Source organism: Mustela lutreola, chromosome 12, assembly GCF_030435805.1.
Source record: "Mustela lutreola isolate mMusLut2 chromosome 12, mMusLut2.pri, whole genome shotgun sequence".
Taxonomy (NCBI): domain Eukaryota; kingdom Metazoa; phylum Chordata; class Mammalia; order Carnivora; family Mustelidae; genus Mustela; species Mustela lutreola.
Window position 1 is genome coordinate 13,588,106 of NC_081301.1, and position 248,420 is coordinate 13,836,525.

The 248,420-nt window shown below is 42.2% G+C and overlaps 6 protein-coding genes and 3 long non-coding RNA genes across 25 annotated transcripts; 5 read left to right on the plus strand and 4 right to left on the minus strand.

The window, feature by feature from the left end:
- The first annotated feature begins 5,899 nt into the window (after positions 1 to 5,899).
- PHF19 (PHD finger protein 19) lies at positions 5,900 to 25,837 on the plus strand. The gene is given in 16 exon segments (XM_059143562.1): positions 5,900 to 5,918; positions 8,407 to 8,607; positions 9,082 to 9,163; positions 11,447 to 11,542; positions 12,081 to 12,181; positions 12,726 to 12,874; positions 14,511 to 14,606; positions 15,366 to 15,434; positions 15,634 to 15,754; positions 17,989 to 18,056; positions 19,376 to 19,537; positions 20,088 to 20,175; positions 20,930 to 21,015; positions 22,125 to 22,220; positions 23,249 to 23,498; positions 23,501 to 25,837. Coding segments are annotated over 15 exon segments (2,004 nt in total). The 5' UTR covers positions 5,900 to 5,918; positions 8,407 to 8,421; the 3' UTR covers positions 23,855 to 25,837.
- Positions 25,838 to 27,116: 1,279 nt separating this feature from the next.
- Positions 27,117 to 48,346, minus strand: LOC131813233 (protein CutA homolog). Of its 14 annotated transcripts, none has more exons than XM_059143560.1 (6): positions 45,957 to 46,132; positions 40,276 to 40,424; positions 34,302 to 34,361; positions 32,047 to 32,092; positions 31,731 to 31,780; positions 27,117 to 29,253 (listed from the first exon to the last, which is right to left on the minus strand). In XM_059143560.1, the coding sequence occupies exons 2-6, from the start codon at positions 40,392 to 40,394 to the stop codon at positions 29,073 to 29,075; spliced, it is 456 nt and encodes a 151-aa protein (XP_058999543.1). In that variant the 5' UTR covers positions 40,395 to 40,424; positions 45,957 to 46,132; the 3' UTR covers positions 27,117 to 29,072. The 14 variants fall into 14 exon arrangements, 5 of the variants coding, with proteins under 5 accessions (XP_058999543.1, XP_058999540.1, XP_058999542.1 ...); XM_059143557.1 differs by having other exon boundaries at positions 44,089 to 46,132; XM_059143559.1 differs by having other exon boundaries at positions 27,117 to 30,353; positions 44,089 to 46,132.
- Positions 48,347 to 48,605: 259 nt separating this feature from the next.
- Positions 48,606 to 72,904, plus strand: PSMD5 (proteasome 26S subunit, non-ATPase 5). Its single transcript, XM_059143563.1, has 10 exons — positions 48,606 to 48,805; positions 55,630 to 55,774; positions 56,753 to 56,866; positions 57,297 to 57,425; positions 60,572 to 60,681; positions 61,606 to 61,748; positions 62,605 to 62,796; positions 69,213 to 69,322; positions 70,402 to 70,542; positions 72,088 to 72,904. The coding sequence occupies exons 1-10, from the start codon at positions 48,633 to 48,635 to the stop codon at positions 72,343 to 72,345; spliced, it is 1,515 nt and encodes a 504-aa protein (XP_058999546.1). The 5' UTR covers positions 48,606 to 48,632; the 3' UTR covers positions 72,346 to 72,904.
- A 3,721-nt stretch (positions 72,905 to 76,625) lies between these two features.
- B3GALT9 (beta-1,3-galactosyltransferase 9) lies at positions 76,626 to 82,061 on the minus strand. Its single transcript, XM_059143112.1, has 5 exons — positions 82,029 to 82,061; positions 81,659 to 81,881; positions 81,422 to 81,607; positions 78,962 to 79,053; positions 76,626 to 77,729 (listed from the first exon to the last, which is right to left on the minus strand). The coding sequence occupies exons 1-5, from the start codon at positions 82,059 to 82,061 to the stop codon at positions 76,626 to 76,628; spliced, it is 1,638 nt and encodes a 545-aa protein (XP_058999095.1).
- FBXW2 (F-box and WD repeat domain containing 2) lies at positions 81,519 to 110,414 on the plus strand. The gene is made up of 8 exons (XM_059143591.1): positions 81,519 to 81,605; positions 81,704 to 81,812; positions 86,368 to 86,877; positions 93,741 to 93,935; positions 96,009 to 96,142; positions 98,549 to 98,635; positions 99,472 to 99,641; positions 105,511 to 110,414. The coding sequence occupies exons 3-8, from the start codon at positions 86,388 to 86,390 to the stop codon at positions 105,797 to 105,799; spliced, it is 1,365 nt and encodes a 454-aa protein (XP_058999574.1). The 5' UTR covers positions 81,519 to 81,605; positions 81,704 to 81,812; positions 86,368 to 86,387; the 3' UTR covers positions 105,800 to 110,414.
- An 873-nt stretch (positions 110,415 to 111,287) lies between these two features.
- LOC131813250 (uncharacterized) lies at positions 111,288 to 117,045 on the minus strand. 3 transcript variants are annotated; one of them, XR_009346690.1, is made up of 5 exons: positions 116,972 to 117,045; positions 115,114 to 115,189; positions 113,653 to 113,857; positions 112,122 to 112,242; positions 111,288 to 111,649 (listed from the first exon to the last, which is right to left on the minus strand). It is a non-coding gene; the product is annotated as an uncharacterized LOC131813250 (long non-coding RNA). The 3 variants fall into 3 exon arrangements; XR_009346689.1 differs by having other exon boundaries at positions 113,653 to 115,189; XR_009346688.1 differs by lacking the exon at positions 116,972 to 117,045 and having other exon boundaries at positions 113,653 to 115,857.
- LOC131813252 (uncharacterized) lies at positions 115,843 to 134,801 on the plus strand. Of its 2 annotated transcripts, none has more exons than XR_009346692.1 (2): positions 115,843 to 117,688; positions 129,080 to 134,801. It is a non-coding gene; the product is annotated as an uncharacterized LOC131813252 (long non-coding RNA). The 2 variants fall into 2 exon arrangements; XR_009346693.1 differs by lacking the exon at positions 115,843 to 117,688 and adding an exon at positions 127,357 to 127,439.
- On the minus strand, positions 124,875 to 129,092 carry LOC131813251 (uncharacterized). Its single transcript, XR_009346691.1, has 3 exons — positions 128,763 to 129,092; positions 127,120 to 127,485; positions 124,875 to 126,952 (listed from the first exon to the last, which is right to left on the minus strand). It is a non-coding gene; the product is annotated as an uncharacterized LOC131813251 (long non-coding RNA).
- A 5,998-nt stretch (positions 134,802 to 140,799) lies between the features above and the next one.
- On the plus strand, positions 140,800 to 231,346 carry MEGF9 (multiple EGF like domains 9). The gene is made up of 6 exons (XM_059141626.1): positions 140,800 to 141,533; positions 182,195 to 182,396; positions 214,793 to 214,932; positions 223,869 to 224,012; positions 224,554 to 224,823; positions 226,596 to 231,346. Exons 1-6 carry the CDS (start codon positions 140,945 to 140,947, stop codon positions 227,045 to 227,047), a joined length of 1,797 nt encoding a protein of 598 aa, XP_058997609.1. The 5' UTR covers positions 140,800 to 140,944; the 3' UTR covers positions 227,048 to 231,346.
- Positions 231,347 to 248,420: the final 17,074 nt, after the last annotated feature.

Consider the following 248,420-nt stretch of genomic DNA (forward strand, 5'->3'; position numbering starts at 1 on the left):
TCTATAAAGTATTATCATAAGATGAAATATTGTATGAGGTATTTAAAGTGTCTTAAACGGCACAAGCCCCTATGACAGACCCAGTAGCAATGTTCATAGGGGACAAAGGGCGTGGGGGTTAAAGGCTCTAGAGCCAGACTACTGGGTTCGAGGCTCACCTCTGCCAAGTTTACTGTTTCCTCAAGGGTGAAATGGAGTCATGATAGCTCATGTGAAACCCAGGCTATGCCTGGCATGTGGCATATGCTCCACTCCCTTGGGGATCGTCATGAATATCCCACCATAAAGCAAAGGAGACAGAGTGGCTTGAATGTTATCTGTAATCCCCTCTGAAAGCATAGATGGCATAGATGTACTAAATAGCCAGTGCTCTTGCTTTGGGCTTGAATCCTGTCTATCAAATCTATATTTTACATGTTATTTGTATCATATCTATCAAAGTTCTGTTTGAATGTGGACCTATTTCACACAAAAGAGAAGACAGAATGGTCCTATGATAAAAGCAGCGTTTGGTGGTCTCATCTTTATACAAGAGCCTTTGTGGAGAAAGACTAGGAACTGCTCATCCCAAACATTATGCTTTAACCGGTGAGGACGTCGGAAGCCCAGATTAGGAAGTGACTTATTTAAGGCCACCCAGAGAGGGAGAAACCAAACTTCCATGCCGTTCATAGAGTGACAGTGCTGTCACAGGAGCCTTAGAGATCCCTGGTAGTTGCTCAAGGCCACCACTCCTTGCCTTGACCGCTTTCTTAATGTTGATGGGTCTGTCTCTGCAATCCCAATGGCCAGCTCTGGTCCAGACGCCCACCGCACATTGCCCTAAGTGTGGAATTCAATGAATGTTGAATTGTGAATAGAGCACACTTAACAGAGAGGGAGGCTACATTTCAGAGGAGGGAAGGGACCCACCGATGGTCCCGCCGCACGCCTGTGGGGAGGGCTGTTAGGATTCCCTGGGTCTCAGCAAGGTTTTTTTTCTCCCCTCCTGGGCTCAAAGAGGGGGCAGAACCTTGCCTTCTCTCTTTTCCCCAAAGAAGCCACAGGTAAAGGTGTTTATGGCTTGGCAGCTAACCAAGACCACAAGTACTTCAACAGGTCAGAGTCTGACCTTGTCAAGTGTCATTGTCATTGTTATTTTTTGTTTTTTATTTTATTTTATTTTATTTATTTTTTTTAAAAGATTTTATTTATTAATTTGACAGAGAGAAATCACAAGTAGTCAGAGAGGCAGCCAGAGAGAGAGAGAGAGAGGGAAGCAGGCTCTCTGCAGAGAGCCCGATGCGGGACTCGATCCCAGGACCCTGAGATCACGACCTGAGCCGAAGGCAGCGGCTCAACCCACTGAGCCACCCAGGCGCCCTATTTTTTGTTTTTTAAATGGTGTTAACAATCATTCTTTCTACTATAATTTGAAAACACTTGACACCTCTGTGCCAGGGACGTTATTAACTGACCCCCAAATCTGGGCAGCAAAACACAGACGCAACTAGCTGGCTACCTGGCTTCAAGGGTAAAAGTAGCTTTACTATAGCTGTTTGTCAAAATTGTATTGCAACAATAATTATCCATATTTGTGAAAAGAAGTTTTTCTTTGTAGAGCACTCGAAAAATATTTCTGGAACAAAATTATGTTCTCTCAAAATAAGTTAGTGCTATACTTTGAAAGCAGGTGGATTTATGGTGTAGGGACTATGTACACCTCTATAAAGCTGAAAAGATGGAGAAAATCACAAGTGACTTTTATTTCTTCCTGTGCCGTTCCCTATTTTCCAAGTTATCCTTAATAGGAAAAACTAGAACAGCGCAGTATACGGAGAAAGTTGAATACAGCAGGGAGGGTGACCTCCCCTGGAGGTCCTTTGGCCTTTTGTCGTCTCCTGGGACAGGCAGGTGCAGAGACACAGTTGCGGAGAAGGGGACCGCTCCTCCCTCCCTACTGTATGTGACCCTGGACAAATCACATCACCTGGCCTCCATATTCTCCCTAGGAAATAGGTCTGGAGGGTGCCCTGCCGGGGTCCCAATCTCTGGCAGGCCTCCGTGACAGACATGTTAGGACATGGTAACCGTGATGGCCCCACATACGTGACAGCTAGTGTGATTATCAATCCCTCTTTGCGCTCTCATCAAGGTCTTTAAAATTACCCAATATTTCAGGGGTGCCTGGCTGGCTGAGTTCGAGTCACACGCTGGGTGTAGAAATGACTAAAAACAAATAAAGGAAATTTCCAAATATTTTAAACATACAAAAAACAGAGAAAATGTTTTGACCTTGAGAAGGAGAAGGTCTTCCGAGAACAGCTATGGACGGGCCACTCAGTTCTGTCAAATGTTGGCTGCCTTTGCTTCAGATATTTTTAGTTTCCTAAGAAATAGACCACCACAGTTAGAGTTAAATCCTCTGTGTATCTCCTTCTGATCTCATTCCCAACCCTCCTTTCCAGAGGTAACCACTAAGATTAATTCAGTGTCTTTGATTCCTCATACACATTTTAACATTTTTTTGTACCTGTGTCCCTAAATATATATATATATATATATATGACAGTTTTGAGTATTTTGGAATACTTTTTTATAGGACACTGTACCTATTCCACAACTTGATGCTGGACTTGTTTTTTTTTTTTTTTTTTTTTCCTTTTAGGAAACATCTGTGTTGAAGCTTATAGTCTTGGTTTATTTTTATACCCCATCTGTCACCCATGTATGAAGAGATCATCATTTATCTGGACATCTGAGGATGGACAATGAATTAAGGTCTAAGTTCTCAGCATCACAGGCAGAGTGAGTGGAGTGGAGTCACTGCATGGCAGGCAGAGGCAACCTGGACTTCATTAAAAAGTTTGTCAACACTTGTCCAGTGGAACTGGAGCCCCTGACATGCTCATCAGCAGTGTATGGGGATTCCAGCCGTGCCACGTGCTCAGCAATCCCCCCACCTCACCCCATGTTGACAGACCTCTGGCTCTGCCTGTCTGGTGGGTATGAAATGAGGTAGCACAGCTCACAGCTCTCTTCATTTGCATGTCTCATGTGACCAGTGAGGCCGAACTTCTTTTCATATTTTTGGCCATTTAGATTCCCTCTTGTGTGAATTGCCCATTGCTATCCTTAACCATTTATTTATTTATTTATTTTTAAAGATTTTATTTATTTATTTGACAGAGAGAGATCACGAGTAGGCAGAGAGGCAGGCAGAGAGAGAGAGAGGAGGAAGCAGGCTCCTGCTGAGCAGAGAGCCCGATGCGGGACTTGATCCCAGGACCCCGAGATCATGACCTGAGCCGAAGGCAGCGGCTTAACCCACTGAGCCACCCAGGCACCCTTAACCATTTATTTTTATTTTTAGCAGTTGGGTTGCCTTTGTCTTATTTGTCCCCACTTGCAAGCCGCTCCTCCCAGATCCCAAAGTAAATTCAGATCATGGCACTTCCCACAGTTCTCTCTAGAAGACGCACAGCTTAGCCTGTCACCTGCCCAGTGGCCTTGGTTGGCTGTGGGCTGCGGATCGAGCACAGCCCCAAAGTCCGCTCCACCTTCTCTTCCAAGCTCCCCTTCCACTGCCTCCCTCCACTCCTGAACTCCAGCCCCATCAACACAGCCTGCTCTGTCCCAGGCTTCCTGCACATACCATTTTCCCCACCTGGAAGGCTCACCTCCCTATTTCCAGATTCTACCTACACGCTGCCTTTCCCAAGATATTTATACCCTCTTCTCAATTTGAAGTCAGAGCTGCCTCTGAACAATCACTGGTGATGCTCTCTACCCTTCTGGTGTAGTGCTTTAACAACTCCGCACTTTGCATACCCCTTTTTCCTCTACAGAAGCATCTGCTCCTTCATTATGCTATTTTAATCTTCATTCATAATCTGATTTTAACCCCATCAATGCAACCACCTGTGAGATGGAGTAGTGTTCATAAGTCCTTTGAACAGATGAGGAAATGTGGCCTAAAAGGGAACCAGCTTACCCAAGATCCCATAGGGGCCCGGAGGCAGAACCAGACAGGAAACCAGGACTCTCCCAATTCCACAATCTAGATCACTGCACCACGCCCCTCATATGTGTATGTGTGTGTTGATGTCTGCATGTGCCCACACCTGATTTCCCTTGAAACTGTGGGCTTCCTAGCTCCCACTTTAGTCCCCCTGCAAGGGTGCCCTCAAGGAATATATAATTTCTTGAAACGACAGTAATCACAGCACACCCACTGGGTACCAGGAGCTGTACAAATATAAACTCTAATCTTCACAGCAACTCTCTTCAGATAAGGAAACTCAGGGTCCTACAGCCACTAATCCGTGCAACTGGCCCTTCAGACCCAGAGGCAGCCTCTTCCCCCCAATCAGCTCTGTCCATCGCACCCTAAAGGCAGAGCCAGCCAGCCCGAGAGATCATCCGCCCAGGCTGCGAGGCAAAGGGCCAACAGTGGGCAACCTGACAGTGAGCAAGGAAGGCTGGGATGGGGGTGTCCACTGACCACACCCATGATGCACACACTGGCCCAACCTCCCAGGGGGATCTGCAGAGCGGGATGGTAGCAGGTCAGAGGAGGCTGAAGGACAAGGTGGGGGGTTCTTTGCAAGTGTTCTCTACCCCACCCCCCCAACAGAGAGTGAGTCTGGATAGGCACAGGTCTGCCCTTTATGCCCTGGGCCAGGACACTTTCTGACTGGAGCCATGTCCGTTGCCTCTGTCTATTTCTAGGACGCTGCATGTTGTCTTTCACAGTGTGAACTATTTATACGTTGTGTTTGTGTCTGTGGTATTTGCGATTGTATTTTTGCGTTGTGTTTGTGCGCGATATGTCATTGGGATACTTTCTCTCCCGTGTCTGTGTTGTTACTGTGTTTTGGGTCTATGCCTGCTGCTCGTCTATATTACGCGTATGCTCTGTTGTATGTCTATGCCCTGCACACTGTGTCTCTCCTTGTGTGTCTCTATGCCTGCATCCTGTAAGTGTCTCTATTGTGTGCTGTGTGTAGCACGCGTTGGGACCTTGGGTTCGCGCTGGGTGCGCCGTGGACCTTTCCATGTTCGGCGGGGGCCGTGTCGCGGTGCCGACCGTCCACTCGGCAAGTGCGGGCGGCCGTGCGTTCACGTGTGGGAGCCCCGTCCGGCCTCCCCGGGGTCGCGGCTCCGCGGGCAATCAGTGCGCGTCCGCACCTCCCCGCAGCGCGTCCGGGCCCGCGGGAGGTCTGCGCCCCCCGCACAGCCTGCAGGGTTTCCTCCGGCGGCGCGCGGCGGTGCTTCCGCGTGTGCCCGCGGCGTGGCCGGGTCGCGGCGGGCTCCGCGTCCCCGTGCTGTCGCGCCGCGTGCCTGCGCCCGGCGAGCGGGGCGGCGGGGATGCGCGCGCGGGGGGCGGGGGGTCGGGGACGCGCGGGGGCGGGCGCGGGCGCGGGCGGGCGGCGCTGCGGGGCCCCGCGGCCGCAGGCTCCAATGGCGAGGCCGCCGCGGCCCCCGCTAATTACATAAGCGGGACGTCAATAATTCGCGGGAAAACGCGAAAAAGATGGCGCCCCGCGCCCGGGGGGCCCCTTCCTGAGCGCCCCGGCCCCTCCCTCCCCCGCCTCCCCCCACTCCTCCCCGCGGCGCCCCCGCCCCGCCCCGCCCCCGCCGAGACCCCGACCCCGGCCCCACGGGCGGACACTCGGCCGGGCAGCCGCGGGCCGCGCGCAGCCGCCTCCGCCGATGCGCCTGGTGGCCAGACTCCAAGTGGGACCGGCCGACACGCAGGCTCGCGGTAAGTGCAGCGGGGACTCCCCGCCAGACGCTTTGCTCCCGGCACACGTCCCTCTTTGCGAAGTCTCCCCGGACTTGGGCGAACCGAGCGCCTCGGGAGGCGGCGGGGGGGGGGCGGGGGGGGCGGGGAGTTTGGTGTCCCGGGGAACTGCATGCCTGGGGCTGGAACGGGGGTAAGCGGCGTCTGCGGAGCGGGGGAGCTCCGCCCGGGTCCCCGAGCCTTTGGGGGCGGGGGGCGTGGGTGACAGGTCGCTGCTCCCTGGCCCCAAATCTTGACTTTTCCCGTTCGGGGGCGGAGGGTGGTGGTGGCGGCGGGGGTGGAGACCGACAGAGGCATTTGGGATTTTGCTCACGTCTGAAGTCAGGCTGCTGCAGGACTGGGACAGGGAGGCTTGGCGTCGGAGCAACCGAAGAGAGGAGTGCTTGAACCCGAGGGGGGTACCTCTGCAAGTCCCCCCCCCCCCAGCCCCGAACACCCTTTTTTAAAAAAGCCAACGGCCGCCCTGGGAGAGGCCCCGGCGCATGAATCATCCTCGCTTCCTGCCCCCGCCCGGCCCCGCGCTCCGGGTGCCGCGGATTTGAACTGGACGCCGACGGGAACCCGCAAACAGGCATTTCTTTGCAGATGGGTTTGAATCAACCAATCACAGCCGGCGGGGGCCCGCTCCGGGAGGATGGAGGCGCGGGGAGGGGGCCGCCACCCGGGGGCCCCCGCCCGGCCAGTGGGGGCGCGGCGACCGAGCCGGCTCCCAACGGTGCAGCGGGGGAGGAAGTGTCAGTTTGTGAACCTGCGGGGCCCCGGGCCCGGGCCCGGCGGGCGGGGACTTCGCAGCGACCGGGAGCCAGGTGGCAGGGAGAAGGCTGGGATTCGGGGCAATTACCTCGCCCAAGGCCTGCACTGCTCTGCCGTCCAGAAGAGGGCAGAATGGGGGTGTGGGGTGGAGGGGAACGTGGCCACAGTGTCGTCTGGGGAGCCTGGACCTCAGCAGTGCCCTGCCTGCCCCAGGGCCCCTGACAGGCACACACATGTATTCAGTTTCATATACCCACTGACACACGGCCGCAGACATCGGGAAACACAATCTCACAGGAGTCCACACGCACTGACACAGCAAAACACACAGGACTCTCTCCCTGTCTACAAACACCAGGTGCCCCCTGCCACAGCAGGGAGAAGGAGGGGACCAGAGTAGGGGGTGCAGGGAACAGAGCAAGGCTGTGTTCCTCTGGGCTCAGCGGAGAGTGTGTGGAGGGGCATAGAGCCAGGTGAACCCAGAGAGGGGAGGAGGGGGCCAAAGCTTGTGAAGACACTGGGGAGCCACAGAAGGTTTCTGGAAGGGAGAAGTAAGAATTGGTGGCCGTGTGGAAGTGTCTGGTGGGAAGACAGAAAAGCAGGGAGTGACGTGCAGTGCGTGCCTGTGGTCTCATTCCCCATTCCAGCACCCCGCGTAAGTGAGCACAAAGCTTAAGAAATAGTTATGGGATGAGTGAATGCCCAAGCAAAAGAGAGGCCTGAACTCAGACCAGGACAGGGACATGGAAAAGAGGGGCCAGATGCCAGAAATCTCCTGGGCTTGAAGTCGACCAACTGTGGCAACTCACTGGTTGGAAAACTCTAAAGGCGCTCGGGGGTTTGGGGGTTCCCATTAGTGGTCCCATTAGCAGGAAGAAGAGAGCAGTGGGGCAGAAGTGTGTTCTACAGGATGGTAGGAGAGACAGGTGCTGGGAGGGTGGCTTGTGTTGCCTTACCTGCTAGCAGCACATTTGCATCTGAGTAGAAACAGAGTGAGTTTAAATGTCCCAGGACTGGTTTCCATTAAATCACTGCATAATTGAGAGCAGAACGGGGGATTATGAAGACACAGGTGGACCATCTATACCCCGTCACAAGTCACCTAGGCGTTTTCCTTCCTAGGTGAGCTTCCTCCGGCCAGATCTCAGGGCAGGGGTTGGGCTGGGCTGGGGTGGGGGGTTGGTAAGCAGCGAAGTCTTCTCGATGCTCCCCTGGAAAAGGCCCTCCGCTCAGAACATGTTTGCTTAAGGGATGAATCTTCAGGCTCCTAAGCCTGGGAGTTCAGGCCACGTGGACATGGAGACTACTCTATAGTTGATGGAGAGATTCTTTATCTTTAGAAGGCAGCATGGTATGGGTGGGAAGAGAGGCAGGGTTTCGAATCAGCCCACTTGGGGCACCTGGGTGGCTCAGCGGGCTACAGCCTCTGCCTTCAGCTCAGGTCATGATCTCAGGGTCCTGGGATTGAGCCCCGCATCAGGCTCTCTGCTCGGCAGGGAGCCTCCTTCTCCTTCTCTCTCTGCCTGCCTCTCCTCCTGCTTGTGATCTCTGTCTGTCAAATAAATAAATAAATAAAATCTTTAAAAAAAAAAAAAAAAAGAATCGGTCCACCTGATTACCTGATTATGAGCTTTGGCTTGGCCTCTGCCACACTGGCCACTTTCCCTTGCCAAACCTCAGTTTTTCCATCCATAGAATGGGAATAATAAAGTCTCCCTCACAGGACTGTCACGAGGATCCCATGAGATGGTAGAAGTGCCTGGCACGTAGTACCATAGGTTGTGTAAATGGTAGTCTCCTTCCCTCCCCAGGTGGACTGCTGAAACAGGAGAGCAGGGAATAAAAATCCTCTTCTCTTTCTCTTCCAGTGTCAGGGGAAGCCGATGGAGAATTGCTCTCTGGACCCAGGGACTCGGGACTCCTATGGTGCCACCACCCACCTCCCCAACAAGGGGGCCCTTGCAAAAGCCAAGAACAACTTCAAAGACCTGATGTCCAAGCTGACAGAGGGCCAGTATGTGCTGTGCCGCTGGACCGATGGGCTGTATTACCTCGGGAAGATCAAGAGGGTAAACCTCTCCTCCCTGGTCCCAGTTTCCAGGTGTAGCCTCCGGCCTAGGCCTCCCTTCATGCCCCTCCTGCTCAAAAGATGATCCTGGAAGGACCCAGAACCTGCTTTTGCAGGTGCCATCTTTAGGGCCGGTGTCATCCAACCAGGTCTTTAGAATAGAGCTCTGTGTGCCTAGAGAACAAAACAACATCAGGTTGGAAGGGATCTCAGAGGACCACCTAGCCTGTGCCGCCATCTGCATTCCCACCAGGTTGCGGTCCCCCAGACCCTGACTGTGGCCCCGGGTTCCGGCGCGAGTTACCTCTGGAACTGCTGTCCTCCCTCCCCTTCGAGCCTAGCTCTGCTTTCGGGGGCACAAGGAGCAGGTGTAATCCCCTTATCCTGTGGGGACAAAAACGGGAGTGGAAGACCGTGTCCCAGTGGCTTTTCCCTGGCCACTTTTTTACATTGTCCCTCCCTGTTCATGCCCCAGGTCAGCAGTTCTAAGCAGAGCTGCCTTGTGACTTTTGAAGATAATTCCAAATACTGGGTCCTGTGGAAGGACATACAGCATGGTGAGTACTCCTAAGAGCTCGGACTCCCTGGCCCCATCCCTGGCCCTCTCTCCTCCTCCACTTGATTTTTTTTTTCCTTCTCTCCTTCTCTCTTGTACTGCTTGTGTCTGGCCTTGTTCATGGACCCCTATTCCCCAACAAGCCCACCTGAGCTGATAGGATGGCTAGTTGTGTGTTTACATGGAAAGGCACTTCTGACATCCATCATGCCCTTGACCACTCCCACGTCACGAGGGAGGCAGGCAGGTGGAGAAGGTGGCTCAGGGGAGGTGCCGGCAGAGCCGGGATGGCACCTCATCCCCAACTGCACAAAGCTGAGGGTCAGGCTGGGGCTAGGAACCTGGGCGAGGGGCCCAAGCAATCAAAACTGGCACCTCTAGATGTGAGCACAGTGTGCCCTGTCCACATGTGAAGAAAACTAGTGGAGGCAGCCCTAGTCTTGGTGGGAAGCCAAGAAAGCAGAGACGGACCAGGCATTGTGGAGACAGACATGCTTGGACAGAGCTGGACCGCCTTCGAAAGGGAGCTGGGTTGGGTGCCCTCCCTGTACACAGAGAGCTGACATTTTCCCACTCTGGCCGTCATTCTTCCTTCCCACAGACATGACAAACGCCACTCAGCAGTCCCAACACTCCTACGCTTCCAACACGGAGCTCCAAGTGTAGGCTCAGGAGACCTCAGGCCAAGTTTCAGCTCTGCCGCTCGCTAGCTACGTGTCCTTGGGCGAGTGACACCACTTCCCTGAGCCTCAGTTTCTTCCTCTGAAGAAAGGAGGTGATGACATTAGTGGCCTCACAGGCTGGTGACATGAGAACCCAAGTGTAGCACTTAGCTTAGCACTGCTGAGTTCCGGGGTGGCACTTCTGAAAGAATTTGTTACTGTAAGAAAGGACTTCAAGGAGCCTGCCAAGTAGAGGCCACAGAACCCAGCCGGGTCGTAGAGGCTCCAAACCACCCCTGTCTCCAAGGTATCGTGGTTGATGCTGAAGTGGAGACTCTTCTCCAAGTGCCCCGTCACTCTCAGTTTCTTCTACAAAGGTCTAAAGCATGGGGAGCTCTTCTTTTGAGCTACTCTCCCATCGTAGGGAGCCAGCAGGGGAAGAAAGACACCGGTGCTGGGGACCCTGGACAGGCTAACAGTGCTCACCTGTTAGGAACAGCTTGTCTTCCCAGCCAGATAACTGTGCCCCACAGGCAGGACAGTATCCCTCTAGCATCACCCAAGATGAGAGCACAAGGCTGAATAAGCCAGTGTTATTGATTACTTAATCAAGCTTACTACTTTATTGGCTTACATCAGCAGCTCACTTCCCTGAGCGGGTGCGGGTTCACTGCGACTGGCCGTGGCACATTCAGGAATAAGAGGCAAGAGACCATGTATTCAACAAATGTGTCTTGTACACATTATGTGTTACACAAAGTAGAAGGTCCTGGGGACTTAGTGATGAGCAGATACCATTTCTGCCCTTACAAAACTTTGAGTGTGCCAGGAGGACAAGACAGAAACGTGTATCAGAATGTATTAATATATATCAAACCTTTCACACATAAACACACATATTCTTCAACGGTAACAAAAAGTAAAGAAAAAAAAAAGAGATGAGAAAGAACTTGCACATAAAAAGCAGTTGAACATACTTAAAATTCTTATGACATTTTTATTTAAGAAACAATTGGAAATATGAACACTAATTGAATTTGTTGGTTGATATTAAATTGTTTTTAATTTTTAGGTACAATAAAGGTACTGTAGTTATGTTGCATTTTTTTTTTTAAAGAGTATCCTGATCTTCCAGAATTACATACTGAAATATTTTCAGAAAATGGTTAGGTATCTGGGAATTGATTCAAAATAATACAAGAGGAAGAAATAGATGGGAATATAGTCAAAACAAGATTGGCTATGAGTTCTTAATTGTTAAGAACATGGAGTTTCATTATATTCTATTATTGTTTACATAAAAAACTAAATTAGGCAGAAGAGGAAGCAGGATATGGTCAGAAAGAACAAATGAATTGATGTCAAACAGTCATGGGTTCGAATCCCTGCTCTCCTACTTAACTTCTGGGACTTAACCACTCTGAGCCTCAATTTCCTGGTCTTTAGAATGGGCTGATGATACCAGGCTGCTCCAAATGGTTGGGGCGATTCAGTGAGTGGGCCCACGGGCCCAGTGCCAGGTCCCACACCGAGTAGAGGCTTAGTACCTAGATGGTAAATTTTTAAACTCTTCTAATTCCCTTGAGCCAGACCTGACCCAGGAGGGTTTCTCTCCCTTTCAGCTGGTGTTCCGGGGGAAGAGCCCAAGTGCAACATCTGTCTGGGGAAGACGTCAGGGCCACTCAATGAGATCCTCATCTGTGGGAAGTGTGGCCTGGGTGAGTGTGGTGAGCAGAGCACAGAGGAGGTCCTGACCAGAGGTTCCCCAGGCCCTGCTGGCCAAATGGACACGCCTCACTGTTGGGATCTCAGCGCTCTTCCTGTTTCTGTTGGAGCTCCAAGAGTGACAGGGGGCTGATCCTGGGAATGAGGGCCTGGGGAGGTGACCCTTGGGGAGAGCTGGGGCTTCTGGAAAGTAAGACAAGATGTGCAGGTTGGAGCTCCCCCTAACCCAGTAGAGAGAAAGGGTGGAGAGATGGGACCCAGAGGCTGAAGCCAGACTGTGGTGTCTCCCCCACCGGGGCCCAGGCTGTCTTTGAGTTGCCTGCTTGGACACCGGCTTGCCTGCCTTGGTGAAGATCGCCGGCCGATCCCCCCACCCCCACCCCCACCCCCCCCCACCCCCCGGCAGCTGGCAGGCACCCAGCTGCTCGGACTTGCTGCGCCCTCCCCAGCCCCGTGGTCTTTGGGTTGACTGGCACTGGCCTGGGGGCTGCTGCTCCCCTGCGGGCACTCACCACCCACCCTCTGCTGTAGGGTACCATCAGCAGTGCCACATCCCTAGAGCGGGCAGTGCGGACCGACCCCTGCTCACACCTTGGTTCTGCCGACGCTGCATCTTCGCACTGGCTGTGCGGGTGAGCCCTCCTTCCTCGCACTCCCTGCCTTTCCCCACTTCACCGGGAAGCCTACACGCCCTGGGCTCTGGGTCACAGAGCCTGGGCTTTGGAGGCAGACAGTGCTGCTGCCGCTGACCAGCAAGTCATATGTCCTTGGCCAAGTTCTTTAACCCCCCTGAGCTTCAACAGATGGTACAATGGATCTGGGTTTGGTGCCAGGGGTAGGAAGCCCCCAGTAAATGGTGTTTGCTATCAAAAGACAACACCCATGTAAGTACCCCCCCAATACATATTGGTTATTATTGTTACCTATATTGTTACCTAAAATGCTGTTACTAGGAGAGCCTCGGGATGGAGAGAGGGTAGATAGATTTGGGATCGATGAGGAAAAACTTCTTGCGTTTCTCACTACGCCGGAATACCTGCGGGTCCGCGGGGTCAGCATGTCCCTTGCTAGCCGCAGCGTGCAGACTCGTGTGGCCGCCCCGCACCGCCACCCCTCCCAGCCACCAGCCCCCTGCCGGGACCCCCACCGCTGAGTCAGACCCTTATCTCCTTGCAGAAAGGCGGCGCGCTGAAGAAGGGCGCCATCGCCAGGACGCTGCAAGCCGTGAAGATGGTGCTGTCCTACCAACCCGAGGAGCTCGAATGGGACTCGCCCCACCGTACCAACCAGCAGCAGTGTTACTGTTACTGCGGCGGACCGGGAGAGTAAGGCTGCGGGGGCGGGGTCTTCCCCCGAGGGGCGGGGACCCGCGGCAGGGGCGGGGCCTCCCAGGGGGCGGGGCTGTGCAGTTGGGGGCGGAGCTAAGGCCGCCGGGTGGGGCCCGGAGGCGGGGCTCGAGGTGACCTGGCTTGCACTCTCAGACTGCACCTCCCGGAAAGGGTGGGAGGTATTGCAGAGAGTGTCCGGATCTTCCCAGCCCCTTGGAGCTGTGCGCAGACCCTGGGCCCAGTTCTCAGCGGAGTGTTCCCGTTACATGGGATTGTGAGCAGAGCAGCGATTAGATAATTCACATAAAATCTCACCCGGTGCCTCGCACCTGGTCAGCACTTAATACATGTGAGCTGTTACTGCTGGGGCACGGAATTGAGGATAAACCTTTCCATTCTCAGAGTCAATGAGACAGGCTCCTGGTGAGATATTAAGGTATTTTTCCTTTAGAAGTGTGCAAGCAGGGGGTGAGGGTCATGTGTCAGGCATGCTGTGGAGGGGATTCTTGTCCCTACTGTAGGGCAGGAGTCTTTGATTCTTCCTGACCTGGCTGGGTCCATGTAGCCATGGGTAACTGAGCCTGCTCCCTTGGACTGACTGGACCAGACATTGTGGCAGGAACAACAGAAGGGAGAGATGGAGTCTGTGTCCTCAGGACACAGCCCACAGGATGCATCAAAGTCCTGAATCTTATCCTCAAGCTCTGTTGACAAGTAGTAGGGGTCCTAGAGGCTGAGTTTATCCAACCTTGCTGGGTAATTTGGGCAAGTCCCTTAAAGTGCTTCATCTCTCAAGTGGGGTTAACAACCTTGGTGTCAACTTCCATGCGTGTGGGAAGGTCTTTGGGATAAAAGGGAGAAATGCTTAATGAGACCTTTACAGAATTGAGACAGTGGCTCTCAGTGCTTACCAGGCAGAGCTGCTCAGGGTGATTGTTAAAAATGCATCTCCCAGGGGTTTCCTGAAACACCGAGCAGGTCTCAAGGGGACCAAGGGATCTTCAGAGTTTAACCCAGACCCCAGGCGTGCGCAGTCCAGGGACCTCACCTGGCAAGCTGCAAACAAAGCATCAGTTTTCATTAAGGAAGTGCCACTTTGCTCTTCCTTCCCGCTCAGTGAAGCAGTCGTTGGATGACCATCATAGGGTAGACAGAGGACTGAGTAAGAAAAGCCAGACACGGTGCTGCCCTTGGAGCTTACAGGGGCTTTAAGGCTCCCACGACATCTCCCGGGCAGACCCTTCCATTTTGGTGGTGTTTGAGAAGCGGTGTGTGTGGTGCAGTCCAGAGATGGGGCTCTGGTGTGGCATGAGGAGTGCAGGTTTTGAAGGGAGAAAGCCAGGATTTGAGTCACCATACCCGACTCGCGTCCCGAGTGACCTGAGCAAGCCATTTAAGCTCAGAGTCCCCCGTAAAATTAGGGCAGTGGCCCGTCTTTTACCAGACGGCAGGATGAACCGATGGAACGCATGCCCGGACCGCCCCCGGTGCAGGCTCCGTCCATGCTCGGTGACTGTGAGTTCTCTTCCTTTTGCCCCTGGCGGAGTGTGCGTTGGTGCAGGGCCAGGCCGCTGAGGCCGCTGGCTGGCTGGGAGCTCGGGCTTGGCTGACCCTGACTCCTCTGGCTCTCCAGATGGTACCTGCGGATGCTGCAGTGCCACCGGTGCCGGCAGTGGTTCCATGAGGCTTGCACCCAGTGCCTCAATGAGCCCATGATGTTCGGAGACCGGTAGGTGCTCGGCTGGTCGGGCTCAGCCTGGGGTGGTGGCGGGGCGCGGGGTGGGGATCATGGGGAGGGATTGGGTGGGAGAGCATCAGGGGGCAGCGGCTCTTCCAGCTTGCCTGCCGGGCCCTGCACATGCGGGGTTCTCCGATGGTGGGCCCCTGTCTAGGAGAGGCAGCTTGGGGCAAAGGAGGCCTTCTCAGCAGAGGATCGTACCAGGCCGCAGCCCCAGATGCCACCGATTTGTGGGGGGACCTTAGACACAGTCCCACCTTCCCTAAGCCCCAGTCTCCTGCAGTGTCTGGGGAAGAAGGAGAGAGGCAGCCCCGCCCCACCCCTACCTTGGCTACTCCAGGGGGAACTGGGAGGTGGATGATTGATCTGGCTTCTGATAAATGGGGCTAAGCTAACAGAAGGCTTCTGTGAGTTGCCCCAGATACTGTGCGTCTTGGTCAGTGTGTCGTGTTGGTGATTGTGTGCATGCATGTCTCAGAGGGGAAGAGGGTCCCCGCTCCAGCTCAGCCTAGCGCAGCTCGCTGCGAATTCAGCCGCCCTCCAGGATAACGTGGGGGAAGGAGGGGTGGGGAAGTCTCTCTTGGTCTTTGTCCCGCCCCATGCGAACCCCCACCCGCTGTAGGGCCACTAGCCCTTGGGACAAGGATGGCGCCGACTGTGGGAAGGCAGGAGGGCAGTGCGGGGCGGGGGTCTGGGCTAGGGTAGGGTGTCAGCCCCTCCCACCACAGGCCCTTCTCCGCCCGCCCCCAGGTTCTACCTGTTCTTCTGCTCCGTGTGTAACCAGGGCCCGGAGTACATCGAGCGGCTGCCCCTCCGATGGTGAGAGGGTGGGGCTTGCGGCCCACCCACGTCCCTCCCAGCTGCTCCGCTCCCGCCTCCCCCGCCCGGAAACAATTCCATTTCCAGCCACCAGCTCCCAGCCTTGCCCCCGCCCTTCAGCCCGGACACAGGAGGTCCCGGCCCTGGGCCGGCAGGCCGCCGCCTCACCCCAGCCCCACCTCCTCACCCTCTTACCCAGGGTGGATGTGGTTCACCTGGCCCTCTACAACCTGGGGGTGCAGAGCAAGAAGAAGTACTTTGACTTTGAGGAGATTCTGGCCTTTGTCAACCACCACTGGGAGCTCCTGCAGCTCGGCAAGGTACACAGGACCGTGGGACGGCAGAGTGGCGGGAGGCAGCTCTCCAGGGGGCTTCCCAAGCTCCCAAGAGGGGAGTGGGTTTGCCCAGGACCAGACCGGGATCTGGGGAGCTGAGGGCTCGCTCTTCAGCAGCCCTGCCTGTCTGTGAGGGCTGTGGGCTGGGGCAAAGAGCCAGAGCCTCTTAGCTGCTATGTCCCTGAGTCCAAGCCTCTGAGCCCGTGCCCTGCAACGGGCTTCCTGGCCCAGGTTTTGCCAGCGGGCGGGTTGGAGTCTCACTGACTTAGCAGCAGGGAGCTAGGGGTGGATCTGGCTCTCTACAGAGATGTTAGACCTCCAGGTACTTAGTTACGATGGAAAGTGAAGTGGGCCTGCCCCCTGTTGGTCTCACTCTGCATAGCAGAAGTCGTCCCTCGGGGCCTGGGGCCTGGGACCCAGGGAGCAAAGTAACAAACCAGAGGCTTTCAGGACATCAGAGGTGGAGACTTGACTTGCTGAGCTGAGCTGAGCTGGGACTAGAACCAAGCTCTCCCATGGGGGGCCATGCCCCCTTTTCCCTAACAACCACCTTAGAGTCCTTTCCACCAATCCAGAGTGAGGTATCTTCTCTACTGAGTGCCCCAAATCTCTCTTTGATAAGACAGGAATTTACAAAAAAAAAAAAAAAAAAAAAAAGATGACCTTTATGCTTTGCAGAAGCTTTTCATATAATGACATCTTCATTTATAGTATCTGATAATTTATAAGACATAGATATTGTTGGGGCACCTGGGTGGCACAGTCACTTGAGCAGCTAATCCTTGGTTTTGTCTCAGGTCATGATCTTGGGGTCGTGGGACCGAGCCCCACATCAGCCTCTGTGCTTGGCAGGGGGTCTGCTTCTCATTCTCCCCCCCCCCCGCTTCCCCCACCCCGTGGGTGTGTGTGCACACACCTTTTCTCTCTCTAAAACAAATAAATCTTTAAAAACTGATACATATTGTAAAGCCTTAAAAAATAGGTAGAGCTAATATTTTTAATAACTTTTTTCTGATTTATAAAAAGAACACACATGTTCCTGGTAGAAAAACTGTTAAGTGCTAAAAAGTATAAGGAAATAGACTTTAAAGATTTTAGTTATTTGACAGACAGAGATCACAAGGAGGCAGAGAGGCAGACAGAGAGAGAGGGGAGAAGCAGGCTCCCTGCTGAGCAGAGAGCCCGATGCGGGGCTCAATCCAGGACCCTGAGATCATGACCTGAGTGGAAGGCAGAGGTTTTAACCCACTGAGCCAACCAAGGGAATAGACTTAAAAAATCATCCAGGGGCACCTGGTGGCTGAGACGGTTAAGTGTCTGACTCTTGATCTCAGCTCAGGTCTTGGTCTCAGGGACTTGAGTTCGGGTCCCATGTTGGGCTCTGTGGTGGGTGTGGAGCCCACTTAAAAAAAAGCCACCCATATTCCCCCATCACACTGCACAAAAACAACTGCTACTGACGTCTCCCATCCTTTCTTCTATGTCTGCTTTTCCTTGGCTTACATTATATAGTAGATAAAATTTTAAATCATTTTTCTCAGTTTACATTACATCACAAATACTTTTCCATATTCTGAGTTTTTGTCAACATTTGTAATGGCTCCATTGGTTTCCAACATGGTTTACTCACTGCATTCCTTCTGGTTGGGCGAGTAGTCTCTTCCCCACTTTGCATACTTCCCAGTCATAGGACTGATGCACCAGGGAAGGTTTTTGTACTTAAAGCTTTGTTTGTATTTCATGTTCCATTTCTATGATAGAGCCCATGGTGTTTCATGACGGGGTCAAGAGCATGGACATTCTTAAACCTTTTTTTTTTTTTAAGATTTTACTTATTTATTAGAGCGTGCATGTGCAAGAGAGAGAGAGCAAGGCGGGGAGGGGTAGAGAGTGAAGGAGAAGCAGACTCTCCCACCGAGCACGGAGCCCGACGTTGGGTTGGATCCTAGGACCCTGGGATCATGTCCTGAGCTGAAAGCAGATGTTTAACTGACTGAGCATTCCCCCCCACCCCACCCCACCCGGGTGACCCATTAAACCTCTTGATCCATCTAGGACAAGAGTTGACTCTCCGCATTTCCAGATGGAGAAGTGAGCTCAGAGAGGTGAAAAGATTTAGAATCCTAGAAGAAGTCAGGATCCTCACTCCGAGATCAGGGGAGGGAGGGCACAAGGGTCCTGTGCTGGGTCTGATTCTCCTGCTGGCTGCTCCTCCTCAGCTCACCAGCACCCCCGTGACAGACCGAGGACCGCATCTCCTCAATGCGCTGAACAGTTACAAAAGCCGGTGCGTGCAGGGGAGGGAGGGAGTGCGTGGGGCCCCCAGCAAGTGGGATTGGGTATAAAGCATCTCCCTGCTTCGTGGCCTTTGCTCAAACTGCTCCAGCCTGGGTCTCCCTTCCCTTCTCTTTGACTAGATGAGTCCTACCCATTCTTCAAGATTCAGGGAGCACCCCACCTCCTTTGTGATGCCTCCCCGACCCCTCCAGCAGCATGATGTGTTTGGGTCCTGGCTTGGCTCCATGGAGGGTGCGCCCCTGATCTTTGAGGGCCCCTCCTGCTCCAGCCATCTGTGGTTCTGAGCCAGGCACGGAAGGATCCGTTCATCATCTCCCAGCCAGGCTGCAGCCTCCTACCTCATCCTCGGCCGTGTCTTCCCCTCCGGACTGCTGACACCTTCTCAGAGCACACAGCTGACACATTCCTTGTTGCCACTGCAGGGAGTGCCCAGGATCCTGAGCGCGGCATTCAAGGCCTCTCCTGAGCAGACCCTGCTCACGCCTTCTGCCGCTGATCTTTTGCCGTATTTATTCTGGGTGTCAGCCATTCTGAACCCACCACTCTCTCACTCAGAGCCTTGGCTCCGACCCTTCTGCTAATTAGAGTGCTCTTCCGTCCCTTTCGCTCATTTGTTCCCTGGATGGCTGTTTGTTGCAGCGTTACTCTGGGCCAGCCCTGTGTAGGTGCCGAGGATGCAGTGAGGAATAGCACATGGTCCCTGCTTCTGTGAGGCCCCTCCAGACATCTCTAGATGCAATCATCCACTCTATCATCCACCTTCTCGTGGTTTGGGGCCCAGACACAGTGCTAGTCTTAAAGAGTGGGGTCTCCTGCCCTCCCTGTGGACAGTCTCCTGAGGGTAGGCCTGTTTGAGTCACCTCTGCAGCTCACAGTAGCTCAGCCAGTGTTGGAAGGAGGGAAGCGCCTGGAGGTGTTTGCTGTCTCCTTGGGGAGACCAGAAAGCAGAATGGCGTAGAATCCAGTGTCTCGACCATAGCAGTTCCGCTGGGGGCTGGAGGAGGCCCTGCTGTAGGAGGTGACCTCAGGGCTGGTTGAGGCATGGGAGAAGGAGAGGGGGAAGAGCAGCAGGAACCACACATGTGCAAGAGGCAGGACAGGGAGGAGCCCTCAGCCACATTCCCAGCCACCCTCCGGGACCCCCGCTCCCACGGGCCTTGAGGAATCAGCGTCTCCATGGACAACCCTGGGTTATAGCTCTAGGCTCAGGGAGGCAGAGCAGGTTATTTTAATGCTTGACTCTCCTGACCAGGAAGACGATGGACCGACAGACTCCAGAGCTTTCTCCTTCCCCGGCCCACCCCCCAGGTTCCTCTGCGGCAAAGAGATCAAGAAGAAGAAGTGCATCTTCCGTCTGCGCATCCGTGTCCCCCCCAACCCCCCAGGGAAGCTGCTGCCGGACAAGGGCCTGGGGCCCACCGAGAGCGGCGGCGCCTCTGAGCTGCGTAAGAGAGGAAAGAGCAAGCCTGGGTCAGTGCCCGGGGACTGAGCTCAGGGGTCTCTGCTCCTCCCAGCTCCGGCCCCAGCCAATGGGCTGTGCGGTGGGCCCAGAGAGGACGGTGGCATCCACGCAAGCAGGGAAGACTCCAGCAGGGAAGATCTCCACCCGGATAGGCCCTACTGGAGGCACCAGAGAGGGCCAGTTAGCAACCGAGCTGGGCCTCAGTCCCACATCCTGGGCTCCCTCCACCGTGGCCCCTGTTGCCTTGCTTGGAGGGCAAGCCAGGTCATGGGGCCCAGCCTTGCTGGGTTAGGGCTTAGGCAGAGAGGGAAGGGGAAGTGAGTGTGTAAAGGGTCCCTGGCTCTCCTGGCCGAGCTGAGCGCCTTGTCCTGGGCACTGGGGACAGAGCAGCCTTCTCTCTTTTCTCCCCACCATACCCGCCCCCCACATCCTCCCACACCCACTGTCCGGAAAGAGCGCCTTTCCCCACCTCCACTGCTGTGTCCCCAGTCCTGTCCCTCCTCCCTCTGGGCCTTCAGGCTCTGACCCGGCCCCCCTCTCCCCTTTCTGTCTCCACAGTTTGTTGCCTCACGAATTCCAGCAGCAGAAAAGGCGAGTTTATAGAAGAAAAAGATCAAAGTTTTTGCTGGAAGATGCTATTCCCAGTGTTAGTTTCTTGTTTTCTTGCTTTCCACATTCACACACAGGGTCAGCCCATATCAGGGATTCCTGTGCAGGGAACTGAGCCCCCCAGGCCCGGGGGCACTCTGTCACATCCCTTAAAGAAGAAACCAGATCCCTGCCAAAGGCCAGGCACTGCAAGACCACTCCCTTGTCTTCCCAAGTTCTCCCCAGAAGCCAAGGGGGGCGGGGCAGGGGAGGTAATGTCCTTGCTCCCACAGTCCCGTGGGGTCACTGTGGACCAGGAAGGGCTAGTAACTCTCCTGAGGTCACACGTCAGCCACTGGCCGAGGCCAGCCTGGGACAGGTGCCCAGAGCACTCCTTCCTTAGTGGCCAGGCATTGGCACCACAGCTCTCCGCGTGGGCAGGGACACTAACGGTCCTCACATGTCCCCCAACCTGACGGCGTGCGAGGCACTCGTAGGCAGCCTCTCACTCTGCTGTGCGTCCCAACCCCTTGAGCCGGGAAGCATGGCAGCTCTTCTGTCCACCTTGGGCAGTTCAGACAACTGAGGCCCAGAGATAGGAAGGTCATGCAGTCAGCTAGAGACAGAGTTGGGGGCAGGACCAGGATGGTCCAGCTCCCTGGTCAGCCTAGGACGAAGGAGTGGGTGGCAAGTCTTACCCTGGGGAGGCCCAGTTCTCAGAGAGCCTGTGTGGCCCTCGGCGGAGAGAGGGTGCTCTGGGAGGTGGCTCTGATGCTCACTGACCCTCATCCCCATCCATCCTGTGTCCACAGAGCGACTTTACCTCAGCCTGGAGCACCAACCACCACCTGGCCAGCATATTCGACTTCTCGCTGGATGAAATTCAGAGCTTAAAAAGGTAGCCGTGTGGGGCGCCTGGGAGGCTCAGTTGGTTAAGCAGCTGCCTTCAGCTCAGGTCATGATCCCAGGGTCCTGGGATTGAGCCCCGCATCTAGCTCCCTGCTTAGCAGAGAGGCTGCTTCTCTCTCTCCCTCTGCCTGCCACTCTGCTTACTTGCACTCTTTCTCTAGCTCTCTGTCAAATAAATAAATAAAATCTTAAAAAAAAAAAAAAAAGGTAACTGCGAGGGACCCAGCAGAGAGCTACTCTAAAGCGTGGCGGTAGAAGCAAGCAGTGAGACCTCCTTCCCCCAGCAATGAAAGAAGGCTCTGGAAGGCACAAAGCAGAGAGCCTTTCAAGGAATGGAAGCTCCCTCAAGGGTCATTCCAGTTAAAAGGGTCCAAACGGCGTTAGGCCACCTGCATGGGCTGCCTGCTGCTCTTCCCACATTTGAGAGGTCTCGGCACACCCTCCTTCCTCCTGTGGGAAAGTTCCAGGACTCCCAGGGACGGCTCCCCAGAGCAGGATCAAAGGCCAGGCCATGTGGCCTGGGCCCTCCGGTCCTCTCCAGCCCCTCTCCTGCTCCTCCCAGCCCTCAGATACCAGAATTGCTTAGGTCATCCCACATTCCCGTTCCTCCAGGGAGCCCTCCTGGACACTACCCAGATGTGCGGACGCTCCTGTGTATTCCCACAGTCCCTCGTGCTTGGTGCACCTCAGGGGAGGGACTGCACAGTCCCCCATTTCAGTTCCAAAAGGATGAAAAGTCATGTGGTGCTTCCTGTTGGAGGAGGAGGGCTTCGGCCAGACAGGCCTGGGCTCCAGCCCCCTCCCAGCGGTTACTAACTGGGCACCTTCAGCACAGTCCTCCGGCCTCTCTGAACCTCCTCACCTGGGACTGCCTGGCTGGTAGATGGGAACAGAGGCTGGAAATGGAGGCCCTTCGGGTCTGTGGAGTAGCCAGGTGTCGGGGCCAGGCTCATCAAGGCTCCCATCACCGCCAGGGATGGTGCCAAGGGGAGGCTTTCTCTAGTGTCCCGGGACTCCTTGGACTTGGAGGGCTGGCAGGGTGGAAGGCGGACAGGCAGACACGCGGCGGGGGGCAGCTCACCCTCTCCTCCCTCTCAGTGCCAGCTCAGGCCAGACCTTCTTCTCAGATGTGGACTCCACTGACGCCGCCAGCACCTCCGGCTCGGCCTCCACCAGCCTCTCCTATGACTCCAGGTGAGGTTCCTGCGGGACGGACTCGGCCTCTGTCCTTCTCTCTAGCCCCCCCCCCCCCCCGCCCCACCCCCCGGCCCCATACCTCCTCAAGCGTGAGGACCTGACCCTCTCTGCTCTGTAAGTCTGGGTCTGGAACCGTCTGGTTTTGAGTCCTGGGGTGCAGACGGGGCTGCATATGGCCACTTGGGATGCTCTGCCTCAGCTGCAGGGGATGTGACACTTGTCACTGGGAAGTTTCCATGCTAGGGTCTTTGGCCTTTGTGTGCCATGGCTTTGCAGGTCTCTGTATGGTGTCCTGCTTCTTGGCTGTCTACCTCTGTGGGGGTCTGGGAGAGGGGACAGAAACGCCTGGGGACCTGGGCAGGGCTACAGTGTGTCTGACAGGAGCCGGTCCCTAGCGGTGCGGGAGGCTCCTGCACCTGCATGCTAGGACACTGGCCTCCTGGCGTCTGTGCGCCCGCGGGCATCTCGGGGCGCCACCTCTGTATTTGTATTTGGTTCCTCCTGTTTCTTTGGTTCTCCGAGCTCTTCGGGGCTCGCTTTCTGTTCCAAAGCACCTGTGGACACGCACCTCTTCTTTTATGTGCGACCGTCTCTCCACCCGCTCTTTCTGTCCCTGTGTGTGTGTTGCACGCACACGCACGCCTTTCTCCAGTCCAGGCTCTGGGGACAAGGTCCGTTAGTGTGTCGGTCCTGTCTGCCCACACCACTGGACGCCTAGCTGCAAACGAGTCCAGGAGCACCCAGGGAAGGGACCAAGTAGCGCCAGCAGGGCCTCCGCAGGCATGCTTTCGTGGGGGGCACACCCTCGTCGGAATTCCGGGCTCACTGCTCCCCCGCAGCCAGTTTCTCCTCCTCCCGAGCCTCCTCTGGCCTGTGGGGAGGACCCAGGGACATAGTCCATCCCCCGCCAGGCCCCAGGCCCGGCCCAGTGCCCGGTGCCCGGTGTCCGGGGGTGCTCGGGAAGAGGGCTCGTCAGGATGATCCCACCCCGTTCCTGTCGTCTCCCTCTCCCCATGCTGACCTAGACGGACGGTGGGCAGCCGCAAGAGGAAGCTGGGGGCCAAAGCGTACCTGCCACTGCGGGCAAAGCGGCGGGCAGCCGAGCTGGGGGGGCGCTGCCCCTCAGACAGCAGTGCCGAGGCGGCTTCGGGCCCCGAGCGGCTGGACGAAGGCATCGACAGCCACACCTTCGAGAGCATCAGCGAGGACGACTCGTCCCTGTCCCACCTCAAGTCCTCCATCACCAACTACTTCGGCGCGGCCGGGCGGCTGGCCTGTGGGGAGAAGTACCAGGTGCTGGCCCGGAGGGTCACGCCCGAGGGCAAGGTTCAGTACCTGGTGGAGTGGGAAGGGGCCACCCCTTACTGACTCGCTCCGGGAGATGCCCGCAGCCGGGAACCCCACGGAGAGACCGTTCTCTCCAGGCTGGGGTGGGGGAGGAGCGCGACAGCTCCCACGTGCCTGGCAAGAGGCCCTTCCCGCCTGCCTGCCAGCCCGTGGCCTGCGCCGCTCTGCGCGCCCGTCCTGCTCCCAGGCCACCTCAGCCTCGTGACCCCTTTGCCTGTGTCTCTAAGGTCCCACTGGCTGTTACTCGGTGTCTCCACACACTTCCTCAGACTGTTTACCTGTAACTCCGAATCTGTGTCCCCCTGGCTCTCTGACCCCTTTGTCTGAGGCCCAGGTCTTTCTCTTTGTCCGTGTCCTTCTCACTCCTACCCCATTTGGGTGTGTGTGTTTACACACCTATACACGCATGGCTGTCCCTCTCCTGGATGTCCTTCGCACTGGACCCACGGGCAGCCAGTCGACCCAGGGATCGCATTATAAGAACCTTTAAGCATGGCTGAAGGTGGAGAAGGGGACGCGTCTCAGAGCTTCTCCCTCCCGCTTTCCTGCCACTCCCTGCTGCCCTTGGCCGGGGTGGCAAGCGGGGGAGACTGCCTCTGGGACAGCCTGTGAGGCAGAGACCATGGGACTCTCGGGATCTGAGGTGTGAAGAGGCTGGGTCTCTGCCTCAGAAGGCACTGACTCCAGGGCCCCCTTACTAAGGCTAAGAGTAGAGGCTCTGAGTGTCAGCTTCCCGGGTCCCAGAAGTTGGCCTCTCCTTGGCCACAGCCCCTCATAGTTGCCAAGGAGCTGCACCTGGCCTTGCCGGAATGGAAGTGGCCTTGAAAACCTGTGGGACAGGGAGAGGAAGTGGGAGGAAAAGCAGCCACATCATGCTAACCTTCAGACTGTCTCCTGTGCCTCCCACACCCCCCCAACCCACCACACAAGCCAGACCATACACACTCGCACAGAAGCTCCCATCACACGTATGCTTTCACCCTCCTGGAGTACACAACACACACACACACACACCATATACACATACACACCCCACCCCTTCCGGTGCCAGCCTGGTTCCTGCCCTTGGCTCTCCCTTGGCCCTCTTCAGGGGCCGTGTCCTGCAAGTAAATGTGAAAGTCCAGCCTCTGCCCCCTTCTTTCAGCCATGATCCAGCTGTGACCCCGCAGGAGGCACAGAGGACGCCTACTCTCTTCCCTAGCCCCTGCTGGGCCCTGAGATTGACAATCACTTTTTGGGACAGGTTGGGATTTTTAAAGGGCTTGTGCTATTCAGTCCCCTCAAAGGAAAGTCTTTGTCAGTGAGAGTAAAAATAGAATTCTTAGAACTGACATTACAACTCATACCCATCTGGAGGAAAACCAAAAGTGAGAAGGAGAGGGGACCCCTCATTTTTGCTGCTTCCAGAGATATTAGACTCACATGATTGGAAAGTAGAAAGAAGTGCCTTCACTAGGGCAGGGGGTGGACCAGATGGGGACCGGCCTTGCCAACCACTGCTGTGGCCTCCAGCTTGGCTGGGTTTTGCAGGCTGCCAGCTGCAGGGCGAAGGTAGATGAACAGAGGGGTGGTGTGGGGGTAGCGGGCCTGGGGAGCTGGTTTTTCCATTGCTAGGCTCAGCCCCTCCCCACCTGTGAGCATCAGGGAGTCCCTGAGATCGTCCAGATGCCCCTTGCCTCAAATCTCAACTCCTACAGTGCCTTTCACAGAGGACCTCACCTGCTGCACGTGGCCCACCCACTTCCTCCTGCTTCCCTAGCATCAGCCATGCAGGGAACAGCGGGTGGTGGGCCCCATCCTCCCTCCTCTCAGCCCCACAGCTGCCACCACTGAAGCCCCCGGCTGGGGCCAGATGGAAGGGGACTGAGAAGCCAGCCTCCAGTCTGGCAAGGGTGTGGGATCTGGGATCCAATCTGTGGCTTCCTGCCTGGCTTCAGAGGGTACAGCAACCCCCCAGGCCTGCTTTCTAGGCTTCTGAGAAAGCATAGGTTGAGCAAGGCCTGCCACAGTGCACCTGCACCTTCTCTACTCATGCTCCGGAGAGGCTCTGGGCTTGAAGAGGGGGAAGCGGGAAAGGGGGGTGTCTTCCTCACTTGGAAAGTCAGCACAAGGCCTAGCAAGGCCACATCCCAGCATTTCATTCATACCGGTTAATAGCTGCATTACTGCCAACTGACCTTATAATAACCCTGTGCACCTTTGGAAAGATTTATGGTTTTGAATTGCTGCTTTTAATAACATTTGTTATATTAAAGTTATAATTAATGTGTCTGGTTTATAATTCAAAAGCTCCCTTTGGAAAATTAACTATCCTTCCCCTAGTGAATGAACTGTCCACTGTTGGGTACCAGGAGGAGTTATCTGGTTTCTGGTCTCGGTTTCCTGGAAACAGAGGAGGAATGACAGGATCCCATCTGGCCACCTGCCACTCCCTCAACTGCCTCCCTGCTCTCCCCACCCGCCGGACTCTCACCCTTACCGCCAATAGGACGTGGAACTTTTTATCTGTGAGTGTCTGACGCATGAAAGCAAAAAGCATTAGCTGAGGGCCGGGGAGAAGTAAAAGATGGGAAATGGCCTTACAAACAGACCTTATTAAAATACATATACAGTCACTGTAAAACTACTTACTGCTCACAGGCACACAGTCCTAGAAATCTACAGTCACTTCAAGGCCTGTCTCTGCTGGTTCTAACTTACAGCACTTTAGGCAGGTTCCTTAGCATTCCTCACCCTTCCAACGCCAGCTGTGACCCCTGCGGAAGTCAGCTCCCAGGTGAAAGAGGAAACCATAGAGATGTAATGGGTTAGGACCTTAAGCTTGTCTAATTTGAGAAAAACTGGTATGAATGGATAGGGAAACGTCAGCAATAGCGAGATGCAGGCCACAGGTTCAAGTGGATTCTGTAAGTTCAGGGGTAAAGTGTAGCATGTTAATCCCCCTGAGTATTAAGTCTGCACTTAGAATTCTTAATTAACTGTGGCCCCCACTTTTTTCCGTCCTGCTTTCTGCTTTCAACTTTTAACTGCCCTTAGAACAAAATCACAGCTGGAGCCAGGATTGGGTGAGGGGGTGGGATGATTCTTTGGACTGAAATCACTTTAATGGAATGAAAAATGATTGGTCTGCAGTCTCAGGAGACCTGAGTTCCAGTCCATGTTCCAAAGTGAACAGCCGTACAGACCTCCTCGGATCAGTGGTCCTTCTCGGGGTGAAGAGAGCCTGGTTCTTTGTGGTCAAGATTACTGATCCAGATTTACGACAAACATTTACCTTCAGAGCTTAGGAGCAAGAAATTAGAATTCTCAGAAATTCCCTAAATCACAAGTTATTCTTAAAATACTTGAAACATTTTTCATATTTTCTCCATTATACATACCTCAAAAAATTTTAACCAATAGGAGTTTTAAGCTCAGTAGTATTTACAAAGAACTGTAGCCTGTAGGGAATATTTAAACACTGGAAAATGCCAGGGAACGTTATCAGATAGTATTCAAAGAATATTCCAATATCCTAGCAAGGTTAAGAATACACAAAATCATGTGTCAAAATTGCTCAGTTAAAATTTATTTTGCTTCCAAAGTTAGTGTCTTCAAACAAAGCTCACAGAATTTGTTTAAAGTATACTATGTGCATAAAGTTATATGCAAAAATAACTCACAGTTTGCAGCAGACACAGCTAGACAGACACACCTGGGACACAGCAACAACCCAAGACTGACTCATTTCTCCCCTGCGCTCCCATCCTGGTTCCTTTCTCCCTCAACTCTGCACGCTGGTGTTTCCTGCTCTTTATTTTTAATCTGATGATTTCTTCAAGCCAGTTAACATCTCTATGCTTTAAAGCTTTAGTATTCACAGATAATTTTAATATTTTTTTCTCATTTTCTCAAGTGATTTTTTCTGGAGAGTCTGGATTCAAAACAGACTTTTCCTGAGAAATGCTGGGAAGGCATTCCTGTATGAAGCTGCTAGTCTAGGGCCGAGCCCAGCCCACAGCAGCACTCTGCGGGGACAGTGTGGTCTAGGGTAAGTAAGCTGGGAGTCACGCAGATGGGAAAAATCACTGAACTCCCCTAGATCTGTTCCCTCATCTACAGAATTAGATCCTGTCACCAGCCTCCAGATCTGTGGGGAGAAGGAAACAATACCATATATTTTTAAGTGCCAGACCAACTTACTGCATGAATGTTTTTGGACCCAATAACCCTTCATTTAGAGTTGGCTACAGTAGGCTCTCTAGTTGTTTGGCCTATAAAGGGATATGTCCAACCTCTCTGAAGGAGACCGTAAGAGCGTCAGATCAAGAATTGGACACGTGGGTTCACAGCCTAGCTCAGCCAAGTATTTTAAGTGTCATGCTCTCTGATCTCAAAAGTCAGTTACCAGCTGAGAACACTGAATTAGAAGGATAAAATAATGAGGAGAATCTAGGAGAGCACTAGGCAGAGAGCGGACATTTGTCCTCTCCTCTCCCATTTCCTGTAGCCAGCTGTGACACTGAGGCAGAGGAAGTTCACCGAGAAGCAGTTTTCTGTGCATAGCACAGAAAATGGCCCGGTGAAGGCCAGAAATAGAAAAATCTCCTTTGGAATTAGTCCCACTTTAAGGAAGTTCAAAGAAAAAATGCTGGGTTTTGCCAATTCCATAAATTAGTAGCTGTGGGCTACAGAGAAAGCTTTATTCAAATCCTTGAAACATCCATTTGGGACATACTAGCCAAATCCTGTGCAAGAGATCAAATAGATCGAGACATGCCCTTGACCTTGAGCAGCTCACGATCTAGAAACAGGAGGCTGACTATGATACACGAGGGTAACGGGGACACCGAGGCCGGAGAGCTTCCTTCCAAGCGGGGGAGCCGGCCTCACAAGGAGCAGCCAGATTTCCCAGGCATTCATGCAGGAGGCACTCCGGGTTGAGGGGAGGCCTGAACACAGGAATCACTTCACACAGCACATTGGAGCCATCTCCTTGCCAGCGTGGGCACGGAGAAGTGGAAGGTGAAGTTGGAAAAAGTGAGGTGAGGCAAGACTATGAAGGGCCTTGAAGGCCAGACCAGGAATCTGGGCTCTAACCCGAAAGCAAGAGAGGCAATCCCTCTGTGGCCCCCAAAGCATTTTCACTAAGGTTTAAGATTTTCCCGTGTATCAGAAACATCTGTTGTAAAAATGGACATCACCATTATCATTCTCTGTCCTCCTTAGGCAGCTCCAAAATCCCCACTGGCTATCAAAAAAGGATCCTCTGGATCTTTGGAATAGCATCAGCCTTAAGTCCCAATAAGGGCTTCACAGAAGGGCCCTGGGAGGGCCTCCATTTTGTATTTGGAGGAACTTAGGTTTAAGAAGTACAGCACAAGTCAGAACTACAGCCTGGCAATAAATACCCTTCCCTCTGGGAAGATCCAGGATTCCACAGAGGTCTGTGGACTCCCATCCAAACTGCCCCTGCGTCTCCCCAGAGCGAGGTTACCTTGTTGACAGATTCATGGAGGAGGCTTAGCTCAAGTCTTTCTTCTCACCCCAACAGGCCCTGCCTTCTCTGCCCTCTTCCACCTGAGACCCAGGAGCAGGCAGAGAAGTACCAGACACGGGGTGAGCAGTCTTGATCTTACCATCCTTAACGCAACACGCCAGCCCCTTGCTGGACCTCAGTGCAGTTCCAATTCCCTTTGGTAATCTATAAAATGGGAGACTGGTTTAGACCACTGGTTTACTAGCTGTTAACCAAGAAAATTTAAACAAAAACAAAAAACAAAAATCTTACAAGGGGGCTTAATATATAAAAACGATGAAAGGTAGTTGAGGTATGGGTGAGGAGGTTGAGGTACGGGTGGGGAGCCTCATACCCTTGCCCCCACCCAGGAAGCACCCAGGATACCTTCCACCAACCCCTAAGGCCCAAGGGAACAAGTCTGGAAAACACTGGTCAGGCAGGTCCCCAGCGGGCCTTCCACTTTAGGATGCTCAGTTTCAACACTCATGTGACAAGGTTAGTACCGTGGGCTCAGAATCTATGTCTCCAAAGAGCAAGGTACCAGAACCTTCAGATACCTGTCACATTCAGGCTATGGGGGAGTCTAGACCTGCTTCTAAGCCGTGGGGCTGTGTCTAATACCTAATATTCCCCAGTCCTACCCACACTCATGAAGCCCCTCGGGACTCAGGAATAACAAAGAGCATCTTTAGTTGCAAGAAATAATCCTGCTTGTCCCTGAATTTCTACCATTAGCAATTCATCCTTTTGGCTAAAGCGCTTGCCAGTTCCCCTAGAAGGCGACACTCCTCCCACACACTTCAGGTGAACAGGTCACCAGGCTTCTCCTCCTGAGAAGCAGGAGAGTCCATGCATCCTGGACACTTAGGTAGGCCCAGTGACGGAAGGAGCAGACGACAAACCTCACCCTGAGCGCCACCTCCCCTTGGCCTCCCCACATAGCTGTGCTTGCCTTCCCACCCGCCCCTGGCCACCTTTAAGCCTGAAGCACTTGAGACAAATTCCACTGGGTTCTTCCAGCTTCAGGGGCTCAGACCTTCAGCTCAAGTCCCAGTTCTTCCATGCTGACAAAAACACAGAATCCAGGGGCTCTAGGAAGCAGAGAGCGGCCCCCCTTCCCCAGAGCGCAGCTGCTGCAGGCTAGAGGCAGCCATCAGGAGACACAAAAGCCCCGCCGCCCTCAGTCCTCCTCCACGCCCTCCTCCAGCCACTTGAAATAGTGGACGTCTCCTTGGTCCATGGGAAGACTGAAGACTTCTGGGATTTCAAAAGGATGCACCAACCTTTGGAAAGAAAGCAGAGGCCTGTAAGTGATGAGCATTGGAATCAGCCTTTGCAATTAGACCCAACTGGAGAGCCTCACGGGAGCTGCTCTGCGATCTGCCACAGACACCCACCTGGCACCGTGGCCCACTGCTCCGGAGCCTGCTTCCCACCTGTCAACAAGTGAGGAGTTGTCTCGGGTGGCTTTAGAGTCTCACGGTCATGGGTTCAAATTCTAAGTCTGCCCCTCATAGCTTTGGAACTATGGACAGTTCCCTTAATTCCTCCCAAAGGCCCTACAAAAGAGGAGATAAAATGTCCCTCCATGACTAGACTGCCGAGAATTAAGCGCGATGAGGCACGCACATGACGCGCTCACCCGGATGCTGACCAGCCTTGCGTGCCCTCGTTAAATGTCACTTACCGCCTTCATTACTCTCCCACACTCATCACTGTGCCTTCCCCAAGCAACCCTCCCTCCCCTACACCTCTGGATGCTCTTCTCCACCTAGAAAGTTCTGTTGATCACTTAAAAGCCTATCTATCGCTCAAGGCCCAACTTAACAACTGACCTTCTCCAATGGATCTTCCTTGACCATCCAAACCCACAGGGATCTCTCCTTTCTCTCCATTTTTTTCATCTGGCCCTCAACCCACAGTGTGAGTTCACTTCCCAGACCGAAGATATATAAAGCCTTGGGCCTCAGTCCCTCATCTGAAAAATGGGGGTGATAATCCGCTCCCTCCTTTCCCATGAAAGAGGCACTGTCCAGTTCTCATGAGGCAGCTTACTTAGTAAATCACAACACATGCGCACATAAACTTTTGGGAGTTGGGGTAATCCTATCCAGTGACTGGGGATAATGCATTTTCTTATTTTAGGGACACATATCAACATATGTGTTTGTTTTATTTTGCAGGGGATGAGAGGCAGAGGGAGAGGGAGAGAGAGAATCTTAAGCAGGCTCCATGCCCAGCACAGAGCCTGATGTAGGGCTCGATCCCAGGATCCTGAGATCATAACCTGAGTCGAAATCCAGAGCTGGGTGCTTCACTGACTGACCCACCCAGGTGCCCCTATTGCTATTATTTTAAAGGAACTAAAATTTTTTTTTTTTATTTCTCAATTTAAATTTCTAATACAATAAACTTTAACATAACCCACGTAAACAAAGCTCCTCTGGGTCCTTGATGATTTTTAAATGTGTACCAGGATCCTGAGACCAAAATTTTGAGAACCAGTCTCAACTAATTCATTCTAGCCTCTCATTTTACAGGGACAGGACATGCCCAGGGTCATGTGGGAGGTGGGTGACTAGGCTCTAGGTCTCCTGCTTCTCAAGCTCCTTCATTTAGTCCCCAGTACATCCCTGGCTGAGAAGAGATGCCAGAATTACCTGATATAGCTGGACAGCGCATGGACCTTGGAAGTCTTTGTCTTTATTAGCTGTAAAAACAAACAAACAAACAAAAAAACCCTGCTTTAGGGAGGACCTTAGCCCCAGTCATGCAGCTGCTGAGTCATCTGGCCATTCAGGAAACAACATTCCTCCAGGTGACCAGGCACGGGTGCATTTGCAAATTGGCTTAGGGTATCTGATATGGGGCAGAACTTCAACTGCTTGATCTTTGCTAATTTTAACTGGAACCTGAGAAAAGGCCTTGGTCTCACTCTTCCCCTATTAAGGCCCCAACCCCCCCATCCTCACTCACCAACAGGATCTCAGTGGCTTCTTCGATTTCTCCATTCCAAAAGTACCTGGAGAAGAGAAAAAAAATTACGGTGCTCACAAGATGAGCCCAGCAGGATGCCAAATCTGGCCCAATCAGGTGACTTACCAAGGTGGAAACTTTTTTTTTTTTTAAAGATTTATTTATTTGATAGAGAGAGAGGGAACACAAGCAGGGGGAGTGGGAGAGGGAGAAGCAGGCTTTCCGCTGAGCAGGGAGCCCACAGTGGGCCTTGATCCCAGAACCCTGAGAAGGCAGCCGAAGGCAGCCACTTAACTGAGCAACCCAGGCACCCTCAAGGTGGAAACTTTAAAATCTTCCCAAACCCGGGGTGCCTGGGTGGCTCAGAGGGTTAAGCCTCTGCCTTTGGCTCAAGTCATGATTTCAGGGTCTTGGGATCGAGCCCTGCATCGGGCTCTCTGCTCAGCGGGGAGCCTGCTTCCTCCTCTCTCTCTGCCTGCCTCTCTGCCTACTTGTGATCTCTGTCAGGTAAATAAATAAAATCTTAAAAAAAAAAAAATCTTCCCAAACCCACATTAAAATGTCTGGAATTGACCAAAGTCCCTGAAGGTCATCTAGTCCAACCATTCTAATGCATGCTCCCAGCAGCTGCCTAAACATTCCTGGGGGTGAGAGGCTCACCATCTCTTGAAGAAACCCATCGCTCTACCTTACAGGCTTTCACATGAGACATGGTTTTCTTTATGGAATGCCAACACCTGCCACCCAGTCGTCTTCCCCAACTTCCACATGAAGAGCCACCTCAGGGCAGCCCTGCAGAAACTCCTATGTTATCTCTCCTCCAAACTGGGCTTCTCCAGCCCTTTGAGTTTTATTTTTATTTATTTATCTGAATAAGAGAGAGGCTCAAGCATACTCCACACTAAGCATGGAACCCAACACAGGGCTCGATCTCACAACCCTGAGATCACGATCTGAACTGAAGCCAAGAGTCGGACACTTAACCGACTGTGCCACCCAGGCACCCCTTCAACTCTTTCTATGCTCATCCTATACTTCTGGCTTCTAGGCCACTCCTATCCTTTGGACTAATGCTACATTTATTATTTACCTTCAAAGTGGAGTGCCCACAAATGGAGAATTAAAAAAGCACAGGAGGGGGGAAAAAAACACAGGAGGCTTCAGGGGACAAGTGAGCTTTATAACATATAGAAACAGGTCCAAAAGTTAAAAAAACAAAATCAGTAATGATGTTCAGAAAAGAGTACAACAACAGTATTAAAGGAAGGGAAAGAAATTTGGCCTGAAAATATCTACACTGACTCAGGACGAGGCTGAGATGACCTAGGCCACAGGTGCTATGGTGAAGGGGTCAATTATAAAAAGGATGGACATACAAAGGGAAGGTGAGGCTGAAATTCTGTTCTAGTTCCCAAGCACTGGTTCCCAGGCTGGCTTCATGTGAATCACCTACAGAATTTTCTAAAAATTCGGTGACCTAAGCCCCACCCTCGGAAGAATGATACAGCAGATCTAGAATGGAGCTCAAGAATCTAAAACACAGCCAAATTTGGGAATTACAGCTCTAGATGATGTGAGTCCCTGAGGCCATGACATTGTTGGGAGAGGGGTGTGGAGGGAACTTCCATTATAGAGCACTTTTCTGTTTCGACCTTCAGAGTAGATATTATTTCTCTCTCCTCACTGCCCCCAACCCCAACAACAAGGGGAGGAAGGAGATGAGAAACAGGCTGATGGGAGACATCAAGGCACAAGACAAATCCTGCACAGCTAGTACTGGGAACATATTTTGATGAGGAAGATGGAACAGACCAGAATTAACTCAGGTGAGGGTGTTAAAGAAATGAAAGGCAGACAACACAGAAACAGCTTGTCACATAAGCCAACCCTTCAGACTTTTCCAGACAATTCAAATGCAGTGGGAATTATTTTCTTTGATATCCCTCACAGGATTACTCAGGGATGGAATGCCCAGTCGGGCTTCTTTCCTAACAGCAAGCTAACTAATTTAAACAAAGAAAGTGCAAACAAGGTTCACTGTTCTTAAACTATAGCTCTTTTCCCGCCCTTCTCCATGCACAGACCATTTTTGCTTTTGTTAGGTGACAGAAATCCACTTGGTGACTTCCTCTGAATACAAATTAGCATTAAACAAATATCTTTGAGTTGTTCTTTGACAATTTCCCAGGAGCTGAATGCTCTTCCCACCAGCCAGGACCTGACCTAGCACCCCCACAGGCCATAGCAAAACTCACAGTGAGGATGCCTTGGGCAGGATGTTCACAGAGGCAGCCAACTTCTTATCCAGGCTAGCCCTAAAGCAAACAGACACAGTCACCGTCACCAGACTGAGTACCCAACATCTTAAGAACAGGGACAAGGGACAGGAGTTAGGGGAATTACCCAGGAAACCAAAGTCTAAGTAGAGAACCATTTAGAGTGCTCTTCCCCCTCGAACCAACACACTCCATAACCAACAAGCCCAGAACTTCTAAAGAAAGCACAGTTTATAAATCCTTCCCTGGGTTCGGGAGAAAAGGAAGGGAGCTGCTATGGCGAAGCAGTCTGAGGGATAGGCCCAGGCTGGTTGCGGAAGGGAAGCTGGTCAACACTGGACGCAAGACCTGGATTCCACTCCTCACCCTGCAGTGGATGGCGGTATGAATTTAACCATGTTCTTTCTTTCATTCCAAGAATAAGTATTTGAGCACCCATCCAAGACACACATGTCCCCCTCACTTAAGCTGACCTTCCTGCTGTACTACAACAGGATCAGTTCGGTCAGTGCTTTCCAATCCTTCCACGGTGATTTTATTCTACCACCATCTTCTGCTTTTACCTCTCAGGTATGTGTCAGGCTGACACTCACTGCTTCTGATCTGTAGATACTCACGTGACCACACAGAACAGCTATAACTCCAAGTAAGAGCAAACAACAACAACCACAACAAACATACCTTGTGTTTGGAAAATATAGGCTCTCTTCACCTTTTTTAATGTAAACGTTTCTAGCAGAGCCCTAAGAGCACAGTCATCACTTTGCAGACCTCTAAGATTTTTTGGACAGACCACGGGCTGGAGCTCCTGGTCTGAAGTTCTGATTCCCGTGAGGAGCCCCAGGGAACACAATCAGATGTGCCCGAATCAGCGCAGGCGTCACAGAAACAGGAGCACCGCCAAATCATTGATGCAAAGAAGCATTCCCAAGCATCAAAGCCAGAAGCCCTCAGAATCAGGCAGGCCCTGACAACCCTTTCTCGGGTCTTGGGCCACCAAGGGGGACCAGTCTCTGTGCTCTGAAGTGCTTGGACCCTGCCAGATAAACTTCTTTGGAGCCCTGCTCACCGATCTCTCCTATCTTCAGCTGCTGCCAAGAGAACTGACCTACTTTCTCTTCCAAGAGTTCCAGGCTCAATGGTGCTCTATTTAAGGCTCCACATTAATGTGGCATTCCCCTAGAAAGTTCCAGAGCTAAATAAACCCCTGACTGTAAGGAGAGGCACATGGCACAAATCTGTTTAAGCAACTGTGGCAAGTCTTACTCAATTGTCCACTGAGAAATTACATTTTATTGCTCTTAAAGATGGCAAGGAAACACAGGGAGTGAGTTAAACCTTTAAAAAAAAAGTAATCCCTTTGCCTCCAAGGCCCAGAATGTAAACTCCTCAGTGACTGGTCACAGCAGCCTGTCCATAGATAAAAGACTGTAGAAATATGGAGGACTGTGTTATTCAAAAAGACCCTATGGCCAAAAACAACCCAAAACAAAAACAAAAATAAAACCAGAGAACATGAGAGCAAAAGGGTACATTAGCTGATAACACACACACACACACACACACACACACACACACCCAAGACACACAGTGAATTCCAGATGGGAGCTGGAGCCCTCATTCTCATCTGAGAACAGACACAGAGACACATGGAACTGTTAGGGCCTCGAGAAACTGCCAAGACTACACAGAAACTGCCACACACTAGTGAATCACAGACCACAGACACGGTTTGGCTCTTACAGCATTTTAAAAAATCTTGACTTTGTTACTAATGTTTACTATTAGGATATTTTACACTAAAAAAATACAGATTATCTTTCTTCTCACCAGAAAGTAAGTCTTGTAACATTAGAACTACAGTCTGACAAGGTCACATTTAGCTAGAGCCGAGCAGTGGCTACTCCCTTGAGGCGTGACATCCGCTTCTCAGGTCCACACAGTTCCCACCGCTCTCCTTCCTCCCAATTCACAGGGAGCGTCAGGGCTGCGCTGCTTTCCACCATCACCCGCCCTCATGACACTACAGCCCACGTTGCTTATTTAGTGAGCTACGGGCCTGATCTAATCCACTTCCCCCTATACACAGGAGATGGAAGCCCAGAGAAGGAAGACTTGCCTAAGGTCGTACATGCAGTTGGCAGCAGAAAGGACCCTACAATCCAGGTCTTCTGATTCAACACTCAGAATTTTCACCCTGGCTCCAGTAAGAAATGTTTCTAGTTATTTTTTCTAGCTAAGAATGTGTCTTTCAATGAACCAGGAACCAGAACTGAACTGACCCAGAACTGAGAGGCAGCAGACTAAACTCAAAAGAACACTACAGAAGACAGACCGCCGGCCCGGAGCTGAGGAACCCGGCCTCGGTGCTGGTTCTGTGGCTAAGCTGGGGTTCCTGCCTGCTCCTGTTCGTGAGGCCCTCCCCATCATGTACCATTTATTCTCCTAGAAATCTTGGCAACTAAACCTGTCTGCCTCTTTTCTATTGAAACCACCAAGAAAAAAACACTGAACAAAACACAGAGAGCTCCACAGCCACATCCCTAAAGGCTCCACTTCAGACCTGCAGGCTAAGTGCGTGGACCAAACCGATGCCGCAGCCACTTTGACAGCAAACCTTAGAAACAACAGGAAATGCTCACTGCTCAGCCCTGCCAGCACACAGTAAGAACGCCTTATGTACCAGCGACGGCGAGGAAGCCCCCAAGGAGAAAAGACCACCCTGAGACCTGAGGGGGAGCATGCAGGCCAACTGCCACAGATGAGAGCGATGGTCCCCGTCTGGAGGTGACGAAACCAGAGCAGGGAGGAACATGGAGGCAACCATCCAAGTGAGTAGCTGGGATGCCATGGCCGTAGCAGGTGGACCCCTGAAATCTCCCAGAGCCCGGGCACCAGTAATGGAGTGTCTGTCGCCAGGCAGGATCGCTAAGTGTGCCAGCAGAGCAGTTGCGAGGGCCCCCCGCCCAGACTCACACTGAAGACGGTGCTGCCTAATGCCAATACCTGGCAGCCCTTCTGCACCGCCTAACAAGCACGACTGAGAAGATGAGAGAAGTCCCAATTAGTCACAAGGAACAGAGGAAGATCAATAACCGAGAGAGACAAAAACTGAACAGAAGAATTTACATAAAAGAATCAGTTAAGAGAACATTCAAAGCCAAAATTTTAAAATAAGTATAATTATGTATACTTGAAAGTTGCTGAGAGCAAATCTTCAAAGTTTTCACCACACACACACAAAGGTAACTATCTGTGGTCACTGGTGTGGTAACAGCTAACCTTTCTGTGGTAATCATTTAGCAATATATATTTATATAAAGTATCATGGTGTATACCTCAAATTTATACAATGTTATAGGTCAATAGTGGGTCAATAAAGCTGGAAAAAAATTTAAAATACATTCAGTATAATTAATATCCATAGAGAGATAAGGCAAGGTTATTAATTCCATTAAATATGATCAGACAATTATAAAATAAGAGCAGTTGGTTATTAAAAAACAATGAGAAATCTCAAAAAGGAAATCAATTAAAAAACTATTTTAAAAAATTATAATTGTGGTGGGGCGCCTGGGTGGCTCAGTGGGTTAAAGCCTCTGCCCTTGGCTCAGGTCATGATCCCAGGGTCCTGGGATCGAGCCCCGCATCGGGCTCTCTGCTCAGCCGGGAGCCTGCTTCCTCCCCTCTCGCTGTCTGCCTCTCTGCCTACTTGTCATCTCTGTCTGTCAAATAAATAAATAAAATCTTTTTAAAAAAAGTTATAATTGTTTAAACAAACAAACAAACAAAAATAAGAGAGCTGAATAGCAAAACAGCTGACAAACAAAGGAAAGACTACTCCAAAATTCTCCCAGCATGCAGAATAAAGAAACAGAAAAATATAAAAGTTCAGTCCCAGAGAACAAAGTCAGCATCTACCTAACTAGGAGTTCCAGTTAAACAGACACAGAAGGACACAGAAAATATAGAGAATATTTACCAAATCAATAGCTGAACACTAAGAAACTCCTAAAGCCTATCAGAGACCAAAAGCATTACCTACCAAGAATGAGACCTCGATAAACACCTGACTTATTATTCTTTTTTTTTTAAGGTTTTATTTATTTATTTGACAGACAGAGATCACAAGTAGGTAGAGAAGCAGGCAGAGAGGCAGGCAGAGAGAGGAGGAAGCAGGCTCCCTGCTGAGCAGAGAGCCCGATGCAGGACTCGATCCCAGGACTCTGAGATCATGACCTGAGCCGAAGGCAGGCTTAACCCTCTGAGCCACCCAGGCCCCCCGACTTATTATTCTGACTTGCGTCAGAACCTTGGATGCAAGAAGGCAATAAAGACCTCTCCCCGGAAGACACAGACCCATTACTGAACTGGCCTTTTGACTAGTTAGGCTCCAGTCATTAGAGTCCTTTTCCTCCCAATACCCCACCTCACAGATGTCATCTGATGTTGGACATCGGACTCGGAGTGGCTGACCCAAACAGTTTAGCACATACCTGAGTTATACCAGAAACATCAAAGGGATTTCAATTCCTAGCTGCTAAATATTATGGCCATATTTCTGGAATAACCATGGGTTCTTTCAGACAAGTGCTAGTCTCCAAATGTAATATTAATGATGGAAAAACAGACATTCTGGCTGGGGGGAGAAAAATGGAATAAATTGCAAGGTTAATCTGTGACCAAGAATTTGGAAGCTGTGTGTCCCCAAAGACCAGATTCAACATTTTAAAACACCATAACTTAGTCTACCATCAAATTTCAAGATGGCTGAGTTAAAGAGGAAGGCAAGTCTTTCACCCTCCAGACCCACTAACCCTCTTCAAAGTCACCTCTATAAAAAGGAGTGAGGGGGGACATTCAGATACAACAAACACTTAGTGAGCATCTGCTATGCCCAATCTACTGGGGTAAGAACTGTACCAATTTCATATCATTTCACCCTTATATTGCTCCTGTGAGCTAAGTGGCATTAACCTATATTGTAACTCAGAAAACTAACACTTTGAGAAAGAAAGTGTGGCCTGAGGTCGCACAGCTACGGAAGTGGCACAGCCAAAACTCAAACCCTGGTCTCGTCATAAGGCCAGTGCTCTTTGCACTACACCAGAGCTGCTTTGAGAAATTCACCAAATACTGGGGCGCCTGGGTGGCTCGGCCAGTTGATCATCCAACTCTTGATTTCAGCTCAGGTCGTGATCTTGGGGATGTGGGATCAAGCCCTACCACTGGGCTCCACGCTCAAGAGGGAGACTGCCTGGGGTTCTTTCACTCTCCCTCTGTGCCTCCCCTGCTCACATACTCTCTTTTTCTCTCTAAAATAAATAAACAAATCTCTAGAAAAACAAAAATAAAGAAACGAAAGAAAGAAATTTGCCAAATACATGGAACAGCCTCCTCCGCTTCACTTGCATGGTGAGCGCCTCCGGGAGCAAGCTAAGAGAGTATCACCGAGAAGAGAGAGAGCTGGGCCAAGAATTTGAGGACTAAAATTCTCAGCCTGCAGAGCTCCCCCGTCCTCTGACCTTAACACCTTGGACAAGCTGCTTAGCTCTCTGGGCCTTGTATCTTTTAAATGCTCTCATGCACACTCAACATTTTCCAGCCCAGCAGCAGGATCTGATGAGAGACCATTCAGCAGTACTTATTTTTTTTTTAAGGTTGGATTTATTTATTTAACAGAGACACAGTGAAAGAGGGAACACAAGCAGGGGGAGTGGGAAAAGGAGAAGCAGGCTTCCCACAGAGCAGGGAGCTCCATGCAGGGCTCGACCTCAGGACCATGGGATCATGACCTGAGCCAAAGGCAGACGCTTAACCGACTGAGCCACCCAGAAGCCCCCAGCCATGCTCTTCTTATGACCCCAAGCGAAGAGCTGTGTAGTGGACACAGTAGAGCATCCTGAGAGCTCCCCCAGCCTCCCGGGGCAGCACCTGAGCCCCTTCACCATACCTGGCGATATCTCTAGCAATTTGCTCATTGGGACAGTTGACAAAGACGATGGAGTAAGTGCCGGAGACATAGCTGCCAGCGACAGCTGAACGGAGCTGCAGGCTAAGGGTCCTGAGCATGGGGTATGACAGGAAAGCAGTTGTCAGGATCTATACGGTAGGAAAAGAAAAGCACAGGTCAGCAGGGACATGGCCAAGTCATGATCTTCCAGAGCTCAAGCCATCTGGAACCAAGGCTAAGGGTCATTTTTTTAATCCCTATCCCCCATTCACAAAATAATTCTTGGTATCAATATCAAGCTTTAGCGCTTAAACAAAGTTTCTGTGCCTAAATATTTTCCTCTGCATTTTGCAGGTGACAAGAAAATGGAGGCTCAGAAATCAAGATCACATAGTTTGTAATTGGTGAAGCCGTGATTAGGAATTGTCCTCTAGATGAGCAGAAATCCATTCTTACTGTATAAAACTACAACTGGAGGTAATGGCAACCAGAATCCACTGAACTGCTATTATCCTATGGGGATTATTTATGAAAGATCTAATGATTTTGTACAGAGTCAATTTCACCTCCAGTCATTTGTGCCTGGGGAAGTACTTTGGGGAGTCCAGTGGAAAAGGTAGCCTAATTCAAAGTAATGTGACCTGTGCTGCTGTAACTAAGAGGTGGTAGGACCTAGAGGAAGGCTATACCTGAGGGAGAAGAAGATTTAAAGAGAAGATACCATCTAAGCTGGATCTGAAATCGTAAGTAGGTTGTCAAGTGGAGAGAGAGGTACTCCTAGTAAATGATAATATGTATAGACTCAAGAGGTATTTAGGGATACATGAGATATCCAGTCTGCAGGTATGGCATCATAGGGAAGTAAGACTGGCTAGCCTTATAAAGAAAAGGGTCTGACAGAGGTATTTAGGGTTTGTACTCACGGAATAGGGAGCTTTTGGAGGTTTTTTAGGTAGGAGAGTAATAAACATGGTCAAGCTGGATAGAGTAACGTTAGAGAGAGGAGTGAACCAGAAGGTAGTCTACTTATAAGGCCATTACAATGATCCAGGAAACAGACCTCAAGATCTTGAGCAAAGAAGATGGCAATGAAAATATGAGAACAGAAGACACTCAAGATACAATTGTTCTTACTATTTTAATGATAAACATTTAAAATAAGAGGAACTGGAAACAACTGGAGAATGGCTTCTATTCCAGGGCTCTCTGCTTAGGGGAGATCATGGAGCCACTAACAGGATAGAGGGCAACTTGCAAGGGGCCCATGGTGACCCAGGCAAGGCTGAACAGAAGTGTGCTTCTCCTGCCTCCCAGCCCAGGGCTCAGGCCTCACTCAAATAAGCCTCAGTCCTCCCACTCCATCCACATTATTGCCTGGGGCCTGGCTCCTACTTCTTGGCAGGGCCTGAGAACAGCGTTTTTATGTGTGGAGCTTCAGTTTGACTAGAGGCCTGTCTGGGTTGGGTTTCTCATTCCCTCCTACTACTTCCACCACCTCCAAATCAAAATACCAGTCCTTTGAACTATATCAGTGACCACGCAAGAACAAAAGAACCAGGCTTTTCAATGAAGCTTTTATTGTATGCGTGTTTTTAAATGACAACTCAGTTAGACTGTAAGAAAAAAATAAAAGCACTAGAGATCAGGATTTAAAACCTAGTGCCAGTACTGCTAACTGCCTGTGGCCTTTGACAAGTTACCTCCTTTCCCTTCTATAATTGTTATTTAGAGAATGTACATTCTGACACTTCTGCTGCCTACCTCAGAGTTGTCATGGGTTCAAACCAGACAGGAAAAAGACTTTGTAATCACTGATCCAATAAAGAAAGGCCCCGTGCTTTGCTCATCACTGTACTTCCCGCACAGTTCACGGCACACAGAAGGTTCATGATAAATACTTATAAACTAGTGAATTAATAATACACCAGCAAGATGTGGCTATACAGACTAAATAGTGGGGACACCTGGGTGGCTCAATAGGTTAGGTGTCTGCCTTTAGCTCAGGTCATGATTCCAGGGTCCTGGGATGGAGTCCCACATAGAGCTCTCTGCTCAGCAGGGAGCCAAGTGCCTGCCTCTCCTTCTCCCTCTGCCTGCCGCTCTGCCTACCTATGTGCTCTCTTTTTCTGCCAAATAAATAAATAAAATCTTAAAAAAAAAAAAAAAAGACTAAATAGTGAAGTAGGTAGGGCTTTTGAGTCACCCACTGTTGACTGTGAGCAGAGAACCAAAATACTGGAACACTGAAATGCTCCAATGACTCTAAAGTATCTTCCAGCAAAGACTCTGGACAAAAAGGGTAGTGGCCTGTCCCCCAACCAAAAAAGTCATTCCTAAGGAAGATCTGGAACATTCCGGCCAGTAGGCATGAGTGAAAAACTGAGCTTATAGGATTAACTATTAACTCACCTAAAATGTATTGAGAGTCCCATATGAACTCATAGTCAAAATGCTAAGAGGTAAATGGGCCCCCAGGTATCTAAGATAATCCTTCATTTCACAAACAAGATAACTGAGACAGAACATACAGAAACGCTGGGACAGAACCAAGACTTGAATCCAAGACTCCTGCATCCCACTGTGGGTTTTTTGAAGTGCTGTGAGCATGTCTAAGAATGGGTTTAGTGGGGTCATTTCAGCTTCACATACTCCAGTGGTTCTCAACTTGGAGCAATTTTGCTTCCCCGGGGACATCTGACAATGTCTGGAGACAACTCTGACTGTCAGGACTAGGGAGGAGATGCTCTTGGCATCTAGTAAGTAGAGGCCAGGGTTGCTGCTCACATCCTTCTGCTGTTCCATTGATCCCAGTGAAGTACAGACAGCTGCTTACACAGGTGTCCCCCACTGCGCATGAGCTCTTCAGTCTCATTCATTTTCACATGTGTAGGACTTGACCACCCTTGATTGGGAGGTTTGAGAAATGTTTGTAGACCTAGCAACAGTGTATTGGAAGCATGAGAGGCCAGTTTGGAACCAAAGGTGGACTACAATATATTCTGTAACATATTCTGTGACATATGAACACAAACTTGACAAAATACACACATCACAATATTCCCCAACAGAAACATTATAACGGAAGAAGAGTCACTAGAATTTTTAGTCTTTATAACACTTTCATACTTACCTTTTACTAAAGACTTTTTCTAATTTACATTCTTTTAAAATATTTTATGTATCCTTTTGGTTCCTATTTCATGCTGCCCTTTTTTTTTTTTTTTTTTTTTTTTTTTTGGTCCTGTAATATTTACATAACTTTAGGAGGTTAACTGACTTTACAACCTCTGTTAAGGCAAAGGAGACCTCAGAAACCACCCAGTGGTCCTAATCTTATCATTGACCTAATTTAAAGTAATCTGTGATACTCTGGCATTGAGTGCTACATTGTGTTTACCTATACATTTTCCTTGTACAAATCCAGAATTTTCATATACTCCACACACACACACACACACACAAATCAAGAAAACCTACAGTTCCAAAAAGGTTAAGAGCTACTGATTTGTGCCAATTTTTCAGATGAGGAATGTAAGGGCCAGAGAAAAGAAATCACCCAAAAAGTGAGCAGCAAGACTTGTGACGCTCTCCTACAGTTCTTCCCACCTCCCACTCAACCACCACCACCACACCACTGGTGGCACTCTGTGGCCACTTCCAATTAACATTTTCCTGGAGGATTTCCCCTTCCACCTCCTACCTGCCTGCTCCCAGCTCAAAATCCCAGGAGCAGAAAAAAGAAATGCACCTTCTCCCCGCAACCCCCAGGTTGGAGGGTTAGGGACGAGAGTTCACAGGGCACAGGGCACTCACCAGGAGGCATATGAGGACAGAGGGCTGCAGGTAGCCTGGCAGAGGGCACCGGGAGCCCAGCCTGTCCATGGCGTCGCTGGTAATTCAGTAGCACAGACGTAGCAAACTGCAGCCTCGAGCTAAGCTGCAGCTTATGGGCGGGCACTGAGGGCCTCCACTGCCCTATCCCCTCACCACCTGCTGCCTGCCCCACAGCCCAGCCATGCCCCAGCAGCTTGGCCGGGAGGAAAGAGGGGAGGGGGCAGGGAAAGGGGGAGTAATTCTCACTAGGAAATTCTCTTCCTAGAACCGAAAAACCCAGACACCATATGCTGACCTACAACGCCTGCAAAATGAAGAAACTAATTTACCCATCCCAGTCTAACAACAACAAAATGATTAAGATCCCCACATGTATACATATAGAGATCTAAGTTTCTTAACTATATGAAACTTCCAGAAACCATGGCACACAAACACTAATACACATACACAAAACTCTTCCACTTTATAGGGGCCCACCCTGCCAACAAAAACAAGTGAAACACACAAAGACATAACGGGTGCGCACACCCACACCCACTGCTGCCTTCCTATCCACCAGAGCCCCTCCTCCTCACAGGATCTCCCATCTAATCCTCCTTGGCTTAAAATACTTTTGTTCCCACCTGCTCTCCCTCTGAACTCATTCATCTTTCTGGCCAGCTGCTTCGTGCAGATTTTTGCAGGGTTCAACCCACAGTCCATTTCCCCTAAGGCACTTTGTATACACTTTTGTTCAACATCATCAGCGATGCCGAGTTGCAAGCAGATAAGAAAAAGTAGCAAGCTAATGACTGACTGTTCCCTTCACGAACGCAGAGTCCACTGATGCCAGGATGTGCAATTTTTTAATACAGCTTTTTAATGTGAAATATTTTAATATCTAAATGATATCTCTGGGGCAGGGGAAAGGACTGAGTACACAAGGCCACAAGTAAACTTTTTTAAGTTAAGGAAACTGTTCTATATCTTGATTGTGGAAGTGGTTACACAAATGTTTAGAAGTTCTACACACTATACACTTACATTGGTGGATTCTGTATCATATGTGAACTGTACCTTAAGGAGCCGTGGAAATGCTGGAAACCAATTCAAAATTGCTGTGTGCTGGGTATAAACAAAACACATCTGTTAGCCAAATCTGGCCAGCAGGCTGCTGGTTCACAGCCTTTGTGTTTATTTTCATTATCTGTTTACTGTATGTCTCATTCCTTGGGACTCCAACTTCTTAAAGGCCCACACTTCTCACCAGTGTCTGACTAAGTCGTTAATAAAGGAGTTGCAGCCCTGATCTCAACACTTAACATAGTTAGCTGTGAAGACTCAGGACAATTACATTAACGCTCTGAGTAGTGGGGGGGGCATGGAAGGACTAATACCACAGATACATTATACCTAATACCAGATACTAATACCTTCACAGATCTACAGTGAGGAATAACAAAGAAAATTCATGTAAGAATGTTGTAGAACATGTACGCCCATGTCAGCTTTTCAAAAGCAAGTAGTCTCCGGACTCCTGGCTGGCTCAGTGGCAGACAGAGCATATGACTCTTGATCTCAGGGTTGTGAGTCTGAGCCCCATGTTGGGTGCAGAAATTACTTAAAACTGAAACTTTGAAACAAACAAAAAAGCAAGTAATCTCATACTGACTACCATGGTTAACTCAGAAAATCTCCGTTTGTGATTGAAGAACTTAGTATCTGTGGAAAACTGGGTTAGAGAAAATGAAGCTGTGGCCCTAAGAAAAATTTCATATTCAAAGTCCAGTAAAATAAGTCAAGACTGTGATCTTTTATACCTATTATATTAACAAGAAATGTAGCCACTGTTAATGACCATTTACCTTAGATCCTGAGATGATTTCCTGAGATGATGTCCCCAAGTTTAGCACAGGACCCCACAGAGCTTATACTCAATTACTGTTTGTTGAATGACTAAATGATATGGATGTGTGGCTGGTGATGATAAGGATGGTCATGATGAAGGTAGATGTTGGGGCAACAGGGGAAGAATGGCAAGAGATGAACTGTCATTTGGAAAGAAATGCCTCTGGATTCTCTTCTTCCTTTAGTTCAGGCACGTCTACTCTCTCCAGATTCAGTTCCAAGGTTAGATTCCAAAAGTCCAATTCTGCATTTATGGCTTTGGCAGATTCTTCAGATATAGTGAGAGTCTCAGTGCCACTGCCTGAGGATCCAGGATCTTCTTCTGGAGGCTTCTTATCCTCTTTCTTTCTCTCTACTTTCTCCTCTTTATGGGATTCAGATTCGGATTTCGACTCGGATTCGGATTTCGACTCGGATTCAGATTCAGACTCCTCTTCAGATTCCGATTCTGTATCCATCGTCTTCATCCACACTACCTCTTTGTTCGTGTCTTTTTCTTCCTTCAACTCCTTTGCTTTATTCTGAAGGTTCTTTTGCACCTCTTTATAGGTATATAACAATTTATTTAAGTCTTTTTTAAAGGCCAAACTTCGGTCGAGGAACGGATCCATATCAATTGCAGCATCGATGAGGTCTGAAGCCTGACGTAAGACAGCATTCAGTTTCCTTAGATTCATCTTAACCTCTGGTTCTGGGGACTTGTCTTCTTCCGTATTTACTGATACAGACTCTCTCTCAGTTATGGCCAAAGCTTGAAACTTGAGCAGTTCGTTAATTTCACCCTCTTCAATGTCAAAGAATTTAAAGTCCATCCGTTTTGCAGACTCTATGATTTTCGCAACTTCTTCGTTAGCTCTAGGGAAACATGCATAATCATTCACAACATCATCCCAAAGTTTCCACCAGGCTTTATTAAGAGCGGCCGGTTTTATATCATCCATTGCCTCTTTTATCACTACCAACGCATCGGCAATGTTGTACTGTTGCCATGTTTCTTTTAAAGTAAGACAAGGGTTCTTTTCAATACAGTCAGCAAAGTGGTCAAACATATGCTTGGTGTAATACCTCCTGAATGCTTCAATTATACCCTGATCCAAGGGCTGAAGATAGCTAGTGCCTTCCAGAGGGAGGAACACAATATCAACGTTAGGATGAGCAAAGAATAATGAGTCTGGGTGATTGGGACCTCTGTCCAGAATTAGCAACACTCTGAACTCAAGATTTTTTTCTATTAAGTAAGTCCGGGCCTGATGGATAAAACAATTATGAAACCAATCCAAAAAGAGGGCAGTGGTTAGTGATACTTTGGGGTGTGATCGCCAGAACACAGGAAGGCGGTTTTTATCTTTTTCCAAAAGACAAGTGGGATTAGGGTCTTTATAAAGCAGCAAGGGTTTTATCATTTTGTCACCGGCAGCGTTGGCACAAAAAATGAGGGAAATCCTGTCCTTGGCTTCCTCTAAGCTTTCGGGATTTTTGTCTTTTTCCCTAAAAGTACGTGAGGGCATGCACTTCCAAAACAGGCTCATCTCCTCGGCGTTGAAGACCTGTTGAGGCACATAGCCCCTGGCCCTGATCAGTCTCTGGAGTTGTTTGGAATACTTGGGCGCCGACTGGGCATTTAACGGTTCTTCCTCTCCCATCAACCTCGAATTTCGCAGGCTGTAGCGATTTCTAAACTTCTCAAACCATCCCTTGCTCGCATGAAACTTATCCGGGTTGCCGTTGCCAGTGGTTTCCACCAGCTGCTTGTAAATGCGTTTGGCCTGGCTGCAGATGGCCTTCAGCGTCAGAGGCCGGCCCCCTATGGTCTGGTCCTCCACCCAAAAGGTTAACTCGGTTTCCATCTTCTCGATGTTGACGTCCCGGGGAATGCACAACACCTTGGAGCAGACAGGCGAAACACTCTCCATGCTGGCCCTGATGGCCTTCTCGTTTTTCTTAATGGTGCGCACGGTTGACTCGTGGACGCCAAACAGGCGCCCCACGTCGGTGTTACTCACGCCTTCTTCCAGCTTCTCGAGAATTTTCATCTTGTCTTCCAGAGGCATGACCCTCCGCCTCCTCTTGATTCCTGTCTGGCCCGGGAGCAGGATGCCCATGGCCTCCGCGCCGCCTGGGGTGGCCTCGGCCGCTGCCCAAGCCGCGGCGGCCTCCACCACCGCCGCCCTCGCCGCAGCCGACAGCCCGGCTTTGGGGCCGGGAGGCCGCCCGCGAGGCCGTTTAACCTTCTGTGGGTCCTCATAGTCACCACTCCGCTTGCCGGGCATCTGACGCGCCTTCGCTCTCTAAGGGAAATACGCAAGCCGACCGGAAAGTCGGCCTCCGCGACCCACCGAACGGCGCCCACGATGACGCCCGGCCGCGACCCCGCCACCACTGGCGACAGTTGGCCCAGCCCCTGACGGCCCCCGTCTCGCGAGGCTTGGCGGCCCCCGAGCGCGCGCGCGGCCCGCCGGGCCCCACATCGCTATTGGTGCGGCCGGAGCAGCTCGCAGTCCCGGCCGAAACCCCGGGAAGAGAGGCTGCGCCCCGCAGATCTCGCGAGGCTAGGAGCGGCGCGCCGGGACGTGGGAGCCGCGAGCCGCGAGGCGGAAGCCCGCGGACCCGCGAGCCCGGGCGGCAGGGGCGCGATGGCTGCTCAGGCGCTGGCGCTGCTGAGGGAGGTGTCCCGGCTGGAAGCGCCGCTGGAGGAGCTGCGCGCGCTCCACTCGGTGCTGCAGACCGTGCCGCTCAGCGAGCTCCGCGAGCAGGCGGCGGAACTGCGCCTCGGCCCGCTTTTCTCCCTGCTCAACGAGAACCATCGGTGAGACGACCCCAAGCATAGAGACGGGGGTGGCTGGGACCAGGGGAGGGGCTCTCCCCGGTCGCAGGGAGCGTAAGGAAATCGGTGACACTTCAGCGGAAGGGACCCCGGGTCGGGAGGTCAGACCCGACGTGCAGGTCCAGCCTCTGAGTTGTGTGCCCCTGGCCGTCGCCCGGCCTCGCTGCCTTCATCCTTGAAACAGGAATTGGAGAGGGAAAGCGAGGTTGCCCACCTGGGAGGAGGCTCCGCAATCGAGTGTATGGGTTCGTGACTCTTGTCGTCGTAGGAAGGGGTCCTGTCCTGGCAATTTGGCAAGGCCCACCCACATTTTAAATTCACGTATCTTTTGATCCGTAGGCATGGAACAGGCAGGTATGCTCGCACTCGAAATGTCCTGTATAGAGAGAGAGAGAGATGCATGACAGAAGGTGACAGCAAAAAACTAGAAACAGCCTAAATATCCATTAAAAGGGGTTGGAAATAAATTAGGATACATTACTGTGTAAGCCTTTGCAGCTAGTAGAAAAATTGAGGTAGATCTATATATGTGGACGTGGAAAAATCTCTAATACAAGTTGTTGAATGAAAAAGGAATATTATAGGAGTTTATGGTCTCATTATGTGTAACGTTTTTAAGGATTTCAATCGCTGCCCCTCCCCCGCACTACACAGACTATTGTAACATTGAGAATATCTGAAAGGTACAGCAGAATCTATTAATACAGAAGTGGGACCTAGGATGGCAACTTTTTTCATTTTATGCCCATCTGTACGGTTCAATTAAAAAGCACTTTGCAGGGGCGCCTGGGTGGCTCAGTGGGTTAAAGCCTCTGCCTTTGGCTCAGGTCCTGATCCCGGGAGTCCTGGAATCAAGCTCCGCATCAGGCTCTCTGCTCAGCAGGGAGCCTGCTTCCTCGTCTCTCTGCCTGCTTCTCTGCCTACTTGTGATCTCCGTCTGTCAAATAAATAAACAAAATCTTTTTTTTTTTTAAAGCACTTTGCATTTGAGCGTTTGATCATTTAAAACAGTTTACAAATGTTTGTGATCCAGAAATGTAAAAGTGATCTGTCTCCTTGAAAAGGTGAAAAAAAAAAAAAAATCGCTGGATCAACACTGGCTAATTTCAGGGGCTTTCTTGGCTATATCCTGCTGAGATTCCTCCCTTTTTTATACATGTTACGCTTCATTAAGTCTGTTAGTTAACATTATCTGGTTTTGCCTATGAAATATCTCTTTTCTCTCCTCTTTAATTCAGGCCCTCATTTTCTCCCTCTTGCTAGGTCTCTTGCATTAGTCTGACTCGCTGCCTTTAAGCTTCCTTGTCCAGCACATTCTTCCCACACAGCAACCACAGTTAACTTCTTAGGTCATTTGTCCCAATTCTTATCCATGGTTTCCCATTGTCCACAGGGTGAAATCATGACTTCTTTTTCTGGCATTTGGGCCCTTCCAGTATATTTCCATGTACTTTTCCAGCCTCATCGTTTCCCTCCACTCCTGTACAAATATTTCATCTGCTTCAGCTCCCATGTGGCACCCTTTACTTTCCCTTGAGCATGACTTGGCATTTTCCTAACTTCGTTCATGCCGGTCCTTCTTTTTTTTGTTTTTTTAAGATTTTATTTATTTATCTGACAGAGAGAAAGAGAGAGAGAGGTCAGCAGCAGAAGCAGACTCCTTGCTGAGCAGGGAGCCCACTGTGGGACTTGATCCAGGGACTCCAGGATCATGACCTGAGCCAAAGGCAGTCATTCAACCAATTGAGCCACTCAGGCGCCCAATATTTTCCATTTTTGAAAGCCCAGGTAAAGTGCTGTCACCTCCAAAAAGTCTCATTTGGCCACTCCAGTTTCAAGTGACCTGTCCTCAGACCTCCTGAGAGACATTATCATTATTTCTGTTAATGATGCTTGACACTGTTGCATTATATTATAGTTCTTTATGTGTTTACTTCTAGTTTGAAAATTCTTTGAATGCAAGGGACATATTTTGTTCATCTCTGCATCTCTCTTAGGGTGTAGCACACAGTACAATATAAGCCAAATAGAAGATTATTCTCATAAATTTTAAAGAGGCCACCTAATCGAACCAGTTTATATCATGGATGAATAAAATTTCAAAAGTCATATTGTAAGTTACCAGAGATAGAGTAGGAAGTGAAATGAATGGGAGTTTGAAGAATAAAGTCCATGGGGGATGTGTTTTGCCTAATGAAGGAGCAGTGCCCAAGGAAACAATTTTAATTTAAAACAGGGTGATTCAGAACTGGGTACATAGTAGGTACCAATTGCAGTTTGTGGGAATAATTCTTATGCAGCTAGTAGATTGGCAGTCTCTAGATCTAATTCTGTTATCCTGGCAAAACCACCCAGGTTGCTATATATTGGTTCAGAATCTGACCTAATAGATGTATATCTAGAAACTTGACAGGAGTTTTTGTGAAATAAAGTAAGTCCTAAGATTATTGCTTTACAGCATGGAGATTGATTGTATGTGATTAACTCTTTGGCTCTTTAGTAAAAAGGGCCACATGTGACCTGAAATTTTTGTACTACACTGTTCAATCTATAGCTGCTTTTAAAAATAAATAGCTTTATTGAAATGCAGCTTGAATAAAATAAGCTGCACATAATAAAATAAACAATTTGAGGGATTACCTGGGTGGCTCAGTTGGTTAAGTATCTGCCTTCAACTCAAGTTATGGTCCCAGGGTCCTGGGATCAAGCCCCGTGTCGGGCTCCCTGCTCAGCAGGAAGTCTGCTTCTTCCTCCTCTCCCTCTGCTCCTGCCCCCGGCTTTTGCTCTCTCTCTTGCTCTGCTCTCTCTTTCTCTCAAATAAATAAATAAAAATTTTTAAAAAGAGTTTTATATAAATGAAATCCCATAGTATGTACTGTGGTTTCTTTTATTTATCATAATTATTTAAAATTTTTTCATGTGTGGTGTGGATGAATACTTCATTCCTTTTTATTGCTAAGTAGTAGTCCCTTGTCTAGATGTACCACATTGTTTTCTCTACCTGCTGGTGTACATTTGAGCTGTCTTCATTTGACTCTATTACAAATAATACTGTTATGAATATTTGTGTACAAGTCTTTACATAGACATATTTTTTTCTCTTTGAATTAATACCTAGGAGTGAAATGGCTAGATCGTATGGTAGGTGTATATTTAACTTTTTACAAAACTGCCTGTTTTCCAAAGTAATTGTACCATTTTACATTCCCACCAACAGTGTATGAGAGATTATAAACCTAAATATAAAACTTGAAACTATAAAACTTCTAGGAAAAAAAAAACCCGGGAGAGGTTTTTGTTTGTTTGTTTGTTTAATCTTGGATTGAACAAGGATTTCTTTGGTTTGACACCAAAAGCAAGATCCATAGAAGAAAAAATTGTTAATTGGACTTCGTCAAAATTAAATACTCTGCTCTTCAAAGGTCACAGTTAAGAGAATAAAAAGGCAAGTCAAAAACGGAGAAAAATCTTTGCAAAGAATATGTCTGATAAAGGACTTGTATTCAGAATATACAAAGAACTCTCAAAATACAGTAATAAGAAAAGTATCCAGTTTAAAAATGGGCAAAATATTTGAACAAGAAGATATATGGATGGCAAATAAGAACATGAAAAGATACTCAATATCATTAGTCATTAGGGAAATGCAAATTGAAATTACAATAACAAAGCAATTCAAGTGTCTACCAGCAGAAGAATAGATAGACAAAGTGTGGTATATACAGGCAAGGGAGTATTAGTCAGCCTTAAAAGGGAAGGAACTTCTGATACATGTTATAACTTGGAGGAAAGTTGGAGACACCATTCTAAGTGAAATAATGCCAGTCACAAAAGGACAATACTGTGTGATTCCAATTAGATGAGGCACCAAGGGTAGTCACATTTATAGAGAGAGAAAGTAGAGTGGTGGTTGCTAGGGGTTCAGGGGAGGGGAGATTGGGAAGTTAATGTTTAAAAGATGCAGAGTTCGGGGGCGCCTGGGTGGCTCAGTCGGGTAACTGTCTACCTTTGGCTCAGGTCATGATCCTGGGGTCCTAGGATCGACTCCCGTGTTGGGTGTCCTGCTTAGCAGGGAGTTTGCTTCTCCCTCTCCTTCGCCTTCTGCCCCCATCCCCTGCTCATGCTCCCTCACGCTCTCTCTACCAAATAAATAAGTGAATCTTTAAAAAAAAAAAAATAGATACAGAGTTTTCCATTTGGAAAGATGAAAAGGTTCTAGAGGTGGTTGATGGTGATGGTTGCACAACATGAATGAACTTTAATGCACAGAACCGTACATTAAAGAAATGGTTAAAATGGTAAATTCTGTGGTATATCCAGTCACAGTTTTTTAAAAAGGAAAAGAAACCCATATGCATTAACAGTCCTTCCTCCCCCTTTCTCCTCTCTATCCCTCCCCCAGTCCTTGACAACCAGGAATCTATAGGTTTGTCTGTTCTGGACATTCATTTAAATGGAATCATCATCAAAAGGAAGTTTTTTTTATATTTGGCTTCTTTCACTAAGCATAGTATTTCCATACTTCATCCATGTTGTATAATATTCCATGGGATGGATAAAACTGGTTTGTGTTTATCCATTCATTAATTGATGGACATTTGGGTTGTTTCTCTTGCTGTGAACATCCATGTACAAATTCTTTTTTTTTTTTTTAAGATTTTATTTATTTATTTGACAGACAGAGATCACAAGTAGGCAGAGAAGCAGGCAGAGAGAGGAAGGGAAGCAGGCTCCCTGCTGAGCAGAGAGCCCGATGTGGGACTCAATCCCAGGACCCTGAGATCATGACCTGAGCCGAAGGCAGCGGCTTAACCAACTGAGCCACCCAGGCGCCCCCCATGTACAAATTCTTGCATAGACATACAGTTTCAGTTATCTTGGGCATAATAAAGATTCTTAATTATTCCCATAGGTGTAGTTATACAAAGTGGAATCCCTAAGTTAAAAAGGTTATGTTCATTTGTAAGGCTTTTGCTATGTATTGCTTAATCAACTTTTAGAAAAGTTGTGTCAGGGGCACCTGGGTGGCTCAGTTATTAAGCGTCTGCCTTAGGCTCAGGTCATGATCCCAGGATCCTGGGATCGACCCCCGCATCAGGCTCCCTGCTCAAGGGTAGGAAGCCTGCTTTTCCTTCTCCCACTCCCCCTGCTTGTGTTCCCTCTCTCTCTATGTCTCTCTCTGTGAAATAAATAAGATTTTTAAAAAGAGAAAAGAAAAGAAAAACTGTATCAGTTTAATTGTATGCTCCTATTAACAGTATATGAGTGCCCGGGCTTTTTACTTGTACTGCCCATTAATAGAAAAGAAAGTTATTCTTGAAACATCTTCTTTATCCACAGCTGGTAATCATCAAGTTCTGATTAATTTACCTCTTTAATTGCTCCTGAATCTTTTCCCTCTTCTCTATCCCTCCTTAGTATTCCCTCGTTTCATTCCCTTATCACCTGCCTTCTAACTGAAAAATTCTAACTGATGCAGAGTAACTTCCTCAAGTCAGATCTCATCATGTTACTTTCTGCTTAAAACCACTTCTTGGTGGGGAACCTGGGTGGCTCAGTGGGTTGGGCCTCTGCCTTTGGCTCAGGTCATGGTCTCAGGGTCCTAGGATCGAGCCCTGCATCGGGCTGTCTGCTCAGTGGGGAGCCTGCTTCCCCCGCCCCTCTGTCTGCCTCTCTGCCTGCTTGTGATCTCTGTCTGTCAATAAATAATTAAAATCTTAAAAAAAAACAAAAAAACAAAAAAACACTACTTGGCTTGCCATTGCTTTCTGGAAAAAGTCTGAGTTCTGTAGCATGGCAAAAAAGACCCATCAGAATCTGGCTTCTGTGCATCTTTCCTGTTTTATTGCTCCCCATTCATACACTTTCTTTTTCTTTCTCCCCACTTCTCTCCCATTCTTCCCCCTTGTACTTCCTTGAATGTATAACACTGCCTCATTCCTCTGTTCCTCTTCATGTGTCCTACCTGGAACACTTTTGTCCTAGGTAATCCCCACTTTTTTCTTAAAATTTAGCTCAGCTGTTGCCCCTCTTGGTGGGCTTCCTAATCCCTGTGTTCTTTTTTGAGCTCCCGTAGCTTCCCACCCCAACCTCTAACATTTATCCACCTAATTATAGTTGCCTTTCTGTTCTCCTGTATTTTCCACTAGACTGAGTTCATTGAGGCTAGAGAATATATATTCTCCTTCTTTGTAGCCCTAGCACAGGCATGGCACATAATAGGTACTTAGTAAATGTTTAATAAATTAATAGAAGTTTTTTTTTTTTTTTTTTTTAAGATTATTTATTTATTTATTTATTTGACAGAGAGAAATCACAAGTAGACGGAGAGGCAGGCAGAGAGAGAGAGAGGGAAGCAGGCTCCCTGCTGAGCAGAGAGCCCGATGCGGGACTCGATCCCAGGACCCTGAGAACATAACCTGAGCCGAAGGCAGCAGCTTAACCCACTGAGCCAACCAGGCGCCCCATAGAAGTTAGTATTTTTTTTAAAGATTTTATTTATTTATTTGGGAGAGAGGGAGAGATAACGAGAGAGAGCGTGAGCAGGAGGGAAAGGGAGGCTCCCCATCCAGCAGAGAGCCTGACATGGGGGTGAGACTTGACCCCAGGACCCAGGGTTCATGATCTGAGCCGAAGAAGACAGAGTTACTTAACTGACTGAGCCACTCAGGTGCCCCTGAAGTTAGTATTTTAAAGGAAAGTCTGTGTGGGGAAGATCCTCATTAAGCCAGGCTTCAGATATTAATAGGTTGTTACTTCATACCTGGCAGGACACAAACTAATGAGATCTGTGATGTTTTCTTTAGGGAACAGACCACTTTGTGTGTATCCATTCTGGAGAGATTGCTCCAAGCTGTGGAGCCAGTTCACGTGGCCCGGAACCTCGGGGCTGACCTTCAGAGGGGACTGACTCACCCCAATGATTCCGTAAAAATTCTCACTCTATCCCAGGTATGAAGTTTTACTAGCACATAATAAGGGAACTGACATTTAATGACCACCTGCTCTGGACTAGCTCTGTGTTGGGTGCCAAAGACAGAGGGATGAAGAAAACGGGATCTGTCTATGCCTAGCAAGTATCTAGTTTATTCCAGTGTGCATAGCTAACTACAACCAGGAGGATCCAAGCTAGAGGAAGGAGTTCTAGTAAGTATTGTCCGAAATACTCATTCATCAAATACTGACTGAATTCCTTTTACATGGCAGGCGTTGTACAATATACTGTTAGAATTACCAAGACAAATAAAGCCTGCTTCTTCCTTCAGGGAGCTCCTAGTCTTAGAGAAAGTCATTGCCATAGTAGGTCTTATTATAGTGGCATGGAAAAAGTAGTCTTGTAAAGGTCACTAAACCAAGAATTAAGACAGTGACTCTTAGAATCCTGGTAACCAAACTACTCTACTATTCTGGTGAAGAGCTGCTGCTGAGGTTTATCTTGTTAAGTTGTTAGCGACCAAGCAGTTAGTTATTCAGTAGACATTCAAGTGCTATTTCTCCTTTTCTCCTCTGGAAGTATGAGTTAACAAAAAAGGAGAAAGTATTGATTGATTCTCTAACCATTTATGTGCTAGACACCATAGTAGATACTTTCCTCTTTAGTCTCCTTCAATCATCATAATTATCCTTTAATTAAGTATTGTATCCTCACAGATAAGAAATTAGGTTCAAAGAAGTTAGTTAATTTGCCTGAGGTCAGTACAGCTAAAAATGGATAGAACTAGAATTTGTATTGTCTTCTGTCACTGAAGTGTCAACTTTTTACCATTAATTTTTTTTCTTTCTTTTCAGTAATGTGACTATACATGAGTGTGTTCAGCTTTAATGAATTTGAGTCATTTGGAATTTTTAATGGCTTGTCTTATAGCTGTAATCAGTAACTTCTAAGATAAATGAACACTAAGGAAGTTTCTGATTGCTTTTTTATTTTAGGTTGGAAGAATTGTTGAAAATTCTGAAGCTGTTACTGAGATTCTAAATAATGCTGAATTACTAAAACAGATCGTTTATTGTATTGGTGGAGACAATCTGTCTGTAGCTAAAGCGGTAAGTCACCTAGAACCATCAACTTAAACAAAGAGTATCCTAAAAAACAAAGAAGACCTTCTGGATGGAGAGGTGAAAGTTTAGGATGAATGAGTTGTATAGTTGAATTCCCAAACTCATATAGATGGTATCAGATAAATAAATGGTGTCAGATAAATACCAGTAAACCCCCTCTGTTTTCTGGAATACACATATCCAAAGTACCCATCATGGAGCTTATATTAGGTTGCTTGAGAAGACAACAAAATTACATCATTGTTTTCTAGAGGGAATACTATGTATCTTTTTCAGTTTTAAATAATGATAGTTAAAACATAGTGAATGCTCATTGTGCAAGATGCATTCCACACACTAATTTCACATCAATCTCATGAAGTAGATATTAATAGTCTGCATTTATGATTTAAGAGATATTTTCTTTTCTTATAAGGCCATTAAGTCCTTATCAAGAATATCACTAACCCAAGCTGGACTGGAGGCTTTATTTGAAAGCAATCTGCTGGATGATGTGAAAAGGGTAATGAAAACAAACGACGTTGTTCGATACAGAGTGTATGAGGTAAGACTGAAAGCATGCTTTTTTTTCTCAAGAGTGAGTACAGGAGTGCAGGGGAAGGGGCAAAGGGAGAGGAAGAGAAAATCTTAAGCAGTCTCCTAGCTCAGCATGGAGCCCAACACAGGGCTCAGTCTCATGACCCTGAGATCATGACTTGAACTGAAATCAAGAGTCGGACGCTCAACCAACCTAGCCACCCAGGCATCCCTAAAAGCACACTTTCTGATGCCTACAATTCAGAATGCAGTAGTGCTCACGCTGGAAGGCAAGATGGCTTGTTTGCCATGCATTTACTGGGTGTGTTAGGCCCTATATTAGATGCTGGGGATGTGGGGCTGAACAACCACCCTAGTATGTGGGACAGTCATATAAAAACTATTTACAGTGCACTACATAAAGTACTATAATAAAGGAGATAATGTTAAAACTAAACTTTGAAATGATTATAATAGTAAGATGAAGAAATGACTCTGATTTGCACCCACTTTGTACTTAACATTGTGATAAATCTCCAGATATATTGTCTTCAATTTTTATAGTAAACACTATACATGATCATCATTAACCTCACTATTTTTTTTTTTTTTAAAGATTTTATTTACCCATTTGACAGAGATCACAAGTAGGCAGATAGGCAGGCAGAGAGAGAGGAGGAAGCAGGCTCCCCACGGAGCAAAGAGCCCGATATGGGGCTTGATCCCAGGACCCTGGAATCGTGACCCGAGCTGGAGGCAGAGGCTTTAACCAACTGAGCCACCCAGGCGCCCCTAATCTCACTATTTTTTTTATCTTTATTTTTTCAGTATTCCAAGAGTCATTGTTTATGCATCATACCCAGTGCTCCATGCAATACGTACCCCTCTTAATACCCACCACAAGACTCACCCAATCCCCCACCCCTCTTCTCTCCAAAAGTTTGTTTGTTTGTTTGTTTGTTTCTCAGAGTCCACAGTCTCTTATGGTTCGTCTCCCCCTCCCACTTTCCCCCAACACCCTTCTCCTCTCCTTCTCCCAGTTTAACCTCGCTATTGATGGAGGAGCTAACTGAGGCCATACAGTTAATAGACTGCATATTCAAAATGGAACTGCTGACAGTCTAATTCCCTGTTCAAAACACTTTCTTACTTTGCATGTCTTAATACCATGCTATCCTGGTTTCCCTTCTGCCTCTCTGGTTATTTCTTCTCACTCTCCTGGCTCTTATCCTCTATTGAACTTTTAATGGGTGGAGTTCATGAAGGTGATTTCCTGAACCTTATTTCCACTCTATATTCATTTCTAGGCATTTTTATTCATCTTATGATTTCAGTTCCCATCTATATGGGATGACTCCATAAACCTCCAACACAGACCTCTCTTCTGAGCTCAGACCCTCATGTCCCAACAGCTTACTCACTGTTTTCTCTTTAGACCTATGTATCCTAGGCCCCTCACACTCATGCTCAAACCAAACTCCTGTGTTTCCTTACCCAGCCCATGCTCCCATCAAAACTAGCCACAACACCCTGGCCCTGTATCATAGTCAACATAGTTGGGTATTAAACCTTGAGCTCATTCTCTGTGAGTCCTTGTTTTCCCTGCTACATAACCATTAGGTCATCACACGGGGTCAGTTTTACTTAAAGCATGCACTTCTCTTCCTCCATACAGCCACCACCACCCTAGTCTAAACTACCAGGAGCTCTCACCACTAGTCTATTTTCACATGCTGTCAGGATGATCTTTTAAAAATTCAAATCTGGTTGTCATTCCTCTACTTAAAAACATTCATTGTCCTATATCTCTCTATAAGCCCTCAGGACAACCTTGTGGAATGAGTAAGTGAATGACTGACTGATAGAATGTATGAATGAATGAATGATTTATAACTGTCTTTTTGCTGATTTAGGCTTTTGTACCCTGATTGATGAATTGATGATTTCTTAAGGAAAAAAAAAAGGTACAGATACAATCAGATATAGTAGAGTATTTATGTGCCAGAGTAATTCTTACATGTTTTATGAAGTTTCTCTACTTATGGAGACAAGTAATGGACTTTTTAAAAAAATTCAGTTATATAAAGTACCTAGTCCTGTGTTTAATTTAAAATGATATCTAACACATGAAAAAATGTTCAACACCACTAGCCATCAGGAAAATACAAATCAAAACCACATGAAATACCACCTTACACCAGTTAGAATGGCAAAAATTAACAAGACAGGAAAAAACAAATGTTGGCGAGGATGCGGAGAAAGGGGAACACTTTTACACTGTTGGTGGGAATGCACGCTGGTACAACCATTCTGGAAAACAGTATGGAGATTCCTCAAAATGTTAAAAATAGAGCTACCCTACAACCCAGCAATTGCACTGCAAGATATTTATCCCAGAGATACAGATGTAGTGAAAAGAAGGGGCACATGCACCCCAGTGTTCATAGCAGCAATGTCCACAATAGCTGAATTGTGGAAGGAGCCATGATGCCCTTCAACAGAAGAATACATAAAGAAGATGTTTTATATATATATATCAAACAGAATATTCCTCAGCCATCAGAAAGGATGAATACCCACCATTTGCACTGACATGGGTGGAACTGGAGGGGATTATGCTAAGTGAAGTAAGTCAAGCAGAGAAACACAGTTATATGGTTTCACTTATTTGTGGAACATAAGGAGCAGCATGAGGACATTAAGAGAAGGAAGGGAAAAATGAAGGGGGGAATCAGAGGGAGAGACAAACTGTGAGAGACTATGGACCTCGAGAAACTGAGGGTTTCAGAAACTGTTACCCTGGGGTGACGGGGTAACAAGGTGATGGGTACTAAGGAGGACACGTGTAGCGATGAGCATGGGGTGTTCTACACATCTAATGAATCATTGAACACTACATCAAAAACTAATGATGTACTACACAGTGGCTAACTGAACATAAAAAAAAAAGAAGAAGAAGTAATATTAAAGGCCTTGGGCCAGGGAATTTTGAAAAGTGTAGAGTCTTCCTTATGTTAGAAGACGCTTCATTTCATCTTGTCATCAGAAGAATCTGAGAAAGGACAAGAAAACCTGTTTGGTTATAAAAATCCAATTAACTGTTTAAAAAAATGAGATCTAACAGATTTGGGGCTGTTCTGACCTTTTTGCTTTTTCTGTTTCTTTTTCGTCCAGTTAATTGTGGAGATTTCTTCCGTGTCAACAGAATCTTTAACCTACTGTACCACCAGTGGACTGGTAACTCAGCTCCTCAGAGAGCTGACTGGGGAGGATGTGCTGGTCAGGTATGTTGGTTGAGAGAGCTCTTAAAGCAAAACGTCTTTTTTTGGAGGTCCAGGAAACAGCTTGGGACTTAGTAACCAGAACACTAAGATCATGGCCTGAACTGAAATCAAGTCAGCTGCGTAACTTAGTGAGCCACCCAGTTGTCCTGATACCAAGCACTTTTATCAATTTTTAAAATATGTGGAAATGACATAATTGTTTGAGGAAGTTTTCGTGTTTTTTAAAGATGCATACCGAAATATGCAGAGATAAATGGCTAGATGACTAGAATTTGTTTTAAAATAATTTGGCAAAAATGGAGGGAAAAAGATGAAAAGCAAAACGTTATTAGAAATCTTATGTAAGGGGGCGCCTGGGTGTCTCAGTCGTTAAGCATCTGCCTTTGGTTCAGGTCATGATCCCAGAATCCTGGAATCAAGCCCCGCGTCAGGCTCTCTGCTCAGCGGGAAGCCTGCTTCTCTCTCTCTCACTCCCCGGGCTTGTGTTCCCTCTCTCTCTGTGTCTCTCTCCGTCAAATAATAAATAAAATCTTTAAAAAAAAAAAAAAAAGCCTTGTGTAAGGCAAGATCTTGATGGCTATGCCCATAGTCAGGATTATGGGTACATGGGAGCATACTGCACTGATCTCTTTACTTTTGTATATGCATGACACTTCAAAATAAAAATTAAGAAAAATTCTTTAAAGCAGGTCTGTTATAGTGGAAATAGTAATGGGCCTCAAGTCAGATCAAAATTTAAGTCTAAACTCTATCTTGTAATAACAGTGTGATTCTGAACAAATCCCTGCAATTATCTCATCCTTGTGTCCTCATCTGAAAAGTAGAGCCAGGTTACTGACGTTCCGATTAAAAGAGTTAAGTAACATAGCCTATGAAAACAGTTTATAAACTATGTTAACCATATGCAAAATCTTGGCATTTCAGAGCCACCTGTATAGAAATGGTGACATCACTGGCATATACTCATCATGGACGACAGTACCTTGCTCAAGAAGGAGTAATTGATCAGATTTCTAATATAATTGTTGGGGCAGATTCAGACCCTTTCTCTAGTTTCTATTTGCCAGGTAAGAAATACTGGTTTCTGTTTTTTCTGAGTTATCTCTGACAGGAGAGGCCAAGGATTATTTTCTTTAGAGCAGATTCCCTTTAGATGATACCTGCAGGCCCTTAATGAGGTGGAATCTATTGCCATGGGAGCCATGCCTTTTTAATTCTGATTTTCTGGAAATACCATTGCTTTTTAGAGCATTAGGATGGTTTCCTTCAAACCTCAGTCAAAAGCAACATAAATAAAAATACTACTACTGTATATTTCACAGATTCAGCAACTCTCTCTTAGAATCTTTATCTAATACAGGATCTAGTCCAGCCATGCTGTTCTAGGATATGGCCAATTAGCTTTTCTTGAGCAGTTGCAGAAATTGGAACTGTATTCCTTCCTTAGGTAGCCTGCTTACTTCACCAGTGAACATCTCTGTTTAAAAATTTCTTGGGGCACCTGGCTGGCTTAGTCAGTAGAACATGCGACTCTTGATCTCAGGGTCATGAGTTCCAGCCCCACATTTAGGCATAGAGCTTACTTTAAAAAAAAATTTCTTCCTAACGAGCATTCCGAACTTGCTTTCCTGGAGTTTATATCCAGTGGTCTTTGTTCTTTGCTCTTCCCCCTGCATATGACAGTGCTTCAGTGCTTGACTTCAGCTGCACTGGCAGCCTGGGGTTTCTGTTCTCAGGAACACACATCACAGGTCTTTTGGTATCTTTTTATGGGCGATCAGATTGCCAGGCAACCGAGTAGAGTACTATAACCATTTTCCCCTTCCTGGCCAGTAGTTTATTACCCTCCCTGGGAAAGCACTGGGCCCACAATTTGTATGGTCTTCCTCCTCTATTAACGTATATTTTTGTAAATATCTTTAGGATTTGTGAAGTTTTTTGGAAATCTGGCTATCATGGATAGTCCTCAACAGATCTGTGAGCGTTATCCTATCTTTGTGGAGAAAGTCTTTGAAATGACAGAAAGTCAGGATCCCACCATGATTGGTGTAGCAGTGGACACAATTGGAATCCTGGGATCCAATGTTGAAGGAAAACAAGTTTTACAAAAAACAGGTTGGTATGACTTATTTTGGCTTTCTTTAGAGATATCTTCACTTTTGACAAGGATTAAATATATAAGCTCACTTGCTGGTGCATTAGCTACATTGTAGAAACTACTCTTACAGAGGACAGCCTTTTTACTGTGACTTTGGATTCATCCCTAGAAAGTCTCAATTACTAATGAATTTTTGTTTATTTTTTTATTTGGCTAGACCAAGCACTGTGTCCCCTCTATACCTTCCTTGATAGTATTCATGGTTCAGAGACCGTGGACTGGAGTCAGACCTGAATTCATGTCCCAGTTCTAACACTGACTTCATTACTGTAGGCCCTGTTTTCCTCATTCATTCATAAAAAGAGTAAACAACTGCTTCTTGGGATTGTGACTACTTAATGAAAACACATATTTGTTTTATGTTTGTAATATCCGGGAAGAAAAAGAAACAAAAATTTGTTAGAAATTTTTTGTTCAGAGTGATACTTTATGGCATATCCATGAGTATCATTTTTTTTAAATTTTATTTTTTTTCAGTGTTCAAAATTCATTGTTTATGCACCAAACCCAGTGCTCCATGCAATATGTGCCCTCCACAATACCCACCACCAGGCTCACCCCATCCTCCACCCGCCCAAAACCCTTAGTTGTGTCTCTCGGTGTCCATAATCTCTCATGGTTTGTGTCCCCCTCTCATTTTCCTCAACTCACTTCTCTTCTCCATCTCCCAGTGTCCTCCATGTTATTCCTTATGCTCCACAAGTAAGTGAGACCAAATGATAATTGACTCTCTCTGCTTGAGTTAATTCACTCAGCATAATCTCCTCCAGTCCCATCCATGTTGCTACAAAAGTTGGGTATTCATCCTTTCTGAGGGAGGCATAATACTCCATTGTGTATATGGACCATATCTTCTTTACCCATTTGTCCATTGAAGGACATCTTGGTTCTTTCCACAGTTTGGCAACTGTGGCCATTGCTGCTATGAACATTGGGGCACTGGTGGCCCTCCTTTTCACTGCATCTGTGTCTTTGGGGTAAATACCCAGTAGTGCAATTACAGGGTCATAGGGAAGCTCTATTTTTAATTTCTTAAGGAATCTCCACACTGTTTTCCAAAGTGGCTACACCAGCTTGCATTCCCACCAACAGTGTAAGAGGGCTCCCCTTTCTCTACATCCTCTCCAATACTTGTTGTTTACTGTCTTGTTGACTTTGCCATTCCAACTGGTGTAAGGTGGTATCTCAGTGTGATCTTGATTTGAATCTCCCTGATGGCTAGTGATGATGAACATTTTTTCATGTGTCTGTTAGCCATTTGTGTGTCTTCTTTGGAGAAGTGTCTGTTCATGTCTTCTGCCCATTTTTTGACGTGATTATCTGTTTTGTGTGTGTTGAGTTTGAGGAGTTCTTTATAGATCTTGGATATCAGCTCTTTGTCTGTACTGTCATTTGTGAATATCTTCTCCCATTCCATGGGTTGCCTCTTCGTTTTGTTGACTGTTTCCTTTGCTGTGCAGAAGCTTTTGATCTTGACAAAGTCCCCAAGATATCATTTTCACTTTTGTTTCCTTTGCCTTTGGAGATGTGTCTTGAAAGAAGTTGCTGTGACCGATGCCCAAGAGGTTGCTGCCTACGTTATTCTATAGGAGTTTGATAGATTTCTGCCTCAGGTTGAGGTCTTTTATCCATTTCGAATTTATCTTTGTGTATGGTGTAAGAGAATGGTCGAGTTTCATTCTTCTACATATAGCTGTCCAGTTTTCCCAGCAGCATTTATTGAAGAGAATGTCTTTTTTCCACTGGATATTTTTTTCTGCTTTGTTGAAGATTAGTTGACCATAGAGTTGCGGGTACATATCTGGGCTCTCTACTCTGTTCCACTGGTCTGTGTGTCTGTTTTTGTGCCCGTACCATGCTGTCTTGGTGATCACGGCTTCATAGTAAAGCTTGAAATCAGGCAATGTGATGCCCCTAGTCTTGTTTTTCTTTTTCAACATTTCCTTAGCAATTCAGTGTGTCTTCTGGTTCCATACAAATTTTAGGATTGTTTGTTCCACCTCTGTGAAAAGTGCCCGTGGAATTTTGATTGGGATGGCATTGAAAGTATAGATGGCTCTAGGCAGTATAGACATTTTAACAATGTTTATTCTTCTGATCCATGAGCATAGAATGCTCTTCCATCTTTTTGTTTCTTCTTCAGTTTCTTTCATCAGTGTTTTGTAGTTCTTCGAGTACAGATCCTTTACCTCTTTGGTTAGGTATCTTATGGTTCTTGGTGCTATAGTAAATGGAATCGATTCTCTAATTTCCCTTCCTGTATTTTCATTGTTAGTATATAAGAAAGCAACTGATTTCTGTACATTGATTTTGTATCCTGCCACATTACTGAATTGCTATATGAGTTCTAGTAGTTTGGGGGTGGAGTCTTGGTTTTCCATATAAAGTATCATGTCATCTGTGAAGACAGAGAGTTTGAGTTCTTCTTTGCCAATTTGTATATCTTTTATTTCTTTTTGTTGTCTGATGGCTGTTGCTAGGACTTCTAGTACTATGTTGAACAATAGGGGCAAGAGTGGACATCCTTGTCATGTTCCTGATCTCAAAGGGAGGGCTGTCAGCTTTTCCCCATTGAGGATGATATTTGCTGTGGGTTTTTCATAGATAGATTTTATGAGGTTGAGGATGTTCCCTCTATCCCTATACTTTGAATTGTTTTAATCAGGAACAGGTGGTGTATCTTGTCAAATGCCTTTTCTGCATCAATTGAGAGGACCATGTGGTTTCTTCTCTCTTCTTTATTGATTTGTTCTGTCACATTGATTGATTTGCGAATGTTGAACCACCCTTGCATCCCATTGATAAATCACATCTGGTCATGGTGGATAACCTTTTTAATGTAGTGTTGGATCCAGTTAGCTAGGGTCTTGTTGAGAATCTTGGCATCCGTTATTCATCAGGAATATTGGTCTGAAATTCTCTTCTTTGGTGGGGTCTTTGCCTGGTTTGGGGATCAGGGTAATGCTGACTTCATAAAAAGAGTCTGGAAGTTTTCCTTCTGTTCCTATCTTTTGAAACAGCTTCAGGAGAATAGATATTTCTTCTTTGAATGTGTGGTAGAATTCTACCAGGGAATCTGTCGGGTCCTGGGCTCTTGTTTTTTGGGAGGTTGTTTGTTTGTTTGCTTGTTTTTTAAAGATTTTATTTATTTATTTGACAGAGAGAGAGGAAGGGAAACAGGCTCCCCACCAAGCAGAGAGTCCAATATGGGGCTCGATCCCAGGATGCTGGGATCACGACCTGAGCCGAACGCAGAGGTTTTAACCCATTGAGCCACCCAGGTGCTCCTTTTGGGAGGTTTTTGATCACTGCTTCAATCTTCTTACTAGATATTGGTCTATTCAGGCTGTCAGTTTCTTCCTGATTCAGTTTTGGAAGTTTATAGGTTTCCAGGAATGCATCCATAGGTTGCTTAACTTATTGGCATATAATTATTGATAATAAATTCTGATGATTGTTTCTATTTCCTTGGTGTTAGTCATGATCTCCCTTTTCATTCATAGTTTTATTAGTTTGGGTCCTCTCTCTTTTCTTTTGGATTAATTTGGCCAGTGGTTTATCGGTCTTATTGATTATTTAAAAAAACCAGCTTCTAGTTTCATTGATGTGTTCTACTGTATCCCTAGTTTCTATCTCATTGATCTCTGCTCTAATCTTGATTATTTCTCTTCATGTGTGGGAGGTTCGCTTAATTTGTTGTTGATTCTTCAGTTCTTTGTATTCTAGATTTTTCATTTTTTTTTGAGGGAGACTTGGATAGCTATGTATCTCCCCCTTAGGACTGCTTTTGCCATATACCATAGGTTTTGGACCAAAGTATCTCTATTCTCATTGGTTTCCATGAATTGTTTAAGTTCTTTCTTGATTTCCTAGTTAATCCAAACATTCTTAAGCAGGGTGTTCTTCAGCTTCCAAGTGTTTGAATTCCTTCCAAACCTTTTCTTGTGATTGAGTTCCAGTTTCAAAGCAGTGTGGTCTGAGAATATGCAGGGAATAATCTCAATCTTTTGGTATCGGTTGAGCCCTGATTTGTGACCCAGTGTGTAGTCTGTGGTCTATTCTAGAGAAAGTTTTATGTGCACTCGAGAAGAATGAGTTTTCTGTTGTTTTAGGATAGAATGTTCTATATATATCTATGAGGTCCATCTGGTCCAATGTGTCATTCAGTCTCTTATTTCTTTATTGATTTTCTGCTTGGATGATCTGTCTGTTACTGACAGTGGCATGTTAAGATTCCCTACTATTAATGTATTTATATCAATATGACTCTTTATCTTGATTAACAGTTGTCTTATTTAGTTGGCTGCTCCCGTATTGGGGGCACAAATATTTACAATTATTAGATCTTCTTGGTGGATAGACCCTTTTAAGAGTGATGTAGTGTCCTTCTGTATTCTGACTAGTCTTTAGTTTAAAATCTAATTTTCTGATGTGAGAATCTCTACCCTATCTTTCTTTTGAGGCCCATTACCATGAAAGATGCTTCTCCATGCCTTCACTTTCAGTGTGGATGTATCCTTGGGTTCCAGATGGGTCTCTTGTAGGCAGTGTACATCCATTAGTATATTAAAGCACTCTGAATTCTATACAAAAAATAATATGGACAAAAAAATAATACGGGCACTGTAAAACCTTTATGACATATATCTTGAATTGAAAATTGAAAATGCTATTGTGTATCACAACCGGTATCCTTGTGATACATACTTTTCTAAGTGCTTTTACCTATAACATGTAATCCTTTTACGGTCCTGCAAAGAGCATACTTTGGCGATCACACAGACGGGGTGGGGCAACTCATACTCAAATCCAGGTCCTTTGATTCCAAATCCTCTATAATTGTCATATATATATATATATATATATATATACACTGTATTACATACGAATGTGTGTTTTAGGTTTGTCATTTAGTCTCTGACTGCATGTTTAATTTTTGTGTCAATTTAGGTTGATTTCATTATATATGAAAGCATACTTTTTTTTTTAAAGATTTTTTTTTTTTAAAGATTTTATTTATTTATTTGACAGACAGAGATCACAAGTAGGCAGAGAGGCAGGCAGAGAGAGAGGAAGGGAAGCAGGCTCCCTGCTTCACAGAGAGCCCGATGCAGGACTCCATCTTAGGACCCGGGATCATGACCTGAGCTGAAGGCAGAGGCTTTAACACACTGAGCCACCCAGGCGCCCCTGAAAGCATACTTTTAAAAAAATCCCATTGTTTACTTCATACCCATTTAGATGCTATTAATGACAAAAAAAAAAAAAAAAAAAAAAAAAAAAAGACAACAAAAACAGAAAATAACAAGTGTTTACAAGGATGTAAATTGGGATCCTGGTACATATTTGGTGGGAATGTAAAATGGTACAGCTGCTGTGGAAAACATTATGGTGGATCGTTCCTCAAAAAATTATACATAGAGGTGCACCTGGGTGGCTCAATTTGTTGAGAGACTAACTCTTGGTTTCAACTCAGATCATGATCTCAGTTATCCTGAGATTGGGCCCCACATCAGGCTCCACACTCGGTGTGGAGTCTGCTGGAGATTCTTTTGCCCTCTCTTGCTCTCCTCTTCTGCTCCTCTCCCCAGCTTGAGTGTGCTCTCACTCTCTCTTTCTTTCTAAAATAAATAAATAAAATCTTTTAAAAAAATTTACTTAAAATTACCATCTGATCCAGCAAATACACTTCTAGATATACACCCAAGGAAATTGAAAGAAGGGACTCAAAATTTATTTGTACACTTGTCTTCATAACAGCATTATTCATAATAGCCAAGAAGGATTGGCTATGAAACAATCCTGTTCATTGATGGACGAGGGCTTAAACGAAATGTGGTGCATACAATACAACGAAACATCCAATCTTAAAAAGGAATGACGGGCACCCGGGTAACTGATTTGGTTAGGTGTCCAACTCTTGATCTCAGCTCAGGTCTTGATCTCGAGGTCATGAGTTAAAGCCCCACACTGGGCTTCACCTTGGGCGTGGACCAGTGTGAACCAAAAGAGGGAATGAAATTCTCATACATGGTATATAACATGTAGGGGTCTTGAAGACATTATGCTAAGTACAATAAGCCAGACTCAAAAAGAGGAGTATTATATGATTCCACTTAAAATAGATACTTAGAGTCATTGAATATGCAGAGACAGAAAGTAAAATCCTGGTTATCAGGGGATGGAGGTGGGGGAAATGGGAAGTCACTGTTTACTGAATACAAAGTTTTGATTTGAGATGATGGAGTTCTGGAGATGGATAATGATGATTGCACAACAATATAAATGTACTTAATGCCACTCTGAGCTGTATACTTAAAATTGGTTAATATTAATTTTATCACAATAAAAAACATTTTGTTATCCTTCAAAGGAACTCGCTTTGAACGCTTGCTCATGAAAATAGGATATCAAGCAAAGAATGCCTCGACAGAGCTCAAAATTAGGTGTTTGGATGCAATTTCGTCGATTTTTTATATACCGGTAAGTAAATCAGGAAGTTAATGAAGGGCAGTGGGATATGTTTAGGAGAATAAATCTGTATAAATCAACAAAATACTGGTTAACTTAATATAAATGTTACTCAACTCTTAGTTAAAGTCAGTATATGACTAGTGACAGTTTTGTTTTGGTTTTTTAAAGATTTTATTTATTTATTTGACAGACGGAGATCACAAGTAGGCAGAGAAGCAGGCAGAGAGAGAGGAGGAAGCAGGCTCCCTGCTGAGCTGAGAGCCCGACGCGGGGCTCGACCCTAGGACCCTGGGATCATGACCCGAGCCGAAGGCAGCGGCTTAACCCACTGAGCCACCCAGGCGCCCCTGTAGTTGAGACATTAAAGGGCATGAGTAGAAAAGATAAATGGTTTGAGAGAGCAATGCCTGAAATTGAGGTCATACAGGGATTTCAGCAGGTCCTCAGGTATGTTCATGGGAGTGAGCCAATGAAGCAGAGTGGATGAATACATCATTCATGGAAAGGATGAAGAAGTACTATGTAAAATGATAATGATCCAGGGATAAAACTGTTGATCAATAAGAGAAAATGACCTACTTGTCATTTGATGAACGTACAGGAAAACTTTATTGTAATAAATTGGTTGCTTGTTATTTCAAATTATTTGATGCCCTACCAGTAAGAAAGATGTGTAACTGCCATTTACCATGTGACTTCCAGTGTCTCTTAGTGGGCAGAGAATTCTTCCTAACCCATAGAGATCAGGTTTAGCTGTGAAAGAGCCTGACACCGGGCTCCATCCCAGCACCCTGGGATCATGACCTGAGCTGAAGGCAGAGGCTTCAACCCACTGAGCCACCCAGGCGCCCCTAGTGACAATTTTTAAGTTAAAGTGGAATCAGCCAGGTCAGAACTGGAGAGAGAGGACCCTAGAGCTTGCCTAATCAACCCCATCAGGAAAAGGAGAAACGACTAGGGAAGTGTGAGCGGGGTTTGGGAAAGTGTGCTTCAGACTTAGAGATCAGAGAGCAAACTCAGGACATGTGCCGTCAGACCCAGGCTTCCTGAATTCCAAAAGCTTGAGATTTTTCTTTTCGGTCCTGTAGCCAGAGCAGCAGACTGATGACCTCCTGCGGATGACAGAATCCTGGTTTTCTTCTTTATCTCGGGATCCGCTGGAGCTCTTCCGTGGCATCAGTAATCAGCCCTTCCCCGAACTGCACTGCGCTGCCTTGAAAGTGTTCACGGTACACATCCTCTTCTTTTTCACAGGTCCTTCTGGTACAAAGCTAGCTCAGCACATGAGTACTTAGAATGCGCCAGTACCTCTGCCATGGCCTGTGATATACGAGTACATAGTGCACGTTCTGCCCTATGCACTTTGTGGACTAATGAGGGAGACAGGTGTGTAAATGATTGTCTCATTAAAGGTATTAGGTATTATGGCAGAGATTTAGGCAGGATTCTATGGGATCACAGAATTAATTCCAGATTCCTTATGTGCCATCAAGCGAGCCCTCTACTGTCCCAGCCCTGGTCCTCTTCCTGAGCTTTATTTCCTGCCATTTCCCCTTCTGGCACTTAATGCTCTAGTGACACCAGACTGCTTGCTTCCCATCTCTGGACCTTTTTGTGCCCTCTACATTCAACAGTGTTCCCCAACTTTGCTTGGTAACCTCTATTCTTAAAGGACTAGCTCAGGTATGTCTTCAGCAAGCTTTGCCCAAACCCACAAGGTTGAGTTAAGCCGTGTCAGCTCGCATAAAAGCTGTTTATTCATTATTTTAAAATTTGGTAAACATTAAGTAGAAATTTTTGAAATCACTTAAAGTCAGACCTGATTTGTGTATTTCCTTTTAGTGTTAGTATTTATTTACTTTTTTTTGGTGAAGTTTTGTTTTTTTAAGATTATATTTATTTATTAGAGAGCGAGAGCAAGAGAGTGCACAAGCAGGGGGAGGGGCAGAGGAAAAGGGAGAAGCAGACTCCCCGCTGGGCAGGGAGCCTGATGCAGGGCTCAATCCCAGGACCCTGAGATCATGACCTGAGCCGAAGGCAGATGCTTAACCCACTGAGCCACGCAGGCACCTCCTTTATAAACATGCTTAATGTTTATTTAATTTTTTCTTACTCTATATCGTAGTTTACTTACCTGTCCCTCCCACTATTAGACATTTATATTATAACTTTCACCCTATGATAAACATCTTTGTAAACAAAGCTTTTTAATATTTAGATTTTTTTTTTTTTTTTTAAGATTTTATTTATTTGCAAGAGAGAGAGGGGAAAAGAGTGCAAGTCGGGGGAGTAGTAGCGGGAGAGAGACAGGTAGAGTCCTCGCTAAGGATAGAGACCAACACTGAGCTCAATCTCATGATCCTGAGGTTATGACCTGAGCCAAAAGCAAGAGTCAGATGCTTAACTGACTCAGCCATCCAGGCACACCTAGATTATTTTCTTAAGTTAGATTTTTGGAGGGGAATTTATTTAGGCAAAAGTATCATTTTTTAAAGATTTATTTTTATTTATTTTAGAGAGAGTGTGAGTTGGGGGAGGGACAGAAGGAGAGAGAATCTCAAGCAGACTCCCTGCTGAGCATGCAGCCTGATGTGGGCTCAATCCTAGAACCCTGAGATCACGTCCTGTGCTGAAATCAAGAGTCAAACGCTTAACTAAGCAAGCCACCCATGTGGCCCCAAAAGTAACATTTTTAAGGTTAATGTGCTATCCAAGTAACACATATAACTTCTTAAGGCTCAGAGGAGTTGTAATCTTTCTGCTTTCCATTTCAGGCCATCGCAAACCAACCCTGGGCTCAGAAACTTATGTTTAATAGTCCAGGGTTTGTGGAATATGTGATGGACCGGTCTGTGGAGCATGATAAAGCTTCAAAGGATGCCAAATATGAACTGGTGAAAGCACTTGCCAATTCCAAGACAATTGCAGAAATCTTTGGGAACCCAAATTATTTGAGGCTCAGAACTTACCTGAGCGAAGGTCCATACTACGTGAAACCTATTTCCACTACAGCTGTGGAAGGAGCTGAATGATTTCTTCTAGAGTACAGACCATTTTTGACCAAAACTTCTCCTAAGGCATTTGATTTCACCTGTATTTTACAAAAGAGAGGCTTCCCTTCCCCCAGAATTATCATGGAGTGTCTAATGTTATTGTATCACTATGTCTGTGGTGTTTCTACATGGAAGCATAGTGTGGAGCCAGGAAAGCAGGCAAACTTGGTCTTCATGGCACCGGGTATTTTTCAGATTCCTTTGACTGCCTTAATCTTTCCAAGAAGATGGTGTTTTTGTTCTCCCAGAAAATTTTCATGGACTTACTCAATGTCTTATTTAAAGTTCTGCTTCAGATGGAATGGAACCAAATTGTTTCTGAATTCACTTTACCACTTTTTTTTTTCTTTTTTGGTCCTTTCACCTTTCTGATTCCACTGTCAAAGTGTTGAGTATAAATATTCTTTGAAAAACAGTATAGAATCTTGAAATTATGTTCTCCATACTAAGAATAAAAACTTAATATGATGTCTTTGGGTTTTTTTGTTACCATTATATCCCTTTAGAAAATGGACAATAAATAAATCTTTAAAAAATGTTTCTGGTGTTTTTTGCTTTTTTTGTTGTTTGTCATTGACTTTTATTCCGTTGTGGTTTGTGGTTTGGAAGGATTGCTAACATGCTAAAGCAAGAAGATTCCCCAAACTCTTGTTTTACTTATTGGTGGGTCAGCATCGTTGAAGGTTTCGCTTTTAATCTTTCAGAGCCATCAAGTCAGAATTGAATTGACCAGAGAGAGAGAGACGCTGACTCCTTAATTACCAGAGTCTGATAGCAGGGCACTATACAAAAACCAGGATGCCATCTCACTGATTAACAAAGGATGCACTTTTCATTGACAAAGAGAAAAAAAATGTTCCCACCTATTTCCATTGCGCTGCTTTCTAACTGGAAAAGTACTCTGCACACCAATCACCAGTCAGAGGTTTTGGCATGAGTGTTTTATCAAGAGTGTGATTCAGAATCAGGTAGATCTCTTTTAAGCCATAGTGATGTTGATAAACCATTCCCACTCTGTAACAAAGTGGTTCACAGGTGCCCGGAATTCCCTTGTCCCAGATTAATCATCTCATTTCTATCATCTCTGACATCCCTCTGTGGGTGATTTGTTTGTTTCCATGCTCATTGTTTCTCTACAGCTAATACCACTAGCTAGTCTATAGCCAAGTCTTTCCTAGCCTGAGAAACATTCTATCTCTAAGTTGACTTTTGTTTAATCTCATTCTTGATGTTGATTTTAGTCATTTAATGTCCAAGTTCAGAGAGTTGCCCTCTCTCCTATGTGTGACCTATAAACTCATTCTGATTTTGCACCTGTGACTTTTTTTTTAAAGATTAAATAAAATTTGCAAATTATTTTATTTTGCATTTAATCAATAAACACTATTGACTGCTCATTGTGTGCTTGGCATTGGGAAAAGCGTTAGACATTGTCCTAAGTGCTAAATTCATCATGTTGACATTTTTACATCTGTTATTTCACTGACGAAGAAACCCAGGCTCAGAAAAATTAAGTAGGTTGTCCAAAATCACACAGGTAGCAAGCCACGAATAGTGGAAGAAAAAAGAAACAAATTCTGTTAGAAATAGATATAGAACATTAGTGTATAGTAAGTACAATAAGAGAGAAAAACAGGAAACATCTACCCTAGACTTGAAGGAAGGATTTCCAGAGAAGGAAACACCTGAATCTTGAAGAACCAGTAGGATAGAGTCAAGTGGAAAACAACAGAGAGCAGCAGGGAAAACAGAGGTCCAGATATGAAAACAAGAAACATTTGGAGGAACTGCAAGGCAATATGACCAAAACCTGGAACTTAAAAGGGAAAAATTACAAAATTCTTTACCATTATTACTAACAGTGACTACTATTTCTGACAGATTGCACACTCCAGAGCTAGAATGTTAACCTGGCTTCCTCGTGGCTACTCAGATGTGTTACTTGATTATATTTTGAAGATATCAGCAAACAAATGTTTGTGAAGCATTGTTCTAAAAGCTTTTCAGGGGCATCTAGGTGGCTCAGTCGGTTAAGCATCCAACTCTTGATTTCAGCTCAGGTCGTGATCTCAGTAAAACTGAGCCCCACGTCAGGCTCTTGGTTCAGCGAAGAGTCTGCTTGTCCTTCTCCCTCTGCTTCTCTCCCACCCCAATAAATAAACAAATAGCCTTTCATCTATTAACTCATGTTGCTGTCCTTCCTCTCCCAGGAATAAAATACTGTTATTACCCTGTTTACGCATGAGGCCAAGGCACAGCAAAATTAAGGAACGTGCACAAGATCACAGAGCAAATAAATGGAGCCAAGAGTTGAATCTAAGCTATTTAACTCAGAGCATACATACGTTTTTAAATGCTGCCTCTTCCTCTTATTGGACACTTACCATGGGCCAAATCCAATGCTAAATGATTGACAGATCTCATTTAATCCACAAGTCTGATTTTATACATAAACTGAAGTCATTTGTCAAAAAATACAATCTAAGAAGTGTAATGGCAGGGATTTTCAAAGTGTGTTACTTTGGGGACACCTAAAATCCCAAGAACCCCGGGATGGGAGCTATTGATCTAGGACCTGGTCTTTATACAAGAGAAATCAGAAAGTGTGTTGTAAGTTGAATTGTGTCCCCCCAACAAGATAATGTTGAAATCCTAACCCCTGATTCCTAATGTGACCTTATTTTGAAATAGTTTTGCTGGTGTCATCAAAGTACAATGGGGTCATTTGGGTGCCAGTCCAATGACTGGTGTCCTTAGAACAGGGAAATTAGGACACAGCACAGAGGGAAGATTGTGAAGTCACAGACACACAGGAGAAGGCCATGTGAGAAGATGGAAACAGAGATTAAAGTGATCTCTCTGCAAGCCAAAGAATGCTAAGTATGGCTGTCCACCACCAGAAGCTAGAAAAGACAAGGATTTTCCCTTCTATAGGCTTTAGAGAGAGCAGGGTCCTGCCAACACCTTGATTTCAGACATCTAGCCACCAGAACTTTGAGCAAATACCGTTCTGTTCTCTTAATTCACCCAATTTGTGGTACTTTCTTAGGGCATTCCTAGGAAACTAATGAAGAGTATACACATAACACAAAATGTGAATTTGTTGCCTCCCATCTGTAACGCAGTGTCTAACTAGGACTTGATGAAAAGTGCTTTACCAAGAGAGATCCAAGTCTTTGGTATGGTTTAAGTTAACATATACTAGGTGATTAATGCTTTTAAATTAAGTGTCATTCCACCACCCGGTTACCAAAATATTTCTTGCTTACATCCAAGATGAAAATTTTGTTCAACACATTCCTTAGTGTTCTCTTTCAATTCTGAGCATTCTCAAAAATCAGTTACCCTTTCTGTTGGTGAGTCACGAGAGTTCCACAGAATATGATTTTGACAAATACACTTAACTGTAAAGAGAAACAAGACTTCTGGTTATAATTAATGTTCTCTCATTTCTGGATAAAAGGTTTTTTTTTTTTTTTTTTTTTTTTTTTTTTTTTTAATATTTTATTTATTTATTTGACAGAGAGAGATCACAAGTAGGCAGAGAGGCAGGAGGAAGCAGGCTCCCCGCTGAGCAGAGAGCCCGACGTGGGGCTCGATCCCAGGACCCTGAGATCATGACCCGAGCCGAAGGCAGCGGCTCAACCCACTGAGCCACCCAGGCGCCCCAAAGTTTTTTTTTTTTAAGATTTACTTCTTCTCCCTCTCCCCCTCCCCCTCCTCCCCCTCCCCCTCCCCCTCCCCCTCCCCCTCCCCCTCCCCCTCCCCCTCCTTCTCCTTCTCCTTCTCCTTCTCCTTCTCCTTCTCCTTCTCCTTCTTCTTCTTCTTCTTCTTCTTCTTCTTCTTCTTCTTCTTTTAGAGAGAGAGAGAAGCAGCAGGGAGGGGTAGAAGGAGAGGGAAAAAGAGTCTTAGGCAGACTCCATGCCAAGCGCAGAGCGTCATGTGGGGCTCGATGTCACAACCCTTTGATCATGACCTGAGCCAAAAACAAGAGTCCGACACTTAAGTGACTGTGCCACCCAAGCACCCCAAAAGGTTTTATTTTGAAAAGAATCATACTCTATCAACTTAAATACCATAAAATAAAATCTCAGTATGATGTACTACATCACAGCACTAATAACATTTTGAAACTTGCTAAGAGAAACTACAGAAACACAAGGAAGGAGGGACGCTTTTTATAGCAAGGTATGAGTTAATTTACGAAGAACACATTTATAAGAAAATGCCAAAAAAAGAAAAACCCACAAAAATCCCTCCTAATCACCAAAATACATGTCATAGTTTTTTACGGTATTCATGTGAAAATGTTTAAAGCTGTCAAGGTATGTCAGAAGTTTGCAGGAAATGAGTCCGTAGTAAGTCTCAAACAGGGTGCATTCTTTCCCACTGCTAATTTCCTCCCATGCCAAGGGTATTTCAGCATCTGTAGTTTCCAAGGATGTAAAAATGAACTTATAGCAACATCTGTTGTATCTGATGTGCTTTTTCCCAGAAAACCTTGAACTGTGGATGGGTATAAGGCCAATGAACTTGGCACAAATCCCTACAAACACATCAGCAGGAACCATTATGGGAACTTCGTTGAAAACCACATACATCATCCGAGCCACATCTTGGGACATAATAAAGGTTTCACCACTGCAGTAATCTGGGTAGTACTTTTCTGGGTATTTGCTAAAAGGGACAAATTCTTGACTATTGGGGTCTCTGTTGGGTGTATCCTGATGGATAACTTTTCCCACATAGATATCCTCAAGGTGTTCTTTCAGATTGAGAAGATAGTCTACCAAACTTGGAAGATTGACAAACATCTCTTCATCAACCTTGAGAATGAATAGGGCATTAGGGCAAAAAGTCACAGCCCATTGCATCATTGTGATGATCTTCAGGGTTTGGTTCTCAGAAGTGTCCAAGAAGATTCCTTCAATTATATCATTATTCTTATGGGACTCTTTGTCTATCTCTTGCTGGGTAGTTACCAAAACAGGCATTCCTAAAGCAAACAGTGTGAGAATGTGGTACCCTTGGACACTGGTCACATTACCCCAGGTTTTCCTGATGAGGTCTCGCCTTGTTCCATTTTCTGGGCTACTGAAGATAAGAGAGAGTAAAAATATATTCTTCCCTTTACACACCTCCGACTGGCTTAGGATATAATGCTTGGAAAGGTTACTTCTTAGGGGTTCCACGTTCAATTTTCTTGCCTTATCCTTTGTTTCAAGAACTTTCATATCTACATAAGGCAAAGCACGCAAAAAGTATTCTTCCACAAAATCAGCCCCAAAAAGCAAGGCATGAAATAAGATAACATTAAATAGAATGAAACACCACTGGTGAGTCCGAAGTCTGCAGAATGTCACCTAAATAAGAAAAAAAAACATGTTCATTCAAACTTCATCTCCATTCTTGTTTTTGCCCCCACTGAATGTTATAAGTACTCCTCACAGCACTTAGAAGTACACTATTTTAAGGGTTTCTGACTTATTTTTGCTCTAAGCCTCTCCCACTATATCATGGCTCCTTGGACAGGTGATATCATGCCTCTTTCTTCTTCAGTTCTGCAGAGTTCAGTGTTTGGTATGAGATAGAAACTGAATAAAATGTTAATTGGTTATTTTCTTCCTCGTTTGGATGAAAGCCTACTTACTAAATGCAAGGCATTGTGTCCGTCGCTGGAGAAGCAAAGAAGAATCAGACACAGACACATGATATAAAGTAGCAAGTGGCATCATTGTGCTAAAAACCTATAGGAAAATATATGATGTTCTCTCAGGAAGTGAAACACTTGGATCGGTTTCTTCTCTAATTACAAAGGTCAAGGGCTAATTTTCCATGAAGTAGTTGCTTTTGTTGCCCAGTGAACAATGGCTACTATAAAACATTTATATCCTTCCAGTATGGTTTTCCAGTTTAATCCAATACTGAATTCTGACATTGTCTGTTTTGGCAATGTCCCCTAATCCATCCGACACATCTATCAATATGGACAAATTCCCGCTATCTGCATAGCACCCCTTTGGAGATCTAGGGTGGACCTATGCCAAGTTTACTCCACATCATTGAAGAAGATGGAAACTTTCCTTCTGGAAGGGTAAATACAGTATTGTAACATAATAAAGCAAAGGAAAATTCAAGGAATTAAATTTCTACTGGAGCTTCAATTGACAAAGCTTCTCATAATAAAAGTAACCTCTTACTGAGCACTTGCAGTGTTCCAGGCACTGTGCTAAGCACTTTATATGCCTTAATTAGCCCTGGTAATGCTTTCAGATAGGTTATCTTCAAAATTAAGCATCCAGGTTTCATAACTTGCCAAAGAACACTCAATGGGTAAGTACAAAGAGTAATGTCATGATTTGAATTCAAGTCTGCAAAATTCCAAAGCTCACTCTTAACCCCTGAGAATCCTGACTCTCTTCCTTCTCCGTGTCCACTGAATTGGAAAGGAACAAAACAAAACGAACCCCTGCAATTATCATCTGAACTCCTTTCCATTTGCTCAATTGCTAATGATTTAAAAAGAGAAGAAACTTCACTTTCCTCAAGCCTATTTTAATAGACATCAAATGCTTCAAAGATTTAAGAAGCTTACCTGCATGTTGTCTGTAAGCAATTTCAGGGCTTTGGAAATTATTGAGTCCAGATGCCAAATGATGCCCGAATGTAGCTCAGCATCATTCCAGTCTAACAGCAATTGAAGTAAAGTGCTTGGTGCCCAAGACTTTGAGGATAAAGTTTCTTCCTAATCAACTTGAGCTTTTGTCCCAGAATACCTGCTGGCTGCATAGGAAAGCAAGTGAAGATTATGTTACAGCTAGAGTGAATCCAGAACAAAAAACAGAGAACACAAACCTGTTCAAATGCTCCCAACCTTGTGTACCTCTTGAAACGGACTCCTTGCCTTTATGCTGAATTCCTGGTGAAGTAAGTGTGGGAGTTGAAAGAGCAGTTCACCTACATCACCCCTCCACACATCATCACACAAGGAGAAATGTCGTACAGTCTGTTTTGGAGTGTTTTCAAGAAACTAAACAATTGGAATAGTTCCTGCTCCCTAGTATATGCACGTGCAAGACATAGACTAAAAACATCAAGGAATAGTCATCCCTAATGGGTGCCTACTTTTCTTCTGAAGAAACATCATATGGTGAGATTTGTTTAATGTTTGCCATTTTCCTAGGGCATGAATGTGTAGGAATTATTCCAAACACTGCTCCTACCAGAAAGCTGAAGAAAAAAAACAACATTCAGCATATTTTCATGTTCTTGTCACATAAGCAGTTGTATTGAGCATTCTGTTTTTAGGCAGGGCTATATTTCATCTTTGTTTTTTCTCATGCTGATCTTCCTGCCTGCCACTCACAGCATTTTTTTTTTTTTATTGTTTGGCTAGGAAAATCTTATTACATTCAAAGCTGACTATGCTTTCTCAACCACTGTCATGCAATCTTGGAAATTTGTTTTACAAAGTGGGAAAATATAACCTAAAAAAATGCAAGTGAAAAGAAATTGTTTATAAGTTCTAAGTTTAGCAATTAAATAGGTCTTGTATTTAATTAAATACAAATCCTGTTTTGCAACTTTCAGTTCTCAGCTATAAATTTTGTTCCCAGATCTCCTCTTGGCTTCAACTTAGTTTGGTTTCTTTCTTTCTTTCTGTTTTTTAGACAGTTTGGTTTCTTTGTCCATGGGAAGGTCTAACAACACTATCTCCAGGCAGCTCCATCTGGGATTTTCAGTTTGATTCATCAAACTCTTACTTCACTGGGTTGAGGCACATAGGGGTGCTTGGTTTTCTTAATTTCCTTGGCACTGCCTTCCCTTTCATAGAGGTTATCTGATCTTTGTGTGCATTTCTTCTTAAATTTTCTTAGAATGTCATCAGTCACTCTTTGGCTACAGAGACTCCCTTTTGCTCTCTTGAGACCTGACTTTCAAGCCATCATAGTGACTTCTACCTCAGATAGTCAAATTTTTACTTCCTATGTTTTAGGTACACTAGATGAACCCAGGATGCTTGGAGTCTTGGCTATTCTCTACCACTAACTGAATATGTGACTGTCTTATTGTCTATATAATGTGATATATCTATTGGACCAGTCTGTTCAACAGGGTAGCCATTCGCCACATGTGGCTATTTAAATTTAAATCTATTAAAATTGTATTTCCTCAGTCATATCAGGCATTTTCAAGTGTTTAATGGTCAGAAGAGGCTAGTGGCTGCCCTATCAGACGATGCAAATTAGAATATCATTGCTGAAAATCTTATCAGATGGTGCTGGTATAAGATAGGAGTATGTGTATGTGGTTTATGAACCTTTACAGAGAGACCAGGAGAATTTATGTTCTGAAGGGGGCTTGAAATCCTATGAAGCCAGTTACTAAGACTTTAGGCAAGATGCCTTTGACCTCGGTTTCCCCATCTCTAATAATAGTAACTGCGGTGTAGGGTTGCTGTGGGAATTGAGTGCGGTGACACAAATTGATTTAGGATACTGCTGGGGACATCGGAAGCACAGTTCAAGCTTAAAGATTTATGCTTCAACTTTCAGTCCTCAGAAGGATGGCATGAGGAAGGTACTAAACTACTATGCAGAAGAAGGAAATAAATGCAGAGAGGTTAAATAAGTAGGCCATAGGCACAGCATGAGTGTAAGAACTGGGATTCGAACCTAGATCACCTGACTGTTCTTTCGCTCACCGATTCCCTTAACTTGCTTAATTTTTCTCCTTGGCACTTGCTAAGACTTGCACATGCCTTGCTTAGTTATTTATCTGTCTGCCTCCCTCGCTAGGACGTAAATCCCAGGGGTTCCGTATTTTTGTGCTTTTCGCTCATTAACCCTATCTCCCAGAACCGTGTTTGGGAAATAACCGGTGACTCAATGGGCTGTTTGACTTCGGACACGTCTCTGAAATTGTCCTGCCTCTCCTCCGTAAAGAAAGGATAAGAAAAAGGGCCACACAGGGCCAGGTCAGGTCGGATGAGACACATCCCCGATACACAGCAAAAAATAAGTTTAGGACGACGGTCCACAAGCCTAAGCTGTACTGCGCACGCTCCCCCTCCCTCCGCGCTCTCCCGGGCCAGCCCGCTTCCCCCGGAGGCCGGGGCCGGAAGTGCACCCGCGTCCGCTGGGCGCCGCGGGCGGAGGGACGCGCGGAGATGACGCAGGCAGCACCGGAAGCCGCTCCCCTGTGAGGTTGCAGACCCCGAGCGGCGGCCGCTGGTCCAGGTCTGTATGTGAGGCGGGGTCAGGCCGAGGAGGGGGTTCTCAGGCGCCCGCGCCTCTGCTGACCAGCCGCGCCTCGGGCCGTTTGTCTTTCTCTGCAGGCGCCATGGCTGCGGAGCGGACCCGGCCGCTGCGAGGCTCTGGCGGCCCGAGCGCGCCTAGTCGGTGTGAGCCCGGCTCGAGGTCCTGGGCCCCGGGGCGCTCGCTCAGGTCAGTGCTGCGCGGAACACGACTCTGGAAGCGGGGGACCTGGGAACTACGAACGCGGGTTGAAGGGATCTGGAGTTGATTTTAGAGATGGGAAAATTGAGTCTCGGAGTTACTGCCTGTTAGTTGCTCAGTTTCCTTAGCCGCGAAATGAGTAAACAATGATGCTACCATGACTTTGAAAGATGATCAAGTGTGGCGAGGTGGTTTCTGAAGTACAGAGCGCTGTATTAATGTGAGGGACTGCGCCATAGTTGTGGGTTTGCGATGGAAACAGGTGTGTATGTGGGGTGCCGCTTGAGATACAGATAACAATATTAATGCTGAATAATGTAACTGGCATTTCCTGGAAGCTTACAGTGTGTCGGGTACTGCGCTAAACGCTTTACGTGCGTTATCCGACTTAATCCTCACAAAAACCCTTGTACGGAATGCTGTGCGTGGTTGCATTTTACAAGTGAGGAGACTGAACTTGAGATGGGTGAAGTGATTTCCCCAGGGTCACTCAGCAACAGGTGGAGCTGCAGAGCCTGTATTTAACACACTGTTTCTTTCCGAGCTGTTTTTATTTATCTTAGAGCTAAAGGCGGTTTTATCTTATTTTTTAAAAAAGATTTTATTTATTTATTTGACAGACAGATCACAAGTAGGCAGAGAGGCAGGCTGAGAGAGAGAGGGAGGAGGAAGCAGGCTCCTCGCTGAGCAGACTGCCTGATGCGGGGGCTCTATCCGAGGACCCCGGGATCATGACCCGAGCCGAAGGCAGAGGCTTTAGCCCACTGAGCCCCCTAGGCTCCCCTAAAGGCGATTTTAAAGTAAATAGTATATTCACATGGTTTTAAATTCAAGAAAGGGCTCCTCGCTCCAATTCCTTAGCTCTCCAGTTTTCCCGGGAGGCAACCAGGGTTACCAGCTTCTTGATATTCAAAAGATACCGGGCACGTGTATGTTTATAAATAACATGTGTTCAGAACCTCTGTACTGTAACTGCTGATAGTGCTTGATAAGAAAACAGGGAAGATGAATCCTCCTCTCCAACAACAGATGTCTTGCTTTCATTCTTAACTAGGCCAGGTCCTGGTGGAGAAGAGGAGAACACATATGTGGTGTTTTATCTAGAATGGCTGTCTCCAATAAAACCTAGGGGTATAGTTTTGTTTTGTTTCGAGGGGGTGGGGGCTGAGAAAGATGTTAAGGTGCTTCTTATGGGACCCTGGGGAAGTCACTCCACTTCTTAGGCCATAAATTTCCTCATTTTATTCGTTAAGGGCAGTAGTACTGATACTTTCCATGAAGTTCTGATAATCCAATGAGGTAATGTCTATGAGTAGTACTTGAGTCTTTTAAATCAGTACAAATATGAGAGTTGCCTAAGGGAACAATAGGGAGCTAATGGCAGAACTAGAGATCAAACCTAGACCTCCCACCTTCCAGTTTAGGTGTCTTCATCACGCCACCCATTTCGGAGCCTTAGTGATTGTTAGTATTGAGGGCAGAAGGGCAGGTTTAATGTTTAATCTGAAGTGGGGGCAGGGGAGGGCAAGACACAATGAAGTGTGGGTAGAGACAAAAATGCACCTAGTGGGAAATTCTAGCCTCAAGTCAATAACTGCCCTTAATTATAAAACTAAATCTCAGTAAGTTTAAGCTCTCGAATTTTTCCTCCATATATTTTAAGCCATTTTAAGGGAAATTTTATGATTAGGGTCATAGGGTCGAAAGGGATGTTGGTAGCCCTATGTTTTCCAGCCTTAGGGCTACTGCCAGCTTTCCTGGCAGGTATTCATAGCGATAAAACTATGAAAAATACCATGTGAGTTACTTCAGACTGTGTGTTAAAGCTGTTCTGGCCCCTGTTTCTGATTTTCATAACTCTCAAAGTGAGTGATAGCTTCCATTTTACAGATGACTGAAGTTTTAGAAGTTGGTCTCAGAGTTGCCCATAATCCCATAGGAAGTGGCTGAATCAGTAAAAGATTTGACTGACTCCAGGGCATTTTCATTTACCTCATTCTGCCTCTGTTTCCACTGTCTTTGACTTTCCCAGCAATGGGAATTGCATTGGGTTCTGGAGACAGCCCTTACATTATTGGAAAGCTCCTGTTGAGTTGAAATCCTTCTTCCTGAAGTTGTCCTGTTTGGGCCTTGTGCTGCCAGGAGTACATGATATTCCTAGAGTCTCTCCAAAAGGGTTCATTTTAGACCTGTGATCTTAAGAAAGTTCCCTCCAAAGTCAGTTGATTTTTTTTTTGTTTGTTTGAAAAGTAAAATCTGGTGGGTTTTGTTTTGTAATAGTGCAGAGTTGGGGAAAAAATTATTAGGGGTTAAGAGAATATCTGAATCTCAGACATGGCTGAGTTTTTTAAAGGTGCTCATTGGAAAGTTTGTCCCATAATCTGTGGTGTCATGACTACATTAATTTGGCATTCTGTAGGATGTCTTAGTTTTTGTCAATGGTGGAAACCTGATAACATTTTCATGGGTATTATAAATTTGCCTTGTAGTCATTTAAATAGTAATTCAGCTTCTTATAAGCAGAAATAAGCATTTCTGTGATGGATGTGTGGATACTTCTGTGTGTGTATGTAGGTGTGAGAGAGGAAGTCCTCTGCACTTATTCCTGGGTAGATGTTTTGTTACATGTTTTTAATTGGCCAGTATTAATTAATTAGATTTTGTGACATTTTGTGAGTGTCCACAGAAAAGGATTGTTTTGACTTGCTATGAGTGGTTTTTTTAAAGTAAAAAATTTCCAGAAATGTTATAGATAGAATGTTGTTTAGATTCAGGAAGAGGAAGCTTGTTAGCTTGTTTTGTTGATAAAACTTTTGGTGAACTGATTATTTTTTGGCTGCCTAGTAAATCCATGAACTAAAAAGTCCTGCCTAGCCCAAGCCCTGAGGATTCTGGAGTATTATTTTAAAGTTCATTCACTGTTCCCAAAATCAAACTGTTCGATAGGAGATAATATGATTGGAAGGTTTGGTTGCTTTTACTCTTTAGTGCCCAATAACATTCTTGCCAAATTTGATATTGGAAAATTAATGAAAATGATTTTTACTGACCTACATGAACAGAGTTGGAAGATGAGATCTGGCTTTTGACGTAGACTTGACTTAGATGACATATATGGGAAGGAATTTATTTTCCTCTTCCACATTAATTTGGATATAAATTTTTAAAATTAGTATGACAATCTGGTTGGAGAATAAATGATCAGATAGAAGGAAGGTTTTTTTTTTTAAATTATGGAAATGTTTAAACATATAATAATAAAAAGAACAAAAAAACCTCTGTGTACTGATCATTCAGCACCAACATCTATCAACATATAGCCAACCTTGGGAAAGATGTTTTTATGGGTTTGCTTTATTTTTTGTTTTCTTTTCATTAGTTTAGTCCCTTTTGTCAAAAGTGGATTGACACCTTGACAGTATGTAATGCTGTCTATTTGTAAGGTTTTTTTCTGTTCCATTTAGTCCTGGAGCAATTTGTCATTCTCCTAAAGGAGAAGGTGCTATAAGCAGATAGTCATAGTGCCTCCAGATTTTATAACCAGGTTGTGATTCTCCTGGTTGTGGCTGTCATCAGAGAGAGACAGCTTGGTGTGGTTGGAAGAGTACGGATGGTGAGAGCACTGACCTCCGGGTTGTTCTGATGCTATTTTAATAGCTCTGTTGACTGTAGGCAAATCACTTACCTTCTCTGACTTTTAACTTCCTCCCCTGCAAAGTAGAGATGATGCTTCTTGTTTTCTTGGTGTTTTCGAAGCTTCGGGATTACTAATTTGACTTATTTGTGAGGCTTCCTTGACCCTCACTGCTCATGTGTGTGGCACATGGTTAGGGGTTGTCACCAGCTCATATGAGGCTTATAAAAACTAGGTAAGGCCATGTAAGGCCTTTAGTAATTCATGTTCTAACAGGCGGTGCCATAAAAGAAGTAGAAGAACCAGAATACCTGTACCTTAAGACATCTGCTTATGTTTCTTCCCTAAACCTTTTTGTCTGAACATCTATCGAAAACCCAGTAGTTGGTTTTGTGATTTTGGTAACAGGTCAGGCTGTGCCTAGCATGATAACTAAAATGTCCAGTTACTGCTCAGGAGACTTGCCTTCTGGTTGTTTTTGTGATTTTAGTACCCAAATAGAGTGTATTAAGTAAACAGTGTTATGAAGGTTTTGATGAGTGGTGGGGTGGGGAGAAGTATATTACGTAGAAAAAGCTATTTTATAATGAACATTTTGTAAATCTTTTACTGTGAAGATGCATGTAGCATGTGCTAGACTTCAAAAGGAGCAAGTCACATACACCTACATAAGTCTCACTGACTTGTGTTTCAGAGATCATGATTTATTAAAGTATGTTTTCTCAGTATGTATTTTCCTCTGTGTGCATGGAAGATTTTCAGATGGAATATGTTTACTGTAAAGTTGTAATGTGGTAACTAAGCATAAAGTTGTAATGCCAAGTTTTTTACACTAATTTTCATTTGTTAGCAGTCTTGCTTGAACAGTCTTTTTGAGCAGAACTAATACAATATTTTGATGTGCCACAGGTAAATTTTTCCATAACCTTATGGAGAGAAAGGACTTTGAGACATGGCTTGATAACATTTCTGTTACATTTCTTTCTCTGACGGACTTGCAGAAAAATGAAACTCTGGATCACCTGATTAGTCTGAGTGGGGCAGTCCAGCTCAGGCATCTCTCCAATAACCTGGAGACTCTCCTCAAGCGGGACTTCCTCAAACTCCTTCCCCTGGAGCTCAGTTTTTATTTGTTAAAATGGCTCGATCCTCAGACTTTACTCACATGCTGCCTCGTCTCTAAACAGTGGAATAAGGTGATAAGTGCCTGTACAGAGGTGTGGCAGACTGCATGTAAAAATTTGGGCTGGCAGATAGATGATTCTGTTCAGGACGCTTTGCACTGGAAGAAGGTTTATTTGAAGGCTATTTTGAGAATGAAGCAACTGGAGGACCATGAAGCCTTTGAGACCTCATCATTAATTGGACACAGTGCCAGAGTGTATGCACTTTACTATAAAGATGGACTTCTCTGTACAGGTAAGAGACCTCGGAACTGTTATGTTGTTTTGTATTTCATAGGTTATAATTTTAGAACCAGAAAAAAATTACTCCTTAGGCTTGAGAATGGCAAGATTAATTATATGAGATATCTGTAGTGGCATTCTCCCTTCCCCCTTCCCTAACCCTTTCCTCTTTCCCTCTAGAAAACAAATCATTTTTATAAAATTGTATGAGAAGAAAGCTCCAGACATTCTTTTAAATGTGATGTGAATCGGGAAGCTGTAACTGTTTTTTTCAGTGCTTCTTCCTTCCATGTACAGTTCTCCATATTGGTTAAATTTTTTTTTTCTGTCAGCAGTATTTTTTGAGAAAAATCAATGGAAAAGTTGGTGTCTAGATCTAGCAAGTAATTAGCTCATCTTGGAAGAATTACTTAACCTTTGTGTGTTTGTTTCCCTGTCTGTTTAATATGGGAAGGGAAGTATTTCTCTTTTGCTGTAAATTCCTGTGGTTCTAAGAAGACTTAGACGAGTTTACACATGGAAGTTAGATATTTTAACCCTAAGCAATTGAGTAACTATATAACAAAATAATCATTAAAATTTGGAATTATGTATATCTTAATTATGATGGGCGTGTGCTTCTACTTATAATCAATGCATATGTTTTAGGCAATACATTTTGATAGGCATTGTAGATAACTCTTAGGCAGTGTCTAGAATGATTCCAGGTAGTTCTTATCAATGATCCCAATGTCTGTTCACTTTCATTGTGTATAATATTTAGGGATACTTGGTGTTCTTTCTTCATTCAAGATAATTTCTTTCCTTCTTTAAATATTTATGAGAGAGAGACAGGGAGCAGAAAGGGAGGGATACAGGAAGAGGGAGAGGGAATCTCAAGCTTACTCCACAGAGCATGGAGCCTGACACAGAGCTCAGTCTCACAGCCCTGAGATCACAACCAAAGCCAAAATTCAGGAGTCAGATGCTTAACCAACTGTGCTATCCAGGCACCCCCCAAGATAGTTTCTTTTATTTTTTCTTTTATTTATTTATTTTCCCCAAGATCATTTCTAATAGACATTTGAGTTTTACCTAAGTATATATTTGCCTTTTTAAATAGCATATACTGTTCCTTTGTGTAACTATGTCACCATTATTTGGCCAATTCAACATTAATTCATATTTAGGTGGTTCTATTTTTATGAATATCTCTGTTTGCACTTTTTTCCCTTGAATTATTTCCTTGGGGCAGAAGCCTTAAAGTAGAATCACAGATCCAGGAATATGAATGATTTTAAAGTTCCTCTTACTGTCCTTTCCAGAGAGATCAAATTGGTGCCATGGCCACAGCAAAGTTTTAAATAACCCTCCTTCTCTCTGAGAGTTCCACCAGACTCAGTTTTAACATTTTTGAGATGTAGGATTTCTCAAGCATATATATTTTCTCATGTGGTGATATATTCTCTGAAATGCTAGATACCTTGCCAGTTTTATAAAATAAACATTAAATTTAAGGCATTTCATGGTTTCGTTTGTCATCCAAAAGCTATTCGTGCTCTTGTTATTCCCTGTCTTATAAGTCAGATTATTGGAAAGGCATCATCTGTTCTTTTATACTTTGATGTACTTTCCCATTGGGGTGAGAGCTTTTCTGTGTTCTTTTTGCCTTAGGATCAATCAATGGCAGGTAGTTTTTAAAGATTAAGATGCAGTATTGCCTTTGAGATTTGTGCTCATTTATACTTAGGTAAGTACTGGCGAGTTGACTCATTTTCAGAGCCACATTGAGCTTTAAAAAAAAAAACAACACCTCTCATCAAACTTTACTTTTGAAATGTAGTAAAGCTGCATTAGTTATTTGAAGCAGAAGTGAATGGGAAACATTCACTGAGTTCTTTAACTACCTGGAAAGTTAGTATCTACAATAACTATGAACCCAGCCCTGCACTTTAAGGTTGTTTTCTAGGTGGGTCTATAGTTTGTATTTTTTATTCTGATTAAATTCATCAGGTTTGCATATTGAAAATTCTGCTCTGTCTTTTGAAAATAATCCAAAGCATTAGTTTAATTTTTCTAATAGCAGCATCCCTGGAAGCATAACCAGTGAGAGAAGTATTTGTTACACAATCATACATGTGTTTGTTCCCTGCTGTTACTGAAGAGCTCGTGTTTTCTCCGTGGTAGAATTGGGAAATTCTGAATTTGGCAATAAGTTTACAGTTGACATTTTTAGATTAGCCCCTTGAACAAGCAATAAAATAGTATTGCCAAAAAGATTGATGGCTGATAGTAAAAATTAACATAGCATAGTGAATTAGGTAGTTACCCTTCTGCTTAGTTCTAAAATGGTAAGAAAGGAACCTGTTGTGCTTTGTGCCATTCAGTAGGTATATATAAAATGACTTCCATGTGAAAGACAATGTGAAGTATACATGGATGAATTAGGACAGTTCTTGCTCAGAGAATGTGCACAGTGGGATCAGGAAGGTACCCTGATTAGGTAGAAGTCTCCATCTAGACTATGAAAGAGCAAGCACTTGCCCTTTTAGAGAGGATAGCAGCTGCTCCACTGTAGTGAATTATTGCCATATGGGATTTAAGGTTAGAGTGATCAGATCTGATACTTAGAGTCCCAGATCTAGATTTCTGTGCAATATTCTGATTTTTTTTAGTGTGTTTGTTTGTTTGTTTGTTTGTTTTATAGTGTGCTGATTTTTAAGTATTATTCACATTTTAAAAATATTGGTTGGGTCATATTGAGTCTGCAGGCTGCTGTAGTGTTACCTTGGCTTATAGTTGAATAAGAAAAATAATAGCTATAAAAGAGGTGTTATCAAATGATACAGTTGAATTATATGAGGAGAACAAATCATATAATTGTTCAGAGGAAGCAGTGCTTTCCTTCACTTGGAAAGTGGGCGGATTTTAGAGAGATGAGAATAAGTGCTTTCCAGTAGGAAGATCAGCATTAACATTAGCAAAAGTGTGGAAAAGACTAAGTGTGGAGCTTATAGGAGAAAAATAAAGAACATTCATTTTAGCTGATGTCAGGATATAAGTAGGGACCCTGTGAGATTCTTAGAATATAAGCTGAAGAATTGGCTTGAGGTGTATTATGAAAACCTTAAATATTGGGAACATGAGTTTGGACGGTTTTCTGTGAGTAGGAAGAAAAAAATATGAAAGTTTTCTGAGCTGAAAAAGGGCCAATATCAGAGTTGTCTTCAAGTAGACCAGTTTTTCTTATTTCTGTCAGACCCAGGTCCTCTTCTTATAATATTTTGTAATATTATCTTACCTTAAACTAAAATTCATAGAAATAACTTACTGGCACGTATTTCAGAAAGTTAATGTAATACCTAAATGCTGATCCAGAGCAGAAATAAAAAGATAGTAATTTTAGAATAATACACATTAAACATGTTGTGCTCAAGCCCAGCTGTGCTAGAAGACAGAAATGTAATGAGATGTTTGCACCTGTGTATGTACTGTTGTCATGAACATGACGGCTCTAAGTGCAGTGTGTTGTATTTGTACCATCAGTGGTATGACCTCAAGCAGTGAAAAAACTCTTAGCAAAGTCCCCAAGAAAGCAAAATACATTTTTCCTCAATCTACCTGATATACTCTGAAAATTTAGAATAAACTCCATGCTTTGTAAAACTGGTCTGAGGCTCAGACAACTAAGGATAAGCTTTTTACTTAGGAATATCGGGCAGAATCGTTAAGAGGTCATGCAAAATACGAGACAATTCTTTTCGTGTACTGTCCATGATGTCTAGCATTTTCAGCCTTAGCCTGGCAGAGGCTAGTAATGCCCCTTACCCTCTGCCCCAAAATCATTGTGACAATTGAAAACACACTAAAAACATTTCTAAAATGTTCCCTTAGGAGATGATACTTCTTCTGTTGAGACCTGTGGCATTGACAAATGTAGAGTTTCCAAATTAAAGTATTAGAGTATTGCGGTTTAGGGAAGAGTAAACAGAACTAGAGTTTCTGAATTGAAGTATTAGGGTAGAGATGAACAATGAGAGACTGTGGACTCTGAAAAACAATCTGAGGGTTTTGGAGGGATGAGGGGTGGGAGGTTGGGTGAGCCTGGTGGTGGGTATTATGGAGGGCACAGATTGCATGGAGCACTGGGTGTGGTGCATAAACAATGAATTCTGGAACACTGAAAAGAAATTTAAAAAATAAATAAAAATTTGAAAGTATTAGCGTGTTGCAGTTTAGGTCAGAGTAGATAGATTTAGATATAGAACAGTAAGGATAGAGATTTTTTAAAGGAGCAGTTAAATGGAAGAGCCACCATTAAAATGGAATTGACAGAATTTTGGAATGGATTGAGTATGTGGCGAGGAAAGGGTTAATTTAAAAAATAACTGGGATTTCTAGCTATATATACACCTGGGAAGTTGGTGGTGCTAGTAACAAGAACAGAAAATGAAGAAATAGAGAGGGTAGAGGGAATTAAATTTGGGATGAACTTAACGTAGTTGGATGTGAGTGGAGATTCCCATAGGTATCTGGAATGCAACATCAGAGCTTCGGGAGTAGCTCAGGGCAAGAGCAAAAGGTTGAGGGGTTAGCCACGTCATGGCTATGGCTAGAACAGGGGTTTTTTAAAAGGAGTTGGAGAGGAAGAAGAATATAGCCTAGGATGGATCCTTGAAGAGCGTAGTTAGAGGGGGAAGAGGTACAGAACCAGAATGGTGAAGAGTTTCAAGGACATTTTAGTCATCAGAGTCAAATGCCCCCAAGAGGCAGCTGAGAGCTGAGATCTGATTCTACCAGTTAAATATTTAAACTTCACTTGATCCGGTAGTTTACTACTCCATTTGAGTTACAGCTCCATTTTCTGCTTACCTTTTTGTTACATACCCATCCCTGTGCTTTTTTATATCAAAGTATTGTTTTCATCATCTTTCCTGAGTAGAGAGGCCTTGTTTTTTCTTTCATATAATGAAAAATAGTCTTCATTTATTTAGTCCCCTTTCATCTCTGGGTTGCATCATTGATGACCTGCTGCTAGTCAGTGCAGCAAATGGGAGTCCACAGGGGAGGTTGAAATAAAAATTAAATAGGAGAGGAGAATAGTGGCTCCTGAAGGCCCAACAGAGTAGACTTGCAGCTCTGTAAAATGGGACTGACATCAAGCTAATTTTCTCTGATACTTCTTTAGGGTGTAAAACTGAATATTTTCCTATATAAACTAATTTAAACAATTAGGATAATTTTTTTTTGTTTTTATCAAGTTGTGGTAAAATAGACACAAGATTGAGGATCCAGTCATTCCACTTCCTAAGACACATTTATGGAACATTTAGATTTATCATTTTAACCATTCTTAAGTGTTGTATAATTGAGATTATCTAGACATACTGTCCAGTATAGTAGCTATAGGCCACATAAGGCTTTTGAGCTCTTGAGATGGCACTAGTCCAAACTGAGATGTGAAATGGGAAATACTCAATGGATTTAGAATATAAAATATTTTATTTTTTATATTGGTTACGTGTTGAAATTTTATTTTTGATACATTGGGCTAATGAAATTATATATATTTTTTACTTTTTAAAGTAAATAATAGAAAATTTTAAATTACATATCTGAATTACTTCTGTGGTTCGTATTTTGTTTCTGTTGGACAGTGCTGTTTCCAAAGATTTTATTTTTAAGTAATCTGTACACCCAACATGGGGCTTGAACCCACACCCCAAGATCAAGAGTCTCATGCTTTACCTACTGAGCCAGCCCAGTGCCCCTCCCCAGATGATTCTGATGCCCCATATGACTATTGAGGAGCACCAACCACGTCCCATCTCTAGTTTTATAAAAAGGAAACTGGGTCTGTAAATACCTAGAGTGACAGCAAGTACAGTCTTCATTTCCGTGTGTTCTCCTGGCGTTTGTCCAGGTTGAATTTCATGCTCTACCCTTTTCATAAGTGTTATTTTTTTCATTGTGTGAAACAGTGGCTTTCTACCAACCTTAAAGGTAGAATTGTGGCCAGTTTTATTTAGTCATTTCATCTTTTCCAAAGCCAGTGATTCAGTGCTTTCCTGCATACTGTGTCCTTGTGAGTGTATTTTTTTATTTTCAAAATGTCTTTAACAATTCTTATTACTACTTTTTTGTTATAAAGGTAAGTTTGTGAGGCTGATTTAATCATTAGACTTTTAAACGTAAAGCTAATCCTGAATTATCATCATGATCAGTATAATTTGATCAGATGCGGAGATAAAACTCACTTTTTTTCTGCAGAATCTTGAGACGCTTTATAGGCTAATTGTTGAATTGTGAATGTGTGGGAATAATTTATCCATGGTTTTCTTAGAGGTTCCTTTACAGATTTCAGGATGGCTTAAGGAAATAGCAGTTAGCTTTTGCAGAAGTTAGCCTGTGATCTGTGGCTTATCTTTGACTTATCTTAGGGTAGAATATATTCCGGCACACAGGTTTACTCTTCAGCATTCTTTATTCGCTCAGAGTTGTTGGGTCATGGGTAGGCATACAAATGTATACGTGCAATCGTAGGTAATACTCATCATTTCAAGCTCAAATCAGAAAGCTCGTGATAGTCAAAGGTATATGAAATTTTGCAAGTGCAAGCCCAAGGGATGCTTTGTCTAGTACTCCTCTGTCACCTGGAAAATTAAGGAAAGAGGACTAAACCAGAAAGCCTGCATTTAGTCCCTGTGCTGTTCACACCATTTTGGTGACCCTGAGTGAGTTATTACCCTCCCCATGCTTTGCTTTTTTCAGCTATTAAGTGGAAATGCTAGAAGGAGGGGATCATGAGGTTCTGCTTGAAGAATACCATGGTTTGGGGATAGATTTTCCTTCTTTAGTGTTTGGTTTCTTACTAACTTCCCTGTTTTTCTCTTGAAGGGTCAGATGACTTGTCTGCAAAACTGTGGGATGTGAGCACAGGACAGTGTGTTTATGGCATCCAGACCCACACTTGTGCAGCAGTGAAATTTGATGAGCAGAAGCTTGTGACAGGCTCCTTTGACAACACTGTGGCCTGCTGGGAGTGGAGTTCCGGAGCCAGGACCCAGCACTTCCGGGGGCACACAGGGGCGGGTGGGTTGCCCTTTTTCAGGGATTTCTACAGTTAATTTAACCTCTCATTCCTTAAAACCAGGAGCCAAGAATGTGATCCTGTTTTGTTTTCTTTTTGTTTTTTTAACTTAACCTGCCTTTCCCTCCTATTATTTCTTAGTCATAGCCATTAATCCCTTTACTTAAGGCATTCCTATTTGGAATTTTTTCCTGAATTTTGCTTTTCCGTGGTGTATTTTAAAACTCTTCTGTGTACCCTTGTGCTGGGAGGGGGTGGTATTCCTTGACGTATTTCATTTATACCGTGTTGAACAGTCAGTTCATTTTGCTTTTGTCAGATTCCTTACCTCCAAATTGAGCAAGTCCTACACTTGTAAATTCAGTCTACTCTGTTTGTAGAATCAGGGCTGAAAATCCTTTGGAGTGACAGTAGTTCTCAGATTGTATAATCTATACATACTATGTTGAGTTGGATCTTGGTTGACAATTGATTAAAATAAACCAGTGTCTAGAGATAAGATAAACAGATACCTGAGTATTCCTAGTAGTTTTATAGTGGCCTAGTGTGTAGAAACTGGTCATTTGAGTATAGCCTTGAGACCTGAGCTGCTAATCTCTGCTGCATTGTATTTTGGAGCTTTGTGCAGAAATCCTGTTGAGCTGTTTCCCATCTTGTGCATCAGCTCCCTTCTTCCTTTTCTCCATTTACTCACTGCCTCAGCCCTGGAGAGTCATAGTCTATGATCTTCAGCATCCCGTTTTATGAGCAGTCTTCTTGGACTCCCTTCTACTGTAGGTTTCCCAATAACCTGAATTTTGTCATAACACTCACCATACAAATGAGTATGGTAATCCAGTTCCCCGCCAGGCTATACATGCCAGAAGGACAGGGACCCTGCCTGTCTTATTCACCCTTAGGTCCTGAGTTCCTTTTATTGTGTCTGGTGCTCAGTAATACTTTGAAGTAAACCTAGCTATTTTGCTGAAAACAATTTTTTCCCTATTTTTGTTTGTCATCTTAAACATTTTCCCTCAATTTGTTACCACTTGCTTGTTACAGAAATTAATATTGGAAGATACATGATTTAGCATGGTATATATTAAATTCAGTATACCGTTCCATATGTCAGGATGTACATTCCAGGTGATTTTATACCTGATCAACTTCACGACCTCTGCTCTAAAAAAATTTCGTCTTTGCTGTTCCCTGGACATTGCTATGGCTTTTCCTAACTCCATGCCTTTGCTGTTCCTTCTACCTGCAATATTCTCTTTCCTTGATAAACTCTACTCATCCTTCAGGGCCATCTCCAATATCGCCTCCTCCCTGAAGTCCTCTCTGATACCTTTGGGCAGAGTTAGTCATTCTCCTTGGTGTTTCCCTAGCAAGAGGTAAACATTTAAATTTTTTGGACTCCTCCTTTACCCTTAGACTGAGTTCCTTACGGAAAAGCCCAGTGTATATCTCTGGGTCCCCAATGTTCCTTTAGAGAGTCTGGCAGGCATTTAAAAACAAATGTTTGAGTATTTGCTATACTCAGGCACTGTTTTAGGTGCTGGGGGTACACCCCTCAAGAAATTCAGAGAGTTGGAGAGAAGGGCTTAGTCTCACCTTTGAGATCCTTATGTGTGTTTTGTTTTTCTCATTACACTGGCTTTTCTTGGTCATGGGTATTGTTCTTGACATTTTGTCTCATTGTGAAGAATAGGGCAAATCTGAATAGGGCCACCTATGTTGTTTTTTCCCTGCATGAGCTGGATTGGTTTTGTGGTGTGTCAGGCAGGCAAGGCTGAGTGGGAATGCCGTTATCTCCAGCACTGGTGTTACCTCTCACTTCGAAGCTAGTACAAGGATAAGAGATTGTGTCATTCCAGGGATGCTCCATCCCTAGAAGAATAAGCTGTAATAATAACAAGAATTTTGAAATGAATATATTTTTTATCATAAAATCTTAGTTGAATAGCGCCATTCTTACAGTATCTCTGGCTGAGAATTACACAGTTGGTCAGCAAGGAGAATGAACACGATTGAACTCTGTTACAAAAGACCCTCACAGGGGCATGTTTTAACTTTGTGTATGTTATATATACTAGTGTTTAGCGTTGACTACAATGATGAACTGGATATCTTGGTGAGTGGCTCTGCAGACTTCACTGTGAAAGTATGGGCTCTATCTGCTGGGACATGCCTGAACACACTCACCGGGCACACGGAATGGGTCACCAAGGTAGGAAGACTTACAGAAGAACTCTCCTTGACATCAGGTTTTGTAGGGGTGAGGGAGCTGTGGATGGGGTGGAGGATGGTAGGTGCTGTCTTGTTAATTGGTAGGTGAGCCCTAAAATGGAACAGATGTATCCACAATGCACGATGGCCTGCATTAGCGACCAGCCAAGTAAGGGACACTTGGTAAATAGTTGAACAAATGAATGACTCACGGGCACAGAAAAATGCCCACAGTGTATTTGGTGGGTGGAGGGAACAAATAAAACAGGTCATGGACAAAAAACTACATTGTAGAGTATGATAACAATTTCTGAATAAGTGTGTTATGCACCAGAATGTTACAGGTTATTATCACTTATGGAATTGTAGGTGCTATTTTTCCTTTTAGGATAAACATGTATCTTTTTGAATCACGAAAGCAGTTTTCATCTTGAAAAAATAATAGTTGTAAGAAATGGGATAAAGAAAAATGTATAGGATTTTTAAAAGAATATCGTGTTTTCTTATTTTCAAAAAAAGGTGATTACGAGGATCAAATGCAGTATTAGTCATGGAAATGTCATATAGAAACACTTTTCCTGAGCTTCCCGTTCCTTCCTGTCTGGGATAGCAGATAGAGGAGTGAGCAAAACAGACTTGGGCTTGACACAGACATTATTAGCCCAGTAGGAGAGATAGTTATTAAACAGTAATTTCACAAATAAATGTGCAGTTACAAATGGTGTTAAGTGCTATGAAAGCAAAGTGCAGTGCTCTGTGAAAATGTCTAGAAGGTACCCAATTCATTCAGGGAGAGCTTCTTGAGAAGGGGCAAAACATGAAGAAGAAATTGGAGGTAGCTAGATAAAGAATAAAGTGCAGTGTTTCAGAGTACGTGGTATGTGCCCAGGCCCTGGCGTGGGAAAGATCCTAGAACATTTGTTGGTCTGAAGGCCAGTGGAGCTGTGCTATGGTTGGGGTGGTGTGGAAGAGGTGGCCATCGTGTAGGCCTGCCTTGGGCGTGTTAAGGATTTGGGTGTCGTACGTGTAGTAGGAAACAATTGAGCGTTCTCAGCAGGAAACTGTGATTTATGTTTTTAAGAAAATAACTGCTAAGTAAAAAATGGATTGGAGTTGGGACACAAACAGACCCAGGGAGGCCAAGTAGGCTTTTGCAGTAATCTAAGCAAAAGACACCTGTGGCATGGACCCATGTAGCAGTGAAGAAAGAAAAGAGCACACATGAAGGATATGTCTTTAAGGGAAAGGCAGCCGAACTTACTGACTCATAGGTAACAAAGAAGGAGGAATTAGAGCTACCCAGTGGGTTTTAGGTCAGGTAGATGAATGTGTTTTTCTGAAATAGGCAGAGCTAAAAGGGTGGTTTGTGAGAAGATCAGTAACATTACTAAACTGTTTGATTGAGAATAGTACATTTTATGTTATGTATCGTTTACCACAGTTCTGTATTGGGTACATTGACTATTTAAGCATCGCTCTCTCTCTCTCTCTCTTTTTTTTTTTTTACATTGACTATTTAAATGGAAAAGTTACATAAGACAATCTCGTGTTTTGTTAAAAACACTGGACTTGGGACCAGGATGCTGACTGTGTGATGTCTTAAGGCAAGTCACTTCTCCCTGTAGGGCCTGAGTTTCATCTGGTAAATGTTCCTGTGAATTCTGAAAGAGATGATGGGACAGGACCCAGCAGGGCATCTGGGTGTAGTAGGTCTGTCAGTTTCAGCTGAATCGGGAGCACAGACTACTGAAGAAGTGAGCTTGGCCTCCCTCTCACTTGATGCTGACTTACTACAAAAATAACTAGCCACTAAATGTTTACAGCCTATCCGAAGGGCTAGTGAAATGTTAGCTTTTATTACATCATCATCCTCATTTAACTGTTTTATTTCATTTTCATTTCAGTTATGAGATATAATAAATGCCTCATCCCCTATTTTAAAGATGAGGAAATTGAGAAACAAAGATGCTGGCTGGTCTTGCCCAAGGTTACAGAGTCAGGATATGGCAGATTCTGGTCCCAAGTCCAGTGCTTTTTCCATTATAATGCATCTGCTCAGGAAAACAAATCATTCGTATTTGCTTTTAGGTCTATGGGCTGTTTTCTTTCCTATTCCTCTCATTTGTTATAAAGTCACATTTTACAGTTTTTAAAATCATTTCTAATATTTGCTTCCAGAGTAAAGCAGAAATTAAATGCTGCCGCCAGCATTAGACAATTTTACATCCTGCTGACATTATAGAGAATCTGTTTGTACTAACTAGAGGCTAACATCATAGAATTACAGCTTAGCTCTTGTAGCATACCATCTCATTTCAGGCTCTTTTTCATATTTTAATTTTTTAAAAAGTGATATAGAAATAGTTTTAAAAGGATCATTCTGTAACATGGATGCTTATATTTCTAGGTGGTTTTGCAAAAGTGTAAAGTCAAGTCTCTTTTGCACAGCCCTGGAGACTACATACTCTTAAGTGCGGACAAATATGAGATCAAGGTGAGGTTTTCTCCTCCATTAATTTGCCTCATCAAAGAAAAACTGGGAAATATAAGAAAATTAAAATGGAATAGCACAGAGGGAATATTTCAAGGGAAGCAGGAATGGCTTAGTATAGCCATCTTAAACTTCTTGGGAAGAGAATTACTCATTCTATGTATGAAGACCTTTCTTTTTAAAAAAAAAAAAATTTTATTTATTTATTTGTCAGAGAGAGAGAGAGAGACTAAGGACAAGCAGGGGGAGCAGCAGTTAGAGGGAGAAGTAGGCTCCTGGCTGAACAAGGAGTCTGATGCAGGACTTGATCCCAGGATCTTGGGATCATGACCTGAGCCAAAGGCAGACGCTTAACCACCTGAGCCACCTGGGAGTCCTGTATGTATGAGGCAGTTTCTACCCCTGATTTGTAAATGAAGAAAAAAAGATCCACAAAAACTTATCTTCACATTCTGTTTTCTTAAGACTCATATCTCATACCCTTCTAATTCTTAGATCTAAACTATGAAAACATAAAAATCTACTTGTGTTTAAAAAAAAAAAAACAATTTGCAAAAAGTTGACGGAGCACTCTCACATCTGTTCTTACTGCATTTTTTAAACCATTCCAGTGGTAGGTGTCTTCATTGTGGGAACTGAGATTCAGAGAGGTTAAGTATCTTACCCAAGGACACACAGTGCATACATGTAGCATCAGAGCTTGAACTATAAAACCTGTGGTCTTTCCGATTTACTTCACTTTCTATCTGGCTTCGGCAAATGCAAATCACATTGTTTAAGGACAGGTTTTTCTATGGTGATGTGATCTGTCATCGTTCCTTATTTTCTTTAATCTGTAGATTTGGCCAATTGGGAGAGAAATCAACTGCAAGTGCTTGAAGACATTGTCTGTCTCCGAGGATAGGAGTATCTGCCTGCAGCCAAGACTTCATTTTGATGGCAAATACATTGTCTGTAGTTCGGCACTGGGTCTCTACCAGTGGGACTTCGCCAGTTATGATATTCTCAGGTAATGTTTTTCTGAGCCTTCCCTTTGACAGAATATTCCCGTTTATCTTTTTGTTGTGGTTTAATATTAAAGACAAAACTAAATATTGGATGAACTAGTCAATAGCTTGAATCTGGAAATGTCATAAACAGTTATATGCTGAAAATCACACACATAAAAAATATTTTAGAGGCATATAGAGTTTTATGCTAGAGTCTAGAAGACCTAAGTTTTGATCTGTCCCCTTACTATGTCACTTCCCCTTGCAGAATTAAACCTGCTGGGCAACCCTCTTCTGTCCCCTCCCTCTTTGGGAGCTTTATACTAGCCCTCAATAAACTTTGCTGCCCACCAAAACAAACAAGCAAACAAACAAACAAACAAAGTGCTTTTCAGGAAAATGAGGGGTTTGGATGAAGAGATCTTTCAGGTCCCTAGTTCTGATATATTTAAAAAAAATTTTTTTTAAGGTTTTAGACAGATAATGTGTATTTAGTGAAATAATGATATATTTATTTTCTTATTTTAATTCCAGTATAGTTACCACTGTAGTGTTATATTAGTGTCAGGTGTACAATATAGTGATTCAGCATACACTGTACATACATACATACACCACATCTTTATTCATCTGTTGATGGACACTTGGGCTGCTTCCATATCTTGGCTGTTGTTAATAACTGCTGCAGTAAAACCACCAGGATGCGTGTATCCCTTTGAATTAGTGTTTTCTATTCTTTGGGTAAATACCTAGTAGTGCAGTTACTGGATTGTAAGGTAGTTCTGTATTTTTAATTTTCTGAGGAACCTCCATACTATTTTCCACAATGGCTGCACCAGTTTGCATTCCCACCAGCAGTGCAGGAGGGTTCCGTTTTCTCCACATCCTTGTCAACTCTTGTTATTTCTTATGTTTTTGATTTTAGCCATTCTGACAGGTACGAGGTGGTACCTCATCATGGTTTTTTGTTCTTGTTTTAGATTTTATTTATTTGAGAGACAGCAAGTGAGCATGAGCAGGGAGAGAGAAGCAGACTCCCCGCTGAGCAGGGAGCCCAATGCAGGAGTTGATCTCAGGACCCTGGGATCGTGACTTGAGTTAAAGGCAGATGCTTAATGCACTGACCCACCCAGGCACTCCTCATCATGGTTTTGGTTTGCATTTCCCTGACGATGAGTGATGTTGTACATTTTTCATGTGTCCTTTGGCCATCTGTATGTTCTCAGGTATGGTTCTGATATTTTAAGTTTTGCTTCCTCTTCAGTGGAATTCTGCATTGAGGGATCAAGTTGCCTTCTGTTGACTAGTAGAAAGACAGAAGTATTTAGAGAAAAATAAAACTTATAGGATTTCTCTCCAAAGAAATAAATAAGAACAGGTCCATGGCCAAATAATTTTGTGATTTCCTGCATAACCTTAGACCCTTCTTGGAGATTGATGGTATCTGTAAGCATGTTGGAAGCTAATGGAAGCTGGTGCTGTATGTGACTAAGAGAACACTTTGGTGGAACACCTGAGTGGCTCAGTTGGTTAAGCATCCCAGCTCTTGATTTTGGCTCAAGTCATGATCTCAGGGTTGTGAGATCAAGTCCCATGTCAGACTCCACTCTGTGCATGGGGCCTGCTTAGGGATTCTCTCCCCCTTTCCCTCTGCCCCTACACACACCCCACCCCCGCCTCAGGCATGCATGCTCTCTCTCTCTCTCTCTCCAAAAAGAGAGAAATTATTTTGGTGATAATCCTTGATTTAAAACCCAGCATCACCTCCTGTAAGTTGGAGGATTTTATATAAGTTTCTTAACATTTCAGTTAACCTTTAGTTCAGTTTCCTGATCTGGAAAGTGAAGATGAGATGAAGTACCTGTGAGGACCAAGCACAGGACCTGGGGGATTGGTATTACTGACAGCTCTGAGAAGTTCTGCATGAAGAAGCCTGCTTGAGCTCGTTTAACCTACTGTGCCTCACACTCACTGTACACAGAACCTTTCTTTTAAGGAGCACCTATTACCAGCTCCCAGAATTAGTGTTCTGCGGCATGGTTCAGAAAATGCTGACTTGGAGTAGTACAGAAAATTGAATGTACTCGTCATTGTTTTTGTGCGTGACTGTTTGAGGTCAGCTGTATGGGATCTGTCACACTAGCCTGCAGGACTTTGGCAGGCCCTGCCTCTCTGGTCATACAGTTATAACCCCTTTTATATCTTCCTGGAATCAGACTTACATTTCTAACCAATTAGGATTCCAAACTGTCAGAATCATTTCTAGAAATGATTGATAATTACGCTTCGAGAAAAAAAGACTGGAACAGGTGCCAGAGAACATTAGTCTAAGTGTTTCATTCTATAGATGGGGGAAATGAAGCAAGAGTGGGTATGGGCCTTGGCCAGCATCCCACACAGCTCACCCTAGCCCTCCACCATCCATCCATCCATCCATCCACCATCTGTCTGTCTCTCTGTCCACCATCCTGGCATCATCTAGCAGGCATATGCTTAAAGTACCAGCAAGCCAGAGAGAAGGAACTTCTGAAGGAATTTCAAATCCAAGTAGTTACTGTGGGAAAATCAGATCTTTTACAGTTTAGTATCATTTTTGTTTTTAAAGATTGTATTTATTAGAGAGAGAGAGCATGAGCTGGGTGAGAGGGAGAAGCAGACTCCTGCCTGAGCAGTGTGCCTGATGCAGAGCTTGATTCCAGGACTCCAGGATCGTGACCTGAGCCGAAGGCAGACGTTTAACCACTTGAGCCACCCAGGCATGCTGTGTTGTTTTTGTTTTCAGTTAAGACTTGGATGGGAGGGATGGAGAAGTAGGGTGGAATAGAGGTATCATCATCTTTTTAATGCTTTGAGTTTCTAAGGGTTTTAATTTGATCCTGCATTTGCCTTTCTTGTGTATGTATTTTTTGCACTCTGAGTGGCATGTACAGAGTCCAGAGGCCCAGATGAAAGTTGTGTTAATTTGGGGATTCGGATACACTAGCTTTGAGCAATAAAGCTGCAGAATTGTTTGCCGCTAAGAATTGTTAGATTCAGATTTCTTGGAAGGTGGGCCGTTTTATCTCTTGCCTCCTCCCCACCTGCCACAACACAAATAAACCGGCCTCTTTTGAAATCATAGTGCAACTCCTTTGGCATCAGTTGCTAAGATCGGATCGGGCTGCTGACGCTTTGAAGCTGACTGAGAAGAAGCAAAGCACGAACGGTCGCCTGTTGCTCAGTAAATCGACGCTATGACGCAATCTCTGGAGCTGAGTTCTCTTGGTACAGCAAGCAGGGTTATTTAAGTTCAAGGGCCCAGACTACAGGGCAGGGATGTGTGTTTACAGTTCTAAAGTAATCAGAGTTAAAGGGGCTGTGAGCCTGTCAGGACCTGCATTCTCTGCAACATACATGTGCTTCAGTCTTTGGAGTCGGTGCTCCTATCCCCAGCCACCCAGTTATCTAAGTTTCTGGTTATTTCCTGCTTTGCATTGGTGATGTGGGGCTTACTAGACTTTCTTGCTGTTTTCCTAGTTTCCTTTGGATTTGCTTTGTAGGCATTTTCATTTGCCGGTGTTCATTGCTCCACGGCTGCATTCATTATGTGCTGCAGATGGTTACTGAGCACTGCCTATGTTTTAGGCATCAGGATCTACATGGGAGCCTGCAGAAATACTCACCACACTGGTGGAAATTCCCACAGGAGGGAAGATTGATATTAAATAGCTAGTTACCTAGAGATGTTTTCATGGTTGGACTAAGGGCCACACTGTATGGAGTAAGTACTTCAAGACCTCACGTAGCTGAGGAATAAGGGAAAGCTTCTTTGAAGAAGAGGCTTGGGCTTAGCTCTGAAGGACGAGTATCTGCATTAACCGGCAGTGGGCGTGCAGTAAGGAGCATTGGAGACCAAGAAACCAGTCTGTTCAAAGGCCCTGAGACTGAAGGAGCCTGGTGCTGGAGATGCATGAGCAGTAGAGAGCCCTCAAAGGGTTTGAAGTTAAATGAGGTGGTAATAGGATTAGATTTTTTTTTAACTTTTTTTTTTTTTTTTAAGATTTTTATTTATTTATTTGACAGAGATCACAAGTAGGCAGAGAGGCAGGCAGAGAGAGAGGAGAAAGCAGGCTCCCCACTGAGCAGAGAGCCTGATGCAGGGCTCGATCCCAGGACCCTGAGATCATGACTTGAGCCGAAGGCAGAGGCTTTAACCCACTGAACCACCCAGGTGCCCCTAGGATTAGATTTTTAAGGTGAGATTGACTGAAAGGGGCCAAGAGTAGATGTGGTGAGACCAATTGGAATTGTCAGCAGCCCTGCAGGCAAAAGATGACATCTTGGATCAGAGTCGTCACAATTGAGATAATAGTGAATAAAGTAGGAGAGAATTTAAGAGGTAAAATCAATAGATGGTGGTGATTGAATTTGTGGCTTGAATAAGGAGGAGAGTTGGATGGTTGCCATGTTTCCTAGCTTGAGTAACTGGGTGAAGGAGCAAGCCAGGAAGTAAGAAGGAGAAACAGGTTTGGCCAGCAAGTTCGGTTTGGGACAGAGTGAGTGAGGGACAGGTCTTCTTCATGACAGAATCCCTTTCCCTTCCTAATGTCAGGTGAAGTCTGCTTAGCTGTGACTCTCTGACGTGGACTGAATTCTCTCTTCTAGAGCTCAGCATGTCTGGCCTTACACATCCTTCATTTCATATTTACAGGTGGTGACCAGCTATTTGTTCCTGCAAATTCTGTTTCTCTCCCTCTCAGCTGATCTCCTTCACCTGCTCCTTATTTGTCCTGGTTACCAGGCCCTGCCATTTCTGGTTGACCTCTTGGACAGTCGTGTCCTTGTTGCCAGTCAAGTTAATTGACCTCTCATGGGGCCCAAACTGATTTTCCCAGAGCAGAATTTGCATATCCTTCTCTCATAGCTCTTTTCTTAGTGCCTCCAAATTATCTAAGCGTGCTCACAAAAGACTTAAGTGTGCAGACAACAGACGATGATTTTTTGTTTTTCATTTATGCTGCTGTTTGGCGGGATCGCTCCCACTCTGTGCCTTTGTCACCAGCATTTGGGGAAGGTGAAGGCTGTCTGCCCTCCCACTCCCTGAGTTGTCTCTAACAACTTCTGAAGCATTTATTATTAATGTTTCTGGATTATTTAGGAAAACTAATCTTTCAGCCTCTACTGTTTTTTTTTTTTTTTAAAGATTTTATTTATTTATGTGACAGACAGAGATCACAAGTAGGCAGAGAGAGAGAGAGGAGGAAGCAGGCTCGCCACTGAGCAGAGAGCCCGATGCGGGGCTCGATTCCCGGACCCTGGGATCATGCCCCGAGCCGAAGGCAGAGGCTTAACCCTCTGAGCCACCCAGGCGTCCCCAGCCTCTACTGTTTTTATAGTTTGCTACCTGCTGAATAGAGTAGCACGTGAGTCCCTTGGTTTCCAGTCTTTATTCCAGGCTTTAAGAGGCTGATGGTATTCTAGGATTTGATGAATCCATCTTTTTACCTAGTCATGAAGGTGATTGCACCCCAGTTCTTACTGGTAACTGACCAGTTATGAATCCTTAGGCAAAGTATGTACCTCAGCTAGACTTCAGTTTTTACATCTTGGAAATGAGATGTTAAGTGAGATAATCTGGGTGGGCATTTTGTGCTTCCGTAAATTTTCATCAGATGCTGCCTTTCCCCTTACATGCCTATGTTACCGTGTCATTGTGAAGGGTTCTTCCCCCGCCCTTTCTTAAGGAAGCTCCGTGTTTTGTCTCTTCTTTTTTATGCAAAACTTTAATTTAACTCTCTAAATTTTCTTGAATTTTGCATTGTCTTTCTGTGTCTCCAGAAAAGATTACAGTGGAAGAAACAGAAGTAATATTGCCTTCTGATTCATATCTCCTAACTCTTGTCTTTGTAGGGTCATCAAGACTCCTGAGATAGCAAACTTGGCCTTACTTGGCTTTGGAGATATCTTTGCCCTGCTGTTTGACAACCGCTACTTGTACATCATGGACTTGCGGACAGAGAGCCTGATTAGCCGCTGGCCTCTGCCAGAGTACCGGAAATCAAAGAGAGGCTCGAGCTTCCTGGCAGGCGAAGCGTCCTGGCTCAATGGATTGGATGGGCACAATGACACGGGCTTGGTGTTTGCCACCAGCATGCCTGACCACAGTATTCACCTGGTGTTGTGGAAGGAGCACGGCTGACGCCACGAGCTGACCACCGCTGACTGACTTTGGGTGCCAGGGCTGCGGGTTTTCAGTGCAACCTTTCTGGCAGCCAACTGCATGAACCAAAGTTCTCACCTAACGGTATCATCGCGCAGTGCACAATCATTTATCTGTGTTTGCCAGGGGGCCAGGGCTCGGGGCGGGGGAGGGCTTGTTTTCTTGACACACAGCACAGCATGCTAATGACTTCATTTGTACTTAGTTACGTTGGTCAGTATAAGAGGATGCATTTGGGATTCATCTTTCTTGAATATTCGTTTTTAGTAAAGAAGGTTCAATGGTTCATTAATCTGCTAATTGGTTGCCTATAAAAACACATTCAGTCTATTAAAGCTTTTTATTATCGCCTTTTTTTCCTTTTGAAGTTGAAGCAAAGGTGCTATGATGTTGTTCCAGCAACTTCTCTCATGTGGGGCTTTGCTTTTATAACCACCAGTGTTATAAAGACCGCTGAGTCCTGTGACATTCAAAAACTCTTCACCAAATACCAGTTCTAAAGAAAGTCTGTCTTCCAGGGCAAATCAAGTTCTACAAATTGATTGTTCACAACACATTCTAAACTCTCGCACTTGGCAGAGTCAAGGTTGGCTATGTCTGAGGTGTAAGGGGGTTCTGGAGTTTTTGTTCCCCTGTGGAACACACTTGTCCTCGACCCCTACCACCTGGGTGAGTGCACAGAGGTGATGGGATACAGTAGAAAGAGCACTGAGCAGGAAGGTTGAAAACCAGCTCTATCACCTAGCATTTGTGTGGCCTCAGTGTATCACTTCGCTAGGCCCCGTTTTCCCTGTCTGTGTAGCCACGTTTGTTAAGCTGAATGATTTCTAAGGTTTTGGTCCTGTGTCTGCTGAGGTGTGGGCACGAGTTGGTATTTCAGTTTTGTCTGATTCATTGTTTCATTTAGGTCGAAGATATTTAAATGAAATCATTGGTACAAAGTTATTCTCTATAAGGAAACCAGGTATATGAAAAGGATAGATAAAGGAGGAATGTAGAAAATGTAACAGATTTTACCTAGAAAATGTTAGCTAAGGGGGATTGTGGTTCTTTAGACAGAATGGGCAGTCTTAGACACCTGAACCTGACTTTTCTTGCTCCTTTGCCTCTAACCTGATGTGTGGCTTTAGGCAGATTAACTTTCTATCCCCCGACCCTCATTTTCTTCATCTTTAAAATGAAGGAATTGCCCTAGATTGGGGTTCACAAACTCCAGTGCCATGGCAGCCATGTACATGATGTAAATGATTGGAGTGTGCTGGACAGAGTTGTGCTGAATCATGGAAAGCTTATCTAATGGGGAAGTTACTCAGCTCTAAGTGTTAGGTAGAAGTGAGCACAGTGGAGGCAGGTCTTGTGATTTTCTTCAGGAGGAAGTGGAAATCCAGATTTTTATTTGAAATCTCCTGATCTGTAAAATGTTGACAGCTAATTGAGGAAAGTTTAAAATACAGTGAGCTAAACAAAGTAAGTCTGCGAGCTGCCAGTTTGTATCTTCCACCTTCTCATTCTTGTAAAGTTAGGTAACTCTGGGATCAGGAGTGGGAATGTTTTAACATAATTGTCATAGACATGAGGGGGAGAGTAGAGGGAGCCAGCTCCAGGACAATTCAGCTGTTTCCTATTGTGTTACAGGAAGTGAGGGGGCTTATTTCATCCGCACACCAACAGGAAGTAGTTTGAAGATGGACACATAAACTGGAACCTCAGTTGTAGCCTCTGCCTGGGGGTATGGTTGACTCATTCTTGCTGGTGTGGATATAAAGCTTATCCACTTCACAGGTGGGCAGAGGGCTTGCTGGCAAAGCTGAGAAGGAAGCCAAACCTGGTGGGGACCCTGCTGTTCCAGAATCCGCAGTAACACAGAGCCTGGCTGGACATCTGAATGCTGTGGAGTTAAGACTCTAGAGAATCAGTGTTCGGTTTCAAGGACAGGTATACTTCATATTCCTGTAGACTCTAAGGAGGTTAGGCAAAAGAATATAGTATCGTGTCCATCCCTGAAGTCCATCTCACACTCAGTCGTGTGCCTGAGGTCCGCTTGGGCTTCTCAAGAGATGGGCCAGGAATTGCGGCTGGAGTCCATTTTGGAGGAGCCTCGGGAGACGTGGGGCAAGGAAGAGGGTGACTGCCTTTCTCCTCTACCTCCGACCTGAACAGATCTCTGAGGTCACTGATCTGATGACCATCCCTATCCCACCTCACCTCCAGATACATCCAGCATTTCACAGGGCAAGCAATTATAGTTATTTGTGGGATTTTTTTTTTTCAACGACAAACCTGGAACTTGTACGACACGTCCCATTTCAGTTTTCGGTGGACACTGAAGTTCCCCTCCGGGTGGTAGCATGGTACAGCTTTGATTTCCTCCTCACAGAGGCCTTCATTTCACCGGAGCATTTTATTTAAAAGCTTTATAGATGCTGGGTTTATTCATACAAGTGCCAGCTTTTATAAAAATGAAAAACTAATGCATCCTTTAAAGAATAAAGCCAAGTGGAGGGCCAGTGAGAGAAGTGGGTAGGGGAGAGCCAAAGCTGGAGTGGCGTAGTCCCCTTGCGTTGCATGAGGGGGCTGCCCTTCCGCACGCAGTGACTTCTGCTTCCTTAGCTCAGAGGGGAAGAAATTGCCTTTTACTCTTTTTTTGGTGAATATTCTCATTTCTGAAAAATTCGTAAGTCACGAGCAGAAGAGACCCCATCCTTTTTTGATGAGCGTTGGATTTCTTGAGTGAAGTTGTTGTGGTGGAAGCAAAGGGCCCCTCTCCTGTCAGGTGCATAAAGGGCAGAGAAACAACTTCGGGCTCCGGGGTGAGCGTTGGGGGTCTAGGAGAGCTGAGTGAGTGGGACATTTTCGCATTCCAAAGGGTGGTAAGTTCCTCCAGCCCCCTTATTTGAAGTAATAAGTCAAATTTGTCAAAACTGGCCCTGAGCTGACCTTTAGACCTATGGGTGAAATAGGAAGAAAGACTTCTTTTCCGGGGCGGGGTGGGGGGGGGGGGTTGGATGTTGAAAAGTTCCACAGGAAGGTACATAGCTTTGGATAGCTTTTCACAAGTGGAAGGTAGGGGACTGTTGCTACTAAATTTTAAGGGTTGTATTTCATTTTTCATGGTTAAAAAAAGACCATTCTGGCCACTACAGACACATTAAATTATGAATGAGGATTGTGTGATCACTCTAGTGTTTGTTCTCAGGAGAGTGATTATTGCTCTGCATTTTAGAAAACAGGGAGAAAAGAAATATTTTTGGAAACAGTATATTTTAGACATGAAGAAGCTGTTTGTTAGGTTAGGCATTTTGACCTAGCAGAAGTAGCAAACGATGGTGGAGCTGGGCTTTACGACATTGCCTTGGCCAAACCCAGCCAGCTCCCTGCAGCTCTGGCTGTGTGCCCTGGCTTCTTGGGAACCTCGCGATGAATCTTCCAAAATCACTCTGCCAGTCTCTGGGCCTCCTCCTCTTGCGGGCCGAGGTGGCCTGCAAGTGCCTTTCTGAGTAGGGAAGTGTGCAGAATCAGATCACTGTTCTAGGATGCAGTCTGGGGCAGGGCATACGGTCACCTTTGCTTTTAGGGACAGAGTTCGTTGGGGTAGGGGAGAAGCTCTTTAGGTCTGTCCCATTGGTGCAGCCTTCCTACCTGGTTATGTTGGTGCTTGCTAAGATACTTTTAAGATCACCAAGTCTGTCTTGAGAATTATGCAGTCCCCAGCTAGAGTGTCTGATGCAAAGAGCAGGTTAGCATTTTTGATAGAAATACCCACTAGCCATCTCTGGCAGTGTCTGATCACAGGGTCCCTTGTTCGTGACTACTCTAGGAAAGTGAAGGTTTTTCCCATAATAAATCCTCCAGTGGAGTCTGGATAGTCTTTGCACCGCTCCCTGGTCAGGCGGGATGGTCATGCTCAGTGCAGATGGACGTTGGCAGTCAGGCGGTTTCAGTGTGTTTCCAGTCTTCCCTACAGCACGGAACTGTGGTTGCTTCAAATCCGTATCACAGTCCTGAGGAGTGAGACCCCACTGGATTATTACAGTTTAAAGAACCCAGCTACTTCTACTCTTCATGAATGTGCTCAGATTAAAATGTTTTTGCATATTTAAACCTGGAAAATCATGAGTTCAGATGATGAAACTCACAGTTATTCTGTGTTCCCTCTATTCACATTGCAAACAGATGAATTTCACTAATTTAGACTTAGTGCTCTTGAGGAGAACGCTCAGGTTGAGAAAGGCTGGTCTCACCAATCCAGCATCTATGGCAACGTGATAAACACATCTCAGCTCACGTTTAACTAATTTGATGTATGTTGTAATCTAGGGAAAGAGGTAAAGTTTATCTGAAGTGTCTGGGATGCGGGGAGAAGGGAGTGCCTAAGATAGTAGAGCAAATGTGGGACAAGATGTCTCTATAAAATGAGAAATTATTTTCATGCATCACAGAAGCGTTGTTCTACCATGGGTGATTGTGCTAACTATAAATCATTGATATCTACACATTAAGGCAGGTTCTCTCACTTAGGCAACATTTGGTTAGTCAAGTCCAAGTTATTGTTTGTACTTGAAAGTAATAAAGCTGCATTTCCTTAAAAATATAATTCTGTAGTGAAGACTATTTTCTCACCTTTCCCCAGTGAATTCGGATGGGACTTTGCGAGAGCACTTGCATTTTAGAATGTGTTTTTAGAAGTGGAACTGCCTCTCATGTGAGCTGAAGCAGCTCTGTGCCTTTACTGTTCCTGTGTGCTCTAGAATGTAAACCCAACTTCATAACAATTTCTGAATGAGATCCAAGAGGAAAACCGTACACTGAAAAGTCAGATGCAAGGAAGGGATTCTGGTGACCCCATGAGTAGATGCAAATTGGGCAGGGGTGAGGGGAAGAGTGCCATTAATGCAGGTTCCGGATTTGGGGATTGTCTTCCTGCCTCCGCTACTCAATCCCCTAGTTAGTTGATTCTTAATTTAAATTTGTAGGACTCCTTGTTGTTCACCAAGCATGGTCCTGTACCTTTGATCCCCAATAGTACCGTCATAGGCAGATTGTCACTTCTGTTATACAGAGGAGCAGATTGAGGCTTGGAAAACGGCCAGTTGCTTAGAAGAATAGTGAGTGCTGAGGAGGTTGGGGCCCAGAGTTTTAGCCTCCACAGACCCAGATCCTAGATTACCGCCCCCCAATCCTTGTTTCTCTTCCCATTTTCTGCCTACTTCAAGGCTCTTCCATCCAGACCTGGACAGCTCCCCTCCCCCTCGGCCACTTGTGTGTGCCTTTCAAGCTACTGGCACCTGCCTCTAGGGCATCTTACCAGCCACTCCTTTGAGCGCGTGGCCCCTCTGTGGAAACAACTGCAGTAACTTCCTATTGCCAACAGGGTATGTCTAGATTTATTAACCTATCCATAACCGAGTTCCAGCTCATCTCTTTAAACCGTTCTTGCTCTTTGTTTTCCTGACTTTGCTCTTGGATCTTCTCCCATCCTCATGGAAAAGCCCCCAAGTTCCTTGTTACCACTCCTAGAGCCAGACTTTAGGATCCCATTGACCTCCCGCTAGCTTTCAAGCCTCCGTTGACCAACATGGCCCACTCAGCCCGACTCAACATTTTTGCCTGAGGTAGTTAGATGTGCAGTCTGTTGGCAGTTCTTCACGTTGTACCTTTTCCAGATGGCAAACCATCAACTCACCTTTGATCCATAAACTTTTCAAAATTCAGGTAAACACCTTACCTCCCCAGCAACACTGTTTAAGGTTGAATCATTACATGATGCTCCATAGGTTCTTGGGAAGTTATTTTAGTAAGTTCCATGGATCATCTTAGGGGCTACGTTAACTGGAAGAAAAATAACTTTTGAGTATCCGAACACTGAAGCAAAATGAAAGACCAGTGACACACAGCTCTACCTCCTAGATTCCCCTGTTCTGCATATCGTATAAACATCTAAATTGTTCTGAGAACATTTGGGCACAATGTTTGATGATTGCTCTGATTAGACATGAGTAGTCTTTACCAGTGGGATGTACCTGTTCTTTGCATTTGAACCACATGTTCTGCTCTCACTGTGGTAAAGATCATCTAACAATAAGACAGATTTATAGAGAAAATTCCCCAGAGCTCCTATATCGTAACAATTTTAAATATTCTAATCCTTATCACCTAAGTATTGATTCATATGGTAACAAATCTTTGTGTTTTATTGCGCTGTCAAAAATGTGCTCTCTTTTCCGTTACCATAATATTTTGTACTATTCTTTTATTATCATAATTTGCTAAGCTGTTCCTATTTTGGTGGGTGATTAGGTACCTTCCAGTTTTGCTTTTAGACAGTGGTACAGAGGACTTCTTTGTGCATATTTTCTTAGAATAAGTTCCCAGTAGAAGACTCAAGAGTAAAAGCAGAGAATTCTTTCTTAACACTTTTGTCACTGACAGGGAAGAGTGCATAAAGCACACAGTTTATTGAACAGTTACAAAGCGAACACCTAAGGACTGTCACAGTCACGAAGGATCATTTCTGGCTCCCCAGAAACTTCCTCTATGTGGGAAGGAACATTTCATGACCTTTGTATCATAATTATCTTATGGCTTTCCGAAGGGGTTACAGGGATTTACTTTTTATCACCTTGCTGGATTAAATACAATGTTTCACCACAACACCATCAGTTTTGAGTGTTTTTTTTTTTAACATCCATTGTGTGGCTTTTCATGCCACTTGAAATGTGTATCTGTTTTCCAGCGCTGATTACTGCAAAGCCATTATAAATTACTGAGGAGGTATTTGGTTAAAAAAATAAATCATAAATCACACTGTCCAAATGAATCAACTCTTGTTGTTGGACAAAGAATTTAACAGTATTTACCTGTAATTCTTATGTTGACTGGAAAACATCACAGATGTATTGCCATTATTTTCTTTTATATTGATGTAACCTATATAGTTTGCAGAATTTTATAAAGTCATTCCTTATGGTAGCAGTTAGTTTAATGGGAAGATTGAGTGGTTATTTTGAATATGTTTGCCAATTTAGTTTATATAAAGAGGGCATCTCGAGGTTGCTTTAACTGACATTTCTTGTCTTTATGTGAAGACAGAAAACAGATTTTTTTACTCTATGTGTGATTATTTGTACTTGTTTTTAATTCTTTCTTCATCTTTCACCCATTTACTTTTATTACATTTTCAAATACTTGGACAATATTGTTTAAGATGAATTAAGGTCACAAATAAAATTTCACTAATCTGAGCATTACTAATTTAGAAATAATAATTAAACCCAAGGCATGTGTTGAAAGCAAACCTATCAACAATCACAATTAACATTCCAGTAATTAATGTGATAGGTCACAAATATGCATTGTCTCTCTCTCTCTCTCTCTTTTTTTTTTTTTAAAGATTTTATTTATTTATTTGACAGAGAAGAGAGTACAAGCAGGGGAAGCTGCAGGCAGAGGAAGAAGCAGGCTCCCCACTGAGCCAGGAGCCCTACGTGGGGCTCAATCCCAGGACCCTGAGATCATGACCTGAGCGGAAGGCAGATGCTTAACCAACTGAGCCACCCAGGCACCCCTGCGTTGTCTCTTAAAGTAGGTCTAGTAAGACCCAGAACTGCAGAACAGAGCTAATCAACAGTATTGGTTATATAGTAAAACTGTACTTTAATTTTATCCTTTACTAATGTGGATGTATCACAGGTGATGAGTAGTATTTAAAGGAAAATAGGGACAATCACGAGCCAAGTTTTTCTTCCAAAATTAACCATAATATGTTTGAAATTTAAAATGGGGGAGTTAATCCAAGAGGCAGCCAAGTGCAGATACCAAGAACGTAGTCATACCAATGTTTTGTTTTTCCTCATGCAGAGTCAGGGAAGAGGTTGTCTGGTGTGCTTTTATATCTCAGGTTCAGAGAGGAGAGATTTCATCTCTGGGAATTTTTGGAGAGCAGACATACTGAGTTTGGTGTTGAGCACATTCAGCCATGTGAGGTGACTCTTGACCTAGTTGTCCATTCAGGCTTTAAGGGCGCAAAGCTCGAACTCTCTTTGGAGACAGGATCAGAAAAACAAACATTCATGAAGGCTGCATGTCAGGAAGAAAAACACGGAGAGGTACAAGTAATAAGCAGAGCATTATTTGCTTTATTCCTCCTCTCTCCTGCCCCCCCACCCCTTTCACAAGGCTATGTCTGGAGAACAGGAAATCTCTTCCTCTTTCCTGTGTTCACAGAACCGGTGGAAAGTAAACAACACGGACATGCATGGATGTGTGGGTGAATGCGCTTTGGATTGATCTACATCGATTTCCTGTAATTCAGAGTTCTCCCAGTGTGTTTCCTTCCAGCGTATCAGAATTACCTGGGACTTATCAGAAATGCAAATGACTGGGCCACGCCAAGGCTATTTACTCAGAATCTCTGGCAGGAGCCTGGCAGGTGACAATGCCCCATGGAGGTTGAGAACCACTATTAGCTAACCTGTTCTGCCACCTACTGGAATTTATGGGAATAGCACCTGGCAATGAGTCTACTACATTAATTCTATTAATTTTTTTGCCCTTAAGCTTCTCTGAATGGATTCTAAAACGGGAGTTGCCTTATACTCATTTCCAGTTATTATAGGGCAGGTTATGTCAAGATATCAGCAGGAAGTCTGTGTAAGCTCATCTTTATTGAAGTGCCTTTAATTTTGTACTGAAATTGCTTTTATCACACTGGAATAATACGCAGCTATTAAATAGTGCTAGGAAGAATAATACACGGGAGAAGTGCAAAAATATATATGAAAAACGGGGTTAAAATGGCCTACAACATTTTTCCAACTAAATAGTTTAAATATGCAGAAGAACAAAATGGAATAAACCAAAGCGTAATTAATAGTGGTTCTCTCTTGGGGATGATATTGTAGGTAAATTTTTTCTATATGCTTTTTAAAAAATTTTCTAAGTTTTATATGATGAGTCTGAATTATTTTTAAGAATAATTTTTTAAATGTTGTAAGTTATGTAATACAGCTGTAAGCATTATTTAGCTCAAATTTCTTCTCTCAGGAAGAATTTATGAAGTCCCCATACCAGACAGACATTGTGCTAGGGTCTGGGGTTGCAGAGATGAAATGTGTATGGTCTCTGCTTCCTGGAGCTCTCAGTTCTCTGGGGTGGCATACACACTAAACCCAAGCGGTATAATGAAGGAAGTACAAGTAAGGGAGAAGCTCTACTTAGGCGTGGTAACCACAGTTTCCCAGAGGAAGTAACTTTCCAGAGAGTTCCCAAACTAAGACAATTCTAGATTCAGATACCCTGTAAGTTACCAGCCTTTGTAAGCCGACTGTAGGATATTCGTGGTTGACTGGATTGTATTACTCCTGGGGGTCTCTGTAGTCAATAGAGGAACACATAAGACAGTGCTAGAATTTGGAGACAAAATCATTAAACAACTGAAATTCAACAGAAAAAGCAAGTTGTTGGTGGAGGCCTATTTTTTCAATCTCTTCAAATCTGTCCATTAAAAAAAAACCAAACCCTCAGTAGCAAAACTAAAAATTCAGACAATACTTGGAAGTAGGTCACAAGGTAACCCCATGAGCCCCAAAATATAAGCAGGTGGGGCAAACAAAAAACTGCCACGAGAACAGCATTTGTGCAGGAGGAATAGGAAGGAACGAGGTAGTGTACGATGGACGTGAGAACAGGAGAACCCACGATAGGCAACAGGTGATCACTGAAGAGGGGAAGCCCATCTAAAAGTGCTGGCTGAAGCTGAGAGAAGTTTTGTCCTCTCCCAAAAGTGGGTTCATGCGAGGGCCTGCTGGAAGAGCACCTGTAAGGGCTGGAGCAAGGCAGCCCTTATAAGCTCATGAGGCTGCCTGCTTTCTTCTAGGACAGGACTCCACACTTGCGAAAACACCTGGGACTAAAAGCAGAATTGAGCAGGACAGAGACAAAGGGGAGACTATTCCTCTTGAGAGTCTTTGTAGGCAGTGTAGGAACATGTAAGACCCTACAAGAATTTGAAGACAAGGAAAGAAAGATGGCCCAGACTCAAGAAAGGGTAAGGACAGAGGCAGTCCCAGAAAGCAAGCTGTTTTATTTTTAAACTCCATACAAAAGCAACAGAAGAGAGGGCTCTGTGAAGGTTGAAAATCTTTTCTGAACATAGCCTTAATCCAAAAAGCCAGGAAGGATCATTTCACAATCAAATAAACAATAGAAAAGTATTAAGGCCAAATTCCATCCAAAGTTATGAACAGAAAAGGGACCAAGAGGAAGCACAATAGCATCCCTATAGACAATGGAAGCACACCAGGGAGACGTGGTTAGAGACCAAAACCATAACATATTTAAAAATGAAAATACACTAAGCACATGAAAGAAGACATGAGAAAATTACATAGATTGAAAATGGAATGAAGAATTAAGAAAATGAGAAATTATTTGAGAAATGAAGACAGGGCGCCTGGGTGGCTCAGTCCATTAAGCCTCTGCCTTCGGCTCAGGTCATGATCCCAGGGTCCTGGGATCGAGCCCCGGGTTGGGCTCCCTGCTCAGCGGGGACTCTGCTTCTCCCTCTCTTTCTGACTCTCCCTCCTGCTCATGTGCACTCTCTCTCTCTCAAATGAATAAATGAAAAGTTTTAGAAGAGAGAAGTGAAGACTGGAGCACAAGCAGCGTTAAGGACTAAACACAACAGATAACAAACACCTTAAGAAAAATAGAGGGTGATAAAGAAAAAGACATATAAGTAAAGAGGAGATGAAGAATTGGAGACACAAGATTCGAGAGAAAGTGACCCATCTTTGAGGCGCGCAAAGGAGATCAAACACAGGTAACAGGCCTGAAGAAGAACCCCAAAGCAAGAAGAAATGCTAAAAACTGTAATTCAAGGAAACATTCCATTTAAACAAAAAGGTCAACACTGCATATTGAAAGTATACCATGTACCTGAAAATATTGACCCAGAGGGACCACCCAAATAACAGGTGAGGAGAAACGCATCTTAATAAAAGCATTTCAACTCTAAGCGGGAAAAGAGTGATAGAAAAGCACGGGTTGTCAGCCCCACTGAACACTTAGGCATGAAGCATCAACGGCTTCTGAGATCCCAGGGGAGAAACAACCAGACACGGGCCTCTTACAGCCTTGCCAAAGGGACCAAACCTGAGTCTGAACCACTCTCTGAACACTGCTGCTGTTGTACAGGAATACGGAGGACTGAAGACAGTGTGTGTGTGTGTGTGTGTGTGTGCAGGGTGGCCTGGGGGAATGCGGTCTGCGGGAAGTTGCAAGTTCAAAGATTCTGCAACTCATACTTGGTAGGAAAATGAAAAAGGACAGAAGAGGAATCTATAGATTAAAAGAGACAAAAGATGGGATTTTATGAAAGAGGCAAGGCTCCGAATGTTTCTCTCTTTTTTTTTTTCTTCAAATTTATTTACTTGTCAGAGATCACAAGTAGGCAGAGAGGCAGGCAGAGAGAGAGGAAGAAGCAGGCCCCCCGCTGAGCAGAGAGCCCGACTTGGGGCTTGATCCCAGGACCCTGAAATCATGACCAGAGCTGAAGGCAGAGGTTTCAGCCCACTGAGCCATCCAGATGCCCCAAGGCTCTGAATGTATCTTAACCAGTATATTTTACTCCTGGTAAATGGGTAAACAAAAGCAGGTATGTCCGCACGACGGAATGATACTCAACAATAAAAAGGAAAAACTACCAGCACATATGGTAACATGCGTGCACTTCAGAATTATCACGCTGAGTGAAACCCGCCGCACACAAGAGAAAGCAGCCTCTAAGATTCTAGTGACACGAAATTCTCAGTGTAAAACTGACTCCTAGTGACGGGAAGCAGATCAGCGGTGGTCTAGATGGAGACGGAGGTAAGGGCAGGTTATGGGGGCGGGGAGGAGGAACCTTTCCAGGGGGAGGAGATCTTCATTATCTTGATTAGAGCGGGGGCGTCACAGATGGATACTTATGTCAAAATTCATCAAATCGAATACTTCAAATGCGTGCAGCAAATTGTATGTTAATTACACATGACGAAAGTTGGTTAAAAACAACTTCCTGTTTTTTGCTTTCTATTTTTACATTTTTTTCTTTCTTTCTTCCTACCATCCTTTCTTCCTTTCCTTACTCACTTACTTAAAATGCCTTTAGTGTATTTACCATGCGTATTCTCAGCCAGTCTGTTCCGGTCATTTTGGTTCAGATGGTTGGATGTCTGTCCTGGTAGATGTTTGTCCTCCTTTTACTGTGATTGTGCCTCTCAAGTGGCTCATTAGTTTGGCTTGTGAGCACAGGTTCCCTTGAGATATCACTGCTCTGTAATGTTTTGGGGGAGGGGCTGAGGCCCAGGCTCTAGTCTCTGTCCTCCCGCCTCCCCGGGGGTTTAAGGTATGAGGAGGGGTAAGCCCCAGGTCACAGACCCTCAGTTCCCTCCACAATGACTCTTGATCTCTCTGGTTTAATCCCACTCTTCTAAGTGGACTTAATTCCCTGATCAGGGATTTGTCTTTAAAGTCACAGTAAGCGGCAGCATTGGGAGGAGGCTGTCTCTCTGAGGTGTAATCTCTGGCTCCGTTTTCTTTTTTTGTGGAGGCTTTTTTGCTTTCCTGACAGGCTGGCCTGTGGCCTGCCTGGGCTTCTGGCTTCTCACGGGGAAAGGCAGAAACTCACGGGGAAAGGCAGACAGTGGTTATCCCAGAACAGTACCTGATGAGGCAGTAGCCAGCCTTAAAGGCCTTTCTTTCAGCCTGTCTTCTTTCTGCTCCCTCTGTCAGCCTCCCCGCGACCCCCCCCCCCCCCCCCGGCGCTGCAGGGACCCCCTCCCTGCTTCCAGGTGCACACACAGCAGTTCCAGACACACTTCTGGCTCCTCAGGGGCCCCTTCTTAGGTGTTGTTTGCAATCTCCTCAACTCTGTCCTTCCATTTTCCTAAAGACAGAGGGCCCAGTGTTAGCTGACCATCTTCATATGGACCCCATAACTTAATTTGTCTGCTTTAAAACCGTTAATATTCTTTGAAGAGGTGGTTTAGGTCTGAACATCTGGTTGTGAACACTGTAAGAACACTAAAGACAAAATACACCAAAGAACTATAGAAAAGTGGAAAATAGTTTGCTGATTCTAAAGCCAGAAAAGGAAAGAACTTTTAGACATCTTTTGTCAAATAACTTTCGAACTGTATCCATTTGAGTTAGCACTTCAGGGTCAGGAAAGCACTTAACCCTTGTTCTGAGGGAAGTACCAACTGAAATCTAGAGAATTCTAAATATGTTACAAAGTTACCTTAAGCGAGAAATGTTGTATTTAACAGATCCCACTGGCCTCCAGGCTGTGTGTGAATATAAAGATTTTCCTGCTTTGGGTATGTGTAGTGATTTTTCCATTTGCCTAGAACACACTTCTTTCAGATCTCTGCTGGTAGCCATGTTTCTCAGTACTTAGGACTATCCTCAGATTTCCCCTTTCTAGAAATTTCCATGACCACTCTACTCTCAAAATACGCATGCCCAACACCAATCACTTTCAAATTTATTTGCTTTGATTTTCTTTACACACCTAATCCCCAGTGAAATTATATGCCTATCAGTTTACTTAATTATCGTCTCTCTTCTCCCATATGAGGCTGGGGCTTCTCTCTTGTTCCACAAGGAGAAGATCCCAACACCTAGGATAATATAAAACCTGGTGCACAGTACACCCTCAGTAAATAATTGTTAAGGGAATGAGTAACCCTCTGTGTATTGCTGTTTCTAGCTATTGCCAGGTAATATTCTACTCCGAAAGTAAGTGGCTTAAAACAACAGTGATTTGTTATTTCTCACAGGCTAGCAGGTGGACTGGGCCTGCTGACCTCTCCTGGTAGCCTGTCTGGGTTTGCCTCCCCCACAGGTCGGGGCCTCCTCTCTCTTGTGGTCTTTCACCCAGGGCTTCTCTTCTCCATGGCAGAAGCCTTCCAAAGGCTTCTGTAGAAGGAACACCACAAGTTGCTTCCACCAGGTTCTTTTGGTCAAAACAAGTCATGAGGTCAGCCCCAAATCAAGGGGTGAGGAAACAGATACCACCCCTTGATGGGAAAGTCTACAAAATATTATTAAATTTGCTCCAAAGCAAATTTCCTAGTTTGTAGACAGCGGAAGAGTTACAGGAATCATCCACCATTGACCGACTCAGTGCCTAGCACCCAGCAGGCCCTCACTGTTGGTCCAGTGAATGAAAGAATGAATGTCAAGGCTGATTCCACCACCCCCTTCAAGTATGGACTGCTTCTCTGGACCCAGTGGGCTATACTGCCCCCTAGTGGAATTTGAAGATTGAAGAGGGGGCTAATTCCTTTCTTGGAAGGTTGAACTATAGGATTCCAGGTTACAGGTTAGGGTAGTAGTTCCTAAACTTTAGCATCAGTATGGAGTATATAGCGATCTTACTAAGAACAGAAGATTCTGACAATAAATATAAATAATAAATAAATCTAACAACTGATTAAAAAAAAAAAAAAAACAGAAGATTCCTGGGTCCCATCCCAGTAAGTTCAGTAAGTCTGGATAGGTCCAAATACACCAAATCCTAAGCTGTTACTTGGGCTTTGTGATGAATGGGTGTTGGAAGGAGAAGTTGCCTTGTAGGAAACAGAACCCTAGTTTTGCAAGCAGAGAGACATGCATTGGAAAAACAGCTCTGCCCCTGATGGTCTGGTCTGTGTCACCCTGGGAAATCCACAGACTCTCAGATTCTCAGGTTTCACATCTATAAAATGGGGTTAATGACAACTATCTCATAGGGTTGTTATGAGATTAGAAATAGTTCCTGGTTATGGCGCATAACACACCCTAACTCAATAAACAGGGTTAACATTATTGCTTTAATACCACAAGCGTACAGTGTATAATAGATGTTCAGCAACTTTTAGCCAGATTTAAATATTGTTTAAGACTACACGGGCAAGAATCTTATCTTTTTCAATCACCATTGATTACCAGGATCTAGGGTATCAAAAATGTCTTATAGCAGGTGCTTAACCAATAGTTTCTCAAGAATAATGAAGTCCTCATATCCTATCTCTATCAACATGAATGTGTTCGCTGGTTGTACCAAGTGGGTGTGAATGCACACATGTATACCTGTGCCTGTATGTGTGTGTTACGTGTGTGTGTGCGTGCATGTAGTTATTTTATGTCATCTAAGGACTTCGAGACACATTTTGCTTTGTGTACACTCAACACTGACTAAGCTGCCAGGGGTCCAATTGTTTTCAGAAGCATTTTTTTAATTGTAGCACCGTGAAAAGTATACGAGCCTTAAAGAAGACCTTGGTGCAAATCCCAGATCTGACCAGTCCTACTTTAGGCAAGTCCCTCATCCTCTCTGAGCCTCACTTTTCCTGTTGGGGACATAAGGAAGTTTTTGCAATGGTCAAATCTGTTCTAATGTGTTAGGATTCTGTATGTAATTGGGAGAACCAGCATACACAAGGGTTGCCATTTTGTATTTTATTGTTGTTTTTTTAATTGAAGATCATCACTTTAAGTCACTTGTTGCTACATTGCCTTCATCGTTATCATTTTCACCGACTGTACATTATTCTGTTGAATAACAGAATTTATCTAAACATCTCCTTTATTGTGGACTCTTTAAATAGTTCCAATTTTATGTAACTGTGAAAATTGCTGCAATTAACGTCTTTGTCAACATAACTTTTTGCTTTGGTTGGATAATTTCCTCAGGAAACGGGGTGATTTTGACTGCCTCATAGGGAAGACTAGAAGGATGTTGTGGCAACATTTTTTGCATTAGCATTTTGTGTGAACCAAATATGAGAAAGATCAGAACTGTCCTTCAGGAGCAAGTGCTTAAATAAACTACATGCCAACCAATCAATGAAATATGATGCAACTATTAAAAAGAACAAGGATTATGGTGCACTTAGGTGGGTCAGTGAGTTGAGTATCCTGACTCATGATCTCAGCTCAGGTCTTGATGTCAGGGTTGTGAGTTCAAGCCCTGTATTGGGCTCCATGCTGGCAATTGAGACTACTTTAAAAAAAAAAAAGAAGAAGAAGAAGAAGAAGAAGAACAAGGATTATTCATTATAACCAAAAAGTAGAAACAAGCCAAATGTCCATCAACTCGTGAATAAGCAAAATGTGGTATGATATCCATACAATGGAATATCACTCAGCTGTAAAAAGCAATGAAGATTTGAGACATGCTACAACATGGATGAATGTTGAAAACATGCTGAGTGAAAGGAGTCAGAGGCCTCACATAATAGATTCCATTATATGAAATGTCTAGAATAGGCAAATCTATGGAGACAGAAAATAAGTAGTTATCAGGCGTTGGGAAGGGAAGGGGAAATTCTAACTATTGATCTATACTATTGATATAATGGGATTGCTAACAGGAACTAGGATTCTTTGGGGCATGATTAAATTATTCTGGAGTTAGTAGCGATGGGTACATGACCTTGGGAACACACAAAATCCACTGAATTGTACACTTTGATTTTTTAAAAGATTTTATTTATTTATTAGAGAGACAGCAGGAGAAGTAAGAGGAGCAGAGGCAGAGGGAGAAGCATATTCCCCACTGAGGGCAGAGCCTAACTTGGGGCTCGATCCCAGGACCCTGAGGTCATGACCTGAGCTGACTGAGCCACCCAGGAGCCCTGAATTATATACTTTAAAAGAGTAAACTTTATGGTATGTAAGTTATAGCTCAACAGAAAAAAGAATGAGGAAGACCTATATTGACATTGAAAAAAGCAAAGTGCAGAGCACTATCTAAGACATAGCACTTTGGTGGAAGTTTTGTTTTCTATCCTCAGTGTTTGAAGTTGTGAGGCTTCCCCCAGGAAATGTCTGTCCTGCCCTCACTGTGCTGTGACCTCAGGCATAAGAGCACCCTCTTTCTCTGGACTGTAGAACCGGTTGCCTGCTGGGGGCTGAGATAGTGCATCATGAATGTAATATGTACATAGAATGTAATATATAATTATTCTCATTGTTTCAGATAACAGAACTGAGAGGTGAGAGAGACAAGTGGCTTCCCAAGGCTATACAGCAGAGAATGTGGCCCACCAGGAATCAAACCCAGGCCTGTATGACTCCAGAGGAGGGGAGTCAGAAGCTTGGGTGCCCAGAAGCTAGTTTATTTGTTCCCTGTGCACTGACGGACCAGGGGGATGGAGCCTGCTTTGCTACAGAGAACATAGGTTCCAAGAATGGTGGTTTATGTACTTACCCAGAGAGGTCCTTTATTTTCCTTTATTTGAGGGTTAGGAAGGGGATCTCAGAGACTTATCTTGCCCCAGACTAGTCCCTTATTGCTTGATGGGAATATTTTGGTAGTTCCTAACTGGCCCACTCAGCTCCTTCACAAAGTTTGTCCTTGCTGTTGTTTCTAACTAGAAAACCCTTCCTGCCCACCAGCCACTCAACTCCATGAACTCCTACTTACCTGTCAAAACCCAGCTCAAATGTCCCTTCTGTTGTTTTCTTTTTATCAACAACATTTATAGATGCCCTTCCTGGCATCTGTAGAATAATACCGATAATATTAATAGTAGCTATCATTTGGAGATCCCCACTTTGTGCCAGGCAATTTTAACCATTGACATATTTGTTCCTTTTAAGTCTCATGGGAATTATGCAATGAAAGTATAATTATTTACATCTCTTTCAGAAGAAGAAACAACCTTAGAGAAGTTAGGAAATTTGCCCAGAATCACACAACCAGGATGTGATGCAACAGGTCTTTCTGACTCCAAAGTCATACTTTCCCCTTACCCCACATCCTCTCTCCTACAGCAGTCACCTTGAATTGCAAATCCTGTTTACTGCTGTTTTCACCATTGCCTTGTGAGCCCTAGAAGGCAAGTAGTCAGTCACTCTGATTTCAGAACTGTGACCCTACTGCCCCGTGTGGGGTCTGCTCCCCAGTGGCTGCTCCTAAAAGAGACATAGGAGTGAATTGTTCCATTTGCTGGGACCCAGCCTGGAAAGTAAATGCAGCATATTTGTCCTATCCCTGCAGAGGGGGCAGGCTTGTTATCTGTCCTGGAAGGGCGATAAAGGGGCAGGTCTTGCCTCCTTGAGGACTTGCAGATGTTTCCTGAGGCCATGAGAGCACTTTCTGCTTCTTGCCAGTTCGTGAGAGCTGCTAGGAGAGTGGGCTTCATGGCTCTGCTAGCGTGAATGTCAACAACCAACTCCAGCCAGCACTCTGGAAATCGCACAGAACAGTTGGGGCCCGTAGGGGCCTGTGGAGGATGGAGGCACCATCCCCAGCTGGCCGGATTTTTGCTCCAGCCCAAAAGAGGCTTCACTGTCGGGACAGCAGGACTGGATGGGTGGGACCTCCAGCTTTGTAGTTAGCTCTGGCTTTGAACACCATCTCCACCGCTTACTAATCCGTGGCCTTGGAGCAAATTTGGCAACCTTTCTAAACCTCAATTACTTCATTTTTACCTGGGAATAATTGCCTCCTTTTTTTTAAAATTATGGATAAAAAGGGATAATGCACATCAATCCTTGCCACCTAGCCCGGGACAATGCCAGCATCTAGTGACAGGGATGCCAACGATAGTAATAGCAATAGGAATTATTGTTATTTTTGAAAAAAATCCATAAGAGATATTTGTTGTTTGCAGCCAAGAATCCTGTCTTGATATGGTTACTGTTATTAGTTGGGGAGAAGAGGAGTTCTCTAGGATAGGCCATTGGGGCCGGAGGGATGGTTTCCCCTGGGCCAGTACAAGAGCTGGCTGACAGAGTAATCTCCTGTGCTTTAGCGTGAGCAAGTGTGGTTCTGCCTGGATCCCAGTTCCCGGAGTAACCTGAGATGGGGAGTGCCCTGGTCAAGACTCAATCCCTATTCTTCCCGACCCCAGGCAGCAATCATTCTTCTGTCCTGACCACCTAAGGGGGGATTGAGCAATTAGCAGTTATTAAAATCATGGACTATATTTTGGAGAAAATTAATAATAATTTTATATTGAACCATCCTGAAATGTTAGCATTTTCCCCAGGTTTATTTTATTTACTTATCTAAGCACCCAAATATCCACAAAATAGAGATGTGCTTTATTTAAGTTGTATTTAAAATTTCCGTGAGCTCTTCCAGTTTTTAGGTATAGCCCTCTGGGGAAGAAATTGATAGACCTGTGCAGTTTTGATTTCTCATATAGTCACCGGACGTTCTTTCATACGTGTTTTTCTGTGTCTTAACAAGATTTATATTTGTCATTTGTAAGGCTTGTCATAATATTCCTTCAAGTGGATGGGCCAGTTTGTCCTTCCACCTGTCCTTTGGCACTGGGGTAGTTCCAACTTTCTGCTGTTGTATGTAATACTATCAACCTTTATGAAAACAAGCTTCGAAAACAATCTTTGGAAGTATTTCCTTGCAACACATTCCTAGAAGCAGACTGAAGGACCAAAGGGTGGGAATAGGTTTTCTTGGCCTTGTAGCTTAAGGTTAGATCATTCCCAAGGAGAGATAAAACCAAATCGCAGAGATTGCCCATGTGTTCTCTCCTGGTCTGAAATGGGTAAGAAATACAGACGCAGTGCCAAAGAGACAACAAGACAATTTGCTGAGCCAGACAGAACTTTCTGGAAGGGGCTAGACTTTTCCATGAGAACATCCTCAACTGATACCCAGTTCTCTGACTGTCCACTTATTTGGGACTACCCCACCCTTCCACAGGAGTCAGACTCCTGCCATTAGTGCAGACCCTACAAATTCCGGAGAGTCAGATGCCTGTGGTGGGTGGAGTAAATGTCCTACCGGAAGAAGGCCACATAGCCTGGTGGAGTGAACGCTGGAGCCTGGAGCCAGAAGCCCCAGCTGCAGGCAGGCAGGGCCCTGCCATACACCTGGTACCTCCACAGGTGCTCCCTCCCGTGCCCACCTGGAGGGCAGATTACCAAAATTAAGTTTTGGTATATTTCTTTCACTCAGGACTTTTGACTTCTGAAAAAATACAGGACTCCCTGGGAGAGGGCATGGTGCCACCGATCCCTCCTGGGTGAACCGTCTTGTCATCACTGACCCTGAGAACTAGTCGGACTGGAGAAGACAGTGAAGGGTCCCCGACAAGACTCTGAGAGCCGGGGAAGGAGCCCCACGAAGGAGGTGAAGCTCAGAGTCTAGCCTTTCTCAGAAACTTTGAGAACAGCGTTCTCTGGTTGCCTCTGGCCTGTGTGGCTGCCCCAGGAGCGCCGAGTTCCCTGGGGGAGAAGCAGAGGAACCCTCCTGACATGGTGGCCTAGGCAGAAAGCCCAGGTGGATGGATGTCTGCTGTTGAACTGGAAAGCTGGGTAGGAGCAGGAGTCAGACAGTAGCCCCCGTGACCCCAGGCTAGCCAGGCGCCTGAGAGCACCCGGTCCTGACAGGTACCAGCAGGATGCTGCTGTGATTTCTGCTTTGCTGTAGCTCTGCTCCTTGGGGACTGGGATCATGCCATGACTTCTTCTTGGGCCAAGCACAGCACAGTAGGTCGTGGTGCAGACCACAGGCTCCTCCCAGATTTTATTTCCTACCCTCTTCCCCTCATTCATCGTGCCCTCCGCATGCTGGCTCTTCTGTTCCTCTGTCCCAGAGATGGACTTGCCATCTAACTTCCTCCTTGCCCTCCTTCTGGTCTCGCCTCTTTTCTGAGATGTCATGTTGGCCCCGAGTCACTGTTCAACTCGTCCCTAGCGTGTTTTTTTCGTAGCAATTTCCCACGATCATCTGATTTCCTTTAACGGACTCCCCAACGGGAAAGGAAGCTCCAAGAGGGCAGCCTCAAAGGCCTTTGTGCTCTCTGCTCAGGGCAGAGAACCATATGGGCATGTGTAAGGGAATCCATCTAAGACTCCCTCCTACCCCCATGCCCCAGAGCTGCCCTTGTGCTTCCTTCATTCAGTTGTAACATTTTTCTCTTCGGAGGGCTCTGCCCAAGGGCCTGGCAGGGGAGAGAGCTTGGCTGGCCTGTGTGCAGATTGGGGTTCCAGCCTGACTCGGCAGTTTCACATACGGTGCCATCTGGGCCGCCTCCTACCAGGGTCTGCAGGAGGAGAAGAAGGGACCCAGCGGGCGGAAGCGCACAGAGGCAGACTGTAGTCCCATCTGAAGAGGATGCTGGAACAGAGCTGATGGGAGACAGGAGGGTCATTCCTCAGCTTACCTAGGCTAGCTCCACGCCTCCCTGGCCCGCTCACCACCCTCTGCCTCCTTGGGGTCTGCCTCCCCACCTGCAGCCTGGGAGAGCTCCCTGGCTGCTGGAGCTCTTTCCCAGCACAGGCACTGGTCACCCTACCTTGCTAAGGAGACTGGACCAGATGCTCCCTGGGGGCCATTTCACCCCCAGTTCCGGGGCCTAGTGGAGAGCTGTTTATCTCTAAGCCACGGACTGGGGACCGCAGGACCTTCAGGCTGGAGAAGATGACAGTCTGGGTGAAGATAGTAATGATGTGCGGAGGTTAAAGCTCAGTGATCCGGGGCACCAGCTCCCAGCTCAGGGACCACATCCGCCCCACCTGCTGCTTGCTCGTCACTCAAAGCTGAGCATCTGAGTCAGGAATGCCTCATCTAGAAGAAAAATGAGTTCCAGGCCTGGTTCTGCTGCCAAGTTACGATGTGAGCTCAATTACAATCTTTTCTTCTCTGAGATTGGTGTTTCTTTCTGGGGAAAAAAATATGAGAATGTTCAGATCCCACTGAGACATTTTGAAGGCTCTCTCTCCTAATCCTAACATTTTAAGACTCTGCCACTGAGCGTCAGATGTGAAAAACAGGCTCACCCATGCTCACAACTCTTCAGCAAGTCACCTTTTTTAGTTGATAGCCTGGCAAGGAGCCAAGACCCCTGACCTCTGTCATCAGCTGTGGAAGCCTTGCGGAGTGTCTGTGTTTATTTGCAGCTGTGGCTGTGTGGATGACATAAAAAGGTGATCTGTCAGTGGGCAGAGCCCAAGGTGTCCATCAGGCGAGAGACGAGCTGAAGCTAGTCCAGAGTCACTGTGGAGGAGGCCTGCCAATGCCACTGAGGGGTCCGCTCCTCCAGGGGGCAGGAGGGGGACTTTGTGTTCTATCTTTGGCAGTGTCTTCTGTGGCTTTTACGCCCTGACCACCCTGGGTGTGGCAGCCCTGGGCAGGCCTCCCTGTGATCCTGAACTGGGAATGGGAAAGGAGCATTCTGAAAAGGAGCATTTTTGTGATGCCCTCTGCTAATTTCATAATGTTCTATAGTTTCACTCTGCTTTCCAGAAATGCATCTGAAGTAATCTTAAGTATAACCACCTAGAAAGATTGGAAAGCCTAACTTGGAGTTCCTGGGACCATTCTCTGTCCTGAACCAACTTTTCCTGTTAGCCTGTGGGGTTCCTATAGGAATGAGAGGCTCAGAGGTCCAGTATCTGAGTAAGCATTTCCCTAGAATCTTCTGGGAACTAATTCCAGATTGGGAACTGAATCATTAACTTCTCAATTCTTGAATGGAATCATTAACTTTTCAATTATGAATCATTAACTTTTCAATTCTCCATGCAATATACTTATCTATACAAACACACGACATCGATTCTCAGAGTAGACTTTTCAGGAGGTGTGAATCTCTCAAATCACCACCAAAGGGACTGATACACTGGCTTAGGGAAATATGTTTTTCATGCTTAAAAAATAAATAAATGCATAAAAATATATGTTTATAAAAAATAAAAAATTAAAAAAAATAAATAAACCCAAATTTTAAAGATGAATCACACACGGTCCCCTGCTCCTACGGAGTTTCGATAAACCCTTTCACCCCTCTGAGCCCTCTTCTGCAAAATTGGGTTAATGATCCCCACCTAGGTTTGCTAGACTTAGTAAATGAAAGGATACCTAGTTAAATTTGAATTTTAGATAATGAATACTATTTTAGCATAAGTGTGTCCCGTGCAGTATCTGGGATTTACTTACCATACAATATTATTCATTGTTGATCTGAAATTCAAATGTAACTGGCATCTCGTATTTTATCTACCCTGTGCACACAAGTTCAGAAATTGTTTGAGGGACAAAAGGAATAACATGTGGATTAATAATATATGAAAGTGCTTTACAGATGACAAAATTCTGCGTCAGCAAGAAGGGTTGTGATCGTGTTACTTGGATGGAAAAGGGTCTCTTGCAGGCCTGTGAGTCTGTTCTTATGGTGGAGATCCCAATGCATGAGTAGAAAAATCCAGGGCTGCATCCCAAATGAACGCTTTTTTTTTTTTTTTTTTTTCTTCCAGGGTAGTGGATCCCAAACCGAAGGAACAGAATGGAGCACATGTGAGGAAGTCCTGGGGGTGGTGCTTCACAGAAAACTCAAAACAGGACCCCCGGGATGGAATCCGCACCTGCGTTTTCTGGCTGTATCCCAGAAGTGGGGTCTGAGATACTGTCTGTGTTGCTCACGCTCCCCCTGAAGGATTCAAAGGGCCAGGAATGGGCTGCAATTAGGAGCCCTGGAAACCAGTGTCCCGGCAGGGGCAGGAGGAGTGAGGCGTGTTCGACTTGGACATCTGTGGACTCAGGAGACAGAAGCCGTAGGCGACCCGTGCTTCCCGGAGGGCGCGCCTCCGGTCCAAGGTGGCTTTCGGCTTTGGTAAGGGGCCCCACACAGACGGTCCTTCTGTTACTAGAGTGAGAAGCAGAGCGGCGGGAGCGGGAGCGGGAGCGGAGCGAGTGTTCAAAATGCGAAGTCTAGAAAAGCTCTTAGAATCCCCGTTCCTCCCTCCTTCCACCTTCCGGATGGGGGCACCAGGCTGGAGAGGTGACTCCTCCAAAGCCCGGTAGTAGGTTAGGGCAGGACTAGGGCTGGAGCCCACACCCGCCGCTCCCTTGCTCAGCGACAAAGTCTGCTCAGCCCATCCCCTGAGAGTCCTTCTGTTTGGGCCCTCGGAGCGGCCACGGTCCTCCAATCACTCCCGAGGCTGCAGCCCCAGAAACCTTTGCTTGCGGCGGAGGCGAGGCCGCTTCTGGAGTACTAGCGATGGGGCTCTGCGTGGGGCCCGTGCTTTCCAGTTTGCAAAACACTTTTGCGTCCTTTCTGCCGCCTGCTCTGGACTTCTGCCCTCCTCCACTTCCTCCAACCTCTGTTTTCTGCTCTGGCCTCCCAGAGAGGCGGTTTGTACGCGGGGGAGGTCAAGGCCTCCGGAGCCCACGTGCGTAAGACTGAAGCCTGCGGACGGCTGGTGCGGCCTTTCGTGAGTCCCCCGGGAGGGCTTCGCGGGGCCTCCGTCTCCTCGTCCGCCAAGCGCAGATGGTCATCGGAGTATCTAGTCCTCGAGTGCTCCTGTGAGGCCTCGGTGCGTTAACTCGAGCTCGGGACCGTCCCCCGCACGCCGTCAGGGCTTCCCAGACACCAGCACCTTCCCCACTCCCATTAGCCTGTCCGGCATTTGCTATTTCACAACCGTGATCTGGGACGCCGGAGCCCTTCTCCGCCTCTTCCCGTCTCCTCGGAGGCTCCGCTCACTCGGCCCTCCCAGCGCAGTACTCCTTTGATGCCTTCCTCCCAGCGCTGCGCGGTCGGGCTCCCTGTCGGAGCCGGGAGATCTCTCGGGGCATCTTGAGCGGCGACACCGCGCCCCGGGGTGGGGCTGGGGGGCAGGCGAATCTCTCTGCTTCCTTGATGTTCGGTGACTGCATGAGTCACCCAGTGATCCCCCAATCTAGACATCCATCTTGATGTCTTTCTTTCGCCTCACCCCACACCCAATCCAAGTCTTGACGAGTCCCGGTGGAAACTGGATCCTGAATGTGCCTCTAGGCCAGTCCCAGGCCAGGCCCCGCCCCCGTCTGTCTTCTCACCCCTGGGCAACTGGGCCTTCTCCGCTTCCAGGCCCCTACACTTACTGCCCCGGGATGCACCTTCATCCCTCTCCTTAACACTCTCCCTTGACTTGCTGTTGCTCTTGGAGGAAACTCCCATCCGCAGGCCTGGCTGCAGAGCTCTGCCTCGCTTGCTCCCACCTCATCCACTTCCCTTTCACTCTATAAGCTTCACTGCCCTGGTCTCCTTCCAGCTCCTTCCCCGCCTCCTGTCCTGCATTTGCCACTCCTTCTGCTTTCTGCTCAGCCAGCTGCTTCTTTTGATTTCAGGTTGAAGGTCACATCCTCTGAGAGGCTTTCCCTGTCCGACTTGAGGGGGGACGTCTCCCAGTTTTTCTGTGTCCCAGCACCCTTTTAATCTCCTTCATACAGCCCATTATTTATCTGTGAATATCTTGCTTACTTACCCATTTGTTAGCTGGCTATCTCACTTGCTATATTGTATATATTTTTCATGATTTTACTTATTTATTTATTTGCTATATTGGATATATTTTTCATGATTTTACTTACTTATTTGAGAGAGAGTAAGAGCTCAGAGGGAGAATGAGAGGGAGAAGCAGGCTCCCCACTGAGCAAGGAGCCTGATGTGGGGCATGATCCCAGGACCCTGAGATCATGACCCGAGTGAAAGGCAGAGGCTTAACCCACTGAGCCACCCAGGATCCTCTCACTTGCTATATAGTAAGCATCATGAGTGCAGGACATGGTTTGTGTGTGTGTGTGTGTGTGTCCTTCATAGGGTATATCTAGACCAGTCTTTAATACACTTCTGCTGATTGAATGAAGGAATCCTCCTAGCAATGAGTAGACTAGGCATTATACGTTCACTTTGCAATGACAAAAGTGTAGAGAGGTTGATTCTTGCCCTAGGTAACATAGGCTAGAAGAAGTGCAACCAAGCCCCCTAGGTCATGGGCTTTTCCTGCTAGACCATTCCACCTCAAAGGGACATAGACCTAGCCCTGGGAATCCAGCTGGGCTGATTCATAGACTAATGCTCTGACGTGAGACCAGATGGCAGAGATTCCGAGATTCCTATCTCTAAAGGAGTAGCACTGCCAGTATGTGGCTAAGGATTACATCCCATTCCAAAATCTGGGCTATACTCGAGACATTGCACACACCCAATAAACACCCAACGACTGTACGAAAAGTGACTTCCTTTGAGAAAGGAAATCAGATCCACAGGCCCGAGAGCAGGCTTGATCTCTCAGGACCCTCTTTAGAGCCCTTCTAATTTAAGCTTGTTGGAAGGGGAAAGATGTTTTTTTCTAGCTCCCTTACAACAATGTGGCCTAATTTGGAAGATTTTGCCATTCCTCAAGTCCTGACTGCTGCCTGAGAGCAGACCCTGATTGTCATCATTTAAAATATTGCCTTGAGCATTGATAAAAAGCTGTCGGGAGGGTACCATTTCTGTGATTCCAGGAGGAAAGTGCCTGGGCAGAGACCCTGGTGACATAAAGAGCTCTGGACCAGAAGTCAGAAGGGCAGTGCTATGGGAGAGAAGGCTCTGGGGTTTCTAGCCAGCAAACTCTAAGTCCCCTGCTAGCCCTTAGCTGCCCCTCTGTAAGGAATGAAGGGAGTCTGATGGTGACCTAAGGGTCATAGGTGTGGCTTTGACCTGGGCTCTATAACAAATGTGCAGGGAGGGACCTTTTAAGGTCTTCTCCTTCTCTGGATCTTGGTGTATTGTCTTTACAAGGCCAGGGTTGGAAGGCCTGACTCCTCAGCCTCTTTCCCACTCTGATATTTGCTTTTGCTGTTTCTGTGAAACATCGTCTCCTCCAGGGCTGGGCTTCCTTATCATCCAGGCCTCAGAAACCAGCGTGAAATTGACATAGCTATTACAGAACAGTTCAACAAAGAGCATCTTTAAAAAAAAAAAAAATCATTTATTTATTTTTAAAGTAATCTCCATGCCCAACATGGGGCTTGAACACATGACTCTGAGATCAAGAGTCTCATGATCTTCTGATTGAGCCCACTGGGTGCCCCTCAACAAAGGCCATCTTAATTCTGAAGGCCTGGACTTCTTAGGGGTGCCCGAGGAGTCAAGTGCTCACTCCTGCCACTCTTCCAGGCCTAGATGCTAGGCACCTCTCCAGTGACAGGTGCCCCCTCTAATGAACGGGGCGTGGGGGCGGGGGTGGTTCTTCCAGAAGGGTGAGGTCATGGAAGCAGGTCAGGGAGTTTGACTCCTCTGAGAGTCTAGAATTTCGGAACACTGAACCCTAAGGACATTGTACTCTCCTGCACTTGACCCCCCAAGTGAGAAGACAAGGTTTAGGAAAATCAGACACGTTCCAGTGTTATTTGAATGTTTACTCTGGGGCAGGCTTTGGTTCAACACTTCCTATACATTGTTTTGTGTGACCTTGAGTCCTATAAGATAGACATTGGGATCCTCATTCTAAAGAAGAGGAAGTTGAGACACAGAGCTAAAGGGACTTGTCCAGACTCTAAACTATAAGAGACAAACTGAGGGTTGCTGGAGGGGTGGTGGATGGGAGGAGAGGGTAACAGGGTGGTGGCCTTTAAGGAGGCACATGCTGTGATGAGCACTGGGTGTGTTATACGCAACTGATGAATTATTGAACACTACATCTGAAACTAATGATGTACTATATGTTGGCTAATTGAATCTAAATTTAAAAAAAGTTCAGTGTTTTGTCCAAGGTTATACAGCTAGAAAGACCAGCATTGTACCCAGCAGTCTACTGCTACACTAATGTCTCTCTTAATAATAGCAATAAAAAATAATCAACGTTGAGGAAGTTCAGTAAGCATTGGAAATCACTCTGAACTTGAGGGTCAGATAAATGGCTATACATCTAGTTCTTCTATTTATTGGCTTGGTGACCTTGAGCTAGCCATTTCACTTCTTTAAGTGACAGTATACTGACCTTTGTGGAGATGCCCACTTTACAGTAGAAGGACTGAAAAGGGATAATGTACACGAAGTGGTCAGCATTGATGCCTGGCATAAAAGTGCTCGATAAATGTTAGTCACAAATATAATATTATCATTACTGCTATTACTATCATCTTCCCTCCAGAGTGACTGCAAAGTTCAAGTGAGATAATGATAGTGAAAGTTCTGTGTTCTGCACCTGTCAGTGATCCTCTTTATTACAATTACAGCAATCTAAGGGAAGGGGTTATTTAGAAAGCACTGGCCCCACTCCTCCCCCAAATGGCTCACATTCTTTGCTCTACGGCCAACACTGATGACGAGTGAGGGTTTGAGTTGGTGCCCACTCCCAGTGACGTCCTTCAGTAGATCTCCAAGAACTGCAGCAAACACTTTTCCGAGCTTATTTTTAGCATCTTTTAGAAGGACTTTGAAGCAGGATTTCAACATTTAGCTTCATTGTTTAGAGAAGGTGCCTTGCAGTTAATGTGAATGTATGACTTAGAGCTTTCTCTTATCCTAAGAGAGATTCCATGGATGCAGATCAACGATGTGGCTGGCAGACATATGCCCAGATCCAAGTGAATTCTGTTGCTGGTTCTTCCTGATTGAAGTGCTATGTGTTTGTTATAACTAAAAATTTGGAAAATGCAGGAGCACCTGGTTGGCTCAGTCAGTAGGGCATGCGACTCTTGATCTCAGGGTTGGGAGTTCGAGCCCCATGTTGGATGTAGAGAATACTTAAAAATAAAATCTTAAGGGGCACCCGATTGGCACAGTCTGTTAGGCATCTGTCTCCTTGTTCTGGCTCAGGTCATGATCCCAGGGGTATGAGATTGAGCCCCACATCGGGCTCCACACTGAGCACAGAGTCTGCTTGAGATTCTCTCCCTCTCTGCCCCTGCCCTACTCAAATAAATAAAAAAATCTTTTTAAAAAATAAAATCTTACAAAAAATTGGAAAATGCAGAACAATATAAGGAGAAAATTTTACCCACGATGTAATCATTCAGAGACAAAGATTATTCCTATATTGGTGTATTTCCTTTTGGTCTTTTATATATATATTCTTTTACATAATTGGGATCATAGTATGAATAGTCCCTTATATATTTTTACATTTTTAAAAATAAGCAATATGCATTTACGTTTCCTTCGTATCTTTTTATGGCTTGATAGCTCATTGTTTTCTAATGCTGAATAAAATTCTGTTGTCTGGATATACCACAGTTTGTTTATCCCTTACCTACTGAAGGATATCATGGCTGCTTCTAAGTTTTGACAATGATGAACACAACTTGCTGTAAAGATCTGTTGGCAGGCTTTTATCTGGATATACGTTTTCAGTTCCTTTACATAAATACCAAGGAATCATATGCTGAATCATATGTAAGAATATGTTTCATTTCATAAGAAAGCATCAAACTATCTTCCAAAGTGTCTGAACCATTTTGCATTCCCATCAGTAATGAATGAGAGTTCCTGTTGCTCCACAACTTCACCAGCATTTGGTGTTGTCAGTGTCCAGATTTTGGCCATTCTAAGAGGTGTGTACTGGTAAGCTATTTTTTTTTTCACTCTTTTATGTTGTAAGCTTTTCGTTCATGCATGTCATTTTAAAAATAATGTACAGTGGCTCAACATAGAGAAGTCATATAACATAAAGTACTTAACCTATCCTTCACTGTGACCTGTTCAGATTTTTCTAATCTTCACTATTATCAATTACCCTCTGGTGAACATTTTTTGTGTATAAGTCTTTATTTATTTATTTATTTAATTTATTTATTTGACGAGAGAGAGAGAGAGACCAGAAACAGAGGGAGTGCAGGCAGAAGGAGAGAGAGAAGCAAGCTCCCGGCTGAGCAAGGAGTCTGATTCCAGGCTCTCCACCCCAGGATCCTGGAATCATAACCTGAGCCGAAGGCAGGCATTTAACAACTGAACCACCCAGAGGCCCCTCCCTTGGATATATTCTTAAAAGTGGAAATAATTAAAGAGCACAGACATCTTTTAAGATTTCTTGGAGAAGTTCTATCACTTTACATTCTTATCAACAGACTGAGGGAGCAAATGTCATTGCAAATATTATCAGTTTTTAAAAATTCTTGCCAGATCAGTTTTTTGAAAAAAGGTAACTCATTGTGTCAATTTGCATGTATTTGACTACTGAGGTTGAATATACAACATTTCATGTTTTGTAGCCATTTGTACTTCTTTTGTGAGTTTTCTATTAGTGTCCTTTGCTGGGTAGCCTTGTTAATAGAGGCCCCAATAATCCAAAAGTTGTCTGCAGATGATGCCAAATCTTGCATTTAGCCACATCTGATAGGAGGCCAGGCTCCGGGAGGATTAGAAATTGTCCATGTCAGCATTGCTGTTTCAATGAAACCAGAAAGGGGAAAGTTTCCATGTTTTATTGGAATCTGGGAGATGAAGTTATTTTGCTGAGCTGTGTCTATTATTTTATTATGGTTTCTCTTCTTTTCATATTCCCAAAGCTTCTTTCTCTCTCTCTCTGTCTCTCCTTCTTTAAGATTTTATTTATTTATTTGACAGAGAGAGAGATCACAAATAGGCAGAAGCAGGCAGAGAGAGGGGGGAAAGCAGGCACCCCGCTGAGCAGAGAGCCCGATGGGGGGGCTCAATCCCAGGACCCTGAGATCATGACCTGAGTGAAAGACAGAGGCTTAACCGTTGTAGCCGCCCAGGCGCCCCTCTCTCTCTCTTTTTAAAAAAGATTTTACTTATTTATTTGACAGAGAGATAGGAAAAGAGGGAACACAAGCAGGGGGAGTAGGAGAGGGAGAAGCAGGCTTCCCACCAATCAGGGAGCCCGATGCAGGGCTCAATCCCAGGACCCTAAGACCATGACCTGAACCAAAGGCAGACGCTTAATGTCTGAGCCACCCAGGAACCCCTAAAGCTTCCTTTTTCTTAAATTCTGCTCTTATAGGAGGGTAAAATTTCATGTGTATGTGTCCTTTTTTCCAGTATGTGTTCATCGACCTCCTACTATGTGCAACACATAGTGGCCACATTAATGGATGGTGGAGTCTCAAGAAGAGCCTGGGCTTTGGAGCTGGGTAGATCTTGGGCAAATCCCTTTACCTCTAAGAGACTCAAATTCCTGTTCTTTCAAGTATGGGACAGCCCTATCTTTGGGAAATAAATACATTATGAGTGCAGAACTCCAAGGACAGTGTTTGCCACTCGCTAAGACTCCATTTAGTTCAACAAACAATTCCTCTTTTTTTTTTTTTTTAGATTTATTTATTTATTTGAGACAGAGAGCAGAGTGGGGGATGGGGAGAGGGAAAATGAGAGAAAGATGCAGGGCTTTATCCCATAACCCCGAGACCATGACTGAGCTGAAACCAAGAGTCAGGTTGCCCGACCCACTCTGCCCCTGACCCAGGCTCCCCTCCACCAACAATCCTTGTCCTGCATATAGGACATTGACATCGTGCTGGGTACTGAGTTTACAAAGAAGAATCAGATGGGGCACTTTACAGCATCTCCATTATCTGCAGGAGAAAGTTCAGGCTGCTCATCTGCTCTGACAAGGTCCCCTCTGACCCTGTTATTCCGTGGCCCCTCGTTAGTAAGTCTAGTGGCCCCATGTGTCATGGGTGGGTTGTCAGCTCTTCTTAGAGCCCTGGGTTTTAGCCACAGGTCTGGAGCAATGGGAAAAGTGCCAGCCAACATTCCGTTATAGATAGAGTCACAGCTATATTTCCCCCCCTCTTTTCTTCTTAACGTTATATCATAAGCATTTTCCCATTACAGCATAGTTGTTAAGGGAGCTACTGGAGCTGGTGAGCCTCAGTTTGATTTCTGGCTCTGCCACTTACTAAGTGACCTTGGGCAAGTGTCTTAACCTCTCTGTGCCCTAGTTTCCTTATCTGTAAAATAAGGATAGTAATAGTGCCTTCTTCCTGGGGTTCTTTGTTTGATTAAACAAAATATTGCATGTGTGGCTTTTAGGGTAATGCTAGCACAATAAGAGCTCAATGACCTATTTTGAATATTTACTATACTGTCTTCAGATCCCCCCTTACAATGACTTTATATGATTAAATTGAACAGACATAATAATACCTTGTCTGATATTGGATATTTAAGGTGTTTCTCATTTTTTAGAAATTTTATTTATTCATTTGAGAGAGAGAGCACGAGCGGTTTGGAGGGGGGTGCAGGGCTGGAGAACGTGATTGGGGGAGAAGCAGAGGGAGAGGGAGAAGCAGACTCCTGCTGGGTGGGGAGCTGGCCTGGGGCTGGATCCCAGGACCTCTGGATCTTGACCTGAGTTGAAGGCAGCAGCTTAACCAACTGAACCACCCAGGTGCCCTTAGTGTTTCTGATTTTTCAACACAAAATTATTATTCCTAAGAAATGAAAAAAAAAAGTTATCTTGTGGTTTAGAGATAGAGGCAGAGCAAAAAACTTAAAGAATTAATTGTTGAATGAGTTGACATTTATCCACTTCAATTAGCTTTCAAAATAATTCAACATTTTCTAGACACATTACAGGGTAATTAACCCATTTTAGAAGCCTGGTCATATCCCTGTCTGAGGCAGAGTGCTGGCACTTTGGTAAGGGCTTCTAGTCTTTCTCTGTGATTCTCCAGGCAAAGAAGCTGCATCAGCTTTTCTTCCCTACTGCCAGAGAATCTCTGATCTAGCACATCTTAGGGCCAGCCCAGCATTTTTCAGCTATCACTTGTGGATAGCTGGTAGGGCAACCATCAGACCATGATCACCTGATGGGGAAGCTATGACACAGGTTTTTGTCGTGGTCCTTCAGCCAACAAGGCTCAAAGTCAGCACTGGTCTAAAGGAAAAATGAACGTACACAGGTTGAGCACTTTCGGTATACCGGGCTCTGTGAAAAAATTTTCTTCGATCCTCAGCTCCCCTAAGTGAGACATAATTTACTGACCTCACTTTATAGACGAGAAAACTAAGACTCGGAGAGGTAAAATATTTCCTCCAAGGTTACATAGCTGGCGAAATAATGAGCCAGGTCTCTCTGACTCTATGAGTTCTTTCCATGGCACCATCTCTTTTCAATTTAATTCAATTTTATCAGCATGGATTAGTGCTCACACATATTACCCCTGCTAGGCACTAAGAACAGAGAGAACAGCCTAATGGGAGGGACAGACACATAAATTGCAAGTTTTAGTATTAATGGTTGATGCGTGCCTGTGAGAAGTAAAAAAAGCCGGGTGGGCAGTTCAATTTATCCTACTGTATACATTTCTGAAAGCCATTCTTAATCCTTTCAGGAAGAGGCAGGGGAGAGATAGACTGATAGATTGGGACTCTAATCAATGAATAAACAAAGGGCCATGGGCAGATGGGAATGGAGTGTTTAATTCCAGGAAAGTCTCTTAAAGGATATGGTATTTTGGTTGGGGTTTGGAAGGCTAGGAAGAATCAGCAGGAGGACATGGGGAAGGGGCTGACCTGTCCACCTCCTTACCCAAGAGAAGTAAAAACAGAATCTTAATTTGCATTTGCTAAATATTGGTCTGAAACCAGAACACCTACACACACCCCTCTCATTTTGCAGTCCTCTTCCATACATAGACAGACCTACCAACACACACACCCATATATGCTCAGAAATAAAAAGAAACTAACCCTGCAGAAAATACCCATAAAACATACACCAGTACGTGTGCAGATACGTAAAGCACACAATACACAAAATAGACACCAGTCTCATAAACTCACACAAACACATAGAATACTCAGACGCACAGACTCACAAAGATGTTTATGCTCATCCACAAGCCTGTGCAGATCCTTTCTCCACTTACTACTCACGCAGGTGAATAAACGCGTTTTTAGATTAACATATACCCAAGTCCACATACAAATCTCATCCGGCCTTTCTGGTTGGAGGCCAGTGACTAATGGGAAACCATGCACAAAGGCAAGCATCCCGTAGGAGAGGCCAGGAATGGGTTGGCGTTGGGGCTGGGATTAAGCCCTGTCAGATGACAAACCCGCCCGGCCTGGCTCTCCCTAGAAGCCGCAGCGCCTGAGCAGGCTCTGGATCCTGGGCAGACGGCGCGAGGCTGCGCGTCGGAATTCCAGCTTTACACAGGATTTGGTGTCACCCGGGGCCAAGCTCTGCTATCAGACCCACCCCAATCCCTGCAGTGGGCAGGCGGCTGAGGACACTTCAGGGCTGGGGCGTGGGACTTGTCCGAGCACAGTACCCTGCGCCTAGTGAGCATTGAAGAGGGTTTACTGCGAGCCGGGGACTGGGTTTAAACTCTTTCAGTGCATTACTGAATTCTCACATCATCTCTGTGACAGGAGGTGTGGGGGTGTTCTGTCTATCATGCCCATTTTAGAGGTGAGAAAACTGCACTCAGGCCACAAAATCGCTCAGCAGGAAACAGGACGCTGAGGTTCAAACCCCATCCGAGCCTGTTGTTCCGCGGGGAGGGGATGGGGTGCAGGGTCAGGGCAAAGTGTGCACGTGAGTCTGTCTCCACTACACGGGAAGCTTGCACCTTCGGCTGCCGGCGGGTCTCTACTACCCCGGTCCCGCCTGGCACGGCGCCGAGGCCCACGGCAGGTGTCTGGTCCCGGCCTGGGTCTTGGCTCAGCGGGGCCCTCAGCATGGGCCTCAGTTTCCCCATCCCTGAAATGGGAACGGCAGGGCGGACCTCGCAGGGCCGAGGTCAGGCGTTCTCGGGCAGCACAAGCAATGCTGAGCTCTACATCCTCGCTGCTGCCGCCTCGCCCATTGTGGGGGTTCCAGCCCAGTCTCCACCCGAGTCCGGGTGCGGCGCCGGCGCCCCATTGTTCAAGAGGGCGGGGAAGCTCCCGAGAGCGGATTCCCCGCCCCGGGTCGCCCTCGCCGCCCAGTGGAGTAGACGACTTGGCCCCGGCGTTTGCCGCGCGGGGCGCGTCCTTTGTCTGCTCGGCGTCGCCCGATGCCCGCGGCCCGCGCCCCGCTCCTCGGGCAGACAAAGCCGGGGCTGCCGCGAGCCCGAAGGGCTGGAGAGGGGCTCGCACCACCCTCCTCCCGCCTTAACACCGCCCCCTGCCCTCGACGCCCTCTGATTGGCCCGCGGGGCTACAAAGAGGCCGGGAAGCGGGCGGATCACGTGGGCCAGCGTGGCCTCCCATAGGTCGACGAGACTGCCAATCGGGGAGGGCGGGCTGTCCGCGCTCGGCCGGGTCGCTCCCTCCGTGCTGGGGCCCGCCCGCGGGGCCGGCCGCCTGTCAGAGGGAGGTGGCGATGGTGCGCCCGGTGGCGGTGGCGGCTGCGGCGGCTTCCCTGGTCCGAGTGCAGGGAGGAGAAGATGACTGACCGACCGACTGAATGACTGAATGAATGAATGGCGGAGCCGAGCGCGCCATGAGGAGCCTGCCGAGCCTGGGCGTCCTCGCCCTGTTGTGCTGGGCCGCCGCCGCCGCCGCCGCCGCCTCAGCTACCTCGGCGGGGAATGTCACCGGTGGCGGCGGGGCCGCGGGGCAGGTGGACGCGTCTCCGGGCCCGGGGCTACGGGGCGAGCCCAGTCGCCCTTTCTCTAAGGCGACGACTCCCACGGCCCAGGCCCCGAGGACCGGAGCGCCGCGCACTACGGTCCACCAGCCTCTGGCGGCGTCCTCGTCAGCTCAGTCCCCGGAGACCACCCCTCCTCGGGCGACGGCCGGACCCGCCTCGACCACCTTCCAGGCGCCGCTCAGCCCCTCGCCGACTGCCCCTCCGGCGGCGGACCGTACTCCGACCGCCCCTCGCGCGACAACCCGACCCGCGCCGACCACCCTCTCGACGACCACTGGCCCGGCGCCGACCACCCCCGTTGCGACCACCCTCCCGGCGCCCACCACTCGGCTGAGCCCGACCCCCGAGCTCCCGGGCGGCAGCAGCGTCCCGCCCACCCCACCTGCCACCGAGGCCCCCTCCGCCCCTCCCCCAGGTGAGTCCCCGCGCCCCTCGCCGGCTGCACCCCGCGGCGCGACTGCCCACCCTCACCCCAGCCCCGGGCCTCCAGGCTTGGGCTGGTGCCCGGAATTGATCATTCCTCACCCCAAAGTTTCCCCGGATTTGGATTCCCAAGGGGGAGGTTCGAGGTCCAGTTCGAACGCCTCCCCCTCCCCAATCTGGAAAGTCTTTTGTCGCCCCCCACCCCTCCCTACCCCGGGCTGGGCTTCCCCGGGAGGGGGGCGGCTGCGATATGGAAGGCATCGCATCTCCTTCCAAACCGGGCTTTCGGGCCTTTGTCAGAGACCCTGAATGGGCGCAAACTTTTGGGTTCGGTTCATTCACCCTGCCTCTCCGCCTGGGTTATTTCGGGAAGTTTGAAAGCCAGAATAGTACCTCCTTCAACAAATGGGTCAAAAACTGAGTAGAAGGGATTCCTTCCGAACCCTCCGTGTGCTTGCTCATTCGTCCCTGTGTGTGTGTGTGTGTGTGTGTGTGTGTGTGTGTGTATAATGTGTGCACGCATGTACACACAGTGCATATATGTATAACGTGCATGTGACAGGTGGAAGAGATACTGAGGAATTTGTTTACCACAGTTGGACAGACCACGGGGGCGGGGGGAGAAGACATTGTAATCCATGTTTTCCCTGCAAATAAGTGGATTCAATAGGTCATCTGGGACAGGTGTGTATCTAGGTTGAGCATGCCTATAAATTAGGTTAAATCCCTTCCTTGCACCATTTTTTCCTTCCTCAATTACAAGGTCAATAGGTTTGGACCAATGCACAATTTAAGCAGGGACGCCCATTTTTTTTTTTTTCCCCTCCTTAAGTTGGAAGGTTCAGTTTGGAGGATGCTCATAGATGCCGGTGTCTATTTTGAGTCCGCATAGAAAACAGGCCCTTCTTCCTCCTGACTGGAGTCTTCAAGCAGAGTTGAAGACAACTCCTGTTGTTGTCTCCTTTTAATCTAAAACGGGCCTGGAACGAAACAAATAAAAACTCCCTTGTCAAGACCTCGGACAAGAGTTTCTGAATTCCTTTGCCTATGTTGGGGTGGAGATTTGTCCAAACTATTTGCCAAGCTGTACTTACAGTAATGGATCTCTGACCTAATTCTTAGGCTCAGTGATTTGCTGTAGAGTCAGGTATGGACTTTGGACTATAATTGAATTTGTGGAGAGTTTTCCCACATGATTATGAGTCTTAATACCGTCTTGAATCTTGGGTTGGAGCGTGGCATTGACATCAGTAGGAATGCAGATTATTCAACCATAAAAAGCTAAGTTGGCATCTCTTCTAGCTTGAAGGAGTATATTAACTAGTGGGATTTTGACTGTAACCTTTTTTGGCTCTGGTATAGAGAGATTGACATATTACTAAGAGACAGGAAGTACCGTGGTTCAGAGTATGGACTCTGGAGTCCATTTTTAGGTTTGAATCCTAGCTCTGCCCCTTATTAACCGTGTAATCTTGGTCAGGTCACTGAACCTCTCTTCAACTGTGAAATGAAGATAATAATAGTACTTACTTCATAGGATTGCTGTGAAGATTAACTAAGTTAATACATTTATGGTGCTTAGAACAGTTCCTGGTACAGAGTAAAAGCACCATGTGTGTGTTAGTTATCCTTGTGACTACAATTTTTTTTTTTTTGAGAAACCTAGTAGTACTGTGATAATTTTTTTTTGTTGTTGTAGTAAAACATAATAGAAAAAGGATGAATTAGATTTTCCAGAGTTTGAAGCACACAGTAGAATTTAAGTAGTAGCAAGATTACTTATTTTGAGTGGTTAGTATACGATAAATAAGTCTGTATAATTGATGTTATTTTACCTTTATTATTTTTGTATTGCTGTTTTTAAATCACAAAGTTAACCTTTACTTCCAAAAAATACAAACAACAAGAAGTCTATAAAGGAAAAAGTGAAAGTCACTCCTTTACTGCTTCCTAGTTCCAGTCAGTCCCTAGAGGTTCCTACTGTTAACAGATCTCTTTTCAAATGTTTTTCTGGGCATATATGAACATACATACACAGACGGTTCTTAAAAATAGTTTTAAAACCTCAAAATAATTTTACACAAACAGTTTTTACAGCTTGCTGTATTCACTTAACTATATATCGTGAATTTGTTTCCATGTCCATACTTAAGACCTACCTTATTCTTCTTAACAGTTGCATTTTTTGGTATAAGCATAAAATAATTTTTTAAAGCAATCCTTTACTTATGGACATTTAGATTGCTTCGGGGGTTCAGTTTACAAAGCTCAGGGAAGAATGTGTTCTTGTTAAGCCCATCATGGACATATTCTCCAATACTTCAGTTGGAGTTTCAGAGAATCCAATTTCAAGTGAAGTAAAGCTGGATTGAGTAACAGGCGCCATCCGAACTGTTCAAGGCTCTAGTAATTTCCATGGGCTAACTTAGACTGTTGTCTATCATGGTCTTTAGGTGGCAAAAGTTTTAGAAGGCTGTCCAACTTTGGTAGCTCTTCTGTGTCTTAAATATAACACAGTTCTTACTTTTTTGATGTGAATGCACTATGGATTGCCTATGTCCAGTTCTCAGCAGCTGAACTGCACTTTGTGGGCCTGTTGATATGTAGTTTTGGCTTTACAGTGTGATGCAATCAAGGATGACCTTTTTATCTGAGCATGGGTTCTAGTCTACTTCAAACAGTACCCACATCTCTTTGACAGAAGGAAAGCTTCTAACTGATCTTGAGATACCTAGTTTGATTTGCAGAGTTGGATTCTCTGGCATTTGGGAAGATGATTGTACTGGGTATTTTATTTTAGTGTTCCTGTAAGGACTGAATGCTACTGATAATATATTATATAATTAGATGAGTCTTCTACCTGCTCTTTGATTTCATAAGAATTTCTTTCATTTCTCAGGTCTAGCTGAGAGCTCTTGCCTGCCCCTCAGCTAGGGCCCTCTTTTGTTTATAAGGACACTGATCTGCAAACTGAAACTAATTGCCCAGCAAACAGGCATTTTCCTCCCACAGGCTTCGCAAAACATTTGGCTGATTGGTTGGCTGGGTAGGACATTTTAAGAAGAGTTAAGGGAGAGGTTGAGATGTCAGAGGATGGTGGTTACCAGCAGTAAGAGATTAAAGTGATGACAAGTGTCTGATTTTTTAAACTATGGACCTTTAGGGTTAGATAGGACTTTAGAAGCCACTACCTCTTAGTGTGGCTCTACATTTTAAGAAGTACTTCCAAGAGTTAGCTGAAATCTTTCTCTCTGTTGTTAACACCAGTTGGTTCTGGTTCTGTCCTTTGGAGCCATGCAGAGCAAGTCTGTTCTCTCTGTCTCTCTCTGTGCCATGACAGTTCTTCAGGGGCTTGGGGATAGTAAGCGTGTTGTCTCAGAGTCTGGACTAAATAACTTTAGCTCCCTCAACTGTTCTTTATGTGACATGGTTTCACATTCCCTCACTGTCCTCATCTTTCTGCGTCTCTCCCAAAGCGTGGAGCACCGAGCTGAACATAATACTCCAGATATGGTCTAACTAGCTTGCAGTAGAGAGGGCAGTTACCTCGTTCCTTCTGGATGCTATACTACTGTTGATGTAGTTAGTTCCTAATCACAGTACCGTTGTGGGGCAGCCACATTATGTTGTTGACTCATTGAGTCCATTAAGATAGCTAAGCCGATTTTTTTTTTTTTTTAAACAAAACAAAACATGTACTAGATGACTGTTTCTTCATTCCAGGCTGGGAAATTCTTGTTATTTTCTAAAGTATGAACCGAGACATTTGCCAGACATGTAGATGTATTGTGTTAGATTCAAGCCATCCTTTTAGATCCCAAGTCTGTTAGTGTACCCCACCCAGTTTATTCACATTCACCTACAGGGTGTTCCTATAGACAGAGTCTAAGGACAAGTTAGAGCAGGTTATTCTTACCTCACAGGGTAGAGCAAATTTATGAATTATAAGATAGTTTGGAAGGGAAGGAGTAATAGTTTAGTTCTAGCTTTAAAGTTCTGTGATGATTTGGTATGCATGATTCAGGGCACATTATTGCCCCCAAAGAGTCTTAATCATTTATTTATGGTCTAAGTTAAGAGAATAAGCCTTGTTTAAGCAAGCCTTAGAATTTAGAGCTTTTTAAGAGCTTTTCTGACTGGTATGACAAGTAAATAAAATATCACGATTGGATTTTGTTTGAGAGGAACGTTCTGGGAAGGCAGGGCCCTCCTAACTATACCGGGTAATGTTTTCTTCTTCCTAAAATTTTTTTCCTCCTAAAATTTTCTTCCTCCTAAAATCCAAAAAAAATTGCTGTAGGTACAGAGCATCATTTGCTTGTGTTTATTTAAGAAGATACCATTTGTTTTAGGGACATAGAAATTGTTCAGGCTCCAGAGGTAATGTAGGTCCACTATCTTTTATCCAAAACCTATAGGGCTTGATGTGTTTCAGAATTTTAATTTTTTTTCCCTTGGATTTTAGGAATTTAATAAATGTACCCCAGTGAAGTCTGGGGCAGCATCTTATGATCAAATACATGAAGATATTTGCAGCAAAATGAAGAAATTTGTAGCAAAATATTTGCAGCCAAAAAAAAAAAAAAAAGAAAAGAAAATTTGCAGCATGTATATTTACAGTGAGTGGGATAAATAAAGACTGTAAATAGCCTTGCATGTGTTTGGGTCAGGTTTTGCTGCCAAATGAGTTACAGAAAGAATTTTGGTTTTTGGGTCTTCTGATACTTGGCATCAGGTCTGAGGGCTTATGGGCCACTGTAACAGTAATTGCAAACACATATCGTATTTACTATGTTTCAGGCCGTGTTCTGAGCACCTTATACATACCAATTTATTTAATCTTCACAACAGTTAGGTACAATTGAGTTAGATACTATTGTTATCCTTATAGATAAAGAAACTGGGGCTCACAGAAGCCCAGCTATGGCAGAACCTAGATTCAAACGTAGTCATTCTGGTTCTAGAAGAGAAGAGAAGGAAGCTGGTCTGCTAAAAATTATTGGTCCTTGGATACCAATCTGAGAAAATGTCTACTGTTCTACTGGCATTTACTCTCTTCACTCCATTGTATGCTATTCATTCACCTCCTTAAATTTTCAGTTTTGCGGTGTTTTACAACTGTGATTTTAAATTGTAGTTCTAAATCTTCCTTTGATTCAATTTTAATATGGTCTGTGATAGAGAAGTTTGTCTGTACTCATTTTAGGGCCAGGCCCAGGGACTTCTCAAATTTACTGTATCTTATTCATGGCTTAAGTGCCTAGCTTTCTGCAGAAATTCCTTAGTCTGATTTATTTTTGGAATAGCATAGTTAAACTCCATAACATTAGTTTCAAATCTTCTGAATTACAACCCCAGGAAGCCTTCTGGCTAATTGAAAATGTACACATTGAAATAATCTGACCAGGTCTTTTTATTTTGAGTTTTTTTTTTAAAGACCCATAAAATTAAAGTGTGCATTACTTTTCATCTCAGCATTTCTAAACATGTACATATTAACTTCCAGACGTTCTGGCACCCATATAAAAAGAATGGAAGAAAAGTATCACAGTACTGTTTTTACTGATGGGTAAATTATGGGTAGAGAGATTACTGCTCTAGGGCACTTAATAGATCAGAGGAGAATAGAAATATAAGATCTTGGTTAGCTGAAAGACAGTGTTAGATGACATTTTTCATTATAAAGAGCTTTAATTCATGCTTTTTGCCTTGATCTTGATTTTTGTTTATTTACTATAGATGTGATATAAAAATCTTTATTACTAATGTTGAGATTATGTTACAGGCACCTCTTCTGTGGTCATTTAGTCTTTTTCAAGTACGTATTTTGGTTTATCTGTTTTTCACTGGAAACAACTACCCAGACTACACTAGTAATTTTGAAGGGAGATTTTTAAAAATTGTGGTGAAAAAGATAATGTTTGGACACCTATATGTTTTGATCATAGAAAAGGCTTATTCAAAAGAATTATCCTCGTAGATGTCTCTTCTAAGTACATATGATAAACTTGTGTCAAAATAATCCCTCTGGTTATGCTACTGTTTCACAGATAAGTACTATTGTAAACAAAACAAAACACCAAAAAACCTTTCCCCATTATTTTTCCCTCATTAAGAAAACAGAAAACAAAAACAAAAAAACCAAAATCTTTCCTCTGTTCTCCTTGCTCATTTTTCCACTTCAAATTCCTCTATATGTCCCTCTCACTCTTGTCTTTCATTCTTAGCCCCATCCATTCTTCCATGTTCTTTAAGGAATCAAATTATCCTCTCTATTTAACAATTTACCACTTTGTCCTCCTTCAGTGCCTTCTCAAAGCCCAATTCTTCCAAGAAGTCTCTCTGGAGGAACAAAAGATGTCCTTGAAGATGGCCTGGTAACAGGGTGCACAGGGTTGAACACTTTGCACTTTGAACAAAACCTGTCTGTCTTTCTCTGTGACTTTGACTTTTTTCCTATGGATTTGTTTTTAGTCTATTTAATTTAGATTATTAAGCCCATTTGAGAAGAAAGTGTCATAATTTATATAGTTTTCAGGACATGATATTAATTCTTTATATGAAAATAATGAGAGGAAAGTTTTTTCTTTTCACTCTGAGCTCTTTTTTTGTTGCCCAGATTTTTGTCTGTCTTTCTGTCTTCCTTTCTTCTCCCAAGGAATAATACAGAAAAAACAACCAACAACCTTGTCACAACAGAAATTATCTGCTTCAAAATAATTAAATACTTTGAATAAGTAGCAAATGTATTTTTCTGTTTACAAATAATATAAGTTGTTTCTGTTGGATAGGTGGATTTGGGCTTCATACCAATATGAAAGGTTTAATTTGGTTGAGAAACAAATGTTTGATCTGTTGAATGACAGAATTTCCTTTGTAGAAATCTAAAGTTGATTGTGAACAGAATGCTTCTAATAATTAACAAGTATACAGTACTTTACAGTTTATAAGGTATTCTTAGAGAATCCAAGACATTCATATTTTGTTGAGTTTTCTCTGTGTGTGTGTGTGTGTGTGAATAAAGCTTAATTTCTTTCCTCTGTTATAATATTCACTATAACTGGTGAATATTGACCTAACCTTTGCAGGTTTTTGTGGGTTTCACATTTGATATTTTGTATTTCAAACTGTTGTCTTTTAGGTTTATTCTGTTGAATATAAATCTTTAACTGATTTGCTGCCCATAATTACAGGATGGAAAAATGGTATGTGAAGATGAGGATTTCTTTCTTTCTTCTTCTTCTTCTTTATTTAAAGATTTATGTTTATTTCAGAGAGAGAGAGAGAAGATGAGAGAGAGCATGAGAGGGAGGGAGGGTCAGGGGAAGAAGCGGACTCCCTGTAGGGAGCCCGATAAGGGACATGATCTTGGGACTCCAGGATCGTGACCTGAGCCGAAGGCAGTGGCTTAACCAACACAACCACCCAGGTGCCCCTGAGGATTTCTTTATATTTTCTTTGCCAGACACTCTGTGGGGTTGACTGTGAAGGAAAGAGCCCACTGGTCATTGAAAACAAGTGTGATGTAGATGACAAGGTGAACTACAGTACTTGATGGGAGGGCTCATGTAAATATCCTTTTTTTCCCCAGATTGATATATTATTTACTTTCTTTCTAGTGTAGAAATCTGTTTGGAATTACCTTAATATACTATTTCAGGTGTATTCCCTCAAATCAGTGTGTTAGTAGCACAGAGACTTGATACTCTCACTTCTCACTTCCTGATATTTGACACTTAGGCTGGAATAGTAACTAATGTTAACTGAGCGCATATTACTATATGCCTGGCTACCTATCAGGATTGTTTCCCCATATATCATGTCATTTAACTCTTCAACAAAGCAGTAGTTCAATATTATTATTTTTACTTTCTGGATGGCAAATATAGAGATTCAGAGGGTTAAAGTAGCTTATTCAAACAAATGAGGCTTATAAAGTTCATGAGGGCAGGGATTTCTGTTTGTTTTGTTCACAGTTATGTTCCCAGGGTCCAGCCCAAACAGTTTCAATAAATATTTAATGATTGAATGAGTGAAGAAGAGGGAATGGTTTGTTGCTATACTATACTCAGCAGTGTATTCTTTTTTTTTTTTTTTTTAAGATTTTATTTATTTATTTGACAGAGAGATCACAAGTAGGCAGAGAGGCAGGCAGAGAGAGAGAGGAGGAAGCAGGCTCCCCGCTGAGCGGAGAGCCCGACGCGGGGCTCGATCCCAGGACCCTGAGATCATGACCCGAGCCGAAGGCAGCGGCTTAACCCACTGAGCCACCCAGGCGCCCCTCAGCAGTGTATTCTTGGGGAAAATATTGTAATCTCATGGTCTTTTTCCTCAGTTTTGAAATGAACTTTTGTCCTTTTATCCTTCACTCACAGAGAGAGTATGAAACTTACTTAGGGTAAGTGGAGTTCTTTGAGATCTAGCAAATTACATTAATTACTCAGTTTTTTTTTTTTTTAACCTAACTTTGTTCCTTCTATTTATCTTAGTGAAGGAAGAAGAGCAGTAGGCAAATGAACATCTGAAGACTTTTGTAGAGAGAGTAGCTAAATTGGAGAAGTTGAGCGTTTGTCTGTAAGCCATGGGACCCAACGTTCTTTCTCAGTTCTCTCACCAGTTCTGGGATCTTGGGCAAGAAATTTCTTCTGTAAAATGAGAGAGGTAGATTAGATTTGTGGTTTTTAAACTGTATTGTTTGGGGGGACCTGAGTTTCCTCAAATGTGTTTGGGAGCCAGTAGAGGGACTAAGGAGACCAAGTGGGTCTACTTCTGAGCCCTCCTCCCAACACTCACCTCTCACTCCTACATCATTGTTCACACTTGAATCAGTTCCACTCTCATTTGGTTTACATACTTGTTTTGTTCTTTCAGTAAAGATTTTTGAAATAGGAATTCTTCTAAACTTCTGTGATAAAGAAATTATGGCAATCTCTGAACTATTATGCGGGCATTAAAATGCTTACATTATGTTTAGTAGCAATATACGTAGGAAAAGAGAAACACACCAAAATATGAAATGGCTAAAGCTAAGTAATGGGATTATGGGTCATTTAAATCGTGTTTTTCTGAATTTTCCAAGGGCTTTTTTTTTTCCAATGAACATATCCAATTTTAATTTTATAGTCATAAAAAATAAATGAATAAAATGGGGAGAATGAATAAAAAGGTATGACAAGCTTTTATTTATGTGAGATTAAGTCAGGTGATATCACCAGGGCTAGTTTAATTTTTAATTCTTGACATTGACTCAGCAATTTTGATCTGCCTCAGAGATAATTGTTCTCTTTGAGTTGTGGTTCTGAAGAAAATAGATTACTGAAGACAATACCCAAGAAAGGAAACAATTCCTGAGGACTGACAAATTTTAAACATAGGGTCGGATCAACATATCTACAATTTGATCCCTCTAGGGGATATTTAACTGATATCTTAGTAAAGGCTGAAAACGGAGCTCGTTCTTTATCTGTCTTATTCTGTTTGGGGGATGTAATTCATACATCCACTTCAAATTAATTAGTAGTTTAGTGAAGTATATCTGGTTTAAATTGTGCAAAATTTGAATTCATAACATTGTTCACAGCTCTTACCAATAGAAGAGGTTTGATTATTTCTTCTTTTAAAGATACAGAGCCCCCAAAAGTTTGGTTTCATTCTGTCCATATGTTTTGCAATTAGATCAGCTGGGATTGCTTTTATACTGGTAATACAACAGCTGTTCTATATGATATCCTTGCCAGGGAGACAGCTAAGCTCTGAGGGAAGGGGAAATTTATTCAATTACAAAAAGGAATGTATTCTGCCTAGTCATAAGGAAAATGATAGGAGTAGGAATGTTTTCAACCTGCCTGTAGAATGTTAAATAACCTTGCTTAGCAAATTGTAGACTCTTTAGATAACTCATTTTTGTAACTTTTGTTTCAGCCTTAGATGCATCCTAGAAACTGGCATATTACCAGGAATCTTGCTAGACTTTTATTATTTATTTTTAAAAATTGAGTGCTTTTACTTTTTTTTAAGTACTTTTTACTTTTTTTCACTTTACTTTTACTCGCAAAACCAAGAAATTACGAGTAACATGGTTAAATATAAGGAGAACATCATATTCTCTGATCCTTTTAATTTTGGAAATGATTTTTAAAAGTGTAATCCTTAAAAAATATTCCAGAGAAAGTTTAGATGTTGTTGTCTCTGAAGGAGATTGGATGAACTGAGTAGTTTTTAGGTTCTCTTCAGTCTCATCTATCATTTTTGGGATGTTATATTCAGTTTGGGAAGCATTAATGGAAATAATAAGGAAAAAGAAGGGATGCTTGGTATTTCAACAAACTTATCCTGTTTTATTTGTGGATTGAAGTTTGATTAGAGGAAAGCATTGGATTTTTTCTGCTGTAGTTTTCTCATTTGATTTTACAGTCATTATAATCCTATAGTATGTTTTTACTTATTCATTCTCTATGAACTGCATTAACAGTATAGCCCCACCATCCATTGATGTTGTGTGGGTTAATGAATAGTTATAAAGTGTACCAAAAACACAAAGCAATCTAGCTGTTGGGTATTATTATACTGAATTGTTGGTGTATTGCCTGCAAACCTATCCTGTTCAACTGGTTTTAGTTTCTAAGTTAGTTTGTTGCTTCAACTTGTCCACAAAGGCAGGGCTAAATGGTTTAGCTAATCAGTAGAATAGCAGTCAGAACTAAATCCCAGTTTGCCTTTCTGTTCACTTTGTATGTTCCTTTATACAGTTTTTAAAAAATGGCTCTGTTACTTAGTTTCTCTAGCTATAAAATGAAACTTATTCCTTACTTCCAGTCTTCCAAGGTTTTTGAAAAGTCTCACTTGCAAATTACTGTGGGCTTTTTTCAAGTGCAGTGGCTTTATAGAATTCAACCTGTTTTCTGGTTTTCTTGCCTGATTACATGGTTCATAGCTTATAATATAATGTGGATAAGATAGGTTTTGACTAAACAGAACAAAGAAATAAACAGATGCATTTATATGTGGCTTTCTTATGTAAAATACATCTTATACTGTTTTGTAATTAACATATTTGTATAATTTATAGACCGTAATGGTATTTTCCAAAGTTTGGTATACTTTCGTATTATTTTTCTTTGCATACTACCTTGAGAACATAAAACATAAAATCTTTATCTCATATTAAACATAAAATAAGTTGTTCTTTTGTAGATCTTTAGTATCACTTTTTGCTGAGCTGTTTAGAAGGGATTCACTTAACCATTTTTATGATTATAGAAATAATATATGTTCATTTTAGAAAATATAAAGAAGTGTAAAAACAAAAAATGAACCCAGATAACTAGAAAGTTAACATTTTAATGGTAACTATGGAATTTTTTTACATCTATATTTACTTTTCCCCCTTCTCTGCCATTGAGATAGTTCTATGTGGATGTATTACTCTGATACTGCTCTTGAACAGAAAATATTTATAATAAATACAATAAAATTAGTGCAAATATTTTAACTTTTTAAAATCGGACATTTTTCAAACAATGTTGAGAGTAGCAGTATTGGTGATATACTGTAATCTGAGTGATCAAATTCTAAATGCCAAGTTACTGTATTAGATGCTTCCTAATAGCTACAGAAAAAATAACTAAACCATAAAGCTTTATATTATTGACTGAGTTTAATATTTAATTACTGCATACATTGCTCCATTTCTCACAAATGGATCTCACAAATGAGATCACTTATTTTTTTATGAAAACAGATGTGTGAGTTGGGTTTAGCACTCTTCTGATGTCAAGTATATTACAGATTAAAATGGGAAAGAATTTACCACATTTAAATTATTTGTCATATTACCAAAAAGAATGTGACTCTGTTTTGAATGGAGATGTTAGTTTCCATATGATGCTCTGCTTGAGACTTGGTACTCCTTGTCAGAACCAAACTAACAACTACTTCTCATGTGTCTGTTCCAGCACAAGCATGATTTTTCCTGGGTTCAAGTGGCCTTCAAAAGCCCAAAGCAGTCTGGAACCATGCCAGGCATTTGATATTTTCAATTCTATGATGAGGGAAGTCAAAGTGCCCATCTGCCTGGCTCAGATATTGCCAAAAAAGGCCTGGGTGCTGTGTTAGAGAATATGCCAGAAAAATGGCTCTGGCCTCCAGGAAACTGATATCCACCTCACAGAATGATCTCTGTTCTCTGAGTTTTGTGAAGAAAAGGCTATAACTTTTATATCAAAATAGTAATGAACTACAGTGTTATTGAGAGAGGATGAAATTAATGCATGTAAAAAAACCCTTGATTTAGTAGTGCTTAATAATCAGCACAGAGTAAACACTCAAAGATAACTATTATTATTATTAATATTGTTTTTATTACCTATTCACAGCATTTAAAAAACAGCAGAGAGAACTTTGTCAGTTCTAGATTAATACATTTACCGACTTCTCTAACATAGTCTGTAGATTGGCAAGACATTGGTAATCAGGAAGGCTTGCACATTGTCACAGATCAACCTTTTCTAACAAGTGGTTCTAAGGTATAGGTAGGACCTTTTGCTTGATGCAAAAGGCTACCTCCTGTCCTGTCAGAGTGGCCTAGATTGAGCCAGAATTATCCTGTGCCATGTTGCCAGATACACAGTAATGGTACTGCTCAGAACTGAACTGAATGGAAGCTTTTTTCAAAAAGCAAATGCAAAGATGGGACTCTAGGGAATCCCTGAAATAGCCATTGTCCAGTTCTGACAGATGTTTAATCCTCTGGGATCTTTTGTACATATTCATCCCTAGCCACAAATGACCCAGTAAAGTGAAAATCAGACTGGGGCCTATAGAAAGACAAGATCACTCAATTTTATATTGGTTTCACATTGATATTTTTGAAAGTATGGCAAATACAGCATGCATATACACAGTGCAAGTCACTTAAGCTTTCTGGGCTTCTCTATTGTCGTCTGTAACATGAGTATAACAGTGCCAACCTAATAGGGTTCCTGAGTGTTGGCCTAGAATTCAAACCCAGCTCTGTCTGACTTAAAAGTCTGTGCTTTTTTCTTTTGACTAGACTATGCTGCGTTGCCAAAGCAGATGGGAGTAGCAGAAATGAAATAAAGCATTCAGTGGGCACAGAACACATTTTGGGTTCTGTTTTGTCACCTTCCCTAGCATCCCCCAGCAAGCCCATACATTGTCTTGTCAGCACTCATTTTGAATTGCACAGTGACTCTGGTTTGATTTTTTTAGCTACTGGGAAAATCAAAATTAGAGCAAAGAGTGTTTCTTGGAGGTAGATATGGGTGTGGAGTAAGGGTGGGGAGAGGAAATAATGGTGGAAATTAGATGAGAATAAACAGGTAGACAACCATAATAAATGGAAAGCAGAACTGAACACTAACTGTAAGACTGTCTAATCAGCACCAGAAGGATTAGTGCTAATACAGACAATGTAATGCTTATTAGCATTTGGCAAGATATGCCACATACTGCAAAATGGTAGTATTGATTGTTCTTGACTTGACAATAAAGCCTTTCATCTTTAACTTAATATGGACTCTAGGTCAAGATGCTAGTGCAAAACAATGTTATAAAAATAGCAGGTGATATTTGATTACATTAAAGTCAGAGAAGAATCTCAGACTGGCAAATGTGGTTCATAGTTCTATGGGTCACCTGAGGATGCATTCTTCCTTTCCATTTTATAAACTTCCCTCCTCACTAGAAGGTTAATTGTCTCTCAGATCAGAGAAAGGAGAAACTATTATTTCAAATATAGATCCAGCCCCTTCTGATCCAGTTGTAAGGCATATTGATGAATGATATATATGCACACCTTTGGACAGTTTGTATTTATCAGAAAGAAATCGTTTCAGTTTTTATGACATCAAGACTCCATAACAGCAATTTATATTACTACATCCTACAGTGTACAAGTACAGTGTCAGGTTGAGCTCTACAACTAGCTGTGGAGGATATATATATACAATGCAATCCTGGTTATATCGTCTTCTAGTTCATTTAAAATATGATATTTATACTTCGTTATAATTCTCCTATTTAATGACCATGAGCGGTCCCAGCCCGTAACCCAAGTTTGTTATTATGACTTGTAACTTCTCCATAATCTGTCTTTGTCCTCATTTCCTACCACCCCTCTCCTTGTGCTTTAAATCCCCGCAGAATAAAACTGCTTATATTTTCTCCCAAAACCCATGCTATTGTCGTCATCATTATTATTAATAAAGCAATCACCTGTGGAGGTCTTGTTCTGTATGTGATACTAAGAGCTTTAAATGAGTTATCAAGGCCTTGTTTAATTCTCAAAAGAACCTATTAAGAAATACACACTACTATCCCCACTTTACTAAGCAGGAATCAAGGCTTTGAAAGTTTAAATACACCGAGCAATGGCTCATAGCTAGTAAAATATAGAACCTTGATTCAGATTCAAATCTGTCTAGCCTCAGAGCCCTCTCTCTGAATCACTAAGCTAACTAACTGGCCTCTTGTTCTTTTGCTTATATTGTTCCCTCTGCCTGGATTCTCCTTCTGTTCAGTTTTAATAAAGGCCTTAATTGTAAGCAATAAAAATCCAATGCTTGCTGATTTAATCAGAAGTGGAATTTATTAAAAGGATATGGAAGATTTCACAGAATCTCCAGGGGAACCAAATTCAGGATGTGGAACTGAAGATAATGCTCAATCATGTCCCAGGGAGGTCCACTGAATATGCCACTGGCACCACCACTGAGCTAGATGCTGTTGTTTGCACCGTTGACACTAACACTAGGCGGTGGGTATGTTGTAGTAGCAAGTACTGCTGCCACTTGCCATACTGTAACCATCTCATCTGCTACCAGAGAAGGGGCCTCATGCTCATTCTTGGAATCTTTAGTTGCTCATTCCAAGTGGAGGGTGGATAGGATTGTTGGAGCCTCAAACACTTGCTCAAGGCCTGGATGCAGGTGGGGGTGGAGAGCAGGGAGAACAATAATTTGGCATTACGAACCTTTGAGATGGGAGAGCCAGGCTTCTTTCCCTAGATAGGAACAGATTCTAAAATAGTGGGAAATTATACAATGATACTAGGTGGCCAGAAACAATGACAGATGTCTACCATATCCCTTTCTTTTGCCTGAGAAATGTATTTGTCCTTGAAAAACACCACCCACGTGGCCTGCTATACTATGGTACCTTATACAGTCTAGTGTGTAATATATATATATATATATATATATATATATATATATATATATATATATATATCTTTGATTACTTGCTTTTTAAACATTCTTATTTTAACTATTACTCGTTTTTGTAAATGACTCCTCTATACCTTGTCCTCAAGTAGCTTATAGGCTGTTTTATTGATGTCTGTACTCTAGCATCTGCCTAGGATACTGTTTAGCACATAGCAAGTATTTGATAAATATCTGAAGGGTAACCCTCCTGCTCACACCCACCAGAATGTAGGTTCCATAAGGGCAGAGACTTTTGTCTTTGTCTTTCTCTCTTTCTTTTTTTTAACCACTGTATCCTCAGAACCTAGATTAGTCCTAGGATATAGTAGGTCCTCAGTAAATGTTTATATAACAAATGTATAACCCTAAATAATAAATTATTCATTTCTGGGAATGACACTGTCAAAAAGACCTTTGAATGTGACAGCCGAGTCAAAACACTCTGGCTTAATTTCCAAGTAGAGCACATACAATGTGAGGCCAAAACTGGCCTCATTATTCTCTGCTCACCTCTTCCATTTAGAAGCATGACCTGAAAAGGGCAATTTGGAATTCTTTCCCAGACCTTCCACAATAGTCACCAGCCACAAAAAGGGCCTGAAGTACCATACCTGCTTGACATGAAACTTTTTTTGTCCCCTTTTGTATAACCAGCCAAATCCTGAGACTGCATGTATTCTGGGAAGAAAGGCTTTTGGACAAACAGTCTTGTATCTTATATTAAAAAGCACAATAACCTAGGGAAGTTAGTATTTCACTTTGAAGAAATAAGGAAATGAGGGCCTATAATCATGGAATGATTTGTACAAGGGCAGCGGAGTAGTGGAGAGGTACTACAGACCAGGGTTCTGTGGCTTTTAGAGGTTAGATTTCTGGAGGGAGCAAAAGGACAATTTAGTCAAGCTGAAAGAGAACTTGTGTTCAAACTAAATTAATAATAATAATAACTATTATTATTATTATGAGCGATACTATCATCTAGAGCCAGACTGCCTAGATTTGAATCATTTTCTCTGCCACTCACTGTGTGACCTTGGGCTGTGCCTCAATTCCCCCATCTGTAAATTGGGACTAAGAATAGCACCTACCTCACTCCATTCTTATAAGGTTTAAGTGCTAATGTATGTGAAATACTTAGAATGCTGGCATAAGTAGGCCTTCTACATGTTAGCCTTTCTTTTTATTATTATACTTTGAATTCCTGTTTATTTTCACTACTTTCAGTCTGTTTAATTCTTCACTACCTCTAACCGTTTCAATTCTGAATTAGTAGCATTACCCTGTTTTACCAAGAACCTGGGTCTGAAATGAGATTAAGTTGTTAGCCCAATAGTCACTAGCTGAAAAGTACTGGTTAGCTGGGATTTAAACCCAAATCTGTCTTATTTTTCAAGTTTTTATTGGGGCAAAATAAAAATCTCAAATTGAGTTTCTTGTGCTCTATTATATTCTTCCAACCACTCCTTTTAGTTTTGATGCATCTTTTTTCTCGTGCCGCCTTCACTCTCTTCTGATTTATAGTCATTCTCTTTCTGTCCATACCAAAGATCCGTTTACCACCCTAATTGGTTTTCCTCTTGATGCTTTGGACTTTTATTTTTTATTTTTTCCAGAATTTATTTATTTATTTATTGATGCTTTGGACATTTAGTAGAAACTATGCTGTTTACCTAGAAAGACCAAAGCATTTCCTTGTTTAAGTTAAGTGGACATGACTGTCTACTTAAATTTCACTTTTACTCTTTTGTTAGCCTAATTGATCTGTTCAGTGGACTGGTTTCCAGAAAAGAAAAGTTAGATATCTGTTATGAGTCAGGTAAGGAATTTTGTACATTAGCTAGGATAGCATTGAAGGGCAAATGGCATACATCCAAGAGATAAGGGCCATTTCAGCCAGTGTACAAGTTCATCAGATATAGAGACAATATCAAATTATGATATTGAGTTGTTACAAAAGTTTGCCACCTAGTAAATTACTTCTCTGTGTATTGATTAACTTGTGCATAAAACTTCTGTTGAGAAATTCCAAATGGACTCCAGACATTTGGGGCAAAAAAAAATTATGATTACTTAAAATTTACTGTTTTAGAGAGTTATTTGGCTTAGTATGTGATCTTTCTTGTTAACAACAAGCCTTTAAACAGCTTATTGGAAGGATTTCTCTTGCTAAATTTATTTCAGTTTATAGTCTTATATAATTGATCACTTATTTAGAAATACACTTAAAATCAATGATCAAGTAGTCTTCAGGGACAAAAGCCACAAGTGTCAGGAAGCTATTACTTCTATTTCCTTATTGCTTAACCAATCTACAATGGTAACTCCCTCTTGTTTTCCCTTTTCTCCTTCTCCTCCCTCAGGCTTTTGCCCCCCTCCTCCCCTTTTTTTTTTTAACCAGAAAAGACTTTAGGCCCTTTTTTCACCTGTTTTTTCCTAAAAGTTTATTTATTTATTTAAGCAATCTCTACACCCAGTGTGGGACTTGAACTAATGACCCGGAGATCAAGAGTTGCATGCTCTTCCTACTGAATCAGCCAAGCGCCTCCACGTGATTTTTTTTTCTTTTTTTTTTTTTTTTGTGGGTCTCATGATGCCCAAACTAGCCTTCAACTGTGTTTTCCTAAAACAGCTCAGCTTAAGACTTTGCATTCATTTTTACTTAAGTAATAGGGAAGAGGGTCTGCCTTTGTCAATAAATTTACAGTGGGCTTTCCATGTTAACAAAATAAGATTCTTTAATTCATGTATTAGATTGTTGTTAGTCATCTGCTGTACATCTAGTGCTGGGCTAGAAAGATGCTGTTGAGACAAATTACACATGGTTTCTGCCCTTGAGCGCCCAGTGGAGGGTAGAGAAGATCAGACTGCAGAGTGATAAGTTCCATCATAGTGGTGTGCACACACTACAGGAACAAAGAAGGACTTCTTCTCACCTGGACTTTTGATGGGGGTGAGGGCAGAGGATGTTGTCAGAGCAGCCTTTCTGGAGGAAGTTTGGACTGAACTGAAATAGGAATTACAAGGTGGAGGAAGGGGTGGCCCTCTGGGAAAAGGGAACAGCATATGAAAAAGCACAGAGGTAAGAGAGCAGGTGCCTAGCCTGAATGGCTTGATTAGGGAAGAATAGGATATGTGAGGAAGAGGAACTAGTGGGATTTGAGTCTGAAGTGGTTGGCAGCCATCAAATAAAAAAGTGTTTTGTATGTTATACTCAGGTGGATTCTAAAAGTAACAAAGAAGTATAAGCTCCCAGGTGACATAGTAGGGTTTGTGTTCTGGATCAGCCTAGAAACTGCAGTGTACTCCTAAAAGAGTAAGTGATCCCCAGCAAAGATAATTAGAGGCCACTGATGGTCTCTCTAAAACTTTTCGAGCATTAATTTTGAATTAAAGGGTTTACATGTTAAGATAATGTAATAATAGAAGGGTGACATGAATTAGTTCTTCTATCCTCTCTTATTAAGAAAACATTTTGCCTGTTAGTATAACACACAGACTTAGGTGACTAAAATTAGAGACTAAAATTAAAGCCAACATTTGGTGCTGGACCTCTTAAGGGATCTGGTGTTAGGTCAAACAAACCTATTGGGCCTCCTGAATGCCAGGCACTGTCCTAGAGCTCAGGGTGGAATTGTGAATGACTTAGGCATCTAGAGTCTGGTGGAAGGACAGACTAATATGCAAATACGTTCGGATACTTGTGTATTAGGTTCCTTTACATACATTTTCGCTTGCCATCTTATATCTTTGAAGTATGGTTGAGGAAATCAAAGGTAATAGAGTTCCCCCCCCAACATTATTGAGATATAATTGACCTATAACATTGTGTGAGTACACTATACAGTGTGATGATTTGATATACATATATATTGCAAAATATTTACCACAATAAGGTAAGTTAACACATCCTTCATCCCATGTAAGTATCATTTTGCTGGTGGTGTTATGGTGAAAATATTAAAATTCTACTAAGAGAAGTTTTTAACTTAGTCAAGATCATATCATGATGAATGGTACATAGCTACAATTCAATATTCAGCATACCTAACTCCCCAATTTTTTCCATTCAGCACCCCCCCCCCCCCATATATACTGCTTCCCTGACAAGGCAATGCATATATATTTTTGACCCTGGTGTAGTTTTCTTCTCTTCTCTTAATTCTTTCCAACACAACCTAAACAAATATTGAGGAGCCTTGAAGGATCAAGTCATTGGTGGATGAAAGTGCAGACTTTGGAGGTGCCTGTCTGGCTCAGTCAGAAAAGCATATGACTCTTGATCTTGAGGTCACAAGTTCCAGCCCCAGCTTGGGTGCAGAGATTATTAAAACAAACAAACAAATTAACAAATAAAAAAAACTTAAAAAAAATTGCAGGCTTTAGAGTCATAATGTCTGGATTTAAATCCCAGCTCTGGGTGGGCTTCCTGCTAGGTGGGAAGCTTGCTTCTGCCTCTCCTACTCCCCCTGCTTGTGTTCCTGTTCTCCTTGTCTCTCTGTCAAATGAATGAATACAATCTTAAAAAAAAAAATCCCAGCTCTGTCACTAATCTAAGCCTACTTCATGGAGTCACTTTTATGAGATAATGTTGCTAAAGCATTTAAAACAATGAAAGCACAGAAAAGACTTCAATAAAGACTTCCGTTAGTTGTTAAAATCATCTTTGGAATAGCAACCCATCTTTTTTCCAAACATTCAGTACATTTTATTAAAATGAATTTAAATCAGCCTATTCTTATTTAAATTAACCTTAAAGAAATGTTTACCTAGCATGCATATTTGAAATATGACCTCTTATTTAGGGGATCAATGAGTGGCCTTGTTATTATAAACAAAAACCTAAGAAAAATATGCCTATGAAAGAAACATAAAGACACTTAAAAACTCTATCATTATTGAAAATTTTGGAAGAGTTAACAGAATAGTGTAATGACCTCACTCATACCTATCTCATACCCACCCAGATAATCATCTAGGCCAATCCTGCCTCCTCCATACCTACATCCACTTGCTTTGCCCCTGTATTATTTTGAAATAAAATCCAGACATAATATCATTTCATCCAGGAATATTTCAGCAAGTATTTCTAAAATACAAGGCTTCTCTTATGGTTCTTAAATAATCACAAAGCTTTTATTAGATATAGTCAGCAAAATGCTTTCTTTATGACTGAGGGGAGATCCTTTTTTCTTTTTAAGCTAAATCTAGAGACTTGATCATTTTTTTGGGTGAAGTAATGAAAATTGGTAGCTTTTTTGGTGGTTGTTTCTGACATGCTAAGTACTTCATATAGCCCAACTGAAGATGAAAACTAACAGAAGGACAACTTAAATTGTTTGGGTAGAGTTGGGTACAGACTATTGTCCAGTTTTTACATATGAGTAAACTGACTCAAAGAAATGATTTGTCAATGCAGTCATATAAACAGCAATTTGAAAGTGCTGAAATCCATCATTTGAATCACGCTCATTCTATAAAAATTTACTGAGTTCAAGAAACTTGCTATTTATATTTCTTTATAAATGCCTATGACCCACATTATTTTTATAGTAAGGACATTCTTCTCTTTGATTACCTAATTTCTTTTATCTTTTGTTGTCTTAGAATTTAAAGTACTTTCCCCCTCCCTTGCTCTACCCTAGTTTTTAGCTGGTGGAGTGATGACTTCAGGGTAACAGAGGTGCAGTTTTGGTCTCCAGCAGAGGGTCAGTTGCAATGATGAAAACAACTCAGGCGAATGGTCTATTGATAGTAGAACTTTTCATTATAAAAAGTCCTTTTCAAATTCCAGGATATTGGTTGCTTAGTCACTGAAGAGTCTGTCCTACCATTCACTAGCACCCCGGGTGTCTGAGCAGACCTGGTGAAGAATGTACTTCTCATTTTGAAAGAGAAAAAAGGATAGAGAAGCTGCCTCAAACATTGTATCACCTAAGTCAAACATTCTATACATTATATACAGTTGATATAAGACATTAGTCTTTTAGACTATACTGTAACACACAAATAATTTTCATTTTGAGTGGTGCCATCTTGGACCACAGCCACAAATCTTTTAATATAAGTTAAAATGGGCATTGATCAAAGCACATTGCTTTCCTGGTCTCTGTGGGTGAGTTAAATTGTTTTAATGTGTCAAAACTGATGCTGCCAACAAAATATCCCAGTGTACCTACCTTCTTTATTACCCTTCTTTCATTTTTAAGCCCTTCAACCTCAAAATTTGCCCTGAAGTTTTATATACTGTCCACTCAACAGCGAGCAGAAATGATAGTGCTGATGAAATCTGTCTTTGATACTGGTTCAGTTATGTATCTGGAATGTTTATTCCCCTGGGCTTTCCAACCGAGGGAACCCAGCATGAACTCCTACTTTGGAAAATATCTGAGTGGGCAGACTCGTTTGCCACATTGCCCTCATTGTCTGTCTTTGTTTATTCAGCTGAAAAGCTGTACTTGTCTCTTATACAGCCAGGCATGAATCTCAAGGTCTCAGATGCTGTTAAAATGGGTAGAAAAATTGTTTGGGGGAGGGAACGAATGAAAATTATTATTACATTATTGTTATATTGAAAATTATTATTATATTGACATAATGTGCAATGAAGGTGCTGTCTTATGGAAGGGCATAATGACTTTCGGTGGTTATAAAATACAGCTCTGAGAACAGTTTTATGGTTCTGTTTTATTAGGGTCTTTGATTTTCTGTGATTTCCCCCACCTTTTGGATAAGAGACATTGATTATTTATCAGTCAATATGATTTGGTTTTGCTACAATAGAAAACTAGGTTTTTGGGGCATAAGCATACCTTTGGACCCAAGTAATGATAAATTTCCTGTCGTCATAGTATCATGTACATGCTCTTGGCATTTATTTTTCTGGCTATCTTTATCTTTCAACATGATTATTTTAGCAGGCTACTAAAGGACTCTTTGCCTTAGTTCTTTCCCAGTCCATTCTTTCCACTGTAGTCCAAGTTATGTTTGTAAAATGAATATCTGGGGGCACCTGGGTGGTTGAGTTTGTTGAGCATCAGACTCTTGATTTCAACTCAGGTCATGATCTCAGAGTTCTGAGATCGAGCCCTGCATCAGGCTCTGTGCTCAGCAGGGAGTCTGCTTGAGATTCTCTCTTCCTCTGCCCCTACTCCTTCCCCAGGAATGCTCTTTCTCTCTAAAATAAATAAATATTTAAAACAAATAAAAAATAAAATATAGATATGATCATGTCATTCTATCTTGTTTAAAATTCTTCCATGGGTACTTAAATGCCCTTGACCTGTCACTACTCTGGCCACCTATTCTATGCCTATGCCACAGTGAATTTTTCTCTATTCTCTGTGGTACTACGCTGTCTTAACCTCTAGGTCATTACATATCCTGCCCCCTTAAATTTGGGATATTCTTCCCCTTTACTCTTAGCTTGGCTAAATCTCTTCTACATTTTTGTGTGCCTTTTTAGATTTCTTCCTTTGGAAAGACTTAATTAGGTGTTTTTCTCCGTACAAACACACATACCATGTTTCCCATAACACTGTATGCAGATTTCCATTTTACTACTTATCACAGTATATTGCTCTTTTGTTTTTCTCTCTGCTATAAGACTATAAGCTGTATGAGGTCAGGGACCATAGTTTTCTTCTACATTGTTGTATCTCTGGCATCTAGAAACTATATTCCCCATTTCTGGTACCATACTATTTTGTAGAATGAGTGAATTAATCATTATGTGCCTTGCCAAGATTCTCTTCTTTTTTTTTTTTTAATTTTTTAAAAAATATTTTTATTTATTTACTTGATAGACAGAGAGAGATCACAAGTAGGCAGAGAGGCAGGCAGAGAGAGAGGGGGAAGCAAGCTCCCCGCTGAGCAGAGAGCCCGATGTGGGGCTCGATCCCAGGACCTTGAGATCATGACCTGAGCTGAAGGCAGAGGCTTAAACCACTAAGCCACCCAGGCACCCCCAAGATTCTCTTCTTTAGCAACCTCAGAGAAGAATTAGGGTTCTCTGTTTTCATGTTCTTGGTATTTTTCTTCCCATCTTTTAGTCCTGTTCATTCATTCATTCATTTTTTAGAGAGGCAGCAGGGGGCAGGAGCAGTAGGAAGGGGCAGAGGGAAAGGGGGAGAAAGAATCTTAAGCAGGCTCCATGCCCATTATGATCTCATGACCCTGAGATCATGACCTGAGCTGAAATCAAGAGTCAGACATAACCAACTGAGCCACCCTGGTGCCCCACATTCATTATTTATTCATTCAGTTACTCAACAAAACATTGCTTTGAACCTTTTAAAGCTCTTAACCTTGCCCAGAAGCATGTGAAAAGAACATGTCAAAGGAAAACTAATGCATACACTTACCATATGCTTCTTTCGTCCATTCTACCATTCCCCATATGCATGCTTACAGTTTCTCCTCCTCTCCCCTACCCCTGCCATGTTTCCCTTCCCTACACTGGGTTTTCTCCTTACCATTGAACTACCTTTTAACATTCTAAGTATTTAACTTGTTTGTATTTCTCCCCGCTACTAAGATATAAGGTCCATGAGGGTGTGAATTTTTGTCTTTTTTTAATTGATTGCTGTATCCCCAGCACCTGATACAATGTTGGGCACATGGTAGACTGATGCATATATTTGCTGACTGAATGAATAAATTCATGCCCATGGAGGTGCATTTTTTTTTCTACTTTACCTTTTCAGTGCCTCTGATGAAGTCCTGCTTATAAAACTGTGCTATTTATATTCTTTCTTTCATTTCTTGACGTTACATTTAGTCCTGTTTTGGGGCCATAGTTTTGGCTGCCCAGGCAAAGATTCTGTTTGTCCATTTTATTGCCTTCAGTAGCCATCACTCCACTTACATCTGACCTCTTCATCTCCAACTAGTATCTGAAGCCCAAGAAACATGTCTGTGTGTGTTGGGAAAGGGTGAGCATGCATTCAGGGATAAGTCAGATGTAAAACCTGTTCTTCTGGAACCTAGATTGGACGAGTAGATAAATACCCATAGTACAAGGTTGAGTAAGATAATATTTATTAATGAGAAATGTTAATTAATGGGGAGAAACTATGTCTCATAAAAATTATGAAATATATCAAGCTTTCAGAAAAGCTTACAGAAAGTGAACACTCTCTGTATACCTGCCTTACAACTTTATAATATCTGAGTTTTCTCCCACATTCACTTTGGATTCTTTTTTCATTTTGAAATAAAACTACTAGGTATGATTAAAGCCTCAAGTGTTTCTCCTTTATCCTGTTTTCTTCTTTCCCTATTCAGATGTAACCACCGTTCTGAATGTGGTCCCATACATTTAAGAAAGCTTATACACACATGCATACACACACACACACACACACACACACACATAAATATAGTGCTGTTTCAATGTTTTGGCATTTTTTTTTAAAGATTTTATTTATTTATTTGACAGAGAGAGATCACAAGTAGGCAGAGAGGCAGGCAGAGAGAGAGAGAAAGAGGGAAGCAGGCTCCCTGCTGAGCAGAGAGCCCCATGCGGGACTTGATCCCGGGACCCTGAGATCATGACCTGAGCCGAAGGCAATGGCTTAACCCACTGAGCCACCCAGGCGCCCCAATGTTTTGGCATCTTATCTTGCTGTTCTCCCTCAGCAATTTTTTTGAGATTTATCTTTGTTCGTTCATGTAACTCTGAATGTATTCATTTTCTTATTGAGAGTCACTTCAAATAATGTTACAGTGAACATCCTTGCACATGTCTCTGTCTTCAATATGGGAGACTTTCTCTAGGGTAATGCTCCTCAACTGATGTGCATAGGAATCATCTGAGTACATTGTTAAAATGTAAATTCTGATTCAGTTGGTTTGAGGTGGGTCTGAGAATCTGTATTTCTCTTAAGTTCTCAGGTAATGCAGACTCATGAACACACACTGGGTTCCTAGGCACTACTAGGTTGTAGCACATCATTATTCTTCTAGATATTGCCACATTATTATGTAAAGACCTTATACAAGTTTGTGTTTCCATAAAGACCGTGTGAGATATTTGGTTGTTCCAGGAATAGCCTCTTTTATATGACCACCTAAATTTAATCTGTTATCATTCTCTCCTTAAAATTAGATAGATATTTGGGAAGGGAAATATTAAAAAATAAAGAAAAATTACTTCAGTAGATAGCTTACTTTCAACATTTCTTAGGAATTGATCTAAATTACATATATAGTTTTTAGTTAAAATATTTTATAAAAATTCACCTGTTTCTGGGACACCTGGGTGGCTCAGTTGGTTGAGTGGCTGCCTTCGGCTCAGGTCATAATCCCAGCGTCCTGGGATTGAGTCCCGCATCGGGCTCCTTGCTCGGCGGGGAGCCTGCTTCTCCCTCTGCCTCTGCCTGCCACTCTTGTTTGCCTGTGCTCGCTCTCTCGCTCTCTCTCTCTCTGACAAATTTTTTTTAAAAAATCTAAAATAAAAAAAATTAAAAAAAAATTCACCTGTCTCCTTTTAAACAGTCACTCTATTTATCATTGTCAACCCAGATGGAGCTCTTACTCTAGAATGAACTATCCCAGTTGCTGAAAGGGAAAGAACTGTGTGTCAGGCCCTGTGCTACATTGTTTCATCTCCACAGTTGTCCATGCTCACATTTAAGTGGTAGAGCCAATGTCTGTGGTCTGGTCTTTCTGGCTTCAAGGGGTATATGGGAAATTACTTTACTACTCTTAGCTTCAGTTATCTGTAAAAAGGGGGTAGACCAGACAATCAGATTCCTAAGTCCCAGCATTTAACATTTCCTAGCTCATTTGGTAAAGTAAGAAATATATACAAACATTCTCATCTTGCATTCTGATTTCTCCCCCTTCATTTCCCCCTTCCTTCTCCTAATGTCCTCCCTGCTATTTATTATGTTCCACAAATAAGTGAAACCATATGATAATTGATTTTCTCTGCTTGACTTATTTTGCTTAGCATAATCTCCTCTAGTCCTGTCCATGTTGATGCAAAAGTTGGGTATTCGTCCTTTCTGATGGCTGAGTATTATTCTGCCGTGTATATGGACCACATCATCTTTATCCATTTGTCTGTTGAAGAGCATCTGGGTTCTCTCCACAGTTTGCATATTGTGGACATTGCTGCACATTGGACATTGGGGTGCACATGGCCCTTCTTTTCACTACATCTGCTATCTTTGGGATAAATACCCAGTAGTGCAATTGCTGGATCTTAGGGACACCCTCACTTTTTAAGGCTGAATAATATTCCATTGTATGTATATCCCACATTTTGTTTATCCATTCAACCATCAATGGACCTTTCAGTAGCTTCCACATGTTGGCTATTATGAATAATGCTCTAATCAGAGGTTTAAAAATGTACAAGGCTCTGCTTTCAATTCCTTTGGATATTATACCCAGAAGTGTGATGAATGGGTCATATGGCAGTTACATTGCTATAGGAAACTCTATACTGTTTCCTATAGTGATTGCCCCAATTTACAATCCAGCCAACAGTGTGGTGAAAGCTTTTAAAGGTATAGAAGGTGGTGAATGGGATGCCTGAAATCAGAAGTGAAGGAGGAATAGGTAAATTCCACTAGAGTGGTGGTAAATTTCACTTTTCTGTTTCTCTCTCTTGCCCTCTTTTTAAAAGATTTTATTTATTTATTTGACAGACAGAGATTACAAGTAGGCAAGAGAGGCAGGCAGGAAGAAAGGAGAGGAGATGTGGGGCTCGATCCCAGGACCCCGGGAATCATGACCTGAGCCGAAAGCAGAGGCTTTAACCCACTGAGCCACCCAGGCACCCCTCACTTTTCTGTTTCTCTTAGATATTTTGGCTAGTGTTGTTTGTTTCTCCAAGACTATTACTTTAGGAGTGGAGGAGGGAGTCAAAGTATTTCTTTTTCGATTTGTTATTAACCACTGGTCCCTGAGAACTTATGAGACTGCTAACCGCCACTAGTGCCTTGGGAATGATTAGGGGAAGTCTGAGCGTTGTGTTTTGTATTGTTTGCGAACTTAACATCTTGGTGCTTCCAAATTCTCATTAAAATAAATAAATAAATAAATAAAAAGCCTCCCAATGTATTTTAGCACTGACTTCTGGCCATTTCTGTTTTCTTTTGAACATCCTTTTGGGGAGAGAGAGAGAGAGAGAGAGAGAGTGTGTGTGTGTGTGTGTGTGTGTAAACGGGGTTTGATTAGGTTCCTCTAACAGCCTGAACAAAATCAGGAGTGAGTTGTGGAGTTGGAAAAGGGGTTTCTCCTCTCTCATGCCCATAAGGTTTTTGAATTTGAAGTGTCACCCAAATGCTTAGTCATGATGATAAAGCAAAGAACTTCACAGCTTCCAGTGTAGAACAATGTTTATACTGTATAAGTGTTTGATAATAGTGAAGAGTGGCAGGAGAGTGGGAAGAATTTGTCAACATGTTTTGAGGAGTAAGAGGATTAGATAGGGCATACAAAGTAACATAGCCCACTTCCAGTTTCAAAAGAAGAAAGTACTTCTTTTAAGTGTCCTTTGAAAGAACTCAAGGCTCAGCTATTTCACTTGGCTCTTAACTCCAAATCTATTAAACTTTTCGCAGACAACTGTAGACAGGTATATTTTCTGCTTTGCAGTGTTTATTTATTTAAAAAGCAAACAGATTTAGTTTCACTGTACGATATACAGACAGGTATCTGTATGTCCGCAGGAGCAATCTTTACTAGTGACAGTGCCCAGATTTAGATTTTCCTGTTGGACAGCTGCAGTTGATTATCTGTAAATCTGCCACCTCCAGTCTTCTCCCCCTGGTCCCTTCTTCACACATCCCTTCTGTTAAAGGTGATCTAATCTCAGTTGGACATCAGTGGCCTTCTGACTTTGGGGAAATTCCTTACTTTCCCTGTGCTTCCATTTTCTTCTTTTATCCCACTATCACCTGACCTACCTTAGAGATAGGACCTTTGAATACTTTAAATGTTTGTGCATGTAAAGTACATAAAACAGTGCCTGGCATAGACTGAGTCAATACATAAGTAAGCACTAAGTAGTGGACTGGAGATCATTACTGTTGTCATTATTGTTATTTTTGTGTTTGTTGTTTTTACTTCTGAAGCCTCCCTCTGGCCACGTCATTACTGTGCTCAAGAATTTTCCATATTTCCCTTTTGCTTATAGCAAACTTTTTAGGTACATCAGAATCACTTTTGAAGCTTGTAAAAAAATGCATATTCCTGAGCGCCCCCCCCCCATTCAATATGTGTATCATGGGACCCAGGAATCAGCATTTCACTATGCTCCCCAGGTGATTCTGAAGCAGGTGGCACTGATTTGGAGAATTGTTCCATGCAGGATAAAGTGCCCAAGTATAACTTTCTAGTAGGTATTTTTTTCTCCTATTTCTCCCTGTCAGTCTTTGTTGCAACCATAATAAGTAGATTTTCTCTCTACTTACATGTCCGTACATATCCCATGTATTTTCCCAAGATGGCATGGCATAATTTTGTAATCAAATACATATTTATTCCTAATAATCCACAAACCATCCACTTAATAATATGTTTAAAAATTGGCTGGGATGAATGTTAAACTGTAATATGTGCGGCCAACCTTCTTTTATTGGAAATTAGGAACAATTTCTAAGTTAAATCCTGGGTACCTTAGGACAGTATATTTAAGTTGACCTTTTCTCTTGCTCTCTCTGTGCTCCTTTTCTCCAAACTAATTTTCCAGGTATTACAATGAGCAAATAGTGCTAGCCTTTAAGTTGCTCAGCTGTGCTCTGTAAATAGACACACTAAGACAAATCTAATCCCAACCTCAGAAGCAATCGGCAGCAGTTGAAATTAAAGCTCTCCTCTTTTTCTTGTCCTTTGTGTTCTATTGCTACAAAATTAAGGCATTAATGGCATTATGTAGGGTAATTTGAGTGCATTTAGAGATCTCTGATGGTCCCTGTTCTCAATTCTTGCAGTCTGTAGTAACATCTAAGGATGCTACTTTGCTAAAAAGGTGGCTTATGATAAAAACATAGGATGGGGAAAGAGAAGGCCCTATCCTAGGTGTTTTTTGTTTTTTGTTTTTTGTTTTTTGCCTTGTCTCGGGTACTTCTTAGAACATCCTCGTAAGTTAGGTATCATTACCCCAATTTTATAAAAAATCTTTACAAAGAGGGCATGAGTTTTAAAATCATAAACATTGGTTTCAGTATTTGAACCCAGGTCCCTTGACTTCAGATTTTAAGTTGCACAAATCCATTTCCTGTATTTGCTCCTCCCTCCTCCCCACCTCCCCTTAAACTGAAAGATACTGTGAACATTTTCTAAATAAAAAAGTTCATATAAATTCAAAGTTTGATTGAGCAGTTATTCTTTCAGGGCATATAGACAGTATTTGGCCAATTCTTGCAGTACATTCTCAATTTGATAATAGCCAGAAAGAATAAAATGTCCTTCCAAAAAAGTAAATAATAACTCTTACTAAATGACAAAATTGATTTTTAAAAAGAAGCCTTGGAAAATGCAAACAAATAGGAAAACGGTGGCACAAAAAGAATTTTTTTTTTCTTTTAACTTATGTTCAGGTAGCAGTTTTGTAGTTCAGCATGGTCTGTATCCAGAATTTAGAGACATACTGGAGATACTAACTAACAGTATTATTTTAGCAGTGAGATTGTATTTAAATAAAATAAACTGGTCCCAAATACAAAATCATGAGTGTATGTTGTAGCTCTGAACAATATATTAAGACTCGGTGACCAAAAGCAAATGCAAGGTGTCCTAAGTCTCCCGCTGAGAATTATTTCTGTAGCTTGAGCAGCTGTTTTCCCCCATCCTACTGTTTGCTAATCATCTGAATTGATGTCACCAGCTTACAAAGAAAACAGACTGGAGGGAAAAAAAACAAAAAACAAAAAATACCCCACCTAACTGCATTTAACAGTAGTAGGTGGAATTTCGATTTCTCTTTCTTGTTTTTGCCCTTCCCTCCTTCCCTTTTTTTAAAGGAAGAAAGTTCTGTGGTGAAGTGGAATGAGGAAGAACTCTAGAATAAGAGAAACCTGGGTCTGAATGCTGTCTCACCATGTACAGTAACTCTGTGGTCTTGGGCAGTAACTTTGTTTCTCTGAGTTCTTGTTTCCCCAATTTATAAGTACTCCTTGCAAGGTTGTTGGGAAGCAAAGTGTTCATTCAAGTCAAATGTGTGACTGATAAAGCCTGAGACATTGTAGGTAATAGTAAGTGGTAATTGCTTTTCTTATAATTAATAATAAGGCTCACCTAGGGATTAAGATAATCAGTTGTGTGAAATGTTTTTCTCTATTTTCCCAACAAACTGTTGTGGTTGAGGAAACTCAGAGCTGTATCTATTGATAGCCAGGTAAGATATGACCTTCAGTGGAAGACCACCATGTAATTTAAAATAGAAGTCTTGGTCGAAGGCAGAGGCTTAAAAAAAAAAAAAAAAATAAAATAAAATAGAAGTCTTACTCAAAATAATCAAGGCAAAAACCACTGGAAATAATGAGAGTTCATCAAAATGACTATGTATATGTCTCCAAAAAACACAAAGTTAATAAGTATTTCTAGCTAATAGCTAATTAGAAGAGATAATGGGAAAAAAGTCATACTAATACTGCCACTACTACCATGAATGATAAAAAGTTTGGGAATAATGTCATCAAGATATGTATGAAACTCATATACATATATTTTTAAGTTATAAAATTTTGCTGAGAGATACAGAGGAAGGCTGAGTACATGGAAAGGCATTTGGTAGTTGTGAATTTAAATTTATAAGAAATGGCCAGATTGTTTTGTAAGCATTCCTATTAGTAACATGGAATAGTTCCAGTTGCTCAGCACTGTTATTAGTACTGGGTACTGGCAGTTTCTTAAAATTTAGTCATTCTATTAAGTGTGTAGTAGTATGTCATTATGGTTTCAATTTGCATTTTCCTAATGAAAGATGTTGAGCATCTTTTCAAGTGTTTGTTATACATACATCTTCTTTGGTGAAGTATCTGTTCAGACCTTTTACCCATTTAAAAATTGTGAGTTTTTTTACTGTTAAGTTTTGAGAGTTCTTTGTATATTCTTGACACAAGTCCTGTGACGGAAAGGTGATTTGCAAATATTCTCCCAGTTGGTGACTGTTTTCATTCTCTTAGTAGTTTTGTGTGGAGTGAAAGTTTAAAATTTTAATAAAGTTCAATTTATAAATTTTCCTTTTATGGATTTTGCTTTTGGTGTTGTATTTAAAAGTTCTTTGCCCAGTCCGAGGTTAATCACATTTGCTCCTGTGTTTTCTTCTAGAGGTGTTGTAGTTTTACATTTTACATTTGATGCTGTGATCTGTTTTGAGTTAATTTTTGAACAAGGTGTGAGGTTAGGTCAAGGTTCAGCCTTTTGCATAGGGACACCAACTGTTGCAACACCATTTATTGAAAAAACGATCCTTTCCCCTTGAATTTCTTTTGTACCTTGTCGAAAACTAGTTGATAATATTTATGAGGGTCTTTTCCTGGGCTGTTTTGACCATTGACCTTTGTATCTTTTCTTTCAACAATAACACATTGTCTTGATTATTATAGTTTTGAAGTAAGTCTTGAAATTACTGAAAGTCTTCCAACTTTATTCTTCTTTGGCTGTTCAAGTTTCTTAACTTTTTTTTTTTTTTTTTAAGTTTCTTAACTTTTTAAAAAATTTATTTTAGAGTTAATTTGTGAATACCTACCAAAAAATCCTGACGGAATTTTGATTGGGATTCACAGAATCTATAGATTTAATTGTTATGTTGTGTCTCTCTATTTATTTAAGTCTTTTTAATGTTTTTTCCCCTTCAGTGTCTTATAGTTTTTAGCATAAAGATCATATATATATTATGCTAGTTTTATTGCTAAGTATTTCATAAAGGCAGATGATAAGAATTATCTACATTTTATAGATTGAGACACTGAAACTCAGAGCAGTTAGACTTGTTTTTTTGTTTTTTTTTTTTAAGATTTTATTTATTTGACAGAGAGAGAGAGATCACAAGTAGGCAGAGAGGTGGTGGGGAGCAGGCTCCCCACTGAGCAGAGAACCCAATGAGGGGCTTGATTCCAGGACCTGAGCCAAAGGCAGAGGCTTAACCCACTGAACCACCCAGGCACCCCAGCAGTTAGACTTACTAAAGGTCATGGAGCTGGTTAATTGGCAGTAAATTCTGATTGTAAGATGTCCTGGGTCTGCCTAGTGCTTTTTTGTACTTGTTTTGATAGAAGTTTCTCATAGTGAAAAGACATGGATTTTGGAGTTCTTTAGCTTGGGTTACAATCTGTTCAGTACTGGTTGGTTGTGTGGTTGTTTCATTTCCCTAAGTCTTATGTTCCTTCTTCAAGACACCTACCTCGCAGGATTGTGGTGAAGACTGAGGGATGTGTACATGTGAAATTTTTAGTGTGGTGTTGGATATACACGTAGTGTATGCTCTGTAACTGGTCATATCATCTTGGTTATTAGTAGTAGTGAAAGCTTGTTGTGACAACCTTTCCCAGAAATTGTCATTTTGTCTCATTAATTTGATGAATTGTCTTTGAATTGTGGAAAACTGTCAGTGAGCCAGAGGCAAGCACTAACAAAATGGTCCTTAAATGTGAGGCAGAAAGTTTTCTACAGAACCTGTGCCAAGCATCAGGGAAATACAAATCAAACCACAATGAGATACCACCTCACACCAGTCAGAATGGCTAAAATTAACAAGTCAGGAAATGACAGATGCTGGTGAGGATGCGGAGAAAGGGGAACCCTCCTACACTATTGGTGGGAAAGCAAGCTGGTGCAACCACTCTGGAAAACAGCATGGAGGTTCCTCAAAAAGTTGAAAATAGAACTACCCTATGACCCAGCAATTGCACTACTGGGTATTTACCCTAAAGATACAAATGTAGTGATCCGAAGGGGCACATGCACCTGAATGTCTACAATAGCCAAACTATGGAAAGAACCTAGATGTCCATCAACAGATGAATGGATAAAGAAGATGTGGTATATATATACAATGGAGTACTATGCAGCCATCAAAAGAAATGAAATCTTGCCATTTGCGACAACGTGGATGGAACTAAGGGTATCATGCTTAGTGAAATAAGACAATTGGAGAAAGACAACTATCATATGATCTCCCTGACATGAGGAAGTGGAGATTTAATGTGGAGGGTTTGGGGGGTAGGAGAAGAATAAATGAAGCAAGATGGGATCAAGAGGAGACAAACCATAAGTGACTCTTAATGTCACAAAACAAACTGAGGGTTGCTGGGGGGAGGGGGGGAGGGGGGTCGGGAGAGGGTGGTGGGGTTATGGACATTGGGGAGGGTATGTGCTATGGTGAGTGCTGTGAAGTGTGTAAACCTGGTGATTCACAGACCTGTACCCCTGGGGATAAAAATACATTATATGTTTATAAAAAATAAAAAAATAAAGATAACAACAACAACAACAACAAAACCTGTGCCATGGTTACCCACTTTTTTCCCATGTGTCTACCATAAAGTAGAAGAAATGTTTTGTGATAGTGAATTATGACCAGGAATTTCAATGGATACATTTTTATTTTAAAAGGTAAAGCTTAAAGCTTTTCTTTAAAAGTAGTGGCTTTAAAACTTTCCACATTTCCGTGAAGTCTGATTTAATGCAAAAAAACTCATCAGCTTTAATATTGAGTTTCCCAGTTTTGCAAAGATTTGTGATCCTACCTTGGCATAACATAAATATGGAATGTAATTTGAGTATCAGTGTTATGCTAGAGTAAGATCTTTTATAAAAATAAAAATTCTGTGTTGATAATTCCTTTTCTCCAGAATGAGGCCTTTCCAAGATTTCTTTACTCTAAAGCTACAAAGATGGAATATGGGCCTAATAAAAAGTACATTTTGAAATAAATACACCATTTTTATTTTGAAATAAATTATTTATTTTGAAATAAATACACCCTATACTTTGGAAATCAGGCCTGTAGTAAAGACAATATTATTTGTTGTTGTTGTTTTGTATTCTTTTGATGTATAGACAGAATTTGAATTAAGTATTCCCACTATTGATTCTGACAACTATTTTTCTATTTCTTTCTGATTTGAAAATCAAGAGATATGTTATTTTTGTAGATATTATCCTAGGTTTGTGGAAAAGACAGACTGGGTAGATTCGAAGTCATTATACTTACATGTATTTCCCTGGTGTTTATTTAAATAGAGTAGTGTTTTTAATGATGAATCTCAAAGGAAAAGAAACAGTTGTGTATGAAAAAGGAATTCGAATCCTATACCTCTTTATCTTATTTTTTCTTTTTCTTTTTCATTTTATATGGGAGCAATTATAACCAAAGACTTAAGTTGGAGCCAAAGGAAAAAGATTCTACTTCTTTTAAATAACATTTTATTTATTTATTTTGTTATCAGTTGATTAATTAATCTATTTTGAAATTATTTTATTTTTTAAATTTATTTATTTGACAGAGAGACACACAGCAAGAGAAGGAACATAAGCAGGGGGAGTGGAAGAGGGAGAGGGAGAAGCAGGCTTCCCGACTAGCAGGGAGCATCCTGTGGGGCTTGATCCCAGGACTCTGGGATCATGACCTGAGCTGAAAGCAGAGCTTAACCACTGAGACACCCAGGTGCCCCTAATTAATCTATTTTAAAGAAATAAAGAGCACATGTATATGTGAGAACTGGAGTGGGGGGTGAAGGGAAGGGGCAGAGGCAGAGGGAGGGAGGGAATTTCAAGGAGGCTATGCTGCACTCAGAGCAGATCCTGACACTAGGCTCGATTTTAAGACCCTGAGATTAGCACCTGAGCCAAAATTAAAAGTTGGATCTCAACTGACTGAGCACCCGGGTATGCCAGTTAAATAGCATTTTAAATCCTAAAACGTTCCACAACTTTTTAAAAACATTTTATTTTATTTTATTTTTTAAAGATTTTATTTATTTATTTGACAGAGATCACAAGTAGGCAGAAAGGCAGGCAGAGAGAGAGGGGGAAGCAGGCTCCTTGCTGAGCAGAGAGCCCGATGAGGGGCTCAATCCCAGGACCGTGAGATCATGACCTAAGCCAAAGGTAGAGGCTTAATCCACTGAGCCATCCAGGCGCCCCATTCCACAACTTTTTGGCAGTAATCAACTGAAGCATTCATCAGTTCTTGCTATCTTAATTATAACATTAGCTTTGCAAAAGGGTTCAATTATTAGTTGGGCCCCATGTGATTTAATGTCACAGTCCAGCTAAAGTAGTTGCTTATGGGACACCAAGGCTTCTTGTAAAATCTAAGAATGTAGGAAAAAAAACCCAAAAGAAATGAAAAAAAACGAACAAACAAAAGAAAACAGAGTCTAGTAAAACCTCATTGCTTTAAAAAAAAAAAAACTTTTGTGTTTTTTAAATTTACATCCAAAAAATTTTATTCATATGGTATTCAGTTCTATTAATGTTTAAAATTTTGGCATTAAGATTAAGTGCTGAGCCTTGATACATTTTAAATACATGTCTTCTAGCTTTTGCTACTTTGACATTGAACAGAAGACACATCAGTAAATATTATAGTACATTTTTTTATCTCTTCTGAATATGGGGAAGAATGAAAAGTTTTAGAATAGCCTAGAGCAGATTTTTTTAAAAAAATATTCTTAATAGATAATTTTTTTATTCTTCCAATATCTGAAGATATTGAAAACAAGAGTGAAATCTTTGTTAAAGGAATGAAAAGGAGTCGGAAATTGAGTTTTGCAAAGGTATTTCCACAATTTTGCAAGAGGCAATAGATAGAATTCAGGCTATATTCCTGAACCAGATTCCTCTGAGTGTTCTGTGTTAGTTATATTTATGAATATTTTTCCAGCATCTGTGCATAAATGCAATACTTGCTTTGTAATCATTTTAGTTCAGTAACAGTGGTCTTATCAATGAACACTTCTTTGTTCTCTGACATTTGCATCATGAATTGATAGGGGACATATTTTTTCATTTTCTTATTCAGATCTTTCATTTACTGCTTTTATAGTTCTTTTTTTATCTGCAAAGCCTGACAGAAAAGGTACAAAAGGTTGTATCAAATTGTTTGAGTCTCCAGACCTCATAGTTAATTACAACATTCAGAAAGGACTTCAAAAAGAGACAGGGAGAGAAAACACATTAATTGGGACATAGTATCACAATTAATAAATTTCTAAAAACTACCATCAAAGTAGCTGCAGATACCAAAACACAATTAAAATTCTCTAGAAGATACGGTGAACTTTTTTACTGAGTGACATGAGGTGGTTAAGGGCTGGATTCAGAAAGAAGACTACCAGGTATATGAGAATAAGTCTTTAGTATGTTTAGGGAGACAATCTCTTACCAGTACGGGTGTTTGTGCACAAAGGCAGTGGAGAGTTTATGGGGCTTCTAAACAAAGTTACTCTGTATTTATTTTTCATTGCTAAAAATATTCATCTTCCTGGACCTTGGTAAGGAATGTTTGAAAAAGTTCAGTATTTGATTTAAATGCAATGATTACTTTGGATACTATTACTACAAAATCATAATGTATGTTTGAATTCTCAGAGAAGAATGCCAAGTTATTGTCTCTTCTCTGGGCCTTTGTATTTCTATTTTCAAATAAGTTTGGCACCAGATTTTAGTTTCTTATTCTTCCTTAGCATTCAAGTCATTGCTCCTCAAAGTATTTCATTGCTTTTCAGAAGTCAAACAAAAAGAAAATATATTGCCAAAGATTGCCATCTCTCTGCTAACATTTATGTTACTTTCCTCTAATTATTTCTCTGTAGAGCTTTCCCAAGAATCACAGGGCATTGAAAGAAAACCCACAGCTCAAATGATGGAGAATTTACTTCATATGTACTCTCAGGCAGCCAAATGAGATTTTTGGCATTTCATCCAGACTTGTCTGGGATTAGTTTTTGTGTCCTCTTCGTATTGTTTCCCATTAACACCCATACTAGTGACTTGCCATCAGTCATGTCACTGACTCCTTTGTGCTGCTTTGCTAAGATTCTACCTCATTAAAAAGTCGGCACTTCATCTCTTGTTCTTGACTGTAGGTCCCTCCCACTGCTTCTATCATTTGAAATTCCTTTCTTCTTCATATTGCCAGCCTCCTAGTAAATTGCATGGTTTCTGCATTAACTTCTGTCTGGTTCTATATGAATGTCAAGAACTGTGAAGGCTCTGAGTTTTTACTCTACTTACAAGCTAACAAGTTATCCTGATACAATTTATTGGATATTCATAGTGCTTTACATTTATCACTGTTGCTCATACTATTCATTTAACTTGGGTCATTTCATTTGAGGTCAGTCACTTGGACAGGGCCTCAGATTCTGAGCTCCAAACAGAAAAGACGCATATGTCCCCTGGCATTTGGTATGCTTTGGTTTAACTTCCTTTCCTTTGGTTAATTTGGGGAGGAATGTTAACACGATAGTGTATTTTGTCTCCATAAATCAACCCCCTTCCTGGCATGAGGGTCGTCCCTCTTGCTGAAATATTTGCGATGTATTCCACTACTGCTAGGATGATTAGTACAAGGGGCATATAATGAATAAATGCTCTTTTTCATCCTCCCTAAAACCACATCCACAGCCCTTCTCTTTTCATCATTGTATTTGTAGGCACCTATATCGTTAATATATGAAGCTCAGGATACATATTATACCCCTTATTTTCTTCCTAGATAACCTACAACTTGGATTTCTGAATGTTGGGACACTAACTCCATTTCCTAAACATTGTCAAAAACCACCATGGTAATAAACCCAACCCCAGGCTTTCTTGTCCACAGGGTATAACAAAGTGGCCTATGAATCTGACATCTGAATTGTTGTTTATGTTATCTAGTATCTCTTTCTTCCAGCTGTTCTACTACTTCTCACAATACCCCAGACTACCTCCAGCTTAGGGGTTGGGGCTGAGTGTAATAGGTACTATATTATGCCCTGTTTACAGAAGAGAAAAGGAAGGCACAGGAGGGTGGTTAACTTCTCTAAGGTCATAAAGTTAGTAATGAGAGTTGGACTTCAACCTATAGCTGTCTGCCTTGATGACTGTACTCATAACTGCTTCACTTGACTGCCTCTTCAAATTATTGGCATATAAGAGTTATAGGTAGTAGATGTTGTTACAGATTCACACTAGGGATGATAGAATTAGAGTTTGAGGAGGAGTAAGTTTCAGCTGATTCTTGAAATAGGGGATAGGTTTGAATATGTGAAGAGTAGAGAGCATTTCAAGGAGGACAGAATGAGCAAATGTCCAAAGATGAGGCCAAAAAGAATATGTTTAGAGGATATTGAAGAGATTGACTAGGCTTTATAGAAGTATAAATAGCTAATTAACTTGATTAGTACTGAAGTATATCCATTAGAACTTTATTTAAAAAAAACAAATTTTTTTCTTCAAAGTTTTTAGATTAATTGTGTTATTGAAAATACTTATCTAATTGATTGGGAACACTGATCCAGGTTTCAGATGGAAGTACATTAGTAAGGAGATAACAGAATAAAATTCTCAGTCTTAGACTTTTTTCTTAATCTGTTCATTTTGCTTCAGCTAGTTCTGCCCACACCAACATAATTTGGTCAGTTTAATTTGTGATGAAATTGGTCCAACAGGAGGAATTGGATGTATGTTGAAATTCTTCCAGATTCGGAAGAAAAATGTTATTTTAAGCATTCTGGTCATTTTTGGTAGAGTGTAGGTTTTACCATGAAGTTGTCACTGGCAACTTTTCAGACCACTAAACATGGCTTCCTTATTTACAAAAACCACACACACACACACACACACGCATGCACACACACCAAACACTAGAAATAATGAGAAAAAAAAGTAACTCTGTCAAAGAAATGTCATGCTTACATAGGCTAGTGAAAATAAGAACGTTAACTGTGTTGAGAAAGTTTACTGATAACTTTCCTAATTTGGAGTTTAAGAAATCTTGAAGTCTTCTCTGAGATTTGTAACTAATTTACCCCTCATACTTGAATTATGCATAAAGTAAATCACTCACCGATATATGTATATTCATGCATTTGATCTATTTACAGATTAGAAGAGATGGAAAGAGCAGGGAGATAAGCTGACCCCAAAGGTTAGGAACTGAAGAAGAGTGGGAGGTATGGATTGTATGGGCACAGTCAAGTGGGAATTTCTTTGTGGAATCATTTGCTTTGACTAGTATGGATAAACAGCTTGTGATGACATTAGGAATCTCAATTTCCTTTTCCAGACTAGAGAAGCAAATGCATTTATAACATTGTATTTAAGACCTATTAAGACCCTGGATTTGCAGTTATTCAGTAACTTTTTAAAAAATCATCAAAAATGGCATTAAAGATTTATTTTTCCAAGCTACATTTTTATCAGTATAATGCCTTATCTCAGAAGTATACTCAGATGTATATGCCTTATACTCAGAAGTATAATTTATGCTAGATTTGGCGGGGTGGAGGACTTGTTAAACCTAGATTTGTGGCTATTTTGGAATTGGGGCTATTCCTAAACTGTGTACAAGGTTTTATTTTATCTGCAGTTGACTTTACTTATTTTTCACATGCTCACAATAATTTGTGTTGATACTGTGTCAAACCATGTTGAAAATACTTTCTTGGTAAAATGAGTATAAACAATAGCAAAAACCAAATTCAAGCTGACCTTTAAATACATCTACATTTAAAGGCTAAAGCCAAGGACTTCAAAATATTTTCATCCAAAGAACTCTTTGAAATGTAGCTAAAGGAAAGTTCTTTTTCTAAATCTTAAAACTTAGGAAAGATATTCAAACTGTGATTGGTTTTAGCCCACTGATCAAAATGACGGTGTAAACTTTCTCATCTGGGATTTATTGTTCATCCTTTCCTTAAAGTTTCAACTCTCCATGAATTCTTTCCAGGGAAGAGTATATTAGCTTATGATTCCAGCTCTAGCATAATTTTGTCTGACGTGAATAAGTGACCGCAGTAAACCATTTGAGCTTTAGACTTGTGCTGCTATACAATGCGAGTATTCATTATTTAACATGTTGCCATTTCCAGCATGTGATCTCAGTGCCATGTAGGTAAGAATAGGTCTTTAGAGGTTTCCAGTCCAGAAAAACTGAATGGTATACAGGATTTCCCTCATTCTCCCCACCCCCCTCTATGGGAGTGTATAGTGTAGGAGGCTAGAAGATAAAGATTACTGGCAAGGACATTGAGAATATTAGCTTCATAATTATGAGTGATGTATGGTTTTACATTCTTGACTGTTTATATTTCCCGTGTTCAATAAATGGGACAGCAAGTGAATTTGAACCCAAATTCATGTTTTTCCATCCTTATAAAATTGTCATGAATACTTATTAGGAAAAATAAAATAGCATTCATTTTATTAAGAAAGCATTAAATCTTAGCTACTGATGTCTCTTCTCTTCTCTCCTTTATAGAATATGCATGTAACTGCTCTGTGGTGGGAAGCCTAGATGTGAATCGCTGCAACCAGACCACAGGGCAGTGTGAGTGTCTGCCACCTTATCAAGGGCTCCACTGTGACACCTGCAGGGAGGGCTTTTACCCGAATCACACTTCTGGGCTCTGTCTGCCATGTGACTGTAGTCCACAGGGAGCCCTCAGCGCGCTCTGCAGCAGGTAAGCAGCAGAGGGTGGAGGTGAGGCTATTTTTTCAAGAAAGAGAAAAGGCTCTTGTTCTCAAGGACCAGAGTGGTTTAAATAAAGGGGGAAGGGAGGCATCGATTTATAAAATATTTCATATACTTGTATCTCCTCACTTTGTGTACTTAATATCAAAATTTAAAAGCCTCTAATTTGCTGATCTAGTTCTTCAAAAGCACCTGGTCACCAATTTTGCTTTGTGATAATTTTTCTAAATTTCATGGAAAAAATTATTGAGAAAGCAATCTCCTCTTGGAAGTGATAACTTCCTGGCATTTCCAGTGGAAACGTTCTTGTTGTTTATTCACATGCCATTGGATTTTCAGAAAACTTACTCCTTGCTTTATTTTGTCTCTTATCCAAATGCCAGAACTGTTTCTTTGCACATCTGAGGCTTAAAGTTGGTAATATCCTAATTTCTCTAACTTTTGGGGAGAAGACTGGTTTCACCAACACAGTTTGGGGAACCAAAACTTGATTAAGTAGGAATTACCTGGAAATTACCTTTAAAATAGTACGTTATTTGGAGACTATTTAATGTTGTAAAACAGTGTCCCACCATCTGAGGATTTGCCTTCTACTACATTGAAAGTAATTATTCTTTGACCTTGTATGAGGCACCTAGCTTTTTGTGAACCCCAAATCAAAAAGCTGAAAAGACAGTGTTATGTGATGATAAAAACATAAGCTTTACAATTAGGCTAACTTGGGTATAGATCCAAGATCTTTTGCCACTTGGAGCTTTGTGCTTTCAGCAAGTTATTTCATTTTTCTGAGCCTCGCTTTCTCCTCAAGTTCATTGTGAAGGTTAAATGGATAAATGCACGTAAAATGCCTAACACACATCACACAATACATTCTGGTTTGTTTTAATGTCAAAGGAATACTGTTGGCTTAAATGAAGGAATAGTTTTGAAGAACTTTTAGCTCTTTGGTAGAAGTCTCTTTATACAAGCAGTAGTTATCTTGGATGCTTTATAAATCATACTATACACATGATATGCAATATTGTATCATATCATACCTCTATTAAAAATATGGATGTGAACTTGATTAAGAAGTTTATAATTTTAGGTGCCTGGGTGGCTCAATTGGTTAAGTGCCTGCATTCAGTGCAGGTCATAATCCCTGGGTCCTGGGATTGAGTTCCACATTGAGCTCCCTGCTGAGATGGAAGTCTGCTTCTCCCTTTCCTTCTGCGCCCAAACCCCACGCATGCTTTCTCTCTCTAGCTTGCTGTCTCTCAAATAAATAAATAAAACTGTAAAAAGCAAAGAGAAGTTTATAATGCAACCATAATCAATGTTTATGATGATTGATACTTTTAGAGAGTTATTTGTTTTAATCTTTGGAACTCTATTTACATGGGTTTTTATTTTTTTATTTTTTTATTTTTTTAAGATTTTATTTATTTATTTGACAGAGAGAGAGAGAGAGATCACAAGTAGGCAGAGAGGCAGACAGAGAGGGGGAAACAGGCTCCCTGCTGAGCAGAGAGCCCGATGCGGGGCTCGATCCCAGGACCCTGAGATCATGACCTGAGCTGAAGGCAGAGGCTTAACCCACTGAGCCACCCAGGCGCCCCAACATGGGTTTTTAAATCACAGGTAAACTAAGTGGCAGAGGAAGAAGTCTCAGTTAGGATTCTAAGCCCAGTGTCCCTATCACCATGTCCTGCAGCTTCTGTAATGAGAAAACTGATAATCATTCTGTTATTGGAGACTGAGAATATAGTAGTTGCTTATCATTGCTCCCTTTGCTCCCATGTTTTTATGGGAGCAAAATAAAAACATGCCTGCACAAGCTATCCTTAGAAGGTTCAACTTTCTTACCATTTTACAAGATGAGATTTGGATAAGTTTGCTCATTCTAATATCTAATGGCATGATACCGCTTCCTTTAGAATGCGATTCTACAAACACATTGTTTTTCTTGAGAACCTTGGAGACATAAAACAGTGTTTACTTCTAGGCCAAACTGCTTTATTAGAAGAGAAAGAAATAAGGGGAGCATTGAGAGGGAGTTTTAAAAGTTGGAGAGGAGGAAAAAACAGTAATTTTAAAATTCATGTAGTATCTTGCTGTGTCCATTGATCTTTTACAGATTATTTCTTTTTAAAAAATATTTATTTATTTTAGACACACAGAGAGAGGTGGCATGTGAGTGGGGGGGGGGGAGTGACAGGGGAAAGAATCTTCAGGCCAGCTCTCTGCTGAGCATGGAGCCCTACAAGGGGCTCGGTCGATCCTGCCACCCATGAGATCGTGACCTGAACTGAAACCAAGAGTTGGATGCTTAAGTGGATGAGCCCTATAAATTATTTTGTAATTTATAGGCAGCCCTATAAATTATTTCTGATTTTTTCCCCCGACAGTTAATGCCATTAAGTGACATAGGCTAAACACTGTTCTGAAAATAGGTCGTAACTAGAGAATAGTGGAAAAGTGCATTGGACTAGTAACTCAAAGATCCAGGGCTGGGGTCGGTAAGCTACAGCCGTGAACCAAATCCAGCCTGCTGCTGCTTTTGTAAGTAAAGTGTCATTGGGATGCAGGTGTACTCCCTTGTTTATATATCATCTGTGATGGCTTTTGTGCTGCCGTGGCAGAGTTGACTCATTGCAGCAGAGACTGTGTGGCCTGCAAACGTAACGTATTTACTGTCTGGGTCTTTAAGAAAAAGTTTGCCAACCCCTGGTTTAGAGTTCCAGTCCTAGTAGATATTGCCGGGTAACCATGTAGCTTTGGGAAAGTCACTTTACTTTTCAAAGGATTTATCTTTTAATTTGTGCAGTGGTGGTTATAATCCATGTCCTGTTTCTCTCTTGTATAGAGTTGTTTTGTCTTAAGGATCAAACAAGAAAATTCACATGTCAATTTTTACAACCCATACTTTCTAGACATATAATAAAAATACTAGTAGAAACCATTTTAAGCATATACTTTATGCTAGGTCACTTACGTTCATTATCTCATTTAATTTTCAAAAAACTCCCTTGAGGAGAGCACTGTTATTTTCCCACTTTGAATATGAGAATTTTGATGTTTAGGGGGTACAGTTAACTTACATAACTTACACACCAAAGCTACCTTTCAATTCATTTGAACAAATGTAATAAGCAAGTGCTTATTCCTTGAAGCAGAATGACTTCATACTTACACAATTGTTTTTCTTAGTAGAAAGGTTCTTGGTATTTAACACCCAAATATCCCAGAATGTTTTTATCTCTCAATTCAATGTGTTTTGGCTGATGGTTATAGAAGAAAAATTTGTATTTATATCCCAGGAACACAATAATGTCATATACAACATTTTAAACAAAGTAACATGTGGGAAGTCTTGTAACTGGGGTAATGTCAGAATGCCATGTAAACAATTTGTAAAGTGCACCACACGTCAACAAAGAGGATGTGCACATGTTACTGCATATAAGGCCCCTGGTGACAACCGTGGGAATTGCTTTGGATCAGGAAGGGACGTCGTGGGCATTATACATCTTAACAAGGGAGTTTGCTACTTATTTACAGGTGCTTTATTGTGTTTTAGTTACACTTTAGAAAGTTGATTAGTAGTTTTTGGTTGATAGGTAATGGATTGTAATTATTTTCATTTGAAATATTAGAAAATGGGTTTTTTATTGGCGTTTCATGTAGAATATATGATTTTCAGTAATGGATGCTTGATGTTAAGCAGGAGGGAGAAGATACCTGTATTATTATTATTATTATTACTTGATCTATATGGACTGTTTTCTCTGTGTACCTGATGTACCTATCCTTAGTAGGTCTTTTGTTATAAATAACATGTAATTTTATAATATCTGCATGCAGTCAAAGTATGTTGATTTTTCACATCATTTACCATCGTCTTCTAATTGCCATGGGAAAGGACCTTGTTTCCCCTGCAGCCCTTAAAAGTGATGTCTGTTTTCTCTCTCTGATTCCTCTTATCTTAAGACCTGGAGTTGGAGTAGATCATCTTCCTTGCTCCTCATTGCTGCTTGCAGAGTGCTCTCCCTTCTCCCTTTCTAAAACCCTGCATCTGAAGCTCTTAGCAGCAGAGCACGCTGTTCTACTCTGTGTCGCTGTTCCCCTACCAGGAACCACCCTGATCTCTTATCCATGGCTCACTGTTGTCTTTCTGCCATGACATCTGTCAAAATCCTGCATGATTTCAGCATCTATAGATGATCTCAATGCTTTGGCCTTTCAGTTTCTTGACCTCTCTTCCAATAAGCCTTCCTCCTTGCTTCCAATAATCTTTATTTGTTTTACTTGCCCTATTTCTTGATTGTCTATGGCTCCAAAGTTAGGTATATTAATTTTTTGAGATAAATCCATAATCTTTTTCTGTGGGTTACTGCAGAGTAATATTTAATTTTAAAAATTTTAACAGTGTTATTTCAGAATGTCAGGCAATTTGTCAGAACAAACAGCACATCACTGAAGTCCTTTAAAAACCTGTAATCAAAGGAAGTCTTTAGAAAGAAGATTTGGGAGTTCTAAATACAGCTGTAAGCAATGCATTTCTCACTACCAGAATGGAAGTTAAATTGACATAAGACCAGAAGAACAGAAATGGGAAGTTGCAGGACTATGTACTTTGGCAAGAACATGTGGGTGAACCATGAAGAAACACCTCTGTGTTCTGCTCTACTATAAATTATATGAGTTAAGGAAAAAGGAAATTGTAGGCAAGTAGCGTATGTGTAGTAGAAAGGAAGTGGAATCTGAAATCAGTGACTTTGATTCTATTCTTAGTTTAGCCCCTACTAACTGTATAACCTTCATACTTATGGAATATAAGGAATAACATGGAGGACATTGGGAGAAGGAAGGGAAAAGTGAAGGGGGGGCATGGGAGGGGGAGACAAACTATGAGAGGCTACTTTGAGAAACAAACTGAGGGTTTTAGAGGGGATGGGGTAGGGCGATGGGAGAGCCCAGTGATGGGTATCAAGGAGGCATGTATTGCACGGAACACTGGGTGTTATACATAAACAATGAATCTTGGATCACTACATCAAAAACTAATGATGTACTATATGGTGACTAACATAATATAATATAAAAAATTAAAATTAAAAAAATTAGATATCTGACCTCTCTGAGCCTCAGTGTTTTCATCTGTAAATTATATATTTGACTTGAAGGATTTTTGTGAGACTTGAATTGTGTGTGTGTGTGTGTGTGTGTGTGTCCCCACTTACATTATGACAGGCACATAGATTCAGCTCAATAACTCCCTAGAGGTTGAGTCTATTTTTTTTTTTTTAAACATGATGAATAGAACTGGTGACTCACCAAAGAGGAAGGTTAAGTCCACCTGTGTTGTGCATGAGGAGGGATTGGGGTACTTGTTTTTGTTGGTAGGCTAAAGAAGAAATTGTTCATTCTAACAGGAAAAAAAAGTTTAAATTATTTTCCTCCATTTTCACAAACATGTTAAACCTCTTAAAATTGGACAATCTGTATTTTCTTTTCTTTTTTTTTTAAAGAGGTGAGGAGAGAGAGAGAGGATAAGTGTGGAGGGGCAGAGGGAGAGGAAGAGAATCTTAAATAGGCTCTACGTCCAGCTTGGAGCCCAATGTGGGGCTTGATCTCACAACCTGAGATTATGACTTGAGCAAAAATCAAGAGTTGGATGCTTAACCAACCGAGCCACCAGGCACCCCAACAATCTGTATTTAGTAATAATAATAATAATAATAATAATAATAGTTAAAGTTAATCAAACACATGCTAGGCACTATCCTAAGACCTTCATTTGCATGTAACAGTTGATTTAATTCCTATAGCAACTGTATCAGCAAGCACTATTATTATAATTCTCATTTGCACAGGAAAAAAAATTGGAAGCTAGGTAAATTGCCTAACTTATGAGTAATAACCAGTAAGTAAAAGTGTTGGGATTGAAACATTTGTAACTTGGAACTAGAGTTTGGGATATATTAGATTATACATACTAAAACTATGTAAATTATACATTCGATTATAAGATTGTTAACTCACAAAGAGGAGCAAAAATTCTGGAGTAAAACAATATTGCTTTTGCTCTTGTCTAGAAGCCTGTAACCTATGCTAGACAAAAGGGCACAAAACTACTAGAAGACAATAAAAAAAACAGTTTATTAATACATGCTGAATTTCTAGGTCAAATAGTCTAGAGCGAGAAAAGAATAAACTGAAGTAATAAGAGAAAAGGCTTTCCACAGGAGGTGGGAACCGAGATGCACCTTCTAAATTATGATTTGGGAAGGCAGAGGGCTGAGAAGAAGACCTTATCAGGAGACAAAAAACCATGCAGATTAAAGTGAATTTCCTAAGATTATACAATGAGATGAGAAATCTGAGCTCTTAACACCTACTCAAAATTCTTTTCTGTTTCCACCTCCTTGTTCTCTTTTTAAAAACAAATAGAAGTAGAAGAGTGGACTCAATTCTATCCTGATTCTCTTGTACATCTAATGCTCATGGAACAAACAGCTGGCTTTTAAAAAATTCATCTCCCTGTTCTTTATGCCCCTATATTTTCAGTGGGAGTTGCCCTAGTGAGGGTAGAACTTGGCTGTGGGAACCAGATGTGGGTTGAGCAATGTCTTTATGTGCAAACACAAAGTCCTTTATGTACTGACAGATGGCCACCCCCGCACAGCACCATTGATGTTCCAACCTGTTTAATTGGGAGGGAGTCGGTCTACGATATCTTTTCATTTTTGCTTTTGCAGTGCATTTCTAATGTTTTCCTGATTTATATTTGGACATATGTTTAATAAGTGAATGAAGAAATCATATAACATTTTATCTCAAAAAATCAGCTTGCCTGGTGAGAGCTTGTATCTCTTACTACAGCCCTTAAAATATTGTCAGGGTTGGCTTTATATGGGGGCAATTATATAATGATTTGAGATTTTTAAAATGCATCTATAGTAGGTCAGTATGTTAGGTGCATCGTTATAGACTGTCTCTGTAGGATAACAAAGAAGCTCTGCTGTGGTGTAATATCCTTTTACATAAAATCTGTCATTGCTGCCATACCCTGAGTGTATTTTGAAATATTTATTATTTTACATCTTAACTGTGGGAATATGCCCCAGGACAGAGGGCAAAATTTTACTCATGAAGTCAACTTGAAATAAATGTCGAACAGAAAGATGGCAAACCACTGAGGCACACATTCACATGGGACTCAGATAAATCATCGCTTGTGTAATAATTTGGAGTAACAGCTGCTTGTGTAAACTCTTCTTTATTACTTTGCATATAATCTGGGAGATACAGAAAAAGTAATTTGATTACTGGAAACAATTAACAATTGAGGAAAGCTGTGCCATTTTATTCATTCATTCATTTCATTCAATAAAGGCATTGCCCTTGCCAACTCTGTGTCCAAAGACATTATCCCTGTGCTCATGGCACTTATTGTCAGTGGAAAGATAGAGCATGGGATATTTTTCCATCTTTTTGTGTCTTCCTCAATTTCTTTCATAAGTGTTCTGTAGTTTCTAGAGGTTAGATCCTTTACATCTTTAGTTAGGTTTATTCCTAGGTATCATACTTATGGTTTTTGTTGCTATTGTGAATGGAATTGATTCCTCAGTTTCTCTTTCTACAGTTACATTGTTAGTGTACAGAAAAGCAACTGATTTGTGTGCATTGATTTTGTATCCTGCCGCATCGCTCAATTGCTGTATGAGTTCTAGTAATTTGGGGTTGGAGTCTTTTGGGTTTTCCACATGCAGTATCATGTCCTCTGCAAGGAGAGTTTGACTTCTTTGTCAATTTGGATGCCCTTTATGTCTTTTTTTGTTGTCTGATTGTTGAGGCTAGGATTTCTAGTACTGTGTTGAACAATAGTGGTGAGAGTGTGCATCCCTGCCCTCTTCCTGATCTTAAGGGAAAAGCTCTCAGCTTTTCCCCATTGAGAATTATATTTGCTGTGGGCTTTTCATAGATGGTTTTTCTGATATTGAGGAATGTTCCCTCTATCCCTATACTGTGAAGAGTTTTAATCAGAAATGGATGTTCTATATTTTCAAATGTTTTTTTTCTGCATCAATTGAGAAGATCATATGGTTCTTGTCTTTTATTGATGTGCTCTACCACATTGATTGATTTGCAGATGTTGAACGACCCTTGTGGAAAGATAGAAACACAAACAAAATATGAGTATTCAGAAAAGTGCACAGGAGATTCAGGGAAGTGCTGAGTGAAAAAGTTGCATTTAAATTGAGACCTGAATCACCAGGTTATAAAAAATAAAAAATTAAATTGAGACCTGAAAGAGGAGTAGAAATTTGTATGAAATAGCAAGGCATCTTCAGTAGAGTGCAAGTGTCTCACTATTTCTCAAAGGCAAGAACACTTGTTAGTGGTAGAAAAAAAGGGTTGAAGGAGAGTGGGAAATGATGAGATGAGACTTTTTCTCTTTACTGTTGTTATCTTTAACACTTAGAACAGTGCCTGGCACACAGTACATTCAGTAAATACTGGATGAATGAATAGAATGAATGAATGAAGAATAAGAAGGACCAGACCATAAAAGGCCTAATTTTATCCATTGAAGAGATGCAAATTTTATCCATTGAAGAATATCAAAAAAGGAGTGATGTTGGATTTGCTTTCAAGAAAAATCACTCTGGGGCACCTGGGTAGCTCAGTGGGTTGAGCCTCTGCCCTCGGCTCAGGTCATGATCTCAGGGTCCTGGGATCGAGCCCCGCATTGGGTTCTCTGCTCAGCAGGAAGCCTGCTTCCTCCCCTCTCTCTATGCCTGACTCTCTGCCTACTTGTGATCTCTTTCTCTGTCAAATAAATAAATAAAAATCTTTAAAGAAAAATCACTCTGTCAGAAATATGGTAGATAAAAGAGAGTGAGCTCAGGGGAGGAGACCAATGAAACTGGACACTGGCATTGGTATTGTCAATGGTACAAGAGAGAAGGGAACTAATATAAGAGGTAATTGGAGAATAAAATGTGACAAGGCTAGGTGTTTGTTGGTACATAAGGAGTAATGAAGAGAGCAGTAGAGATGACTCCCATGTTTCTTTCTGGCTTGGGCACATGAGGGAAGAGATATTCCATTAACTAGATAAAGAATACAGGAAACTTAGCAAGTTGGAGGGAGATGATGATGTTAGGGTTCAAATGTGTTCATTTTGAAGTAATTATGAGATATTCAGATAGAGATATCTGATAAGATAGGTGCATATCCATTGTGTAACAAACTCAAGAAATTTTCTAGGATATTCTTCTGCCATTCCTTTGGAAAATAGAGCAGAGCCTTACAGCTTTAATTTTATTTAAACATAATTTTATTCTGTATCCCAGTTATTCTGGCAATGGTACGAATATCTAGTTTAAATTATCTTTTTTAAATTCACTTTTACGTTTTTTTCCTTGAAGGTAGAATTTTAAAAGGTGGCTGTCTTAGTCAAAAGCAGGTAATTGACCCCCTTATCCTATCATGATTAATTTGTTTCAAAAAATGTTCATACAGTGCCAATGGCTTATGTGTTAGAAGATGTTTTAAGCACATTACACCAAGCATCCTGCTAAGTTCATGGTAAAAGAAATTAGACTAAAATTTGAATGTTAACAAATGGCTAGACAGGGCCCATTCAGAAAAAGGCACCAAGAGCATTGAATTTAAGTATAAATAATGTATGTCTATTACAGTTTAGATGGCTCTGTGTGTTTTTCAGTATACTTCTATTTTAAATCCTCCATTCAATACAGGGCATGTTCTGCTTTCCTGGTCTTCTAATTATTAACTAGATAACAGCTGTAGTCAAATGAATGGAAAAAAACACAACACATCTTTCTTCCAGCTATTGGTGACCTTTGAGAACATGGAAATAACATGTCACAGTGAGTTGGTATAGTGGCTATTGATCAAACAGGGTATTTTCCCTAACCCATGCTGCAGACTCTTCTTAATTATTTTTTTTTTAAGATTTTATTTATTTATTTGTCAGAGAGAGAGCGAGCGAGAGCGAGCACAGGCAGACAAAGTGGAAGGCAGAGTCAGAGGGAGAAGCAGGCTCCCTGCGGAGCAAGGAGCCCGATGTGGGACTCGATCCCAGGACGCTGGGGTCATGACCTGAGCCGAAGGCAGCTGCTTAACCATCTGAGCCACCCAGGCATCCCTCTTCTTAATTATTTTATTAAGCCACTTTAAGGCCAGTTTGAGATTTTTGAAAGAAATATTTTAAAGCTTAAATTTAGTTATTGATAATGTTAAAAGTTCATTTGTTTGGCTTCTGCTGAGAGACTCTCCCAAATATGTAGATGTATATATGCTAATAACAAATAATCGTGTTCATACAAATTGGAGTATTTGGTATCAGGGTGTTTATATAACAAATTATGTGCAGGATACTTTACTAGACTTTGTGGGGAATAAAAGATTAGTAAGACAATGGGCCTTGTTCCAAAAGAGCTTCCTATCTAGGAAGGACACTAAAAAAGTATAGAAATAATTATAACAGGAAGTAAAAATTGACCGACATCATAAACTATAAGGGTAAATTATTAAGGGGATTAAGAATCTGGGTGATCTCACTTATAGCTGAAAATATCAGAGATTATTTCATTGAAGAGATAACTTTTGACCTCAGTTTTGAAGATAGGAAAGGATTAGGCTTACAGAAGTGGACAAGGTGGGAAAGGATGTTAGAAAACAGGAAAGAGGAAGATTAATGTCTCAGAGATGTGCTTACACAGGATGTAAGATGGAAGAGAAGTGGAGGCAGAGGAGATAAATCAGGCAAGTCCTGCTAGGGTCAGGTCACAGAGGGCCTCAAGGGCCAGATAAATGATTTGGCTTTTATTCATGATGCCATTTTTAAGCAGAAGAAAGATCAGCACTGTGTTAGGACACAGTAGTAGAATGGATGGATATAAGCAGGGGGCAATTAGAGGCAGAATGAAAACTAGTGAGGGCCAAAATTAGGATAATAATTAGAACAGAGAGAAAATTGACAGTGGGCAATAGTGAAAATGGTGATATGCCCCATGATAGCAGGGTTTCTGTGCATAATTGTCTAGCAAGTTTGTGATTTTTCACGCTACTACGTATCCACAAATCTAAAGGTAGTTTGTATTTCTAAATTGTATTTAAGGAATCGCTCAGTCCAAGGGTTCCTTCTCAGCCCATATTCTCTCCCTGTGTTCCCGTTCTGCCTTTGTTGCAGGCTGCGGGGACTGAATCTGCTCTCCTACATGCTTCAGTAGCTGCTGCCACACACCGCATTGCATGGCATTTGATCCCCCCTGAGCCTTGCTGCGGAGCATCAAGCAGGGTCCCCACACCCATGTTCTTTCTGTGCAGCTAAAAATAATTCCAAGGGCCCTTTACCTTTTGAGAGTTTAAAAACTATTAATCTTTGTAGAGAGGCCTGTGGGGGTAGCCAGTATAATACATATGGGAAAGTTGAATGGTTATATAAGTGGCAGACTTTTCCACAAACAAGGTTCAGATGTAGGCACACCTCTTTTATTTTTCCACTTAATTACTCTGAGACTCATATGCCTCAATAGCAACCCATTTTCCTTTTGAGGCAACCCATTCTCCAACAATTACTCATTTTCCAATAACTCTAAGAGTTAGTCCTCTGATGCTAAGTATCAGGGGAACGGGATTCTGAACAGTTCACTGCCATTACTGGCTCCCACTCCTGTATGGCATTGCCAGGTTGGACAACCTGACAGGTGATGTAAGGATGTAATGATGCTTTCACTGTTCCGGATCCTTAAAGAGGCCAGAGCAGTTCTTTGAGGGAGGATGAACCCACTCCTCAGTGCCAAGTTCTTTCAAGGAGGTTCTACATTAGGGCTCTAGAGTTCTAGATCTTAACAGTCAGCTCCTTTGGTTTATACATGCAGCTGTATCTCAGTGTGCAAGCCAGTTCCAAGTGTTCTAGTTGAGGACTTTCCATAGAATCTTTCACCTAACAAACCCCAAGTCTCCCTCCCTCCCCAATAACAAAGTTCTTGCTACACTTTTGTCTCAGGACAGTGGGGCCTGTTCACTCTGTACTGACACAACTAAAGAAGCCTAAACAAGTGATTCTTCACCCAGATGGAAAAAATCTGCTTCAAGATTATTTTCTCTTCCTGCCCAAATGGCAATGCTGTTGCAAAGTTCTCTTGCTAAGGAAAAAAGAAACCACAATTTAATCTGTAGCTAAGCATCTCTCAGGACACTTTACTACACTTAAAGAGTGTAAAAATCTTATAAACACATCATGTTTTTCTGTCCTAAAATTTGACTTCTTTCTCAGATGAAATTATGACATAAGTTGGCAAATAATATTAACATTATTACTACCACCATCAACCCCAGAATGAACAGTATTAACATTTATTGAATGTTTGCTCTGTGCCAGGCTAAGTGCTTTATATATTCTAACTTCTAAGGATAAAACAACAACTGACTGAAGTGGAACTAGTCTCATTTCACAGATGAAGAAACTGAGACTTGAGTAATTTGCTCCAAAACAGATAACTAGTAAGTGACAGAAGCAAGTCAAACCAATACCTGACTATACTGCCTTTATTTTATCAATTGAGTTTATTAATTGAGTGTTTTTTTGAGTGTTTATTAATTGAATGGCTGAATCTCTGCCTATTTTCTAAATATACCTGGTAACTGTTCTAAGTTTAGCTACTATACAGACAGATTCTTAGCATGAAGAGTTATCATTTGAGTGATCAAGATAACATCATCAGTAATAAGTCATGTATATAGTGTCGTGTATCCCCTAATACAATGCAGTGAATGAGAAGGGCATGTTACCTCTGAGGTAGTCTTTGCTAAAATTCATAATTTCAGTCTAATCACGATGAAACGTCAGACAAGCCCAAATTGAGGAACATTTTACAAAATAACTAACCAGTACTCTTCAAAAGCTTCAAGGTTATAAAAGACAAGGGAAGACCAAGAAACTGTCAGAATGGAGGAAGCTAAGGAGACATGCCCTGTAAACAAACATAAGATAATATCTTAGATTGGTTCCTGGAACAGAAAAAAAGACATTAATGTAAAAATTAGGGAACTCCGATAAAGTCATAGTGTACTTAATAGTATTATAGCACGGTTAATTTTCAGTTTTGATGAATATGCCATGGTTATATAAGAAGTTAACCTTAGGGGAAGTTGGGTGAATAGTATACAAGAACTCCCTGTACTATCTTTACACTTTTCTTTACATCTAACATTATTTAGAAATAAAAAGTTGATAGAATTATTATTTAGAGCAGTCAGTCAAGGGAATATGGATAGTATTACTGTCTTATGATGAAGATGTAGCTGGCCCTAGTGATAATTCTTAGTCTTAGGTGCAGACAAGGAATCACAGTAAGGAAATTAACGGACTTTGCTGGCATGGAGATCTGCCACTTTAGATGTATGGCATTGTGGTTAGAATATACAATCCAATTCATAGCCTCTTTTAATGTTTTAAGTATTTTTTTTTCCTATAAAGTTTTAAAAGAAAAGCTTCTAAATCTTATGTTAGTAGACGACTTAGGCTGAAATAGAAGGACACTTGTTCCCACAGAGAAGGCTTTGTCTTCCCCTGTGTCCCCTGAAAGAAAATTAAATCAGCATGACTTGTTCCATCTCAATTTTTTTTTTTAATAGCAAGAAATATGTTTCCTAGAGGGTAGAGAGAATATGGGACTATTCATCTTTTTTTCCCTTGGATTTGGCTTCCATTCAAAATACCTAAATTTGTCAATTCCAAAGAGAGATCTTGACTTGAAGTTTCTCTAGATTTCCTATAAAAAAGATACAAATGCTTTAGCCATGATTATTTTGACATTCAAAGTATATAGGGCTAGTTTAAAAAAGTATCAGTTCTGGGGCACCTGGGTGGCCCAGTGGGTTAAGCCTCTGCCTTCAGCTCAGGTCATGATCTCAGGGTCCTGGGATCAAGCCCCACATCAGGCTCTCTGCTCAGCAGGGAGCCTGCTTCCTTCACTCTCTCTGCCTGCCTCTCCGTCTACTTCTGATCTCTGTCTGTCAAATAAATAAATAAAATCTTTTAAAAAAATGATCAATTCCATGATTATGGTTCTTTATATATTAAATGAATTCTATAGTATGGTATATTCCATGTGTTTTAACAGTGAGGGTATTTCAGGCTTGCTCCTGTTTTTATAAATTCAGTAGGTTTCTAAGTAATGTTAATAACTGATATCTGAACTAGTATTCTCATCTCCTGTACATTTTCTCATTTGATTCTAGCAACAACCCTGTAGGTAAGGTAAGGATGAGGTAGGTAAGGATGATTTTTACCAAATTACTAATGAGAAGAAATAATTAAAATGTTGGAGCCCAAGCTTGGACATTTATTAAATACCAGAGCAAGAGCAGTAGACTCAAGCTCTTCTGACAACTTATCTCATGTTCTTTCTGTTACCTTCAACTTCCGTGGCACTCAGTTCTGGGTTAGTGTATACTCCTAAGCTTGAGGTCAGAAGTTCTTAGTCTATGAAGGGGGAAATGCATGAAATATAATGGTGGATATGTATTTTTCTATGGAGAAGGTCTATAAGATTAAATGGGTTCTCAGAGAGATCTGGGATGTCATTAAATTTAAATTTTCTTCTAAATGCTATACAGGAAAGTCATAGACATTCTTCTCACACTGCCAAAAGCATAATAAAAAACATGGCTTATATTGTCAATGACAGAATCCCTTCCTTCACTTCTGCCAATTCCTAACACATACATTGTGACCATTTCCTTAATTAAGTTTCACTTTTGCTGATCCTGAATTGATTATTTAAAGAGCTCTAAGGTAGAATACAATGTCCAGTAAAAGATATTATAGATATTTGAAAGAAGAGATTTCACAGGAAAATATATTCATTTTTTTGACTAAACTGTTCACCTAAGGAAGCTGCATAATGCAGGAGAGACAGCAGAAGGAAATTAACATTCAATGAACACTGTTTAACCTCTGTTCTTGATGCTTTACACATACGACCTCTCTGACTTCTCAGAACAACTTAGCTGTCTTGCTCTTGAGGTTGAGTTACTTAACAGTATGGCATAATTAATAAATGTCAGAGCTTAGATTTGGGCCCAGGTCTGTCTGATTCCAAGGCTCTCCCCACTGCACCCTAAAATAGAAGGGCGAGATTAGATATGGCAGTGTGAGTCTCAGTGTCAGTATAGGTCTAGGTATGGGTGAGCATGATTGATCAACCTAAGGAGTAGCCCATGGAGACATAAATCTAGAAGTCAGATCTCCTACAGTGAAATTAAATACTGTATAGAAGAAGTCAACTTGAAGTCTTGAGAGCATCCATAGAGAATCATTTGAAAGTCAGGAATTAGGACATTATAAATATCAAAGTTGAGTCCACTTGCCTTGTTGGGGCTTAAATGGCAGACGTTTAACATGTGGGAGATCTGAAAGCAAGTGTTGTGAACCTAGTCATTGGGGTAGGAAGTGGTGAGGCACAGCCACTGGGACAAGGAGCTGGACATCAGGAAACTAGGGACAGTAGTTGTAATTCAGCCATTGAGAATATAGGGACTAAAGTCAAAGGAACCAGTAGCAGATGAGACTTAATGATAGTTCACTGAGGTTGACTGCCTTAACTACCCACTTCTTAGATCAGAACTGATACCAAATTAAGGGTTAAGCACTAAGTGCAGAGATGGAAATCAAGCAGCTTTACTAGTCAAGGCTTGGGATTGAAAAGTAGAGTGAAGCAAGTATAGTGACATTTTTCTAGTTAATCTATTACAGTGGTTCTTCAAGTATGGTCCCCAGATCAATATCAGCATAACCTGGGGATTGGTTAGAAATGTAAATTCTTGGGCCCAACCCCTGGCCTACTGAATCAGAAATTCTGAGATAGGGCCTAACAATCAGAACCACTGATCAATCTGTTGACCCCCAAAATCTAATATATGCAGAAGAAAACCAGAAATAATAATGAGTAGGCTTATTTGAGGCATTCCAGTCTCTGCTCTTTACTTATATAAGGATTATATAAGCTAAAGAAGCTTTTTTAGTAGGGTCATAATAGAAAATTGGGGTTAAGCAAAACAGATTTATCTTTGTGGGCTAGTAAATTATTTTTTTCCCTTTCTGCTCTTCTTCGTCCTTTAAAAAACAAATCCAAGGGATCAATGTCTTACAATGTTGACTGGCCCATCATGGACCAGTCAGTCATTAAATGTCTCATTTTGCTCACCTAGATAAATATCCTGTTTCTAAGATTCTAAGAGGTTTATTTAAATGTAATATAAAATATTAAATAGGCTAAATTGAAGACAAATATTGTGCTCAGAAGGCATCATGAATTAATAAATGAAACATACATAGATTTTGAGCCAAATTACACTATCATTACATGAGAAAGTTTAAGTGTCTATCATGTGCCAGGTACTGTGGTAGGCTCTGGGAATATAACAGTGGAAACAAACAAACAAACAAAACCCTCTGATTTCATAGAGCTGACATTCTAGATGGGGAGAGAGATAATAAAAAATAAATATATATTATATTAAATAGTAAGAGATATTACAGTTTTAGATGGTGTGGCTGGTAGAGGCCTTGTTGAGAATATGACATTTGAATAAATAACAAAAAGAAGTAAGGGGATATGCCATGTAGAATCCCCTGGGTGAAGGGTATTGCCAACAGAAAGGGCAGCAAATACAGGGTCTCTGATGCAGGAACATACACAGCACATCTGAACAACAGTAAGGCAAGTGTGGCTGAAGTGATGTAAGTGGGGAGAAGGGATTAGAGGGGTACTGGGTAAAAAGCAAAAAATATGTATAGATACTGAGAATACTGTTCTTTCAACAGATCTATATTTTTCAAAAATTTTATATGAAGAACTTAGGGGAATTAAAGCTGTAGTAATTAAGAGAGTTTTGTTTGGTTCAGGGATAGACAAATAGATAAATAGAACATGACCCAGAAACAACCCATGTATGGAAAGATATTTGACATATAGTTGAGGAGGTACGAAAGCTTAGGGATAAGTTTCAACAACGCTAGTAACATAGTAGCAGTACTTATACAATTTTTACTATGTATCAGTCACTGTTCTGCATGCTTAACAAATACTAACTAAATTAATCTTCACAACACACTTGTGAGAGTGAGAAATTATTTTCTTCATTTTACAAGTGAGGAAACTGAAGCAGGAAGTTGAGGTAATTTATTTACGGTCAAATGACCAGTAAGTGATAAAGCCAGGATTTAAATCCAGGTAGTCTAGCTCCAGTGTTCACACCTTAACTACTTTGTTAAACTGTAAAACTTATACACAAGACAAGCCTCCAACTGAGAGAAAATAATTGTAGCACATTATACTGACAAGGGATTGATTATTCCAGGAATAAAGGATATCTACAAATCAATGTCAAAAATACTCAGGGGAAAACAGTGTAACTTTGTATGGTGACAGGTAGTAACTAAGCTTATTGTGGTGATGGTTTTGTAATGTAAATAAGTATCAAATCATGTTGTATACCTGAAACTAATATAATATAACAATTATCTTTTCGTAAAAAAGAATGGTTGGCAGATTCTTCATAGACCTGGGTTCTAATTCTGGTTGCCCTCTGGGTGTGTGACCTTGAAAATTGAGTCATTTCATGTCATGGAAGCTATATTGTTTGGGAATGTTGAGTATCCCTAATTTGACCAGATAGAGTGCTACTAAAATTTGGAAGATACTTAAATACGTAGTTTTAACTAGTGTTCACAATCATTTGAAATAGGGATTATTATTACTTTTTCAAATGTGAAAACTTAATTTGGTCAACAATCAAACAGCTAGAAAGTGGCAAAATTGAGACTTAATGAATGTCACAGAATTATCATAAGAACGAAAGTAACTAATAAATATATAAATATTGTGCTATGCACTTTATTTATATTCCCCCCAGTAAAACTCAGTAGGTGTTAATATTGCCCCTGACTACTTCATTCCCTACAGGATTTAGAACTCAAAATCTTCAGACTTGGGTAAAAAGGACTTGGTTCTTAGCACTGTCAGTATCAACACTTTGAATTAAACAGGTTTTTGTTTGCTTATCTGGAAACTAAGCCACCACTTAAGCAGTCATTTCTGTGAGAAAATGAGTTCTAAATTCAAGGCACTACAAGTTAAGTTAATTTTTGAAACACAGCATATACACAGATCAAGTGTTAATAATTACCCATTCAGGTTAGTACCCAAAATATATGAAGACTGTATAAAACTCAATACCCAAAAAACAAAGAATCCAATTAAAAAATGAGCAAAAGATAGGAATAGACATTTTTCCAAAGAAGACATACAGATGGCCAGCAGGCACATGAAAAGATGCTCAACATCACCCAGCATCAGGGAAATACAAATGAAAACTACAATAAGATATCACCTCACACCTGTTAGAATGGCTAAAATCAACAACACAAGAAACAAGAGGTGTTGGCAAGGATGTGGAGAAAGGGGAACTCCTTTGCACTGTTGGTGGGAATGCAAATTGGTGCAGCCACTCAGGAAAATAGTTTGGGGTTCCCTCAAATAGTTAAAAATAGAACTACCCTACAACCCAGTAATTGTGTGGGTACTTACCCAAAGAATACAAAAATAACTAATTCAAAGGGATGTATCTACCCTGATGTTTATTTTTTTGTTTAAAGATGGACATGCTAGAGTCTCAGCAAGGTTTGACTTTATTTTATTTTTTAAAGATTTTATCTATTTGACAGAGTGAGAGAGCACAGCAGAGGGAACAACAGTGGGAGAGAGAGAAGCAGGCTCCCCTACTAAGCAGAGAGCCCTACATGGGGCTTGATCCTAGGACCCTGCGATCATAACCTGAGTCAAAGACAGACGTTCAACCATCTGAGCCACCCAGATGCTGCTTTATATGCTGTTTATAGAAGCATTACCTACAATAGCCAAATTATGAAAAGAGCCCAGGGGTCCATTGATGAATGGGTAAAGGAGATGTGGTGTGTATGTATGTGGTGTGTGTATATAAACACACATACACACATACAAATGCAGTGGAATATTTCTCAGCCATCAAAAAGAATGAAATCTTGCCATTTGCAACAACATGGGTGGAGCTAGAGAGTATTATGCTAAGTGAAAACTCAGAGAAAGAAATACCATATGATTTCATTCATATGTGAATTTTAAGAAACAAAACAAGTGAGCAAAGGGAAAAGAGAGAAAGAGAGGCAAACCAAGAAACAGACTCTTAACTATAGAGAACAAACTGATGGTTACCAGAGGGAAGGTGGGGGGGGATGGGTGAAATTGTTGATGGGTATTAGGGAGTACATTTTTTTTTTTTTAGGGAGTACATTTGTGATGAGCACTGAGTGTTGTATGGAAATGTCAAATCACCAAATTCTACAGCTGAAACTAATATTACCCTGTATGTTAAGTAGCTGGAATTTAAATTAAAAAATATTTTAAAAAATTAACCTTTCATTAAGCAAATCTTTAACAAAGGTTACAAAAGGATACAATGTTAATGTGTTTGAGGGCCATCTTCAGGAAGATGGTATCGGGACATGCTTTTTCTTTTTTCTCTTCAAAATGACTTTGGAAATGCAGAAATCTCTATCAAATAATGGAGTAATTGTGAAGATTTGAGTATTCTTTTTTATTATTTATTTAAGATTTTTATTTATTTGAGAGAGAGAGCAGGAGAGCACAGGCAGGGGGAGCGGCAGAGGGAGTGAGGAGCCCGATGTGGGGCTCAATCCCAGAACCCTGAGATCATGACCTGAGCCGAAGGCCGCCATCACTTAACCAACTGAGCCACCCAGACGCCCCAGGGTTTAAGTATTCTTATGGCCATATTTATTCCACTCAAAAAGTGAAGGAAACAAGAAATAATTTTCCTAGTTGAATTAAGGTAAGCCTTCCCAAGTTATGGCTCTGGAAATATACTTTTTATTTTTTTGCCATTAACTTTTATTTCTGACTTTTCAAATAAGTTTTTAAATTTGATTTTAGTATGATTGGCTATCAGAAAATATTTTTGCACTTAGGCAATACCCTTTTGAGTGCTAAGAATTTCTGTCTGAATATGGATTTCCTCTAAGAATATTTTAGACTATTTGCCCGCAAAAATACAAGGAATGTTTAGTATAATAGCCCAATGTTTTCAACAATAAAGCTATCCTTTTTTTTTCTCCAGCAAATGAGCTTTGCTCATTGCATCATGGTCTTTTCCATGATTGTAGAAAGACAGAGGAATGCTAAATGCAGATGGTCTTTTGCCAAAATGTCCAATTACTGAGTTTCTTTCATAACCAAAGGAGAAACTATTTTTACTACCTTTACAAAATCATGACACAAACATGAAGTTAAGAATTGCTAATAACTTCACTTTTATTGTTTTCTCATATAAAGACTTTTTTCTAGTTAGATCAACTTTTCCCAGCTTCTTTTTAATATTATATATTTTTTAATATATCGAGAGAGCTTATAATCAACAATTTTATTAATTTCATATTGTGTTTTAACTAGTGGTTCAATCTCTTTCTTCACTAAATTGTTTATATTATTTTTTTTCAAGATTTTTATTTATTTATTTGAGAGAGAGAGACAGTGAGAGAGCACAGACAGGGGGAATGGCAGAAGGAGAGGGAGAAGCAAGCTCTCTGCCAATGACACAGGACTCAGTCCCATGACTTGAGCTGAAGGCAGATGCTTAACTGACTGAGCTATGCAGACATCTCTATACTAAATTGTTGTTAGTTATTAAAGATAGAAGAAAAAATTCCTTTTATTATCCATTTTTTCTGTTTCTTGTTCTTTCCATATCAGAGTGCCAACATGTAAACTATGTGAGGAAGAAGGAAAAGCAAGGCTTCTGAATAACCATAAATTTCTCTTAATTAGAACTGTATCTTTTTAGTTATTCTATGACTTCTTAAGTTCAGATTGATAACATGATATCTAAAGATATGCCATGCACATGTAATTTATATCTTACAACTCTTAGGAAGAAAATAGATGATGTTTTTGATAACACAAAATTTGCTGAGAGATTTGACAACTTAGAAAAAATTTAAATCAGTTAGCTAGTTTGTACAAAAACTATCAAGTCTCACCGATTTAAGTCCTGCCTTATGTAGGCTTTTTCAGATACTTTCCCTTCTCACTTTTATTATTTTTGGAAAAAAATTTTAAAGATTTTATTCATTCATTTGAGAGAGAGTGTGCATGCACATGAGTAGAGGGTGGGGCAGAAGGAGAGGGTGAGGGACAAGATCTCCCCCACTAAGCATGGAGTCCAACGCAGGGCTCAATCCCAGGACTCCCAGAGGACTCTGAGGTCAGGACCCCACCTGGAGTCAGATGCTTAATCAGCTGAGCTGCCCAGGTGCCCCTCCCTTCTCGGCTTTAGAATTTCTTTCCCCAGACTATTTCTACTGTGCTTTTTTCATAATGTGCTCTTTTTTCCTAGCCACATTTTTGCTCCAAACTAGCAATTACCCCCATAAATTCTTGCAGTTTCTCTAGGTTTATTAACAGAATTTTAAAAGTAACTTAGCCTTGTCTGCCTTTTTACCTGTTAGAGAGTCCAACCCATTTTCTTTATAATTCTTAGAAAAAATTCAAGATCTAGGATTACTGTCATCACCTTCATAATTCTTTTATTCTTGAGTATTGATTACATACCAGATGCTATGCTGAGTACCCTTGGTATATAATCTTTGATTTTCACAGTAACCCTACAAAGTTTGGTATAATTATCTTCATTTTACAAATGAGAATACTGAGTTTAAGATTGAATAAGCACATGGTCCCACCTAGTTACTAGCAGAGCTGGAATATGAACCAAGCTCTCTGTCTTCTTAGGCTATGAATTTTCCATAGACCCTGATACCTTCCTTCCTGTTCTACCCTTCCCACCCTAGTCAATGCTTTTATAAAATAATGGAAATTTTGGAGATTCTCCATCTATTTGTCTTAAACAGACAAAGACATTTTGTTTAGTACTTGTATGACATAAATACATACCATATCTTGAAATGTGATACACCATTGAATTCCCTTTTGAAAAATTAATGACTTCGTGTCAAAAATATATATTATTCATGTTTTAAGAGATAGGTTTTTTAAAGTTTTATTTATTTAAGTAATCTCTACACCCAGTGTGAGGCTTGAACTCATGACCTAGAGATCAAGAGTCGCATGCTCTTCTGACTAAGCCAGCCAAATACCCCTTAAGAGATCATTTTTAAGTGATCAAACCCTGTAATAATGGTTCATACTTAGGAGTGCAATAAATTCTGTAACTAAGCACCTGACACTCTAAGAAAATCTGAGAATCCTATTTGGGATAATATAAATGTAAAGTATATACTTAGTTATACTCAGTATGGCTTAGTTGCACAATGCTTGTGCTTCCTTTATAAATAACTCTATGTTCTTCTTTCTGATATAATTCTCTATACTATAGTAGTACATTGCTAGTAACTAACTTATGTCTATAAAAAGTGACACCAGATGAGCAAATTCTTAGTTTATCTGAGTTGATCTCAGTAGTAGAGATTTCTGACTTCTGTTCAAAATCTGGTTTTGTGCCCTTATTTTTCAGATATGAAGCTATGAGTCTTTGGTTCTTTCACTTCAAATCTATGGATAAGCATAAGTGGTCTGTTAACAGGACTTTTTTTTTTTTTCCTGTCTTTGATTTCATTGCATTTATATCATTGACCTTTGCTTCAAAAAGCATTCAACAGTCTTTAACAGAGGGAGACCATGAAAGGGGGTGTTGTAAAGGCTTTATTCTGTAAAAGAAGTCACACAGGCAGAGCTTTATATTTGCTGAGTGATTTAATTCTTATACACGCAGAAGCTGGCGATGGGCCATGAGTAACATGGAGAACAGTACTAGCGTAGTCTCACTGCAACTTTCCCACTCTCTGCTATATTTAAAAAGAGAGAGAGAGAAAGCACCTCCTTTCCTGTGTTTTAAAATTGACCCAGGGAAAGTGCAACATGGTATCTAGACTAGTCAATCGCTTTATCAGGATTCATAAAGCCACTCATGGGGTTTTTATTTTTACATCAACAACTAAGGAACATATTCTCCAGGGAGAAAGATGCCTGCTTAAATAAGTCTTCTGAGTATGCAGAGCAGAATTATGGAGGGAAAGTCCACTTACAGGAATAGCAACTACTTTGAGAAATGGTTTATGATTATGAGATGTTATGAAGTGATTAGCTATTCCAAGATAATATCATTTTCTTGTAGGTTGGTGAGTTCGGCAAACACTGCCATTAAAAGTAACTGTTAATTCTTCTGTTTACCGAATAATCTATCTATAGAGAAATGAGGAGCAAGCATATTTTGATTAACATTTTAAAAGCCTTAGAAATTGGCTAATAAAATGTTGTTAGCAATTCTTTGGAAGGCAATTTTATCCTTTATAATTTTCTGACAGTTGAGTGAGACTTAGGCTGACTAGTTCCTTCTTGTTGAGTAATTACATTCCTGAACTTCATATTTGATGAATACAGATTTGCTTTGCTAGCTCTTTAAGTACCTTGGGGTATTTTTGTGTAAGACTATGTAAGCGTATATGTGTTTGGATTTTTTCCATTTGTTTTATTTTTTTGTGAAGTTACTTAAGAGACGTACTTAGTAATGTACATTTCTTTGCATGTTTAAAATCAAGGCTCATCTTCTTCACTATGATCAGTACAAATTTTAACTAAGCTTTAAGCATCAAAATATTTCACCTTACATCTCTGGGAACCTTGGACTTTTGCTAGGCTGCAGTTTCTCTTCAAGCACTGAGAACTCTTAGCTTTTGTTAAGGAAGACCTGATACTTACTGGCAGTGAGAAAGAGACCACTTTTCTTAGGTGGAGTTTATTCTGGGTAAGGCAGAAACAGCTCACTGGGGTGGGCACCTAAATAATTGGTGAGTTGTGGTACTTGGAATCTACAGAGTGACTCTTGATACTCAAGTAGGTATCAAGTTGTTTGGCATGCAAATTTCTTATGCAAATTTAGATTCAGATTTAGGGAGCAGTAGGTAACATGGTATAATAGGAAAAGTCTGGCTTTGTATAAATCAGCCTGACTTACTAGGTGTGGACAATAACTTTAACCTCTCTGATGTCCTTCAACAGTAAAACGAGGATTAGGATTTCACCTAGTAGGGTTATTTTGAGGATTAGAGAGTATATCTATATTTATTGACATCATTCTCAGTAAGTGATGGCTCATTATTTTTATCATATTCAGCAGCAGCAACAGCAGCACTCCTGCTCAGATGGCTCTGTTTTTACATTTTCTGTAAGACTACTTGTTAGTCAAGCAATTGCATAACCTAATATACTAGACAGCTTTAAGATAGGAATACATAGGGCTATGGGTAGCTTCTCAGGACACAAGACTTTGAAACATATAAAGCATATATTATTTACATAAGCCTGGCTTCCTTTCCCTTCTGGACTGGCTTTGTTTGAGTAAAAATATATTCCATGTTGAACTGTTTTTCTACTTTTCTACTCCTTTTGACATAGCCTGGGATAGTGCAGAGAACTGTAAGTGGAAGAGAGAAGTAAACTTTGACTCTAGCTGCTCGAAATAGTTTTTAGGGCTGAAGGATGAAAGCCTCATTATTTAGCCCAAGGGATGCTGATGAAAAAGAAAGGCATTATCTATTAAAAAAAAAGAAAGAAAGAAAGAAAGAAAAAGAAAAGAAAAGAAAGAAAGAAAGAAAAGAGAAAAAAAAAGAAAAGAAAATCCTTAGATTTATATACTACAAGTAGAATACACAGGATTGAAAGTTGCTTTACTTGCATTCTGCAGAGTTCAACTGAAAATTCCAGTACCTCTCAAATTTGGAACTTCTGGTTTTATTATAGAAATAAGAATATGAGGATTTGAAGGGGATTTAACTGATATGTGTAAGAGCTGTGTAAGTATGAATAATTTGAGCTTGGTTTCTTGAACTAAAATTATCAGTCCCATGGGGGCTCATTATAAGGAGCTGAATCTCTAAAAAACATTATATTGAGAAGCAATTTTACCTTAAAAGTTTTCCATCCAATATGACTGGTGCCAAGATATGCTCAGGTGAAGTCTAAAAATTTTAGGTTCAGAATAAGCATATAAAGAAGAGTCACATTGCTAAATAAGTTTCTCTTTCTTTCTATTTTTAAAGATTTTATTTTTTTTTTAATTTTTTATTTTTTATAAACATATATTTTTTATATACATATATTTTTATCCCCAGGTCTGTGAATCACCAGGTTTACACACTTCACAGCACTCACCAAATCACATACCCTCCCCAATGTCCATAATCCCACCCCCTTCTCCCCAACCCCCTCCCCCCGGCAACCCTCAGTTTGTTTTGTGAGATTAAGAGTCACTTATGGTTTGTCTCCCTCCCAATCCCATCTTGTTTCATTTATTCTTCTACCCACTTAAGCCTCCATGTTGCATCACCACTTCCTCATATCAGGGAGATCATATGATAGTTGTCTTTCTCTGCTTGACTTATTTCGCTAAGCATGATACGCTCTAGTTCCATCCATGTTGTTGCAAATGGCAAGATTTCATTTCTTTTAATGGCTGCATAGTATTCCATTGTGTATATATACCACATCTTCTTGATCCATTCATCTGTTGATGGACATCTAGGTTCTTTCCATAGTTTGGCTATTGTGGATATTGCTGCTATAAACATTCGGGTGCATGTGTCCCTTTGGATCACTACATTTGTATCTTTAGGGTAAATACCCAATAGTGCAATTGCTGGGTCATAGGGCAGTTCTATTTTCAACATTTTGAGGAACCTCCATGCTGTTTTCCAGAGTGGCTGCACCAGCTTGCATTCCCACCAACAGTGTAGGAGGGTTCCCCTTTCTCCGCATCCTCGCCAGCATCTGTCATTTCCTGACTTGTTGATTTTAGCCATTCTGACTGGTGTGAGGTGATATCTCATTGTGGTTTTGATTTGTATTTCCCTGATGCCGAGTGATATGGAGCACTTTTTCATGTGTCTGTTCGCCATCTGGATGTCTTCTTTGCAGAAATGTCTGTTCATGTCTTCTGCCCATTTCTTGATTGGATTAATTGTTCTTTGGGTGTTGAGTTTGCTAAGTTCTTTATAGATTCTGGACACTAGTCCTTTATCTGATATGTCGTTTGCAAATATCTTCTCCCATTCTGTCAGTTGTCTTTTGATTTTGTTAACTGTTTCCTTTGCTGTGCAAAAGCTTTTGATCTTGATGAAATCCCAGTAGTTCATTTTTTCCCTTGCTTCCCTTGCCTTTTGCGTTGTTCCTAGGAAGATGTTGCTGCGGCAGAGGTCGAAGAGGTTGCTGCCCGTGTTCTCCTCAAGGATTTTGATGGATTCCTTTCGTACATTGAGGTCCTTCATCCATTTTGAGTCTATTTTTGTGTGTGGTGTAAGGAAATGGTCCAATTTCATTTTTCTGCATGTGGCTGTCCAATTTTCCCAGCACCATTTATTGAAAAGGCTGTCTTTTTTCCATTGGACATTCTTTCCTGCTTTGTCGAAGATTAGTTGACCATAGAGTTGAGGGTCTATTTCTGGGCTCTCTATTCTGTTCCATTGATCTATGTGTCTGTTTTTGTGCCAGTACCATGCTGTCTTGATGATGACAGCTTTGTAATAGAGCTTGAAGTCCGGAATTGTGATGCCACCAACGTTGGCTTTCTTTTTCAATATCCCTTTGGCTATTCGAGGTCTTTTCTGGTTCCATATAAATTTTAGAATTATTTGTTCCATTTCTTTGAAAAAGATGGATGGTACTTTGATAGGAATTGCATTAAATGTGTAGATTGCTTTAGGTAGCATAGACATTTTCACAATATTTATTCTTCCAATCCAGGAGCATGGCACATTTTTCCATTTCTTTGTGTCTTCCTCAATTTCTTTCATGAGTACTTTATAGTTTTCTGAGTATAGATTCTGTGTCTCTTTGGTTAGGTTTATTCCTAGGTATCTTATGGTTTTGGATGCAATTGTAAATGGGATTGACTCCTTAATATCTCTTTCTTCTGTCTTGCTGTTGGTGTAGAGAAATGCAACTGATTTCTGTGCATTGATTTTATATCCTGACACTTTACTGAATTCCTGTATAAGTTCTAGCAGTTTTGGAGTGGAGTCTTTTGGGTTTTCCACATATAGTATCATATCATCTGCGAAGAGTGATAATTTGACTTCTTCTTTGCCGATTTGGATGCCTTTAATTTCCTTTTGTTGTCTGATTGCTGAGGCTAGGACCTCTAGTACGATGTTGAATAGCAGTGGTGATAATGGACATCCCTGCCGTGTTCCTGACCTTAGCGGAAAAGCTTTCAGTTTTTCTCCATTGAGAATGATATTTGCGGTGGGTTTTTCATAGATGGCTTTGATGATATTGAGGTATGTGCCCTCTATCCCTACACTTTGAAGAGTTTTGATCAGGAAGGGATGTTGTACTTTGTCAAATGCTTTTTCAGCATCTATTGAGAGTATCATATGGTTCTTGTTCTTACTTTTATTGATGTGTTGTATCACATTGACTGATTTGCGGATGTTGAACCAACCTTGCAGCCCTGGAATAAATCCCACTTGGTCGTGGTGAATAATCTTTTTAATGTACTGTTGAATCCTATTGGCTAGTATTTTGTTGAGTATTTTCGCATCTGTGTTCATCAAGGATATCGGTCTATAGCTCTCTTTTTTGGTGGGATCCTTGTCTGGTTTTGGGATCAAGGTGATGCTGGCCTCATAAAATGAGTTTGGAAGTTTTCCTTCCATTTCTATTTTTTGGAACAGTTTCAGGAGAATAGGAATTAGTTCTTCTTTAAATGTTTGGTAGAATTCCCCCGGGAAGCCGTCTGGCCCTGGGCTTTTGTTTGTTTGGAGATTTTTAATGACTGTTTCAATCTCCTTACTGGTTATGGGTCTGTTCAGGCTTTCTATTTCTTCATGGTTCAGTTGTGGTAGTTTATATGTTTCTAGGAATGCATCCATTTCTTCCAGATTGTCAAATTTATTGCCGTAGAGTTGCTCATAGTATGTTCTTATAATAGTTTGTATTTCCTTGGTGTTAGTTGTGATCTCTCCTCTTTCATTCATGATTTTATTTATTTGGGTCTTTTCTCTTTTCTTTTTGATAAGTCGGGCCAGGGGTTTATCAATTTTATTAATTCTTTCAAAGAACCAGCTCCTAGTTTCGTTGATTTGTTCTATTGTTTTTTTGGTTTCTATTTCATTGATTTCTGCTCTGATCTTTATGATTTCTCTTCTCCTGCTGGGCTTAGGGTTTCTTTCTTGTTCTTTCTCCAGCTCCTTTAGGTGTAGGGTTAGGTTGTGTACCTGAGACCTTTCTTGTTTCTTGAGAAAGGCTTGTACCGCTATATATTTTCCTCTCAGGACTGCCTTTGTTGTGTCCCACAGATTTTGAACCGTTGTATTTTCATTATCATTTGTTTCCATGATTTTTTTCAATTCTTCTTTAATTTCCCGGTTGACCCATTCATTCTTTAGAAGGATACTGTTTAGTCTCCATGTATTTGGGTTCTTTCCAAACTTCCTTTTGTGGTTGAGTTCTAGCTTTAGAGCATTGTGGTCTGAAAATATGCAGGGAATGATCCCAATCTTTTGATACCGGTTGAGTCCTGATTTAGGACCGAGGATGTGATCTATTCTGGAGAATGTTCCATGTGCACTAGAGAAGAATGTGTATTCTGTTGCTTTGGGATGAAATATTCTGAATATATCTGTGATGTCCATCTGGTCCAGTGTGTCATTTAAGGCCTTTATTTCCTTGCTGATCTTTTGCTTGGATGACCTGTCCATTTCAGTGAGGGGAATGTTAAAGTCCCCTACTATTATTGTATTGTTGTTTATGTGTTTCTTTGATTTTGTTATTAATTGGTTTATATAGTTGGCTGCTCCCACGTTGGGGGCATAGATATTTAAAATTGTTAAATCTTCTTGTTGGACAGACCCTTTGAGTATGATATAGTGTCCTTCCTCATCTCTTATTACAGTCTTTGGCTTAAAATCTAATTGATCTGATATAAGGATTGCCACTCCTGCTTTCTTCTGATGTCCATTAGCATGGTAAATTCTTTTCCACCCCCTCACTTTAAATCTGGAGGTGTCTTCGGGCTTAAAATGTGTTTCTTGGAGGCAACATATAGATGGGTTTTGTTTTTTTATCCATTCTGATACCCTGTGTCTTTTGACAGGGGCATTTAGCCCATTCACATTCAGGGTAACTATTGAGAGATATGAATTTAGTGCCATTGTATTGCCTGTAAGGTGACTGTTACTGTATATGGTCTCTGTTCCTTTCTGATCTACCACTTGTAGGCTCTCTCTTTGCTTAGAGGACCCCTTTCAATATTTCCTGTAGAGCTGGTTTGGTATTTGCAAATTCTTTCAGTTGTTGTTTGTCCTGGAAGCTTTTAATCTCTCCTTCTATTTTCAATGATAGCCTAGCTGGATATAGTATTCTTGGCTGCATGTTTTTCTCGTTTAGTGCTCTGAAAATATCATGCCAGCTCTTTCTGGCCTGCCAGGTCTCTGTGGATAAGTCAGCTGCCAATCTAATATTTTTACCATTGTATGTTACAGACTTCTTTTCCCGGGCTGCTTTCAGGATTTTCTCTTTGTCATTGAGACTTGTAAATTTTACTATTATGTGACGGGGTGTGGGCCTATTCTTATTGATTTTGAGGGGCATTCTCTGAACCTCCTGAATTTTGATGCTTGTTCCCTTTGCCATATTGGGGAAATTCTCCCCAATAATTCTCTCCAGTATACCTTCTGCTCCCCTCTCAATTTCTTCTTCTTCTGGAATCCCAATTATTCTAATGTTGTTTCGTCTTATGGTGTCACTTATTTCTCGAATTCTCCCCTCGTGGTCCAGTAGCTGTTTGTCCCTCTTTTGATCAGCTTCTTTATTCTCTGTCATTTGGTCTTCTATATCACTAATTCTTTCTTCTGCCTCATTTATCCTAGCAGTGAGAGCCTCCATTTTTGATTGCACCTCATTAATAGCTTTTTTGATTTCAACTTGGTTAGATTTTAGTTCTTTTATTTCTCCAGAAAGGGCTTTTATATCTCTCGAGAGGGTTTCTCTAATATCTTCCATGCCTTTTTCGAGCCCGGCTAGAACCTTGAGAATTGTCATTCTGAACTCTAGATCTGACATATTACCGATGTCTGTATTGATTAGGTCCCTAGCCTTCGGTACTGCCTCTTGTTCTTTTTTTTGTGGTGAATTTTTACGTCTTGTCATTTTGTCCAGATAAGAGTAAATGAAGGGGCAAGTAAAATACTAAAAGGGTGGCAACAACCCCAGGAAAATATGCTTTAGCCAAATTAGAAGAGATCCAAAATCGTGAGTGGGGAGAAAGGGGATAAAAAGAGGTTCAAAAAGGAAGAAAGAAAAAAGAAAAAAAAAAAAAAAAAAAAAAAAAGAAAAGAAAAGAAAAGAATTTTTTTTAAAAAAAGAAAACACCTAAGAAAAATGTAAAAAAATATATATATATATTAGATAAACTAGTAAAAAATTGTTAAAAAAGAAAAAGGTAACAGTTAAAAAAAAAAAAAATTTTACCCGAAGGCGAGAAAAAAAAAAAAAAAATGAAAAAGAAAAAATTAAATTAACTGCAAGACTAAAAAAAATCACAGGAAAAAAGCCATGAGTTCCGTGCTTGGCTTTCTCCTCCTCTGGAATTCTGCTGCTCTCCTTGGTATTGAAACCGCACTCCTTGGTAGGTGAACTTGGTCTCGGCTGGATTTCTTGTTGATCTTCTGGGGGAGGGGCCTGTTGTAGTGATTCTCAAGTGTCTTTGCCCCAGGCGGAATTACACCGCCCTTACCCGGGGCCGGGGTGAGTAATCCGCTCGGGTTTGCTTTCAGGAGCTTTTGTTCCCTGAGCGCTTTCCGTAGAGTTCCGGAGGACGGGAATACAAATGGCGGCCTCCTGGTCTCCGGCCCGGAGGAGCCGAGAGCCCAGGGCCCCACTCCTCAGTGCGCCCTCAGAGAACAGCGCCCAGTTACTCCCGTCTGCCTGACCTCCGGCCGCGCTCCGAGCTCACCGAGCCTGCGACCGGTTCAAGGTAACACGGAGCTGCGAGCTTACTGTCGGCTCTGTCTCTGTAGCCGGCTTTCCCGTTCCAATACCCGCAAGCTCTGCGACACTCAGACACCCCTTATCCTTCTGTGACCCTGCGGGACCTGAGGCCACGCTGACCCCGTGTGGGCTTCGCCCCGGTTTAGCCTCTGGAGCGATGTCCCTCAGCGGAACAGACTTTTAAAAGTCCTGATTTTGTGCGCGGTTGCTCCGCCGCTTGCCGGGAGCCGGCCCCTCCCCCCGGGGTCTATCTTCCCGTCGCTTTGGATTCACTTCTCCGCCGGTCCTACCTTTCAGAAAGTGGTTGTTTTTCTGTTTCCAGAATTGCTGTTCTTCTTCTCTTCGATCTGCCGATGGATTTTCAGGTGTTTGCAATCTTTAGATAAGCTATCTAGCTGATCTCCGGCTAGCTGAAGCAGTCTCAGCTTGCTACTTCTCCGCCATCTTGACTCCTCCCTTAAAGATTTTATTTTTAAGTAATCTCTATACCCAACATGGGCTTGAACCTACAACCCCCAAACCAAAGGTCATATGTTCTACTGACCGAGCCAGTGCTGACTACTCTTATTTTTCTTACTTCAGATTTTAGACTCCTTTTTGGGCTGACAGTCTAGACTTTTGTATGGATTTAAGCCAGAAAGCAAGAGAGGTCCCCCTTACAGTCATATTTACTGAATTATAAATTCTAGTTTAATTGCCAGAAATATAATTTTAATATAACCTGGACCTAAAGTAGAAAATTATATCATTTTCAGCATCTAAATGAATATGAATTGACATATTTATTAAGATCTTTGCCTTCATATTCTTTAGCTAGAAGCTAGTTGGGTGAAGACAAGGTGGAGTTTCTTCTCTTCTCTATATTGGGCAGGGTGGATGCTGATGGAACTGTGGAATAATCTAGGGGTGAGATGCAGTAATGGTACCAGTTCTATGCCCCATTGTTTAGGAAACAAAGATTTCTAAGCACTGGGATTTATGTTCTCCATGGCTCCTTTATCAATTATTTTAAACTACATTAGTGCAGAGGATTAAATTGTCACAAATGATTAGTGTTAGTGTGTCAATTGAATGTATATACTCATGAAGTTGATCAACTTCCAATTCAAACGAAATCATAATAACCTAATAGTTAGAATCTAGTCGAAACTATTTCTACATTAAGATAACCTAGGATGGGATGTTAGGTAACAAAACTTTCAAACTCATTTATTTTGTTCGTTGTCTTTGCTTTTATTTGCAGTTCTGGGAAATGCCAGTGCAAAGTGGGTGTCACCGGCTCTACATGTGATCGATGCCAAGATGGATATTATGACTTTAGTAAGAGTGGCTGCTTGCCCTGCCGATGTAATAATCGGTCTGCCAGTTGTGATGCCCTCACAGGTACACACTTTCTTTAACTTTGTTATGTAATTAGTCTCTTGTTCTTTTCATAAATTTAAAAAATCATATTAGTTGGAGAACTATGGAAGCAAAGAAGACAATATGAACTAAAATTCTGGAAAGGGTAGAACTCTTCCCAAGTCAGTGGATGACGATTAGCCACTTTATTTCCAGAGGACATTTGCCGATTCTGGTCATAGGCTAAAGAGCAGATTTAGCCCAAGCAAAGAAATTCTTGTGGAAAGAGATACAAGAAGAATTTTTGGCAGCTGTTTGGGACTTGTATGATGGATTAGAACCTAGAGGAGCCCTAAACACAAGGCCAGTTTTCCCACAGGACATTAGTTGATTGTGTAAGAGATGAGAGGCTGACCCAAAAGGTATAAAGAAGACTCTAGGTCTTTCATTCTTAGGAGACAAAATCCCTTTAGAAAGAGAGAAGCCCTGTTACCATATACCACCATCTCTCTTTCAAGACATTACCAGGTTCTAAAGTATGTGGAGTGGGACCTGGTGTGAAACCACCAAAAGGCAGTACTGAGTCTGTTGTAGTCTCTCAGAGCTGAGGAGACTCAGGATGCTAGGCTCTCGGTCAAAAGCATTAGAAGGCCAGGACCAAGAAATAATGCCGAACCATAGGTGAACTGGCTCATACTAAAATTGCAACCCATCTTCAACCCATCTCAATTTCAAGTTGGATTTAGGTTATTCTCTCATTATATCTGCCTAACAGAGAAAAAAAGCAGTCATCTATGGCCCTTTTATACACTGTATCTGGCATTAAAAAAAAATACTAGACAATGCTGAGGAGGGAAAATATGACCAATAATAAAGAGAAAAAAGAAACAATGGAAGCAGACCCACAGATGATCCGGATGTTAGAGTTAGCAAACAATACCTTTAAAATAACTAAAATTAATGTTTTAAGAAAATAGAGGAAAACCCAGAAAATAGGTAAAAGAGGCAAATTTCAAGAGAATTGGAATCTATAAAAAATCAAAAATTCAGTCTATAACTGAAAAATACAGCATCTGAAATGAATAACTCACTGCATAGGTTTAACAAAAGATTATTCACAGTGAAGATAAGGTGAGCAAACCTGAATTCAGCTCAGTTAAAAATATCCAACTAAAGCACAGAGGGAAAAAATGCAATGGAAAGAAAGAGCAGGAAGGAACATGTGGGACACAGCCAAAAAGACTAACATAAATGTAATTGGAGACTCAGAAAGAAAGGAGAGAAAAATCGGGGCAAAAGCAAAATTTGAAGAGATAATGACCAAGAATTTTCCAAACTGGTGAAAGACATCAGCCCATCGATTCCGAAATCTTAGCAAACCCCAGGCAGTAAAACAAAACAAAACAAAACCACAAAGAAAACCATATTGAGGCAAACTATAAAGACAATGAGTTCTTCCAATGGTCAGGTTTCCTAAATATAAGGAATAGAAGTTCTTCTTTGGAAATCTTGTTTTTTCCCAACAGAAAAATCAGGACAAACTAGTCTGACAAGTACAAGTATTTTTATGAGAGCAGGGTAGAGTACTTGAAATTGAAAGTACCCTGGAAAGCATTTGAAATTCTTCATTTTTCTCCTCTAGTCCATGGTGAAACAAATTAATTAGGGAGAAATTGTGTTATTTTTTTTCTGTTATGTGATCTGGTCCCTGGCTACTTACTGGCTCTCTTATGCTATTCTTTTTCTCAACTGCCTGTGATCCAGTCATACTGGCTTCTATCCCTTAAACAAGCTAAGTTTCCTTGTCCTAAGATCTACATACATGATCTTTCCTCTGCCTAGAATGGTCTTTCTAATATTCCTCTACCCCACAGTCAGCCCCTTTGCCTTATCATTTTTCCTTAAGGCCTTCAGTTAAAGTTTACTACATTGGAACGCAGTTCCTGATACTTCAGGCTGAATGACAGTCCCCAATTATACACTGGCATACGCACTTGTATTTTTTGTTACAATACCTATCATAGTTTATAATTATGTATGTATTTGTGATTATGAGTCATGTGTGGCGTACTCACTACATTGTAAGTTCCATGAGGACAGGGGCAATATCAGTTTTGTTCATCATTATACAGAGTCTCTAGCATGGCGCTTGGCACGTAGTCAGTACTCAAATATTTGTTAGGTGAATAGTACGTAGGTGAACGAACAAATGAATGGAAAAACACGGAGCGGAAAGATAAATTTCAGTCCTGTTTAAGCACAGGAATGCTTCATCATACTGAGTTGATTTACATTTTTCCCTAGGTCTTATACAGTAAGAAGGTGGTCTACACTGCGGGCTCTCACTACTAGTTTTGCTTGCAGCAATGAGGTAGCTGTCTTTAATGTCAAGTAACTCCCAACCTGTCCTTGCTCAAGATAATTTAAGGCAAAAGATATCCTTTCCATGGTTATGACTTCTAAAAGCAGCTAATAATAAGAGAAATAAACGGTTTCTCTGTTTGGAAATATAATAAAAGTGGAACTCAACATGAAGGGATGCAAGTACTTAATTTAAACCTGCAAGCTTAATATATAATCAGCCTTTCCTTTTGTCTCAAAGATTTGTTTCCAACAGCGCTGTGATACGACTGCCCTCTGGTGGCCACTTACTATGTTTTCACAGTCCTTATGTTTCCCTTTTCTAGTCTTTTTCTAGACCTTGTGTTTTAGATGAGCCAGATTTTAAAGTAACCTTTTTGTGATAAAATATACTGGGGAAAAACACTTTGGAAAATGGTTCCACAATGTGTATTGCAGTCTTCAGAATATCTCCTTGATCCAGTAATTTTGTTTCCAGAAATCTGAGGAAATAATTCTAAATTCATAAAAAGCTTTGTGTTCAAAGAAGCTTACTAAAGTGGTAGTTATAATTTTAAAAATTAGAATTATAATTCTAAAAATTAGACAACCCTATTTCTATTAACAGATAATGAAGCCAATTATGTTACCTAGGCAGTTAAGAGCACAGCAAGTGCAATCTTGTCTTTACTTTGGCCAAATTACGTAGCCGGTTTCTTCACGTAGAAATGCAGTTAATAACAGTAACTGTAATGATTCAGTGCAATATTATTTATAAAATCTTTAATACAGTACCTGGATTATTATGAGTAATCAATAAATAGCAACTATTAGGTTGTCATTAAAATTTTTTAAAGAGTGGTGTATATAACAACATGAGAGGGTGAAAAAAGCAGGGTATGAAATGACATGGCCATATAGTTAGACTCTTTGAAAAGCAAAACTTAAATTTCTATACATAAGGAAAGTTTTCCAGGAAAAGTATTCAAAATCTTAGTGACATATTTCTTATGGTGATTTTTTTTTCTTCTACTCTCCTGTATTTTCTAGATTTTCTTTATTGAGTATATATTTACTTTAAAATGGAGGTGGGCAGGCTATTATTTTTTCAAACTAGAACTTTATGTTCACATGGTGTATTTTTTTTCTTTCTTTCTTTCCTTTTTTTTTTTTTTTTTAGAAGATTTATTTATTTTTGTCCTCTTGGGGCACCTGGGTGGCTCAGTTGGTTAAGCTTCCCACTCTTGGTTTCGGTTCAGGTTATGATCTTAGGATCCTGGGATCAAGACCTGTGTCGTTCTCCATGCTCAGTGGGGAATATACTTAAAGATTCTTTCCCTCTCCCTCTGCACCTCCCCATACTGCGTGTGTGCTTTCTCTCTCTCTTCCTCTCTAAAATAAATAAATAAATAAATCTTACATGTTTGTCTTCTCCATTTATACTGTCCCCTAAGTTATCTCATTCAGTCCCCTGGATTTAATTTAAAATGCCATCTACGTCTGTGCTCACTACCAGATTTATATTTCTCCCTTGATCTTTACACTCAAAGGTCTAATAGTACATCAGACATCTTTGTCTGAATGCCTCAACTGGCATCAAAACCCCAAGATATCCAAAACAATTCTTTATTTTACCCTGTAGGCCAAGCCTGCCTTACTCCTCGTGTTCTTCATTTTGGTGACTGACACCATTCAGCCAGTTGCGCAGTCCAAAGCCTATAAGTCATATTTGGTTCCTTTCTTTTATTCACTGCAAATAACCAATCCATTGGCAAGTTCTGTCAGCCCAGCACTCAGAATACACCGTGAATCTGACCACTGTTTATGACCTTTGTTACAGTCATCCTTGTCCAAGCCCCTGTCATCTCTGAACTACTGTGACACTCTCTGATCTCATGTTATCTCTCTGCCTTCTCTCTTGTCCTCTCACGCCAGAGCTCAACCCACCACAGTCCAGTCTCCACAGAACAAGCAGAGTGATCTTTTTAAAATGTAAAACCACATCATGTCATTCCTGTGCTTAAACCCTTGGATGGCTTCCTGTCCCTCCTGCAGTAAAATTCAGACTTCTTTCTATAGCCCGCATGACTTTACATTTTGTGGCCCCCGCCTTTCTCTCCGACCTTATCTATTACTCTCCCTTGTTCACTTGCGCTTGGCTTTCTCTCTTTTTGACAGTTAAAATTTGCCTTCTCCTCTATAGGGAGGATCAGGCATTTCTTCCCATAACAAAGCACATTGCTGTATTTCCGACAGGTTTATATATAAACTATGAAATGACAAAATAAATAAGGACAAGTCTTTTTACAGGTGGCGATTTATGTTTTCAAAGCGTTGCATTGAATTTGGTTGGAAAGGAGCCCCACATTCTTTTCTTTGACTGGTTGCCTTCCTGGTTACCCCTACCAGGTTGGTTTGCTGCCTAGCCAGTGAGCATGAGATCATCTTCAGGAAACACTCACTTCTTTTTTTTCTTTCTTTCTTTTTTTTTTTTTTTTTAAATTGGTAATCCGCTCCTTTGGCCATCTTTCAACAAAAAGAATGTGAATTTTAAGACAGTGTTATTGTATTTTGGGAGGTTGCCGGCAAAGTATAATAAAATTAAACTTCAGCTAAATTTTACATATCTTTTATCATAAAAGAGAGACCTCAGCTTTTAGATTTTAATGGGAACTTAGATTTAATCCAGTGCAGCTTTCTTAGTTTATAGATGAGGAAATTGTAACATAGAGAGAAAATATTTGTCTTATGGAATAGTTTTTCACTCTTTGAAATACTCATGTTACATTAAATCATTAGCCCAAGAATTATCCCACTTTTTAGATTAGAAAAATGAGTCAGAGAAGCTACTTCCTGAAGGTCTCATACTGGTAAAAGGTTCCATTGGGAGTGGAACTCAGATCTGACATTAAAAACCAAGTTCCTTATGCCCTCTTGCCTCTTCAGGAGGAACTATAAGCTGTTAGAAAGGCAAATCCACACCATCAGTTCCTACGGGATGTGGGTTTGAAAGGATATGATCTTTATTATTATTATAAAAACATTTCCTCCAAGTTTCTCATGAAATGTTTTAAACTTGCTTGCATTCTTAAAATATTTTTATAATATGCATGTGATAGTTTATAGTATATTAGCTTTGTAATCAGGAAAAAAAATCGAGACAGCAACAAAAAAAGGATACATGCAGACCAGATGCTGGAAAATTAGAGGGGAGAAACCAAAAGGACGGTTGCCCTCACAGCTACTGTTAGCACTCTGCTGTATTTATGTCTATCTGTCATAACTTATTAATTTTTTTTCTCTGTGGCTGTGTTCCAGGTGCATACTCTTTTTGAAGCAGTGTCGAGTAATGAGTCTTATTATTAGACTTGTTTTCATCTTACCTTTTGAGTAAAGTTTTCATCTTTCCTTTTGAGAAAATTTATTTACCACATAGGGTTATTTTTTTCCTCATTGACTTCTCATTGTAGGGAATGGCATAAAACAAACAAATAAATTCTTCTGGAAAAATGTTTAATTGTTAAAAATTTTATAATTTCTAAAAAAATTTGTATTCTAATATAAATGGTTTAAGAGACCAGAATGATATTGTCATAAGCGCCAAGGCTTGAGATTTTATCTAAAATAGTAAAAAGCCCCCAAACAATAAGCATGGTAGAAGCAAGATATTAACAGTATATGTATTTATCATTTTTAAATATATTTTTTTAAGATTTTATTTATTTATTTGTCAGACAGATCACAAGTAGGCAGAGAGGCCGGCAGAGAGAGAGAGAGGAGGAAGCAGGCTCCCTGTTCAGCAGAGAGCCCGATGAGGGGCTCGATCCCAGGACCCTAGGATCATGACCTGAGCCCAAGGCAGAGGCTTAACCCACTGAGCCACCCAGGCGCCCCTATTTATCATTTTTAAATAAGAATAGTGATAGGACCTGTTCTTGCCCCATTAGTCACATGCAAATGGCATGTTATGGGAACACATCTTTCCTCAAACATCCATATTCTGTCAGAGGACTATTAACATATTTTGAAAGTTTAGGACTTTATCAGAACTTGTTTTCTTAAAAATTATTTCTGTTGCACATTTTTAATAAGGGGCAAGCAGGTGGCCACATTTTATACATAATGCAGGTTTTGATTTTTCCTAACTGCAGAACCCTTTAACATTTCAGATTATCTTATCTGTTGGGGCGCCTGATTTTGGCTCAGGTCATGATCTCAGGGTTGTGAGATGGAGCCCTGTGTTGGGCTCCTTGCTGGGCATGGAACCTGCTTAAGATTCTCTCTCTCCCTTTCCCTCCACCTCTCCTCCTTCCTCCCTAAACAAACAACAAATGAAAGATTATATTATTTGTAGAGCCAAAATCTGCCGTTTGCAGTTTCCTAGTATGTATTTTTTAGCTATTTTTATTGTCGCAAACATACATAGCTGAAGGGGAATCAGGATATAAGATCTGGAAAGATATCAGTGCCTCATGTGTTTATCACCATATGAAAATATACTACCACTTTGTTATATATGTGAAAATTATCATTAACACTAGCAGGCCTTAAAAAGTTATATGACTGGACACCTGGCCAGCTCAGCCAGCAGAGCAGGTGACTCTCAATCTTGGGGTCATGAGTTCAGGCACCTTGTTGGGTGTAGAGATACTTAGAAATAAAATCTTAAAAACATTATATGATTGAAAGCAACATTTTCATGCAAGTTTGATTCAGTTCAAAGTTAATTGTTTAGGTAATAAGCTTTAGAACCTGTCTTTCCCCATCTGTTCATAAAGTTTGGGGGAATTCTGTTGTAGTCACTTAAGAATTTAGATGTGCCATGTGTGTTAATAACATTGTCATTATTTGGTTTTTCAAATTTTGATCCAGTTGTCAGACCATTTTATTTCACAACCTCAGTCTCTCTCTCCTTTTTTTGTAAATATTTTACTCATACTGAAAAGAAATCAAATACAACTGTTTATGAATAGTTTGAGTATTGAATGGTTTTTGGCTTATCATGTGAATTTTTATTGTCTTAGATTTCTATGTCATATTTTCTCACTTATTCCTATAATGGCAGTTGGAAGAGTCCCTGTGCATCTTTGTGGCCCCTTACAGAAGGGCTGTTAATTACACTATACTTTTTCATCTTCTGTTTTCAGACACTGTGCTGCTTCAGTGCCAGGACAGTATCTTTACTAATACGGTACCATATGAGGATTATTACAGAATACATCACTTTGCTGTTACTCCTTCCTTTTCATTTTCTCTACTAATTTTTTTTTAAGATTTTATTTTTTTATTTGACAGAGAGCGAGATCACAAGTAGGCAGAGAGGCAGGCAGAGAGAGAGGGGGAAGCAGGCTCCCCGCGGAACAGAGAGCCTGATGCGGGGCTTGATTCCAGGACCCTGAGATCATGACCTGAGCCCAGGGCAATGGTTTAACCCACTGTGCCACCCAGGTGCCCCATTTTCTTTTTTTAAGTTTTTATTTACTTTTTTTTTTTTTAGTAATCTCTACACTCAGCATGGGGCTCAAACTTATGACCCTGAGATTAAGAGTCGCATTTTCCACAGACTGAGACAGCCAGGCACTCCTATTAATTGTTTTTACTTTGATCTTGAATTTTTAAAATATAAAAATTTATGGAGAATAAAATAACACATACTCATATACCTACATCTAGAATTAATAAATATTAACATTTTGGTATTTTGCTTAATATTTACACATATTATATATAGTTATATATTTGAAATAGCAAATTTGAAATACAATTGGAGTCCTCTCTTTTTTTCCTTTTTTTGTTTTTCTCCTTCTCTCCACAAAGATAAGCAGAACATAAAATTCCCCTATACCTCCTCAATCCACATTTAATTTTTACTGCATATCATATGTATGTATCCATTTACCTAGTATATTCTGTATCCATTTGCTTAGTATTGTTTAATATGTTTTTTTAATTTATTTATTTGACAGAAAGAGATCACAAGTAGGCAGAGAGACAGGCAGAGAGACAGGAGGAAACAGGCTCCCCACCAAGCAGCGATCCCGATGTAGGGCTCGATCCCAGGACCCTGGGATCATGACCTGAGCTGAAGGCAGAGGCTTTAACCCACTGAGCCACCCAGGCACCCCAGTATGTTTTTTAAAATTTTACATGATAAAGAAGTACTCTTCATCTGTTTTTTGTCATTCTGTAATTGGCTTTTTTCAACCAACATCACTTTCAAGATTCATTCATATTCATACATATAGGTCTAGTTCACTTATTTAACTATAGTATCCAAACTATGAAAATAGTATATCATTTATTATTTTTTTTAAGTAGTTCTTTAGATTATTTTTATTTTTAACTTGCAAATAGTTGACCTGCTTTCCATATGTTGTCAACCATCAACCCAGGCTTAGTGCTCTCTACTCATGTAACCAGACTTTCCCTAGAGTTTACAATCTGGAAGGGGACACAGACCTCACAGACGTGGCCAATGTAGAAATAAGATGGGGTAGAAACTGAACTCTATCTAATTCCTGTCAGATCACTTCTTCCGGTGAACTCATAAGGTCTTTTGGTCACAGGAATAATTTATTTACAGTTATTGTGCTTTCAGAGTAAATCTTTAACTTCTTAAAATAATTTGCTTCTTTTAGGTGCTTGTTTAAACTGCCAGGAAAATAGCAAAGGGGATCACTGTGAAGAATGCAAAGAAGGTTTTTATCTGAGTCCTGGCGCCACGAAAGAGTGTTTTCGCTGCCCTTGTTCAGCAGTGACATCGACAGGCAGCTGTGTCCTAAGTAAGGCCTTCCTCGAATTATTCATTTTGAGAGGAAAAACCAGGCAATCAGCTATCAGTTCCTCTCAAGTGTGTTGAAAAATGAAGTTCTGGGTAAAGAGGAGTGAGAATAGGGTGAGAGGGGGTGAGAGGCGTTATAGAAACAGCAAAGGTTTTTCTTTCTAGGGATTTGCAGCCAAATCCAAATACCTATATGAAATGAGGCTTGAGGGAGAGATGAGGAAGTTTTGTTAGAGTCATGTTTATTCCATCTGTCAGGACTAAAAAAGCAATTAAAAAATCATGAGTATCTCATCATTACAATTATTCGTATTCCTTATGTAAACATATTTCTTCTGTTCTCTACCTGGGTGGGCCCCCATCATTTTTACAATAAACTGGATAGTTAAGAATTAAGAAATAAGCTAGATCATTAGTCTCTTTACGTTTGAGAGGAGATAGTAGGGAAGGTTTAAAAACCATTTTGAGGACTAGCAGTTTTTTGCATTTTTAACTGGAGCTTGGGACTGTGCTGAATTACTTTGGTGTTCTCTCACTTTTAGAATTGGGTAAATTGGAACCTGAGTGTATCCAGTGTAAAGATGGTTACACAGGCCAGAACTGCAACATGTGTGAAAATGGCTACTACAATTCTGACAGCATCTGCACCCAGTGCCAGTGTCATGGCCACGTGGACCCAATGACAACTCCAAAGATCTGTAAGCCCGAGAGCGGTGAATGCATCAACTGCCTCCATAACACCACTGGGTTTTGGTGTGAGAACTGCCTCGAAGGCTATGTCCAAGATCTGGAGGGAAATTGCATCAAGAAAGGTAAAACTTCACCTAAGGTGGTACATTTAATATCTAAGCCTAGCAATGAAAAGTTCAGGACACCTACCTTTAGCTTTATAAAACCTTCCAATCCCACCAGAGGAGTTTTCTGGAAATAGATTTTGATAGATATTTGCCCAAAGGGATCTCCTTCTATTCTTGCTGCTCCCCTGCTGCTCCAAAGTCAACTCCAGAAATCTGAGGCCCACGACAAAGTCATTGCAGGGTTCCCACATTTTCTCTTCATCTATTTTCATTTTTATGTTAATAATTTAAAAGTCCTATCATTTCTTTTATCCTTTCCTTCCTATATTCTCATCACTCCCAGGGACGATCAAAGGTCTTTGGAAGTAGGGACCTATAATCTGGTCAGAAGTTCCACTGAGAAACAAGAGTCCACCGTGGCTTCTGCCCTCACTTTGGGCTTGACTTTCCCATGGATGGTGAAGGAAAGAGGAAAGAGTAATAATATTCCTTTTGACTTTTAAAAGAAAAAGTTACTCATATGGCAAAATGTTTCTTGCAGTTAAGGTCCATAAAGGTTTAGATAAAAATTGATGATTAGAGATTCAGGATGAGTTAGAGATATCCAAGCTTTATTGGGTCACAGAGTGATTAGACCATGCTCTTCTAGAAACCACTCTTTGATATCGTGACAGATGCTGAATACTGGGCTGATGATCTATGGCAAGTGTCATCCCTCTGCCATTTTCTTGATATCCTTACTCTGTTGTGATCAAGGTTAAGAGACAGAGCTAGAATGCTGTCACTAGCCTGGAGGACTAGTGACATTTGGAGGCATGCTTCATTTATACTTAGCTGATAGGATCATGGTGATTTTTTTTTTTTTAGTTACTAGATAATGTAAAAAAAAATACCTTTTTTGGCGACAAATTAATGTGTCTGACTGTGGTGATGAATTAGAATGACAACAGCAGCATTTTATCGAGTGCCTAGGATGCGCTGAGCCCTGGGAACGTTCTTTGCAGTAACGCTCCATAGCACACTGTCTCAGCTAACCCTCCCAGGAACTCCGCAAAGTAGGTACTATCATTCCCATTTTACAGATGAGAAGGCTCAGTGTTAACAAGATTCACTTACTCATCTATAGTCACACAGATCTACCTGATTCCAAAGCCTTTTTTGGGTATTTCTACTGGACTGTGTCACAGTAGCACTTTAATTATGAAATCATCCATGATCTACACGAAGGAAGAATTACTACACATATGATTAAAGGAAGGCTGTGTTTTCTCTTGGCTGACATCAACTTTGGACATTTAAATTGTGTTTTTCAGAAGTGACTAGAAATACAATTTTCTTTATTCCATTTTTGCCTCTTTTGAAGAGAATTTCACCCTTATGAAATGCCATCAGACATGTTGAACTTTTTAGTTCAAATGATTGCCTTTTCATCCCTGTCACTTTTACCCAAGTGACTCAGGACTCAATAATGATGTATTTAATGTTTGCAGGAATCTCTGTGAATCTGTCCAAGAATCAAGGATAGGAAACTCCAACATCAGAATTTTCCCAAAGATTTAATATTATACATTATGGAGAACAGCCATAGAATGTAATAATCTAGCTTTCTAGACCTTTATTCTTTTCACTATATTTCTTTAAAAATTATCTTTAACTCGCATTGCCTTAAAGCAGAATATCATGTCAACATCCCATACCAACTTCCACTCCCATGTGTATTTCTTTTATTGTTTCTTAAAACTAGATAATTTTGTCTTTTACATTTCATTCTCTGTTTTTATTTTCAGAAGTTATTGTTCCAACACCTGAAGGTTCTACCATTTTGGTTTCCAATGCCTCTTTGACCACATCAGTGCCCACCCCTGTTATAAATAGTACATTTACCCCCACAACCCTGCAGACTATCTTTTCAGTAAGCTCTGCTGAAAACAGCACGTCAGCATTAGCTGACGTCTCATGGACCCAGTTTAACATCATCATCTTGACAGTCATCATCATTGTGGTGGTGCTGCTGATGGGCTTTGTGGGGGCCGTCTATATGTACCGGGAGTACCAAAACCGGAAACTCAATGCCCCCTTTTGGACCATCGAGCTAAAAGAAGACAATATCAGTTTCAGCAGCTACCATGACAGCATTCCCAATGCAGATGTGTCAGGACTCTTGGAAGATGATGGTAATGAAGTGGCTCCCAACGGGCAACTGACCCTGACGACTCCCATACATAACTACAAAGCCTAAGGAGCGAGAACCGTTGTCTGGATGGTTAGAACACAGGGCTCACTAAGACTGCATCAGCTCCTAGGCCAGACAAGGCCTGGGGAGAGTTTGCAAATGCATAGAGAGCATCTGAAATTTTCAGGTACAAATTTGTAATGCACTTAGCCCATTACTCTTAATTTCCCCCATGAAGATCTGAAGCAGTCACTGTCAATAAGGACTTGTAGTAAAGTATATTTTTGTACCAAACTGCATGGGAGTAGAGAAAGGCTGAATCCCGCAGTGCAGCCCACATCTACTTTGACCTCTGAATGGACTCCCGGGGAAGTGTTCACTAAACCAGCGGAAACAGGATGGAAGTGGAGAGGGAAGGACTGCCCGAAGACTTCATCTCCATTCCCGAGACACCTTTTTTAAAAAGGAAAGTCAGGGATGATATTCCTTTTACTGTGCTAAAAGACATCACCGAAGAAAGTTTAATGTCTGGGCCATGTCACAATAAACAATCTCAATTGTTTCTAAAATAAGGACAGAAGAGTCTCAAGAAGATCTTTAGAAAGGCTGATTTTTCCTTCCTAAATTCTTGCTCGATGACAGGATCAAAGCACAGGATAAACTTCTAATGATAGAAAGATGAAGGCAACATCTGGGAGCAGGAAGCTGATGGTCCTCCTTAGGGCTCAGTGTAAATGGTAAATTGTCTAAAAATAAGGACTCTTCCTGCCTCTAGAGAAATAAGGTGTATATAGTTAATGTAGCATATCTGGTCAACATTGTATTTGTATCTATTTGTAAAAAAAAATCATGTCATATTTTATCATCTAGAATTTATTTGTACAGCAGTTAATGGTGTTGTAAAAAGAAAATACGGGATTGGTTAAAATAGCATAACATAGATGGCAATATTGCTAGAGCTGGGACTCTGGTGACCATCAGTCATTTTTAGTCCCTCTTTGGACACTGTTGAAATTTATAAGAGGTTGAATGTTTCTAACTTTTCTTTCCCTTTCTCAGTCTCAAAGTAGAGTTATATGTTCTCTGACTTACTATAGATACAAGCAATAGATTTTTAAGTCATTGATAGTGAAGCTGGGACAGAGACTGCACTCTCCAAAGGACTCCCCCGATTAAATGTTAACCAGTCTGCATATTTTACATAGATTAATGTAGAACATATCCTCATGAAAAAAGAAAGTCTCTAAATGTAAAAGATAGTCTTCCAAAGGAATTAGAAATATTTTAGTTCCAGAAGAAAAGCCATCCTATCACTTGGAATCCCCTGTTTCCACGCCTGTGAAATATTTATATTCTTCCTCCATCCTTCTCCAAAAAATACCTTCTACATTTGAAAGCTTATCACCCAGATGCCAGGTACACACCAGATGAGGTGTGTACCATGTTCCTACAGAGCTACAGTTCTGCTATCTTCTTGTCCAGTTAGAGGGTAGTTCTGGAGGTGGGTGGGTACAGTTACATCCTTGCTTTTAGACATGGTTTTTCCCTAGAGGCCATGTACTGTAGCTCTCATCTGTTATGATACTGACTGTAGATTAAGCAAGCCAGGACAAACAGCAAGAAGTCAAAGACGATATTTATTAGGAACATCAAACTGTCAAATGGTTAGAAAAAAAGCAAAGATTTATTAGATCAGACCTAGGAAATCCAAGTTGACTGCCTTGCCCAACTCCCCCGGAGAAAAACCTGGAATTTGGTCATCCCTCAATAGGACACCCCTAAGTTTTCTCAGGTTTTAGAGATGATGTTCTGGAGGAAGAACAGACAGATAATGGACTTCTGGTAACCCGGGGTGCTCTGAACATTTGGCCATTGCTCATGAGAGTAGAGGTTAGTGACATTACATTGTATTAAAATCTGTGAATGTTGATAGAACCCTTAGCAGTTCACAAAGCACCTTTCTATATATGTGTCCTCTGTTCCTCACCATAGCCCCCTGAGGAAGTAATTATTGTCCCCATTTTATAGATGAGGTTAAATGTCTTGTTCAAGGCTATACTGTATGTCATTATCAGGCTTGGGATCAGGCCTCCTAACTGAAGCACATGTTCTCTTAAGTATATGCCAATGCAGAAACCACCTAGCCACAGACAAAGAAGGCTGGGGGGAAGAGTCCTGTCTGTGACTGTTTCTAACTTCTGTGGTACAGTCCACGACCATACAGCTGGGAAGGATATTGTGAAAAGGACACAGGAGGATTACTATCTGAAGCTAGTATTGGTGATAAGAAAACAGAACTACCAGTTTGTCCTTCATTAAAGTGAACTAATCCTCGCAAGCAACAGGGGGGATATGTGCTTTCCCCAGCAGCTGCCACCTATGCACATACAGACTGGGCACTGCACAATTCCAAGAACTGTGTAAACTGACACACCTGCCTCTCTCCCAGATTGCTGACCCCCACCCCCACAACATGACGGATTGGGGTGGTAAAGAAAAAACATTTGTTAAGTAGAAGCTAACCCAATAGAGAAAGCATGAGTGTTTGTCAGGGTCTAAGCGCCAAAACCAAATAGTCCAGATTCTGGCCATATAGAGATTTTTTTTTGGAAACAGACCTTAAGAGATATTGCAAACATTGAATCACAAGAAATGTTAACCTCTAAGTACTTATTAACAACTCCTAGGTCATGTTCTTAATTCTTTCCAGAAAAAAAAATTAAGATCTTAAAATTTGTTTTAAACAATATTCTTTTTGCTGGGGGAAATAATTTTGCTGTAGAATTTAAATCAATCATGAAGTGATCTACCAGCAAAATCAGGCTAGGAAACTAGTAGGGAATATGCATTACACAATATTCATTCCTCTGAAAGCAGGATCCCCATGAACTATGGCGTTCAGCACCGGGATCCCACCTCTCCTTTAGAGAGATAATATTGGAAGAATTTTTAAATAAGGATGAGAGATGTGTTTATTTTCAAATAAGGCGAGTGTGAATCTTATTGATAAATGACAGATACTGCTATTAGGTGATAATTATATCTTCATTCATTCATTTTCATAAACCTTGACTCATTTCTAACAGATGCCCTAGGTAGTATTGTTATATCTATGTCTATCCTCTCTTCTTTTCCTCTCCTTCCCTGCACCGTGAAGCTCCCCGGTGTCTTTTATCAATGGAATTTCTCCAGGTATAGAGAAAAATGCTAATAAAAACTAAAGCTCACTTATACAAGGTCCTATGGATTTGATGTGTTTCAACTCTTAGGGGCATCTGCATTTGAAGAGAGAACAGAGCAGATGTGGGTGGGAAGAGAGAGATTGGGGCGGGGGGAGGATTTGTCCAAGTGTCTGATTACATGGCTGCTCTCTAGCCCTAACATCCCCCAGAAAATTGGTCAGTAAAGCAATACTCAGTTCCCCACTCGTTCATTTCGGTCAGCCAGTGCCTTCCGGACATTTAGCCCTTCTCGTGCTGTTTTGGAGGCAGAGAGCTAAAGCAATACATCTTCCTAAGAGCCTCAGTTGGGACAAGGTTATTAGATTATTCACCTCGGTCCTCTGTTTTTTGTAGGACACACGGTGAACATAACAGCACTGATAATGAACATTCCCTAGTTCTTATACTTTGAGGTGTGTGGGTAGGAGTTGAATCTTTGCATCAAGGAAAGCTCTCTGACAGAAAGTTCAGAGAAGAAAAAAGAGACCCAGTGTAACCTGTCAGAGCTAGGAAAACATTTATGGCCTCATCTGCAAAGAACTTTTGGTCTGTTATGATCTTGGACAGTATGGGGTTTGAGAACTAACAGGAGTTTGCTGTGTGCAGGGGAGTGACAGAAGGTTAGCGACAATTTTCCTCTTTAAACTGAGCCAGTGACTATGCTGAGGGAAAGGTAGGAAGAGCGCACTGGTTCATCCGAAGATGTCCAACAACGTCAAATGGACTGAAGGTTACGGATTGTTAAGGTGGCAGCGGTTGAATGATGCTTTTCCAAAGGCAGCTGGGAGTCTCTCTTACTTGTTCCTTCTGCATATGCAATCACTGCAGCGCGGGGTGACCACGTGAGCCACGTTAGCCCAGAGCCCGTGATCCGCAGCTGAGTTCTCATGCTAGCCACACGCACTCTGTCCCGCATTACATGTCAGCCCGAGTGATTAGGGAATGTTTCTGAAACATTTAACTCATCTGTATGTCACTAAAATTCTAACACAAATTATAAAAACGTGTCTCCTACCTATGCTGTACTAGGCTTCATGATGCATTTCTAAATTTGTGTATGATTTGAATATATGAAAAGAATTTATACAAGAGTGTTATTTAAAATTATTAAAAAAATAAATGTATATAATTTGTACCTATTGTATATTTGTTGCTTTACTTTTTTTTTTTTTAATGTGGTCAGAGTTGTTGGAAGTATGTGAGTATATGTCACAGAGCATTTATTTTCAAACCCCTTCATGAAAATCTTTGAGCCCTTCATTTATTGACCATACTTTTTGTTTTAACTTCCTTTGAATAATGTTTTTCCACTTAGGAAAAAAAAGTGCTGTAAGATTCCCCCTCTTAGAACAAAACAAAACACCCTGAAGGGGGGAAAAAAAAAAGCATTTATTAGCCTAAATCCTTGTTTGTGCTTTTGCCTGTCCCCTGTGAGATTCACTGGGATTTCCATGAAAATTTTAAAGAAAAAACTTGTTCCTTTTGAATTTCTTTTTTCATACCTATGAAAAATTTCCTTCCTTTAGGATAAATCTAATGGGAACCATGTTCTATGTGTTTGTTAGACCTGCAATGAGAGTACATCTTTTTATTATTTTGAGATACCCCTGAAGATCCTGTATTTTGACAAAGCTCACTGGTGTTTAATGGGATGCCATCTGGAGATCCAAGGGGTACTCTGAAAAAAAAAAAAAAGACAAAAAAGAAACACTAAGTCTGGCCTTCCTTCATGCTGAGACCTTTATAAACTTTGATTGGCTTATTCAACTTCAGACAGTAGATATTTAAACTTCAAAACCCTGTTTTTCCTTTCCTAGTCACACAAGAAAACAAGTCATAGTACTCTATAATCCCACCTCGTATTTTTATACAAGTGGTTCTATACATGTAGGTCTCAATGTATATGATTTGGGTATAATTTTGAGGAAATGGAATAAACATGGAAGAAATCTAACCAAACAAAATTTCAAAAGAAAGGAAATGTATGTACAATCTTAGCACACAAGGAGGAAACAGTAACAAAAATATTACTTTTATAGTATTGTATTTGTACTTCGGATGAAAGTCTATTGAAGACCTTTATTAGGTTATTAAAACTGGGTGTATTCCTTTTCCATAGGAGTATACGGGGCCTATGTTTTACAAAAATTCCACATCTTCTATTATAATTAAACCAGTGACTTCAAAGGAACAATTATGTTTAGTTACATTTAAAAAGTGAGACTAAATTCAAAACAACAAAATGATTTTCATGAGATGATAGTATTAGAAGTGTTTACTGACAGGCTGGAAAGAGGTTATTTTAGGTGAATGTTAAAAAGACATAGTTTTACATGTAAGTTAGCTTTTCAAGACAATTTTATGAAGAAATTATTGTCATACTTAATGTACTGGCTTCCTGATACTTCCACTTTAAAAATGAAAGCCATCAGACTTTAATGTGTTGTTTGTATTAAAAAGTTCTTTTTTTAAAAAAAAGATTTTATTTATTTATTTGACACAGAGAGATCACAAGTAGGCAGAGAGGCAGGCAGACAGAGAGAGAGGAGGAAGCAGGCTCCCTGCTGAGCAGAGAGCCCGATGCGGGACTTGATCCCAGGACCCTGAGATCATGACCTGAACTGAAGGCAGCGGCTTAACCCACTGAGCCACCCAGGCGCCCTAAAAAGTCCTTTTTAAACCTTAGATGTTGAGCACTGGATTTTCAGACAGTTGCACAAAAAACAGGAAAAATATTTTCCTCTGTGTTTAATAAGAGTAGGTTTAGGGTAATAAAGGAAGTGTTTGGGAGGAAATCTTTTGCAGTTTCTGTTGTCAGACCAACAGCTACAGTATTCTATGTCCACACTGTTTTCTTATCTCACTCCCAAATAAGGAAGAGTCTCAGCCCTTCCTTACATTCATTACTATTCTAACCCAATAATACTTGACTCATGTATGACTTCCTATAGGTGCCACATTATATGATGCCTTTCTCCCTTTGCTGGTGCGGTTTCTCCTATCTATAACATCCCTGAGAATGTTTATTCACTCTTCCCAACCCCTTGGTAAAGGAAAGTTGACCAATCCTTAATTTGTATCTCTGCTTTGACTAATGAATAGCTCTCTTATTGCACATGTTTTATTGGAAATACTTGTAACTTTATGGCTTCCCCAGTAGACTCTACATTCCTTGAAGCGAGGAGTGTTTATTCTTCTATCTCTAATATTTGGCACGGTGCTGGCACATTGTAAATGCTCAGTAAATTGTGGTTTGAAACAAAAGTTACTTGACAGATACAAGAGTTGGTATGAGAACTTAATTGGCAAAGTGTAAGAAATATTCATAGGCAAGGCAGTATATCTTCTTTAATAGAGATGTTAGCATATGTACTTCAGAGGGTCTGTGAAACTCTTGAAGTGGCATTCCGCTTTGTTTGTGAATACAAATAATTTGTGTGTGTGTGGTGTGCATGTGTACACGTGTGTGCTTTTTTGGAGGAACGGCCATACCCATAATCATAGTCTCTAAAGGATTTATTATGCCCACAGGATTAACAACTACTTGGATGATGATTACTCTGTACATCGGCAGTAAAACCCTTCCCACTGAATGGTGATCAGTACAACCTTGATTCAAGAAATCCACTTCTGGGAATGCTTCCTAAGGAAATGACCTAAAAAGCAGAAAATTCTGTGCAAAAGAAAAAAAAAATCCCCAGAGTGTGTCTAAAGGTTAAAAAAAAAAAAGTGGGGACAAACTCAGGATGGTCAACAATAGAGATGTGGCTTAGCGCAGGCACTTGTTGAGATAAAATACAATCATTGAAGAGAATTAGGAAGAATGCCTAAAAACAGAATCAAGGGTTAGTGAAGAAAAACGGGGCATTTGCAGCTGTGCGTGCCATTCCCCTTTTGGTATACAGTTTAGAGAAACTCTGATGTATACGCACAGGACCCACATTTCAAATTCTTCACTGCAGCATCATTTGTTATAGCAAAACAATGGGAAACACCCCAAGTATCTTAGAAGAATGGATACATTGTCATGTATCCAAATACTTAACCAGAATTTTACGCAGTAGTCAAAAAAAAATGAATTATAGCTATATATCAATATGGATGACTCTCAGAAATGTAATGCTGAGAAAAAAAAAGCCATAAAGAACATATACAATATAATTTCTTTTCTATAATGTCCCAAAATGGGAAATAGAATATATTGTTTAAAAATACATACATCTATGAGAAAACTATAAAGAAGAAGAGAATGATTAATATAAAAGTGAAGATAACTTTGGAAAAGAGAAGGGGATGCACAGATTACCTCAAAGGTACTAGTAATGTTCTTAAGAAGTGTGTGTTTACATGGGCTTTTTAATGTATTCTTTTTTTAGTCCTGTGTGTGTATACATTCAAGCACACACACATAGTCTGGTATATATGTGTCACATTTCACAGTGAAAATTTTCAATAGGATATAAACCAGTGAATATAACATGATTTCAACTATGTTGAAAAAAATTATACAGAAAATGTTTGGAAGGTAATACCATCACTTGTGATACCTGTACCAAAACTGTAATGTTCCTACTGATACCACAGAAATACAAAAGATTCCAAGAGACTACTATGAACAATTATATGCCAACAAATTGGACAACATAGAAGAAATGCATAAATTTCTAGAATCATGGAATCTACCAAGACAGAATCATGAAGAAATAGGAAATCTGAACAACCCAATTACTAGCAAGGAGATTGAATCTGTAATCAAAAACCTTCCATCAAAAAGGGGTATCTGGGTGGCTCAGTGGGTTAAAGCCTCTGCCTTCGGCTCAGGTCATGATCCCACGTCCTGGGGTTGAGCCCTACATCAGGCTCTCTGCTCCATGGGGAGCCTGCTTCCCCTCGCTCTCTCTGCCTGCCTCTCTGCCTACTTGTGATCTTTGTCTGTCAAATAAATAAATAAAATCTTTAAAAAAAGAAAAAAAAAAACCCTTCCAACAAACAAAAGTCTGGGTGAATTCTGCCAACCATTCAAAGGAGAATTAATACCAATCCTTCTCAAGCTCTTCTAAAAAGCCGTAGCGGGGGAGCTCTTCCAAACACATGTTATGAGGCCAGCATTACTTTGATACCAAAACTAGAAAAGGATGCCACAAGAAGAGAAAATTACAGGCCTATATCCCCGATGAAGGTAGACACAAAAATTCTCAACAAAATATTAGCAAACTGAATTCAACACTATACTGAAAGAATCATACACCATGATCAAATGGGATTTATTCCAGTGATGCAAGGATGGCTCAACATTCACAAATCAGGCAATGGGATAGACCAGATTAACAAAATAAAGTATAAAAATCATATGATCAAAGGGTCACCTACCTGGCTCAATCACTAGAGCATGTGACTCTTGATCTTGGGATTATGAGTTCCAGCCTCATGTTGGATATAAAGATTACTTTAAGAAATGATTTTAAAATCATGTGATTATCTCAATAGATAAAGAGAAAACATTTGTCAAAATTCAACATCTATTTATGATAAAAACTCTCAACAAATTGGATATAGAGGGAAACTACCTTGACATAATTAGGGTCATATATGACAGATCTGCATCTATATCACACTCAATGGTGAAAAGCTGAAAGCTTTTTCTTTAAGATCAGGAACAGGATAAGGATGTCCACTCTTCCCACTTTTATTTAACATACTATTAGAAGTCCTAGCCAGAGCAATTAGGCAAGAAAAATAAATAAAACCTATCCAAATTGGAAAGAAAGAAGTGAAACAGTCACCATTTGCAGATGGCATCATATTATATATAGAAAACCACAGAGACTCCACTAAAACAAACCAAACGAAAACAAAACAAAAAATTGTTAGAACCAATAAACAAATTCGGTAAAGTTGCAGGATACAAAATCAACATACAGAAATCTGTTGCATTTCTTTTTTTAAAAAAAGATTTTATTTATTTATTTGACAGAGAGAGAGATCCCAAGTTGACAGAAAGGCAGGCAGAGAGAGGATCTGTTGCATTTCTTTACACTATAATGGACTATCAGAAATTTAAGAAAATAAACCCATTTACAATTGCATGAAAAGAATAAAATACCCAGGAATAGACTTAACCAAGGAGGTGAAAGACTTATATATTGAAAACTATGAGACATTAATGAAAGAATTTGAAGACGCAAATAAATGGAAAAATATTTCATGCTCATAGATTGGAAGAATTAATATTATTAAAGCATCCATACTATCCAAAGCAATGCAGAGATTCAATATAATTGTTACTGAAATTCCAATGGTTTATTTCTCAGAAATAGAACAAATAATCCTAAAAATTGTATGGAATCACAAAAGACCTTGACTAGCCAAAACAATCTTGAGACAGAAGAACAAAGCTGGAGCCATCATGCTCCTTGATTTCAAACTATATTACAAAGCTACAGTAATGAAACAGTATGGTTTTTACATAAAAGCAGACAGGTAGATGGAACAGAATATAAGTCCAGAAATAAACCCATACATATAACATATATGGTCAATTAATTTATAGCAACAAAGGAGCCAAGGATATACAAGGGGAAAAGGGCAGTCTCTTCAATAAATGGGTACTGAGAAAATTGGATAGCCACATGCAAAAGAGTGAAACCAGACCACTGTCTTATACCATACTCAAAAATTAACTCAAAATGAAGTAAGGACTTGAATGTAGGACTTGAAACCAATAACAGCTCTTATCTGTGTATTTGTTTGTTTGTTTATTTATTTTTGTAAATCTTTTTTTTTTAAGATTTTACTTTATTTTATTTATTTGACAGACAGAGATCACAAGTAGGCAGAGAGGCAGGCAGAGAGAGACAGAGGAGGAAGCAGGCTCCCCACTGAGAAGAGAGCCCGACACGGGACTCGATCCCAGAACCCCGGGATCATGACTGGAGCCGAAAGCAGAGGCCTTAACCCACTGAGCCACCCAGGCGCCCCTGTTTATTTATTTTTAAGTAAGCTCCATACCCAACATGGAGCATGAATCCATAAACCTGAGCTCAAGAGTCACATGGTCTACTGACTGAGCCAGCCAGGCGTCCCCCAATAAGTCTTATAAATGAAGAAAAAAAATCAAATTGTACAAAATATTTTCTCTGACCTCAGTGGAATTAGAAATTAGTAACAGAAATATAGCTGGAAGATTCTGAAGTCTTTTAAAACCAACATACTTCTAAATATAAAGGTCAAAGAAAAAAATGAAGAAAAGAGAGTATTTGAAACTGAATTAAAATGAAAATGCAACATTTCACACTGGTGGGATGTAGCTGGAGCAGTGCTTAGAGGGAAATTAGGAGCACTGAATGTGTATATTGGAACAGAGGAAAGATCTCAAATCAAAGATCTTAAAAACAAAACTAGAAGGGATTTCATCAAGATCAAAAGCTTTTGCACAGCAAAGAAAACAGTTAACAAAACCAAAAGACGACTGACAGAATGGGAGAAGATATTTGCAAATGACATATCAGATAAAGGTCTAGTATCCAAAATCTATAAAGAGCTTAGCAAACTCAACACCCAAAGAACAAATAATCCAATCAAGAAATGGGCAGAGGACATGAACAGACATTTCAGCAAAGAAGACATCCAGATGGCCAACAGACACATGAAAAAAATGCTCCACATCACTTGGCATCAAGGAAATACAAATCAAAACCACGATGAGATACCACCTCACACTAGTATGAATGGCTAAAATTAACAAGTCAGGAAATGACAGATGTTGGGGAGTTGGCGAGGATGCGGAGAAAGGGGAACCCTCCTACACTGTTGGTGGGAATGCAAGCTGGGGCATCTGGAAAACAGCAGGGAGGTTCCTCAAAAAGTTGAAAATAGAGCTACCCTATGACCCAGCAATTGCACTACTGGGTATTTACCCTAAAGATACAAACGTAGTGATCCGAAGGGGCACATGCACCCAAATGTTTACAGCAGCAATGTCCACAATAGCCAAACTATGGAAAGAACCTAGATGTCCATCAACAGATGAATGGATAAAGAAGATGGGGTATATATATACAATGGAATACTATGCAGCCATCAAAAGAAATGAAATCTTGCCATTTGTGATGGCGTGGATGGAACTAGAGGTATTATGCTGAGCGAAATAAGTCAATGGGATAAAGACAACTATCATATGATCTCCCTGATATGAGGAAGTGGAGATACAACGTGGGGGGTTTGGGGGGTAGGAGAAGAATAAATGAAACAAGATGGGATCGGGAGGGAGACAAACCATAAGAGACTCTTAATATCACAAAACAAACTGAGGGTTGCTGAGGGGAGGGGGTTCGGGAGAGGGTGGTGGGATTATGGACATTGGGGAGGGTATGTGCTATGGTGAGTGCTGTGAAGTGTGTAAACCTGGAGATTCACAGACCTGCACCCCTGGGGCAAATAATACATTATATGTTTTTTTTTTTTAAAGGAAATACTAAAAAAACAAAAATTAAAATTAAAAAAAAAAAGCACTAGAAAAGGAAGAGCAGAAGAAACCCCAAATAACAGAAGATAAGTTATAATGAAGATAATGGCAAAAATAAATACAAAGGAAAATAGAGAAAATCCACGGAACTAAAAGTTTGTTCTTTGAGCAGTCCAAATAAAGTCGATAAACTTGCAACCAGAATGATCAGGAAAATTTTAAAAAGAGAGAAAGAAGACATACAGAGAACCAAGACTATCACTATTAAAAGAGCAATAAGGGAAGTTGAGGTCCTCATGAACTCGCTCAGAAGGCGCACACAGTTGTGTCTTTCCACAATGTTGGCTTTTCTTCAGTCGTAAAGCAAAGTTAACACAATTATAAAGCAGGATTCCAAACCCGAGGACATTTCACTAGGTGTTTAGCTTGGCTTCTCACACATCACACAAAGCAAAGTGCAAGACAAGTCACACAACCGACAAGATAGAACGGGGGTAGGAAGTTAAAGGACCCAACGTGGAGTTAGTCTATGGGTGTGCCGTTGAGATACGGCCTCGGTCCCATCCAGGTCTGTTGTCGGCACTTGCTGCTGCTTATGTTCAAGCAGGGAATGATCTCAGTTCTTTTTGGAGATCAGCTGGGCAGAACCTTCGGCTGCAGCTGCTTTTTGAAGTGGTCGGACAGAGAGGGATCTGTGTCTGAGCAGTCTGGCAGCTGGCTACAAAAATCCTCCCTTTTTAAAAGGGATATAGTCAGACTTGGGCCTTTGCAGACTCTGTTTCTGCAGGTTCTTGGCTCTGAGTGTGTCATCAGCCGTCTCGGCGATACCCGGTCTTAGCTGCAGTGCCTTTAGCTGCTTGTGTCATTGCCTGGCCCTTTCTCGACAAGTCACTCCATCTCGTTCCCCACATAGTCAATACAAGTGATGACTTGGGCAAAACACACAGATTCCCTGAAAGACACAGACTGTCAAATCTCTCTCAAAAAGCAATAGATAATATCTATTAGGAAAGAGAATTTGTACTCAGAAATGGAATTTTTACCCACCCACCCCCAAATCCAGGTTTAGATAGATTCACTGGTGAATTCTACAAAACATTTAAAGAAGAAATAATACTAATTCTACATAAACTCTTCCCAGAGACAATATGTCCCAACTCATTCTAGCATTACCCTGATACCAAAACGAGGCAAAGCCATCGCAAGAAAACTACACTTCAACTTCCCTCATGAGCACAGACATCAATATTTCTAAGAAAACTTAAGCAAACTAAATACAATGAAATATTAAAAAGATAGAACTTCCTAACTGGGATTTATCCCATGATTGCAAAGCTAATACAACATGCAAAGTCACACAAAGTGGAAAAGAATTATATGATGATCATCTCAATAGATAGAGAAGAAACATTAGACCAAATCCAACATCGATTTATGATCAAGATGAAGAAGAAAATGATGATGATGGTACTCGGTCTACTCTCAAGTTATCTGTTCAGTGTGATGGCTGGGCCATCTTCACCTGTTTAAACCCACTGCTAAGCATAGGGTCTGGTCCCAGAAAGAGCTCCACAAGTATTGGTAAATGAATGGGTGAGTCAGATACATTGCAATGTTTGGATTGGGTGAACTTGGTGGAGAGACCTAGGTATAATTTGGTTGGTAAAGGCTTCCAATTAATGTAAGCCTGAACCAAAACCCAAATAGACTGTTATTCTGGGCAGCACCAAATCACTTTTAAGTAGGAATGTTTTGGGGAGGGAAGAAGCAGCACAGGATTTCCTTCAGTGGAATGGTGCTGACCAAGTTCATTGCTTCAGAGAGAGCGAGATCTCGCCCACACACCGGACTACAGATCCTCAGACATGTTGGCACCTGCTGACCGTGTAGGAAGGATGCTCCGTCTGATCTATGGATGCATTGGGGGCCCGCCCCTCCCTGCCTTTATTTTTAGTCGCTTGCAGAACCAATAGGCTATCGCTCAGCTTTTTAATTTCCTCCAAACATTTTCTAAATGAGCCATTGTTATCTTTAATCACCATGCGAGGGGATTATCCACTTTCACTTGAAGAAGCTATTTTTGCCAAGAGATGAGATTCTTCCAGACAAGGACAAAGACATGAATGGTTGTCTATTAAGATTCTGTTTTAGTTGAGATAATAATTTGGGGGCAATTAAGCAAATTGTATAGACTCCAACGGACCATTAATCTCCAAAGGAATTGTCTGAAATGGAGAGGTCTTTATACTCGGGAGCAAGAATCAGAGTTTGGTGACAGTGATATTTGGAATTTCCTGAATTAAAAAGGAAAAGGTAGCGATATGAACAGGCATGGGACCTGGGCAAAGGACTAGCTTTATTTCCTTATAACACGCAACTCGCCTTTTTGTCTGAAAAGACAGAGATTATCGCACTATTAAACGAAGGTGTTAAAGCATCAGTTAAAGGTGACAAAGAGGAGGCAGAAGTCTGTCAGCACACCTAAGCCAAAGGTCGCATTAGCAGCTGACACCCAAATTTCGCTGAGTTTCCCATCAACCAACAACATCTGTGACTTAGCGGTTACTATCGAGTTAGAGGATGCATCCTGGCCCCGCAGCAGAAAAATCTTTTTCATGGAATTCTAAAACACAATCCGTAGCGGTACGAAGAGCATCAGCTTTGTACTCAGAGCAACAAGGATCCCAGCGCAGCCAGCAACTCTCCAACCTGGGAAGGTTCATAAATGGCTTCGTGCTCCTGTCCGTACCTGTACAAGGAATGATGCTGACCTCAGAGTTGCACCGAGATTAAATTAAACCTTATACGAGAAGCATCCCCGCTCATGCCATGTCTACCCTGAGTGATACTTCCTCCCTCCCTCCTTTTGTCTAAGAGATCATTAATAAAAGCTTTCCCCAGCCCACGCCCCCCTCCAAAAATGCAGTGTTGTGTGTTGTTCTTTCTGTGATGACTGGGGAATTGGACCAGGGACCAGGGGACTTGTTTTCTGAGTAGAAAACCAACCCACAGCCCAGTGCCGGAGTAAGGCTACTCCTCGGTTTTAAGTATATTTGGAGTGAAACGAAATACTTTTCTAAGTTGAATTGCTGGTGTTTTGTGTTTGCAGTTGGGGGGGGGGAGGCGCTGCGGAGGGGTCCGCGGCCAGGAAGCTGAGTGTGACAGGTGTCCCTGCGGTCCCACAGGGTCTCGTAAGCATGGCTGTGTCCGCCTGTGGGGAATGGGTGAGACGTGGGCTCTGTGAGCGGAGGGAAGAGCAGGCCTAGGAGTCTGCACGTTCAGTGTGTAATCCAGGCGGTGAGAACCGCACAGAGTGAATTGCCACAGGCCACTGAACCCACCTGGGGCTCAGTTTATCCATCGGAACATCCAAGAGACTTAGTTAAATGTCCTCCGTGAGGGCCCTTCCTGCCCTTGTAATTCTATGAGGGCCAGAGAAAAGTTTGGGGAGGAGATTGTTAATTCTAACTCAGATCTATTCATTCTCTTGCCAACATGTATTAAACACCTATTATCTGCCAGGGACTACCAGAGACCCTAGGATATGCAGTGAAAGGTCTCTCTGTCACAGAAAGCCAGAGTACACACTGTAGGACTCTAGGTATCCTCAAGTCGAGGTAAGATGTATCTTTGGCGACAGAAAGCGGACCAGTGGTTTCCTGAGGTGGAAGGGAGATTCGACCGCATTGCAAGGACACTTTTTGGGGCGAGGGACATACCTCATATCTGCGTGCATACAGCAGCCACTAGCCTCACGTGGCCGTTATGAATTTCAGTAAGATCAAGCTTTTTATTTTATTTATTTATTTAAAAAAGACTTATTTGACAGAGAGATCACAAGTAGGCAGAGAGGCAGGCAGAGAGAGAGGGGGAAGCAGGCCCCCCCGCCGAGCAGAGAGCTCGATGTGGGACTCGATCCCAGGACCCTGGGATCATGACCTGAGCCGAAGGCAGAGGCTTTAACCCACTGAGCCACCCAGGCGCCCCCAAGATCAAGTTTTTTAAAGATTCAGTTCATTGTTCACACAACCACATTCCCAGTGTTCAACACAATCTCAGTGTTCCCTTTGGGCAAGTCAGAAAAGGATGCGCCTTCTTTGGAATGGATTCATCTTGGGAAACAGAACCTGCAGCGTGGCGAGCAGAGCAGACTGGACTTCAGCCTCTACTTGTCCTTTGGCTGGATGTCCTCCAGCAGGACACAACCTAGGCAGCGTAGCCGGTGGCCTGCCAGCGGTGGGGAGGCAGATGTGAAGGCCTTACATTCATCCCTTTGAGGACGTGTGTCCTGCGGCCACGCACTTGTGTCCCTCCTTCCCTAGGTCCTGACCTGCTCTCTCAGTAGAAAGTCACTGCATTTGAGGGAGAGGGGAAGGCTCCCCCTACCCCCTGCAACTTACAGTCAAGATGTTTTGTGCTTCCTTTAAGCTGCAAAATGTTCAGTTGATTCATTCCATGATCCTTTCTTGCTTGTGGCTATTGCTACTTTACATACTCCCAAGTGCAGCTGGGAAGGATGCTGGAAACCTCTCCCAGCATAATTTTCCCAAAGCCTTTGACTCTCTAATCCCCCAGCCTCTGGGTTTAGACACACGGGGATCTGGCTGGGGTACTGAGGATGATCAGTGACGGGACATTTTGATTTGGGGTGGAGCTAGGCCTTTTGGAAGTTGCCAAGAGGCTCAGAAGCATCAGCTTTTGGGAACTGTGAGACTGAGGTCCAAGTTCCTTTCTCTGTCACTAGCTTTTGCTGTGTGACTTTGGGAAAACTGGTTCATGTCTGGAGCCTCAATGTCCTTATTCATAAAGGCTCACAAACTTGCCTGCGTGTAAGAAAGCATCAAGGGATGAAAAATGTGATACGGACTTTGTAAATAGTGCTGCATCAAACAGTGGTTTTATTTCTGCTGGACTTAAAAAGTGAGGGCCTCGTGAACATAAGATGTGAACAAGTTTGTATTTTCTTTTCAGGGAATGGATCTTGCTTATTAAAACACCTTTCCCCAACCCCTCAGTCAGAATGCCTCAGTCTCCTCTCTTTGTGCCCCTAGAATCTTACTGTTAGTTTTCTTTTACAGGCAAAGTATTGAAAATGTCTTTTTTTGATTTGTAATGATGCCTTTTCACCAGCTTCTGAAGGCAGGGGTCAGGGGAACTCAGTGAGAGGCATTGTGGCTTCGTGATTAAGAGTATGGGCTTTCGAATGAAGTGCTGGGTTCATCTGGGTTCAACTCCCTTCTCCTCCAGTTCGCTGCTGTGTAGCCAGGCACCTCCCTCTTCTGTCTGAGCCTCAGTTTTGTCAACTATAAAACTGGAGTATAATCTGTCCCTGCTTCATGCAGTTAATGTAAGAACTGAATAGAATGTTATTAACACACGTCCGGCTCATAGAAATAGCTCATCAATACATGGTGTCTAATATCAGTTACTCACGGAATCAGAGCCAAGGGGCCCCTCAATGTTGTGGTCTGAGGCACTGAGTTCACAAATGAGAAAGCAGGCTCAGAACATTGAATTGGCAGGTCTGTGATCACATCCGGTGGCTGTGCTACCCTCGTTACCTGTTGTTTGTTTGTTATGCAGAGTTTCTCGTTCCTCTTTCCATCGCGAATCAAAAATCAGGACTTGGTGTGAATTTGACAAACTGGCATTGGGCACCGACTCTGTGCACATCCTGGGACTCGTGTGGGCCCAGATGGCATCACTAGCTCAGTAGCCCATCATGCTCTGGAAAGGACAGTGGGTTCTGCTGATGGGGAGGGCTGGCTGGGATGAGCTCCTGAGAGCAAGGGGCTGGGGTGACATGCTAGAAATTCTGCCGGCCTTGGGACCAGTCACACCTGGGTCTGGAACTTAGCACACCTACATATTAGAAGGGTGCCTTGGCCAAAACTGGGACCTTTTGTGTAACAAAAGAAATAAGGATAGTAAGGGATTATAACCCACCACATAAAGCGAACACCCACACGTCCATATGGATTTCAGTGAATAACTAACTAAAAGATGGAGAAGAGAAAGCTCTTTCTTCCAGTAGAATTCCAGTTCAAAAATATAGAAGGAGGGGCACCTGGTTGGGTCAGTTGGTGGAACGTGCGCCTCTTCCTCCTGGGGTTGTGACTTCCAGCCCCACACTGCGTGGAGAAATTACTTAAAAATAAAATCTTTAACAGGCATGTAGAAGGAAAGATGAAAATAGTAAATCACCAGTTGGTGAATCCACAGTCATGATTGTGCAATGTTTTAGGAAGGAGTTCTCCTCAGATGCTAAAACTAGTGAGTGAGGGTGCTTGGGAGCTCAGTCAGTTAAGCGTCTGCCTTCCGCTCGGGTCATGATCCCAGCGTCCTGGGATCGAGCCCCGCATCGGACACCTTCTCCCTCTACCTCTCTCTCTCTTTGTCTCTCATGAATAAATAAAAAGATAAAAGTGGGTGAAAGTTTGATGAAAACCAGGATATCTGCATAGTCCCAAATATCACCTCACAAGACTTTTTAACAAAAAGAAAAATAATAATGTTGCCAGGGAGAATCTTGGCAGATAGGGCCTCAGCCAGGATCAGGGTTGATATTACCAATGAATGAGTTGTATGAACATTCTCTCTCTCCTGACATCCTGGGAATGGCATAGTATCACTTTGGTGGCCTTCGTGTCCAAAGTGCATAACGTCTTGATTTAATCATGAGGAAACACCACGTGAACCCAAACCGAGAAGCATTCCCTCAAATAACTGGCAAGAATTTTCCTCAGGTGTCAGTGTCATGAAATCGAAAGACAGGGTAGCTGTCACAGGCTGGAGGAGAGTCAGGAGGCAGAATAACTAAATGCAGGGTGGAATCCTTTCTTGGATCCAAGAAACAGGCATTCATGGGAAAACTGATTAAATTTAAAGAAGGTCTGTAGTAAACAACACTGTATCAATGCAATTTCTTCATTTTGACAATTACACCATGGTTATATAAGATGTTACTATATTGGAAAGCTGGGTGAATGCTCTCTGGGGAATTCTTTGTACTATTTTCGCAACTTTTTTTTTCAAAGTCTGAAATTATTTCTGAATGAAAAGCTAAGAAAAAGAGAAGAAAACAAAGCGAGAAAGAAAGAAGAAAAGAATGCTTTTGGGAAACCTCTTCCCTTCCATGATCCTTTCTTTCTCCGTCTGCAGACTAGGGCACCAGCTCCAAAGACCTCCTAGTGGCATGAGGATAAAACGAAATAGTGCAAAGCCGCAACATGTAGGTCTTGATGTTACAAAGTTATTCTTTCTGCTAGTAATGGCAGCCCAAGTGTCTTGATGAGATGCTGAACTGCAAAAACTTCGGGAAGGTTCTACCCTAATGAGAAACATCTGCCTGCAAGCTACTTCCTCCCAGCCATTTGCTCTGACCTAGCCCAACAGAATAATAATGCCAGCTTTGTGGCTGGGTGGCTGTTGTCAAGGAGATGGAGCCAGATAGCCCAAACAGCTGGTGGTGGTGACGTCATCTCCAGGCTTGGCAGAGAGAAGGGCCCTGGTGAGACAGGGATGGGGCAAAGGGCTCATCCCTGACCACGAAAATGGGAAAAACAGCTTCCCAAATAGGCTATCCGTTGTCAATTGATTCTATTTTCAGTTTCCAGGTTCACTAAAGGGTTTAAGCATACCATCCAGGAACATAACCATTCGCTGGACAGGGCGATGGATTCATCATAAGGAAAGGAGCTCACAGGCTCTTTCTATATAGTTTTCAAAGTATCTAATTAGATAATGCAACTGTGTGAGCTCAGCATTGTCTGGCCTATTTTACACATGGGAAAACCAAGGAGGAGCAAGGCGAAGGGACCCCAGTCATAGGAAAAGTCAGAGGACTTTCCAAAGTTTGAATCCAGGTGTGCTGACACTTCCAGTCCTGCAATCATGCTGCCAACACTAAGATCCGCCTTGTGGCCACCTTGCCGTAGTTACCCAAGGACTAGAGTCTGGTGAGCACATCACTGAAATACTGTTGTCTGGATGTAGACCTCACCTCTTAATCCTAAATCTTAAAGTGAAAGTTAAGAGAAAACCAAACAGAGAGGAAAGACAGTCTGCCTGAAACAATGAAGACACTGGAGATTAGAGGAACCTGGGCTCCAATCCCACCTCTGGAACTTAGCAGCAATGAGACTGGAAGTGAGTTATTTTTACCTTTTTTGGTCTCTGTCTTCTCACCTGTGAGTAAAACAAGAATAACAGCTGTACCTACTCCAGAGGACCATTGCAAGAGTTCAGGGAGGTGGTACATGTGATTAGCTGGACACAGGTCACACATGAGAGATGCTCCAAAGGTGTAAGTCCGTGTCCTCGTTTCTTTCCTCAAGACCTTCCATCTGTGGGATGGAAACTTAGTGCCTTCATTTGAGAAGTGATGATTCGTGACTCAGCCTCCCTCACCAGAACAGAATTGGCGGTGTGTTTGGAGCTTTGAGGACAGTGAAATCGCCTCCAGAGCTGTGAGGTCCTGAGACATCCATCTAGTCCAGCCTTCTTATTTCAGAGGTGTAGAAGCTGGCCCAGAGGAGTGGTCTGCAGAGATCACAGAGGGCTGGGGGAAGAACCAGGGCAGACGTCCTGATACCTCCAGCTCCCCTGCTTTGGGACACACTCATCTCTTTGGTTGAACTTAGTGCCATTCCAGGGTGTCAAGGACTGTCTCTTCCCTGGGTCAGGGCATCTGATGTGCCAACTAGTTCCTGGCCACTCTCTCTTTCAGGCTGCTGTTTTATTGCTGATTCACCGGTGGCTGAAGAAGAGGGACAGGTACAGGATCATGAGTTTTGTAGACTTCACTGAAGCTAATAGAGGGATGTATGGGATTACCGTTGACAGGGCTTCTAGACGTATCTTGGGTCATCCGTTGACAGGGCTTCTAGACGTACCTTGGATCATCCTCACATCTTCACAAAAATCTTGCAGGATAGATATTAGCCCCCACTTTCCAGATTGGTTGAATCATTCATTCACATATATTTTAAAACACCTTCTGGGTGGCAGGTGTAGTGTAGGGGATATAGCAGTGAACAATCAGAACACAGTATCTGTCCTCATGGAGTTTCCAGTCTAGAGCAAAAGGAAGATTTTTTTTCAAAACACAGAAATACATAATTGCAAAATATGGTTAAGTGCCACAGAAGAAAAATATGGATTGCTAAGAACAGAAGGGCGTGTCTCGAGGATTAGAGAAGGCCTCTTTTGGGAAGTACACCTACATTTTAGCACACCTAGAGGACTGGTACCTGATTACAGGCAAAGTCATCCTCCCCCCACTCCTCCATCTTTTCAAGTTATTTTCTTCCAGGATTCTTCTGATGGCTCACACGGGGAAGGTAGCAACACCAGATGGGGAGAGGTAGGTTGACTTTGCCGGCCACCTCTGTCAAAATCTGTGTGTTTGCTGGTTGCTCTGTGCTGTAGGAAGGGCAGCCGGAGTTATGGAGAGCCCCGATCTAGTTGGCAGGAGCTGTGGCTCTGTTGACAGAGTTACTGTTCATGACTTTGGGGGATTCATTTCCTTTCTCTGGGCCTCATTTATTGATCTCAGGTGCGTTTAAGCCTCGGGAGATTGGAGGAGTGTTGCTAACCACCAGCTCTAAAGGATGAGCTTGTTTGCCTCACACTAAGTGCAAACTATTGCTGGAGTTGGGATTCCGCAGATACGATTTTTATAAAGTGAGGCGGCATTTGCTTATCTGAGTTTCAGCTCAAGGCGAAAGCCTTCTGGATGCACAGTATAATGACC

Excerpts from the sequence above, each read along its gene's own strand:
- LOC131813233 (XM_059143557.1), bottom strand. The coding sequence starts at position 44,157 with ATGGACAGGCTGGGCTCCCGGTGCCCTCTGCCAGGCTACCTGCAGCCC. Across the intron at positions 40,425-44,088 it reads CTGTCCTCATATGCCTCCTG|ATCCTGACAACTGCTTTCCT; the intron begins GTGAGTGCCCTG and ends CCTACCGTATAG. Across the intron at positions 29,254-31,730 it reads GCGCTGTCCAGCTATATCAG|ATTACCAAAGGGAATTGGAA; the intron begins GTAATTCTGGCA and ends CCCATTTTATAG.
- PSMD5 (XM_059143563.1), top strand. The coding sequence starts at position 48,633 with ATGGCTGCTCAGGCGCTGGCGCTGCTGAGGGAGGTGTCCCGGCTGGAA. Across the intron at positions 56,867-57,296 it reads ATCTGTCTGTAGCTAAAGCG|GCCATTAAGTCCTTATCAAG; the intron begins GTAAGTCACCTA and ends TTTTCTTATAAG. Across the intron at positions 69,323-70,401 it reads CGTCGATTTTTTATATACCG|CCAGAGCAGCAGACTGATGA; the intron begins GTAAGTAAATCA and ends TCGGTCCTGTAG.
- B3GALT9 (XM_059143112.1), bottom strand. The coding sequence starts at position 82,061 with ATGGCGCAGTCCCTCACATTAATACAGCGCTCT. Across the intron at positions 81,882-82,028 it reads TCACATTAATACAGCGCTCT|ATCCCTTCAACCCGCGTTCG; the intron begins GTACTTCAGAAA and ends AATCAACTCCAG. Across the intron at positions 81,608-81,658 it reads GGCGCGGCTGGTCAGCAGAG|ACCTGGACCAGCGGCCGCCG; the intron begins GCGCGGGCGCCT and ends CCTCACATACAG.
- FBXW2 (XM_059143591.1), top strand. The coding sequence starts at position 86,388 with ATGGAGAGAAAGGACTTTGAGACATGGCTTGATAACATTTCTGTTACA. Across the intron at positions 96,143-98,548 it reads ACACGGAATGGGTCACCAAG|GTGGTTTTGCAAAAGTGTAA; the intron begins GTAGGAAGACTT and ends TTATATTTCTAG. Across the intron at positions 99,642-105,510 it reads GCCAGTTATGATATTCTCAG|GGTCATCAAGACTCCTGAGA; the intron begins GTAATGTTTTTC and ends TTGTCTTTGTAG.
- MEGF9 (XM_059141626.1), top strand. The coding sequence starts at position 140,945 with ATGAATGGCGGAGCCGAGCGCGCCATGAGGAGCCTGCCGAGCCTGGGC. Across the intron at positions 214,933-223,868 it reads CAGTTGTGATGCCCTCACAG|GTGCTTGTTTAAACTGCCAG; the intron begins GTACACACTTTC and ends TGCTTCTTTTAG. Across the intron at positions 224,824-226,595 it reads GGGAAATTGCATCAAGAAAG|AAGTTATTGTTCCAACACCT; the intron begins GTAAAACTTCAC and ends TTTTATTTTCAG.